At 50.2% G+C, this 243793-nt stretch overlaps 19 protein-coding genes, 1 long non-coding RNA gene and 3 gene segments (V, D, J or C); 12 read left to right on the top strand and 11 right to left on the bottom strand.

Annotated features, from left to right (window-relative positions):
- Window positions 1-5630: 5630 nt before the first annotated feature.
- Window positions 5631-19597, top strand: SLC25A1 (solute carrier family 25 member 1). Its single transcript, XM_061466041.1, has 9 exons — window positions 5631-5787; window positions 15918-16025; window positions 16177-16276; window positions 16498-16636; window positions 17102-17186; window positions 17338-17442; window positions 17645-17760; window positions 18089-18162; window positions 18266-19597. The coding sequence occupies exons 1-9, from the start codon at window positions 5709-5711 to the stop codon at window positions 18378-18380; spliced, it is 921 nt and encodes a 306-aa protein (XP_061322025.1). The 5' UTR covers window positions 5631-5708; the 3' UTR covers window positions 18381-19597.
- A 102-nt stretch (window positions 19598-19699) lies between these two features.
- LOC133275834 (somatomedin-B and thrombospondin type-1 domain-containing protein-like) lies at window positions 19700-22975 on the top strand. 3 transcript variants are annotated; one of them, XM_061466044.1, is made up of 6 exons: window positions 19700-20134; window positions 20852-21034; window positions 21207-21270; window positions 21947-22073; window positions 22412-22526; window positions 22615-22975. In XM_061466044.1, exons 1-6 carry the CDS (start codon window positions 19765-19767, stop codon window positions 22656-22658), a joined length of 903 nt encoding a protein of 300 aa, XP_061322028.1. In that variant the 5' UTR covers window positions 19700-19764; the 3' UTR covers window positions 22659-22975. The 3 variants fall into 3 exon arrangements, with proteins under 3 accessions (XP_061322028.1, XP_061322026.1, XP_061322027.1); XM_061466042.1 differs by having other exon boundaries at window positions 21176-21266; window positions 21915-22073; XM_061466043.1 differs by having other exon boundaries at window positions 22412-22975.
- Window positions 22976-23345: 370 nt separating this feature from the next.
- LOC133275830 (tRNA (32-2'-O)-methyltransferase regulator THADA-like) lies at window positions 23346-38208 on the bottom strand. Of its 3 annotated transcripts, none has more exons than XM_061466040.1 (31): window positions 37194-37987; window positions 36365-36542; window positions 36052-36138; window positions 35741-35768; window positions 35261-35409; window positions 34947-35069; window positions 34597-34717; window positions 34222-34373; window positions 34009-34093; window positions 33578-33714; window positions 32966-33163; window positions 31899-32583; window positions 31669-31821; window positions 31482-31591; window positions 31186-31346; window positions 30793-30959; window positions 30390-30575; window positions 29705-29832; window positions 28965-29108; window positions 28615-28719; window positions 28226-28426; window positions 27683-27833; window positions 27340-27574; window positions 26958-27197; window positions 26598-26823; window positions 26272-26478; window positions 25838-26076; window positions 25147-25329; window positions 24409-24675; window positions 24107-24312; window positions 23346-24007 (listed from the first exon to the last, which is right to left on the bottom strand). In XM_061466040.1, exons 1-31 carry the CDS (start codon window positions 37313-37315, stop codon window positions 23736-23738), a joined length of 5646 nt encoding a protein of 1881 aa, XP_061322024.1. In that variant the 5' UTR covers window positions 37316-37987; the 3' UTR covers window positions 23346-23735. The 3 variants fall into 3 exon arrangements, 2 of the variants coding, with proteins under 2 accessions (XP_061322024.1, XP_061322023.1); XM_061466039.1 differs by having other exon boundaries at window positions 29705-29853; window positions 37194-37985; XR_009745692.1 differs by lacking the exons at window positions 23346-24007; window positions 24107-24312; window positions 24409-24675 and having other exon boundaries at window positions 25192-25329; window positions 25838-25993; window positions 29705-29853; window positions 37194-38208.
- Window positions 38209-39707: 1499 nt separating this feature from the next.
- GSC2 (goosecoid homeobox 2) lies at window positions 39708-42930 on the top strand. Its single transcript, XM_061465661.1, has 3 exons — window positions 39708-41393; window positions 41877-42124; window positions 42654-42930. The coding sequence occupies exons 1-3, from the start codon at window positions 41084-41086 to the stop codon at window positions 42756-42758; spliced, it is 663 nt and encodes a 220-aa protein (XP_061321645.1). The 5' UTR covers window positions 39708-41083; the 3' UTR covers window positions 42759-42930.
- A 797-nt stretch (window positions 42931-43727) lies between these two features.
- Window positions 43728-53634, top strand: ESS2 (ess-2 splicing factor homolog). Its single transcript, XM_061466037.1, has 10 exons — window positions 43728-43870; window positions 44062-44230; window positions 45155-45250; window positions 45866-46032; window positions 47946-48063; window positions 48815-48948; window positions 49084-49186; window positions 50471-50580; window positions 51495-51610; window positions 52164-53634. The coding sequence occupies exons 1-10, from the start codon at window positions 43742-43744 to the stop codon at window positions 52447-52449; spliced, it is 1428 nt and encodes a 475-aa protein (XP_061322021.1). The 5' UTR covers window positions 43728-43741; the 3' UTR covers window positions 52450-53634.
- Window positions 53472-54401, bottom strand: TSSK2 (testis specific serine kinase 2). The gene has a single exon (XM_061466038.1). It carries the CDS (start codon window positions 54399-54401, stop codon window positions 53472-53474), a length of 930 nt encoding a protein of 309 aa, XP_061322022.1.
- A 5861-nt stretch (window positions 54402-60262) lies between these two features.
- Window positions 60263-104972, top strand: DGCR2 (DiGeorge syndrome critical region gene 2). Of its 3 annotated transcripts, XM_061466032.1 has the most exons (11): window positions 60263-60589; window positions 77791-77823; window positions 82519-82641; window positions 91696-91821; window positions 93119-93329; window positions 94308-94384; window positions 97114-97290; window positions 98380-98583; window positions 102264-102416; window positions 103088-103324; window positions 104120-104972. In XM_061466032.1, the coding sequence occupies exons 1-11, from the start codon at window positions 60511-60513 to the stop codon at window positions 104359-104361; spliced, it is 1662 nt and encodes a 553-aa protein (XP_061322016.1). In that variant the 5' UTR covers window positions 60263-60510; the 3' UTR covers window positions 104362-104972. The 3 variants fall into 3 exon arrangements, with proteins under 3 accessions (XP_061322016.1, XP_061322017.1, XP_061322018.1); XM_061466033.1 differs by lacking the exon at window positions 77791-77823 and having other exon boundaries at window positions 60264-60589; XM_061466034.1 differs by lacking the exons at window positions 60263-60589; window positions 77791-77823; window positions 82519-82641 and having other exon boundaries at window positions 91720-91821; window positions 93070-93329.
- A 9113-nt stretch (window positions 104973-114085) lies between these two features.
- Window positions 114086-121286, top strand: LOC133275824 (carbonic anhydrase 15-like). 2 transcript variants are annotated; one of them, XM_061466030.1, is made up of 8 exons: window positions 114088-114291; window positions 115891-115926; window positions 118027-118197; window positions 118403-118563; window positions 119229-119321; window positions 119630-119696; window positions 119885-120051; window positions 120709-121286. In XM_061466030.1, the coding sequence occupies exons 1-8, from the start codon at window positions 114225-114227 to the stop codon at window positions 120925-120927; spliced, it is 981 nt and encodes a 326-aa protein (XP_061322014.1). In that variant the 5' UTR covers window positions 114088-114224; the 3' UTR covers window positions 120928-121286. The 2 variants fall into 2 exon arrangements, with proteins under 2 accessions (XP_061322015.1, XP_061322014.1); XM_061466031.1 differs by lacking the exon at window positions 115891-115926 and having other exon boundaries at window positions 114086-114291.
- Window positions 121287-129958: 8672 nt separating this feature from the next.
- On the bottom strand, window positions 129959-137260 carry LOC133275823 (immunoglobulin lambda-1 light chain-like). The gene is made up of 4 exons (XM_061466029.1): window positions 137104-137260; window positions 136679-136970; window positions 132013-132050; window positions 129959-130458 (listed from the first exon to the last, which is right to left on the bottom strand). Exons 1-4 carry the CDS (start codon window positions 137147-137149, stop codon window positions 130136-130138), a joined length of 699 nt encoding a protein of 232 aa, XP_061322013.1. The 5' UTR covers window positions 137150-137260; the 3' UTR covers window positions 129959-130135.
- On the bottom strand, window positions 134155-134771 carry LOC133275821 (Ig lambda chain V-1 region-like). The segment is given in 2 exon segments: window positions 134155-134484; window positions 134618-134771. Coding segments are annotated over 2 exon segments (360 nt in total).
- A 3139-nt stretch (window positions 137261-140399) lies between the features above and the next one.
- On the bottom strand, window positions 140400-141702 carry LOC133275652 (Ig lambda chain V-1 region-like). The segment is given in 3 exon segments: window positions 140400-140690; window positions 141077-141396; window positions 141651-141702. Coding segments are annotated over 3 exon segments (396 nt in total).
- Window positions 141703-142215: 513 nt separating this feature from the next.
- Window positions 142216-144124, bottom strand: LOC133275822 (Ig lambda chain V-1 region-like). The segment is given in 2 exon segments: window positions 142216-142669; window positions 144079-144124. Coding segments are annotated over 2 exon segments (462 nt in total).
- A 980-nt stretch (window positions 144125-145104) lies between these two features.
- On the bottom strand, window positions 145105-146365 carry LOC133275651 (immunoglobulin lambda-1 light chain-like). Its single transcript, XM_061465677.1, has 3 exons — window positions 146275-146365; window positions 145841-146149; window positions 145105-145493 (listed from the first exon to the last, which is right to left on the bottom strand). The coding sequence occupies exons 1-3, from the start codon at window positions 146363-146365 to the stop codon at window positions 145105-145107; spliced, it is 789 nt and encodes a 262-aa protein (XP_061321661.1).
- Window positions 146366-146867: 502 nt separating this feature from the next.
- On the bottom strand, window positions 146868-148936 carry LOC133275650 (vacuolar protein sorting-associated protein 29-like; the record flags this gene model as incomplete). The annotated part of the gene is made up of 3 exons (XM_061465676.1): window positions 146868-147320; window positions 147881-148116; window positions 148643-148936. Coding segments are annotated over 3 exons (648 nt in total), but the record flags the coding sequence as incomplete, so codon positions are not given.
- Window positions 148937-149988: 1052 nt separating this feature from the next.
- On the bottom strand, window positions 149989-151046 carry VPREB3 (V-set pre-B cell surrogate light chain 3). The gene is made up of 2 exons (XM_061465660.1): window positions 150823-151046; window positions 149989-150599 (listed from the first exon to the last, which is right to left on the bottom strand). Exons 1-2 carry the CDS (start codon window positions 150869-150871, stop codon window positions 150271-150273), a joined length of 378 nt encoding a protein of 125 aa, XP_061321644.1. The 5' UTR covers window positions 150872-151046; the 3' UTR covers window positions 149989-150270.
- Window positions 151047-155500: 4454 nt separating this feature from the next.
- Window positions 155501-156812, bottom strand: CHCHD10 (coiled-coil-helix-coiled-coil-helix domain containing 10). Of its 2 annotated transcripts, none has more exons than XM_061466027.1 (4): window positions 156734-156812; window positions 156480-156663; window positions 156163-156301; window positions 155501-155757 (listed from the first exon to the last, which is right to left on the bottom strand). In XM_061466027.1, exons 1-4 carry the CDS (start codon window positions 156787-156789, stop codon window positions 155738-155740), a joined length of 399 nt encoding a protein of 132 aa, XP_061322011.1. In that variant the 5' UTR covers window positions 156790-156812; the 3' UTR covers window positions 155501-155737. The 2 variants fall into 2 exon arrangements, with proteins under 2 accessions (XP_061322011.1, XP_061322012.1); XM_061466028.1 differs by having other exon boundaries at window positions 156163-156298.
- Window positions 156813-167554: 10742 nt separating this feature from the next.
- MMP11 (matrix metallopeptidase 11) lies at window positions 167555-185792 on the top strand. 2 transcript variants are annotated; one of them, XM_061466035.1, is made up of 8 exons: window positions 167555-167874; window positions 176501-176751; window positions 177933-178076; window positions 179071-179204; window positions 181964-182211; window positions 182421-182634; window positions 183939-184196; window positions 184929-185792. In XM_061466035.1, the coding sequence occupies exons 1-8, from the start codon at window positions 167758-167760 to the stop codon at window positions 185060-185062; spliced, it is 1500 nt and encodes a 499-aa protein (XP_061322019.1). In that variant the 5' UTR covers window positions 167555-167757; the 3' UTR covers window positions 185063-185792. The 2 variants fall into 2 exon arrangements, with proteins under 2 accessions (XP_061322019.1, XP_061322020.1); XM_061466036.1 differs by lacking the exon at window positions 167555-167874 and adding an exon at window positions 174952-175086.
- Window positions 185793-186132: 340 nt separating this feature from the next.
- Window positions 186133-198313, top strand: SMARCB1 (SWI/SNF related, matrix associated, actin dependent regulator of chromatin, subfamily b, member 1). The gene is made up of 10 exons (XM_061466023.1): window positions 186133-186376; window positions 187743-187854; window positions 188517-188546; window positions 189853-189982; window positions 190555-190692; window positions 191373-191500; window positions 192067-192233; window positions 192666-192856; window positions 196917-197048; window positions 197950-198313. The coding sequence occupies exons 1-10, from the start codon at window positions 186284-186286 to the stop codon at window positions 197987-197989; spliced, it is 1161 nt and encodes a 386-aa protein (XP_061322007.1). The 5' UTR covers window positions 186133-186283; the 3' UTR covers window positions 197990-198313.
- A 2219-nt stretch (window positions 198314-200532) lies between these two features.
- On the bottom strand, window positions 200533-205584 carry LOC133275818 (derlin-2-like). Of its 3 annotated transcripts, none has more exons than XM_061466025.1 (7): window positions 205389-205583; window positions 205176-205238; window positions 204491-204564; window positions 203919-204012; window positions 202492-202687; window positions 201980-202070; window positions 200533-201443 (listed from the first exon to the last, which is right to left on the bottom strand). In XM_061466025.1, the coding sequence occupies exons 1-7, from the start codon at window positions 205479-205481 to the stop codon at window positions 201347-201349; spliced, it is 708 nt and encodes a 235-aa protein (XP_061322009.1). In that variant the 5' UTR covers window positions 205482-205583; the 3' UTR covers window positions 200533-201346. The 3 variants fall into 3 exon arrangements, with proteins under 3 accessions (XP_061322009.1, XP_061322008.1, XP_061322010.1); XM_061466024.1 differs by having other exon boundaries at window positions 205176-205241; window positions 205389-205573; XM_061466026.1 differs by lacking the exon at window positions 205176-205238 and having other exon boundaries at window positions 205389-205584.
- A 6471-nt stretch (window positions 205585-212055) lies between these two features.
- On the top strand, window positions 212056-213541 carry LOC133275622 (uncharacterized). Its single transcript, XR_009745632.1, has 2 exons — window positions 212056-213324; window positions 213394-213541. It is a non-coding gene; the product is annotated as an uncharacterized LOC133275622 (long non-coding RNA).
- Window positions 213542-216091: 2550 nt separating this feature from the next.
- Window positions 216092-225360, top strand: LOC133275816 (solute carrier family 2, facilitated glucose transporter member 11-like). Of its 2 annotated transcripts, XM_061466022.1 has the most exons (12): window positions 216092-216259; window positions 216366-216464; window positions 217172-217332; window positions 217806-217930; window positions 218816-218945; window positions 219861-220009; window positions 220797-220984; window positions 222030-222140; window positions 222765-222866; window positions 223223-223298; window positions 223639-223766; window positions 224510-225360. In XM_061466022.1, the coding sequence occupies exons 2-12, from the start codon at window positions 216369-216371 to the stop codon at window positions 224714-224716; spliced, it is 1473 nt and encodes a 490-aa protein (XP_061322006.1). In that variant the 5' UTR covers window positions 216092-216259; window positions 216366-216368; the 3' UTR covers window positions 224717-225360. The 2 variants fall into 2 exon arrangements, with proteins under 2 accessions (XP_061322006.1, XP_061322005.1); XM_061466021.1 differs by having other exon boundaries at window positions 216093-216464.
- Window positions 225361-228826: 3466 nt separating this feature from the next.
- On the top strand, window positions 228827-237537 carry LOC133275811 (solute carrier family 2, facilitated glucose transporter member 11-like). Of its 2 annotated transcripts, XM_061466013.1 has the most exons (12): window positions 228958-229235; window positions 229424-229522; window positions 230114-230274; window positions 231132-231256; window positions 231612-231741; window positions 232350-232498; window positions 232869-233056; window positions 233877-233987; window positions 234321-234422; window positions 235634-235709; window positions 236759-236886; window positions 237225-237537. In XM_061466013.1, the coding sequence occupies exons 1-12, from the start codon at window positions 229212-229214 to the stop codon at window positions 237429-237431; spliced, it is 1500 nt and encodes a 499-aa protein (XP_061321997.1). In that variant the 5' UTR covers window positions 228958-229211; the 3' UTR covers window positions 237432-237537. The 2 variants fall into 2 exon arrangements, with proteins under 2 accessions (XP_061321998.1, XP_061321997.1); XM_061466014.1 differs by lacking the exon at window positions 236759-236886 and having other exon boundaries at window positions 228827-229235.
- A 4931-nt stretch (window positions 237538-242468) lies between these two features.
- LOC133275812 (solute carrier family 2, facilitated glucose transporter member 11-like) overlaps window positions 242469-243793 on the top strand; it is a 9428-nt gene continuing 8103 nt past the window's right edge. For both annotated transcript variants that reach the window (XM_061466015.1, XM_061466016.1), the window contains exon 1: window positions 242469-242611. In XM_061466015.1, coding sequence (XP_061321999.1) covers window positions 242588-242611 — 24 coding nt within the window. In that variant the 5' untranslated portion in view covers window positions 242469-242587. The remainder of the gene's footprint in view (window positions 242612-243793) is intronic.

Here is a 243793-nt window from a genome sequence, read left to right as displayed (position 1 = left end):
CAAATACTGAGCAGCTAATGACTTCAAGCAAATCTGCACTCTGTCTGGACTTACACCTAGCAGGAACTAGCCAGGTAGCATGCTACTTTCCAGGCAGATGGTAGTTAGGTTTTGTAACCAGTTCCTTGTGGGTAGAAAGGAATTTGGGTAAGTCAGAACTGAAGGCCAGCTCAAGGGTTAATATGACTGTCAGTTTCCTTCCTCTCAACTTAAAAATTTACTGTGGCTTTATAGTAACAAGTATAAGCTGGTGGTAAATTGCTCAATTAAATACTAGAACAGCTTATGTCCTGTGGAGAATTGGAGCTAGCTTAGGGATCCTTAATAGCTTCACTCTAGAAATCTAATTACAGGAATAACTAAGTTCTCAAGGAAAGCAAAGCTGCCATCTCTGATTAATAGTTCTGCTTTAGTTGCTCTCCTGCTAGCTCAAGCTCTTGCTAAGTATAATGGCTTTTATAAGTTTTGTGATCTTGCATTCTGAAATACATCCAAAAACATACTCCTGGTGCAGTGCAGCTGAACCTGAAATGTGGAACAAACTCTTTGCATACCAGAGTACTGTTTCTTTAACAGTTAAGTCATTCTAAGCAGGAAATAACCACTCTTCTGGTGGGGTAAGTGGAGGATTTAATGCAGTTTGTTGTGTCCATCCAAGGTTTTGAAAACTTTCATAACATTATTTTGCAGAAAATACTTAAAACTAAGCTCACTATTTCCCCCTGCTTCAATGAGATGGTGCGAGGGCTATCACGTAGAATGATTTGTTCATGCATGTTCTAGGCTTACAAGACTGTCAAATAGTAACTTGTCTGAGCACAGCTTTTACTCGTGCTTTTCCTATGTGAAGCAGAGTATGGATTTCCTTCTAGAATAGCTCTTGCAATTTGTCAGTTTTCAGGGGAATTTTCCCTCATCTGGCACACTTCAGGCAGCTATAGCTCTGCATCAGAGGAGACAAGCAACTAGCAAACATTGCTCTGCAGCCACTTTAATGCTTGTGAGCTAGATGGAAACTGATCTCTCCAGAAATGACTGCAAGGACATGTGCTCCTCTTGGCATACAATTCTGACCTGTATTCAGCTGCTCACTCTGTGCTAGCACTTGAGCTCCTTACACTATCCTTTGCTCCCTTGCATCTGTAAAGGTTACTGGTTTCTTTTGGTACAAACACAAGTGAACGGGAAGGAAGAATGTCTGACAAAGCTGCTGCTGTCTGTGCTGTTGGGCCAGATGAGCCACCCCCTATAAACTTGGGAGGAGTTCAACTCGGGAGGAATGCATCGGCTGGGGTAAGTTCTGTTTCTTGCTGGCTACACCATGTTTTTACAAGACTTCGATTTGCCTTCCCCCGTTTTTAGGGCTCTTTAATTAAATGGTAGCATAGCAGAGGAAAATGTTCCTAAGTCATTTTGCTCCTTAAAAACTGTAGGCAGATGGAACTTGTTTAAGTTTGTACAAATTATGAAACAGCACAGGAAAGACAGAAGTATCTCTGAGGTCAAAAACTTAATTTTGATTCAGTAGCTTCTTTTTTTAGCAACTGCAGTGCTGAGCGCTAGCACTTCCAGCATGACGTGGTTCCCTTAATAAGGCTGCTTGAAACAAGGAACAGCTTCTTTCCCTGGGCAAAACCAGCAACTCGGAAGCAGAAAAGATCTGGTTTTTGAACTTTAACACTGACAAACAAGTCCAACTTTGTCATCTGATATCCCACCTACAGAAGTGGGATAACTTTTGTACTTGAGTACATGTGATATACTCGGGTAAAGCTGGCTGTTCAACTGCTGCATAGTTAATGTTTATTCTTCAGTGTGTGACGTTTCAATTGGCAGGCTAGAGCTTGGCCACTGGGAGCCTCTTGATGTGATTAAACCAGCATGAGAGTGGATCCAATTTGTACTGAAACAGGCTAGAAATCTTGCAAATCTTAGAACAAATATCACTGCACATACCAGGTTCACATATTGAGTGGTTTAGGAAGCGTGCATACTACCTTGTTGCAGGGTTTATTCCTCGTGTAGAACCTCTCAGTCTTTCTAGGTCCTTCCTGTTGTGCTTGGTTTGTCACTTGGTTCCAAGTTGACTGGCTTCTTGCTTTACAGAGTACTCCAGGACTGCTTCCATCTCATTTATTCCCAAAAAGTAAAACGGGCATCTTGAATTTGTGATAAAATGTTATGGAACACAAGGCTGGAAAATGCTTAGCAACACCAGAATGCTCTGTGTCAGTAGTGTGTAATTAGGCTGTGGTTTGCCAGGTGAATTAACACTTATTATAGCAACCTGCAGGTGCACCAATCCAGTTTAATGGATCTGGGGTCTTTTTATTCTGCTGCATCTCTTCCTTCAGCAGCAAGATACTGACAGATCCTGACTCATGTTTTTATTAACAAAACGCTGCAGAGTTGCTAGCAGAGGTATGTGTTTCAGTCAAGGTCTTTCAGTCTGGAGCCTTTGAGATCATTCAGGAAGGTAACAAACCCCATCTGTTTTCTTCCAAGCTACAAGAGACAATGTTGTCAGCTGTTAAGCTAAAGACAGTGTGAGTTTGAAATACAGATAGGGAAGTCCTGTGTTGCTTTTATGTGTTAGACTTTAGAAATCCTGAGTCAAATTCTGAGTTTTAGTCATGCATTTTCCTGTGTGGTTTCATGACTCAAGGAGAGGATTTTTTTTTTTGTCTGCTGTAGTTTTAATCAAGATTTTAAGATCTCTTTGTCTAAAAATATGTATTTCTCCTTTTCCCCCTAGTGGGTATGAAAGGGAGGAATTACAAAGTCATCTGGTATGTTGTTTTGCACAGCGAAGAGGTCTCAAACGTTATGTAGAGCACAAACTCCCAAAGTGCTGGTTATCCAGCTGGGAAGTGAGGATTGTGTTTAGTAAATGGTGGGTTTAGTAAGTTTTTTGAACTGCTTTACTTTTGGAAGATACTCTTTTTTCCAGTCAGAGGGTGGGGAAGTGGTCTCATCTAGGGTGGACAGCTACCAGGGTTTGTCAGCTGGAGTAGTTTCTTTTGGTAATCTGTTATGCTGTGAGGGATTCATGACCATGGTTTGGAATGATAACCTGTCAATGCTGTTGCTGTATGTGGATTTTGTCTCCTGAGGTGAGTCAGGCCCACTCAGGTGGTAATGTATTGAGGACATCTGTTGTCTGTCAGGCTCTGGAGAAGCTCAGTTTTGGTAATCCCAGTGAATAATTTTGAGGATCAACAGGAGCTCTTTTTGTGTGTGTGCTCTGCTGAAGTGGGAATGCTGCTAGCTGTTTTGGAATACCATCATCTTTAACAGTCACAGTAGCTCCTGCTGCTGGGGAAAGCTGGGGAAATGTTTTCTCAACTCTTCAGTGTGATTACTTCTCCTGGAAGCTCGTTATGTGCAGGATCTGTTACGCATAAAGGAATTGCTCAGTCTCATCGGGGAACCTGAGGAGAAATCAGTTTTCTTATTTTACCATAAGACCCCAAGTGAAAGGGATTAATAACACGTGGGAGGGTTTGTATTACTTGATGAGTTGTAACAATTCAGATAACATAGCTGCTAATTCAGTGAAATTATGAGATTCTGTGATTCAAGGGCATGTAATAGAGTGCTACCTGCCCCACACTGACCACTCATGGGCTCTGAAAGCTACTGGGTGCATCAAGCTGTACCAATTAGAAGTAAAACCAATAGGGGCAAGAGAGAGAAGTTGGAACTGAAGTGTGGTCACTGCTTCCTAGGATCCAGAAAGCTCTGCCTGCAAACAGTGCTTGTGTTGAAAGCAACTTCTTTGATTTCTTTTCTCTTCAGTAGTTCTCTTTAATTCCAATAGAAGGAGGCCATGAGGTGCACAGGCTGCAATAGCACCTGACCATGTACTTCACAGTTCTGTCTTTCCATGGCAGCAGAAACAAGCACCAACCACTAGCAAGGGAAATGGGTGAGAGGGTTGTTCCCATGAAAATTCCTGAAGTGAGAGCAGTGAGGTAGAGAGCTGATACCCTGCTGTGAGCATAGCTGCTCTTTTATGCTTTAACTAGCCACTTCCTAGGCAATATGCAAGTCTGGTCAAGTCTTTACCTTCACATAAGAGGATTTAAAACTCACCTGCTGCAGTCTCCAGTATTTCAGGGTTACTTATCTTCCTTCAGTGCTCTTCTCCTTCAGGCATTCTGCTGACAAGTGGGGTTAACAGCTTCTTGGAGGTCAAGCTGAGATGGCTTGCAATCTGCATGTGGTTAAATATGAATAATCCTTTCCCTGCTCAGCAAAGTAAGCACTGCTGTGAATCCCATTGAGACTGATGAGAATTAAGCAGGTGGTGTAGTGTTTTCTTGGACAGGATGAGATTGTGCACAGGCCTCGCTGACTTGATTTAGGAATCTCTAAGAGCCTGTGTTTGCTGTGAAGGTAATCATGGCCTCGTGGCAGCAGTGGGTCTGTGTGTCTGTGAGCACACAGGAATGTTATTATAATTTGATGGAAAAGGTACTGAGGAGTTGCAGAGATTGGTCAGAAATCCAAATGCATTTGTTTGCCCTTTTTGAAAGGATTCGTCTTATTTTTGCCGTTCCAATGCTGCTACTCTGAACACCTGACACTGTTCTGGGACTGGGACTATGAATGCTTGGTCCCTCTGTGTACCCTTCATGTGCTATTCCCCCCTCACCCCTTTTTCCCTGTGCTCAGATGGGTGGCCTTAGACTTAACAAGAGACCACTTCAATATACTTGTCTCTGTTTTCACTCTTCTGAAACCAGCTACAGCTCTGGTCTCACCTGCAGATGAGTTCTGCAATGCAAGTATATGTTAGTTTGCTTGTAATCCTGTAAGGGTATAGGTGCTTTGGCTTCCCCAATGCCCTTTCTGCAGGCAGGCCTTGAAGCCATGGCTGTATCACTGCAGTTAGCTTCCAGATGAGGCTGGCACCTGGAATCCAGCCGCCTGATTGCTGAGTCTTGGTTAGCAAAAACCCTGTCACAGGGCACACAGAGAGCAAGCCTCAACAGGAGCAGGCACTGCGCACGGCCGGAGGAGGCTTCTTACACAAAATGTTCCCTCTTCGGAACAGGGCGGCTGCTCCGGGTGCAGGGGATAGCAAAGCTCTGGAGTCCAGCGCCAGCATTTCCTGCCACATGGAAAACTGCAGGGTCGGTTTCACTCCGCAGCATTCCCACACACAGCTTTCACACATGAACTACTGAGGTGCTGTCTTCCTCCATCTGCAGACAAAGGCCAAACCAGTGCTGTGCCCTGCACTGTCTTTATCTGACAATGTGTTGGTTTCTCTCCGCGTTGCAGTGCGAGGCGTTCACACGTGATTGCTGCTCGGGGAGCTTCCTCGTCCTCCTCCCTGACCAAAACAGAACGATTCCAGCGCAGGGCAGGGCAGCACCGAGCACACACACACACACACACACACACACACACACACACACACCATGAAAACCCGCATCAGCGCCCGTGCCGCTGCGCGCACCCCCCGGGCGGGCAGGTTCGGGGCGCCTGAATACCGCGGGTCCTGCAGCTCGGGGGGGGGGGGGGGGAGCAGCCCCGTGCGGGGACAGCGGCTTCCCGGGCTCGCTCCCCCGGAGCCCCGCCGGGCGCGGCCCCGCCCCGCGAGGATGTGACGCCGCCGGGGCCGCCCCTCGCGGGCGCGGCCCTGAAATAGGGCCCCGGCCGCCGCCGCCGCCGCCGCGGGCAGCGCAGGAGCCGTGGCCATGCCCGCTGCCGCTGCCCCTGCTGCCGCCCCCGCCGGCAAGGCCAAGCTCACGCACCCCGGCAAGGCCATCCTGGCAGGTGAGTGAGCGCCCCGGCGCGGGCATCCCGCGGGCCGGTTGCTGCCGCCACCCGCAGGTGCTGGTCCCGCCGTGCGAGCCCAGCAGCGCCGGGGCCAGCCCGTGCCCCGTCCCGCTGCAGCCCAGCCGGGCTCGTCCCGTGGCAGCTCCCGCGGCTGCATCCCCGGTTTGGGCGGGGGTCGCGGCGGTGCTGTGGGGCTGTGCCTGCAACCTGTGGCCTGGCGGGGAGGGGCCGGTGTGCTCGCAGCCGCCGTGTGCGGCGGGGCAGAGGGACACGTTAGCAGGAGAGTCGGGCCGGTGGAGGAGGAAGCGGCAGGGAGCTCCCTGTGCACCCCCCGGGGGGGGATGTGAAGGGAGAAAGCTGGAGCGGCTGCGCTCGGATTGTGCCTGCTCCAGCCGTGTCTTGCACGCTGCTGTGATACAGCTCCTTTTACGGCTTCTTGGTCCCTCCTTTGTGTCTCAGCATCAGTTCCCGTGGACCGGGGCGTGTTTTACCATCATCCTGTTCTGACCATTTCCATGGGATCTAAATAGGCTCTAAGTACAGCAGTAACTGCAGAGTTAACGTGCTCCCTTCTGCTTGTGGCTGGTTTGAGCTCTGAGCTGAATGGAGTCCAAGACAGTGGAAGGCTTGTTAAACTCCTTTGTAGCCCTTCATTTAGCTCCCTGGTTTCTTCTGCCACTCCAAGGACAATTCCCAGAGTGCAAATTAGTGTCTTCTCTTTCAAACGAGCCCTCGCAGCCTCCACACGATTGGCATGTTTAGAGCTTTTGTGTTTTCCAGCCAATTCTCCCTCCTACGACTGTGCCTTTGTTCATCTGGCCAACTCTGCTCTGCTCCAAGGGCAGAGCTACAGCGCGACCTGGGGGGAGCGAGGCTCTGCCCATCCCACTGGGCAGGGGAGCAGAGCCCTTTGCCGCGCCAGCCCTGTCTCGGTGGTTGGCTTCTCCTTCTGCAGATCCCGGTTACTGCTGGAGACAGCATCACTGTGGGAAATGGATGCGAGCTCTGGAGCATGCAAAGGGTCATGAGGCTTCCTGGGGTCACGTCAGTGGCATAGAAGGGTCTGTGCTGTCACCAGGGTTGCCCGGCCAGAAGGGCATGAGAAGGCTGCAGCCATGGCTGAACATTCACATGAACCCATCCATGAGGCCTGGCTGCTTCAGAGCTCTGTGTTCCTCAGGGGTCTCAAACTTGTGCTGCCACCCCATCAAAGTGGCTTGTTAGTTCAGGCCTCTTCTTATCCCCTTTTACTCAGAGGTCTTTTAAATGGGATTTAATCTAAGCTTAGGATGGGATAGACATGATGTTTTCTCCTCATCCAGCCTTCTCAGTCTTTCCCACTTCATTGCCCATGTGTGGTGCATCAGGTTGTCACAGCTGCCTGGGCCAGTGTACCAGGACACTTCTGTAGCCCTCGCGTGGGTCTGTAATCAGGGATCTTAAGTGCATGGCTTATGGGCACACTCGGAAAGAGGCTGCAGCAGGCCTGCCCTGCTCTCCCCTACCAGAAAAGCTGCCATGAGTGTGCCTGGAAGCTCTTCTGGTGCCAAGGAACGGGCGTGGTGCTTGTGGCCTCTGCTGGGTGTCAGTCTGGGCAATAACACAAAGCTGCACATGCCCCCACTTGGAGAAGCCCTTCTGGGTCCATGTGAGGCTGCAGAGGTGGAAGAAGGACCCTATTGAGATGCTAGTCTTCTCCTCACACGAATCAAATCAGAGTAATTGGTTAATGGGCAGAAGTCCAGCCAAGCCTCTGTGGTATCTAATTGTATTAGAGAACCACATAAATGGGAAAAAGCTGCTGTTAACTCCCTGCATTCCGGCCTGCTCAGCCCTCCAGCCCCTTCTGGGGGGATGCAGTGCAGTTTGTGGTCGTCTCTGATGACTTTAAGGAGTGTTAGGGACTGATACTTTTAAGGAGTTAACACCTCTGATGCTCTTGAGGCTTTTCATCTAACCCCTGTCTGCACAACAGGGCTGTGTGCTCCAAAGCTCATCTTCCTTGTAGAGCTGCAGGTTGTTCAGAGACGAGCCATTCCTGCTGTGCTGTGCTGTGCTGTGCTGGTGGGGTTAAATGAGCTGCCATCATCCCCCCTGGATGCGTGTCTGCTCCCAGACCCTGCGTGTGACTGAGATCCCTGCCAGAAGGGCACAGCTCCCTCGTGCTGCCCAGACCTGCGCTGGCTCTTGTCTGAAGCGACACAAGTGGAGCTCTGGCTGCCAAGCACTCTTCTCCTTCCGCTGTTGTGACGGTGAAGGCAAAGTTAAACATTAATTTGCTAATGGTCTCTCCTTTGTCCAAGCAGCCGCTGTGTGCCAGGGCAGCTCCTCACCTTGCTGCAGCCACAGCGCACGGGGACATCTTGGCTGTCCTGGCCATTGGGGTGCGTGTCACTCCCAGGGCTTGGTCTTCAGGGTTACAGAGGGCAGAGCTGGGTGGGTGTGGGTTCTGCTGCTGTTCAACCCCTACACCCCCTTTGCGAGGGGGGGAGCCCCCACGCTCTGAATTGATGGTACAAAGCTGATTTGAGGGACTGGATCAGAAGTGATGTGGCTGTAGGACACTAAGGGTTGGTATAATGTGGCTTAGTTAAACTGGGTTAAAAGACTGGTAAACGTGCAGGGCTTATACTGAAACAGATCTTACGTGTGTCTATCTCGTGGGCTGATGCCTGTTGTAAAGCTGGTGTGATTGTGAACTCGTGAGCTGGTTTGAGGTCCTGCTGCTGTCTCCTGTGCTGGGCAATAGCCTGTTTGCAAGCTGAGCTGAGCACCCAGCCCTGTGTCAGCCTCCCTTCAGCAGCTCCTGGTTGCTGTGCTGTGGTTTCCAAACCATCCCGCCGGGCTCCTGTCCCTCCCACCAGCTTCCCACAGGACTTGGTGCTGCTCCTGCACTGCCCAGCTCCCGGCGCGGGCTGTGCTGCAGCGGGCTCAAAGTGAAGCAGCGAGTGGTGAGACAGGAGCTGCTGGGGGGGTCACCCCTGTGTTACGCCAGGGGTTTGGGCACCACGGTGCTGTTAGGTCAGCTCCAGCCAGCCTGTGGTGGCCGTTTGGAGCCTGGCACAAACAGTCCTTGCCATTTTGCAGGCAAACCTCCTCACCCCAGGGCACCCTCCCCAGCAGGGCTCGCAGCGGCTGTTGGGTCAGCGGCTTTGCCTGCCCTGGCCAGAGTTAAGGACAGCCTTGCTCTGTTTTTAGCCAGCTTTGAAGCCTGGGGTCTGCTCCCTCCCACGGAGCAGCTCCTAGCTGCCTTGCTCTTTGCATGGTACCTCTGCCTGGGGGCTGCTGCGCAGTTGCTGTTCCTGCCTACACCTAATCCTGCCTGCTCAGCGTGCCTGGATGCTGCCCTATGTGATGCTTGGTTTGGAAAGAGCTCGCTGCTGCTCTGGTGTTTGCTACAAACACTGAGTGCTGCTGGGAATTAGCAGTGATGTGCACCAGGGCCCCAGGAGGAGCACGGGCGGAGGGGAGAGGGACTGTGCAGGGAGAAAGAGGGTAGGGCATGAAGCACCCAAAGCAGGGAGCCCAGGATCACAGGAGAAACAAAGCAGTAATTAGAGCTTCAGTCTCCTTTGTTAATCTCCTGATAATGACCTTTCTTGGGAAACACTGTACCTACAGAGGAGAGAGTCAGGGCAGGATGTGAAAGCTGAGGCTTGCTCCTTGCAGAGCAGGACACCATTCCCAAACATCCCAAGTCCACCTGGGCTTCCAGGGCCATTGGCCTCCTGGGAGGGCAGCTGTGCTGCTGTAGCCTGTATCGCTGCCTGGCGTTGAGACTGCAGCTCACAGCAGAGCAGGGGATGTATCCCCCTTGATGCTGAGCGGGGGAGCTGGGCGCTGGGCTGGATGTGGCAGTGGGGAGGGTTGGTGAGCATGGAGGGAACCCGTCTTGCCTGGTCTGCTGGCCCGTGGTGCATCATGCCTGGCCGTGGTTTGTCTGCTCTGGCTGGTGTGTGCATGGGGAGCGGGGCAGAAGGAGCACGCAGGCCCCGAGTGTGTCCTTGCCTGCCTCTGAGCCCTCGTGGACTGCAGAAACCTAGAGCAGCCCCAAGGCTTCTGGTGGGAGGAGGCTGCCAGCCCCAGGGCTGGGAAACCACACTGCGGTTCTACAGCCAGCTCAGCTTGTTCAGTCTGAATGGGTTCTGTGTGAGCTGGGCTTAATCCTGGGCCTTGAAATGTGCTGCTGAGATTTTCACATGCCTGGTGCTGTGCTTGACGTTCTGCAGGCGATCGTTTTCCCTGGGTTGACGTAAATGATCGGAAGAGGCCATCCATCTTCTGGAGGCAATGAGCCCCGTGAGCTGACAGCCCAGGGATGTTGCAGCATCTCTCAGCTCTGATAGCCTTGTGCAGTGCATGCCAATGCAGCTTTGTGCTCCTGCCTGGGCAGTGGTGACCCTGTGCTTGTGCCATGAGGTCTCAGGTCACCTCCTGACAGCAGGGGTTGATCTTTATGCCATATTTTCTCTCTCCCTGTGCTCCATTGCCTGGTGCTGCAGCCATTCCCCTGTGCTGGTGGCTGTGGGACCAGAGCCTCTCCCCGGGGAAGGCTTCATTCCTGCAGTGGCTCCTTCATCCAGCTACAGGGCTGCACTGAGGGATGTGTCCAGCAGCCCTGGACTCTGACATTGGCTCCTTGTTGCCCGTCTTTAGGAGGAGTTTTGGACACTTAAGCAGTAGATGTCTGAAGTGCTGTGGTGGGTTGGTCAGGAGCAAGCTCACAGGGGCATTGCCAGCGCCTTGGGGTGCACAGGGCAGCAGGGAGAAGGTGAGTTGAGCTGGGACAGGGGACTTGGCAGTCCCCAAAGGTGAAGTCAGCACCAGAGGCAGATGATGCTGTGACTGTGAGCAAAGGGAAACGGCTTCTGCCATTGCACTCGCAGCCATGAAGTTTATAATGTTGATTTATTGTAATATTGGCCCATTGAGAAGTAAATGCAAAGGGGTGATGAATGCGCAGGTTGTGAAAGGACAACCTGTTGAAACAGGATGGTTCCAGTAAGATTAGGGACAGATTACTCCATCCCATGGCCAGCATTATCTGCAGCGCTGTTTGCATGGGGCTGTTTACCCACCCGATGGCACAGCGTACAGAGAGGCACATTTCATGTTTGTCATCCTCGGTATCCCTGGTAAGGGGATCAGGCTCTCTCCAGCCTGGCTGTAGCACAATGCCATGACGAAAGCAGACACGTATTTACCGATGGACATGCTGAACGCCCGTGCCTCCCACCGGCCTTGTCCCTATCAGATAGGAGACCATCCAGGGGCCCCAGCGCAGGGGATGGATGCCTTCTGAGGCGGGCTGACCTATTGCAGGACATGCTTTTTCCCCTTCTAACCAAAACGCAGGTAATGTGGCAGTCTGGCCTGTGGGAAGCAGCCCTGCCCAAGCTCAGTGATGGACGGGATCTGTACAATGCGTAACAGCCCCCGTGGTGGTTTTCCCCAAGGATGGGGCTGCAGATGGGTGCTGAAGGGCTGTGTGTGGCAGGAGGAGGTGTCCGTGGGAGGCTGTTCAAAGCCAGCTCCCTGAGAGCGCTGTCCCCAGCCTGCCTGCGCCTGAGCCCGTTTCACAAGGTAGGGAACGAAGGTGATGGGGTGATGTGGAGAGGGTGGAGCCCGCTCAACCCGTTTCACCACTGCAGGCAGGGCAGGATTTCTCCACCGCTGCCTTTGCTGTGTCATGGATGGCTCAAGAGCACCATGGGTGGCTGCCAAGAGGGGGTCGATCCCTCCACTGCAGGCAGCAAGGGCTGTGCTGTGCTGCTGGCGGGGCAGCATGCGGGCTGCAGAGAACGGTCGTGAGCTGGAGGGGGGCACTGCTGCCTCCCTGGTCTCTAGCACCCTGCTGCTCTTTGAGGCCTTTCATCTTTCATGTACTGAGCTCTGAAAGGCCTCTTGGCCGGAGGGGAAGAGCACCAAGTCCCCTCACGAGGGTAGGAACGGCATTTAGGAGGCAGGCAGGGCTGCGGGCTGTGCCTCCAGCATGTGGTCTGTGTCATGCTTCTTGCCTGCTCAGCTCACCCTGTACACCTTCACCCTCTGCGTGTGGGCTGGGTGCCCTCTCAGTAAGGACAAACATGAGGGTCAGCTCTTGCTGCTGCCCTAAAGAGGAGCTGTTTGTGCCTTCCCACTGCCCTGAGCCACGCGGACAGCAGGAAGGACAAGCTTCAGGGATGGTCCTGTGAGAGCTCTGCTGCTCTGCTCCCAGGCCCTGAGGAGTAATTTCGTCTAGCCTGAAAGGATCCTGCCAAACCTGAAGTTAAAAGGGGCTTTTTGTTTGGGAATCAGATGCTTGTGTACATCTGCATGTGAAATTACCCTTAAAATGGAGAGGCTGAAATTGCTCTCCAGGTGCTCACTTCTCATCAGAGCTGCACAGAGACCTGCTGTTCTGTCCGCAGGAGCAGGATGCTTTTGCAGGCACAGTCACTTGCAGGAGTGGCAGAGGCACAGTGCCAGCTCCTGCCCCTCTGTGGCTCCCAGTCGGGGCAGTGTGTGCTCTGTGGGGCACTTACCTTCACGTAGAGGATTTGGGGGGTGGCAGTGCCAGCCCTGACTGCACAGCCTTGGCTTGTGTCAGCCCCTAGGGCTCTGCTCATCTTCCCCATCGCAGCTGTGTCCTGCTGCCCTTGGCACCCACCCTGTGCTGGGTGCCAGACCTGTGGTCCCTGGGATGAGCTGGCCAGGAGGTGATCGGTGGTGTCCCAGAGGCTGCTTGCTGGTGGGGTTTGAGCTGAACCTGTGTGTGCTAGTGCTGCTGTGCTGCACGAGCATTGCAGGGGTAGCACCTGTCTGCTGTTCCCAAAGCCCCTCTTCTTCCTACCAGCAATCCCCAGCAGTGTCCAATGCCTGCAGCTGCATCCTCAGGTAACTCTGCTGCCCCCTCTGCAAAGGAGAGACAAGCTTTGTCTGGGAAAACCTTGCTCTGTGGCTGACAAACAGGTACTTTGTCCTTCTCCCCCTTCCCCAGTGTGCCTGTGGGGTCAGGATTGCTGGCAGCTGGGGTGCTTGGAGGCTCATTGCAGGCAGGGAGCCATTCCCAGTGCTGGGAGCGGGATCCCCCCCCACCCTAGAGGCACCTTCTCTGGGGCTGTGCAAAGCGACCTTCCCTGAAGGACATCCTCTCTTGTCTGGCTCCACCACATCCAGCTAATAGCCCAGAGCCTTGGCTCAGCACCTGGGCTGCCCCACTTGCTCTTTCCCCTCCCAGGTGCTTGCTGCGGCTGTTCTGTTGACTCCATGGTGTTGCAAGACCTGAAGCTGCTGGTTAAAGTCCGGGTAAACAGGTTGGAGAGCCCTCGGCAGCCCTGGCGAGGGAGGGGGGGGCTGGAAAAAGCTGCTGCTCATGGGTGATGGGGTGGTTTGTTTGCACAGAATAAGGTTTCCACGGGAATAAAGTGCGGTGGGGAGAGGATGTTTGGCAGCAGAGCAGGAGCTCTGATGTGCCTCACTTTTGGGAGGAAAGGGGCTGTAGGGTGGGTGTTTTGTGCCACCTTGTCTCTCTGCAGGCAAAGGAAAACAGGATAAGATTGCCCCAACTCATGCAGTGTGTCTGGGGTCCCTGCTCCGTGCCTCTTCCCGTGGGATTTGGGGCTGGAGCAGCACTGGGGGCAGGGAGGGGCAGCGCAGGGAGCACATGTCCCCAAGCAAGACCAGGGAGATGATCCTCCTCTTCCCTGGGCAGACCTGTTCTCCTACCCTGGAGCTCGCTGCAGGGGTGTCGAGCCTGTCCTGGCTGTGGCAGTACCAGCACAGCCTGCGGGCACGGTGCCCTCCCCTCTCCTGTTCCCAGCACACAGTGATGGAGGCAGTCGTGGTGCCAGCGTCCAGCCGTGGCTCTGGGATGGAGACACCTTTCCCATCCAGCTCCCTGTGGCAGCCAGCACAAGTGCCCTGTTCCTCCTTCCTTGGCTCAGGCAGCCCCAGTGCAGCAGAGGCTGCCAGTTCCCAGGATCAGCATCCTTTGCGGGGCACTTCACAGGCTCCTATGGATGCAGCTTTGCCTGCAGGATACTGAGCAGAGCCTCTGCCTCCCCTGCACAGACCAAAGCCCTTAATCCCGGTGCTTGCTGAGGCTGTGGGCAAGTTGCAGGAGGTGCAGCATCCCTCCCTGTGCTGTTTGGGGTAGCTGCTGTGCTGGGAGCCCCTGGACTGGTGCCGTCTGGCTCCTGGACCGACAGGGAACATTTACATGACTTAAAATGGCCAACACTTAAGGTCTGCAGCATGGAGGAAGGGAAGTGGCTTTGGCAGCACTCAGGGTGTTTGTGTGGCCGTGGTGGCGGCAAGGCTTGGTGGCACTATGCTGTGTTAGCGGTGCTGAGAGGTGCCAGCTGGTGCTCAGCTTATTGGGCCCTGCTGCACCCAGCTGGAGGATGCTGCTCCTCATCACAGTGCTCAGCAGGGACCTGTGTGGTCCCACAGAAACTCCTTGGCTTTGCAGAAGTGCTTGGGCAGCCCCCGGCCCCAGTATCTGCCATCTCTGATGGACATGCCAAGGACAGGAGAGGGTTGAGGGGAGAGCAGGAGTGCTCTGGGGACCCTTGGGGTGGTGGCTGTCCTCCCCTGGTGCCCCGGGGGTGCTGTGGAGGTGCTATGGCCGGCAGTGGTTGCCCATTGCTGCTGGCTCGGGCTGAGCAGCTCCAGCCCCTCCTGGGAACACAGGGGGAAACAAGGAGCCTTTGTCTGCTGCGGCAGAGCCCGGCTGGCCCCGCGCCCCGTCCCCAGCACCCCACGGTGCCGGGATGCTGCCAGGCTGGGCTGGCTGGTCCTGCTCTGGGTGTGGGGACCAGCACTCGGTGCCACGGTGTCCCCGTCCCCGCGGTGCCTGCGGGAGGAAGGGGATGCTCTCTGAGCGTGGGGCCGGGCTTTCCTGTCGTCCCAGCTGTGCTCAGTGCTGGCACGGCTTCTTGGCTGCCTTAGGGAGGATGAGACAAGCCTGAGCCCAGTCCCATGCTTCTGGTGCCTGCGGCAAAGTAACCCAGGATAAGGCTGTTTGAAGGTGGGTCCTGCCCAGCTGCTTGAGGGAGTTCTTTGAGGCTGCTTTCCTTTCCCTCCGGAAGGACATGGTGCCATGGGGAATGCCGGGCTGCATACCAGGGTGTCCCCACGCTGTGAGCAGCTTCACCAGGGGCACTTTGTGGGAGGGAGCTGGAGGCAGCACCCTGGGTTAAGGGTGTCTCTTGTAAATTTGGAGGCCATACAGAAGGAATAAGACCATACGGGAAACTGCTGTAGCCTGAGGAGCAGAGGCTGCCTGCTGTTGTCACAGGGAGGAGCCATGGCTCAGCTCCCCATCCCATGGCCCCTATCGGCATCCCCTCGCAGGGTGCTTTGGAGGGTGCTGATAAGCGGAGCTGTGCTCGGCTGTGCTGCACCGGGCTGCAGAGCGGGGGAACCACCACCGGCCCCATGCTTCCTGCTCGCTCCGGCACAAAGAGCTCCCGCTGCTCGGCGGGACCCGGCTGCGCTTTGATGGAAGGAAGCGAGCTGCTGCGGGTCGTGGGCCGGCCGGGGCTGAGCCCGGGAGCTCAGCGTGCCAAGGGCAGCCCAGGCACCGGGAGCCGGCATCGCTGCTGCGCGCCGGCACATCCCTGCTCCAGGGCAGGAAGGGCCGCAGCCGTGTAATCGGCGCCCAGCAGCTGCCGCTGCGTGAGCCCGGCGCGGCCGGACAGGCCTGATGATAATGGTGCTTCCGTGGCCAGGTCTGCAAATGGGCTCCTGGGGAGCGGTGCTGGGCCTCATGCCGCGCTGCTCGGCTCCATTGGGTTTATAGATGCCTGTGCTGGCAGCACGCAGGGCTCTGGAGGGAGAGAGGTGCCTTTGAGGGGAAGCAGTGCTGAATCAGCAGCCGTGGTTCTCCCACCCCTTTGGCCGATCCTCTTGCCAGCTCTTGCCATGGCGAGGCATGGTGCCTGTGCAGGGTGCCAGGCTGGCACAGGGCCCTCCTGCCCTGTGAGGTTCCCAGGGGGTTGGTGAGGATGGGGACACCGCATCCCAGCCCACACCTGGCTGGTAAGAGGTCTCTGGTTCAGCCATCACGGAACTGGTAGCGCTGCACAGTGCTGGACTGACATGGCACTGCTCCCAGCAAGCGCATCCCCTCCTCTCCCTCCCAGGTGGCCTGGCCGGAGGGATCGAGATCTGCATCACATTCCCTACCGAGTATGTGAAGACACAGCTGCAGCTGGATGAGAAGGCAAACCCTCCCCGTTACAAGGGCATCGGTGAGCATGCCGGCCTGCTGGATGGGTTCAGAGGCTCCCGGGGAGCCTGGCTGGAGCTGGGGGGTCAGCGGGGTTTGTGGGGTGAGCAGTGGGGCTGGCACAGTGGCCTCAGCATAGCGGATGATGGTGGTGCCGCTGTGCTCTGCTGCAGGAGACTGTGTGAAACAGACTGTCCGTGACCATGGCATCCGGGGGCTGTACCGGGGGCTCAGCTCGCTGGTGTACGGCTCCATCCCCAAGGCTGCTGTCAGGTAGGTGCCCCGTGATGTGGGGTGAGCTGGGGACTCTAGGCAGCAGCAAACAAAGGGTGGGTTTGCCCTCAGCATCCCCAGTGTCACTTCACCAAAGGGTGCTTTCCTGGGTGGGAAGGGTCCCCTCGCAGGGTGCATGGCTGCTCCCGGGGGCAGACCCAGAACAGGGGGTGCAGGCCCCTGGCTGGGTGCCCTGGGGTTGCAGAGCGGCTCCTTTGCAGGTTTGGGATGTTCGAGTTCCTCAGTAACCAGATGAGAGATGAGCAGGGGCGGCTGGACAGCACTCGGGGCCTCATCTGCGGGCTGGGTGCCGGCGTGGCCGAGGCTGTGGCCGTTGTTTGCCCCATGGAGACCATAAAGGTGGGTGGGAGCAGCCACCGGTGTCCCCCTGCCCAGCACCCCACCCCGGGCAGAGTCGGGAGGGGATGAGAGCCAGGGATGCTTTCAGGGACCTGAGGGCCACGTGGGTTTGCCCAGGCTGGGTTTGTAGGGGACGAGCTGATGCTGGAAAGCCCCATGGAGAGGTCAGGTCCAGCAACCACAGTCCCTTTCCCACTCTGGGGAGGACCCCCCCCACCCAGGAGCCACCCCATCACCCAGTTTAGTACTGTAAAACCCATGTTGTTGCTTTCAGAAGCAGTTTCCCAGGTTTTTCTCTGCAAAATGCCATGGGCACAGGCTTCCCCTGTGGTCTCACCTTTCATTGCTTGGCCACGAGGGTCAGCTCTGATTTTGGGACCATCCCTGGACAGGTAGCCATTAGCCCTTTGGGGACATTACATCTCCCCGTGCCTTGGCCACGACAAGCTCATTGTCTCCCTGCAGGTGAAGTTTATCCATGACCAGTGCTCCCCCAAGCCCAAATACCGTGGCTTCTTCCATGGTGTACGGGAGATTGTTCGGGAACAGGGTGAGTCCCCAGGGAGAGGCACCCTGAGCCCTGGGGTGCTGCCGCACTGCAGGGACGGGGCAGGAGGTGGCACAGGCTGGGACCAGCAGCCTGGGGAGGTTTTTCTCTGCTGGTGGGGTTGGTGCTCTCCTCCAACGCCCTCTTGCTGCAGGACTGAAAGGGACCTACCAAGGCTTAACCGCGACTGTCCTCAAGCAAGGTTCAAACCAGGCCATCCGCTTCTTTGTCATGACCTCCCTCAAGAACTGGTACAAAGGTACGGTGTCCCTGTCCCCACAGCACACCCTGGGTTGCTGGCTTCTCCAGCCCATCCTCGGGAGCTGGGCTTGGGCTTTCCATCAGCCCATCCTCCACTTCTCGTGGCCCAGCCAGACCTGGAGCCTTCCTTGGGCTCCCTTGGGGATGCCGTGCTTCATCCCCACACCACCACTCTGCCCTCAACCTCTCCTCCTTCCCAGGGGATGATCCCAACAAGGTCATCAACCCCTTCGTCACGGGGGTGTTTGGAGCCCTCGCCGGAGCCGCGAGTGTCTTTGGCAACACCCCCTTGGACGTGGTAAAGACCAGGATGCAGGTACAGCACCGGGCATGGTGTGGGACCTCTCTGCCTTTGGTGGGATGGGGCCACTGTTGTTTGGGAGCTGTTTTGTGAGCCCACAGGGCTGGCACCCAGTGCTGGTGATGTTTGGGAGATGCCTGGGGATGCTGCCCTCTCATAGGTGGGCTGTGGGATGCCAAAAAAGTGCACAGAGAAGATGGGGATGTCCCTGCTGGGTTTGGTGGCCCACAGCAACAAAGGGCAATCGGTTCCTCTTGGCTCCCCCCCAGCTCTGCCTCCCCTATGAAATCCCCCCAGATGCATCCCTGCCTCTGGCCTCTGACCCTGCTTTTCCTATCCACAGGGGCTGGAAGCTCACAAGTACAAGAGCACCTGGGACTGTGCCTACCAGATCATGAAATACGAAGGGCCCCTTGCGTAAGCGCTGCGAGTGGCATGGGGGGAGCCGGGGAGAAGGATGGGCAAGGACAGGGGTTTCTGAGGGCACCGAGCCCCACGGATCCCCCTCTATCCCTGGCAGGTTTTACAAGGGCACGGTGCCTCGCCTGGGCCGCGTCTGCCTCGATGTGGCCATCGTCTTCATCATCTACGACGAGGTGGTCAAGCTCCTCAACAAGGTGTGGAAAACGGACTGAGGGGGCCAGGCCAGGCGGCCCCCACCTCCCTCACCCTGTGGGGATGCAGCTGGAGAGCAGTGACCAAGTCTACTGGGGCCAAGTCTGCCCCACACTCACGCCTTCCCCCCACACCCGGCCACCTTTATGTTTAGTAACAGGCTCTGGAGCAGGTTAAATTATTAGTTGTGCGCTAAAAGGAGCAGGGAGGGAGCAGCATCTGTGTCCAGACCCTCAGCATCCTGGTTATGCCCACCCTGAGCCCCTGGTGACACTTCCTCCTGGTCCCATATCACTTGTAAGCGCCAGTTATCCAGGACAAGGTGTCCCCTGGGACGGTGGCCCAGGACCCCAGCAGCCAGGAGCTGCCTGTGGGCCAGCTCTTTTTTGGGTGCTGAGAGCCCCCCCAAGCCATGTGGGCACAATGTCCATGCTGTGCAGCAAGCACTGCAGCTGCAGGAGGCTCTTGGGGCTGATGCACCATCTGGAAGCGATGCGGTGGGTCTCACAGCAGCTCCATGGGGATCCACCAGCCCTGCACACCCTGGTATGGGATGGCAGCGACCTCCTGGTGTGGTCCCAGGCTCCCTCCTCCTTGCAACCACCAACCCCCCCTGGGGTGCTGCATCCCAGCCCCGGGTCCTGCTCAGCGCTGGGCTGCCCGGAGTTGCACATACAGCCAGGCCTTTAGTTCTTGCTGTGGGACCGGGGTGAGCCGGGTGCCCCATCACTTGCCGTTTACAGTCGAGACGCGTGTGCGAGCCGGGGTGAGGAGGCACAGCCCCGTCCCGCAGACTTGGCCCCTCGGCCAGGGTGCAAACCCCTTTTTCTGCCACATTCCTCCCATCTGCCCTCCCACTGCCTCTCTGCAGCTCCATAGGTAATCCTGTAGCTTTCCGAGCTTCATGCTGACCTACTAACACCCGTGGCCGTGGGGCTGGAGCCCTGCTCTGCCCCATGCTGGGCTTGGCCCTGCCAGATTTGTGCCAAACTTCTCCCAAAGGATCAGGGGGTGGGCACGGTAGCCAGGGCTCGACCCATCCCTTCTCCCTCCTGTTGCCAGTGATGAGCGCAGCCTTAACACAGGAGGGCAAAGGAGGAGAAGGAAAACCCAGGCATGGTTTACCTGTGGCTTTCTGCTCTGAAGCCAGTGAGGGTTGCATTGGGTTTGTTTGGTTATTTTTACTGTTATTCTGTTTTACATTCGCAATTTGAATAAAATCAGTCTGGCTTTAGCAGCCCTGCTGGTGTCCAGGCTGCGCTGGGCGCCTGCGGCCAGGGCTTGGGGATGGGGCTCCCCATTGTGTTGAGCTGGAGCTCCTGGGGGAGCATCGGCTTCGTCCCAAGGACAGTGTTGTATTCACCATCCTGGTTTACTGCCCTGGCCACGGAGCGCAGAGCTGGGATGGCAGCGGGCGGTGGAGCAGAAGGGAACAGGCTTTGTCCCCCGCCCAGCGCAGGGGCGGTGCGCTGGGCTCCCAACGCCACCGGCGCAGCCCTTGCTCCTCACCCGGCGTTCGCTGGTGCTGGGCAAAGCCGTCCCTTGGTGCTGCGGGGCGGCCGTGCCATGCGGGGCCTGCTGCTCTGCGGGGGCTGGCTGCTGGCCGCCGGCTGCCTGGTGGGTGCCAGCGGCAGCTGCCGGCACCGGTGCTGCCCGGGCAGGAACAACGCGTGCTGGGTGCTCGGTGTCCGCCGGGCTCACTGCTACTGCGACTCGTACTGCCAGAGGACGGGCGACTGCTGCCAGGACTACCACAGCGTGTGCCGCCGCGCCGGTGAGTGGTGGGCGGGGATGGCACTGGTTGAACCCCGGGGCTGGGAATGCCAGCCTCGGCTGCTGCTTTTGGTGGCAGATGTTTGCTGTTAGCCCCGTACTTGGAGCACAACAGGATGTGTCTGAGGATCGCGGATGCCCGCTGGGCTGGATTTGGAGCAATATCCCCATTTTCCGCTTTTTTCCACGCTGGATGAGTGGATGCTCTTAGCGTAATGAGAGCCGGCGGGGTTGGCCTCCGGTCGGCAGCTGATGGTAGTGCTCTTGTTGCAAGCCTGAGCTGTCAGTGTGGGACCTGAGCAGGATGAGCCCGGGCATCACCCCTGCCGCTGTTGCGGGCAGTGCCTTGCACGGGAACACGGGAATGGGGATGACAAACAGGGAGTGTAGGCTTGGGGGGTGCAGAGCCAGCCCGCCCTGGGAACCCAACCCTGGGGCAGCTCCCACAGCGGCCCCTGCACAATTGCAGCAGTCAGCCCTCCCTAATCTCCGGGGAGATTAGCGGGGTCCCAGCTCAGCGCGATGTAGAGCAGCAGCAGCAGCACGGGGATAAGGGCTGTGGAAGCCGAGCACAATGCCACTGTGCTGGAGCCCGGGGAGAGGGGCTGCCAGGGCCACGCCGGCCCTTTGCCGTCCTCCCATCCTGCATCTCCCCTGCTCCCCTTCCACCTTTCGTGCTACTGAAGCTGTTTCCCTCTGTCCCCCTGCTCTCCGGCAGCTGTGGGCTGTGCGGTGGGGCCCTGGGGGCCGTGGAGCGGGTGCAGCTCCCCGTGCGGGGTGGGCAGCAAGGCCCGCAGCCGCCAGGTCACCGTCCCGCCGCGGCACGGAGGGGAGCCCTGTCCTGACCTCAAGCAGCGCCGCGGCTGCCTGGGCGAGCACCCGACCTGCGGCACAGCCAAAGGTAACGCGGGTCCCGCTGGGTGCCCGATCCCCCTGCGCCGCTGTCCCCAGAGCTGCCAGCCCCGCTGCCTTGCCAGGGCACCGTTAACCACCCGTCTGTGTGTGTGTGTCTGTGTCCGTGTCCCGGCTGCCCTTCTGCCAGAGGTGGCCAAGATACTACCCGATTCCTTCAGCCAGGACTTCAGGGATCCCTGGCGAAGAGCTGGGATGCTGCTGCTGGAGGAGCCGTCCCGGTAGGTGTGGGGCTGGGGTCCCTCTGCACATCGCCCTGCAGCCACGGCACCTTGTAACCCCCAGATCCACGGTCTCTTTGCACCCCCCCCAGCCATTACCCTTCTATCCCCACCCCAAACCATGGCTCCTTTCACCCTTTTCTTGACCCGTGGCCTGTTTATACCCCACTAGAGCTAATACTTTTCTCCTCCACCACAACCCCGTGGCCCCTTTGCACCACCCTACAAAATTAAGGCTGCTTTGAACCCCCCTCTTAAAGCTATTACCCCTCCCAAAACCATGATCCCTTTGTATCCCCCTAAATCTATGTCTCCTTTGCCCCCATAGCCCCTATTCCAATGCTATACAGAGCCATGGCTCCTCTGTAGCCCCCCCCCCCCCAAGAGCTATGTCCCCTTTGCACCCCTCAGGACCATTACCCTTCCACCTCCCCACCCTGAAACAACAATCCATTTGCACCCCCCTCTAAATCCATCATCCCTCTGCAAACTGCCCCAGAGCCATTAACCTTCTCACCCCCAAACCCATGGCCATTCATACCTCCCTCCTCCATCAAGAGAACACCGCAACCTCTGCCCTACCATCCAACCACCATTTCCCCCCTCTTTCTCCCCATTTTCCCCCCTTCCCAGCTCTCCCCTCCCCAGCTACTGCGGCTATTTCCGCCTGACACAGGTAGGGCCCCTGTGCCGAGAGCAGGCCTGGAGCCGCCGGCTGCACCCGAACAAGCAAGTGTGTGTAGAGTGCCGGGGGGACACGTCCCAACACCGTCCCCACTGCACCGGGCACGGGCTGCAGGGAGCCAGGTAGGGGGGAAGCCCCTTTGGAGGTGCAATGCACCCTTTAGGGCTCCTCCAAAGGGAGGAGCATCTCTCCGTGTCCCTAAGGCACCTTCCTTTTACATTCTTAATATATAAAATGAATATTATGATATGGCACAGCATGAGAAGTTAAATCAGTAATATGTACTGTAAATCAGTAATATATAAAAATAAATAATATACTAATAGAATATTTCAGTTGGAAGGGGCCTACAGTTATCATCTAGTCCAACTGCCAATATGTGCTATATATACACAATATATAACTATAGATATCTAATTGTTTATGGCACACCCCAGCTCTTACCGTCTTTCCCTTCCAGGACATTTTGGGTGGCTGCCTCCGTGGCAGGGTGTCAGGGCTCGTGGGTGCAGGAGAGGCTGCAGGAGGGTTGTGTCTGCTCCCCACCAGCTCTCATCTTCGTGTAGCCCCCCCAGGTGAGCTGAGCCGCTCCACTGCTGCTTGCTGGGGAGGCAGGGAATGAAATGAAAACATGGTGTCTTTTGTAATTTCACCCTTCTGCAGGCTTGCTGCTTGCCCTTGGAGCTGACTCCCTGTGCTCTCCATGAAGTATTTGGTTGAAGAGTGGGAAGAAACCCTGCTTATAAAGATTAAAAATAAGGGAGTCGCTGAAGTGTGGTGACTAATGGTGGAAGGACATCACACTGGTGACATGGGAGGACAATGGGATGATGTCAGGCTCAGCTGCGACATCATGCTGTGCAACGAGATGCTGTTGGCGAGCAGCTCGAGGATGGAGATCACATCCTTCCTCTGTGTGTTTGGGCTGGTCCCACTGCAGGGAACTGCTGGGTGAGCCGTGAAGGGCGCTCGGCTGCGTGCTGTGGTTTGCAGAGACAAATTAAACAGAGGTACCCAAAGTCTGCACGTGGGTGATGATGCTGGTGGGTGGCTGGGTTCAGCTGGAGGGAGTGGGGCTGAGCTGTGATGCTGGGCTGTGCTGGTGCCCTCCTCAGCCTGCATGACACGAGCCTGATGGTGGGGTGCCCAGCCCAGCCTTGGTACCCACAGCTGAGACATTGTGCTGGCAGCCTCACCCCTGCCTGCACCCACAAACCACCCCCTGGGTGACTTCACCCCTGCCAGGCTGGGTGCCGGGGGTCTGTGTACCCTAGGGCTTGGGGTTTGAACCCCCAGCTGTGGTTGGGAGCTGCTGCCTGTTTGCTGCCCCAGGATGCACCCAGCTCCTGCCGCCTCCCCCTCTCCCCCTGCCCCTCCGGAGCAGGGAAACCACAAGGCTTCAATGGGGATGATGCTCTTGGTCTCTTTATTTGGGATAAAAGCCCAGGTTGACCATGAGCTAAAAAAACACGTGCTGGGAGCTGAGCAGCACAAGATGGGGCAAAGCTCCAGGGAGCATGTCCCCTCCTCCCAGCCAGACCTGAGGGCAGGAATGCCGCAAGCAAGAGCATAGGCACAGGCCAAGGCGACGCTGCACTGGTGTCCTTGGGGTGGAGAGTTAGAAAACACTGGGAACAAAGTGAGTGTGTCCCGCACAGGGAGTGGGGGTCCCCTGAGTTACACCACCGAACCTGCAGTCCTGGCTGGTGGCCACAGACAGCATCCAGCAAATGGAGGGACGCGGCTGCGGGGCTCAGTGTGATGCTGCTCTGTGCCTGGAGCTGTCAGGCAGCCCCAGATGGTGGTCCCGGCTCCCCCAGCGCATTGCCCTGGCAGGGCACAGGGGCCAGCCCGTGCTGCGCCAGCAGCCCCTGCACCAGCTCCAGCTCCTGCTCCAGCTCCTGGGTGCCACAGCCCAGCCCTGGCACGGTGGCAGCATCTTCCCCCAGCACCTGCAGCGCCTGTGCCGCCAGCCGGGCCCTCACCAGCAGCACGGCCATGGCTGCGTGCAGCTTGGCACAGCCCAGTGCCTTCATCCCACAGCAGGCAGCGGCTTCTGTGGAGAGAGCAGGCAAAGGAGCTATGAGCATGGCAGAGCTGGCCTGGGGACAAGGACACCAGCTTGCCTGTCCCAAGGCTGCACGCTGTGCCGTACCTTGGCTCCAGTGCTGCTTGCAGTACTGCAGGTCGTGCAGGACACCGGGGCCTGTGGCTGTCAACCAGTGCAGAGCCGAGGCACGGACTGCAATGCTGGTGGATGCCTTCTCCAGGAGCTGCAGCAGGATGGGAAGCAGCTGCCGTGCCAGGACAGCCGGCTCCGCAAAAACATTGGGTTCATCCTCTTTGTACAGGCTGACGGCTCTAGGGGAGAAAGATGAGGTACAAGTGAAGCCAAAGGCCAGCCCCATGGTATCCTGTGCTCCCCTGTACCTCCTGCCCACAGGTCCGGCAACTCACTTGTTGGCCTCCAGCTCCTTCACGATGCCCCTGAGATCTAGGACAGGGAGGTGCTGCAGCAGCATGTCAAAGGTTTCAGGGTGCTCCCCAAACTCTGCCAGGAGGAGCCGCAGGAGGCCCTGCAGCCCCACGTTGTCCTGAACAAAGACGCAGCTGTCGTGGAGCGGCTCCCCAGGGTCCTGCTGCAGGAGGCTGGCGAAACCCGCGGCCTCGTGCCGGACCTCCCGCTCCTCGTCTTGCAGAAGGTGAATGCCCACATTTATCAGCCTGGGGAGAGGGAAGGGAAGGGAAGGGAAAGGAAGGTCACTGCACTCCTCAGAGCACCCCCAGCCTGCCTGGAGGGGAGGGAAGGATGAGACCTCCTAGGGGAATGTTTCCCCGAGGGCCTTTTCTCCCGGGTTGTGAAAGGCAGAGCCACCACCCAAGCGCTGGCAGCTGGGGAGGGCAGGGACTGCAACAGGGGCTGTGGGACCCAGCAGTGCAATTTGCTGCACAGAAAGGACTGGTTGCTTCTATTAAAATGCCACCCACAAACGTTCTGTAGGCTTGGGTGCTGCTGATTTTTGAATGAGTGGGGTTTTCTTTAAATCCCCTGAGTTTTTTGTAGGGGACATCCTTCACAGTCAGCTAACCCACAGCACCCTGGGGCTGGGGCTCCAAGAGCAGTGCTATTGGGAATGCGTTGCAGCCACGGGCAATGGGGATGTATGCGGCCAGGGGATGTGCTCAGTGACCTACCGCAGAGCCACGGGGACAAGCACAGGACAGGCAGCACGCAGGGACCGCCGCACCACGGCAGCACCTGCTGTCTGCAGCGAGCGGGCAGCCGCCAGCCGCAGCTCCTCGCACGCAGCGGAGCGGCTGCACTCCTCCAGCGCCGCGCACCACCGCTGGACCAGCGCGCCGTCCTCATCCCCAAACCTGCCAGGGAAGCACAGGGAACTCAGAACACCTTGAGCTCCATCCAGCGGATGGCAGCTACCGCCTGCCCTGAGACTGCAGGACCCAGATGCAAAGATGCGATTTGTAAATCATAGAATCAACTCATTTGGAAAAAGACCTTTAAGTTCATCAAGTCCAGCCACTACCCCAGGACTACCAAGACCACCACTAAACCCGGTCACTAAGGGCCTCATGTACATGTTGTCTGAACACTTCCAGGGATGGTGATTTCACCATTGCCCTGGGCAGCCTGTTTCAATACCTGACCACCCTCTCAGTGAAGATTTTTTTCCTAATATCCAATCTAAACCTCCCCTGGTGCAGCTTGAGGCCATTACCTCTTGTTACTTGGGAGAAGAGACCGACCCCCACCTCACTACAACCTCCTTTCAGGTAGATGAGAAGTCACAGCTCTGTTTCCAGCAAGGACTAAGGAGAAGTCTCCTGGAAGGGTCGGGCTGAAGCCTTGGCAGCAGCAGGGACCTACCAGTGGGTGAGCAGCAGGCTGGCAGCACACAGCGCCTGGAAGAGGAGATCGGGACCAGGACACTCAGTTTCCACCATGTGCAGCAGCATCTCCAGGCATGCTGCCGAGGAGCCCTGGAGCTTACGGGAAGCTTCCTGGGACCACGAGGAGGGGTCTCTGTAAAGATGCAGCAAAGCCTCAAGGTACAATCTCAGGAACTCTCTGTCCCTTCTCTCTTGCAGCACCGACCGCAAGCTCTCCTAGTTGACAGTGGGAAAGAAGGTACATGGTTAGTGGCCCTGACACAACACGGTGGCAACCTCAGCACAACCAGGCAAGTGCCTGCACCCTCAGCCCAGGGAGCACTGTGCTTCTCAGAGAGCACCCAGGGTCCCACCTGCACAGTGCATTGGGGACCTTCTGCTTTACTTAGTGACTTTTGAGCCTTGCCATACCAGCAATGTTAGCCCGAGAGCCTTCTCCAGCTCCTCACACGTTCCTTCCTTCCTGGCGATCGCCCAGCTCAGGATGGCAAGCTGGACATCAGGATTTGACTGCTGGACAAGTGAGCAGACAGCACCAATCCTCTTGCTATCCGCCAGCCGCACTGCCTCACTGCACATGAAGCGGGCCATCGTTTGGTGGAGTACGGCCAGGCCCACCTGGAAGCAAACCAAGATTCCCCTTCCAACGCTCAGCCTCAAGTGATGGGACCCATGTCCCACCCCAGGCTCACTGCCAGGAAGGCCATGGCCATGCTTGTCCTGGCAGGCAGTGATACCTGCAGCTCGACACATCCTGGCTTGCCTCCTGGCGGGAGGCTGCCCAGCTCAGTGCTGATGGCATCATGGATGCTCTGGGCCAAGCTAGGGCTGAAGGATGCGGGCAGAAGGGTGAGGACCCGGAGGAAGGCATCACGGATGAGCGGGCAGCGCTGGGCAGGGGTGAGCAGCCAAACACGTGCCTCCAGTTGCAGAGCCACAGGGTGCAGCATCTCAGCCGACAGCCTGTGGGGAGACACACTGCTCACCACACTGCTCACCACGCTGCTCATCGCTGCTCAGCACAGGGCGCTCTGTGGCCAAAAGCTGCGTCTTGGTGCAGAGTGACATGGGCAGGGGCATGGCACAGGAACACTCACCCATTGGTGCCCGCAGTGGGCGCCAGCAGCGCCTGCATCTGCAGCAGGCGCCCATGGACAGCATTGTGCGAGCGGACCTGTCTGGGTGTTGTGGGGAGCTGCTGGGCCAGCTGCAGGAGGAACCCAGGGCGCCGGGGCAGTGGGATGACGGGCACCAGTGCCTTGGCAGCCATCGCTCGCACAGCATAGATGGGGCTCCCTGCCAGCCCCAGCAGCGGCTCCAGGAAGCGATCAGAGGGGCTGTAAAGCAAAAAGGACACCACACGGTGATGCTCTGGCTGGAGCAAAACCCCCAGAAGACCAGAGCCATCCCCAGCACCACGAGACCACATCCCATCGCGGGAGCCCTTGGATGGGGCAGAGCATCCCCACTGCCCCTTACCTGCTGGGGCCATCAGCACCAGGCTGCAGCTGGGCCAGGAAGGTGAGGATCGCATGGAGTGCAGGGCGCAGGCAGGGCCCCGCTGGCATGGGCCCTTCGGCTGCCTCCAGCTCTCCCAGCAGCACAGCCCCCAGCTGCGGGTGCTGCCCCAGGAATGCCTGCAGGCTCAGTCCCTCCATCGGGCAGCTCTCCCCACGGCTCCGCTGCTGGCCCAGGAGCCGGGATGTGAGGGCGCCTGCACAGAGCATAAATCAGCATCAGGTCCCATCCATTCCCTGCCCGATGCCCCACACTTTGCCCCAGCCAGGTTGGAACCCCACGAATCTCTCCCCTCGGTACTCACTGAAGAGCTGGATGGCTGCATTCCTCATGGCCCAGCAGGGCGAGCCAAGGCCCCGCAAAGACAGGGCCACCATCGGCGTGGTGTGCCACAGCAGCGCGCTGCCCAGCCCCGTGCCATGGACCAGCGTCTGCAGCACATGGAGGGCACACACCTGGGGAGAGCATGAGGGGCTCAGCAGCACTGCACGGGGAGGGGGCTTGTGCTTCTGTGCAAAGGGAAGGTCAGGGAAGAGAGGGTGGGACCAAGGGGCCATCAGCTCTTGGGCTGCTGTGGTCTCTGCACTAGCGCAGTCTCACAGACTCACAGAATGGTTTGGTTTGGAAGGCACCTTGAAGCTCATCCAGTTCCAACTCCCTGCCACGGGCAGGGACACCTTCCACTGGAGCAGGTTGCTCCAAGCCCCGTCCGACCTAGCCTTGAGCACTGTCGGGGATGTGGTTGGGCTGGGGTACCCAGCGCAACCCCCTTTACAGGACCTGGCACAGGTCACCCTGTCCTCAAACAAGCTATAGCAGCCAGGAGGTCAGTGCCCACCGCTCTCACCTGGGGGAGGTCGAGGGTCTGGTCCCAGTCCTGCGGCAGGGCTGTGCTGGCCAAGGCCAGCAGTGTCTGGACACAGTGGGTCAGCAGCGGCCGTGCCTGCGCCGGGGCCTCCCCGCTGACGATGCAGAGGAAGAGCACGGGGAAGCCGGCGGCACGGCGTGTGATTGAGCTGCTCCTGGGTCCGCTCAGTGCTTCTAAGCCCTGAGGAACAAAACCCATCCAAAATACGGCTGGAAACCTGCTGGCCAGAGCCTGCAGCTGCTCTGCAGGGGAGGGCATCGGCTGCACCAACCTTGCACTGCAGCAGCCCCAATGTGGGGGAACACAGGGACACAGCCCTGAGGTTCCCCAGGGCACAGGGGGAATATGGGGCAGAATGAGCATGGTACCTGCTCCAGCATGGTCTGCGGGATGGCCTGCAGCTCCACATCTGGGTGGTTCAGCAGAGCGGCACAGAATTTGATGAAGCCGGTGCTGCAGCCCTCCACTGCTCCCTAGGGCAGAGAAGTGTCAGGCCCCCCCAGTCCCCAGAAACCTCTTTGCAAAGGGGCAGAAGCAAGCAGGAAGACATGATAGTGCGGGGACATGATGGGATTTGACACTAGGATGCCAGATGGGGCTTCCAACTGTGCCCCATGTCCTGCCCCAGATCAGACCCTGCCTCACCCTCCCTGCACACCAGTAAGAAGCCCCAGCTACTGGCCCAGGGCAGGGCAGCAGGGGTAGGACACGCTCTTACCCAGTGCCGACACCGCAGCAGGATTTCCCGGAACACCCTTGCGGCCATCTGCAGGGTGGGCAGTGAAAGCAGGGGCCCCGATCCAGCCGGCAGCCCTGGGGCCAGCAGCAGCTCGGCCAGGCCCCCCAGGAGCAGCCCTATCTCCTGGGAAGAAGCAGAAGGTCACCAGGACTGGCAGCAGGGCTGCCCCATTCCTGCCCTGCCCCACCACTGCTCCCTCGGGGAAGCACAGCAGATGCTGCCACCACTCCCAGCATGGGCGCTCTCGGTTGCCGGTGCTACCGACATGGCCATGAGCATGCACAAGCTCCACAGCATGGCAGCGTCCCTGCCAGCTGCAAGGTGTGAGTAGCAGAGATGGCCTTTTTCCAGGCATCTGGTGAGGCTGTGGAGGAGATGCTGTGATGGGCGGCTGTCAGAAGGGGGCTGTGATGGGTGGCTGCAGGGCTGCAAGCTGGGAAGACTGGCTCTGCCACAGCTGGGGTCTGTCAGTGCCTGGGAACCAGCTGGGTTCATAGGGGCAGGCAGGGAGGTGGCTGCTTTCAGTGGTCACATCCTCCCTGGCAGGGGTGAGGATGGGTCTGGCAGCTCCAAGGTAAGGGCAGAGATTCACCCTTTTGTCTCCCCAGGGAGGGTGAATGCCCCAAGGGGAGCTGAAGAACCGGCAGGTGGGGTGGGCTGGGTGGTGGGTGCTGTGCCAGGCTGCTCCTCTTTCCAGTGCTATGGGGAGGGGTGCTTACCTTCACTGATACCCAGCAGCAGGTCAGGATCAGGCTGTGTTCCTCTGACAGCAAGACTGAGTCCTCCTCTTCTTCCTGTACCCTGCCTTTGCCCAGCATGATGAGGGAGCCTATGGCGTTCCCCATGTCTGCAAACGATGGGGCAGCAGCTGTGAAAGGGAGAAGCCTGGTATGAATGGGGCAGAGCCTGTGGGGCATGTGGGGTAGAGGGATGTTGTTGGGGGTTTGGGGGACCCGCTGTCCCATTTGGAGTGACATAAATGGCAGTGGCCCCTGTCTTGCAATGTATGCAGGTATGCTTTGCCCTGCTGCTCTTCCTGAGCCATTGCTGTAAGTGCTCCATCAGCCCCTGCTTTCCCAGCTACTTCAACCTGGCAAGTGCCTTGATGCTTCTAGAATGTTCTAGCCTTTACTTCTGCTGCTGTTCTCACATGCAGTTGAGAAAGGGACTCGGACCCAGGCACCAGTCACTCTGCTCCTGCAATTTCCAGAGCATTCTGCAGCACCCTTGCCCCAGGTGTCCTGCTTTGGACCTCGCTCCTGGGCCAACCTCTGCCTGGCCCCACTGCTGCCCCTGCTACAGGCAGCGAGCCCAAAGTGCATTCCCCAGGCCTGGAGAGCTGCTGGGTCAAGGATGGCTGCGTCAATGGCTCCCGAGGCTGGTTCCCCCTGGGGACACGCTCACCTTGCTCATCAGCACCAGGGCCTTGCTGGCTCTGCAGAGCTCCCAGGAGGAAGGAGGTGATGTCCCTTGCCGTGGTCACGAGGCGGGTGAGCAGCTCCTGCCAGCTCTGCGCCAGCTCCGCTGCCCGCATGGAGGCAGCCACCTCCGGCACGTGGAGCAGGCACCTCCGCAGGGCTGCGATGACTCCTGCACAAACACCAGCTCTGGTCACAGCTCCCCTGCCCAGCCTGAGGCCGGAATGGCTCCGGGGCAGGGAGTGAGCAGGGCCCCTGGGGAAGGGGCACACTGGGCAGGTGGTGCAGCAATGCAGGGAAACTGAGGCAAGGACAAGGCATCAGCACTGAGTCCTGCCTGCTCCAGACTCCCAGAGCAAGAGCTGCTGCAGGAACCGCTGGGGCCGTACCGTGCATTGGCGTGGTGGCTGCTGCCTGCAGCAGGTCCTGGCGCGCCGCAGCGTACTGGGCTTGCAGCATGTGCAGAAGGTGCTGAGCAAAGCACAGGCCTCGGTTGGGCAGAGTCAGGGGTGCTTCGGCCTTCAGGGCCAGGCTCTTCATGATGCCGCTGTCTGACCTGGGGGAAGAGGCAGATGCTGCTGTGAGGACAAGGGAGTTTTCTGTCAGTCTTACGCTATGCAGCTCCTGCACCCTGGTCCAGCTCCCCAGTGCAAAGCTATTTCAGACCCAAGCCATTGCTGCCCTGAGCTATAAACGCAGATCCTGGTGAGACACCTGCGCTGCGGACACACTCTCGGGGGCTGCAGTGCCACTGTGGGGAGGGGAAGGCTGTGAGCTCTTACTTCTGCAGGATGGTCTTCATCAGCACAGCTCCGGCTTCAGCTTCCTGCACTCTGGGGCTGCCCAGGGTGTCCTGGGCCAGCTGGAAGAGAGCCAGGGCGATGGGCTCGGGGAACACAGGGGGAAAGTAGCGCACGAGCAGCTCGGAGGCCAAGTCTCTGATCTGTCAAGACGGGGGGGGATTGGGAAGAAGGAAAGCAGCCAGAATGGGGCAGGAGGGAAGCGTGGTGGCCTTCCCCTCCAAGCCTGCTCGGCGCTGAGGCATCTTTATGATCTCGCCTCGTCTTTACAGGCTCACCTCATTAGTGCTGTCCTGCAAGCAGCTCAGCAGTGCCAACAAATTGGGCTGGGAGAAGAAGTCCCAGCAGCTGCTCTGCCTGGCGTAGCTCAGCAGCGTGGCCATGGTCCCTGCGGTGGGGACAAGGGGTGGTGTGACAGAGTTGGTGGGGAGCACCCCACAGCTGAGAGGTGATGCTCATACTCACGTGGGGGCTGGCCTTTCCTCTTGTCGGGGCTCCAAGTGTCTGTGCAGGTCTCCAACACAGCGGACAGGAGCAGCAGACCTGTCTTCTTCCTTTGGAAGTTGGAGCCTGGGCTGAGCGAGGCGATGCTGAGCTGCAGCAGCCACTCCACAAAGCCTGCGGGCAGAGAGCATGGCAGCGAGTGAAGTGCATCCCGCAGGGCTCTGACGGAGGCTGCGGGGCGGCCGCCTCACCTACTGCCTGTGCAAGCTGCCCCTCTCCCTCGCTGGGGTCGGGGTCTCGGGGCTCCTTCCCCCGCAGCTGGGCCAGGGAGCTGTCCCGCAGCCGCACCAGCGCCTTCCTCACCGCCGCCTGCAGCAGCTGCCGGAACGAGGAGGAGTCGCAGTTGAGGTTGAGGGGCAGGAACTGCCGCAGCAGCCGCACCTCGGTGCCCGACAGGGGCTGGTTGGTGCTGGGGCTGCAGCAGAGCAGCCCCATTGCCGCCAGCCGCACGCCCTCCTCGCGGGCCCCCAGGCAGCGGCAGAGCCGCTCCAGCGCCTCGCCGTGCAGCGGCAGAGCCCCCGCCACGCTCTTCTGTGCCTTCAGCAGTGAGACCCAAGCCCGGAGCGACGCCGTGTCCTGGCCACTGAACCGGGCGGCCAGAGGTGCCTGGGCGGCCGGGAGCTGCCGCAGGGTCCAGGCGAGCAGGTAGTTGGCGGCGTTGCTCTGCAGGATGGGCAGGGGGGAGCAGAGCGCCTGGGAGAGCAGCGGCAGCCAGCACAGCGCCCACCGCTCCGCCACAGCCTCCGCAGAGCCCCGCTGCTCCGCGCACTGCTGCCGCACCAGGGCCCTGTAGACCTCGGCGGCTGCAGGACACAGGTGGTTGGTGGAGAGGCAGCTCAGGAGGTGCTGCGGCAGGTCCCGGTAGGTGTCCAGCACCTGCGAGAAAGGCAGACAGCAGCAGCCTGTCAGAATGAAGGCTACATGGGGGGGGACGGGGGACGGACCACACTGTGGTCGCCCATGGCACTGAGCATCTCTGGTATCCCAAGTGGCTTTTGGCCAGTTTTTGGTGGGCATCAACAGGCAAAGCTTCCCTCCCTGCTGGTGGTCCCCAGGGATGCATCGCTGTTGCTGCAGCTCACTACCCCACCAAGGATGCTGTCCCTTGGGAGATGCTATAAGGGCCTCTCTGGCTGGAAAGGCTGCCTGCCGGCATGGCTGAGCTGGGCAGGAGGTGACAGGCAGCAGGCAGTGGCTGTGCCACCCTGGCAGCAGTGACAGCTGGGACAGAACTTCCCTGTCCCCCCACCTTTCCTACCTGCTGGCTGCCCACATAGGGGACGATGGCACAGAGGGGCACATATCTGGCTTTGATTTGCCATGGCATCGAGACCACCCTCTGCAGCATCTGTTGGTAGAGGGGTCTCTCCTGGTCCTGGAAGTGCTGGCACTCAAGGTGGTAGATCTCCAGGAGCAGTCGGAAGGAGCTGTGGATGAACTCGGACACCCCTTCCACCTGGGGGCAGGACAGTAGCAGGAGTGGTTAGGGTGGACCCCCTCTCCTGTCTTGCTGTCAGGAAAGACCCTTTGCTTTCCTGTATCTGTGGACTTTCAGTACTGGCTGGCAACCGTGGGTCTAGGAGCTGGGGTGTGGGGATGCCAGGCAGTGAGCCAGCAGATGTAGACAGACAGGGACTGCACCCATGAGTGGGTGAAGCACTGAGACACGGCCCTGAAGAGGTCATGTGTGACATGTCCCAGCCTCAGCACCATGGGTGCCTCTGCCCTGACAGAGGGCAGACACAGGGAAGGGGGTTGAAACAGGCTTTACGGAGCTGAAACAGGCAGGGGTGTGTTATGGGCAGGGGAACAGGAGCGGAGCCGGGTCAAGGAAGGGCTGTGTCTGGCTGCTGCAGCACCCTGGCCTTACCGGGGTCTCAGCATTGTCCCACACCAGCTGGAGGAGCTGCTGGAGGAGCTCGGTGTCCTGGGCCAAGATGCGGGTCCCCTTCAGGGACCAGAGAGCAGGCAGAGTATCCCGCAGGCGCTGCAGCCACAGGGCACAGGCTGCAAAAGAACAGAGCTCCACTGCAACCCTCACCCTGAGACCACTCTGCAGCAGAGCTGGCACAGGCTGCTGGGCTTAAGGACCACATGTGCAAAGGGAAAGGTTTCCCTGTTAACTACACAAGAGCCCAAGAGCATCCATTGTGCTGGAGCAGAAATTAGCTTCCAAAACAGCTGCCAGGATCCATAAAGCATCTTCCCTGGGAGCAGATGAAGTGCCATGGGTGTTCCGTGCGGCATTAGCACAGGGAACCTCTCAAACCTCCCCACCATAGGGAGGTCATCGCTTATTACCTTGGAAGCAGTAGTAGTGGCAGTCCTTCTGCTCCTTGGTCAGGACACACATAGTGGGAAAGATCACATCCAGCAGCAGACAGGCCTGTGGGAGCACAGTGACCCAGGGAGCAGGCAGGGGCAGGCTTTCCAGGGGGAGAAAACCCCACCAGTGGCTGCAGCCCTCTCCAAGGGCTCTCTCAAGCCTTGGCCGCTGGCTTGGAGCTCTCCTACCTTGTGTGTGAAGCTCTCCAGCTGGCAGCTGAGGATGTCCACCTTGCAGCACGTCAGCAAACCTCTGGTGAGCACCAGCTTCTCCAGCCCATCTGGCTCCAGGACAGTGGGGGTCTCCACTGCCAGCTCCCCGAACTTCAGCTCCCCTGTGCCTGGTGGGAAAGGGCTGCATTGGATGGCAGAAAGACTGCAAACCCCAACACTGCTCTGAGTGCAGACTGCCCCAGCTCATCCCAGAGCGACCCAGAGAGCCAGATACAGCAGCAGAGTCCAGCCTGGACTGCTGGTGACTGGCACTGGTCTCTGTCCCCTCACACCCTGTCCATGACACCCCCATCCCGAGAGGCCATCCCTGGCTCGGGATGGAGCACGCACCTTGCTTGGGGAGCTGGAAGAGGCCCAGCACGGCACTGGCCCCATGCTCAGGCTGGGGAGCCATGTTTACCAGCATGCTCAGGGCTGTGCCCACCAGCAGCCTCGTGTCCTTGTTCAGGGCCTGGACTTGCAAGGGAGGCAAAGGCACAGCTCAAAACACCATTTAAACCATTTAACCACCCCCTCCACGCCCATAGGGGCAATTACACAGGGTCCCTCGGACACCCCAGACACTGGGGCTATCCCTGCAGCTTCCCTCAGGGAGGGAAACGGGGAAAGCACCCCGGAAGGATGGCACTGCTCTGCTTCTCGGGCCGGGCAGCACCATCCCTCCCCGGGGCCATACGCACCTTCCCCCACACCACCTCCAGCAGCATCCCCAAGAGGCTCTGCAGGGTCTCGCTCTTCCCCTCTGCGCTCCACACCAGGGGGGCCACGTCCTTCGGCAGCGCCTGGAAGAGCTGGAGGCAGGCCTGGAGGAGCAGGAGGGCCGGGGCCCGCGGGATGGCTGTCAGTATCCCTCACCTCTGAAAGAGCTGTGATTCCCCAGGGATGGCCATTCGAAGAGGCTCTGTGCGTTACATCCCTCCCGCGCATCGCTGCCGGCGCCTGGCCGGTCCTTGCGGGGGCTGATCCTTCCCCTGCTGCCGGATTTGGCTCTCACCTTGATGACCAGGTAGCCCCACGTGGTGCTGGGTGCAGGCTGGCTCTGCAGCACCCAGCGCAGGGTGGTGGCCAGGCGCTGCAGCAGCGGGGCCAGGTTCTGCTGCCAATGCTGCCGGCCCAGGCTGCTCTCCTCCATGAACAGGCACACTGCAAGCGAGGGGACAGCATCAGCCCCTGCCGCTGCCCACAGCCAGCCCTGCTCCCGGTTAAGCCAAGGACCGTGCTGCCGGTAAGCAGGGTGAGGATGGGGCTGGGATGCAGGGGATGCTCTGGCTTTGTCTGGTTTCCAGTTGTCACAGAGGGGGTGAGCAGAGCCATTGGGTGCTACTGGGGTCTCTGCAGGGATCCCACAGATCCGGCTGATCCCTGTCCCCTCTCCCACGAGCACAGAGGACCCGGTCTGGGTGGGCAGGGGTGTCCTGTGCATTGGTGGTGTGGGCTGGAAGAAACCTCTAGAGGGGAAGGAGCAGAGACTGACCTGACTGAAGGTCCCCAGGAGACAGCACCTGTGGGGGCAGAAGGACAGTTTGTCCCACATGAGAACATGCTGGGGCTCAGTGCCTTGGGCAGGAGGGTCCTGCCTGCACCTGAAGCTGTCCCAGGGGTGACCAAAGGGCTGGTGTGAGGAGCAGCCATGTGTCACCAGCTGCAAGCAACGTCAAACCCCCGCAGTGGTGGGAAGAGAAGCAAAGGACCCCGGGCAGCCCAAACCAGGAGGTCCCTGTCACACACGGGTTCCAGCCAAGCCCCTGCAAAGCCAGTGCCACCACAGAACCGGGGTTCTCTCACCTCTCCCTGCGGGGCCAGGCCAGACAGCAGCAAGCCCACCTCCTGGGCCAGCACGGCTTCCTTCCCCACTGCCAGCTGGGTCACGATCTGCCAAGAGACAGCCCAAGTCAGTGGGTCTGCCCAGACCCCATTAGCTACCCACTGCAGAGTGCAGCTTTCAGGAGAGCAGGGTGGTGGCACTGAGGCCCCTTTGCTGGTGAGGATGCACTGCATGAGAGCTGTGCCACTGCAAGCACAGCTGGGCGAGACCACCACTTGCACTTATGGCTAATAACTGCTCTGAAGCTGCAGCCCTGCCAGTTGCATTACGGACCTGTTCCAGTTTCTGGAAGGAGCTGGAGTTGCTGGTTGCCTCCATCTGGAAAGCCAGGACACAGCGGAGCAGAGGCCTTGCCTCTGCCTCACCCAGCGCCTGCAGACCCTCGCTCAGTGCCCGTGACTGCAGCAGAGCCTCCTCCAGGTGCTTGTCTCGGCATCTCTTGGCAGTACTCCTGAAACAGGATGAGGATGGGGTGAGGATACCTTGGGCTCAGTGGGGATTAGGGTGGTCATGCCCCATCTTAATGTGGATTGGGATAGGGGTGCCCCAGCTCAATGTGGATTGAGGTGGAGGTGCCATGGCCTGGTGGAGATTGGGGGGGGGGGGGGGAAGGAGGTGCCCCAGCATGATTTGGAGTAGGGGTGCCGCACCTTGACAGGGATTAGGGCTGGGGTGCCCCTGCTTGCAATGATCCTCTCTCCCAGTTGCACTCAGCATTGCATTGGGTCCGTTCTGGCGAATACAAGCCCGCGGTGGGGCGGTGGGGCGGGGGGTGTGGGATGGCAGAAAGACACAAAAAATCCTACGAACGGCTGCTCCGCTGCTGCAGAGCAGGCTGGGAAGGAACGGTGGCTCTGGCCGGGTACGGAGCCGAGCTTCCCTCCCTCCGTCCCAACCCGTGCCCAGGGGGATGCTCGGGGTACCCATGCCCGGGACATGCCGGTATTCGCGCCAGGGGGGGATGCTCGGGGTACCCGCGCTGGGGGATGCCGATACGCGTGCCCGGGGGGATGCTCGGGGTGCTCCACGCCGCGGGACTCCCGATGGACCCGCACCCCTGGGGGGATACCGGGAGTTCCTCGCCCGAGGTCCGTCCTCTTACCCGGCGAACTGCCGCAGGCATTGCAGGCAGGAGAGCACCGGCTGGGCGATAGCCAGCGCCCCGTAGAATTCAGCGCAGGCCTGCGCCTCCCGCTCGGCTCCCATGGCCGGGGACGGCACCATAGAGCTCGGCCGCGCTCCTGCCTGCTCAGCGGCCCCCCCTACCGCTGTCCCCCGGGCACGCGGGCGGGCTCCGGGGCTGCGGGAAGCTCCGGGCACCGCTGGGTGTCCTGGATGAAGGCAGAGGATGCAGGCGAGCCTCCCCGCCCGGCGGTTGCCTTCGTCAGGATGCTGGATCCACACTAAGAGCCAGTGAAGGGCCTCCTTCCTGCGGGATGGAATGGCCTTTGATTCATGAGAATGATCATCAAATCCAAATGGTTTTATTTGGGTTCTTTTTGCCAGTTGGCACAGGGTTGAGCTATTTTAACAGGCGCGATTTTGAGGTCCCCAAACTGTTCCATGATTCTGTAATTTCTGTGTCTTTCTTAAACCCCTGACTAATGCATCCCACTAAGCATCACCCAGCAGCTGCCACAAAAGTGCTTCTTGCTGGTTTTACCCTTGACAGATGTTTTTTCCCCTCTATTATTTCTTACAGTGGCACTGGGCAAGTGATGGTCGTGGGCAGTTTGCATGAGGTGGCATCACAGGACAGCAAAGCTGGCACAAACCAGCATCTGAACTGTGTGACCAAGAGGACACTGAGATGTGGCTCCGTTGGGCAAGCGCTGTGCGTGGGCACAGAGAGGCCCCTGCCTGTATATTTTGGCATCATTTGCCAGCAGCATCCATCCCTGCTCTGCTTTAGAAACCAGCCTGGAAGCCCAAATCCAGCCAGGGGTCCAGATTTATCCTGATTGCTGCCAAAATCACCAGGGAAGCAGCACAGGGTTTACCCCAGGTAAGGCAGAGCAACACAGGATGATGGTCACGTCCCTCAGACCTGCTCCTCCATTCCCTGAGCACCACGGCCAACCCACATGGGGGATAAGGGATTGGGGAGAAGGGCTGCCAAACCAGAGCCCCGTGGGTGCCAGCAGCCAGGCAGGGGCAAGGCAGGGGAGGGTTCTCCTGTGTTTTAGGGTCTCCAAAGCTCCTGTTCCCATCCCCTTGTGCTGCCTGCAGAAAGGGGGGCCGAGGGTGGGAGAGGGGGATTTTTTTCTGGTTTCACCATAGGAAGGATTTTCGAACCCTATAAAATTCCCTTTTGACAAGTGAACGGCGAAAGCAGATTAACCTTTTTGCTAATCCTCTATAATGGCTTTAGAATCTCCTTAACCAATAAGAAAATGATAAGAGCCTGTTTCTTTTCTTTTTATCTATATCTATATTGTCCTCCCTTGTCTGCACGTTTTTTCTTTCTTGTTTTATTTTCCTTTCCTTTTCTAATATGAAATAGCCCAGCGATCCTATCTCCTGGAGGCTCAGTAAACAGACCATCAGAAATCCCTTTCCTTTATTCCTCTCCGGTAACAGGGTGCAGAGAAGTGGCAGCCGATTGGGATTTGATTACCAGCAGCTATCAAAAGTCTCTTTGTAAGATCTGGGTCCTAAATCCCATAATTCTTTGATAAAAGAAGTATTACCAGTCCATTTTCTGAAGTGAAAGGTACGGGAGGAATGAAAGAAAGCAATCAGCAGAGATCCTAATAGGCTAAGTGTGTGTGTGGTGGGAAGCAGGGATGGGCAGAGGAGGCCAGGTGAAAGTGTCCTTTGTTAAGGATGGGGAAGGAAAATTAATCTGCTTTGGGTGTATGATTATTACAGCCAAGAGCAGAAAGGGTCTGATCCTGCATCGGGTCACGACATGTCCCAGCTCACCTGCCTACAGTCCCTCTGGAGCAGCACAGTGTGGGGAGCAGAACCTGGCCCCACATCCATTCCCATGTCAGTGCTTGGGTACGTGCTTAAAAGCTGGGAGCAAATTGCAATGATTCCTGGCATTAGTGGATCCCCAATACCTCTCTGGAGCACTGACACCTTGGCAGGGCAGCAGTGAACATGTCCAGACCTGATGGCTACAAAGGTATTCTCCTGTCAAACCTGTAGAAAACGTGAAGGTTCACAGAGCATGGTTATAACTTATGTTATGCCACTGGAAGAGCTGAAAAAGAGAGGCAGATAAAGGGACTGAAGAAACAATAGTGGTTTGGTTTTAAGTGAGATTTAACAGAGATTTGAGCGTCACAGGTAGGGTGGCTATGGGACATCCCTTCCCAGCACTGGGAGACCAGCAGGCAGAGGAAGGGGAGGCAGAAAGCAGAGCCCAGGAGCAAAGAATGGGGACTGAGAGGGGGCTCTCCTGGAGACTGGCTCTCGTTTTTGAGCAGTGCTGGAGCAGTTGCTGGGCTATTCAGTGTGAAGTCACGAGGTGCCACGAGGACCTTTGGTGTGCAGTGGTTTCACAGCACTCATTTGTGTGTCTCCCTGCTGTACTGGGAGTGGGACTGGTATCTTCTTTCCCCTGCAAAGAAACACCACTAGGGAAAGCGTTCCTGAAGCCTTGCTTAAACCACACTGAAGGCAAGAGAAGTTGGGTTTAAATTTCCCAAGCAACCCGAGCTTGACCACATCTTCTCTCTTTTAACTGGAGCTGCTCATTTCAGTTACAAACCCAAGATGGAAGGTGTCCTCTGTCCTCCTGTGGATCGCATCTGCCTGGCCTTGCTGTTTGCCCTCAGGCTGGTTGGTGCCAGGCGTCCCCTCCTGTCCCAAGCCACCTCTCTCGGCCATGGCCTCACCCCAGTTTCTCTCACTGGACAGAAGAAGCTGGGAATTGAACTGATGAAGCTTTGGGGAAGCCTGGCTGCTCCAGGCAGCATGTCCAGGCTGCTCCGGGCTCGCTGAAGCATCCATCAGCTGTGGCACCCTGCCTGGGCTGCTGTGGGACCTCCCTGCCTGCCTGCACATGAAGGCAGTGGGCAGCAATCATTCTCCAGCATTGCAAATGCCAAGCAGGGCTGAAGCTCAGCTGTACAGAGGTGGCTCCATGCCACTAAGCTGTGCCACAGAGCTGCCGCAAGCTGTCAGTAATCTAATTTATTAAGGGCTTTGAATCCTTACAAAGATTATGCTGGATACATGCAAAGCATCTGCATTATCACTGTGATTAGGGCAGCAGAGGTGGAGGAAAGGGGAAGGAGGGAAAATACAATTTCTCCAGTTTCAGCAGAAAATAAATCAACTTTTGCAGAGAGTTCTGGCACAGCCAAAGGCTGTGCTATCATTAAAAATGATTTTTTATTAAGCTGAACTCTCTCCTCTCTCATATTGTGTGATATGACAGCTCTCTTTTGATGGGAAAGCTTTCATTTGCCCAGAGAAAGGGATAATTTGCTTCTTTTAAGGAGTTAATCCTCTGGTCCATTTCTGAGCTGGGAACAGCTATCCTCCCCCTTCCTTGGATCGGAGGCTGCAGCACAATGGAGATCATAACCACCTCAAATCTACACCCGAGATGGAGAAATCAGATTTCCTTTTCCAGTCATTTTTGTGGGATTAGCTAAATCTTAGATCCACACTAACCCTTCACAAAGCTGCCAAGATTAGTTAGAATTTATTTTATTCACAGGGGGGTTTATGGTTTTCTTTCCAAAGGGATTATATCTCTCTCTATATATATAAATTTAGGGTGGCTTCAGTCATAAAGCAGCTGGGATAGAAGGAGAAAAAGTGTGTGTCTGTATAAAATAAAATCTCAGCTGTGAGAGTGACAGACACTTGAAATGCCAAGACAAAGCAGCGATTCCGGATGTCTTTGCCACTCCATTTCAAAAGCTATGTAAGCTGTGTTTTGGCTTGTGAGACCCCACTGTGGAGTCAGAACACAGAGGGCAAATCCCTTCAGCCTGAGCTCTCCATTCCTGTGGCCACTGCTGCTGGCAGAAGATGTCTTCAGAGCCAGGGTCAGATGCCAGCACCGACAAGAGAGGCGTAAAGAAGCCGTGTTCATTCAGCATCGAGGACATCCTCTCCAGCCCAGCAGAGAAGAGGCCCCAGGTCCTGGTCCCGCTGTGCCTCCGGAGCATCTTGGACTGCACACCCATGGGTCTGTGTGAGCTGGAGACCATCCCAGCCAGCTCCCTGCAGGAGGAGGAGGAGGAAGAAGAAGAGGAAGAGCTGGAAGGAGCAGGCTGCAACTGCTGCTGCTGTTCTCACACGAGCACCCGTTCCCTGCAGGACTCCCCAAGCTGGCTGGGTGAGTGTTTGGGTTCTATTCATGGCACTGGGCTTGTGAAGGGACTGGTGCCAGAACCATGTGCAGGGGAAAACCTGGGCATTGAGTCACAATACAGCATTTGACCTGCCACCACAGTGGTCTCAGATCCCAGCTCCAGGAGCTGAGCTCCAAAGAGCAGGCACTTTTACCTGCAATGCTACCAAGGCTTGAAAGGCAGCAGGTTCTATTACTTGATATTACTGGTTTAGTGTAAAACATTTGAGACATGATGCTTCTAGGGGTGGAAGTTCTCTGCGAAGTGCGGGGCTCCATGGTTGTGCTGCCTAAAAGTGATGCCCTAAGCCCTTCTCTCGCTTGCATGGTGATCACACAGCTTGTCACCCATGCTGGCTGCCTCCTGCCAAACAAGATGTGCGGATGAACTTCTGCCTGAACTGCCTTGAGGAAGATGTGTTTCAGCCCCCCACACCTAACGGTGCTGCGGTACATCTCCCCTTGCAGACACCCGGTTCCCCTGGCCCATGCAGCTCTTCCACTCAGCAGCCAGGGTCTGTAAGAGTCCCCAGGGGAACCCAGCCGAGCTGCAGAGTTGCCACCAGATCCAGCGCCGGACGCGCCGGCACCGCACCATATTCACCGAGGAGCAGCTGCAGGCTCTGGAGACGCTGTTCCATCAGAACCAGTACCCGGACGTCATCACCCGCGAGCACCTCGCAAACCGCATTCACCTGAAGGAGGAGAGGGTAGAGGTGAGATCCTGCCTCCCGGTAGGGTGCTGTTTGCCCCCAAGAACACAGACCAGGGGATGCAGACCCAGGGCCTCAGTTTAAAAACCATTGTTGGGTATTTGACAGAACACTGTTTAGGTCTGGCAAACAACAGAGTAATAGGAAACAGATCTGCTGGGCTGGTTTGTTCAGGTATCTGGCCCCACAAACTTACACCCTCTCTCTCTCCTAGAATCACCTGTATAAACACACAGAGGCCCAATTCAGCTCATCCCCTCACTGAAGTGTTTATTCCTTATTTACGTGATCTGTGTGACTTCTGAATTTGCCGGGGGGGAGGGGGGGGGTCACAGTTCTCTTGTCCCCCTTACATGTACTGAGCAAGATCGCGGGGGAGAGGCTCACTACATTCTGTACCATACCCTTATACTGGGAGGTGTATTACAGTACGCTAAAGCTTATGCTGTACAGTCCAAGGGTGTAAGCTGCTGTCTCCCTTCCAAGCAACACATGGGATGTGAAATTTCTTTTCTTGCTTTACGCTTTACAGGTGTGGTTTAAAAACCGTCGGGCCAAGTGGCGGCATCAGAAGAGGGCGTCCGCCTCGGCACTGGTCCTTCAAGGCACCAGGAAGTCCCCCGAGGAGAGCTGTTAGCGGTCACAGGCTGCATCTCAGCAGCTGCACGCCCAGCGCACCCATTTCCCATAGCTGACAGGTTCTGTAGGGGGTGACCCGAGGGGGGACTAATGAGGCAAAAGGGAATCTGTGATTCCCAGAGGATGAGGGCAGCTGAAAGCAGACACGGCACATTCACATCCAAGGTTCTCTCCCAGACCTAGCTCATGTGGCACGTAACTCGCCAGGCATTGACCCTCAGATGCCAAGGCCCGTGCAGGGGACAGAGCGATGCCAGTGTTCAGTGTGTGTGCTTCAAGAGGAGGGGAGACTCCTCTCCTCGTCTTGCTCCGTGCGGGCAGTATTTGTGCTTGTTTCACTGCTGTACACGTGCAACACACGAATGAATGTTTCCTACTTCCAGCACCTCCATGGCACCTGCAGTTGCTTTTGGGGATGACCCTTAACAACGACACCGGGCCCTCCCCATGCAGGAGGGGACCCCGCGCTGCGGTGCGAGGGGCTGGCACAGCGAGCGCCCTGCTCTCCCCGCACCGCTCTCCCTGTGCGCGTCCCGGGCAGGGCCAAGCACAACGGCGGCAGCGAGGCAAGTGAACGCCCCCGTCCCGCCGCTCCGTACGCGCTGGGCCGTGCCTCGCCCACCGCCGCGGGCCGGCCTCCCGCGGCCCCAACCGCCCAAGCGGCGGTGCGCGCTCCCCGGTGCGCTGAGGGGGGCTGTGGGCAGAGGGCTCCGCAGCGCGGCACAGCCCATCCGCGTGGCACCCGCCAGCTCCGCTACGACGGAACGAGACCGGGCGGGTCCTCCCTGCCGGCAGGGGGCGCGCTGCCCGCCGCCAGCACGGCTCCGTGCGTCTCTTCCGTGGGCGGGCCGGCGGGTGCGGGATGTTCCGGCTTCCCGTGGCGCGGCAGTGTGACGTCACGGCGTGACGTCACGGCGCGTCGCGTTTGCGGCGGCGGCGGAGGGAGGTGTGGGTGTGCCGCGGTGGGCCCGGCCCGGCGCTATGGAGCAGGCGGTGGCTCCGGCGGCCTCCGCCCGTGCCGTGGTGCCGGCCGCGGGCAAGGGCGACGGCGCGACCCCGGCGGCCTCTAGGCGCCCGAAGACGATCCTGGATGAGGAGACCTACATCGAGGTAAGCCGGCGGGCCTGCGCCTGGGCCGAGCGCGGCGGGTCCCGCTGTAACCCGGGCTGCGTTTGGGCCTGGGGGCGAGGCAGCTCTGCGGCCGCCCGACGGGCTCCGGTACGTCCCGTGCGGTGCCCGGCAGCCGGCGCGGCGCTCCGAGGTGTCCCGGCTCGGCCCCGCAGCTGTGTCTGTGCTTGCAGCGTCTGGAGAAGATCATTCAGCGAGACTTCTTCCCTGATGTGGCGGTGTTGCGAGCGCAGAAGGATTATCTGGAGGCGGAAGAAAACGGCGACTTGGAGAAAATGAGGCAAATCGCGATCAAATTTGGCTCCTCCTTGGGCAAATCCTCGGGGGATGTACCTGTACCCTGTAAGAACTGCATCACTGGGGTGTGAGGGTTGATATCTGATGTTACTGCTCTGATTTAGCTGTGTGAAGGTGGTGCTTATCTTAACCATTCACATTGTCTTTGCATGGGAATTAGCCTGCCAGATTGGGCAGTAGCCACTGTCAGATGAGTGATGGTGAATTTCCATTTGATGGTGTTTATATTTCCTTCTTGAGGGAATGGTTTTGGAAAAAAAACAGCTACTGAGTAACCATTCCTCACAGGCATCTTTTGCCAAGCTCCTGCTCCCTAGGGAATGTTACATACTTGAATGTGCAATGTTATTGTATCAGAAAACTCTTAAGCTATGTTTTGAATTCTTATTATAGTTTTAGGGGTTCTTGTTGAGTCTACAGATGTGTAAGGTGTTTGTTTATGGGGGACAGAAGATGTTGGAAGCTCGTAATTATCAGAGGTTCATACAGCAGGCACCCTGTTGTATGTCTGCTTTCTCTTCAGGTTCAGGTGTCTATTACGTTAAAGCCCAGTTTCTGGCTAAGCTTTTGCAGTGGGGTTTAGGCTTTCTTGTGGCAAAGGGCATGTGTCAGCCAGTGGTTTCTCTTTCTCCCCTGCTGCAAGGGCTGGTTCTGGCCTAGGTGAAGATTGTTGTGCTGCTGCTTGCTTCTGCAAGCAGAAGCTGTTCATAAAGTGGCAAATATACTGGGCTGTGACTCTCCTGTGAATTTTTCCTAACAGGAGAAAAATGATGACTTAGATGAGAGCAAAATCTTGTTCAGCGTTTGAGACAGAATTGAATATTTGGCATCTTTTCACAATTTTTAATGAAATCGTGGTTCTCTTGCTATGTGTTCTGTGACTTGTTTGGTATGTGACCCTTTCTGTGGTGGAGGACGTCACAGCAAGTGTCTCATTCTGTGTTCTGCTAACCATTTTTTCTGTCACAGATGTTACTCCAGCCACATTTGAAACCCCAGAAGTGCATCCAAGTGGCCTTCCACTGGAGGATAAATCCAAAGCTGGTGTTAAAGCTGCAGAGGAAGGTAGGAGAATGATGTTTGTTCAGCTGAATTCTTCAGCAGCAGGAAAATACTTTTGTGAGCTCTGTCTCCTGGAAGGATTGTGGGTATTTAGCAGGTGTTGAAGCAGTTTCCTTTAACCTTCTAATGGGTGAAAATGATCATTCTGAAGCTGAACTTGATGTAAAGTTTTGTCGTGTGTGTGAGTTCTCAGTTGTGGGTCTCTTTAGGGCTGTGTAAATTCTGAACTCAGTTGAACTCTTTGAAGGCAGAAGGTTTTTTTTCTACATCAGCTGAAATTAATTCTGTAAGTAAACAAAGATTGTAGGGGCAGAGCTACTCATATACAATATTAAAAATGTCTGCTAGCAGCTGTCCATGTGTGCAATTTCCTTTAACACAGATAGCTATAAATGCCATAAAAAGTTTTATGGGAAGGTTGGTTATATGTTTTGCCAAAAAGAATGTTTTATTGTACCGCTCTGCATGTGTGTATTTTTTTTTTGACACTGAGCTTCATGCTAATTATTAGTGGGTCTCTAGAAGGTTTGCTGTCAGAATGATTAAGAATTACGTATAGTGCTGTTGTAGAAAAGGAGGTATTAGTCTTTTTTCAGGCTTCTTCCCTCTTTTTGTTAGGAGAAGCAGAGAAAGGTGATAAAGAGGCACTTCCCAGTCTGGACAGCTTCCTAGCAAAACACACAAGTGAAGATAATGCTTCATTTGAGCAGATCATGGAAGTGGCCAAAGAGAAGGAGAAAGTCAAGCATGCTTGGCTGTACAGTGCAGAAGAAGAGTATGCCCAGGTACGGAAATGGCTCAGCTGTATCTCTGCTCCTGAGGTGACACAACAGGGAAATACTGTTTTATTGTATGTCTTTCTTGTTTGATTAAAGAAAATATTATCTTTTTGTTTTCGAATCCTACTATAAAAACAGATGGGAGTTCATGGGCTCTGAGTGTGAGGCTATTGCATTAGACCATGGAATTACTCATATTGCAGAATAAGAATAGAAAGGTCTTGATTTTAAGTAGTAGGTGCTTGGCGTGATCACATTAAATCTGAGCTAAGCCTGAGTTTCCTGGGTCCTGTGAGAGCTCGTTGCTTCCTTTGTAGTCCTGCTTTTTCCCCATCTGTAACTCGAGAGCAGTGTTGATTGTTGAGGATCTATCTCTTCCTAAAGTTGTGAGACTGGAGCATTGCACTGAGTGCAGGTGTTGCTGTTCTTGGCAGTCTCTTCCATAAGCGTCAATATCAAGGAGAGCAGCTGAGAAAAGTTCCTGTTGTTTGTCCATGAGCCCTTTATTATTTGCAGTTAGATTGTATTATTTCTGTTTCTGTAGCCAATAATAATCTATTCAGCTGCTGAAGTAAAGTCCTGTACACAGCATGGCCGGCTGTGCTGTCTGCCTCAGCTAGCTTCATGGGGCATTCAGGGCCTCTTCTGGAGCTGCCATGTCAATCTTTCTCCATCAGCAGTGAGCAGCCGGCATTGATGCCAGATGCATCAGTGATGGATGTAAGTTGCAGTGCCTTTTAATGAAGTTTGGCACTGACACCTGGGTGTTTCCTGCTGTGTTACTGTGAGTGAGGGTTATGGTTTTATCCCAGCTAATGTAAACCCTTGGAGTCTGTTACAATAAAAGTGCTCTTTGTGGCTCATTAAGCATCCTCTTTGCCCAAATGCTTTCATCCAGAATTAAAAGGCAGGCAGCAGGAGACCGTTTGCAAAGCACAGGGGTTGTTTCAGATCAGGGTGAGGTTTCCAGAGCTGGTCTGTGCTGATGCTGTGTGTCTTCCTGTCAGCCAGCACTGTTCAGACCTAGCATTTCCTTGCATTGCATGCCTGTTGATGTAGCAGACAATTTTGCTATGCCTCATTTAACGTATTTGGTGACGATACTGCTATTTAAATGTATATGGACAACATCAGTTGATGTCTTTAATATAGAGCTTCTGGCAGTAATTTTCTGGTTTAATTGGTGTGAGAGTTTTTAAATGGAGTAACTTATTGGTGGGTGACTGCATTCTGTTAGGTTTTTTTTGTATCGGTGATACTAGTATGCTGGTAACAGCACACAAGTAACTGTGTGAGTAAGTGTACACACAAGCAAGTGTAAGTATGTCAAATGCTTTCATACCTGTGTTGCCTATGGAAATGTTTGGAAACTAAGTATTGAAGAAGTGCCCATTCTGGTTTTTACTGCTTGCCTCAGCTAATGCAGTTTGCATGATAACCAGGATAATACAGACACTCTCCCAGGTTTACATGCCAAAGTCTTGTAAGCTGCCTTTATGTTAGATATAGTGCCTGATGTTGCTCTTCCCTCTTTTAGCAATGAATGCTTCATTTGAGTTTTTATTAGTAGATAGAGAAAAAACAGACAAAGCCTGAACCAAAACAAGTGTTGTCACAAGATGTAATAAACAAAGTCATAATCTTTATAAGAATTTACTTCTCTGGTTCTCACCTGGTTTTATACCAGAACTTCATATGGAATTGTTTGCAAGCTCAGGTGGGAACAGGATGGTTTCTCAAATGACACTTGCTAGAGAGTGCTTATGCCATGCCAGGGGCAAAGTATGCTATGGCAGGGAGCTGAGCTTGTGATTGAGCTCTGCATGGTGCAGGTGCCTGGTTGAAATGTTGCAGGAGTCAGAACTGGTTCTCCCCCTGCCACCACCCTTTTCTAATCCTTTTTTCTATCATGCTTTCAGCGTCGCAGTGAGAACCTGGCACTTCCTTCAGCAGAGCAGCAAGCTCTGGAGAGTGTGAAAGCTGGGCTGGAGACCTGGGAATACACAGCTCGAAACACCCTCATGTATTATCCGACAGGTGAGGTTGCAGGTTTCTCGTGAGGGGCATTGATTCTGAGTGGATTGACTCTGAACAGTGCTAACAGCATAACAGCATTTCTATAGATGACTGAGCACCTCTTACTGGCAATAGTGCACTTTTTCCTCTGTGAAACTCAGATACATAAAGTTACTTTAAAATGCCTGGGGTTTGCTCTCTCTCTTTTTGTATTTTTTTTCTCTTTTTCTTTATTTGAACTTTGCTCCTTTGCCTTTGATTGCAAAAGGCAGTCAAAGTGTGATCATATTCTGTTTGTCATTGAGAAATTCATTATCTGTATTACAGAAGCACTTGGTTTCAGGAGCCAAAGCTCTTTCCAGTTTGGTCTTTCTTCTTTATAAGCACTTTCTTGTCATCTTTATTCAATCTTAGCTTCTGCTCAGAGAGTGCTTCTTGAGCTTTTTGGGTTTTTGGTTGCTATAGAAAACTATGTAATTTGTAACTGCCCTTTTCTTTGGTTATAAATGGACAATTGGTAACCTGCAAACCAGTGAAGTACAGAAAAGAAAGTCTTGTTAACTTAAAAAAAATTAAAAATCTGATCTTAATTTGTAGATTTCAGCTTCTATCTGGTACAAATTCTGTTTTAAATTGCTAGTGATACACACCGCAATTGCTGATGGATTCTGTGTTGTGTAGGAATGTGTGGCAAGTGTGTTGGTCAGGAGCTTTAGAGCACACTGCCTAGTGTTATCTGAGCCCTTTCTTAAAAGGTATTTTGCTTTTCAAGGTGTACCGGATGGGGATGAAGTATTTAAGAAGCCCAGGGAAGTTGTCCATCAAAACACCCGTTTTGTGAAGGACCCTTTTAGCCAAGCCGTGAGCAAATCACAACTCCAACAAGCTGCAGCCCTCAATGCTCAGGTTGGATAATTGCACTTCCAATACTTCGTTAGACTCTTCCCTCTAACGTTGATCAACCAGGAAAACTGTGTGTACTAGATAATGCTGGTTCACACCTTTCTCCACATGGATGGCATTGTCTCTTTTTTATTTCAGTACAAACAGGGCAAAGTGGGACCAGATGGGAAAGAACTGATACCCCAAGAGTCTCCAAAAGTGAATGGATATGGATTTGTGGCTACCCCCTCTCCTGCCCCTGGTAAGAGGGATTTCTTATGTTTTCTGATGTAAGATGCTCTGTTTGTTCAACTCTGAGGTATCGTTGGTTTAGACAAGGAGATGAGCTTTCTATCTATGTAAGTGTCATGAGCTGGTGACTTTCTTGTGTACTGTGTATGCTAGCTCAGCCCAGTGCTTAAATCCTAGTCCCATACACTGGCTAGAGGAGTCATGCTGTACCCGAGAGGCTCTGAGCAAGCTGTCATGCCACCACTTAGGAGCCATGTAGAGGGTGGTGAGCCCTCCTAGGCAACTGGGGTGCTGTGGCTGCTTGTTTTATCCCTGGGTTGTACTTCTGTGGGGCTTAAAGAATTGAGGTCCTTCACAACCATTTACATTCCAATGAATTGTCCTGTAGTTTTTTGAGTGATATTCAGCCTGACTCATAGCAATGTGGCATATCACTTCCTTCACAGTCTAACCTGCTATTTCTCTCCACGTCTGCCGCTTTCTTGGTTCCTGCTTTGTCTGAATACACTTGTGTATTATATATTCCTTTTGTTCACGTGGATTAGCAGTAGGATACTTTTGGTTAGAGCAGACGTGTTTTTTCTTCCAGTGGAAACGTGGTATCTTAAGTTTTCACCTGCTCCTCGCTAACAGCTGTGTTTCCCTGTCTTTTGTTATTATGCTAGAAGCTGAACGTACTGAGGCTTTTCCTCCAGAAAGCCTGTAGGTGGCATTTGGAGCGCGCCTTCTTTCTCCATAGGAGTGCCTGTTCATACCAGTCACTAGCCAGCGACTTAATCGGGCTTTTAGCCTCAATTCATCTTGAGGCTAGCCTGTACCAAGCAGTGACTGCGCTTTGTCTGACAGCTACAACCGCAAAATAGATTCTAAGTTTGGCTATTACATGTATTCTAAGTCCTCTGCCTGTTTCTGTGCTTTATAAATAGTTCCTTACATTAAAGAAGTTTTCATGAAGTAACAGAGGGGAAGACTAGTACCACAGAGGAAAAAATGAAAGTGGCACTTAGCAAAAGCTCACCAAATGGAAAAATAAACATATGGAAAGGACAGTGCTTGGGTGTTGTCACCTGGAGGGTGACACAGCCACTGGCAATGCTGTGAGTTTAAGGTCACGCTCTTTCAATGGGAACCACATGTTGCTATTGAATATAGGCTGTGATTTCCTCTGCAGTGGAGGGGCTCCTTTTGTGTGTTGATGGATTTGCATTTCATAATTTGCCTCTCTGGATTTTTTTTGTGGTGAATGAACAGTCAAATGTCTTTCATGAGCATGACTCTTAAAATTTGGTTTTAGGTGTGAATGAGTCTCCTTTTATGACATGGGGTGAAATTGAAAGCACCCCTTTGCGCTTAGAAGGGTCAGAAACGCCCTATGTGGACAGAACGCCTGGACCAGCCTTCAAGGTATTCCATGTCATCAGTCAGCATGTCATTCTTTTTTGGGGGGAAGGACTAAGAAGGGAAAGGGAAGTGAGTAACTAATAGGTTAACATTGCTGTAGGAGTGTGACACGTCTCTGGGCTTTGTTCGCAGTCCCTGGTTCCAGTAATCTAGGTTCTGCTTGGAGGGTGGAGGTGGACATGAACGCTGCTTGGTGGAGGTACCTGAGGTGGAACACACACTGTTGTCAGGAGAGTGAGACTTCATATTTGATGATACAAAGCCCAGACATAGGGGTTATCAGAGGAAGCTGAAGAGACACCCAATTTATCCAATTTCAGTGTATAAATGGGTAGAAACTGTAGGATTTCCCTCTGTCTTGATCTTTTGGCTGTCACAGCCTGAGGCAGGTATATCACTTGAGAATATAAAAAGGCGCTCTGGCTTTGCTAATGGTACGGGTCCTTGCATGCCACCTGTCTCCTGCTGTTTTCATTGTGTATGAGCTGAGAGTCTTGCTTCAAGAAAGGTGTAATTTGCTGTGTGTGCCTATGTTTTGCTGGACTCAGAAGCCCTTGACTGGTTCTCCTGCTGTGTAGCAATGTGTGTTTGCCTGAGAGCTGGCTGGCCACAGGCCAGGCCATGCAAGACACAGGTGACATTGTTTGTCTAGGAGGGACAGCAGGAGGAAATGCCAGAGGTAATGGCTGCTTCCTCGACTGAACTGGTTCTACCATTTTTGTTACTTGCTTAGGCAGGTTGAAGGTCCCTCTGTGTCCTCTCTGGCTTTTACGTAGCAGCAGAGGGTTGTGGGCTGACCCCGCTTCTCCCCAGTTTAGATCCCTGTAAACTGGAATCCAACTGTGAAGGTGCTTTGACTCATTTTTGCAGCATTCATGAGAGTCTCTTGGCAACTGAACTGTGTGATGCATTTGTAGATCCTGGAGCCTGGGCGCCGTGAGAGGTTGGGGCTCAAGATGGCCAATGAAGTGGCAGCTAAAAAACGAGCAAAGAAGCTGGAGGCACTTCGAAAAGCGACAGAAAACTTGGCCAGGTGAGATTTGTTCTGACAGCAGAACTGGGGAGGGGTATCTGCTGATGAGATTTAAATCAACATACATAGAAAGGGAAGAATGATCAGAGTACTGGGAGCAGCGGTAGGTACAGTCAGACTGCAAGTTTTTAGAAATCAGAAAACTTAATTCCTGAGGGAAGGTGGCTGGTGGCTGTCCTTGATACTCCCTCTTGTCAGCATCACTGTTCTGCCTTACAGCCACCCAGCAGTGCATCTGGATCAGTGTCTTGCCTCATTGCAAAGAGGAGACGTGATAAGTCTTGCTTGGCCGTTTCATAGGAAGGATAGAATAGGCTCAAAGGAAAAGGCAGGTGGTACCACTCAGGTTTGGAGGGATGTAGGAGGTTTCTTTGTCACTTGTCTCTAGAGAGACAGGCTGCATTTACCCATAGGCAGAATGACTTCTGCAGCCAGTGGGTCTGGTCTGTTGTGAGAGTGGATACCAAGCTCATCTGTGGAAGCATTGATGCTCTTCCACATAAGTGGCAGATTTTTACTGTAAAATCTTTTAAACCTGTTTATTCTGTTCCAGCTTCACTCCAAAAGGACTAAGCCCAGCAATGTCACCAGCTTTGCAGAGACTAGTAAACAGGACTGCAAGTAAATATACCGACAAAGCACTGCGAGCCAGCTATACTCCTTCTCCAGCCCACACTGGAACACCTGGTTACAAGACCCCAGCAAGTGGGCCTCATACACCCACAAGCACCCCACAATCTAGGACAGTATCTCAGACGCCAGTATCTCAGGATACTACATCAATCACAGACAATTTACTGCAGCTTCCTAAAAGAAGGAAGGCATCTAATTTCATCTGAATATTCCAGTCACCAGCAAGGCAACAGTGAACTGGCTCTGCTCGGCTGTCTGCAAATGGGATGTTGTGAGGCATCGGTGTAAGGGGTGTCTAGATACAGCTGCCAGAATGGAAACCAGTGGTTAGAAGACTTGGGACCAGCGCTACTCTAAACAATATAGATAAAATAGCCTGTAATGTGCTTTTTGGAAGCAGAGTATCTCTTGCTGTGGTATAAATTCCCTTTAAACTGCATGGGTGGGATGCACAGGGCTGTGGTAGAAAAAGAATGCTTCCTGCAATGGCAGAGAAGATTCTGGACTCTTGGAAAAGGGTGATAATTGTTTTAAGATCCATTTCTTTTTTTTTAAGATGGCCATGCATTTAAATACATTTCTGTACAGATATGTCTATTTATAAAATGTGTTAAGCCTTCCTAAAAGGTTGAACTGGAATTCCTTTGAGCTCGTCAGACGTCTTTGGTTTTGTATTTTGCAGAAGAGCAGATATAATCATGTATGTATTAAGACATGACCCAGAGTTTTTAGAGGGCCTCTCTTTAATTTGAGTTGCTCTTGAATGTGGCTTGGACTTGCCGAGAGAGGTGATATATTCGGAAGACAGTATGCATACAGATTCAGCTGTCGGTTCACAATGCCCAGTAACCTACCTGAATACACGGTGTGGTTGATGCACATGTGGATTCTGCAGCCTGTGTAGTCAGAAACTTGAGGAAGGTGAGTGTAAGACCTGTTAAATGCCAGCAGCACTGAAAGAAACTGTCCAGTGTGTTTTGACAGTAACTTCCCTGCAAACCGTATCAGAGACAGGCCTTGAGAACAATAGGGTTAAGCTGTTTATTCACCTCAGCAGATGTACAGTGTCTTCTATTGCTATTCTTTGTAAAGCAAGAGGTGAGGACTGTTGCTGAAGCAGAAGCTAAAGTTGAGAATCAGCAGTTCACAAGTTAGATCGACTTTGTGATACTGTTAAAACCAGCCATCCTTAGGAGGATCCTGTTTACTTCTGTCTTTTCCCTTTTGCTTAATGGCATTTGGCTTGATGCTTTTGCTTTGGCTTTCCTTCATGTGGGTTGTGGGAACACTCACCCTCTTCTGGAGCTGGCAGAGGGGACTCGACAGTGGCATCTGGAGTCTGCAGCCATGAGTGTTTCAAAACTTCATCTATGCACAATCTCTGAGACACATTGGGCTGGAGCAGGTGGTTAATGAGATCCTTGCACTCTACAGTCAGGTGTTTTGTGCTGGGGAAGGAAATCCTGTGTTGTTTCTGAAAAAAAATCATTTTCTTGATGTTGGAATCATCAAATGGCATGGAAGCGTAGACCATTATATACAGGATGACGCCCAGACTCCACATGTCAGAAATCCTGGGGTCACAAGGAATGCCCTGTAGCACTTCAGGGGCTGCATACGCAGCAGACCCACAGAAGGTATTGCTGAGAATCATTTTCCCATTTTTATCCCAAGACAAGAGTTTGGAAAAGCCAAAGTCTGTCAGCTTGATGTTGAGGCCATCATCAAGAAGGATGTTCTCACATTTCAGGTCCCTGTGAGCAAAGTTTGAGTCATGGCAATGCTTGATGGCAGAAGCCAACTGCTGAAACTTCATGCGAGCAAAGTCCTCTCTCATAGCTCCTGTGATCTTGATGTGGTCCAGGAGGTCTCCCTTTTCCCCCAGCTCCATCACGATATACACTTTCCCAGCTGATGTCTCAAAAATCTCATAGGTTTTGATGATTGATGGATGTTGCAAACATCTCAAAGCCTCTATCTCCCTGGGGAGAAACCTTTCCCAAAAGTCTCCAGGAGTTTTCATCTTGTCGATGATCTTGACAGCCACTTTGCACTTCAGCCGGTTGCAGAAGGCACATTTCACTTTGCTGTAAGAGCCTTGTCCTAACGTGTTGCTGAGGCTATAGCCTTTCTTTCCAAGCACTGTAACGTCATCCATGGTGGAAGAGCTGGAGGGAGCTGCATGAGGTGGCGCTGGCGTGCATCATGGGTGGTGGCAGATGGTGTGTGCACCCACCATGGTGGCTGCTTGGGTTGCTGCTGCCGTGGTCGAGTGGCACCGGAGCGCTGGTCCCTATGTGATGTCACAGGTGCTCGGAAGGACCTTGCAGCCCTTTCCTGAAGCTTCAGGATGATGTCATCCAGGGCAGAACTTGGCATCAAGTCACTTGGAAACATCACCCATACCCTGCCTTCATCGTAAACTGATCTTTAGTTTTGCTAACAGGATGGAAGTACCCCAGATGTTTTTCTTTCCTAAAATGTACCCAAGTCTGTTTATATTTATTCACGTTAGGTGAAATTTTGTCATCTTTTTGTATGCCTTGGATGATCTTTCAAGCCCCATGTGGGTGTGCTTCTGCTGTACAGTGGCCTTGCTTCTCAACAGCCAGTTTTCCTCAGAAATGGGCTTGTCGTGTCTTAACTGAGGCTGCATTCAAGAACTGGGCTTGAGTTTGGCTTGGGGTTTTTTCCTTCATGGGCTTGCTAGGGGAAGGACATCACTTCTTTCAAGTTCATTTCCTTGTTGTTCATCCAGCCCTTCCATTTCATAGCTCTGACTGGCTGCTTCTATGGGCTTTGCTTTTGCTGTGTGAGGGGGGTTATGTTTTGACTTCTAGCTTCTGGTGTTCTTGAGAAAGGCTCACACAACACCTTCCTCAGAGGGATTACTGTTCTGTATGTTGACAGCTTCACTGTAACCAGCCTCTGGGGCTTTTTGCTTTCTGTTCATTTCAGCTTTTTCAGATCTGTTGTTACTGCTGCTTTGTGTGTGACACCAAAGACTTGATGGTGTTGATGATCAAAACATGGGGGCTGGGACAACCTTGCTTTGTCCATCAGCATGGGTGACAATGTCATTCTGAAGAACAGAAGTGGCACTTCTGCCAGCCACACTGGGGCTTTTGGGGGGTTTCTCTTCCCATTCTTTGAAACTTGTGGGTAATTATTCTAATCAGCCAAAAGAAAAAGAAAGAAAGGAGAGTAGTTTTACCCATGCACAGCTTGCTCTCAGAGTTGAGTGACTGAGCAGTGGCGTGGTGTGATCCACCCTGGAGCAGCACAGAGCACCTTTTAGCAGGAAGCAGGCGTAGCCAGATGTGTACGCTTCCTGCAGCACGCCTGAGCACAGGGCAGCATGTGTGACACTTGGAAGTCTTGGACACTTGCTATAATCAGGTGATGTTTTACCGAGGAAACTTCCATGGAAAATCCTCTGCGGCTCTTTGAGCAGTGCCTGCAGCCTTCTGTGAGGTCTGGGGGGGTTTGATGCTGTGTTTTCTTGGTGGAGAGATTCTTCCTGTGAAAAACCCTAAGTGACTCGATTTTTATAGCGCACCGTGTACAAATCAATTGCTCACCATGGCATTGCAAGGAGTTAGCCATTTTTGCCTTTCAGTCAGAAATAATTGAAGGCCAAGTTTTGTCTTTAAGCAAAAAAATTGCTCTCACATATTCGTGAATGTAAAGGGAGCCCATTTACTGGCGTTTCCATGCTTTCAGAGATGTTCTTTAAGGACTGAACTGGGTAAATAACAATGAGTTTCTTAGGTAATTTAAACAACAAATTATTTATTTCATAATGACCACACGTTCCGCTCATCTCCAGTAAATGTAGGACCTCCCTGTTGGGGCACACAGGCAGATGGTCAGGCCCTGGCCTGCAGTTAGAGTCACCCAACAGAGCAGGAGAATGGAGTAGATGTGACATAAAGATGGTCGGATGTAGTAGGCACTGCTACGGAGAGCACCCAGGGGAATGTTTGAGCTTCACAGATAACTGAGGAGCAGCACAGGGACTACCAGGGTGTGGAGGTGACCCAGTGAGAGGTTATCAGAAACACCAAATTTGGCTGTAGATGTAACAAGGCTGGGCCCAAGGGGAGACAGTAATTAAAGGAGGTTATTTTGGGAAGAGATGAGGGTTAGAGAAAAGGAGGGATTAGAGAACAAGCACGGGAACAGAGAGAAACTGGATGTGCGGAAGCAGGCTGTCATCGGTGTGTGTGTCTCAAGCCCAGTACCTGATTTCCACCACCTTGTTCACTGATTCCTATCCCTTCTCTGGTTGTGGGAGCTCTCTCTTCTGGACATGGGATGCACGTAAAAGCTAGGTAGTGTTTGAGGACTACAGATGGGGTGTACATATGGGTCAGGAGTGGGCACACATCTTCCACAGCATTTGAATCTGGTCATGCTCATGCTAAGACAGAGTTGGAATGACAGAGGGGAATGTGCTATCTGTGAATGATTAGTTCCATGTTGTGCAATCAATGCTTCTGAGCAGATCGCCTTATATATCCTGTGGGCTGGTGTTGGTTTTGTGTTCACCCTCAAGTGAATGAACCCAGACAGCCCTGGGACTAAAATCCCAGTCTCGGTTCTGCCAGACTGAAAGGCCTTCATGTGTTTGCTGGGAATGTAATTTATTGCTATAAAGCTGGATCTCTTGAAGGGGATGTAGTGCTCTTCAGATAGGCTATTCCTGTAACGCCTCCTGTAGTGTCTGGTCTCCGCTTCCTGCTGCAGTTCAGCTCCTGCTATCTGTAATTAGGGAATCAGTAATAAACTCTTCATTGCCTGATATTTTTGCTGCTGTAGCACTAGCAGATGATGTGCCTTTACAAGGCCAAATCCCATGTGAAAAACCATCTTGGTTCTTCATGACTTGTGATTTTTCCTTTTTCCTCTCTTTTTTGAGAGGGTTATTTTCCTTTTGCTCTTCCTGCATACCTGCATTGTCCAAGGCGCAAGCATGCTTCCTCCCTCAGCCAGAATAACACCTGGAGCTTACCTCAATGAAGCAAACCGCTGATTACACCAGGCACAACTGCTGCTCTTTGATTTATGGGACACAGGTAAGAACATGATGAGCAGAAGACAAGCAGCAGCCCAGGGTTTGGTGAGGCAAGTAGCTGAGAGCTCCTGTCACCATCACCCCACACCATGCTTTGAGTGAAGAGCCAGGATGGAGGTGGCCAGGGGAGTGGTGGGGCACTGTCCTGGGGCAGGAGGCTGCTCTCCAGCTCATGTTCCTCATCCCCTGTGGGCTACGTGAGCCATGTCTTGGGGCAGGGGTCTGGCTCTGCAACAGGATGTCCCAAGGCACCAACCGCCAACCTGCTCCCCTGTGCACTTCATCTTGAAGACCAAGAGTGTTTCCCTGGGGCAGATGCAGCCTCCCCTGCTGTGGTACAAGGGGCTGTACAGGGCCTGCAGTTTTCCACCACCCGAAACCAGGTTCCAGTAAGGAGTGGGGCTCTGAGCTGCTCTCTACTTAGTCGTAGAATGGTTAGGGCTGGAAAGAACCTTATTTAGCTCAGAAGGGAAGCTGTGGTTGGAGTTACTTTGTTGTTCTGGGGAACTGGGCTATTCCTCTGAAGAAAAAAGAAGTAAATGGATCCCCTCGCTCAGGAAAGTGGGAGATGGAGCAATTCCTACTTCCTCATATTTGCATTTGTTTCCTCAAACCCAGCTTGCTGCTGCTGGTGCAGGGCATGAGTGGGTTTGGCCACCCTGCCCGTGAGCCCTTTCCCTCTGCTTCTCCTGAGCACGGCAGCTTTTCTCCACTGCTTTATGGGCACGGGGGATCTGCGCTCGCTGGTTGGAGAAATGCTCACTCCCAGTATGAAACGGGGAGTGCCTGGGATGTGCCAGCTCCCGCACGCCCTCGGCAGAGGCTCGGTGTGTTCTGCTGGCATGCTCCTCGTCCCTGCAGCATCTGCCTGCCATTGTGTCCTGTCTGGTGGCTTGGGGCTGATGTGACTGCACAGGGCAGCTCCACCTCGCACCTCCCCACAGCCTGGCCAGGGCATTGGTAGTTCCCCAGTGTTGGTGCCCTCAGCACGGCACAGCCTGAGGAAATGAGTGCCTCTTACCCTTCACCTCCGTGCTGTGTGGCTGGGCTGGTTACTGCCTGTTTGCTCAAGGGTGCTGTGTGGGTTGCGGTGCTTACCTGGCACATGTGTGCTCCAGAGCCACCTCTCTTCAGAGGTGGTGAGGTTGCGGTGTGGGGAAATGAGGTCTGCCTTTCCTGGGGCAAAAGCCAGGGACAAGCAGCCTATGCCCTGTTCTGATGTGTTGTAGGGCATTTATTTACACATTGTATGATGTAACTCGCAGGCCTTGGTTGCCATGGGCTTGGGGTGGGTAAGGAGCTGTCTTGGATCAGTCTGGGGCTGGCATGTGTGGCTGGGCTGCAAGAAGCCCGGGTGAAAACAGCCTTCCTGCACTGTATCCCCTGGGAGGAACAGAGCTGGGGAGCTGGATGGCTGTGCTTTGTGCTGGAGGGTGCTGCCACGCTTCAGCTCCCTGCAGACACCCGGATCATGACAGTGTCTGGCAGCTCGTGAGAGCTGGCAAAATGTGTTCTGGCTGGAATCTTCAGGCAGCCCCCAGCTGCCTGCAGGTCCCCAAGAGCATGGCCCCAGGGAAAGGAGCCATTGCACACACTCACTGCTGCCCCAGCAACCTCCCAGCAGGCACCAGCTTCCACTGCCACATTAAACTTCACATTTGGGTATGGAAGAAGCATCTCCCTGATGCTGCTGAGCTGGGCTCGGCTGCAGCTCCTGTGGGGCCAGGGGTAGGGAGTGCACAGGAGAACCCACTGAAGCCTTGTCTCCATGCCTGCAGGTCAGCAGCTGGTGCCTGACCTGGAAGGGAAGCAGAAGCAATGTGAGAGTAGATGTATCTGTTATCTGTACATCCATCGGGAATACCCTTGAGGGAGGTTTGCTGCTGGGTATAGTAATTGGTATTAACAGAGAAACAGGGAGGGTAGGATCTTCGGTCCAAACATTGAGGCATGAAAATGGAAAAGAGTTGTTGTAAACTTAAAAAAAATACATAAAACCTTCCCAGCAGCTTCCCGGGCTTTGGCTTTGACTCTGGATGGGGTTTTACTGGAAAGCTGGAATTCCCTGCAGCGGAAAGTGCTGACCCTGCAGCCACTGTGGGTCAGCTGCCCCGGCCAGGACCATGTCTGGTGCTACCCGAACACCGCTGCTTCTTTTCCAGTTGCCAGAGGAAAATCCGGCTCAGTTTGGGGAGTGGGTTCTGGAGGCAAAACTGCTTCTGAGCCCAGACCCCGCCTCGGCAGAGCCCCAGCACCGGGAGAGCTGTGGCACCGGGGCCAGTGCCACCTCCCCAGGCTGGGTCCCCGTAGGGACAGCCACCACCCATGGCACAGGAACACCCAGGGTCAGATTCCTGAAGGCGCCCGTCATTTGCCGGGCCACTGACGATGATCTGGGCTGCACAATTGGTGCTATTCACGTGTTTCCTCTCCGGCTCGTGAGCCTGGAACACAGCGCTTCCAGGAGTACGAAAACACCACCCGGCTCCAGCCCTGCTGTGGGGATGCCACCCGCTCGTTGGGGTCACCCCTGCAGGACTGAACTAGATAAACTCCGTGATACGGTTCAGTGCTGGTCTTGGCAGTCCTGAGGTAACGCTTGGACTTCGTCATCTTAAAGGTCTTTTCCAGCCCGGTTGATTCTGTGATCTGGAGGTCCTGTCCAAGCCAAGCCGGTCTACGGTCCATGGTCTACGGTCCGTGGTCTACAGCATGCGCAGGTAACGGCTGCGGGCTGGCGGTGCCGAGCGATGGCCCCCGCGGGGAGCTGAGGCCGCGCTCGACCCCGTAGGTGGGCGGGGCTTGTGCCTATCCGTGCGCTCGGCCCCGCCCCCTCGCCGCCGATTGGCGGGTCGGCGCGCTGTGGGGAGGGGTCGTGGCGGCGCGGGGGGCAGGCGGCGGGGAGGTGCGGCCGCCATCTTGTGCGTCGCCGGAGCCAGGCGAGCGGCCCGCAGCGTGGCGCCGCCCGACCCCGCGCTGCTCCCGCCGCAGCCGCCGCCGCAGCCAGGGCCGCTGGCTCCCGCCCGGGGGCGGCGGCGGACGGCGGAGGGGAAGAGCTCGGTGCGGACAGGGGCACCCCCCCCCCCCCCCCGCGGGTCCGGTGGCGGCGGCGGCCCCTCCTCCCGCCGCTCCTCGCGTGCCTCCCCGCGGGTTTGTGGCGCTGCGCCGGGGGAGGATGAACGGAGGATAAATGGTGCCCAAGGCAGACAGCGGCACCTTCCTCCTCCTCTTCCTCCTGGTGCTGAGCATCACCGAGCCGCTGCGGCCAGGTAGGGGCGGCGGGGGGGGGTGGAAACGCCGGTCCTCCTTCCTCAGCCCGCGGGCGGGTCCCGGGCCCGGAGCTGGAGCCGGGAGGGGGGCAGCGGGGCTCCCCCGGGGGGGCGGGCGAGGGAGGTGGCGGGTCAGTGTCCGAGAAGCGGTGCCCCCGGGCGGGCAGCGCTGGGGCCGTCCCCTTCCCGCAGGGCGCAGCGCGCCGGGAGGAGCCCAGCGCTGGGGTCGCCGTGGCCCAGAGCCGGCCGCGGACCCAGGGGTCGGTGTCTGCTGCTTCGTTGTGCGCTAAAAAGAGATGGGACCTGGTTGAGTCATGGGGAAGCGTCGGTCCCTGTGCTGGCTGGCTGGGACTTGGAGGAATGGGAGTTAGGGTCAAAAACCTCATTGTAAAGTTTGAAAGGTTGGGTAAAAGCTTTGTAACACTACAGGTAGTGAGCAGTGGAAGTGGGGTGGCATGGTCAAGTTTTCAGCTGCTTTTTACTTACCTATTTTTATGTTGTGGGCCTTGGGTGCCAACAAAACAAAACCTTGCTTTCAAAGTGCCGTTTGATCATCCCAGAAAGAGAAAACAACCCTACTGCATCTCAGCTGTATGTCATCTTCCTGGTTGTGTTTTTGCTTCTTTTAGGGCAATAATTCAGCAGTGAAGTTGGTGTGGTAGTTGCTAGGCACAGTGCTTTAAAATGTTTAGATTAGTAAGTCTGGAGAAATGGTTGGTGTTTGCTGATTGAAAACTGCAGCCTTTCTAGGTACGTCGCTCAGTTGAGGTTTCTTCTTGGGTGTTGAACTCACTTGAAGCTTGGCAGAGCCCTAGCGTATCTTGGGCTGCTCTTGCCAAAGAGCATCAATAGCTGAAGCGTGAGGCTGCCTGGAGTAGCTTTGCAGGTTTGGAAACCATCCTCCCGTCACACCACGCGACTGCTGCTGGGTGATACTCACTCCTTTATAAACAGGAGAGAAAGAACGATGGTGTGCTTCAAAATCCCCTTGTTCTTTCTCTTCAAAATAGCCTGTATGATCCAGACTAATAAAACGTAACAGTATTAGTGAGCTGTGTTTAAGCAAGTTCCCAGTACAGCTGAAACACAATTGGGTCAGTGTAGGCAGTCTTATTGAAATAACCAACTTAGGTGTTGAAACTGCTCTGTGTGTTCCTTGTTTTGTTTTAGCTTGTTTTTTTGGCAGTGCAGTGTATATACAGGGCCTATGATATGCTCTAAAGTAGCCAAAAGAAAAGCAGAGTTGCTAACCTAGCATTATTACAGCTAGAGGCTTTACGTGGGAGAAGATGCTATGTAAAACTGATTTCAAGCAGCTTCCTCTGTAGCTGGCACCAAGTGCTACAGACAGCTGAATTACTGGTTGAAAAGGCTCAGCAGAGGTTCATAGCTGTCTGTGTACTTTAACAAGAGGGTAGGTTTGATCTTGAGCTCTGTTGGTGTTGAGCATTGTAGCCTCCTAGAAATTAGAAAATGGCTTTTTCCTCTTGTGTCGGAACATGTGTTGCTCCAGTTTGATAGCACATCTCTGCCTGATGCTTCCTGGACGAAGACAAGTTCTTCGCTGAGGTTTGCTTCTTTAGGGCAAATTGATGTGTACTTTGGAGATTTGTGGTGCTGTAGCCACACTGGCAGAAGGATTTTCCATGTGAACAAACCTGAACTCTCATCTGCTCAGGTTATGCACCACTGGCTTTGAAACCCATAGCATTAGGATTTCTGTGGGAAGTCCGTATGTGTTTCTTGAGCTTTGCTCAAACCATATGTATTCTTGAACCTAATGTGAAGTAATACAGCTGGATGTAGTATTGCAGCTGGAATTCCTTGCTGTATGAGGGATTTCTGAATTCCATTTGGAATAGTCTCACCCATCCTTTTTACTTGGAGGCTCTGGATGATTCTGGTATTTGAGCTGTCCATGGTGATGCTTCTCCTTTCTCAGGAGAGATCCCATTCCTTCAGGGTGGCCTCATGTCTTTTTGCCAATGTCCTTTGGTTTTTAGCTTGCTTCTTTTAATGTCTTAAGCCTATTCTGTCAGATAGATCACCCATTAATCAATTACTTGATTAAATAATGTGTGGGTTGATCCTGAAACAAAGGATCAGGGAATATCTGTTTTGTGCAAGTATGGAAGGTGTACAGAACCAAATTTATAATTTTAATCAATGGTGAAGAAGTCTGACTTCTCTTTTGGGGGGAGATACGTGGATTTCCTCAGAAACAGTGTTTGGATTTAGAATTTTTCTTCCTAGTGATGGTGGTTTTTCTTTTTCCTTCTTTAAACCTGTGTATTGTAGCAACTGTCTTACTGGTTTACAAAGGATGCCTGCATCATTCTTAGCTTAAATCTGTGCTCAGAGCTATCAAATGAGTGCTGCAGAGTGATGGGAGGTTTTATGTTCTCTGAGATGAATGTGTAGTCCCTTCACAATTCAGTCCCAGCGAATCAGGCACCTCTTTGTACTTCCATGTTAATTTGACACTAGCTTTGTATCCATGTTCTTGCTGTACTCTTCAGATAAATAAAACCTCCTTTTAAGCCTCCTCAACTGTAGTATCTTTTCAGGCAATCTGAAAGGCAGTGATTTTACATGGACCTATTTTTTTTCTGCGTTTCAGGGGACATGGAGTTTAGTAAATGAAGAGAGAAATTAATTAGAATTTCCTTTTTTTCCTCTGATTTTTTTCCATCTTGGTTACACAAGTCTGCTTTATGCTACTGCCAGTGCTAACATCACCAGGTACATCCAACACACTGTGGCACCAGCCCTAGCTGGAGGCTTGGGTTCCTGAAGGTATTGTGGGCAGTTAGATTCTTCTGAGCCTGTGAACATTTAATGGTAATTTTGTGCCTTTGACAGTCTCTGTTTAGATGATTTTTTTGTCCTAGTGTTTCCTCTTTCCTTTTCTAACTGTTTTGACCATAAGCTGCTTGTTTTGACTAGTCGCCTGCTTTATAATGCATTGTTGAAAGAGTGTTTTTTTTTTAAAGTAGGGGATTTCTCCTTGAGTTGTGTTACTCATTATGTGTTGGAAGTTGCTGATGTGAATTGAAGCCGAATATGTTGTACTTTTCCAACTATGCGAGTGTACAGTGAAGAAGTAAATATTTTCTTTAAACACGTACTGAATTGATTATATCTGGTGTTCAGACACTTGTTTTGGGGGGTATTTACCACAGTAGGATTTGGCTTAATAGTATCTTTTCCCGGACAGCTCTAAACATCTGCTTCAGGTTATCTGTGTAGCTGGCTGAGAGCTGCTGTCTTGATGTGAAGAAATATTTCAGCAGTGTGTTAACAGAGTTACAATGAAACGTTCTGGTGCTAGCTCAGATTTAGACTGAGTTTCTGAGCACCACTGCATTCCTGTTGGTTGTCAAAAGAACATCAGAGGTAAATTGTTATGAACTCTGTTCTGCAGCGCAGGTTGAGAAGTTCCTGTTTCTGTTAACATCTAATGTGCAATCGAAAAGTAGAGGTTCTGGTGTCTTTATGTAACACGGGGAACTTAAACAGTCTGGAATGATCTGGATGACATGTTTCAGAAGAGTGTTTAGAGGATTAATTAGTATCATCATCGCTGAAGACAACAACATGTTTTCATATTTCTCTAACAAGATGCTGCTGCTTGCTAATGGCAAACACTTAAACATGGTCAGGCTTTATATTGGATTTTGTAATAGTGGTTTAGTACAGCGCCTTGTGAATGTAGGTCATGGGCTTTCTTATTAGAGCATTTGCCAGGCAGCTAAAAGCCAATTGAGTTCTTGCAGCTTTTTTTCTCCACTTCAAAGCTAGCTAGAGGAAGTCACTTTATTACTCAAGTTCTGTTTTTAAGAATTTTGCACAACTTACCTAATCGGCAGTGCTTAAAGACTTGCCAGCACAAGTGGTGCAATTAAAAAGACCAGCAATTTTAGCTTAAAGTTTGAACTTCTCTTATGCTTTGGTGCTTGCTGGTATGCAGCTGGCAGGTAGGTTTGCACTGTGTTGGTATCTTGACACAATACCATTGACAGGTGTGTTTAAATTACCAAGTCTTTCTTGTCACTCAGTTAAAAGTTGTAGGTCTTAAATGCAAGGGAGAGCTCCTGGAGCAGAAGTCTAAACAGAAGTCAGCGTTGTTTCACGAGTGTGCTGTGACCTAACCTGTCTGGTTTTGGCTAGTTGAATTGTTATCAGTTAGTTTGGTTGGTGATGCAAATGTCAAAATGTGACCTGGGCACAGCATTCCTCTGCTCTAAAGAGTTTGTTGGTAGGCAAGTGAAAGCCCTTCTTTTACTCTTTGTTCACTGTCTCTGCTTTAGTGAGACCTGTGGTGAGTAATATTTGCTTGGTTCCATGTTGTTGCCAACTACAGTCCCTCTCTTTGTATTTAGCTGAATTCCCAAGTGAGGGCTTCTAGGTTTCAGGGACAGACAGAATGGTTTTTATCACACCTCCTCAGTTCCACTGCAAGTAGGGCTGTCCTGTCTTCCAGTCTTACGGTTACCCATCATCCCCTTATTACTTAATCTACGGGGTTTAGGTGTTTTTTTTCCTTCTGCTGTTACCTGTGTGCTCTTTTCCTGGTGTTCTGTGCTCTGCAGTTTGCTGTTGTTACGAGCTGCAAATCAAGCCCGATGGATTTGAAAAGGCTTTCTTCCTGCTGCTATCACTGTAGTAGAGAGGCAAGTCAGAAGGTATCAGACCTTGTTAGCAGGTCTGATACTTGAAGGCTGGTAATTCCTGATGTTAATTATAAGGCAAAATTTTTGAGGTGGAAGTGGGTTTGCTATTAGCAATGGCTACAGAGTAAAGGAGGAAGGGTTCAGTAGGCAGAGGGCTGTCTGTGTTGCTCTGGTTCTGAGAAGTAATAAACCAGAGGGGGAATGTGGGGGTTTGCAAACAAGTGACTTCTATGTCCCTGCAGTAGGTTTGGGAGTAGAGGAAGATCAGGCCAGAGCAACAGAAGTGATGGAGAGCTGCTGCAGTCTTTGTAGCGGGAGGAGGCAGCTGTGGAAGTGCTGCTGCTTTCTCAGTAGTTAGGGGGAAAGGCACAGCTAGCTTGAAGAGAGAATTTTAGATACTTAATATGAATGATGTAGAGTTAGTTCCCCAGTGAATGTCAGAAAACGAGCCAAGACTTCAATGAATTATTCTGTCCCCTGGAATTAGCTTCTTTAGGACTGGTTCTGATGTTGAGTTGTAATGCAAGTGTAGTAACCACCTTTTTGAGTAATGCCTGGGTCTGCGGGTTTGTACATGGTGATGTCTTGCAACTTTTATAAGCTCCCATTTAATTCTATGGGATGCATATAAACAGCTGCTTTTGTGATTAACAAAACTTCCTGTTGCACTTACATGTGTCATACTGTGCAGAGTCTGCGTACCCCGAATTGAACTTCTGGTACCTGATCTGTGGCTGGAGCAGAACCTGGAAGCAGCTCAGGGGCATTGCTGCTCCTGCCCTTCAGGGGTTAACGTGGGTGCTTAGGTTTGTTTTGTATTTTAAAAGAAGTGTGTGAAAGGTTCTTGCACTGGTAGTCTGAACAAGGAAGTCCTTGAGATGGAAAAGAAACAGAGCATGGCTAATGGCTGCTTTGATGAGAGGCTCTGCTGATCTTTGCCCGTGTCATCTCAAGGGCTAACCTGTGATGGGAAGAGGCTTGCTAATGTTTTGTCCTGTGTAGACTGATAGAAAGTTATGGCTAGAAGGGGCGCTAAGAGATTGGGTTATCTGTCTTCCTGCCCTAGAACAAAATCCAGTAAACCAAGGCAATTCCTGAAGGATATTTGTCTAGCACATTTTTAATGACTTCCTGTGATAGAGACTCCAAACACCAGATTCTTTTGGTAGGTCTAGTCATCAGTCTGTTGCTTGTTCTGCAGTTGCAGCTTATTATTCCTGTCTAAATACAGTGTCATGCACGTGTCCCTCTTACGCTACAGTTCTAAAGAACAGCCTGACAGTTTCCCAGGACTGTTTGAGTGCCAGGACCTCCGAGTCTTTCAGCGCCAGTCAGTGCAGTTGGTGTTTGGCAATGCCTATTCCTTCCTGGCTTTCCACTCTCTGGAGGGCATGTACTGTTCAGGATCCTTGCGTGGCAGACTCACACCTTAGCATTGTATTTCCAGTGGTGGTTTTGTAAAGAAATTACCGAGTTGAAGAGAAATCACACTTCCTTTGGGGAAGTCACTGAGCAGCTGTAGCAGAACTCCAATGGAGTTGCTTAAAAACGTGAGTTCGGGATTAACCTTTAGTCTGCATTTCCCAAACTGTGAAATCCTCTGGCATCTTGTGGCTTCCTGTGAAACTTTTAGTTTTGCCTTTGTATTAAAGGGTCAGCCTGCTAATTCTGGGTTTTGTGAGCAGCATTTTAATGGTATTTGCTGTGTGGAACTCCTGAGGAAGCTACTATTCGTGTTTGAAGCCTAGCATTTAGATTATTTACAACTACAGTTTTAATGGAAATTGATATTTGCCTCATTAACCATAGCTAAACAAAGTAACATTCAGCTTCCTAGCAAATTAAAATAAGTTGATCTAAACATTATATTTAGCTTCTGTTTGTTGATTAGCACTTGACAATTGTCGGCCACCTTGGTGGGTGGCAATGCAGAATTAGCTTTTGGTAACTGCTCTTGGGACATTCCTGCTCTTACTTACTGATCTTTGTCATATTTTCATGAGTGTAACTACTTTTCCTCTGTTATCTTCTGTTTCATATGCCTCATCTGTGCTTCGTTGTACCTTTCCCATATGCGACCAGTTCCTTGGGGTTCCTGGTGAGATTATTTGGGAACAAAAGCTAGTAGAAAAATGGGATTTAGAGCCATTTCTGGTAGAACGATGCTGGGTGTTCTGGGCTCACTGCAGCTTTGTTTTCTTGAGGGAGCTTCAGATGTCACTTTGAAATGCTGAAGCCTCCATTGGTTTGTGTTTTGACTCCGAATCTGCATTGCAGAGTGGGCAATATCACAGCAGCTGAGGTCTGAAGTGGATGAGCACAGCCTTTAGATGCATATGGAGGGAGGTCACCTCCAGCCTGGCTCTCCGAGCCCAGCTCTGGCCTCAGACCTCTGTGGGAGGGTAGATGTGGTGATACAAGGGTAGGTGTCAAGCATCACCTTTGCATGAGTGTGGAGCTTTAAAACTGAGTTAGTGTTGTCCTTCAGTATCTGCATGTTTCATCTTTGCTCTTACTTATATAGCAATTTAAATAGAAAGGTTTCTTCTGACTTAAAAGTAATGTATCTTCTTTTATACACTTCAAAACGAATAATCCTGCTTCTGACACCTGCTTGGTTTGAGTTTGTGCCCAAGTAGCATTTTGCCTTGTGTATGCAAAACTTCTAAACCATGTTACAACTTCTTTATCTTAGGAATGGTCAAAACTGCATTTGTGTTTTCTCTCTATTGACTTTGTGATACTATTCATTACACTTAAATTACTCTTTACTGACTAAAATACAGTAGCATAAATGTAATCTATTAATGAGGTCTTGGAAAAGTCTTTATTAAAAATCAAGGGTCTTGCAGGAGTGAGATCCAAGTGCAAGGACTTAATCAGAAGCATCATCCCTCCTCAGTTCAGGTGGTTCCAGATTGGAGAGAAATGGTTCAAGGATGCTGTAGTGAGTGAGTGCTTGTCTGTGTCTTTCTGAACAATAATGGAGTTGCATGTAATTTTTTTATTTAGCTAAAAAATGGCAAAGATGAAGTTTCATGATATAGTACCTGACACACGTGTGATATAAAAGCTGGTTGAGAAGCTGAAGAGTGCCGGCAGTACTTGAGCTGCTAGAAGGTGTGGGGAATGAGAAAACTAATCTTAAAAGATTAAGTGGCTTTTCATAAATGTGTTGGACTGTTATTTGCTGGCTTCTGATAGAACTGTTAAGGGTTTGATAGATAGATGAAATTTCTGTCTAGGTATTTGTTTTAGCATGGAAGAAGGAAGGACACTGTCTCGTACAGTGTAGGCAAACGCAGAAGAGACTTCCATTGCCTGCATTGCTGCCACACTGGGGTTCACTGGAGGGGGGAATGCTTTTCAAAGCATGAGCCATTTGCTCTAATACATGACACTGCACCAGCTACTGCACAAAGGATAAAAGGTTTTCTGTATTTGAGGTCAGAGTATTTCTGTATATCAGATTTGTGCTTTTAAGTGTTCTAGATACTTGCTCATCAAATCAAGATGTGAAGATGTGTAGAAGAAAGTACGAGATGTGAAGAAAATGAAACAGGAACAAAAGGGTTTTTTTTCAGTGTGACCTTCATTTGAATAGTGTTCATTTGCAGGTTTCTTGTCTCCTTGAATTGTTAGATTCTTGTTTAAGATTCTTGCTTGGACTCTTTCTTGTTTAAGACCATGACCTTCCTTAGGGCCCTGTAGAGAGCCTCTTCATGTTCATTTGGTTTTGTAATTAAGAAATGGCACTAATTATTGGAGTGGAGTGGTTAAAAATATCTGATTTCATAGGTAAGATTTTTGTCACCTGTTCGGTATTAAGGACTCTCGCAGTTCCTCATGTTTTAATTCAGCAAGGTATTATAAATACATGTTTGGCCTTACATTGTGTATTTTCATGGGATTTGTTTGGATTGCTCGTGCAGAAAGTTTAAGGATATGCTTAAATACTACTGAAAAAAAAGATACTATGTTCTATGTTTTCCTGCAAAGCAGGAACATGTGTTGTCTTGTTGAAAGTAAATGGGCTTGCTAGCTAATGGTGCTGAAATCTGGCAATTCTTACTTTCAGTTTAATGGTGACTACAAATTAGCCTTGATTGCTCTGACAGTTCTTGAATTGCTGTTATCATGTTTCATCGGAATACTCTTGTTGAAACCTGATCTAAAGAAAATACTAATGTAGTTAATGTAAAACTTTTCGATTTAGATTTAACTTTCCTCTGTGGAAAACTCTCTCTATATTTGAGATTTATTTTTTTGCCACCTACAGTTTATTTGGTTAAAGGGAATACTTTTTTCCCCAGTGTTCTTAATCTTAAGTGGAAACTGTTTTGCATAAGGACAAATACTTGTCCAAGCTGACTTGATAGGATGTGTACTTTCCTAATCCTGAGAATACTTTTTTTTTTTTGGAAGAGGAAAGGAATTATCTCACATGCTTAGATTTTGGGGGGCCATTTTAGGTAGGCAGCTGTCAGGTAACAGGGTAGATAATAAGACAGAGAAGTATGTTCTTGATTGCTGTTATTGGTAGTTTCTTTAGATCACTTCTTCTAAGTGAAGCTGCTTTCCAACAGGCAGCTTGTGTAGTGACTGTCAGAAACTAAAAAAAAAGAAATGTTTTGGTATTCAGATACTTCTGATTACTACACTGGTCCTTCTAGGGTTGCTGGCATCATTATGTAGCTCTGAACTTCCCAGAGGAGACTCTGAAGTATACTGGAGATTGCATTGGTGGAGGACCACTGCAGATGGCTCCTGGGAGGAAAGAGGTGCAGGTAATACTGAAAACTTGTGAGGATGGAGCTTAGAGCTAGATGCTTTTTCTTTGTTCAGAATGACCCCAACTTTATGAAGAACTGCAAATGAGCAAGAAGAATATGTTTATATTAATAGAATGTTTTAGAGTATTTAGATGCAGTGGAGTATGAGGACTGTGTTGTAAAAGGTGTGGTTAAGAAGGTAAAGGTTTGAGATGAGGATTGAGAATGGAACCTGGTAGTAGCTAATCTGAGGTACCCAGGTATTTTAAGTGCTTGTGGTCTATGTGGGATAATCCATCTGCCCTGACCTGGGTATATAGATTGTAGGGGTGAAAGTACCACAAACAGTGGTGTTGCTCTTTTCTAGACTGAATTGATGGCTTGTGGAGTATTTTGTTACTGATGTTGTTCTTAATGGACTTTCTCTGTTGCTGCATTTTATGGGAGAATTAATATGTTGTGTGCGTGACTGTATTTAAATTCTGTGTGAGGAATGGTGCTGTTTTCTTAGTGCCCATGAGCATGTTTCATAAGTAGTGGGGTCTAGTGAAACCAAAGGGCTGTATCTCTATACATCCTCTACTGCAGTACCTTTGCCTGACACCACTGATACAATAAGCCTGTGCCTTCCAATGTCCTCTCTGTCTCCTCTGGCGCGAGGAGGTTGTGAGTCCTCCTGGCTCTCATGCAAGGGTTTAGTTCCCCCATCTCATCACTTTGCTGCCAGCTGTCACTATCACCATCCACTGTGGTGATAGTGCGATGTACAGATGTGCTGGTGGGCTGGCAACTGCTGAACAGTGTGAGCACTTTGGGGGGTCCTGGCCTCTGAACTTCAAGGTGGTCGTGGTTTCCTTCCCCTGTATTGGCTCTAGGCTTTCCAAAACTTGCCTTCTGTGTTTTTCTGGTCTTTACTTTTCTCCAGCTGGAAATGGAGTGAGTTCAGTTGTGAGGTGTGATTGGCACTTTGATCCACTTACAGATTGGGCTTTCTGCAGAGTCAAATATTTGGTGTTGCACATGTTTAGGTCACTTGTCACTATTGTACTAAAAATTAAAGTCCCACCCAAAGCCATACGAAACATCTGAAGTCCTGAATGAGGTTGTTAGTATAGAGCCTACAGTGTAGGCTTTGATTTTGAGCTATATTAAAGGGTTCTCGGTACCCATGGCTTTGGTTTTGTTTGTGCCATACTGCTGTGTTTTGCTTTTCCCTTCTGCCTATTTGCTTACTGTCAGAACAATTTCTTAAGGTGGAAAAAAATGTAAGCCAGTTGCTTAGCTGGTATCATCACTGCTATGAAAATAAACTGGTTTTCAGTCTGGAATGCTGCATTGCCTAATTCACAATATTTTTTCAGTTTAGTTCAAGGAGCAAGTTTTCTGTTTGGTTTTAGCAGTACTGAAGAATTAGGAAATAGATTTTTTTCTGTTTCAATCTTAGGAATAAGAGTCCACACTCATAAAGCACAGTCTGTATTTTCTAAGTCTTAGGAAATCGTAGCCAGGGTTCCCATTCACGAAGCTCTGTTGTTGCTCTGGCTGAATGCCGGGTCTCTTGGGCTGTTGTAGCTGGGTTTTGTTGTTGCTATTTTGATTATTTTTGATAATTTTTTTTCCATCCTTACTGACATTGAGTCTGGCCTCTGGACAAAGAGCAGACACCGAACTGCGCTGCATGACACTTGTGAGCAAGGAGAAACTGAGTCAGTTCCAAGCTTGTGCAGGGTGTAGGTATAATGTTGAATAGAATTGTAGAATCATTTAGGCTGGAAAAGATCTTTAAGATCATTAAGTCCACCTGTTAACCCAGCGCCGCTAAGTCCACCACTAAACCCTGTGTGCCACAGCCACAATACCTCCAGGGATGGCAATCCACCCACTTTCCTGGGCAGCCTGTTCCAATGCTTGAGAACCCTTCTGGTGAAGAATATTTCCCTAATATCCAATCTAAACCTCCTGTGGCACACCTTGAGGCCATTTCCTCGTGTCCTATTGCTTATTACTTGGCAGAAGGCACCAACACCCACCTTGCTACAGCCTCCTTTCAGGTACTTCTAGAGCGCAATGAGGACCCCCTGAGCCTCCTTTTCTCCAGTTTAAACCTCAATTACCTCATCCATTCCTCATAGGTCTTGTTCTCCAGACCCTTCACCGGTTTCATTGCAGTTCTTTGGACAGTCTCCAGCACCTCAGTGTCTGTCTTGCAGTGAGGAGCCCAGAACTGAACACAGTGTTCGAGGTGCAGCCTCACCAGTGCCAAGTACAGGGGGATGATGACCTCCCTAGTCCTGCTGGCCACACTATTTCTGATTCAAGCCACAGTGCCATTGGCCGCCTTGTCCAGCAGGGCACACGCTGGCTCATCCTCAGCCAGATGCCAACTTACACCCCCAGGTCCTTTTCCACCAGGCAGTTTTCCAGCTGCTCTTCCGCAAGCCTCTTCAACACTCCCACCCAACTTGATGTCATTTGTGAACTTACTGAGGGTGTGGTTGATCCCCTCATCCAGATCATTGATAAACAGAACCGGCCCCGATACTGGGCTCTGTGGAGCACCACTTTTGACCAGCCACCAACTGTATTTCACTTCATTTGCGGTCACTCTTTGGGCTCAGCCATTCAGCCAGGTTTTTATCCAGCAAACAGTACCCCTGTCCAAGCCATGCGCAGCCAGTTTCTCCAGGAGAATGCTATGGAAATGACGTCAAAAGCTTTACTAAAGTCTAGGTAGACAACATCCGCAGCCTTTCCCTCATCCACTAAGCGGGTCACGTTGTCACAGAAGGAGATCGGGTTAGTCAAGCAGGACCTGCCTTTCACAGACTCACGCTGACTGGGCCTGATCACCTGGTTGTCCTGCACGTGATGCGTGATGGCACTCTGGAAGACCTGCTCTATAAGCTTCCCTAGCACCAAGTTCAGACTGACAGCCTTGTATTGCCCTGGATCTTCCTTCAAGCCAGTTTGTGTAGATGGGTGTCACATTTGCTAACTTCCAGTCAATTGGTACCTCCCTGGTTAGCCAGGATTGCTGATAAATGGTGGGAAGTGGCTTGGTGAGCACTTCTGCTTCTGTACCTTCATGTGGATCCCGTCTGGCCCGATAGACCTGTGTATGTCTGAGTGGTGTAGCAGGTCACTGACCATGCACCCTTGGTCTAGAGGAGCTTCATTCTGCTTCCTGTCTTCCAGCTCAGGGAGCGGGGTACCCTGAGAACAGATACGAGGGGGTAATGCGAAGGAGACTGCTTCTGTTCCTCACTGTGCTGTAAAATCTTTTGATGGATGTTAGGATCATCTAACATAATTTGCTATGACAGAACACTGAGTAATACAGAATGTTCATTAGAGTTATTCATTAAGGATTTACAGTTTTTAGCTGGAGCGCTGTCACAGGTTTGGTTGCTTCATGACACTGCATGCTGAGGTTATGCAAAAAATGCCAATGCTTCTAAGATGTATTATTTATCTATTTTTGGAGCTGATGTGTTCCTGCTAAATGGGATTATAACTTCAGAGTCTCTAATTTTCAGGAGCTGGAATTAAATTTGAGCATGGATGTGGGTTGTATTTGGCTGTGTGTGTATAGGACAGGGCCCAGTTTTTATTTTCCTGGGCTTTGTGCTATGTGCCATTGTGTTTCCATGACCTCCTGTGCAGGCTCAGGTCATGATGAACCAGAGCAACATGACCTAAGGATTGTGTTTAGGCACATTTGCAGTAGCACAGATGAGTGGCTGAACATTGTATCTGAATACAAAAATGGAGTGCTCTGTTCTTCTGTAGCTTTTTAGTTCTTGTGTAGGTTTTTAATTTTAATTAATCTATAGGCTTTTAATTTGAAGAACAGTGAACAACCAGTTTTATTGAGAAACTTTAATGACATTCATCTGTTGACTGGATAATTGTCTGATGGTGATTTGTGAACTTCACAAATACTCTGAAAATAAGGTGGTGGTATCACAGTTTGTTTTTTGCCTGCTGTGGCTTTGTTATCAAGTACTGTATGTACTCCACCGCACTGAATGCGGTGGTGGGTGAGGTAAGGATAAATTTAAAACCATGTAATGGAAGTAAGATGCACCAAGTGACGTAAAGAAACCTGTGGGAGATTAATAGATAGAGAAAACTCTGCTTTCTGGAGCCGAGGGGAAATACTATTTAGGTACAGCTCCACTTGCCTGAGAGCAGCGCCTTTGCGTGGGATTGGTGATACCTCACAGACAGGTTAAAACCAAAACCTGCTTAAAGATGTGTCAGAACATCCTCAGGCAGTCAGCTTCTCTGTCACTGAACACTGTTCAGCAGCTGACCTGTGGACACCATGAGCAGATGCTGGGCAGGACTGCAGTGCTCTTCACAAGCTGGCAGGTTTTCAGGAGTTTTGGGATATGGTACCTGCTCTGGTGAGCTTCACCTGTGGACTTGAGTCAAGTCCTAGTTACGAAAGCTGCTTTTCAAGTGCAGAGGACTAGATTAAGGATGGGTTTTTACATGAATCTGCTAAGTATTAAATGAATAAAACCACTGTGGTGGTGTTGTATTGGGAATATTAAGAATATTTTAAAGTTTCTGTTACTTCAGTAAATACCAGTCTAGAGAATTACTGTTTGTGTTATGCTTCCGCTTGAACATAAATATTAGATCTGGAGGTGTATGTGTTTGTGTGATGGTGATGGGCGTGGTGTTTCTTTTGTTGTTGTTTCTGATGCTCGTTTTGAGGCATTTGTTGAGCAAAATCTCCAGGAGCCAAGGACTTAGGGGGTTAGGCTCCTTGCTGAAGATGCTAGGAGCTGATCATGCTCATCCAGTTTAGAATGGATTGGGTTATATAGAAACAATGATTTAAGAAAAAGGCAATTTTCACTTTAAGTAAACTTAAATGTGCTAAATGTGAAACAATAGTGCAACATGTAGGTACAGGCCTTTAAGTATGTAGGTGTAATATTAATATAAGAAAGATCTTTTGGACAAGCTAAAATCTGAATAAGAAGAGTTACTGGCCTACACACTTGTAGTTTGAGTTTTTCTTAATGCTTAAATTGGCTTTTGTTAGCTGTAATTGTCTCTGAAATCAGAACAGAGATTCTCTACAAGATGGTTCATCTGCTTGGGGTCAAAGAATGACTTACACTGAGAAAGCAGGAAGTATTTTTGTCTTTTGTTTTCCTTCACTCTGTAGATAAAAATTATGCTAGAGGATGTAGCGGACCCAACCTTGAGAAATGTGACCAAAATGAGTGAACTGCGTGTGAGGTACACACAAAACTGCTACTGTTCATTAAAACCTTACATACAAACCCAAACCATGTACTTTAAGCTTATCTTTCCCAATACTTGCATTTCAGAGTAATAGCTTTTAACTGAGTAACATTAAATACTGGGTTTGTACATTTAATCAAATTTCAATTTCCATACAAATGAAGCTCAGCAGACAAGAACAAACAATTAGTGTGACAAATGAAAAGTGGCATTTCTTTGTACTAAAAGCTGAAATAGTTTCAGATCTATGGTTGCTGTGTAAATGCTGAAGCCAACATGCATCTGCAGTTTTAGCCACCAAAAGAATTTCTTCAACTACCAGACTTTGCTGACTGGTGAATCTCTTTAATAAAGAGAGATTTAGTCATTGCAGGCAGAAGAACTCAAACTTTCATAATTAGTGATTGCAGTCACTGAATTTAATCTCTGTATCAAAGCACTCTCCTGAACTGAGACTTATAATTTTGGAGCCTTTAATTTAGACTTCTGGCTCTTCATCTCTACCTCTTAAATTGTGAATTGCCAAGTCATCAGGGTTTTTTGTGCTGCTAGTGGTTTACATATCAGAGTTAAGAACATTTCTGCTTTAGGAGAGATTTGGGTTTTCACTGTTTGGTTTTGTACTGGTTCTTGTAATGGTAAGCTTCAGTTTCTTGAAAATACAAGGTTGAAATTTGGATTTTGAAAACTTTGTGTTCACCTAACGCTGTGCAGGAGATGTTTATTATATGTACCTGAGACAGGACCTCTGGCATCTCTATTGGATGTAGCATTTCTTCAGGCTGAGTTACTCTTACATCTCTGTCTTAAACTGAAGGAGGATAAGTAGTCCTGTGAAAATAGCATCAAGGCATTCTCATTTACCCGCCAGCTTGTCTTTGCAGAAGTGTTTTGATGAGTAAATGGTGCTGTTAGACTAGAAGGGTACTTTTTGAGGTCCATATGCAGTTGGTTTCTGTCGCTTGGCAGACATTTTTAGAGCTTGCTGGTTTTTGCTCATTCCCAAGAGCTATTTTCACCTCTCCAGCTTCTCCTACCCCTGTGGTGGTGTGACCTGGTGCAGGTTTTCATGATCAGAGCTGTGACTGGTTGGTAATCGAGGCTTTTCTTATGGTACAGAAGTGAAGGTTCCAGCTATGTTCACAGGGCAGCTTCTGGTTGCACAGGGCTGAAATGAGCTGCTTTGCCTCTGAGGAGATGTGTGTAATCCCAGCATATAGGAAAACATCTTCTATTAGAGCTAATATTTAAAAACTATAATACTTTAGTAAATGTTTTAGCTTCATTGGCAGACAACTATTATGAGGTCAAATTCCACATTAATGGATACCAGCTCAGTACAATTATATTTCCGCTGAATTAGTTGGAGCATGCGGCCTTTCTGGATGTAGGGGACAAACTGTAGCTGATCTGACTTAAAATTAATGTAGACAGACAATAGCTTAATTTGATCCAAATCTTGCTATTTCAAAGCCAACTGATCAAATTCATTCAGGAAACTGAACTAGCAAGGTGAACTTCTATTGAATCAACACTTTGCTTCATGTGTCTGTAACAATCTTGATTTGATATTGGGAAGCTCTAAAATGAGATTTACTGTGTTGAAAAGTAGTCTCGGGTGCTGGATATAGATCCTCCCTGCCTTTCTTTCAAATAAAACAGTTTGAGTGACTAATTATCCCTTATCTTCTGCAATAAGAAAGTGGAAGGTGAATAAGAAATTGGTTCCAGTGTAAATGCAAGCAGGAGGTGTCCTAATACAAATGCATCTCGGAAAGACTTAAAATGAAGCAAAAAATGCAGGTTGCAGGTACTGTAATGCCCAGGCAGTGTGCTGACCAAGCGTGCATCTGCAGGAAGGATGCACTGTGGCTTCCCAGTGCTCAGGCTCCAGAAGGAAAATGTTCTCAATTACATGGAAAGAGTACAAGAGATGATTAAACCTGAAAGGGCTTCCTGAATCGGTTTATAATGGCAAAAATGTGTTTGTTTTATGAAACATGTGAAGCTGGCTGGAAATTAAAGCGGGGGGTGTGTGTGTGTGTATTTTATGCATCTGTCATGAAGTCCTTCCTGTGGAAAATGCTTCTAGTAAATGTCTGTTTTGAGTGCTTAGCAGAAAATCTTGAAATTAGCATGCTCTAAAGAAAGCATAAAAAGCTGGTTGAGCCCTATGTTGAAATACGTGATGAGTGCTGTGAAACACCTGGCATTCAACATGTAATTGGGAAAATGTCTGGAAGAAAAGCTTTCTGTAAGGATCTAAGCAGCAACCTAAACTTAGGGTTTTTTTCCCTTGTATGAAACCTAAATTTCTCTATTAGTGAAAAATCTTGTCTGTTTCATCACTAACTTAGAAAAATGATGATGAGGATTTCTTGTTTGTACAGCACACTTTAAATGAATTTATAATCTTGCGTGTTATTTCCGGTGCTGGATTAATTAAGCTTCCAGCTGTTTTGTGAGATTTCTTTCAAATTTCAAATTACAGGTTCATGTCTAGCTTTGGCAAGACTTCTTTCAGGTGAGTGGCTTGTGGCAGATTATGTTACCTAATAATGTGTCCCAGCAAATTGCTATTGGTTTTTTTGGCCTTCACTTGACAGTAAGTTTTATCTTTGGCTATATATTAAGCTTGTAGAGCTGGTGTATGGTCTGAACCTGATTTCCATTTTCCTTCTTCTTTTTATATATAAAGTTAAGGAGTTTCTTGCCCTCTCTGGCCAATTCATAGCTCTTAATAAACTGTTGCTAGAGCGATCAGGTGGAGTGTTACCAGAGAATGGGTTGTTGTGAATTGTTGATGCTTCTGACAGGCAGACATTCCTTCGGGTAGGGGTGTGCTGGTGAACCAGCAGGTTCCTTGGGTTTTTGGCAAGAAGCACAGTGTTGTCATGAAAACATGGAAGCAGCAGTGAGTACAGCTGACTTCTGCTCATAGTCTTATCTGTAGCCTTTGGCAGGCTGTGTAATTTTTCTGTGCTTCCTTGTAGCCACCAGCAGAAGGATGCAGTGGTTGACAAGGTTGATGAGGGTTAACATTGTACAAGTGCTTTGAGATGCTGAAGTGAAGAGACTATAATGACACCATCGCTTGAAGTGTTTTCGTGTTCTCAGACTGCTTGAACTTTGTGATGTTTTGTAGGTTTATACTGCATGTAGTGCAAAAACTACAACTGCTTCTATTTCCAAAGTTTTACTTGCCTCCCATCTTTCCAGCATATGCCAGATGAATTTAATTGCTTTAAAATGAAATTTCAGTGTATGAAATTTTGTATTGTAGCAGAGCTAAGGCTGCATCTGATCGTTGAAAGAAAAAGAAGCCTTTTATGTTAGAATCTCTTATGTGAATCATAATAGTGCTGCTGTAACTTGTCACGTCGTACATGAACGCTGGAGGTGGTTGCATTTCCATTTTTTCACTTCTAGGCAGTTGTTGATGCCGTTAGCTAATGTGGTATCAGTGCCTCTACTCCCACAGCTGCTGGCTTATAGCTGAACTTGTGCCATTACAGATTTCCTAACAAGTTTGAAAATACAAAGTGTTTTATCTTTAACAGCTGGTGGAAAATGTGTGGTTTTAGTGCTGCTAGGAGGTGAAAGGTTAAGATGTTTTCTTCCTCATCTGCTTTTGCTCACAGCTATTGGTGAGTTACCACCAACAGCTATGAACAGTGCGGGATAACTGGCTTTAGGAACGAAACAGGGACTGGTACTTTTTGAACTTTGCTGTTCTTTTGAAGAACTGGAATCTTGTATGGCTAAAGGAGCCTTGTTTTATTTACCACACTCCTGGAAAGAGCAAAGTCTGACCATCCACTAAGTGATCACTTGCATTTCAGGAAAGATGCATGGTTACACTGTGTTGTACTGCTGTTCGCCTCTGCTCATACATCTTCATGAATCATGTTCTGCTGCTGGTGCCATCACTTGATTTTATTTTTTTTTAATGTGGTACAATCATAGAATGGTTAGGGCAGAGAGACTGGCTTGAAATGTTTTCATGTTTCTGCTGGTTTGACTTAACAATAGACTACTGAAATGAAGTGCTTGACAAGGTTGTAGTGACTAGCACCTATTCTGTGCATCCTCACCTCTCCCAAATTTCTCTGTTCCTTGGCCAAATATGTTCATTGTAGACTTTCATCTATTTTTATGTATGTATTTTACCTCTGAAGGCACCTGCCCTGGCTAGCTGATGTGCTCTGCTGTGGGAGTCATGAGCCTGGTGTGCAGGGCTGTGCGGCACACACAGGGCTGAGAGGATGGTATTGGCAGGCGCTCTGCTGCCTGCACTGCTGACCTTCCCACCCACTGCTGTATGTGGTCTGGGTGACAGGCACCAGTATGGGTATGGTGGGGCCTTAGTGGAAAAACCTGCACTCTGTCAGTGGCAGGAGGTTTCTGAAACTGCTGATCTTAAACATCAGTTCTGAAGGAGGCCATCAGTTATGTCCAAACCCACCCTGAGCACAAGTAAGAGGGGCAGTTAGAATTTCTCCGATGATTCCATGTTGTTCCTCTTTGTGTTAAGCCACAGTAGTCATCGTGTCAAAGCAAAACAATTCAGATGAAACTCTTTTGGTAACTGCACAGGATTTATGTAGTTCATTAACATGTGGCTTAGGATAGCTCAGGAGTTGTTACTAGCAGTGTTTGCAGAAAATGGGCATTTTAATTCTGCAGTATTTCTTCAGTGTCACTTTTCCCCCCTGCCTTTGCCATAGAATTGCATAGTTTCCTTGGTCTGAAATAATAAGTGCATCTGACATAGCATGGTTTCCATTGGGAACGATTGTTCAGCTGGTTTGAGTGATGTTTTAATAGAAATATTTTCTACTCTTCCATGTATCCACATTCTTCAGAGAGGAGTGTCTGTAACGCAGGAAGTAATGACATTACGGCATGTAACTGGCATTTTTTTAATGCCCATAATATTGGGATGGAGTCATCCTTTTATCTGAGCCAGTTGTATGTAATTGTGCATAAAATAGTAATAATGTGTATGAAATAGTAGAGACAAAAATATACTGGTTTTGCCATGTGCATGTTGACTTGTGCTTTCCTGGTGGATGCTGCCTCTGAAACCAGAGGGCTGCAGAACAACTTTCTTCACAAGGATGTGTGCGTGACTCCCATTACAATCAAGCAGTAAAGAAATTAAGGGTTTATCTAAAGTATTGAACTTTGAATTGAATTTTGCCGTAACTGCAGGGGGATGCAGCAGTAGAAAAGTGGAACTGGGCTGAGAATAGTCTTTCATGTGTTAAAATATTTACCACAGTCTCCAGTGTAAATTCTGTGCTTGGAACTGCAATGATAGAACTTTCTAAGTTTCCGCTGCGTGCTGACATTGCACGAAAGTGGTGAAAGAAGCTGCAATGATTTACTGAAGACTGGCTGCTTTCTGTGAGCTTCAAATTTGAATAGTTTCAATTTCAGCTGGAGGTTTTGTGTGTGTTTGGTTGTGTTTGGTGTGGGAACCCCCTGCTCCAATTTAGAGGTAGATTCTAGATTTTCCTCTTCTGCTACATTGGGCAAGTGAAGCTTAACCTTTTATTCCTCTAATTGGGGGGGAATAACAGGTTTTATTCCCCATTTTCTCTTTGGGCTAAAGAAAATAACTTCAGTTATTGTTCAGGGAGAGGGAATTATTGTGACCTAAGGTGGTAGATTATTTTATGAGTATTATTTTCCCTGTTAGCTCTTTGGACTGAGTAAAACTCTAACTGGGTGAGCACACTCTTGTCTTGCTGTGGCTGTCAGTAGTCTGGCAGGTCTGTGTGAGTTCTTAGCCATTTTGTGACCTGGATGTTTGCTCTGAGTAGGTGGTTGCTAAGAGGATGTGCCTGCTTTTATTTTTCTAGAAGAGCAGGTCTGTGCTTTGCAGAGAAACCAGTACTGGAGCTGGATTTTAGTCTAACATCAAATTAGAAGCCTATTATCAATATCCTATACCAATTACTAGGTGTACAGGTACAGCTTTTATTGAGAGTGCATGATGACTGGTTTTATTACGACTGGTCGTGTTGTCTGAACACTTAAATGTGACCTCTGTCTTGATTTAGCTTAAATGTGTGTTTCAAGAAAGTAATAACTGCAATTACAATTGCTTTTAGGTTGTATACTGTGGACAAGAGAATACATGTTAGTGTGGTAATTCTTCCCTGCAAACAGTTACTTACTTGATCCTTTCACAATCACACCCCCCCCCATAAGGTGGTCATTCTTTAGACATGGTTTATCTGGGATGATTGTAGCTCGCTGAGAGGAAAACGTGCAAAATTCCTCAAAAATGTTGGTTTTGGAATTTTCACAACCCCCATCCAGAAGAAAGATGGGCAGTGATGGTCTGGTGCAAAAGTGAACCTGTGGGTGCTAATGGGGACCTGCAGACCTGCCGTTGTTCACTTGTATAGCCAGATTATGTTTTTTTCTCATGCAAAATGTTTTGAGGGACACAAAACTAATCTGTATTATTAGGTGCTGGCATTTGATAGATGGAATTTGTATGAAAAAACTATGTAGAAAATTGTACTTTTTATAATGCTAATTAGGTCTGACAGTATAATGATGGCAAGTAGGCAGTACTCTTACAGAAGCAGGAACTAAATGTTTGCAGATATTGACGGTTTCTTGTGAAGGATATGTTTGCATGGAAAAGCACTACAGAAGAGCTTAAGCTAGAAAGTGAAAACATATTCATGGCTATAGAAACTGTTTTACAAATAGGTCTGTGAAATGGCTCTGAATCAGGCTGGACGTTTGCACAAGTCTAGTGGGTCCTGCTGTACATTGGAATGGAAATAAGGGTCTGAATTTATCATGTGATCTAGCACGTAACTACCATAGCATATTTCTGTTGAACTTTGCTTCTGAGAAAAGTGAATAAGCAGTCCTCAGTGCCTCACAAGAAGTAAATGGGTAACTCTGTGGTGATAGCTGCTCCCATGGTGTCCTTATCAGGAAGTTTTTACCAAGGATGTTTAAGAGAATTATTTCCCAAGCATTGGAAGCTGGCCCTCCTGACTGTTAAAACCACACAGTTTAACACATGGAATTGGTCAGAAACAAAGCAGCTTTTTAACAGGCTGAGTTATCCAGAGGTTTTGTCCATTAACATTCAGTGATATGTTACGTGATAGATGATTAATACACGTAAAACTTGCAAGAATAAATAACACTTCAAACAAAGCACAACTTTATTCTTCTTTCCTAGAGCTCCGCTGCACCTCAGGGCAGTTTGCGTGTCAAAGTGGTACCATCCAGTGCATCCCTTCAAATTGGCAGTGTGATGGATGGCCCACCTGTGAGGATGAGAGTGATGAAGTTGACTGTCCAGGTAAGTAAACCTGAGAATACTGCTCATCCCTGTGTCAGCTTGTTTTGCAGCAGTATGCTGACTCTTTAAGGTCATTTGCTTATTTTTATTTCATAGTGGTGATTAATGGAACTGTATCTGTTATTAACAAACTGAACTGTCTTCTTTTTTTCTTCTTTTTTTTTTGCTTCCTTTCTTACAGCCTGAGTAGGTATCCTGGAGATGAGAGTTTGTAGTCTAAAAAGAGACTTTCATGACAAGTTAAAAATCATGATTAAATGAAAATGCTACATAGGCCTGTGGTTAAATTCAGAATTACTGTTTTGGTTGAATGTGTTTATCACTCAAACTGGGTGACAGTGTTGGACTTGGGTAGAGAGCTTGTTTTATTGCTGTCTATTCTGATTATGCTTCTTGTGCTTGAGAACTTTGTTCTGCCAAACAAGCTGGTGTATTAACTCTTCATCAGCTTTCGTGATCATATGCTTTCAGAAGCCTGTCAGCAGCAGTGGCGCTCTGCTAAAGCTACTGGATACTGAGATGTCTTAAAAAAGGCAAACAGAAGTTTTTGATTGTGAATATATGTAATCACAATTTTGAACCTCTTTATTTGTTCTTCACAAACAGGCCAGTGCATCTCTTTTATTGTGTGTCTTAAAACTTTTCTCTACAGTGTTACTAAATTACATTCAAAAACTGTTGTAAGAAGTTATTTGCCACTAAACTACTTAATTTGCTTGGGAGAGAATCACATCAGCTTTTCAGTTGTCATCACAGCATGCAGTCTGTCATTCTGAGTTTTGAGCTACTTTATAGAGGTGCTACAAAATAGTAACATCAGTATTTTACATCAGCAAGCTCTTCTAAATATACGTGTTTTCTAGTGGAATTAGAGAAGTAAATCTAACACGCAAACTTTGAAGCTGTGCTATAGTTAGCCATCTCCCCAGTGTGTGCTAGGCACAAATAATTGAAAGAATGTGTTCAATGCTCTCTTCTAAAAAGCTCTTGCCTAGTTTGTGTGAATGTATGTATTCACAGCATGGGGGGAAAAAGCTGTTGGTAGTTTCTTCTGACATTGAAAAATAAGCTGTGCCATTGATATCTTGTTTAAGGATATTCTTTGCATTATGGATGTCCTAAAGAAAAATGCCTTTATAGTTGTGCTGTTATTTTCTCTCCTTTTTAACTTTGGCAAAATGTGAAAAAATATGGACCTAGTAAAATTCTGGAGGTTAATGGAAGACAGTGGCTAGAGGAAAGCAAAGTCATGTTTGGATTTACTCAAATAGCCCTGAAGGCTTCACTTGCGGGAATATGGGAACATTTACATTAGTAGAAAACAGTATTTTTATCTTCTCTTGTTGCCTAGTGTACTGATCAGCAATTTAAGTTGTTACTGGAGGATGCAACAGGATGATGTTGACTCAAGGAGTGGAGTTACAAAGAATGTTTGGTATATGGCTAGGAAAGGGATTTTTATGAAAGTAACATTTCTCAGTAGATAGGCCTTGCTTTTGTGTTTGGGGTGTATGTCTCACTGGGCTGTCTGGCCTGACACGATAAGAAGAACTTTAAGAAATGAAAGGAGATGTGTAGGAGAGATTTGATTCATTGTCATGTCTGTATGCAGGAAGACAAGAATAACATACATAAAGAATACTAGGGGAGAAAATGATGGACAGCACAGAGAAGGAAAGTATTTCACCTGATGAGAAGAGTAATTGGATAAGTAATTGTTGAAAAGGCTGTGCTTGGTGAAACAGCCAGAAAGCTGGGTGTGGTGGTTATGAAAGAACTGGGGTATTTGCACAGTAATGCAAGGAGCGTAGCCAGCAAACCAGAGCAACAAGAACTACTGGTGTAGGATGCAAAAATTCTATTATACCTGTAACAAAAAAATTGGTGGGACAGCTTTGTGACCCAAAATGGGTGTTGAAGGACGTCTGTTACTCAGAACTGTCAAGAATAAGGACAGGTTGGCATGTTGGTGTGCAGGTGAATGGCAGGCTGGATTATGAAGGGGAATAGCATGAAGTAAAAAGTCTGAGGCTAGAATAAGTTTGGAAGAGCATGGTTTTCTTATGTTGGGGAAGGCAATACATATGTGACTAGTCATAGGAGAGAGTAAGTCCTGGTAAGTTGATCGGGGAGCTAATGCTACTAATAATAGTAGTACATAATCATACTCAGGAGTGATAACTTTCTTCTTTGCCCACTGAATTAACAAGAAATGATGCAGCTTTAAATTTAGAAAATACCTTTGGATTTAGATGAGCAATTGTGAGATGATTCAGCTAAATTTAAATACTTTTTAATTAAGGTTCTTAATTTCAATAAAGGCAGACTGAACACTAAAAGAACAAGTTAATGAAGCCACCTGGACTTGTGAAACATGGAGAATTAAAGTATCTTTAAATTAAAAGGTATGAAATCTCTGTGAAACATGAAAGCTTGCAAGAAAGGGTTCTGAATCTGGTTGGGAAGCTTGTTACTTTTCAGCCTTTGAGCTACTAATGGCGCACTCCATGAGGAGCTCTGAAAGATCAGTGGCAGTGAATTAGGGTTTTGTGGTGGTGATGAAGGTGTGTTTCAATGACTACTTGTCATGTTGGTGTTTTCAAAGGTTTAATACAAAGACATTGTAAGTTTTGTCACTGTTGGTTTAGTTCACCTTTTCTAGGTCTGATTCATTCACATTAGTAACAAAGCTCCTATTAAAATCAGAGGATCATAAATTTATTAATAAAGTATTTTGGTAATCACATGTTGCCTGAAGTACAAGGAAGCAGCCCAAACCCCAAGACCTTTTTTGTTAGAATAATTTCTTACGGCATTTTTTCAGAACACAAATAGGTACAACATTAATTCATTGACCATCTGAAATAAGTGTATGAAATGCCTATTTTTGCTAGGCCATGTATTTCTCTGAACGTAGTCATAATAACGGTTTTCATTCTTACTGGCTCTTCAGAATGATCATCTTCTTTTAAAACATGGAATTCCTTTCAGTTCCAAACTTGCAGTGTGTGAAGTGCTATTCCCCCTGCCCTTCCCACTAGGCAAGCAAATGTTAGGGGAATCTGCAGCAGTGATTACTCTCAGTTCATCTCTGGTAGACTAAAACTCTTGGCTGCCTGCTCTTGTGAGCATACTGAAAATTGCCAAGAGGGTTTATGTGGCATATGCGTGCAACTCTCTTCCACTTAAGCAGTGGAGACTTAGGAAATTTGTGTACTCTTCTATATCAACAGTAATTGATCCTAAAAATAATTTATCCCAAAGCGGTGTATTCTGTGACATGGAAGAAACAGGCATTAATCTCTTTAATATGGACTTTTACAAATGGGAATTTCTTATTTCTACTCACTTTCTCTTATGTTTCTATACAAGTACTCAAAAGAGTAACGCAACTTTTTCACTGCATTTAAAAAGTTCTGCACTTCAACCCTGAAGAAGGAAGGGCTCTGCAGTTTGCCTTTTTTTACTGCTCATGGGATTTCCAGCCTTGCTTCTACCAGAAGATCAGATCAGCTTCTTCAAGTATCCTATCATCTTTGCAGGCCTGTTGGGCAAAACCCATGTACAGCAGTACAGGTGGAGCAGGGTTTAGTATATCTCTGGCTGTTTACCTGTTTTAATCTTATGCTACAGACTTGATGTCTGCTTTCTGTTACGTATGAACAAAAAAATGGATGTCTTAAACTCCAGTGTCTGTTGTAATTCCTATGCCTACCAGCTATTCAGCTTGCAATATATTGGTGGCCAGTCTGTTTTGTCTTTTTATTTATGTTTTAAGTTGAATTCTTCCCAAGAAAAAGTGATCAGATTGTAGTGTCAGCTGTGCTTGGGTTTCTTCCAGCATCTGAATTGGAAACCCTTCAGCTCATCCTGTAGTGCACACCCTTGCCTAATGCCACATTCTTCTTGTGTAAGTTATTTCTCAGTACTGTTTTCTAGACGTGCTTGGTCAGAAACAGGAGCACTGGGAAGTTTCAGGTTTTCCCTCCCTGAAGCCGGAATCAGCACTGGAGAGCTGGCCACCTTGGTGGCCCTGGTCCTGGGCCAGCAGTTGCAAGCAGTGGCTAGTTGGTGGTATGAGCTGCCCTGCAGTTCCATGGGAAACAGTACAACTTTATATGGTTTTTATGTTGAGATTGGGAGCCTAATTTCATACGGAAACAGCCTTACAGGGGAGCCAGCAATAAATGCTTAGCTTGAGTGATGTCCTCTTGTATGCTGTTCTTAAGGACTTCCCCATATACCCTATCAGGAAGAAATGTGCAGACTTGGAGGTCACTTTACCCCAGCGCATACACACTACATCATCTTTGAGGCCGCAAAATCTCCTTTGTGGAGTCCACTGAAGGCAGGTACCATAACACAGCAGCGTAGCACAGTTTTGCAATCATCATAAACAACCTTGTGTTTTGTTTCACCAAGGTTATTATGTTTGGTCAAAGTGACTCTTGTCATTTGTGCACTTCTTAGTACATCTCTTTTTTAAAAGCTAGATAATAATGATAAAAACTTGATAATTTCCACACCTTTTACAGAACCCTTTCTGAACTCGTACGTGAGTCATCCTTTTTTACCCTACTTTAAATTATTATGAGCACCTTTAAATTATTACGAGCACTTTACTGTTGTTCTATTACTTTGAATAGGGCTCAGCACAGCAGGATGCTGTTCATGGTTGGCTTCTATTTCCTAGCATAGAACAATTGATAATGCAAAGCATGGAGATGCTTTATTTCAGAAGAACCACTCCTCTCTGGAGACTTCTGAACTGTATTTCCAAATCTTTAGGCACAGAACTGGATTTTGTCATGAAGTTATCTTGCCTCTCAAATTATCAGATGGAGATAAAAGCTTTCCAAGCTGTAGTAGGTAATGTGTTGGACAAAGTATTGGATGCTGAGGGGACAGGGCGGCTTCCTATGTAAGTTTTGGGAATCTGTGTGTTTAAACAGGTGCAACTCAAATCTTGGAACAAATAAGATATGACAAGACCTGACTGCTTCACAGTTTAGTTTTGACATAATTTGACATAGTACATCCATCCTTTTGAAGGGTTTGTCTTGAGTGACTTGTCATCTGTGACACAGTAGCTCTGGCCGCTAGTTCAACTCCCCAAAATCCAGTATATCCCCCTTTGAGTCCTCACCCTTCAAGGATCTCTTTCTATTACAGTCAGTGTCTTCTGCCTGCCTGCCCTTTTCTTGGTGCAAAGCAGACCTTGGTGTTTGTGGCAGATTGCAGTTTCTCTTCCAGCTCCGCCAAACACAGTTTTCCATTTGGCGTCCTCTTTGTTCCCCCATGCAGTGCTGCTCGGCACGTGTATGTTCTAGCCTGTTCCCGTCTCAGCTGGTGCCAGCTCTCGCTTTTGTGTGGTCTCAGCTCTTTGGCTCACGTTTCATTTGCACTACTTGGCTCTTTTTTTTCTTCCTTTTACTTGGTCTGAATGATGGAGGTGCTGAGGGGAACAAAAAAGGCGCTTTCTGCTCTGCTTGTGTGCTTGGCTTCCCTTAATGAGATACCATGTGCAAAGAAAGCGTTGCTGAGATCCTGTGGATAAATGCAGCAGGGTAATCTCCATGGGTGTACATGGCAGAGTATGCACAACTTAACTGAATTCCTTCCACCCTCTATGAGTAATGGCAAAGCTCATATTTCTTTCAAACTTAACTGCATTTTTCCCCTTCTGTTTTTTCCACCTTCCCAACAGGAATAGCAGAACTTGTACCATAGCACAAAGCTTTTTCTGTGAGCCTGTGGGCTGCGTTTTGCAGGCTGCAGTGACGGCACTTGTGCAACTACAAGCTAGTTAGAAATGTAAGCATTTTTCCCCTTCCAGTCTCTTAATTTTTGTTCTGAATAATTGTTGAACTGTTTTCATTCAGATCTGAGAAAGTTTATCAATATGAAATGCAGTAGGAGCCATTCAGCATGGCAGATTTCCATTCTGAATTAGTAGCTTAAACTTTTAAACAAGTGAAAATGCTCACAGAATCAGCAGTGTTGGGCAACTTTCTGGATGTATAGCACTATACTTAGACTGTAGTCATGCTAGAGTGAATTAGATAGCAACCGTACATTGACAGGAGTTCTGTGAATACGAAGCATGGCTTGATCCATGTGGAAACAGATTGGAGGATGCTTGTGTCCATTGTGCTGTAGTATTTGAGGGGAGAAAAAAGAAATTTGCACCCCATGAATTTTTCCTTGAAACCATTTTTCCCTTTTCCCCACCAGCTGACAATCAGATTTCTCTTCTGGTGTAATTGTACGAAGTCAAAGGAAGCAGGACTCTGTCTTGGCTAGTAAAAATATTGCTGTTGCTGTTGGTTATAGTATCTTGAAGAATAAAGGGCTTGGAAAATAGCTATCTTCCAAAATCTGATAGCTTTCAAAGTACTAAATATGCACATAAGCAATAAAAATGATGGCTTTTCTTTGCTGAAACACTCAAATATGGTTAGTTGTGATTTTCTGGCTTAGGTTGTTATCTTAAAGCTTTGTCTGTGGCACTATTAATTTATCTTTAAAGATAAAAACACCTCTGTGAAGGAAGCATGAACAGCAGAGCACATAGAAAACTTTTCTGCAGAGTGCTGAAAAAGTACAATAGAAAACCAGTCCAATTATGCCTTTGCCACCAAGATCTGCAGTGACTTCATGGCAGTCAGGTAACTTTGAGGCTTGTTAGCATATCTTTCTTTATTGCCCTGGAAACACATGTCATTGTTGCTTTTCTCAGACTGAAAATTCAGGTCAAATAGAAGCAGCTTAATATTTGAAGAGCACTAGTTTATTAAGCAGCTGACAGTGTTGGGCTTGAAGGAGAAGTGACTTGTGGTGGCTGCTTTCTGCCTCTTGAGTCCTGCCTGGTTTCAGCAGCAAGTCTGCTGACACGGGCAGATGCTGAGGAAAGAATGAGTGTCCTGCTTCCTGGGTGAGGACCGATTGAACTTGCTCTATGTGGGATCTGTGTAGCTATTTTTCAGAGCATCTGGCATAAATTCTGTCACTTTAAGATGCTAACCCAAGTAACCCTTTCTTAACCTCGCGTGTTAAAACCTGTGAACTTCTGCTTTATTCCCCGGGGGAGGTGGATTGTTAAGTCCTCGTGGGCGTTCTATTTAGCCATGGAGGGTCAGCCATATGGTGTTGCATCTGCTCTCACTTCTGAAAGGGAACTAATTCTTTGTGCGTTTGGTTCTTACTGGTTCTTTGGGTTTAGTTGTTACCATTTAATGCCATGGGAAAATAGAGCTTTCCATGCTGAGCTCAGTTCATCTTTGATAAAGTGTTCTGCATTAGTGTTATTTTTAAGGTCTTGCTATAATTAAAGGTTTGCCTTTTCAGTGTCAGTACTGAAAATCACAGTGTAAATACTGCTACTGAGCCATTAGGATTAAGAACAAATTCTAAAACTAGATTAGTCTTTAAAATAATAAAAAATAAGCAGCCATCTTCACTGTCAAATTATTTTACCATCTTGTGTCCTTTGAAATGTAGACTAACTGAATTTCTTGGCACTAACTTCTTGCCTGTGATAAATAGCATATTTTAATACTGAACAGTAGAATTACTACTTTATTCCTGTAAGGCCACGTGAGTGTATTGTGCACGGCCATTTCTTAATGGGCTATCTCTGTAGACATGTAATTCCTAGGATAACCTGATAATTAAATATCCCTTGCTTATCCCATTAACCCAGGGCAAACTCGGTATGCTCGAGCCAGATGAATGCAAAGCTACTCTGCTGTTCCTAGGCTCTAGCTAGTGATTCTTTTTGCTCATCTGTGCTCACATTTGTTCCAAGAAGTGCACTGTTTAATGGTGAGTCTTCTGGAGGTCTTTCCCCCCAGGTAATACAGCAAACAGTCTGCAACTCTGGATTTAAATTACCATGAAATTGCTGTGGACCACTTGCTTTTTAAAGGTAGTCTGAAAAAGGAAAGTTTTATTGACATGGTTTTGAACATATTTCAAATGGATGTAGTTAAATCTGTTGAAGACGACTGTGTAGCCCCTCTTTATTTGGGATCATGACTGGTTTATTTGGTTTAGCTAGGCTAAATAGAGCTAATCAGCTTTAAAGGAAAATAAGCTGATCTCTTTATATAGAAATGGATGACTGCAATAGCACTTTGTGCTGGTTAACTGTATTACTTTAATAACATCTGGAAATATTAGATAACGTACTAGCAGATATTTCTAATGCTTACATTCTTGGGTTCTTCATTTTTCTCTTTTTAAGGTTAATCCCTTGTTTCCAGGTTAATCTTTCCCAGTGCTCATCTCCATCTTTCTTAAAGGTTTCTCCTCACCACTGTGCCAGCTTTCCTAGGATCTTGCTAGTTTTGCTGGCTACAGCCCATCCTGCAGTGTCTCCACCTGAACTCCTGGTAGGCATGTGGAGCTCCCAGCCCTTTTTCTGGAATAACATCGTGCATTATGTTCTTCCTAAGTTATGTGCACTTGTTAGAAGCCATGACGCTGAGCTGAGGGTGTGTATGTGTTCTGCTTCAGAAATAGCAAACTAACATTTCCTTTAGAAACTTGACAGTGAATAAAAAAACCTCGTTCTTCTGGCTGAAGATAGGTTTCCTTTTGTGGTTTTAATTTTGTGCTGGTACTCAGAGAATGTGTTGGAAAGAGTATTGGAAAAGTTGTCTTATATCCCTGAACACACAACTGCAAAATGAAGCAGGTAGAGTGTAGGTAGCTCTGTAAACAAGAACAGATAAAATGCACTGGGGATGTTGTGTATGCTGCAGCAATTGAGATGATGAGTGTCAAGTCCTGTATATAACTGCAGGCTGTTGAGAATCTGCCAGAACGTTTTGCTTACTCTGCGAGACTCATGTAATGGCTTGTTGGCTCTTTTCAATTGTGAGTATTTTGGTTACGTATCATGTGAAATGGCCAAGCAGGGATTTACCATCTTGGTTTACCTACATTACTTATTGTATATTACTTGAATTAAAACCAGGGAAATACTAATAAAATGAAATCTGCCTTTGCTTGCATCTTTCACCAGTACTGACTATGCCTTCTGGTCCCCAGGACTGACAGGGGACCAGCGAACTTACCATGGGAAGGAGAATGTGGACTCCAGGCACAGTCGAGGGAGAGGAGGAGAGACAACCCGCTTTCACACTGTCAATATGGCACAGCCTGTCCGATTTAGCAGTAAGTTGCAGTCTGGGAAATCTGGGCCATCTTCCTGCTAATTAATTTACCAATTTAGGCTACTTTTTTTTTTTTTTTGAGGGGAGATTAATAGGTTTTACTCTTGCATAGCTTTTTGACCAGATTTTCTTAATATGCACTGCTTTTTAAGGTTTTTGCACGCTTCTTTTATATAAATGGTATGCATTTTATATATTGGTATATTCTGTGTATATTCTATATACCATCTTAGTGATGCTGCTGTATTCTGTCCCTTCTTAATGATGTGAACAGTATCTCTTAAATGAGCCCATATAAATGAAGGGTAAAGAAAAATATTTAGTTCAAGGGCTTCAAATCTGTTTATATATCACTATTTGATGATAAAGATCACTGTTTCTGAAGGGAATAAAGAGGCTTGCGAACAGGAACTCTGAATGCATGTAACAAACATAAAACAGTTTATGTATTTGAAGTTCTTAAGTGTTGTGCAGAATTAACACTGCAAATGCAGGTGCTAATATAATTTCCCTTCTGTTTTAAATTTCATCTGCCTGTCTCTGTGGTTCTCTCTATTGGTTACCCATCACCCCCAGGAATGCTTGTCAGAAGTCCCTGGGCCTGTTTCATCCAGAAATGTCTCAAGGCTTTTGTTGGATATTCCCTCAGTTGAGTTAATTGAAAGAAAGCAGAGACAGCAGTTCACGCTGTCACCTTGTTGCTAAAGATCCAGTTTGCAGTGATGTTTTTCCAAAGCAAACACTTGCCCAGAACCCCCATTGTCCTTAATTATTGACTGTGGGAGCAGGATTACGTGAATACTACTGGGACTGTCTGTAAAAGTAGGTTGAAAACTTCACAGCCCGTTGGATGTATTGCTAACCACCTAATAGAAAGACACAATCATTAAGTTGACCACCTCTGTTTTTTTCTTCCTGCTTCTTGCTGCTTGTTTTGACTTGGATTGATCGAACTGATTGGTTTTACAAAGATGTGCAGGGAAATATCTTCCACAGTAGATCATCGGTCTTAATTAAAGGCTTTAAAGGCTGTGACAGTGCCCTGAAACATTACTTGGAGTTGCATCTTTTAAAATATATTCATAACAATTTTCCTTTATCAAAAGCCATAGTAAAGCATGTCTTCTGTGATCTGTAATACATGCATCTCCTCCTGGTGAGATGAAGTATATGCAGTATGTTGTGTGTACACACCCAGGTGATTATGCATTGCATTGTCATAAACTGATAAGGATGCATTCTCTTGAAGATCCTAATTTGGGGGGAATGGTTTCCCTTCTATTCTTCATGTTTCCTAGTTAAGTGCCCAACAGGATGGCACCACTATGAGGGCACAGCCAGCTGTTACAGAGTGTATTTAAATGGAGAGAACTACTGGGATGCTGTGCAGACATGTCAGCGGGTGAATGGATCCCTTGCCACCTTCACTGCAGACCAAGAGCTAAGGTTTATCCTGGCACAGGAGTGGGACTTGGAAGAAAAAACATTTGTAAGGAAGGACCAGCGTAGGTGAGTAAGAAGGAAAGGACAAAGATCTTGTATTACATGAGAATGGTTTCTGTGCAATGTGAATGCTGGTAGTTCAGTTTGCTTACGAAATCTAATGGTAAAATTGACTTCAGGTTACTACCCAGTATGAGTGTGCTGGTTGGTAGTCTGGCAGTGGCCATCTGTATTTTATGTTTAAATTAACATTCAGAGATAGGCTACAATTCAGCAGTCTTTTTACCTTCAGGCTGTCTCAGCAATGTACTAGTGTTCTTGAACTGCAACAAGGAAGATTGACTTTACAGTGACTTATTGCTGCCCTGGCTTGTGTAGAAATAATTATTTAAAACTCAACAGAATTCATGTTTCCTTTAAGTCCTATGAAAGACTGCAAGTTTGAGATGAGAGTGAAGTAAAAAGCCATTTTGAATTGTAAGAATGTTGTGGCTTTAGATATTTCATACCGTTAGTTCACCACAAACAGTTTCTTTCTTTTGCCTGTGGGTTTTTTGTCAGTCTCATGGGCTGTTGTGACAGATCACCAGGAGCGGTTCAGTAATCTGTCTCTTCAGAGTCAGATGGCTTGATCTGGAATAGTCTTAACATTAGTTGTGTATGCTTATAGAATACTTGACTTCTGGGTGCTTTTGTGTGGTTTTGGGGTTTGAGATCCTGAAATGCTGCTATAAAAACAGAAGAAAGTGCTTATGAGTGGAAATAAAAGACATGGTGAGTTACCATTTGTAAACATAGAAAACCATCAAGTATTTCCCTTTATTCTTCAGCTGTATCTGAAGTATATTAGTATTCATACATTAGTACATCATATTATACTAATGAATACATTAGTATTGCTAATGTATGGGCTGAAATGCTAAGGAAAAAATCATCAATGTTTTGAAAGTTAGCTTTGAACTATAAAGACATTGGAAGATTCTGTGTAACTTGTTAGTATGATTTTTGGCTTTTATCTTTAGAATCTAACACAATTTCTTTCAGGTTCTGGGTTGGATATCAGTATGTGATTACCAATCGAAATCACTCTCTAGAAGGTCACTGGGAAGTAGCTTATAAAGGTAGGCCTCCCCAGTTATTACTTGGTTAAATTGCCCGTGGAAACTGTCTCAAATCTGAATATTACTTGCAAGAACAATTAACTTCTTTCAGTGATAGTGTTGAAATAGTGAAGAGGAACTGCTCTGCTCTACTGCATCAAAAGAGTTTATTACTTGACAAGCATCTTATTTTCAAGTGTAATAAGTTTCATAGTTTTCACATTGGTATCTTTTGGAGAGAACTTGGTTTTCAGTTTATTTGGGCTTTCCCCTTGATTAAGCTGAGAAAAGGAAGCTGCTCTGTAGTTCCTTGTTCTTTATCTAGATAAACTGCTGATTCCTGATTCTAGTATTTGCACAGACTAGTGCAAGGAGCATATCTTGAGGTTTTAGCTTTTTAAAAATTGGTAGTTTTTTATGCAGACAAAAAAAAAAATCCCAGCCAAACCCAATCTTGAATTTTGGGGAATTACTCAGATTTTTTTCACCTTACAGTACTTCAGATAGTTTATGTAAACCAAGACAAAATTTACCTAATACCAAAAATAAATCCCAATTTATGTGAAAAGCTGAGCATTAATCTGATAGGCATCACTGAATTTGTTTAGTGCAAAACAAGCAGCTCCCTCTGCTGAAAATGCAGTTATGTTTGTTATTTTTAATTAATTCAGTTGAGGGATTAGTTAAAGTTGTCATATCATAGAATCACAGAATGGTTTGGGTTGAAAGAGACCTTAAAGCTCTCCCAGTTCAAACCCCTGCCATGGGCAGGGACACCTTCCACTGGAGCAGGTTGCCCCAAGCCCCATCCAACCTGACCTGGAGCACTGCCAGGGACGGGGCAGCCACAGCTTCTCTGGGCAACCTGTGCCAGTGCCTCAGCACCCTCACAAGAAAGATTTCTGCATAGTATCCAATCTAAATCTATTCCTTATCAGTTGCTCTTACATGTGGAATTGAATCTCTAATTGAGATTGAACTGGTTTAGATAATGGAAAGGGTTTTTTTAAGCATCAGCACTTGAATTCCAGCATAGCATTTGAAAAATAATTGGAGTAGTTTTCTTCTCATATACAAGTTTCAGTAATGGAAAACCTGGAAGGAAAACTGGCCCTTAGGTACAGATCCATAATTTTGAACAGAATTTTGCTGAACGATTGAGTCTTGAAAAATACTTTGACACGTGAGAAGTAATAGAAACCTGCATGGTGCCATGCCCAGCGATATTGCTTTCATCATTTAAGGAAAGAGGGTTGACTCAATATTCAGAGGAAACTGCTGCTTCTTGTGGAGGCAGGATCATTTCCATTAATTCCTTAAAGCAAAGCACCTGAAGGTGTCTGTGGACAGCAGGGGTAAGGAAGGGAGGAAAGTCCAACTTTTTTCTCATAACAGGGATTTCTGGTCTGGACAGACCTGTTTAGGTAGGTAGGTTTCTCCTGGGAAGGCTATATGGGGAGAAAAAGAAGGCATTCTCCTTTTAAAGGACCTTTCTTTGGTGTTCAGAAGGTTGACTGCACTGCCATCTGCTGACAGTGTTTTCTACCAGCGAAGCATAAATGACACAAGAAATAGTGTTTGTCTTTTATCACAAGTTTTATTTAGTTTGATGCATTATATAAATTTAAGCCTTCTCAATACTATCTATTGTTTTGTTTGCAAGCTTTCTATTTAATAAAGGAGTACTACATGAAATAAAGTACATAGCAGTACCTAGTAGCATTCAGTAGCTTCTGAAAAATTTAAGACTCATTGACTCATAGTGAGACTTTCTCTGAATTCCTGCTATGTTGGAAAAGTGATTTAGGCTCTTCTATCTTGGAAATTTTAATCCAGTATTGGGAGATGCAGATGATAAAGCTTCAAAAACTGATAGCAGAACATAATTGCATTGTAAAAAAATAAGCATCATACCTAAAAGTGTTTGAAGAGGACCGTAATGTGAGAAGACTGTAATATGCTAACCACAGGAGCTGATAAAATCGATGTTTAAGCACACAGATTTGGAAAGAAACTTCTGAAAGCATAGGCTAATTTTGAGAATTGCTGTCGTGGTTGCCCATTAATCTCTGCAACTTTGCATACCAGCAGATTTAATGGTGAAGCAAGTCACTGGTCAAAAATAATATTTTAAAAGTTGTATAATGCCCAGAACACCGCTTGCCCTGTATGCAGCCTATCACAATAGTCTCTTAAGTTACGTGAGTTGGAAGGACCGCATAGTCCATGCCACTACTGCAGCAGCAAAGGCAGCGTTGGAGCCTTGTTCTCTGTGTAGCAGTGCTCTGCACTCTGAGTGAGCAGCATAAAATGTGGGGGAGCAGCACACGAGAGATGTACACACATCTCTGGGGTGCCAGGTACGAGATGGGTACAGGTTATTACTCCGCTAGTTGAAAGCATGGCCAAACTCGGTGTTGTTTGAAAGGGTGCATAACTGTTGGTAGGCAAACCCCATGGGACCCTGGAAAGCGGCACTTGTAGGGATATAAGAACATCACTGCTGCTGGTTCAGAATGACAGAATTACCCAGTACTTTGAAAACAGCAGCCTCTTCTCTCTGTGAGTTACCCCTTCCCTCCTCGCTTTTGCCTTTCCCCGAAGGAAGGAAGAATGTTGCTAATGGAAGCTAAAGCTAGAGGACAGTAGCCTTGTAGCAGAGTTGGTGTGTGTGAAATGAGTGACATTACAGAGCCTTTCCAAAGCTTTGCATACCCACAGGCTGCTTACACTAATGCATCTCGTTCTAGGCTCTTTGGAAGTATTTTTACCCCCTGATCCTATCTTTGGTACGGCTATGTCTGAAAAGGAAAACGTTCTTTGTGCCCAGCTTCAGTGTTTCCATTTTCCTACCCTTCGGCACCATGGTTTTCACAGCTGGTATGCTGAAAACTGCTACGAGAAATCTTCATTCCTTTGCAAAAGGAGTAAGTTGGTTTTAGTTTAGTGTTTACTGTGTTGTCTGTTTAAATATAACAAATATGGGGGCATTTATTAGTTGTCCTTCCTACCTTTTGCCCAGTGAATTTTAAAGAGTGTAGGAGTTAATTTTCCGCTTGGTTTAAATAAATAAGAACACTATAATGTGTAGTTGTCAGCCACAGTACAGATTGTCACTAAAAGATTACTGTTGAGCAGCTGCATCCACCCCAAAATAAAGTATACTTGGGGGAGAAAAAGTTAGAATGGAAAAAAAGTTAGAAAGCAAACAAAAAGTGCCTTAGTAGGAAATATCACTCTTAAATTGTCACATGAAAATGAGGAATGTTTATTTCTGGTTTCATTTTGCATATAGCAAATCCCGTTAAATTCTTTTCAGCCAATGATTAGAACCAGGGGGTGAAAAAAGCAAGTGGAGCTACTGACTTAAAGTGGAAAAAATACAGCTTTCATTCTGTATCTTGCATTTCTTTACTCCAAAAGACCTGATACCAATAGAGGTATTTGCAGTATTTTCAGGTAACATATAAGATACCTGATTCTGATGGTGCTTCTTTCAAGGAGGAAGTTTGTTAAACTTTTACTGCAGTTCTTGAAGTTTTTCTGGTTTCCTTTTTCTTTAAAGCAGGAAAAAGAATTGCAGAATGGCAAGAGAGGATAATTCAGCCCTTTATCTGCCTTTGCACCTGAAATATTGAAAAATAGGAAGACAGGATATTACCTTGTCTAACCTGAGATGTAATAAAATCTTGGTATCTGATATTGAAAGATGTGTGTTTTGTCAAATGATGATCAAAAGAGGACCTTTTTGGTCATCCCTGAAAGCGTGCTAACTCCATTGAATACTTAAAACGCACTTTGTCAGTTTTGAGTAAGTCATCCCTCTGTGCCTCCAGAATATCCATTATCTTCCTCACTCCTTGGAGATGTCTTTTCAAAGTTGCTTTAATGTGAAGGTGTGACTTTTAACTGATGGTCTGCTTATGTTTGCAAATCACTTAATGTAACAGAATAAACAGGACTCCTGTCTGGCAGGCTCACAGGCACTTGGATATTGACGTGCATTTCTGTTCTAGGCCAGACTTGTGTTGATATCAAAGACAACATTGTCGATGAAGGCTACTATTTCACTCCAAAAGGGAATGATCCCTGTTTGAGCTGCACATGTCACAACGGTGAACCTGAAATGTGTGTGGCTGCTTTGTGTGAACGGCCCCAGGGGTGTCAGCAGTATCGAAAAGACCCTAAGGAATGCTGCAAATTTACATGCTTAGACCCAGGTAAGAGCTGACTGCTACAGTTTTGTCAAGAGAAATTAGTTCAGTACTCAACTTGGTTATCTTTGGGTATAACATTGTTTGAAATGATACATCCTTTCCATGCCTCCACATTGCTGGATACAAACTCCCTGTGGGGAAAGATATTAAATCATGGGGAACGGAACATTTCAGACTATGGTTAGAAATAATTAGTCATCCTTGATGCTACTTGTGTAGGAGAAGCAGTAGCTTATTTTCTGTATGGAAGTTGACACTGCACTCAGGATTTTTAGTAGCACTTTTTGCATGGTTCCTTTATTGCGTTTAGTTGTCATGAAAAGAAAATACTTTTCTCTTGAGCACTAATTAAACATCTTTCCCTGGACATGAGGATTTATGTGCCTGGAAGTTCGCATGCAGGATCACACGGGAAGCAGAGTTTATAAATTATAGAGAGGTTTGATAATAATCCAGATGTGCAACTTTGCTTATTGGATTTGGCATCTTGGTGCAGCTTCTTGTTTTGGATCAATAAAGTCTTCAGTTGGCTCTGAACTGTTCTTCAGTCTTCATTTGGGAATGTAGATTTCGGGGGGGGGGGGTATTTTTCTGTAAAGGGATGTCTAAAAAGAAATGTATCCTACTTGGAATTTACTGTGAGGGTGGTCAAGTACGGGAGCAGATTGCTTGTGGAATCTCTGTCTGCAGGGATATTTAATGCCTGGTTGGATTCTGTCCTGGGCAAATTACTCTAGCTGATGTTGATTGAGCAGGGTTTGGACTAGATGATCTCAGCACATCCCTTCCAACCTCAGCCATTCTGTAACACTGGTATCTCCTAGTATTTTAAAAGAACCTAATCTTGTGTGAGTGCACTAAGAAACTATTCTGCACTCTGTATGGAAAACATGGAAAGTCAACTCACTTTTCCCATTACAGGCTTCTCTTTCAGCCTGTTACAAAAAAAGGGGTGTTTATTGGCTTCCAAATTTGCAGTCTTTTTTATTTGTCTTAACTACAGAAGTTAATTGTTAAAGGCCTTTGGCTTCTCTTTGCTGTCATTCACATTTGTTCTAAGGGTTAAGCTTTTAACAGGTGTACGTAGCTAGTGTTGCAGGTTGGTCGGTGAAAGAGTGGGGGGAAAAACAGGAGTCTTCCTTCCACTCTTAGCAGCAGACTTAAGGCTTTGTCTTCACTTTTTTTTATATCTTGAGGAACAGTGTCAGCAAAGCATCATCCAGCAGACAGGATAAGATGACCTGGGATAACCTTGTGCTGTGTTCTTTAATCCTTGCTTATTGCTGTAAGTCTTAACTATTTCATGAATACTGATTTGAAGAGTGTATTTCACCACATCCTTCCTGATCCTTAAGCTCTTCTTTCTGTACTGTTGCTAAATAAGAGACTTTCATTATACTCTTGCCTGAGCTGAAGAATCATCAAGCAGTTGTCAAACTTCCTTCATAATGAAGTTACTTCAGCTAGTGATAAACACTGAAATTTTTAAATGAAGCATTTCAGTTTTCCTTCTGGGTGTTTATAAATGGCTGTTCCAGATGACAAAATTAATGAATTACTTTCTTTAATCAGCATGTATTTATCTTTGTCCAACTTTTACATATATCTTCCCTAAGCTCTGTTGCAAAGGAAAGAAAACAGTTTACTAATCAACAGTAAGTAAATTAATCACCCAAGGAGAGACTGGGGGGAATAAATCCTGCTGTTGGGTTGGCAGGTAATCAGTTCCCACAGTGTGAGTGGGTGAGCAGTGATTACAAGTAGATAGCAAATATTGCTTAAGGATTGATAGTGGGGAAACTTTCCAGTGGTAGGAGTAAGCTGAGCAATCACAGCTATCCTCCCTTGAAAGATGCTTCTCGTCATTTATTTGAAGATAAATAGCAGGGAAAAAATCTTTTATGCTGCTCCATGGATGTGGTAGAAAACTTTTTTTCTGTGTGGCTCTTGTTTAGACAGACCTGCAACTCCTATTTGTGAGAAGATAATCAAATAAATAAAACACTTTGAAAGAGATGAAAGTGCAGAAACTTTTCTAGTGACTCAGCTAATGCAGTTACAAGGTATTATGACTGTATTGGGTGTACAACAACCTTTCTGAAATAATCTATTTCTGTTTATGTGGGTGGGAAATCTTTGTGATGACTTATCTTGTGTACAAGCCGAGTCTTTGACTTTTTTTAATCTAATTTGACCTGACAGTAGTTTATCCAGGTTGAACATTAGGAGCTTTCACGGTGTAATGGAGTGTGATAGTGGCTCAAGATGCCCCAGAAGGTCCATGAATTGCAGTTGTAGCTGGCCTAAGGAGAGTATATGGAAGTCAGGCTTTCTGCCTACAACATTGCCTGTGTGTATGTTTTACTTAAGTCACTTCATTTAAGGCAGCTAATAGCACTAATTTACGATGTTCATGAAGTTAGTGTTGCCCTATAATGGAGGGGGAACAACAGCAGGCCTGTGTGTTCAGGAGGGTGTGTTGGTTGGTAGGTGTGTGACTGCATTGGTTTAAGCTCTGACAGTAATGAGTTGCTAAAAGATTTGACAGCACAGAGGCTTTTGTACTGCGCAGCCAGATTTGAGAGGGTGTAATACTTGAGCTCTGTGCACTATTAAATGCGTTTCTTGTTGCCAGGAATGCTTCCCATAATAAATACCAGCCTATTAGCAGTGTACTTTAGCGATGTATAAATTTGGTGGATTTTTCTGTTACTAGCATTTGTAGCAAGTCAGTGCTTCATCTGCTTCTTATCCACACCTAACCTGGGTGTGTTTCTCATTCAGAGCTCTTTAGTGGGGAAATTGGTGCAAAGAACACAGCACAGTAATTTTTAGGTCATTTTTCTTTGTGTAGAGTATCTGTATGTGTACATGCTACTTAAGCATAACCAAGTCTGTTCAGTTGAATTGTGAAAAATGAATACCTTTCGTGTCTGTCCCTGGTAGAACAGGAATAATTTGCTCACAACAGCCTTCCAAATGTGGATCTGGTTAGCAGTGGTGTACAGCTCTCAGAAGTTCTGAGCTCCTGAGTCTGTTTCGTGTTCTGCCACTTGCTTTCTGTGTGATCTGGGAAAAATTTAATTCCTGTTGACCTTAATCTCTTCTGATTCTGGAAGATGATTGTCATGTTGAGTCACCTTTTTAAGGTATTTTTAGGTCCTGTCATTTAATGATGCTAACCAGTGTACCAATGACATGGAACTTAGATGACCACGTCTTGGCAATGACATTGTTTAGAGATTTTGGTGTTGGAAATGTTAAAGTTAAGATGTCCGGAAGTCATTTAGAAATAGTGGGCAGATAACACCGGTTCTCAGGCCTTTCCCATAGCTTCCAGGCTTGATGTTTCCTTTAGTATAACATCATCAGCTATGTCAGGGAGATAAATGCATGTGCAAAATGCCACTAACCTTTCCTTTTCCCCATTTTCAGAGACCTGAAGCCTTCAACATTTTGTCCCTTTTGCCAAGATATTTTCAGAAACCTTTAGATCTTCTTGCAATAAATAGATCAATCACCTGATGATTCATAATTTTCTTCCATTTTTGAAAAGAGAAGTGTTAAACCAGCCTAATGAATCTCCACTCTACATTTCTCTCTCCATTACTGACAGAAAAGCATCAAGAAAAATGAGTCCTGAACAGAAGTATAACAGGCTTCTTGTATGTTTTCTGTAACAGATGGCAACAGTTTGTTCGACTCAATGGCCGGTGGAATGCGTCTGATTGTTAGCTGCATTTCCTCCTTCCTCATCCTCTCTCTGCTGCTTTTCATGGTCCACCGGCTACGCCAGAGGCGGAGAGAGCGCATAGAGTCTTTGATTGGAGCAAATTGTAAGTAGCCTGTATCTGTAATAAGTCCTGACTGAAGCAGTGTCTGCGCTTCCGCATAAAGGGAGCAGAAGGAAAGAAATAAAAGTCTGTGTAAAACATCAGGGAAAGTCTGGTAGTAGATTCTAGTCAGTGTTGTACCCAGATGTAGGTCTGTGCTGGCTGCCTGGACTGGTCATGATTTGTGCAGATTTTGGTTCTCTGAACCACTGCACATTCCAAGAAAAATTGTGTATCAACACTTATCTTGTGCCTCATGCTCATTACTGACAGATTGACACACATAAAGGTGAGAAATGTTATGGTCTTGCTTGTCTGTGCCTCTGTGTGTGTGTCTTGGTTAAGTTGTTCAGACTTGAACTCCAGACTATAATGGAAAAGTATTTTTTATGTGATCCAAGTGTGAAATATCTTTTATGTGTTGCCTTAGTTTGGAGAGGTTAGGTTAAAATTCTGGTGTAAGGCAGGACAAACAGGCTGGGTTCAGGTGGGCCTGGGTATCATTGTGTAACAGCAGGGAGTTGACTTGTATAGGTTATGTAGACTTTTTTAGATCTTCAGGAGACATGAGTGTCTTGGGTATAAAAAGTGGAAAAAGGTGTTGAGATCTGCCTTAACCTGAAGAAGAAAGCATGGGATAAAGTCACTTACTACTGTTTCTTCTCTTGAAATAGTGCACCATTTTAACTTGGGCCGCAGGATGCCTGGTTTTGATTATGGTCCTGATGGTTTTGGAACTGGCCTTACTCCACTGCATCTTTCAGATGATGGGGAAGGTGGGGCATTTCATTTCCATGATCCACCTCCACCCTACACTGCTTACAAGTATCCAGATATTCAACATCCAGATGACCCACCTCCTCCATACGAGGCTTCTGTCAATCCAGACAGCATCCTTTGTTCTGCTCCAGGTATGCAGGCAGTAGCTTCTCTTTTGTATCTCTTTTTCATTTTGGCTAGAGGGTAGATTTATTTTATATATTTATTTATTAACTATAATCATGTGGTTTAGTGATTGTGATGAGAAAATATATTTAATAGTAAAATCTATTAATGCAATGGAAAAGTCTTTTGTTAAAAATTTATCATTAAGCTTGTTTTTTCCCAAAGGTTCTTTGGAACACCTAAATTCAAGTAGAGTCCTTGCTGCCGATAGTTTAACTTTGACCTTACCTATTTTCAAGCCTTACCTTGGATGGGTTACCTGGTTACCTAGTTTCCCCTGTTCTGGTACCTTCTCTGATCTTCTGGAGATAGGTCTACAGAGATTGCTATTAAAAAGTAGACGAAATGTCAAGTACAAGAGATCTTGAACAAAATCTATCCGGCGTCTTCTCTCTTCCCCACTTCCCCCACCCACACCCCCCAAAAATTGACCAAAAATACCACTTTCTAATGATTCACCCAGCACTCTTCAGTTTTTGCAGCTGTGCTAGTCACATACTGTAGAAACCATTCCAATTTGGGATTTTTATAGCAGCATATCTCACAAGATAAGTGAGCCTGATTAGTGCAAGTATCTTATTTATATATCAAAGTTTTATTTTTGCTACCCAATATTCCTCTTTTGCAGTGTCATCTCTTTGTGCATTAATGCAAAACTGAGAAAAACTCAGAGCTTCTAGAAATACAGATAGTAAATCTATTTGGGAATGTGAAATGATATACCTCACATTCTGATTCTGCTTGGTTTTTGTCTTTTGCAGATGGAGTTCTTTCTCAGACTGTGCAAAGCAGTCCTCCATCACTAGGAAACTGTGATGCATCCCCGCAGCTTACAGAGGGATCGCTTCCTCCCTCAGTTGGTCCTTCTCCAGTGGAGCTGGAAGACTCTGCTGACAGCAGCACCTTTCTTGTCCCTCCTGACACAGTGCTAAGTGAAAACACTCCGGCAGAAACTCTTACAGGCAGCTGTCACAGCCACTGTTCTCTCAACACCATTGTATAGAGGAGAAAAAAGCCGATCACCAGTCAGAGTTTTAGCAACTGTTTGCACAGACAAACACTAATCCGTGGTTTGAACTTCAGAAGGAATCTCCACTTTGTTTTTTGAACACTGCTTTTATGTTCTAGTTTAGGATTGTGCCTCTCGTTTTTTGGCTGTCGTTACTCATTCACTAATCGGTTTGTTCTGTAAATATGGATTGTATAACTGCTCTTTTTCTTCCATTGGCTATGGAAAAGAGTACAGAGAATTCCTTTCACTTCTAAGGAGGTGAAAAGTATGGGTAGGGGTTTTATTTTGTGGGTTTTTTTTTCTTAACGTGAGAGGAAACAACATCTACATCAGAAAAAAGCTGCTTTGATTTGGCTGGATACCACTGGACCCAGGAAATAGGCAATGGAAAAGGCGGGTGGGGGCAGTCACTGCTCAATCAGTTGCTTTCTCTCTTGCTTCAGTGCTATACTTGGAAAAGGCAGAGAAGACAGAACTGCAAGGGAAGGGGCTGGGGCTTGTTTTACAAAGCGGGAACACTGAGGGGCTAAAACACATGCCACCAAGTAAGAGTTACACAGTATAACACATTTGCGTGTTTTGATCTGCCTTGCTGTCTCAGAGCAGCGATCTACACAATATGTGACAAGTGGGTACTGAGAAAACTAGGATTTGCAATCACAATTATTTGTTGTTGGTAGCTGCAAAATCTGATGTTGTTGGGTAAACTTCTGGACCATAAACAAAACTGGGTCTGTGTAATGCTTGTGTCCCTTCAGTAGAATCCTCGTATGTATTAGGCGGTACTTTAGGGAAAAGATGGGGAGCACTCAGTTTTGGTGCAGTCTGACTTCACTGTATGAAGCCCCTGTTTGTTATAACCCCATAAGGAAGAGTGAGGTGTTTTTTCTTTGTAGTTTAACTCCTGAACAGTTGCACAAGACGGGGCTGGATAAAAGGCCATTGTTCTTGCTTTTCTTATTGCATGCTATGTTTAGCATGTGTGTTCCCTCCCTTTCACTTCTTTACACTTCTACAAATAACATTGAAAAGCAGTGGTCAACATGCACTATGCACGATGTTTAATTCTAATTGGACATGTGTTCCTTATCAGGGCCCCAGAAATTGCCAGCCCTTTTGTAGGGATTTCCCATGTGTCCCCCAAACCATTTATCCAGGTCCCACAAGGGATATCATGAGGTTAGTGCACTTAAATGATTTTTAAAAGCAGTTTGCTTCAGCCAGATATGTCATCTTAAATTTCCCCCTTCGATTGAACTCTTTAATTTACAGATGGCAAAATGATTCATTCACTCCCTCACTAAACCCAACATCAAGCACTGTTGGGTTTGATGGTGAATACAAAATAATCTTTACAGGTGGTTTTACGTTTAAATTTGGACTTCAGTGCACAAATAATTTACCCTTTCACCCCATCCTCCTCTTGCCTCTGCTTCTCCTTGACTTACTGTAACAGTCAGCAGATGAGATGCGTTATAAGGAATTTGTAAGAATGCCCCTGTGTTCTTCTGTTACCTTATGAAGGGCACAAGCCTAGAGGGACAGGAAGAAAATACTGCGTGGGGGTGTGTGTGATCTATTTTTCTAGTAATGATGAGAAATCATACTTGTATGACAAATCCTAACCCACTGTTGTGGTTTCCCAGTGCAGCTGACTCTTTCCCCATTGAATATGCTGCTACTTTCTATTCTGTTTCTTGCCTATAGGCTAATACTGTACCTGGGGATTGGTCTTGACAATTCAACTCCTTTTGCACAGAAAACTGAGTTATTGAGTTCATATCTTGATGTCTTGACATTCAGACACTTGCTAATGATCTTGAATCCATCAGAGAGCGTGAATCACAGTCCTGGGGTGCGCTGCTGGCACTGGAGCGGGAGGAAGCACTGTTAGGAAGCCTCATCCGCCTGGAGCCGTACCACCGCCCGCATTTTGACTGGCTCTAACAGCAGTGGTATGAAGCAAGAGGAGCAGTTATCCACCCTGTGGGATCTCTTACTGTCTCTTCCAAGTCCAAGCCCTGGTCTAATGAAATGGATGGATAGCAGTAGTCAGAACCATGCATACAAATCGCTGAGCATTTCTGAAGTATGAAATAAAGCGGGTTTTGTGCGTTTTTGAGCACATTCATACGTTTTATACATTGTATGTACTGATTTTTCCTTAGTTTTATAGGTACGAATGCGTGTGTGCGTGTGTGTGTTTCTGGGTGGTGATATATATATATATATCTATACATACTGTAGATTGTAACCTTTGTGCTGCGTCCACCTAGGTGGAGCTAAGCACTGGGATATAAACTAGGCTCTTAGGGTTAATACTTCTCTCAAGCTGGCTACACTCTGTTGTAGTACAGGCTCTGATAGCGTACACTTAAGTAGGATGCGAAGTCTGTGCTACTACAATCTGTTCCTGAAAAATACTTTGTTAGCAGCGGGAAACAGAAAACTTTCAGTTTCTTTTGAAGCCAGATGGAATATATTTGTTCTTTGTAGTATCCTAGCGCAATAACGAAAGGCCTTTTGCCTTGGTTTAGTGTCTGAAGCTGTGTTTTGTGGCCGAGGTGAACGGATACCTTACCTCACACTTCTCCTAACACTGCGGGAATCTGTTCGATGTTTTTCTGTTTTACTTTTGATTCTGTGATGAATTTTATTTGAAAATAAGCTCTGTTACAACTGGCAACTTCACGGTGGCTCCTGGTTGTAGCTATTCCAAATGGAGGCTTCTTTGTAGAAGCCTTGGTGTGATATTTTCCCCATTGCTTCTGAGCCTTTCCCACTTGTATGTTGGCATGGAGGCTGCTATTGTTTGTCTTTTCCCCTATCCTCTTTCATCTTACTGTAACCAAGGGAAATTCTGCCTTGAACAGAGCAGCTCACTAAGTAAAGCTCATTTACCTCGGTGAGCTTCTAATTTGGCAATAAAATTGTTTTGTTTTGGTTTTTTATCCCCATTTTAATGTAGCTTTTTTACACTGAGTATTTTCTCTTGGAGTAAGAGCCTTTGTAGCAGAAGACATCACAACTACTCAGACTTCTGGACCAACTGGGGACGAACCTTCCTTGCCCTTGGTAAACAGTTTGTCCTGGGCACCAATTAGAGAACTGATGCTTGCCTAAGGAGGACCTTTCCGTTTTGCTTGCCCCGTTGGATTGATGAGATCTTTTGGAGTTATTCTGTGCATTGTGGTTTTTTTTCCCCACCACTGATCGCTTTCTCTGGATGCTTTTTCTTAACTACTGATGCATCGCAAATGTCCCTCCAGAGCCAGCGGGGGAGATGGCATTGCCACATCGTTCCCAGCAGCACGTGTGAGCAGAAAGGGCATTTTTGCTCAGCTGTGGTTGTGTTAAGTCACAGTTCTCAGTTCTGCGCGGGGCTCGCACCTCCCGTTGTGGCCTTGGACAAAACTGCTCTTCAGATTCCCCATCCTTACCATGTACTGTGGTGCCATATTGAGGTTTCTGCTGTTCCAGCAAGAACAGCCCTAGATATTCACTTCTGTCCGTGTTATCAGTGATACCCGTTACACAGTCTCACAGCAGCCTCTAATTTTTTTACTAGATGAGTTGTAGACTATTGTAATGTTATAGAAGGACGGTGGGTTTCATTCCGTGCTAGAAAATGAAAACTCTCATTCAGGTGTACAAAGAACTTGCTTGCATAATGTTCAGTCTTGTCTAGTTTTGAGCCTCAGGCTGTTCCTGTGCCCGTTCATGGCAGGTCAATGATCTAGAAGAAGAGTGAAGTAGGTGGGAAATGTTTTTCTGAAGGCTTAACCTCTCAGTGGGCGGGCTCTGCCTCCACAGGTATCATGGTGATGGCCTGTTCACATGTACCTCGAGATTCACTTAGGAAGAAAATGTTGTTGTGACCGGTAGTTATTACTGTTCTTTTCCCATCTAATAATGTTAAATGAATTTGAAGCTGGTTTTACAGATGCTTTTATCTTTCAGATGTGGCTTTTCAGTGGCAAAGCACTGGTGTTTTAATGTTGCCTCATACAACCTGTGATGTGCACCTTTTCTTTTTTCAGTTGCTGAAATGTCTTTGTTCTCCCTGGCTAAGGAACATGCAGTGTACAGAAGTGTCTTTTAAATTTCCCTTGCATGGGAAATCTTAAAGAATTTAAAGAATTAAATGGGAGCTGGACCCTAAAATTGGGGCAGATGAGTGTAGAGGAATTGAATCAAAGTTTGCTTCTGATGTTTCCCAGTTCCAAATAAAATGGGGGTTTCTTTTTGGAATAGATGCTTTTAGTGGCAGCAAAGATGTGTTGGAATTAGATGAACTTTAAGGTCCTTTCTACCCCAAACCATTCTGTGATTTCCCCTAACAATAACCTGCATTACCTGCCTGCTACGGTACGACATAGCTTTAATTTGCCAGTATTGTGCACCTTGAACATGGAGCGGGTTGGAGCCTATGCCAGTGGAGATGCTGTGCTTGCAGGCTGCATGTGTGGCCATGCACGGGCTGGAGGATGCCTGGGAGGCTGTGAGAGAATGAGACACTGCTTTTTACCTTCTCCTGGAAAACAGTGCTAGCCAACACTGCATTCGCAGGCTTTTCCTGTGTAGTTGGTTTGTGACTGGACTTAACTGTGGCAGTGTATAAAAGATTTTGATATTCTATGAAATACCATGTAGGATTTAAATTTGATACTATAATAATTCGGTCCCTGTGACACTGGTTTTTGTTTTGACTTCTTTCCTTGGGGTTGGCACTAATGATTTTTTTCTTCTCAAGATGCTGTGAGAAACATTTCATCCAAATGCCAAATAAATCGTGTTCTGTAAGAGAAATGGCCTGTGCCAAAGCCTCCTGATTTCTGCATCACTGTGGTTCCTCAGCGTTGGGAAGGAAGGTCTTGTTAAATCCCACTTTCGAGCTGTGATCTTGCAACAAGATCAATAGATGCATTTAAGTTCAAGCAGGGAGTCTGCTGAAGTTTTGTGTACAGAGTCCAGTGGAATTTAACTCTAATTTTAGGAGGGTCTTGGGGTTGTGCCCAGGAAGGTGAAATGCAGCCTGTTCCTGCTGCGCTCCCTAAACCTGTGGGAAGATGCTGAGCAGGAGGCTCAGGTGGCTGTGCTGGATAGGAGAGGGGGTTCTGCATCCCCAGCTCCTGGTACAGGGCAGGAGGGCTCTGGGAGTGAACTGGGTCAGTCACTGATCCTGCTGGGGAGATGGTGTGAAATGAAGGGGACAGCGTTAGCACCCTTTAGACTGATGCAGTTTCTGTGCCCATCACTCACTGGGGAGACTGGTGGGAAAGCCTGGTGAGAGGCTGGGCTGTCCTGACCCTCTTCAGCTCCAAACTTCTCACCCCAAACCTTCTGTTAGAAGTTGATAGCTCCACCCTTTCCTTGCCTGTGCTTTACACCCCCTCATGGTAAGGGGGCTGGAGGGAGGGTTCTGGGACGATCTTGTGGTGGGCTGCATGTTCTGGGTTTGTAAAGGTTTCCAGTGCCCTCCGGGACCCGTTGTGAACTGCGGGAGATGTACAGCAGATGGCGTTTGTGCTCAAACCAGCCCCAAAATGCATTACATGGCAGGTGGCTGCAATTCCCTGTGGAGCTGGGAGGGAACACGAGCTGGGAGAGGCAGCTTTCGGCCCCCTCGGCCTGCTGGGAGGTGATGCTGCCTCTCCTGAAAGAGCCTGTACTCAAATGGTTGAACAAAGCTGGCTGGTAACAGGGAATATTTCCCCCAAGAAACTGGTGGATAAATAAGCCCTTTGAAATAGTGGTGCTGGTTTAGTAATGCAGGTTTGCAGCTGGAGCTGGCAGGTTGGTGGGTTATGGGATGGAGCAATACCAAGTCAGAGTCAGTGGCATCTGTCCTGTCCTGGCAAGGTGTTCTCAGCATTACTGCCGGATGCTGCTGTGGGAGTTCCTTGTCCTGCAGCGAGTGTGTGCTCACAGCAACACGACTCCAGAGGGTGGTGTGGTCAGTGGGCTGGTCGGAGGACTCGTCCTTCCAGAGGGGAAAGCTGAGAGTGCCTGCCTGCGCTGCCCCTCCGCTGGAGCAGTCCAGGCAGTGAGTGCAGTGCCACAGCCTGTGTGTCCTCACCCCCTCCTGGGATGGCCTGCAGCAGCACTGCTGCGGTCGGAACTGCCAGAGCCATGCAGAGTCAAACCCACCTTACCTGGGGGAAGCAGGTAAAGAACTAAAACCCGGCCTCCCCATCCCAGCCTGCTGCCAGAAGGGCTGGCTTTGGGCACAGGGAAAGGGCAGCAGCTCTGTTCTGCGTGGTCCAGACCTGGCCCCAGTGCCGCCTGCCTGCCCGTGCTCCGCTCAGCTCGCTGCTGTTTGAAGGGCTGCTGGGCTCGCAGTGTTTGCTGTGGGTCCCCGCTGCATTACTCGTGTCCCCTGCCCTGCTCGTGGCCGCAGGATGTGTTCATTGCCGAGCGCCGGGCAGCGTGCAGTGTCACTGTCACTGTCCCCGCGGGGGCGGGCGGCTCTGCTCTGCTGTACCCGCAGAGGGCAGCCTCCGCTGCAGCCACCTCGGTCACTGATGGACCTGAAGCAGCTCCCGGAGCTTCATCTCTGCTCTGGGCTGACACTGGCTCAGCTGAGAGGGGTGGGACGCGGCCCTTCTTCTGCTGTTGGTCTCGGGGGACACAAACGTCTTCCTATAGCAACTGCCTGACGTTGGGAGTGCTTGGAGGGGCTCAGTCTGGCAGGGACCCTGTGGGCTCTGTGGATGCTGCAAGACCCTGTGCAGATAGAGCTTGCCCTTCTCTCCTGCCCTCTTGCTGCCTGGGGACAGCGCTGATGCTGCAGGGAGCAGCCAAAGGTGCCTGGATCGCAGCTCCTCACCGCTCCCCGGGGACACACGTGTCATGTTGGCACTTGGATGCTGTGGCAGGGGCATTGCTGGGCACTCTTCTGCTGTCAGCTCTTACCAGCTTAGATGCGTTCTCCTGTGGGGTAGTCAGCAGCTGTGCTCAGTGCCGTGGGTCTGGAGTGCCCAGCTCTGGGAGAATGCCATTGACTTGGGGGTGCGGTTTGGGTGCGTGTAAGTGCCACACACTGGCAGTGACCCTGGGGGGTGCCAGGCTGTGGGGAGGGAGATGTCACATAGTGAACATGGGATGAATGGAGGGGCTGTGCAGAGGCCTGTGGCCAGTGCGCATCTGGTGGCCACAGAGCCTCCTTTGTGCCAGCTCCTGCTGTGCTCCCTGCCCTGCTCCTGGCTTTCTGCCTGGGCTAGCAGCAAATTCTGATGGAGATCTGAGTTCCACATGGAAAACCAGGAGCGACTGAGCATCTATTGCCTGTAAACTTCTCCTCCTCACTGCACTTTCTCCTCCGGATGCCCACAACCCTTGGTGCACCCATCCCTGGGTGATGTGAGCTGTGCAGAAGTCTTGTCCCTGCTCCCACCAGCCCAGGCTCCCAGGCCGCCAGCACAGGATTTACCTCCAGGAGCTGTTCCAGTGTGGTGCTTGCTGCCCTGCACGTGGTGGGGGTTCCCAGCAGGGTGGCACCGTGCCCACGACCGATCGATGGCTGCAGCCTCAGTGACTGTCTTTATTTTTCAGTGGCATTTTTTCCCCTCTCCCGCCTCCTGCCCTTGGAGCTGTGACTGCGTGTGTCTGTGCCAGCAGGACGATGGACGTGGTCTCTCCCTGTGAGGGCAGCACAGAGCTGCAGGATGGGCTGCGAGCTCCTCACCACCACCACCAAGTACAGAGCAGCTCTTTCAAGGTTTGATCTGGTTCCTATAGAAACCGGAGGTTGCTCCTGCCTGCCGCTGGTGCCAGCAGCCAGTGGTACCTCTGGGGAGCGGGGACAGCGGGGAGCAGGGTACGGCACAAGCAGAGTGCTGCTGCTGCGTTTTCATGTGTATCGTGTCCCTCTCTGCTTCCTCACTCTGCTCCTGCCCTTCAGCGAGGCCATGCTGAGCCCCACCAAGGCTCAACATATCCTCCAGCCATGGAGGGCATGGAGGGCTCCCCATGGGACCCTGGGATAGATGTGCTGCTTGCCCTCTGTGGGACAAGGGACTTGTTGCAGTCGCATGCTGTGACACGGTGCTGTGGCTGTGCGGTCTCTGCGGTGACACCTCTGGTCTTGCTCTGTTTGCCAAAGGTCACCATTGAAGGAGTCTGAAAACCTGAGGGAATGTCCTGGGGGCACCTGGTTGATGCCCCGGGGGAAAAACAGCCCAGGGCTGGTGGGTCCCATCGGCACTGGAGCCCCGAGGGTCTGGGCTGCTCTTCCACTGCCTGGCACTGTGGGCTGGTAGGTAGCAGAGGTGCTGGTGCCATTTGTGTTCCCTGGTGCTGGAGCAGTTCCTCTCCCTCCTGGCAGCAATGGGCAGCAGGCTGTGGACCTGGTGCACCCCTCTGCCTCGCCTGCCCGCCTTTGCGGCTGCTCCGGAAGGATGACCGCAGCCCTCTGCAAATACCTCATCCCTGAGCAGGGGCCAGGCTTCAGCCATGGCTCGGATCCAGAGCAGCTCAGGGGAGCTCTGCCCTGTGCCCTCCTCTGCACCCGGTGCAGGTGCCCAAACACACAGCTTCGTGCTGCCCAGGTGCCTGGGGCTGGTTCTGCCCTGGGGGGAAAAGAGGACCCGAAGAGCCAAGGATGAGCCCCCTGAGTGCGTTGTCCCCTTGTAGCATATAGCAGCCAAGCAGCTCTGCTGAGCCAGAGCATCCCTGGCCAAGCCGGCAGCAGGAGGCTCTTCCCACTGCCCTTGTGCTGCTGCCGCCTTTGCTCATCCTGGCAGCGAGTCGGCGGCGCTCCCGCCAGCGCCAAGTGCCGGCGAGAGGAGCTGCGGGATGGGCCCCGTGGCTTTGCACTCTGCCTGAGGATGGTGGGGAGATCCTGGGGGAGCGCGACAACACCATGCTCCTGTGCTCTCACCCCCTTCCTACCCGCCCGCTGACAAGATACTGGCTCCCGTGGGACCTGTCTGGATGGGTGCAGTGGGGATGGCATGAGCTGCTTCCATGCTGGGGAGCTGACCACGGGATCCCTGCACCAGGCTCTTGTGATGCCCAGGTGGGTACCAGGGCTCATGTTATGGTGTGGCCTCATGCTGGCTGGAGGGAGAGGAAAGGGTTGAATCCTGCCCCACCAGTGTGTTGCTCCTCAGTGATGCTGATGGCTGAGGGTCCCCGTAAGTGTGGTTGCAGAGACCACCCAGCCCTGAGGATGGGGCACCACAGGTGCCCACTGGGCTTTGCCCAGGGAGTGGCCTCTGTTTGCAGGGATAAACTGGATGTGGCCTGTGGGTCCCCATGCCATTGCCTGCCCCATATCAGACTCCTGAGGAGAGCTACCATTCTCTGGGCATGGGGGATGCAGGACCCACTGCTGGCTGTGGGGTTGAATGCTGTCCTATGGAATGTGCCTGCGAACAGTGGGGAGAGGATGGGGCAGAGCCGGTGGCCCAGCCCCTTCTGGCTACTGACAGCCCCTCTGAAGCCCACATGTGGCCCCACAGCACTGTGCAGGGGGTGGGATGGGGCACAGTGGGGATGCTGCCGAGCCCCTGCTTTGGGAATGGGGAGCAGGATGGTACCCAGGGCCGCCCCTCGGAGGGGAGCGGGCTCCTCCAGCCCCTGCTCGCTGCCTTGCCCTTGCGCTGGCATCCCGGGCAGGGGCCTGGCACGGCGCGGCGGGGCTGGCTGGGGGCCGGGCCGCTCCCCCGCTCCCCGCTAGCAGCCGAGGAGTTAAAAACTCAGCCCTTGTGATGAATATTTAACAGCAGAGCACAGGCTGGAGCCGAGGATTCCTCCGGGCTGGCTGGGCGCTGGCAGCGCTGCCTGCCCGGGCGCACTGCGCAGGAGGAGGAGGAGGAGGACGGGGTGCTGGGGTCCCCGCTGCCGTTGCCATGGGCACGCAGGGGCTGGGAATAACTTTTCTGACTTTGCCTCTCGTCGTGCAAGCAGCCGCGGGAGGTGAGATGAGATGAGACGAGATGAGATGAGATGAGATGAGATGCGCTGCCTCGCTCCCGCCGCGCCTGGGGTGGCTGAGGGGATGGTGGGTCCCATGGTGGGAGATGATGGGGGTCCTGGGCTGCGGGCCGGGGTGCGCCTGTGCCAACCCATTTATTCCTTTCCCTTTGCTATGTTCCGGGGGGCTGGGTGCTGGGGGACCTGGTCTGGCCCAGGAGTTCTCTCCTGGACCTCCCAGCACCCTTCTCCCCACTGGTGCATGTCCCCACTGTGCTGCTGCGCTCAGGAGATTTCAGCCCACCCTGGAAGGTGCCTGGGCCGGGTTCCCCTTAGGGCATTAGGGTGTTGGGCTTCAGTTTGTCCACCCCACAGACCTGCATCACCAGTGAGGATGAAACCTCAGAGCTGCTGTCCCGGGGCTGAGGCCGCTGAGTGCTCACCTGCATCTGGGCCAGGCTCCTTTGGTTGCTGCCAGAGGATGCTCGAGGTCAGGCAAGGGCTGGTGGGTGGGGATCTGAGCACCTCAAAGGAGTTCAGCTTCCCCTCGGCGGGGAGGAGAGCTTGAGGTCCCTGCCCTGGGGAGCCTCTGAGTCCTGCTCCATCCCGCTCCCAGCTCTCCTGTGGGTCTGGTGTGTCCTGTGCTGCCGTAGCGAGGATTTGGATGTGCTGCTGCAGGCTGGCACCACGAGCAGCATGGGTTGAGGCAGGCAGGCAGGGCTACTTTCATCCTGCTGGTCCGAGCAGTCGCGACTGGCATGGAAGCATAGCTCATCTCACCTGCAGCAGCCTGCTGGCATGGCCCCATGGCGTCTGTGGGGACCGCTCACGTAGGCTGGCCCTGGGCAGCACGGGGTTGCTCTGTGCCTCCTGCCAGGAGCAGGACAGGGAGCTGAGGAGGGAAGGGACGCGCTCCCTGGCTCCCATTGCAGAGGTGATGGCTCTGGGTGGCTGTGCAGACAGCAGGAGCAGGGCTCTGCCTTCCCTGGCATCCTCGGCATCCCCACGTCTGCTGTGCCGGCACCCGGTGTCAGGTGCGCAGTCCCTGTAGCCGCTCTGAGCGCGGGCACAGCACTGGTGGGAGGTCAGCAGCTCCGGCTCAGGTGGTCCTGAGCGATGGGGCGAGCTTTAAGTCCCCGCAGCGTGGGGACGGGCCTCTCCGTCGGCCCCCAGCAGCTGCCTTCTGCTGCCAGCCCACCCCGGGAGCCGCGGGAATAGCGGTGGGGGCTGCGGCAGCACCTTCAGCTCCCCGCTCACCCAGGGGAAGGTGATGTGTGTGGTGAGGGGCTGCCTGGGCTCCCCACGGTGCGCAGGGGGGGATGCTCCCGCAGCAGCTGGGGATGGAGCCCCGTGAGCAGTGAGGTTTGGCTGCCACGGAGCGGAGAGATGCTGAGGGAGGTTTCCCTGTGGAGCGGCTGGGGGAGGCAGGGAAGGTGTGAAAGCACCAGTGCTAAGAATAACCGGGATGAACACAAGTGCTGGCGGGACCCCTGGCTGCGATGAGGGGTGCTCTCGCCATGGGGGGGCTGGGCATGGCTGTGGGTGGGTTTGGGGAGTGGGTCCTGTCTCCATCACCTGCACTGAGCTCTCCTCTCTCTGCAGGGCAGTGGTGTTATGACTCACAGGACCCCCAGTGCGGTGAGTGGTGCCATGTGCAGGATGGGGGGTGTCGGGGCTGTGTGGGATTCAGACCCCTACATCTCCCCACAGCGCCTGGCCCAGGGCACTCTGGGCAGCATCAGTGAGGCTGCAGTGGGGAGCATGGTTTGGAAAAGGGCAGATTCACCCGTATCACACCAAGGTGGGATCGATTAGAGGGGCTTCGCTTTCAGGTGTGCTTATACAGAGACTGGGGACAAGTGCTCAAGACCGCTCTACCCAGGTCTGGGTGCTCCCAGGGCAGCACCAGCCTCCCCGCTTCCACCTGGAGCAAGCTAAATCACGCATGTAAAACATGCCATTAGCAACCCCATCAAGGCATTGAGGGGGCCGTGGGGCACGGGCCTGGCTGGAGGGGGGATAGCTCTGTTTGGGCAGGCAGCAAGTAGGGGAAGGGAAGCATGGCTGGGGGCACTTTGTCTGGAAGCAGGCAAATAGCTTGTAAAAGGTTAATTAAAGATCAACGAGCATTTAATCAGCTGCTACGGCCCAGCTGTTTTACAGCTCTTGGGTTTACACGCCTCGTGCCCAGCGGTCCATGCGCACTGGCCATGGCTGATGTGCATCTGGACTCCACTTATCCCTGCCGGAGCAGCGCTCCGTGCTACCAGCAATCCAACCTCACCGGGGGGTGGCAGAGCAGGGGAGCAGGGCTGGTGGGAAGCGGCTTGGGCAGCGCTGGGCTGGCCGTATGCCCGCAGCAGGGCTCTGGGGATCGGTGCCTGGGGGCGATGTGTGGGGGTACCCGACAGCAGCGTGCTGGGGAGCTGGTGCGGTGGTGGCACGGCCAGGCTGCAGCTCCCAGGGTTTCCAGGCAAAAAGGTGCCTGGAGCTAAGGAGAGGAAAAGGGAAGGACACGGGGCTGAGCCCAGGGGGCAGGAGGTGGAGGTGAGCGTGGGTGTGGTTTTGTCTGCCCAAGAGGAAGGGTGGCAAATGCAAGAGGTGCACCGCGGGGTGCTGCTGGAGGAGCAGCCCCTCCAGACCCTGGTTATAGACAAGGGCTGCCCAGCCAGAATGTGTGCCAGAGCAGAAGAGAGGTGCTGAGGGGGGGATGCTCTGAGCTGCCCCGGGATTGGGGGTGCCCTGGGAGGACAGGACTGGAGGTGTCAGGGGAATTCCCATTCCCTGGATGGGATGCAGCCCAATGCCAACACCTTCACCCCAGCACGGGCAGCTCCGGCTGCCCTGGGGCCTTAAGGTGAAGGAGCAGGGTGTCAGGGCAGCCACGCTGAAGCAGTGACCAGCAGGGTGGCTATGTCCCACCCCACAGCTGTGGACCGCAAGAAGTGTCCAGTGCTGCAAGAAGAGAGGATGCTGGGGTGACCGGCACGGTGAGCCACACATGTGGTGTGTGGTCTGGCCATGGTGGCAGCCATGGGGGCCATTGCTCAAGGTCCTCAGGCAGCTATCTGTGTTTGCAGTGGGTAAAGCTGGTTGCTGACACTGACAGCTCTTGCCATGGTGACCCCCTACCCTAGCAGCTGCAATGGGGATCATGCAGTCCTGTGGACCCCATGTGAGATTTGCCCCAGATGAGCTGTGTGGCCAGGATGCGCTGTCACCTGCTCCTGCGGGACAAGTGCAGCACACATAGGGGTAAAATGTGCTAAACTGGTAAAACCCAAACCGTGTGTCCTGTGAATGGGCCTCAACTCCTCCATCCCTACTCAGTGGCTCCTGTCTGTCCTTCCCTCGCAGGTGCTGTATGGGGCAGTGGGATCCCTCTGCATAGAGCAGTCCCCTACCCAGCCCTGGTGTGAGCCCCAGGGGCTGTGGTTGGCAGCCAGCATAGCCCCACAGGGAGGGATTGCTTGCAGGGATGGGCAGAAGGGGCTGGAAGAAAAGCCTGCCCTTCACCAGCAGTGTGCCAGGCTAAATATAGCCCCCAGCCCTGTGAGGAAACCCTGCTGCATTATGGATGAGGCTTGCAATAAGTCCCTGCTCATCAATAGGGAGGAAGGCTGGCCAGGCAGGATGCAGGCGAGCACAGTGGGGCTGACCGGGACTGCAGGGCTCGCTGAGGACCCAGCGCCCTGTGCCTCGGTGGCTGCCCGTGGTGCCCCTGCTCCTCCTCTGCAGGCCCCAGCCACTGGAAGGAGCTGAAAGCCACGTGCGGCGGCAGCAAGCAGTCCCCTGTGAACATCGACAGGCGCCGGCTGCAGCGGGACCGGGGCCTCGGGGACATCCTCTTCGAAGGCTACGACCAGGCCCCCCCGGGCAAGTGGAGGCTGACAAATGATGGGCACACAGGTACGAGCTGCATGGGGCACCCTATCCCCCTCCCAGCTCCAAAGCACTGTCCTGCCCCGGCTCAGTTCCACCACCAGTCGGGGTGTCCTCTGCCCCTGTGGGGGTGTGTTAGTGCTGGGATGAAGCCTGAGGAGGATGAGTCCAAGTGTGCCAGGGCTGTCCTGCATCCTCACCCCATCCTCACCCCATCCCGCTGCCCTTGCAGTGATGCTGAACCTGGCCAGTGAGTTGATCGCTGAGCACATCACCATCAGCAGCGGGGGCCTCCCCGGCAGGTACCGGGCACTGCAGCTCCACTTCCACTGGGGCAGCCCAGCTGGGAATGGCTCCGAGCACACTCTCGACGGGTGCCAGCTCCCCATGGAGGTAGGTGAGACAAAACACTCTCTGGGTGGCCCGAGTCCTTGGTGTGATGGGAAGATGTGATGCTGGTGGTTGGGAAGGTGTGATCCTAAGGCTGCCATACAGGCTCTGGGATGCTGCGCTGGCAGGTTTGGCTGCGCTCCCATCACTTGTGCTGATGGTGGGATACAGGCAGCTGCCTGCCGCACAGGGCACCTGGGTGGTTAAAAAGCAGTTGATGCAAGACTCTAAGGTTTTGCTTTGTGGTGTGTGGGCCACACTGCCTTGTTGGAGGCACTGGGTGAGGTTTGGAGGGCTCTGTGCCCCGCTGAGTCAGTGGATGCAAACGGGAGTGTGCAGGAGTGTGCTCTGCCAAGCGTGTTGGGATCCTTCTGGGTGAAAGAGGCTCCATGCCTCTAAAATATTAATTATCAGCTGGAGGAGAGCAAAACTGATGTACTGTGGCCGGTGGGCACACGGGACTGCTGCCCCCTTCCCACACCCCTTCAAAAGATGTCCCTTCATGGAGGTGCTTGGATCCTCTAAGCAGCTTCCCCATGGAAGTGCCTGTGGGACCAAGCAGGTTTTTCTGCCCCAAGCTGGCTGGAAGGATCCATGGGCGAGTCCCCCTCCACCGGGGGTCAGCTGGGGGTGGTTGCCCATGCTTGGCCCCTCTGTGCTTTCCCCAGATGCACATTGTGCACATGAACGTCAAGTACCGGACACTGGCAGAGGCCAAGGGGCATCCCAATGGGCTGGCAGTTCTTGGCTTCTTCTTCCAGGTGGGTCTGCAACTGCTGGAGGGAGGGGACCCTGTGCTGGGAACAGGCCCCTCAAGGTGCAGCTGGTGAAGCCTTGTACGGCTGCTCCGAGGGAGCGAGAGGGGCAGGGAGGCTGGGCCAAGGCCAGGAGGTGCTGGAGAACCTCAGTGGTGCAAGGTGCCCACTGCTGGCTCTGTGCAATGGGAGCTGTGAGCTCTTCCCCACTGCTGCTCTGTGGTGACGTGGGGCTGGCTCTGCCTGTGGATGCTCAGCAGCACAGAATGACCTGGCTCTGCGCCGTCCCAGCCGCTCACCCTCCTCACCCACAGGTCTCCGAAACCCCTAACACCAACTACAACACCATCGTGGCGGGGCTGAGGAACATCTCCCATGCAGGTGAGTCACCTTCTCATTGGCGTAGGGGCGAAAAGGGGAGAACCCTCCTCAGGGGGTTGCACTGTGGGGGGAGACACCTGACAGTCTATGGCACCATCTGGCTGAGGGGAAACTGATGGGGGTGGCCCTGCTGTCCCCACCACGTCCCTGGCATGGCACAGGCTGAGTGCCCACGTCTCACCTCACAGGGGACTCTGTGGATTTGGCCTCCACCTTCCGCCTGAGCACGCTGCTGCCACGTGCCGGCCGGCTCTCGGGCTACTACCGCTACCAGGGCTCCCTCACCACCCCTGACTGCAGCGAGGTCGTCGTCTGGACCGTCTTTGAGGAGCCGGTGGAGATCGGTCGGGAGCAGGTACCAGCGTGCACAGCCCGAGGGGATGGGCCTCCCGCGTGCCCCCTCTCCTTGCCCTTCCCCACCCCTCAGCACAGGGAAAGTCATCTCTACAGTAATGCTCCCGGCAACCAGGCAATTAATTTAATGAGGGTTAAGTAATGGAGCCATGGCCACATGCCAGCTCAGAGACATCCTCTCCATAGTGCTCTGCCACCCAGCCCCAGTATTCAGAGGGTGGAATGGGAGCAAACCCACTGGAACTTAGAAGAGGGTCCAAGGGTGGGTGGGTGGGTGGATGGATGGATGGATGGATGGATGGATGGATGGATGGATGGATGATGGATAGAGTTTTCCTCTGCCGTCCAAGCATATTAGCAGATGTATCTCCTTGAGGGAGTCATGGCCCAGCTACTCTTCTAAGTGTTCAGTGCAGCCACTGAAACACAATTACCTCCTTTAAAACTCAAGACCTGATCCTTTTAAGGACCTGGTTCATGTACTTACCCTGCGGGTCTGGTTTTGGGAGAGCAGTGAGGGGTTGTGGGAGGCCCCACTCTGGTGTGGGGCCATGGCACGGGCCCTGTGCACATCAGGGGCAGCAGGGAAGGGGCCTCACAAGCGGGCAGGGGCTGGTGTGCCTGGCACTGGGGCTGCCCACCTGCTCTCCCTGCGCAGCTGCAGGCCTTCGTCAGCACCCTCCACTTCCCGGCCGTGGGCTCCACACTCCCCAAAATGACCAACAACTTCCGCCCGCCGCAGCCCCTCCACGGCCGCAAGGTCTTCGCCTCCCGGGGGGCCACGGCCAGCGGAGGGTCCCCACACAGAGTCCCCCATCAGCTCCTGTCCCCACTGCTCCTCCTGGCCCTGCTCGGCCCCTCCTCACCAGCCCCGTAACGCCTGGGCCAGCCGTTCACCAGCCTCCACATGAGCATCTCCCCGCTGCACTGGTGACGCCTCTGGTCCATGGGTAGATGGGACAAAACAGCACAAAGAAGCACGTTGAGACCTTGGCTGGTGAAGGTGTTGCAAACCTGGATCTCTGCAAGCCCAGAAGTGCCCTGCAATGCGCCTGCAGCCGGGTGGTGGAGCTGCTGGGAGCGGGATGCTGTAGGCTCTGGAATCAAGCTGGGGTCCTCGCTGATGGCTGTGGGTTGCTGCCTCTTTGGCTCTGTGTCTCTTCGGCAGGGCTTTGCAGGCAGGCACGGGCCTTCCCCTTTCCTCCTTGTGCAATAAATCCCCATGGCCAAATCCTGTCCCTGCACGTGGCTCAAAGTCCTTGTGGTCCCTGTGCTGGTGGGATCCTGTTGCTTTCCCAGGAGCTGGGGCTGGCTGGCAGAGGGATGGGGGCTGCTCCTGGGGCCACAGCACCCTCAGTGCCCTGGGGCAGGACACGGGGCACCGATGGCTCTTTCCACAGAGCTAATTTTACACTGGCACAAATCGCTGTGGCTGCCCGCGCTGCTCCTGTGGTCCCCAGCAAGGCAGGGGGAGAGCCAGGGCCTGAGAGAATGGGGCGGTTCATAATTAATGAGCTGAAGCTCCAGGCATGTTCCCGTCTCCTCCTGAATTATGGGTGTAAGGGCCAGGTCGTTATCTGGGAGCAGATCCCCACACCAAGGTGCCTGCAGGCTCTGTGGATGCTGGGGCTCTATAAACTCACCCCAGATGCAGGTCTGGGAGCAGCCTCCCTGGCCTGTGGAAGGGCGGCAGAGCTGGTGCTTGCGGCTCGGGCTGCTCTTGGCAGCCCACAGGACGCAGCCCATGGGCTGCGGCAGGCTCCTGTCACGGGCACGGCAGCGGCCATCGCCCAGCTCGGTACTTCCCGCCGGGCTCCGGCTGGCGCCGGCTGGAAGCAGTATCCTGGCCCAGGGGCCGTGTGCTGACCTCTCCTTAAGGACCTCGTTAGTGCCGGGGAGCGCCCTGGCCGCCTGCCCCGCCGTGCTGGGGGCTGAGGCCGGGCAGAGCCGGCGGGCGAGGGGCCGCGCTGCCGCCGTGCGCCCGCCCGTGCACCGGCACCGCCGACACCGGAGGCGACACACGCGGCGCCACTGCGCCGGGCGGCCGCCAGGGGGAGCTCGCCTCCCGGCTGCGGGCGCTGCTGTGCCCGTGTCACGGTCACCCGCGTCCCTGTGCCCTCCGTTTCCTCCCGTGCCCTCCGTTTCCTCCCGTGCCCATTATCCCTCCCCGCTCTGGAGCACCAGTCTGATGAGGAGTGGCTGAGGGAGCTGGGGTTGTTAATCCGGAGAGGAGAAGGCCCAGGGCGGACCTTATCACGCTCCCCAGCTGCCTGAAAGGATGGAGCCAGGATGCAGCTGGTCTCTTCTCCCAGGTAACAAGTGATAGGACAAGAGGTAACAGCCTCAGCCTGTGCCAGGAAGGGTTCAGACTGGATATTAGGAACAATTTCTTCACTGAAAGGGTGCTCAGGCATTGGAACAGGCTGCCCGGGGCAGTGGTGGAATTGCTGTCCCTGGAGTGCTCAGCAATGGAGTAGACAGGGCCCTCAGTGCCATGGGTTAGTGGTGAGGTAATGGACTTGATGATACTAAAGGCCTTTTCCAACCTCGTCCATTTGGTGGTTCTATGTTCCCCTGGGTCCTCCATGCTGTCTGTGCCCCCATGTCCCTCCATGTCCCCACCGTGCCCCTGCCCCACTGCACAGCTCAGCCTCTCACACCCACAGGCTGCAGGGCAGATGCCCCGTGAGTCCAGCCTGGGGCCAGCCCAGCGTAGTCACAGGAGCAGTGGATTCAGCCACAGAGCATGGCAGGGCCTGGCCATCCACAGTGACCCCTAAATGGCTGCAGCCTCCCAGGCCAGCATGTGAGGGGCACCTGGGGCCAGACCTTGCTTGACAGGGGGCTCATTGAGGGCACAAAGCTGTGGCTCTTCGATGGCAGAGGGGCTGAAGCTCCTGGCAGGAGCCCTGGAAGCAGACAGCCTTGTGCTCAGGGTCCCTATTCCCTGGGGGACCCGTCCTGGTCAGCTGTGGTACCCCTGGCAGAGGACAGTAGTGTTTCCAGGCAGCCAAGCCCCTCTGTACAGCAAAACCACCCCAGGGGCTCAGAACACGCCGTGCATCCTCCTGGGTCCCCCGACCTGGGGAGGTGCTGTGCCTCCCACTGGGAATGCTGGGCTGCCTTGGCTGCCTGGGGAAAGGACCTGGAACCATTCCCCAGCCCAGGAGCCATTGCTGAAATGGGTCTGCAAAACGTCTTTTCCCACCTCCTGCTCGACCGGGCAGCGATGCTCTGGGTGCCACTTGTGCCGAGGACGCGGGGTGTGCTGGGGCTATTCCTGGCTCCCAGCTGCTGTTTGGAAGAAGTGGGCCCTTGGTTTTGGCCAGGCTGTAATTTTAGCAGTGGCTGCTCCTGAGCAGCGCGGCTGCGGTCAGCACAGCTGCCTGCAGAGCCGCCGCTCAGCTGGGGACAGTGGTGCATGGTGGCATCCTCTGCCCATGGTGCCTGCGGTGCCCAACAGTGGCAGAAGTTCTTAAACCTGGTGTTCTAACCCCACCCTGGTGCTGAGGAAGGGGAAAGGGCTCTGCTGGGGCTGGTGGTATTTGCTCAGAGTGGGGAGGCTGCTGGTGAGGGTGGCACTGGGCAGAGTGCGGGATTCAGCCCCAGGGTGCACCGCACATCTCCCTTCAGTCCCCTCACACTGGCTGTAAAAGCCATGGCACTGCTCACCCTGGCAGGATGTGGAGGGGGAGAAATGCAGCTTCAAATCTCCCTAACTGCTTCAGTTAGTTCCATCCCGAGGGCCTGGTGAGGACCACAAGGGGCTGCCTCCATCACACCCACCATCCACCACTGCCACCACCTTCTTGTCACCTACTACATAGACATTTCTTCACGTAGCCTGAAAACACCCCATTTTGGGAGTCCTAATAAGGGCTGAAATTTATCGACCGTATTTCTCCAGCTAGGCAATACCAGCCTAGTGCTAAGACCCCTCCATCAGCACACCTGCCTGGTGGGACCCGCTGACTCCTCCTGATGTGAGCAGAAAACAAGGGTGTGCTGGGTCCCCAGAGGAGGGCTGAAGCTCTGCCGGGAGTTCTATTTTATCACCACTTATACACACTTCAGATGACAAACACTTTGAAGCAGCTGAGCCGTGTTTGTTTTTCAGTGGGTTCAGCTTGTTTACAACCTGTTTACAGCCCAGGGGTTTATCTTTGGGGCTGTTTACCTCGGTTTAATACACATCTAAACTAACCTGACGCGAGGGGTCCGGCCACCCCTCCCCATGCAGCCGCCAGCTGCGTGCCCTGACGGTTGCTGTTTTGCCGGAGCTATGCAAATGCTCTCATCTCCACAAACAAGCGGGGTGGATCGCTCAGGTCGTGTTTTCGAGCACGCCAGCCTCAAACGTTTCTTTATTTCATTTAATTCCCTTTCAATCGCAGGGCAATTGGGCTCTCTGGCTGCTCCCAGCTGGGGCTTTGATCCAGAGCTGCCCAGGGGGTGTTTGATGGTGTTTGATGATTGTAACTTGTGCTTCATCATTTAGAGCCTGTGTTGTTTTCTCATTTATAACCTGTATTTTACTCCTCAGATCTGGAGAAATCTGCCCCAAATTGCGGGAGCCTGGAGGCTGCCCCATGCATCTTGCGGCACCTTGGACTGATGGACAAGCCTAAGGGGCTGCCTGGCAGGAGGCAGGGACTGTTTAGTGTAATTCAGTCAATGAGAGAGGATTTAGGGTGACCTGGCCTAAAATGTGCTCCAGGTTTATACCCCTGTGGTGGTGGCACAGGGGAGCAAGTCCGTGAACTGAGCAGTGTCAGGGCCAGCCCTGGTTCCCAACCCCACATGACAGTGATGCCCAGCCTGGGGGCCCTGGATGCACTGGGATCACTGTATGTGTATCTGCATGCATGTGCAACAGTGTGTGCATGCATGTGCACACACCCCACATCGGGCAGGGACCTCTGCCAGGCAGGACCCTGCTGGGGACCCTCCAGGAGACATGACCCCAGGCTGGGGCCATGCACCCTGCCCTGGCACACAGCCCCACCAACCTTGGTGCCATCTCACAGGGGGTCCCTTGTCCTCCACCCTCCCAATTCTGGCCAGGTTAAAGCTGCCCCAAAACCTGTCCCCCCCGGGGTGGTGGCAAGGTGAGAACTCAGCAAGGGAACAGGGGCAAAGAAGCTCTCTGCAGCAAAGAGCCAGGGCTCGCTCCCCTTCACACGTCAGCACCCACTGGAGACGGTTTCACTTCCTTTTTTGGGGCCCCCTTTCGAGTTTCTGATTGGGGACTGGGGCAGGTCAGGAGTAAATTTAGCTGGGGATGCCCCATGCTGCACAGCTGCACGGTGGCAGTGCCGGGGGGGGGGCAGGAGGGCACCGAGCTGGCGTGGCACAGCCTGGGCTCTGCACAGCCTTCCCCAAACCCTATGGAGAAGGTTTGGGTTATGGAGAAGGCGGCTATGTGAGCCGGGGGGTGTCGGGATGGGGTGCAGGAGCCACCAACCGCCCCTCCCGGTGCCCCAGGTCAGGCAGGGCAGAGCCCATCAGGTATCACCCAGCCTGGGCACAGCTGCAGAGCCAAAGCACTGGGCTCATTCTGTCCTCCCGCTGCCACCCCAGTGGGGTCCGGCTCTGCCCCGTGCCCCATAGCCTGGGCTGGGGTTATTGTTGGCCCCAGCTCTCGCTTTCGGGTTTCAGCCCTGCTCCTCCCGGAGCGGCGGCTGTTGGGGTGGCCGGGCAGGCGGAACGTCCCCGTCCCCTCGGGCTGTGCCACGCCGCACACGGCTCTGCAGGTGAGGTGTTTCATCAGCCCCAGGTGCGTGCGCTCTGCTCCCGCCACGTCCCCACAAAGAGACCCCAAATCCTCCCGGTGTGAGATGCTGGGGCTCGCTGGGGGAAACACCGGGTGATGGGCAATGCAAAACCAGCAAGCCCGGGCTGGTTTTGGAGGGGACAAACCCTGGTAAGTTACCCCCCATGGATGGGGTCCAGCATGGCCACCCCCAAGTGCAAGGCTGTGGGTGCAGGAGCTGCCCTCACCCCAGGGCAGGCTTTGGGGACCAGAGCAGAGCTTTGCCCTCTGGGGCTGGGAGTGATGTTTTGGGCAGGGGTTGCAAGAGCTCACACTGCCCCACACTCCTTTGTTCCATCCCCACATCCCTCCCTCTGGTCTCAGCCATGGGCTCCCTCCAAGCCCAAAGCATCTAAACCGCAGGGGTTTATTAAACTCCCTCAAAGGCCTTGCTAAGCCCTTGTCTGTGGGCGCAGATCTCACTGAGCCCTGCTCCCACCATGGCACCTGCTGCAGCTCTCTGCTGCTAAATAAAGCCTTTCTGAATCATCTCATCTACTAAAATAGCTCCCCCTCGTTTAGGGTTAACGGTGAGCTGGGGAAACAGAAAATAAACAACTTTAAAATGGCAGCGCAGGAGATGCAGAGCGAGAGCGAGAGCTGCAGCTGCGGAGGGAGGGATGCGGGTTTCTCTTTCCCTCAGCAGAAAACCCCACCGAGGGTGGCTGCAGGAGCAGCACAATTCTCTTCTTCCCAGGCCTGCATCAGGCCCTGCATTCCAGTGTGATTCCCAGCAGTTCCCAACACTGCTGAAGGCTTGTTATGGATAAAACCGGGGTTGGGAACCTGCTGTGCTGTGGCAGCGGGGGAGTATGGGAGCACTGGGGGGCACTGATCCATAATTCACCAGCTTTTCCCCTGCTTATGGAAAGGATTTAGCAAACTCTTTTAATCAATCATTAATGAGGCTCCCTGCCCCTGGAGCCAGATGTGCCAGTGCTAACCCAGACCCAAGCTGAAGCAAGACCCAGCAGGACCTGCCCCAAACTGAGGCCGTGAAAGCTCAGTCTGGTGTCTTGTGAGCAAGGGACAGGCTTTACCCATGGGGTGCTGGGATGGATTTCAAGCCCTGTGGAAAGTGTTGCCTTGCTGCCCCCTCCTTGCCAGCTGTCCCCCCACCCCAATGTACCCAATATAGCAGGGTAAAATCTGGCAGCATGGCTACAATGGGGGCTCCTGTGTCACCCCATCGTTCCCTCCAGTCTCAACCACAGCTTTAGGGTATGGTTTGCCAACTGCTGGAATCAATAATCAGTGAAGCTTGAGCTTTCTCAGTGGGAAATGGAAGCAGGCGTCCTTCCTGGCAGCAGGTCTTGCTCCTTGAGGCTTTCTCAGCTAGCACAAACCCAGGCAGCCTCTACTGGGCAAAAGCCCCAGCAGAGCCATGAGGATGGGGGCAAGGATGCTGCAGGCAGGGGTTTGCCAAGGAATAACCTCCCTTGAGCATGGAGAGGGGCTCAGTGCCAGGGCAGAGGAGCTGGTGCCATCTCTGGGTCTGTGTCCCCCAGCAGTGAGCTGGGATGGGTGCTGCAGGGATCTGTACCTCCCAGATCCCTGCTGCAGCCTGGCAGCCCCCCGGACCAACGCTGCCACTGCAGGCTCTTCTCTGCCCAGGAAACTGTCTTAAAGGAGCTTATCTTGGAAAAGAGCAGGACAGACCCTACCATTGCCCTGCCCACCTTCCTCTAGCTCCAGTGCAAGCTGAGCATCACACTGCTGGCTCCTTCCCTGGCTGCTGCAGTCTGGTCTGGCCATGGGTTTGCTCCATGGGGATGGGGTTTCCTGTGCAAACCCCAAGCCTTGTCACCTAATACATGGGCAGGGACACTGGGACCGCTTCCATCAGCCCAGTCCCCTGTGCCTGGCAATGAGAAGGGAGTTTGCCCCATAGATGAGGCTGTGCCGTGGCAGGGTCTCCCTTGCCTGGCTGGGGAGAAGGATAAAGGCAGAATAAAGCCAGTTGTTTTGGAGCACGAGGTGCCTCTTGGAACCTCTGGTGGGGTCCAGACGCTGCTGCCAGCTTCCTACCAAAAAGCAGGAGGGAAGGAGGGCTGGGGCAGACCCGGGCTATGTCCCCTTCTGCCCCTTCCATCTGCATCCTGCCGGGACTGCACAGTGCCCTGGGCCCCGCAGGGCTGGCACAGGTCCCTGCAGGGCTGACACCCATCTCTGGAGCTGCTCGGGGCTCCTGGGGACAGCTAGTACTGTGGAGGACAAAATGCCTGGCGCAGCCAGGAAACCCCAGCAGTCCTGGAGCGGATGCAGGGGACAGAGGTAGGGCAGGGGGCAGCCTTTTGGGCATGGGGACATGGGGACAGCATGGAGTGAGGAGCTGCTGTCTCCAGTAGCAATAGGGAGGGATGGGGACAGGGATGGGGATGCTGCTGAAGTGGTGAGCCTCAGGCTGAGACTGCAGACCCAGGGCTGGCTGGAGAACTGCATAACCTGCAGAAATGCAGGCTGGGAAAAGCATGTTATCGGGGTAAACAGTAGCATCTTCCACCAAAATAAAGTCTTCTGAAATGCTAAACCACTGTGCCACCATTGCTGGGATGTCCCCAACAGCACTGGGGGACATGGGGCTCCTTTTGCGAGCAGCAGGACCACCGCTTTGTTCAGGCCACCCACCCTGTCATGTCCATGTGAGCAAGAGATGGATGAAAGAAGCTTAATTCTACTCCAAGTTCATCTTTGGTACTTGCTTTCCTGGCAGGTTTGGAGTTGGTGCTTCAGTGCTTGCTCCCTGGGAGGCTCCATTCCCTTAGACGTTTTGCCAGACAAGGAACAACCCAGAGAGAAGAAACTGCCCCTTTGGATCTTGTCTCATAGAGTTTGAGTTTGGCAGAAGAGTTTTGGTTTCATTTTGGCTTCATTTCATGATAAACCCTCAAGCGGCTGCTGAACGATTGAGTGAAAAAGAGCATTAAAGAGCTGGAGTGGGCAGCTCCATCAGAGCTTTCTGGGATGGATGGAGGCATCGGGGTGGGAAGGATGGATGAAGATGCTCAGCTGGAACTGTTGGGGTGGGTAGGATGGGTGGAGGCATTGAGATGGACAGGGCAGAGGCGCTGGGGTGGATGGGATAGATGAACACACCAGAGGAGAGTTCTGGAGCCCCGAACACAAGAGGGACATAGAGCTGTCGGAGAGAGTCCAGAGGAGGCCACAGAGATGCTGCGAGAGCTGGAGCAGCTCTGGTCAAGACAAGCTGAGAGCTGGGATCTGGGGAGACCTTCCTGTGGCCTTTTGGTACTTAAATGGGGCCTGTAAGAAAGATGGGGACAAGGCTTTTAGCAAGCCCTGTTGCATTAGGACAAAAGGTAATGGTTTTAAACTAAATGAGAGTAGATTAGGCTAGATATGAGGAATACATTTTTAATGATGAGGGTGATGAAACACTGGAACAGGTTGGCCAGAGAGGTTGTAGATAATGCCTCATCCCTGGAAACATTCAAGGCTGTGCTGGACGGGGCTTTATTTAAACAACCTGACTGAGGTGCAGATGCCCCTGCTTATGGCAGGGGTGTGACGGGATGAGGTCCCTTCCAACCCAAACCATTTTGTGATTCTAGGAGACTCTGTCACCAGAAATGGCTGCAGGGACACGTGCAACCCTGCAGGGCCACAGGGAAACTTCCCCAGAGCTGTGCCACAGGGCCCACAGTGTCCCACGTTGCAGGGGACAGACTGGTGCATGCGCATGACTGGCAGCTACACCGGCACCCCCATCCTTGTGGACACAGTGGTGACAGAGGAAACAGGGACACAGCCAGGGCTGGTGGCAAAGGGACGTGGCTGTCCATGGCCCCACCACAAGCTGTATGTCCCTGCAAGGGACCTGGCACCCAAAGGCCAGCAGGCAAGGGATGAGAATGGCACAGCCAGGACCATGTGCTTGCTGCTGGGCTGAGGGTTTAGATTAGCCTGCTGCCACAGGCTGCTCATCCTCTGGTCCCGGCAGGGCCAGGGGGGTTCATTGGGGTTCCCAGGGGTGAGCAAGAGCTGCAAGGAGCCCCAGCACTATGTGTGTGTGTTCCCATCCCACCCTCCTCCGTACCGGTGCCCGTGGGGCGGTGAAAGGACACAGAGACAGGGATGCTGAGGCAGCGCTGGTTCAGTGTCGGTGTTTATTTGTGGGACACTCAGGACAGGGGGACAGGAGCAGGGTGCTGGGGGACATCTGCGGCAGGGGGAGAGCCGCTGCCCCTCATGGTGGGGAAGGGTTGGGGGGGTGTCATGAGGGTCCACAGGGAACAGGGATGTCCCAGTGGGGTTAGGAGCACTCGGATCTATTCAGGCTCTTCTCTACATTGCCAGCCTCGTGCGTGACCTTGCAGGAGTAGCTGTTGTACTTGTTCCAGTCAGAGGCACTCAGCGTCAGGTAGCTGCTGGCCGTGTACTTGTTGTTGGACTGCCGCACCGCCTGGCTGGTGTCGGCCCCATCGCTGAGGGTTCTGCCGTCAGCCGTCCAGGTCACCTGCACGGAGCCGGGGTAGAAGTCTCCCAGCAGACACACCAGGGTGGCTTTGTTCTCAGCCTGGAGCTGCTCGCTGGATGGCGGGAAGAGGTACACGCTGGGGGAGACCTTGGGCTGGCCTGTGAGGGAGAGAGCGTTGAGGAGTCAGAGGGGCTTTGTGCCCACCACAGCCCCCTGCCTGCCTGCACTGCACCGAGTACCCCCACTTCCCCCACCACTGACAGTGCATTGTCTGTAACTAATGTATTTGCACTGGGGATACAGCTACATTTTTATAGTGATGCATATATAAACATGTATAAGCATACATATACACACATATGTATAATATATATCTTATAGGTCTCTGTGTATGTGTGTGTAATGTACAGATATATCACACATACACTTGTATATATGTTATCTATTTTATATATGTCCATATATATAAATATATGTGTACATATATAATATATATCATTATATAAATGTATGTATAATTACATACTAAGTATATAATATACAGTTATGTGTGAGTACATATTCGTATATAAAAAGCATGTTACATATATACTATATAAGTATATATAGTATATATATAAATATATATAGCATACTATATAAAAGTATATGTTTTATATATATTATATACCTATATATAGTATATAATACATATAAAACAAAATCTCTGGTTAGTTGCCCTAAACCCATTTCTTCCCCTTTGCGAGGCAATTTCACCTATAAAACCAGATTTTCGAAGACAAACGCTCCTGTTTTCTGCCCCGCTCTGCTTTCAGACCCTTTCAGGTCTGTCTCAAAACAAGTACAACTAAGAACCACCCAAAGGAAGATAGAGAAAAGATGTTTGCTCTTTCTGAGGTGGTTCTGCTGTCTCCTCAAAGCTACAGTATGTATATTTCTCTTCAAAACCCAGGAGGGCTCCACCATCCAAAACTTTCTGCTGAAGGAATCGGCAAACTCCATTTTTCTTGATTTTCTGCCCTAATGACTTGGTTCAGAGCGGGATTTTTTTGACAAATTCTTCTAAACTGCCACAGACAGACAGACGATGCTCCCGGCAGCATTTTCAGCCCAATCAGCTCAAGTTTTTACATGGCTTGCCTGGACAACGTGCTCTTTAAGAGACCCCTGACGAGTGTTTGGTTAAGATCCCAGGGATGTGCTAATTTAACACCAAGTCGGAAGCCCCTTCAGCCTGCTCCTGGCCGAGGACAGGCTACATTTTGCAGTGCCTGCACCCCTGGCTGCGTGAGCCCAAAGAGAAGCCCCTGCTCCTCACTTAGTCCTTCAGGACTAAGAGCTGAGAGCCTAGACCTTAAACTAATGCCTAATTCCCTTAACAAAGACAAAACCTCACTGTCTTAGAGACCTAAACCTGAGTTTCTGAAATAGGCTCCCGGGGACCTCGGGCACATTTCCTGGCCAAATTTTCAGACCTATCAATTGAGAAAATAAAATACCCCCCAGTCCTCTATGGCCCGCACCAGAGCCCTCCGAGTCTGCAGGGTCAAGACACAACCCACACTGCTGCCCTTAGTGCCTGTCTCCGAACTGGCAGCAGACCCCAGCCCAGCACCAAGTCCAAGCCAACCCCCCCAAATCACCGATAAATCAACAAAATGTCACAATTTCACGGTGGGGAAGGAAAGACCAAGAAGAAATCAGCGACTCACCTAGGACGGTCAGCAGGGTCCCGGACCCAAATACACCACACAGTGATACAGTGCCGTGCAAAAACCATGGGTATGGCAGGGTGAGGTGATAGGATGGAGATGCCCCAGTAGATGCAGCAGGATGAAGGTGATTGGCTGGGGGTGTCCCGATGGACACAGCAGGATGAAGGTGATTGGATGGATGTGTCCCGATGGACACAGCAGGATGAAGGTGATTGGATGGAGGTGTCCCGATAGTCACAGCAGGATGAATGTGTCCTGGTGGCTGGGTGCACTGTGCTGGATGTGCCCAGGTGGATGTGGCAGGGCAGGAGCAGCAGGACAGCCATACGGGAATGAATGCAAGTCCTTGCTGGAGCATCCATGAGGAAATGGGTGGCCTTGGCCCCGCCAGCCCACTTGGAGTCTGCTGGCTGGGCTTTCCAGAGCTATGGCTGTGTTGTTGGCTGTCCAAGGACCCACTGCTGCTGAGGAGTGCACACCTATTGATTTTTATTTTCCTTTTTTGTTACTAATGCCTCAAAATTGTTTGAGTATACTTGTGTAAGCATTGATGTTGCTCGATATTTGGCAGTATATCCTCTTCTCTATAAAGGAAGGCAGGAAAAGGTTCAGTAGTCAAATTCCTGAATGAAAAGATTGTGATCTTCAGTGCAGTGGGCACATGGTCAACAAATAACATCAAGTGGTGCCTCATGCTCAAAGAATATGACATGTGTTCTCTGTGTAAGTATTTTGATGGTTTATTAATGGCATCAAAAGACAAAAGAAAGTAGAGAGGAGATAGATGTACTGTGTCTTTACAGTGAGTGAGTATCTGAAGCAGCAGATCCTCTACTGAACAACAAAAATAAAGCTCTTTCAGGTAGGTCTTAGGAAACAATTTCTCGCTGCAGAAGTTACCATTCCTCATACAGTGTTGAGAAAATAGATTGAGTAGCCAGGAGATCAGTGACTTTAGGCAAATCAACGTTACATATCACAATCCATTTAAACTTCCGATGTTGGAAAAGCTGTTTGAAGACTGGCTTCTCTTAGCGGGAGGTGTCCCTGCTCATGGCAGGGGGTTCGAACTAGATGATCTTAAGGTCCTTTCCAACCCTAACTATTTGTGATTCTATGATTACAAGTCCCTGTCCCTGCCTGTGCTGTGAGGCCGTTAATCTCAGGTGATGAAGAGCTGGGGGGACCGCCAGACATCATCCTGCCACACCATGGCTGTGGCCAGGGGAAATGGGGATCACTGTAGACAGTATGTGTGGGAGTAAACTTCATAAATAAACCATCCATCCATCCATCCATCCATCCATCTTTCCTTCCTTCCTTCCTTCCTTCCCACTGCCCAGAAACACCATCACTGGCTTAGAAGCAGCAGGGTGGAGCATCTGCCGAGGGCCAAGGCAAACAAAGGGGGTTGGACAGGAGGCATCAGAGGCTGTTGGCAGAGAAGAGCTGGACTAGAGGAAAAAAGCATGCAAGGGATGCAGATGTCTACATACATCTGCAGTAGCCAAAGCAGAGGTGAGCCACATGAGTTTCAGCTAAGACAAATGAACTTCAAATTCCCCAGGGAAAGCTTGGCTGCTGCTTTGTAAAGTGTTTTCCCAGCACGCTGCCAATCTCACAGGGCACAGGTTGCTCAGCTCAGAGCAAACAAGCTCTTGAAGGAATGAATGTAAAGAGCACCACCTTAAACTCAACTAGAAGACATTCAGATGTCATGGTTTGTGCAAGCAGTTACAGTCAGTGAGTCTAACAGCTCCTAGTTCTTAGAAAATAAATGACGCTTCAAAGACTTTGTGGTTTGAAGCATGTTCCGTTGCAGTTTTACTCTGCCTCTGGGAGTGCTTTATGCATTGGTGCGTAGATTAAAACTAGCCAAAAGAATCACTGAAATTATCTATGAAAAGCATTTAGCTGAAGCTGGTGCTATCTGTTGTGGGCAACCACTTTCTGAGCATTTTTTCAGCCTTCAATTGGGTTTTGGTTCTATCCTAAAGGAGAATAATAAAGGCAGACAACATTAGGCTCTGCCAACTGAAGCAGAGACATCAAGGGCATGGCCATGGCAGGGCCCTGCCCAACCATCAAACAGGCACAGCAGAGACTCCTAGCTGGCCCCTGCACTGGCAGGTTTTTGTATCACTTCCCTACTGTTTCATGTCACTGTGGGAACATAATTGCTGCCATCCCAGCCACCACAGAAATAGTCGGCCTCGTCCTCAGCTTGGACCCCAGTGATGGTTAACGTGGCTGTGGTGCCGGACTTGGATCCGGAGAATCGCGAAGGGATGCCCGAGGGTCTATTGGTGCTACCATAGATCACAGTGACAGGAGCAGTGCCAGGCACCTTCTGCTGGTGCCAGCCAGCACTGCTGCCACTGCCAAGCCCGGAGCAGGTGATCTGGACGTCCTGTCCTGGCTCCGCTGAGACCGATGGGGGCTGAGTCAGCGCTGCCTGGACCAGGGAACCTGGAGAGGGAGAGAAGAGAGGGGAGAAGACGGGGGTCAGCCAGTGCCCAGGAGCACAGCCCTGCCCGGGCAGCGGGACAGGGCCCCTGTGCACAAGGGCTCCGTGCAGGCGCAATGGGTCTGGCCAGGGCACCTGAGCCATGGGCGAGCAGCGCGAGGAGCAGAGGGGCCCAGGCCATGGTGCGATCCCACCAGCTCCGTGTCCCCACCACGATGGGGCTGTGCCGGGGACCCCAACTCCCTTTTAAGCCCCCACTCGCCCCGGCACGGCCCCTCCATGCAAATCTGAGCCCGCGCTTGCGCCAGGTCCTGCCCGCACCTCTCTCCCCACCTCCCGGCCTGCTCCACCACCAGCCCCACACCCCAGAGCACTGGGGCTTGTCCCCGGGTGCAGACGGAGACACCTCCTGGTTCAGTGCCGCAAACCCACCAGCACGGATCACCCATCCCCAGTGTGGGTCAAGTGGCTGCAGAGCCAAAGGGTACAGGAGAGATGGGCGCTGGGGACGGGAGCTCTTGCAGCTCCACCATCGCCATGGGCTGGCAGGAGCAGACGAGCCAGTGCCCATGCTGGGGATGGAAGGACCAGCCCTTGCCCAGGCTGTTGCCACTAGGGTGGATTCTATGGTTTAGCTGGGCTGAACTTGGCTCTTGCATGGGGAAAGGGCTGGGAAAAGGTACAAGTAAAGCCCCTTTTTCCATCCCTCTGAGGTCCTCAGGTGGATGTTATCTGTGACAGATGAGCACCAGGACCTTAACCTGGAGCAGGTGAGTAGGGCCAGGAGTGGTCTGCACTGGGAGCCCAGAGGAGCCCTCACTCCTGAGCACTGCAGGGTGCTCGCTGCAACCATGCCCTCCTGGCCCCAGCCCGTGGCTTGTGGCACTCCTGCCACACATCACAATCGCAGGCACAGAGCTGGAGAACAAGACCATGTGGGGCCCCGCTGCCCACTGCAGCTCTTGAGACACAAATGAAGCCCCTAAGGGGCCAGCAGCCCTGTTCAGAGCCTGGCAGTACCACTCGCCCTCATGCCAAACCTTGGCCCCTACCCTGTCATGTTCATGGGGACACAGGAAATGTCACACCTGGAAACAAGAGGCACACCATGAAACGACAGGGCTGGTGCCTTTGTTCCCAGTGGCAGACCCAGTCCTGGGCTCCCACAGCAGGATGAGGATGAGGTCAGGGTGCTGGGCAGAACCTTGCTGTCGTGGGGCCATAGGGTGACATTGCCCATGACCAAGGGCTGCCCAGGGGGGCAGAAGTGCAGCCAATGCTGCAGGACCCATGGGCTCCTCGTGCAGTACAACAGAGCAGCCCCCAGCCAGCCCTGCTCTGCCTGCCAGCCTCGTGCATGACCCTGGAGATCTGCACCACGGGAAACATCTCTTCCCATGGCTGGAAGGGAAAGCATCAGCCCTGCTCTGTGGCCCGTGGTGTGTTCCCACATCCTGGTTGTGGGGCTGCAGTTTGAGCAGGGCTGCAGCACCCTTGGGGGATGTCCCAGGGGCTCCCAGTGCAGGGGGGCTGGAAGAAGGGCAGGGAGCACCCAACAGTGCCCCGGGTGCAAGCTGGGAGCACAGGAGACCTTGGACCTGCAGTGCAGGGCAGGGACAGGGCTGCGGGGCCTCATCCCCTCCCTGAATGACAGGGATGAGCACAGAGCTGCGGCACTAAGACATCTGGTCTGGGACACCAGCACAGCCTCCTGCAGCACAGACACCAAGGGCAGGGCCGTGGCAGGGACTTGCTGTGTTTGTCCTATCAAACAGGGACTGTAAAGATGCCTAAAAGGCCCCTGCAATGGCAGGAGGTTTTTGTATCACTTTCCTATTGTTTCATGTCACTGTGGGAACATAATTGCTGCCATCGTAGCCACCACAGTAATAGACGGCCTCGTCCTCAGCTTGGACCCCAGTGATGGTTAACGTGGCTGTGGTGCCGGACTTGGATCCAGAGAATCGTGAAGGGATGCTCGAGGGTCTCTTGGTGCTACCATAGATCACAGTGACAGGGGCAGTGCCAGGCACCTTCTGCTGGCACCAGCCAACAGCACTGCTGCTGCCAAGCTCAGATTAGGTGGGGCCATGGAAGGGACCTGCCCGACCATCGGAGAGCAGGGACTCCTGACAGGTCCCTGTGGTGACAGGAGGTTTTTGTATCACTTCCTCATTACTCTTTGCCACTGTGCCAGCACCAGCACTGCTGTCCCAGCTCCCACAGTAATAGTAGGCCTCGTCCTCGGCTAGGACCCCAGTGATGGTTAACGTGGCTGTGGAGCCGGAGCTGGATCCAGAGAATCGCGAAGGGATGCCCGAGGGTCTCTTGTCGTTAGCATAGATCACAGTGACAGGGGGAGTGCCAGGCACCTTCTGCTGGTACCAGCCATAGTAGCTGCCACCACCAGAGCAGGTGATCTGGGCGTTCTGTCCTGGCTCCACTGAGACCGATGGGGGCTGAGTCAGCGCTGCCTGGACCAGGGAACCTGGAGAGGGAGAGGAGAGAGGGGAGAAGATGGGGGTCAGCGGGCGCCCAGGAGCACAGCCCTGCCCGGGCAGCGGGACAGGGCCCCTGTGCACAAGGGCTCCGTGCAGGCGCAATGGGTCTGGCCAGGGCACCTGAGCCATGGGCGAGCAGCGCGAGGAGCAGAGGGGCCCAGGCCATGGTGCGATCCCACCAGCTCCGTGTCCCCACCACGATGGGGCTGTGCCGGGGACCCCAACTCCCTTTTAAGCCCCCACTCGCCCCGGCACGGCCCCTCCATGCAAATCTGAGCCCGCGCTTGCGCCAGGTCCTGCCCGCACCTCTCTTTCCACCTCCCGGCCTGCTCCACCACCAGCCCCACACCCCAGGGCAGTGGGGCTTGTCCCTGGGCACAGATGGAGACACCTCCCAGTTCAGTGCAGCAAGCCCACCAGCACGGATCCCCCATCCACATTGCTGGGCCAGTGGTCAGGGCAGACGTGAGCTGCTGCGGGTAATGCGGGCAGGCAGTGCCGCAGCTCTGAGTGTTGGCTCTGGAATGACACCAACACCAGCACTCCCCACCCCAGTTTCGCCATCTTCCACTCCTATGGGTGTCCCAGGTCATTAAGGTACCCTCTTACTCTGCTGCTTTCCTGCCCTGGCTCTTGCCCTGCCAGCCCATACCCACCTCTCAAAACCCGTGCTCTTCCCAGGTGTCCACTCCCCAGCACCATGGGAGCACCCAGCACTGGCCCCCAGCAATGCCACCCCATGAGCACCACATCTGGTGCTGGGCAAACACAGCCAGAGCAGGGGCAGCCCCAGGGCTCTGCTCAACCATCAGGGCAGTCCCTGGCCCGCCCTGCTCTGACCCAGGGCACAGGGCTCGTGGCCACCTTGGGCCAAGCCAAAATTCACTGCGACCACAGGAAATGCCACCACCCTGTGACCCCCCCCTGTCCCCATCGCTGCCTGCCTCTGGGTGCTCAGGGTACGGAGAGCAATGGGCAGAGCAGGGTGCAGGGGTCTGTCTCCTTGTGGGCTGTACAGAAGGGACCTGCTGGAGCAGAACACGTGCCCCATGGCAGGAGCCGCCTCACAGGAACACGTCCTGCTCCAACACAGCATCCAAGCAGCACTTGCAGCAGCAGGCAGCACCAGGGGGGACCTGCGGCAACAGCAGCCTTGGGCGTCACTTCCCCAGTGCTGGGAGTCACCATGACGCTGACCAGCTCTGGTGTCCCAGCCAGCACAGGAGAAGACAGCCTCTGCCTCAGCCTGGAGCTCAGTGATGAGGAGTGTGGCCATGGGGAGAAGCACCTTCCCTGGTGCTGCACAGCCCCTTGCCAAGTGACAGGGGATGGGCACAGACGTGGGGGTCTAATGGACAGCCGAGCTGGGACATCAGGCACAGGTGCTTGCAGCCCAGGGCAGGGTCATGGCAAAGACCTGTCCCACCACCAAACAGGGACAGCAGAGACTAATAACTGGTTCCTGCAATGGCGTGAAGTGTTTGTATCGCTTCCTCATTGCTCCGTGTCACCATTAGAGCTGCCATCGTAGCCACCACAGTAATAGACGGCCTCGTCCTCGGCTTGGACCCCAGTGATGGTTAACGTGCCCTTGGAGCCGGACTTGGATCCAGAGAATCGCGAAGGGATGCCCGAGGGTCTCTTGGTGCTCTCATAGATCACTGTGACAGGGGCACTGCCTGGTGTCTTCTGCTGGAACCAGCCACAAACACGATTGCTACACCCAGATGTAATCTTCCCCCCGGGGACAGAGACACTGGGGTGGGTGAGCCAGAGCCATGTGAGAGCAAGGGACTCTGGCAGGATGTCTCCCTGCCCTGCTGCAGTGCCTGAGGATCCTGCAGGCTGGCAAATGCCCCTGCACCCACCCCTGGCACCCGGCATGGCTGCATTGCCGCAGGGCTCCAGGTGAAGCTCAGCCTGGGGGAGCAGAAATGCTGCAAAGCTTTTCCCAGGGAGCTCCATGGACCCAGCTCCTAGCACTGCCCCAGGCTCCTCTGCCCCTCACATGGGTACTAGCAGTGGAGACAAGCACAGCCAGGGCTTCACCAGTACCACAGCCCCATCACTGGAGACACAGTCACTGCCCTGAGACACGGCACACAGGGAAGGGCATGGGGGGGGGGAATGGAAAACCCCAAAGCTGAAGAGACAGCCCTGCTTGGCGGAGAGGAAGCAGGAGATAAAACCCACACCTCTGACTCTCAAAGTCTCACTTGCACATAGCTCTGTGTCATCATGAGATTGATCTGCACTGCTGTCGTCCCAGCTCCCACAGTAATAGAGGGCCTCGTCCTCTGCTTAGGCCCCAGTGATGGTTAACGTGGCCATGGTGCCAGAGATGGATCTGGAGAATCAGGAAAGGATGTCCAGGATCTCTGGTTGTTCTGATAGATCAGAGTGACAGGGACACTGCCAGGTACCCTCTGCTGGAACCAGCCGTAGCTGTTGTTAATCATGGAGAAGGCAATGCAGGTGATTACTTCTGAGGACACTTACATTACGAGCACATGAGTAGACCTGCCTAGAGACCAGGAGGGAGAGAAGGCGGCAGAAGATGGGATCACAAGTGCTGCAGGAGCACAGCCCTTCCTGGGCAGTGGGACAGTGATGGGTTTCCTGTGCCAGGGGCCGCAGGGCAGGGCATCTCCAGTCTAGGGAGCCCATTGACAGATGATGTGTGACAGAAGGAACGGATGAATCTCCAGTACGCATTGGGCTGGTGAGATGCACCACCATGGAGACCAGAGACAGGGTACTGCTGGGGCAGGGGGCATGAGCTCCACCAGGGCCTCTCGAAGACCAAACGTGCCCCGGGTAACACCCTCTTCCCACACACGTCCTGTCACTACAATAGCATGAAGCACTCAGGGAACATGGACTCTGGCCCTTTGGCTTCTCGGCACCCCTTGAGATTAGTCAGGAATGTCCACAAAGGCAGCCCAGGCCAAGTTGTTGGTGGGATGAGAGGGGTGGTAGTGCAAAGGAGGGACATAGTGCCTGGAGCTCACAGCCTGCAATAGAAATACATTCCTAGAGCAAATAGATCCCTCCACAGCCAAGGATTGCCCTAAGCCTGCTCATCCCAATGGAAAAGCTCTCAGACACAAGAGGGACAGAGAATCCCTCTGCACAACAGTACAGCAACACTGTGCAATGGAAACCACCATTTGCAGTACCCAGAGCAAGGATGGAGGTGCCCAGTATCACACAGCAACACTGCACTGGTAGCACCAGAGGGGAAGTGGCATCAGAACAGACATGCAGACAAAACCCTGCAAAGGCAGAGCTGGAAGAAGGGCAAGTGCAACAGGGCATCAACTTCCTGCTCTCTGAAGCTTTTCCAAACATAGAGGAGGTGTAGGAAGGAACAGGAAGGAACATAGCAATCTTAGCATCACCATGACCCTGACCAGCATCAGTGCTGCTGTCCCAGCTCCCACAGTAATAGTCGGCCTCATCATTTGCTTGTACCCCAGTGATGGTTAACGTGGCCGTGGAGCCAGAGCTGGATCTGGAGAATCACGAAGGGATGCCCGAGGGTCTCTTGGTGCTACCATAGATCACAGTGATAGGGGCAGTGCCAGGCACCTTCTGCTGGTACCAGCCATAGTTGTTGCTGCTCCCAGAGCAGGTGATCTGGACGTTCTTTCCTGGCTCCACTGAGACCGATGGGGGCTGAGTCAGCGCTGCCTGGACCAGGGAACCTGGAGAGGGAGAGGAGAGAGGGGAGAAGATGGGGGTCAGCCAGTGCCCAGGAGCACAGCCCTGCCCGGGCAGCGGGACAGGGCCCCTGTGCACAAAGCTCCTTAAGGGCATGGAGAGACCCCAGCCCCACAGGCAGAGCCCAAGGAGTGAGGCCTTCTACCAGAAGCAAGAGGACATGTCTGACTGCAGCATGAAGTGGGAGGCAGATGAAAGGCAAAGACATGTCTTTTGTCAGGATAAGCACAGGGTCACATCCTGCATGGTGCGGTATAATCAGGAGGACTCCCACAGACATGGCCATGCAGAGGGGACGTGAAGCTGCTGCAGGCCAACAGCCCAGCTCCCCAGTGAAGAAGAAGGGCAGAGACCCTCCTCTGCAGCTCACTTTCACATCTCTCTGCATTGCAACAACAGCATCAGTGCTGCTGTCATAGCTCCCACAGTAATAGACGGCCTCGTCCTCGGCTTGGACCCCAGTGATGGTTAACGTGGCTGTGGAGCCGGAGCTGGATCCAGAGAATCGCGAAGGGATGCCCGAGGGTCTCTTGTCGTTAGCATAGATCACAGTGACAGGGGCAGTGCCAGGCACCTTCTGCTGGTACCAGCCATACCAGTTGCTGCCCCCGGAGCAGGTGATCTGGGCGTTCTTTCCTGGCTCCACTGAGACCGATGGGGGCTGAGTCAGCGCTGCCTGGACCAGGGAACCTGGAGAGGGAGAGGAGAGAGGGGAGAAGATGGGGGTCAGCCAGTGCCCAGGAGCACAGCCCTGCCCGGGCAGCGGGACAGGGCCCCTGTGCACAAGGGCCCCAGTCTGGCTGGGGCACATGAGCCATTGCGAAGCACCATGAGGAGGAGATCAGAACACGTGCCCCATGGCAGGAGCCGCCTCACAGGAACACGTCCTGCTCCAACACAGCATCCAAGCAGCACTTGCAGCAGCAGGCAGCACCAGGGGGGACCTGCGGCAACAGCAGCCTTGGGCGTCACTTCCCCAGTGCTGGGAGTCACCATGACGCTGACCAGCTCTGGTGTCCCAGCCAGCACAGGAGAAGACAGCCTCTGCCTCAGCCTGGAGCTCAGTGATGAGGAGTGTGGCCATGGGGAGAAGCACCTTCCCTGGTGCTGCACAGCCCCTTGCCAAGTGACAGGGGATGGGCACAGACGTGGGGGTCTAATGGACAGCCGAGCTGGGACATCAGGCACAGGTGCTTGCAGCCCAGGGCAGGGTCATGGCAAAGACCTGTCCCACCACCAAACAGGGAGAGCAGAGAGTAATAACTGGTTCCTGCAATGCAGGAAGGTTTTAGTATCACTTCCTTATTGCTCCATTTCACCACGTCAGCACCAGTGCTGCTGTCATAGCTCCCACAGTCATAGATGGCCACATCCTCAGCTTGGACCCCAGTGATGGTTAACGTGGCTGTGGTGCCGGACTTGGATCCAGAGAATCGTGAAGGGATGCCCGAGGTTCTCTTGGTGCTACCATAGATCACAGTGACAGGGGCAGTGCCAGGCGCCTTTTGCTGGTACCAGCCAACAGCACTGCTGCTGCCAAGCTCAGATTAGGTGGGGCCATGGAAGGGACCTGCCCGACCATCAGACAGGGACAGCAGGGACTCCTGACAGGTCCCTGTGGTGACAGGAGGTTTTTGTATCACTTCTTCATTACTCTTTGCCACCGTGCCAGCACCAGCACTGCTGTCCCAGCTCCCACAGTAATAGACGGCCTCGTCCTCGGCTTGGACCCCAGTGATGGTTAACGTGGCTGTGGAGCCGGACTTGGATCCAGAGAATCGCGAAGGGATGCCCGAGGGTCTCTTGCTGTTATCATAGATCACAGTGACAGGGGCAGTGCCAGGCACCTTCTGCTGGTACCAGCCATAGTAGCTGCCACCACCGGAGCAGGTGATCTGGGCGTTCTTTCCTGGCTCCACTGAGACCGATGGGGGCTGAGTCAGCGCTGCCTGGACCAGGGAACCTGGAGAGGGAGAGGAGAGAGGGGAGAAGGCAGGGGTCAGCCAGTGCCCAGGAGCACAGCCCTGCCCGGGCAGCAGGACAGGGAGTGCACAGCTGGAGGAGACCACAGCTCTCATTCAGGCAGCTGGTTGCTCTGCCTCTATCCTTTCCTTTTAACCAAAACCTAATTATTCAAACTTATACTAAAACAATGACCGAGTTTGACAGATGAACAAAGAAGGTGGAGTTTAAAGCTCGTGCTGTCCACAAGAGATTGTGGTCAAGTTCCCAGGGCCACTCTGTGGTTTGTATCCATAATTAATACGTGGCTATTTGGTCTCTTTTTCAGGACATTGAAACAAAAGACACATGGAGGAGCAAGGTCTAAATCTATTGTAATTTTTCAGCATAAGGGAAGGAAGCGTCAACAAAGTGCTGTTACTACAAACACCATCCATCAGTTTCTTCTAATTGATGCTCAACAAATAAGTGATTCATAAACATTCACACAGGTAGGGCAAAGACCAAAGCCACTGCAAGATGGGCAGAAATAAGCAAATAGGACTATAAGTAGTGTGAGAGAACATCTCAGCTCTATGGGCCCCATTGTTTCTACAGGGAAAATGCTTTGACTCCCTCCTGTCCATGGTCACAAGCACATTTTGGGAGCTGGGCCCAGCCAAACACATCCCAGCAGAAAGGCAGCTCTGGCAGCAGCAGGAAGACATGGCTCTCAGTAGCAAGAGGCAGCAGGGTGGCAGACGGTGCCACACTGTGAACACTGTAGGGAGGAGGACAATGGTCCCAAGCCATATGGTAACTCCTCCAGTTCTCTGAGACAGGAAAGGGAGGACGCATTCACAGCTCTGCATGTGCAGAGGGGACAGGAACTTGCCTCAGCCCCACAGCCACAACTCTGCTCAGCCAGGACAGAGAGGGTCACAAACCTACCCCTGATCTTGGAGTATGTGTCTCACTTTCTACTACTCATTGCCACCAGACACCATAGCTGCTGCTGCTGTCCCAGCCACCACAGTAATAGACGGCCTTGCCCTCAGCTTGGACCCCAGTGATGGTTAATGTGGCCGTGGAGCAGGAGCTGGATCCAGAAAATCGTGAAGGGATGCCCGAGGGTCTCTTGGTGTCCTTACAGATCACAGTGATAGGAGCAGTGCCAGGCACCTTCTGCTGGAACCAGCCATAGTAGCTGGTGCTCCCAGAGCAGGTGATCTGGACGTTCTTTCCTGGCTCCACTGAGACCGATGGGGGCTGAGTCAGCGCTGCCTGGACCAGGGAACCTGGAGAGGGAGAGGAGAGAGGGGAGAAGACGGGGGTCAGCAGGCGCCCAGGAGCACAGCCCTGCCCGGGCAGCGGGACAGGGCCCCTGTGCACAAGGGCCCCGTGCGGGCACAGTGGGTCTGGCCAGGGCACCTGAGCCATGGGCGAGCAGCGCGAGGAGCAGAGGGGCTCAGGCCATGGTGCGATCCCACCAGCTCCGTGTCCCCACCACGATGAGGCTGTGTCGGGGACCCCAACTCCCTTTTAAGCCCCCACCTACCGAGGCCATGGCCCTTCCTTGGATCACGGCAGGATCCTTCCTGCTCCTCTCTCCCCACCTCCATCCCAGCTCCCTTGAGCAGGAGCCGCTTCTCTTTCAGTTCCACAACAGAACTGCAGAGTAGAGAGATGGGGTTTGAAGGGGACTGGAACCACACGGAGACCAGGCGCTGCCGGGCTACCCAGCAGTGAGGAAACACAGCTCCTCCAGCTACAAAGTGAGCCATGAGTCTCCAGCGGCTTCAAAGCAACCATGAACAGACTTGGGCTGGAGCTTGTACCAGTCAAGCGCACGTAATCATCCTCCACACTCGCCTGGCCCGGGGCAGCCCCTCCTACCTGCACCAGGGAGTTACCCACAGGCACCAGGGAGTTACCCACAGGCACTCGGTTGTCCCCAGCCCTTTTGCCCCGTGAACGTCAGGATTGTGGTGTGGGGCCACACTGACACCGTGTGGGGACAAGGTGGCCCTCAGGGACAGGAGCAGTGGAACTGAGAGCAGAGCCCAGCACAGGACTAGCCCCATGCTGTCCCTCCTCGCTATGACAGCTTCCACCATGTCAAGAGACATCTCCAGCTCCTGCCACAACCTTCAGGACTTCTGTATGGGATCGTGATCAAGGCACCCCGTGCTCAGAGAGGGAGCCTCACACACACACACACACACACAGGGCATTTAGGCACAGCTGCTGTCATCAGAGGAGGGTGGGCATCAGCCCTGAACTGGCAGGGAGCGCAGGGACAGGAGCAGGATGGCACAGATAACAGCGCTTCTCCCAGCTTACCTGAGCCACAAGACCAGACACAGGACAAGGTGTTCTGAGGGAAGCAGGAACCAGCCAAACAACAGGTCTGCGCTACCAGGAGCTCTGTCACTTCTGCACCCTCCACATCCACCGTTAGGATTGCTGCCCCATACACGGCAGACAACAGATGGTCAACCAGGAGCACCCAACCATGGCCACCCTGGGGGCACCAGGATGCTGATCAGCACCACTGCTGTCCCAGGCACCACAGTAATAGACGGCCTCGTCCTCAGCTTGGACCCCAGTGATGGTTAACGTGCCCGTGGTGCCGGACTTGGATCCAGAGAATCGCGAAGGGATGCCCGAGGGTCTCTTGTCATTCCAATAGATCACAGTGACAGGGGCAGTGCCAGGCACCTTCTGCTGGTACCAGCCAACATAATTGCTGCTACTGCCAAGCCCGGAGCAGGTGATCTGGATGTTCTTTCCTGGCTCCACTGACACCGATGGGGGCTGAGTCAGCGCTGCCTGGACCAGGGAACCTGGAGAGGGAGAGGAGAGAGGGGAGAAGATGGGGGTCAGCCAGTGCCCAGGAGCACAGCCCTGCCCGGGCAGCGGGACAGGGCCCCTGTGCACAAAGCTCCTTAAGGGCACAGAGAGACCCCAGCCCCCCAGGCAGAGCCCAAGGAGTGAGCCCTTCTACCAGAAGCAAGAGGACATGTCTGACTGCAGTATGGAGCGGGAGGCAGACGAAAGGCAAAGATATTTCTTTTGTCAGGATAAGCACAGGGTCACATCCTGCACGGTGTGGTATGATCAGAAGGACATTCACAGACATGGCTATGCAGAGGGCACATGAAGCAACCAACCATGGCCACCCTGGGGGCACCAGGATGCTGATCAGCACTGCTGCTGTCCCAGCCACCACAGTAATAGACGGCCTCATCCTCAGCTTGGACCCCAGTGATGGTTAACGTGGCTGTGGTGCCGGACTTGGATCCAGAGAATCGTGAAGGGATGCCCGAGGGTCTATTGGTGCTACCATAGATCACAGTGATAGGGGCAGTGCCAGGCACCTTCTGCTGGTACCAGCCAACATTGCTGCCACTGCTAAGCCCGGAGCAGGTGAGCTGGATGTTCTTTCCTGGCTCCACTGAGACCGATGGGGGCTGAGTCAGCGCTGCCTGGACCAGGGAACCTGGAGAGGAGAGAGGGGAGAAGATGTGGGTCAGCCAGTGCCCAGGAGCACAGCCCTGCCCGGGCAGCGGGACAGGGCCCCTGTGCACAAGGGCTCTGTGCCGGCACAGCTGGTCTCAGAGGTACCTGAACCATGGGCGAGCAGCGTGAGGAGCAGAGGGGCCCAGCCACCTCTGCTGGTGGCTTGATCCCACCAGCTCTGTGTCCCCACCACCATGGGGTTGTGCTATGGGCATTGGCTCCCTCTTAAACCCCCTCCCACCTTGGCACTGGCCTTCTGTGGAAACAGGGTCCCTGCACTCACAGCCAGCTCCTGTCTTGCCCCTTCCCCATCCACTGCAGGCACATCTCGCCCACTAAATTCACCAAAATCAGACTGGACTGTCTGCTCCCAGGGTCACTCAGGTGGGAAAACCAAGTCCTGCTTCACACCAAAGCTCCATAAATGGGTTTCTCTCGGGAGTCACAGGACTATAACCAGCTGGATCAAGCTGTCCTCAGCTCTGGTTTTCGTACATACAGCCTTAGCCAAGACATGCACCACGGAATAGCAGAAACACTTGTGTACCCTGCTCTGCTGAAGCACCTTCTGCAGCCGCCTTAGCACAGCACCACGCAGCAACCAGGCAAACCACAGCTTCCTTTCAGCCATCAGAGCTCCCTCACTTCAAATTCCAGCCCACCTCCATCTTTTTGAAGCATGATGAATAGGACACAGACACGTGAAGACTGGTGTTTATTATTCTATTCAGTTGTACAGAAGAGGTTCAATGCCAAACTACCACCACCCTCTGCAATTCCTTATTTAGGAGCATAGCAGTTTCTCCATAGACACAGGAGATTCTCCACAGTCCTCTCTCTTCAGTTTCTTCTGTTTGGGAACCAAGACTAACTGGTGTTTCAGGGCTTTTTCTTTTACAAGCTCACGATAAAGCGCTGTGGCCACTTCATTGTGCGGCAGCAGCACCCCCCGGTGGCCTGCCTCCACCTGGACTTAACCGGGAAGAGAAGCAATGAAAGCGGGTGAGAAGTCAACAAGCAAGTCGGACATGATTCAGTACTTCTTGAACTCAATTCTTTCTACTTTCACATCATCCTCAATTAGCTGGTATACATAAGCCACAACTGTAGAAGCCTGGATATCCATCAACACAAATGAAGGGATGATGTTCCTGGAAAGAAAACATAATTTGTCCATCTTCCCAATCAACTCGCACTTCTTGCTACGAACATACCTTATGTTTATGTGTTCTAATACACTCAGCTGCCCACGGCTGCAGGGATCCAGGAAACTGCAGTTTGCAGGCACCAACCACAGCCCCTCAGGCAGAGTTGCCCTTTGCCTAGCAAAGCCCAAGTCATGCCTGGCTCGGACATGCAAGCTGACAGTGCCTCCAATAGTCCGATACTCTACAAAATATTAGCATGCAGCTTCTGGGAAGACACCAGAAAGCAAAGCACCTTCAAGAAGCTGCTCAACTCACCCCCTCCAGGCCCAGGAAGAAGCCCCAGACACACCAGTGCCGGACTGGCACATGGACTAAGTCAAACCCTGGTGACAGGGGAGCCCCACTGCATTCCCAGGGAGGGAAGAGAGCTGGCCTCCTGCTCCCCACAGCACCTTAGCAGCGTTCTGCAGCGCAGTGGCTGGACACTCACAGGTGAACACAGACGTTCAGGTATCACCTACGGGCTCTGCTGCACTGGGCAGCTCAGGGCTCCCCTCACTCACGTTTCCAAAGCATTGTAGGCTCCTGTAGCTGATCCCGGGTTGATGTAAAATTTGTTTTCATGCTCAAATGCTTCAAATCTGTGTGTGTGTCCAGAGATGAGAATGTCCACATCCAGCTGCCTCTGCAGCAGGGCCAGGCTGGCCACATCGCCCCAGGGGATTACCTGATGGCCATGAATCAGCCCGATTCTGAACTGCCCGACAGTTACAACCTTCTCTTCAGGATAATTCAGGCTCTGAAAAGGCAAAAGGCACAGCTACAAATCAGCCAGAGAGGCCTCACCTACACCACACAGGCTCCTACATCCCAAAACATAAACCTGCCTTTCACTATTGGGGAGCACAAGGTCTTTCTCAACGCGCAGACCCACTGGATACTCATACCACACCCCAGCAAGAGAAACCACAGAGCAGAGTGAAGAGTTTGTGCAGAGATCAGGTGCCTCAAGGCTGCCCAACAGTAACTACACACACACACAAGCCCCCAGCTCCTGGAGCTATGCAGCCAACTGGGAAACTCCCGTGGCCTGTCAGCAGCCACAGACAGACTTGTGCAGAGTCCATGTGAGCCAAGTGCATCGACTCCCCCAGGCAACAGGGGTCTAGAAAATAACCCTGTTACTTCAGTGTCACTCATTCCCATCTCCTATCCTGGCAAATAACAGCTTAGGAACTGCTAACACTGAAGGGCTCCCAAGTTTAATCGAGACCACAGATTCCTCAGGAAGGGGGCTGAGAAATTAGCAGCAGCAAGAACATTACCTCAGCGTCCCCCCTAACAACATGGACGTCCCCAGCCAGGGTCCGGAGGTAGTCATAGGTCTCCTTGGTGCAGAGGTTCCCTGTACACAAGATGTGCTGAATCTTTCCTGGAACCAGCAGCTTCTTGAACTTCACAGGTAGACCAGAGCACCGGTGTGGGATGTGAAGGTCCCCTAACACTAACACCAACTCCACACACAGCAGGGGGAAAACGAGAGTTAAACTCGGGGTACTCAACGGAACACCACAAACCCTTCCTGCCGCTCCAGGCCGCTCACAAAGCCCGGAGAGCCATTACGGGCCCAGCAGGGGCTTCTGTGCGGTACAGCCGTGAGGAAACACCGCCGGCACTCCCCGGCAGCCAGCCCGCTCCCACCGGGGAGCCGGGCCGCGACCTCCATGCAGCCGCGGCTGGGGCTGCCGAGGGGGATCAAAGAAGAGACCCGGGTCAAGCAGCCGCCCCACGCCGAAACCCCGGGCGGGGGCCCGGCTCCCGGGGGCGCAGGGAGCGGTGCTGTCCGGTGCGGTGCGGTCCGGTCCGGTCCGGCCGTCGCTCACCATCGCGCCGCTCCACGCCGCTCCGTTACCAGGACGCGCACAGCCGTAACCAGGACGTGACGCATCCTTTTTCTCCTCCTCCGAGCCAATGGCAGCGCCGCCAGCTCCACACGTGACGTCGGCGCCCATGGACGGGTCCTAACGCCCGCCCGTGTGCCCGCAGCGCTGCGCCGGGGACGAAGCGCTTTGGCGTGTCCGTCCCGTCCCGTCCCCCCCAGTGTTTTAAATGAAATCCATGGGATTTTTGTGCAAAATGCACGCTCTTTCTGTGTGGAAACGTGCATACGAAGTACCTACAGGTGTCTGCGTGGTTACACGCGTCCTTTTCCCCTCAGAAGACTGGGGGAGCTGAGACGCAGCAGGGTCTGGGGTGGGTGGTGAGGGGAGATGGCTGCGCGGAGACACGGGTGGAGGAAGGCGCTGGGGGCCTCGAGACGGCTTTGAGGGTGCTGCGGAAGGGGACAGGTCCCTGGGGCATGGGGACAGCGTCCCCGCGCAGAGGGGTCTCTGGCTCTGGTGAAGATGGGCTCTGCCCGGGATGGGTGAGCACCATCCAGGTCCTGCAGACCCCATCAAACTCCCCACCACGGCTCCTCTGGGTCACCCTCCTCATCGGGTACCCGCAGGCACGGCCACATCCCTGCAGAGAAGCCCCAGGGGCTCCTCAGGACGTCACACACACGACACAAGCCCCATGGCAAAGGATTAACCTTTATTATCAGGTGAAACAAACCACGCAGAAGCCCAAGCTGGATTAAGCCCACGTTGTGCCAAGTGAAGGAAGAGCCCGGTTATGGCAGAGCTTGCGCTGCAACAGGAAATCCCTGCTAATGCGCTCCAGGGCCGAGCCCTGGCTGGTCTCGCACTGTGTCAGCCTGTCCAATGTTCCATGGGGGACTTTGGGGTTGAACAGGAGGTTGCTGCACCTCACAGCGCAATGCAGTGCTGCCGGGCTCGCTGCAGCACACTAGAGGGTCCTTTTCCGTTCCTCCTAGGGCTGCCACCTCCCTACTGAATAACTCGTGTCAGGCTTGCAAGGGGAAATGCAAAAAGCTTTTGTACTCTTGCTTCTAAAACCAGTTGAAGGCAGCTGACAGGGAGCAGTAATAGTTGCCACTGTCTTCATCACAGATGGATGTGATGGTGAGGATGCAGGCGTTGCTGGCGATGTCTTTGGTAGCAGAGAAGCGGTCAGGAGTCTTGGTGGCCTTGTGCTTCTCTCGCTCAGAGTTGTAATAGAGCAGGTATGTCAAGTTGTGCCCCGGGCGCTGCTGGAACCAGGAGATGCCGAAGTCACTGATGTTGTACTGGGGGCTCAGGGTGCAGGACAAGCGAGCAGTCTGCCCGGGCAGCACCAACATGAAGGTTGGCTGGGTCAGCACAGGCACAGCCCTGGAAGCTGCGCACGAGGGATGCAGTTACTGATGGGCTGAGCCATGTCCCACATCATCCTCAGCCGCAAAGCGTCCCCGTGTCCCTTGAAGCAATCCCATCACCCAATCTCCATCCTCCCATCACAGCCCTGGAGGAAACGCCCTGCTGAGATGAACATCCCCTTGTGCAGCCCAGCCCTGCCACCACCCCACACGAGACAGCAGCTTGCTCAGCCACACCACCCTTACCTGTCTCCATCATCCCCACCAGGAGCAGGACCATGAAGCCCAGGGCCATGGCAGGACACGGAGGACAGGAGTCTGTTTTGGAGAGGGTCTGCAGTGCTACAGGAACGCGGGTGGCTGTGCTGCTGCCGCTGAGGTGTATGTAAATGACACAGGGGGCTCGGGGACTCCAGCTCCTCACGTTGCTCACTTTGCTGCAGCCAGGCTTCAGAGAGCGGGCTTGAAGCAGTGGGGTGAGAGCTGAGCATTGCGCCCCACCACCCGCATCACCCAGGCTAGGCCATTTCCTCCCGGCGCACTGATGCACAGTCCATCACTCCCTGCCCCAGCACTGCGGTACAGCAGCACTGAGCAGCCTTCCTCTCTGATGGGGACAGAGAGGTTTCTCTGGGACCTTTTGCCCTCTGCCACCGATACGCAAGGGGCCCGAGGCACACCATGCCAAGGGGCAGCAGCAGGCTGGGACAAGCTGGCTCTGCTGCCACCAGAGGCAATGACAGGATGCGCCAGAGCCGCCCCGGCAGCTGGCTCATGGCAGAAGCAATATAAGGAAAGTTGCTGCCCCCTTCTCCATGCAGCTGCACCAAGAACGGCTGCCCCACGGCACGGCCTGGGAGCTGCCGCGGGTGTGAGCGCTCTGCCGCGGGCAAACACCCCGGGGTGGCTGCCGAGGTCACCGGCCACAAGGCACTGCCCAAGGGAGCGGGTGCAGCGAGACGTGGCTGCAACTCAGGTGGCGCGGAAGGAGAGCAGACCGTTACGGCCAGGGCTGCCCCACACGGCAGCTGCAGCACCCTGCTGCCCGTGACACCCAGCACAGGCCAGAGACGCCACGTTACACTGTCAGGGGCTGCCCCCCCTGGCACATCGCTGCAGCCACCAGCCCACGGCAGACCTTCGCCGCAGGGTGGTCGCAGTGCCCTCGCCAGCACCACCATCCAGGGATGGCTCTTTCCTTCCCCTCCGGAGCACCCAGCCCTGCTCCCAAGCTGTCCCCAAGGCGAAGAAGTTTGCAAGTGGCTCCTGACGTGCCTGGCCCATGTGAGCTCCTGGCTTGAGGGAAAATGCAGCTCTGAGGGAGAGCCTGGCCTCGTCAGAACTCCCTGGCACAGGGAGAAACTGCTGAGGAAGCACGACCTGCATCCAAGGATGCGGAAGTGCAGGCTGGACGCTTGCTTTGCTGTGGTGCATCCCTGCACTGCTCTGAGCAGGGGCACCCAATGCATTGTCTGGTTTTATCTCATTCTCTACAAGCTGGTCTAAAAAAATCACTTACACAACCTCCCTTGGGAGCAGAGAGGGGAAAATGAGAGCAAAAGGTGCTGATGGGGACGATCAGAGCAGCTATGACAGATGCCACAGAGCAGAGCGCACACCTGCAGCAGCATGAAGCAAGAAGGTGCCAGTTAGACCTGATGGGATCACGCAGTACCTTATGCAGCTGGACTGCTGCATATGGTTGGGCAGCAAGAGCTGTTGTACGCCTGCCAGGGAGACGTGGAGCACATGGGTGCCATGCAGCAGCCCCGTACCTGCGGCTCTGTCCCGTCCAAGGCAAAATTGCTGCAGCAGACTTGCCACAGCCAGCCCCTACAGCAGGCGGTACCAGTGGCACGAGACCAGCTCCAAGGCACGTTCAAGGCTTGGTGTTCAACTCCACAAGGTGAACAGGAGCCACTCTGTGCTGTGTGCTAGGTGAGGCACATCACACACACCGCATCCATGGGTCAGAGACTGTGAAAGGAAGACCCACCAAGGCCCAAGGAGATCAATCACCTCCTCCTGCAAGAAGGGGCATTTTGAAGAAAGGGACCTTGCCCATGGCATGTCTGTTACAGTGAGATACAGGTAGAGAGGGAAAGCACCAGCTTCACCTCAGCTCTGGGGGCAGCTGGACACCTGGAGCAACTTCCAGGCACTGGCTTCATAGGGAGGGACAGGGCACCTCAATGCCCAGGGAGCAGGGCAGGAGAGCTCTGCCAGGCACAGCTGCATCCTTTGTGTTACCTGTTTAAAAAGGGAGATCTTTAACCTCTACACGATGAACAATGGAGGACAAAACCCAGCAGAGCTGAGCTAACTGCGGGGATTGAGGCCAGAGGCAGCTCTGGGGGATCATTGGATGGGGGCTCTGCTTATACAGACGCAACCAGAAGAGCCAAGGGGCATGGGGTATGTGACAGCTGCCAGCAGAGCTCCTGTGCTCTGGCTGTGTAAGAAGGGTTCCCTGGCTCTAACCCTGTCCCTCAGCTTTAGAGAGCAGGTATCTGTGGCTGCTGGGGGGGAACGGGCAGATCCTGTCCTGACCTTGCCTACTTGGCTCAGAGCCTTTGCCTGACGTGCGCAGCTGAAGCCACCAGACACATGCGGAGCCTTTGCTCCCTCTGCTATTTGAGCTGCACCCCCAGCTCCAGCCACTGACGTGGGTCAGCCCCGGGGGTTTCTCAATCCTGACAAACTCAGTGAGAGATCACGACCAAAGCGTCCTGCGGCGACTGTGCCACAGCCTCCAGCTCCTTCCCCTTGTGACCAGCATGGATTCATGGAAGGGGTCAGTGCTCACTGCTTCTTCCTGCTCACGTCTGATGAAATAACAGAGACACTGCATGAACCGGAATCGTTTTCCCCAAATCGAAAGAACTCATCCCTGCTCCTAACCTGGAGCGTTCCCAGCACCAAACACCAGCAGACGAGGCTGTAATACAGCAGCTCAGAGCCCTGCTGAGGGCCACACAGGGACCCTACCATTGCTGGCTGTGGCACTGGGCACTTCTCAGCCACCCGCTGTGCCTCCTGCCCTTCAGGCCCCTGGACCCAGGGTGACCACGCTCCTATCTCAGGGCTCACCCCCTGTGCTCAGCCAACTGCCAAGAGATGGTGAACCTGCAGTGCCGTGTCCTGATCCCCATTGCTCACCTGAAGAGAAGGTGTCAGTGCAGGCCTGAAGGTACAAGTGCTCCTTGTGACCAGTGGAGGTCCATCACCCGCCAGCAGAGAAGCAGCAGAGGGTGACAAACAGGCTGCCTGGGAATCCCGGATCATCCCGAGACACAGGGAAAGGGGCTGCAAGGCTCCTCCCCTCGAGACCTGAACAGATCTTCCTCAAAGCACAACCTGCTAAGGAAAACACCTCAAAGCCCCACAGGCTCATGCTGGCTGCACAGGGGCACCCTGGACCTTATTCATGTTTCTCTCCTTCCAGACTGCATCCATCTGCTGGATGAAACAGGAACCCTGATGAACCTGAGCAAAGCAGGAAATCCTGCATCCAAATTCACCTAGGGAAAAGGAGCACTACAGCCTCAGTCATCCAGCGAGACAGCACAGCTCAGCCTCTGCTTTGGGTGTGTTGTTGCCACGCCACAGAAACCCTGTTACATCCTACAAACAATGACACAGCTCTGGAAAGGGGCTTTATTCACTTGGACATGGCACAGTAGCTCTGAAGCAGCCGAAGCCAGCTTGGATTAAGACCTAAACCTTGTGTTTGTCCGAGATGGTTGCACTGTGGGAGAAGGAACCTTTCCCAAGCAGAGCTGTTTTCAGCCAGGAGAGAGATGAATCCATTCCCCCATTCTGCTAGCAGGAAAAAGCTCTGAAGGAAACCAAAGCCAGAGGAACACGCACCTGCATCACTGGAGGAGCTCACCTCCAACACCATCACTGCTGCTGGCAGCGGCATTCCAGAGACCAGTCACCAGGGAGCTGCTCAGGAGCTCCAGCAGCAGCACTGAGCCACGATGGGCCAGAAGACAGCACACACCTGCTGCAGGTGCTCCTGATGGCTCTCCTGTACAGCTTCCACCCCCCCAGCACCATCAGTCCCCAGCATTCATTTCTTAAAGGGAGTCAGTTACAAGTCCTTCATAGTGGTTCCTCCTGCTCAGGAGCCTGGGGCTTCTCAGCACACAGAGCACTTGGGCTTTGAGTCCAACACCTTTTTCCCTTGGCTGTCTCAGGAGAGCACAAGAAACACCAGATAAGGGCAGGGACAGCTCAGCTCAGCACACTGCCCACCAAGAACTTAGGTCTTGACATTTACAAGGGGCAGGACTCACACCCCCAGCCTCCAGTACCTGCTGCCAGCTTCTCCCATGTAGACCTGGATTTCCCCACAGATCCAGGCAAGTGGCTGAGAACTTGCCCGTACTTAGCAGCGAGAGGTCAGCAATTAACAGATTAATCCTGCCATGAAATTCAGCTGTTCAGCATCTAAAAGCAACTTCAAAACCCTTTCACACCACATGTAACAGGCCCAGCCTGCAGGCAGCACTCAGACTGTTGTTACACTGACAGAGAAAAAAACAGCTCCAAGCTTCACCTGATGCTGGTGACCTTGAGAACATTGCATAATCCACCAAGGCTTAAGCCAACCGTACCCTGTCACACAGCCAAGATGGGCATTTCCTTAGCTCCAGGGTCAGAACAGCTCTTCAGGAAGAGGGGCTTGGTGGAAAAAGAATTTGTGACTGAAGATACTGTAGGGCACATCCACCTTCAATGACCTCTCTCTGTTGGAGGGCAGCCAATGCAGCCTCTGCTCAGTCATGGATCTGCTTTTGCCAAGTCATGCAGGCACAGTCCTGTGCACAAAATATGGAGTCATGCCTTGTCCTTGAATACTGATAACATTAGGGTAGCTTGATTTTAGCTTGAGAATTGAATAAAGACCATGCACAAGTGATAGGTCCAAATAAACTCCTTTATTTTTCTGCAATAAATACAACACTAGCTGAACTCCAGTCTCACAGCTCCAACCATTCCTTCTCTCCCCTACTAGTCTAGAAGTGAGTTACCACTACAAGACTCCTGTCTGGCTCATCTGTTCCCTCAGGCTCGCTCCCCGTCCATCCTCCCGCTGCCTACAGGCAGCAGGGCTCTACACCAGGCTCCTCTTCCCTGCAAGAGGACACATCCTTCACAGGAGAGAAGAAACACCTATGGGGAGAAAGCACAAGTTCAGCATTAGGTTCATTTTCCAGCAGCTCTCACTTAAAGGTGACCAGATCAAAACCTAACTCCCGACAACTGCCCTGGTTGCAGGTGCAACAGGAACTAGGGCATCAAGTAGGGAAAGCAGCAAGCTTCCCATGCCGTAAGAGAAGAACATCTGAGAGATCATCTACAGGCTCACCACCTTTACAGGACACGGTCAGGACCATCTCCCCTGCCCTTTCCAGTTCCCTTTGCATTCCAGGACACGGGAAAGACAGAGCTGCTTCCCATTTAAAGCCCTGAAGGGCACTCTAACCTCGACAGAATGCTCCTGCAACCTCTGCCCCCCTCAGGCATTCCGGCAGCAGCTCCCCTCCGCGCAGCCGTCCCGCAGGGGCACAGGCTCACCGTTGCTGTACTTGCACTGCTTCAGCGCCTCGTTGAAGCCCTCGCACAAGGTCAGGTCCCTCTGGTTGGTGGCGCACTCCAGGAACTGCTTCATCTCATAGTGGCAGGGGCCGTAGTTGGGCTGCTGGAACACGGGCTGCTGCCGGGGAGGGCCTGCTCAGGAGGGGGCTCTGGGGGCAGAGCCAGCTCCTCAGCCAGCACCGGCCCCGTCACCTTGTGCTGAGCCAGGCTCCGCCGGCCCGCCCCCCCCGCTCCCGCCCCGCCGCGAAGGGCGGCCCAAGGACGCCGGCCCGGGGCAGGCCCAGTTCCGGGCTCACCTGCGCGGGAGCCGCCGCCTTGGCCGGTTCGGAGGAGCCGCCGCTGAAGGCGCCGGTGAGGGCGCTGCCCACGACGTGTCCCACGGCGGAGCCCACGGCCACGCCGGCCGCCGTGCTCGCCATCTGCGCCATCAGACCGGGCTGTGCGGGCTGCGCCGCCGGCACCGGGGCCGCCGGGGGGGGGCTGCGGAGACACCGGGTCAGCGAGCGGCGGCGGCGGCGGGCAGAGCCCCCCGTGCCCACCCCCCCCGTACCTGGCCGGTGCCGGTGCCGCCGCGGGCCGCCCCACGCTCCTGCTGCCGCGCGCCATCGCCTCGAGCTCTCCCGCCCCGCCCCGCGCGCCGCCTTAAGAGGAGCCGCCGCCGGCACGTGACGAGTAGCGCGCGCTCGGCGGGCGCACCGGCGCCGCGCCCCTCTGCGCATGTGCAGAGAAGGATGGGGCGGCTCCGAACACCGCCCCCCAGGCCCGGAGCCGCTCGGCCCCGCCAGAGGGCGCCCTCGGCCCGGTGCAGGGCCCGGACCCGGACCCGGGCCGTCGCCGCGGCGGGGCGGGGCGGGAGCGAGGCGGTCCCCGCCCCCTGCCCGCTCGCACAGACACGGCCCCGCTGCCCGGGCTCCCCCCGCAGTCCCTGCTCCCGGCAGAGCGCCCCGCGGCCCGGCCCGGCCCTCCCAGGCGCGGAACCGCAGCCCGGGCCCATCCCTCTCCAGCAGCCGACCTCCGGTGCCGGCGGCACTCGGCCGCTAGCGCCGGCCTCTCCTCCAGCCCGGGCAGCCAGTGGCGCGGTGCCCAGGGAGCCTGGCTCGCCTGGGGCTGAGCTGCCGCCGGTGTTTAACGGCCCGTTATGAGAGGGCACCGGAGGGGCCGTCAGCCCCCCCCCGGGTAACAGCGGAGGGGCGGCACCGGAGGAGGAAGGATTTATACTGATGTGATAGCTCCTGCCCCCGTGGGAGACACTGACAGAGCGGCTGGCCCAGCCGTGGCTCGGCTTGGTTCTGGGCTCCCAGCACTCGGTGAGGACCATGTCCTGCTGGGCGCTGCAGAGCCGCGGAGCCGATGGAGAAGGACGAAGCTCTGCGCGGTCGGGCAGGAGGGGAGGAATGCCTGGGAGCAGTGCGGCCACGCAGGGAGGGGAGCGGGGAGGCGCTGCCTGCGGGCGGCGAGCGCAGCGCAGCACCCCTGCGGTGAAGGCTTCTGCAGATGGGGTGACAAAGAACGGCTTCCAGGAGCGCGGTGTGGTGGCTTTGCAAACGCTCAGAGGCTGCTTCTCCCAGGTGTGGGGCAAAGCAGGAGAGAGCATGAAGGGGCTTGTTGGGAAAGGGCGATGGAGACAGTCTTCTGTTGCATGGGAGATGCTGGGTGGAGGAGAGGTGGATAATGAAGGGCTGGGAGGGGGAAGATGAAGAGTCCACAATTGGGGCAGAGAAAAGAGGGTGCCAGGGAGGAGCATGGGGAGGAATGATGTGGTCTAAGCCACTGGCCAGCACAACAACTTTTGCAGCAGCCCTCTAGATACAAACCAGCAGATCAAGGAACCCTCTGCAAGGCGTGGACATAGTTGGGAAGTAGGTATCCATGGAAAGATGATGATGATGAGCCCTCAAATAATGAACAGCCAGGCTGGACGACGCCAGCTTTACCTTCAAACCAATTTCCTGACAATCATCTCTGCCCTGGCACCCCAGCTGGTCTCTGGGGCCTCTGGGTCCGTGTCTGCTCCGTGTCTCCCTGGGACAGGCCTGGTAACCTGCTCCATCTTTGGATGTTCTTTATGCCCTGTGGAGTAAAAGACATTTCAAAAACTGAGAAAGATCCAGAAGTTGTCCAGGAAAAAAAAACCCTAAAATAATCCCAGCTCTGTCATGTCTCCAGGACTGTGTTTGTACATTGAGCACGTTATGAAAGCCAGCTCTTGGGGCTGGTTCATTGACTGGCAGGAATTAGAGAGCTAAGTCACTGCAGGGCTGGCAATTAGCTGCTGTGTAAATGTTTTTGTAGAATCAGATTTCCAGCACGAGGGGAAGAGAAAAGCATTTGTAAAGCAAGCTCCCCCCTCGGCGATGGAGCCGCGCGGGCAGGGGGGAGCTGCAGCTCCTGTGCTCCGGAGCAAAGAGATTGTGCCTCAAACACGCACAGCTCTGGTCTCTGGAGGGGTAACACCCCCAAATCCTCCCTCCTGCAGTGCCAGGGAGCTGCTGTGTGGCTCTGCTTTCAGCTGGAGCAGCAGCATTTTGCATGTGGCATTTGCCTGTCCTGCCCACTGACAGGAGAGGGGCGAAAAGCAGTTGTAAATCCATGAGGATGTGACTGGAAAGCCCTTGCACCAGCAGCACCTGCACTTGTTCCTTTTCCCATGGATCCATGCATCATGGGAAGCAAAGTTTCCTTCCCTTTGCAGCCTCGTCCCACGGAGCCACGAGCTCTTGTGGGGAAACGGAGGTCTTCAGAGAGAAAAAGCAGGGAAAACAAGGGTGACCTCAGGGAGCCCCTCACTGCGAGGAAACCCCAAGCTCAGCTCTGTGCCATGGGCACGGTGCAGCCCGTCAGTGCGTGGGGCTGGGGCTGCACCACCACAGGCTCTTCTGCCCTCCTGGTTCATCCCTGTCATGGGAAGAAGCTGAGCATGTGCTGGGGGGAGAAGGGGACGGACTTGCAGGGACACAGGGAATGCCAGACCTCCATCCATAAGAACTCAGGGTTCATTAGTTCCACTATGTGCAGGGCAAGTTGCTGGAGGAGCCTGGGTTTCACGCTGAGAGCGGCCCTTGAAGCTGCGTCTGGGGTCCCTTTGATTTGGTTAATTAGACACGAAGTTTCCCTGTGCAGTGGGAGGCCGGGTATATGCCGAGGAGCACAGCAACCCCGGGTTTGCTATGGGGTAATTTACTGTGGCCGGCTGAGTGTACACAGCTCCACCCGCACCAAGCCCTCTGCTCCCGGCTGGAATGTCCTCAGCATCAGAGGTGGAAGCGCTGAGGTGTCCCTGTGCAGAGCCCTGGAGCAGCCAGCCTCCTATTTGCAGCTATAGATCAGTTTTCACTTATTCTTTCTGAGTATCAGTTAATTTCCTAAGTAATAGTTTCACTGCTTCCCTGGCCAAACTTCCTAATCCCCCTATTTTTCGGCCTAAATTTGAGCTTTGATTCAATCAAGTTGCTTTGTTTCTGCCACTCTCTCTTCCCCTGCTCCAGAAGATCCCTCGTTACATAGTTCAAGTGTTGGGGCTTGCCTGCACTTGAAGGTTAACTCTGGATGAAGGGACACAAATATGAAAGAGAGTAACTGATTCCTGAATAGTTCTGAAAAGCTTTACTCAAAGCCAGCTGTTTCTCAGTAACCCAGTGCACTGGCATGTGCGTTCCTCCTGTTAGCAGCAGGATCAGGTAAGACAAAGTCTGTAAAAACCAGGTCTGTTGGTTCCCGCTGCTTCCTCCCCATTGCTCTAAAAGCAGATAATCATCTCCCCTTCAGAGTTTGCCTCACTTCAATCCTGACGCTGTCACAGACGAAATGGGGCTACAAATTGCTCTAGGAATTCCCCAAGCGTTTGCATCCTGAGGGGTTATTTCGCAGGTAAGGAATGCAATACCGGCCTCCTGCCTCCCCTACCTGTCTGCCCCTCCATCGGGTCTGTCTTTACCAGGCTGCAGTTTCACAGGGTGTTTGCTCTGGGGATCGGTGACAGGTGTCCCACTCCTCCCGAAGCCTTCTCCCCGCAGCCATGCCAGGCTGCAGCATGTCCCTGCCACAGGCCACCACCAGCAGGTAGCCATCTGGAGATGCTGATGGAGCCTCTCGAGCTGCAGGTTTGCGCTTGGAGAGCCCTAATTACTGCATGCAGGGGCAGATCTGGGCAGTGCTCTGGGTGTACCTGAATTTAAGTTATTTAGGTTAACAGCAAATTGCATGGGATGATTGCTCGGGGATCTGGGCACACTATTCAAAGCAGAAGAAAAGCGTCTGATGAATTAGCCAATATTTTTGTTTGTGGACAATCCCTCCCCCCTAAAAAAAAACAAGAAAAGAAACAAATCTCCAGTTCTTACCAGTGTGTTTGCTACCCAGAATTACTCCATGAATCATCTATGACTGAATGTATTGCAGTCAGTGGGTTTCTTGTGTCCTGCTTTAATTTTCATCTTTGAGCTCTGGCTAGTCCTGATTTTGCTTTGTGCCGAGTGGTGGGTTTCAGTCTCCCAAGTCCACACAGAGCTTTCAGGTCAGACGTGAATACACAAGCACTGCTTTTTCATCCTAGACAGTCTTCTGCAAGCAGAAGTTTCAACTTCAAATAATCAAATAAAAATGAAACGGGAAAGTTGGTACCATCAAGTGGAATTCATAGATTTCTCCTGAGCAAAGGCGCACATTTCCCATGGTCCTGCCTCACTGATGTTCCCCTGAGGGATAACAAAGTGGTGGCGTCACAGGTAGGTGGCATTTGATGGCCCTGCCACAGCAGCGTGGCACACAGCCCTGTGTCAGGCTGGGCGCGATGGGCTTTGAGCACACCCTCCCCACACAGACCTCTTGCTGTCTGCATCCTTCCTCTGTCTCTTTTTAGCCAAAATACAACGCCTGGAATGAAGTGACTTCTGGCAAGAGTCAGAGATGAGAAAAGGGAGGAAGAGAAATGGTGTTGTCTGAGCAGAGGAGCTGCAGATGGCTGGACGTGACTCCACGGGAAGGGGAGGCAGCACTACAGAGGCCGTCTCAGCTTTCAAGTCTGGTGCTCCCAGGATCTACATGCCATTTCTTGGATGTGGTTTGCCCCCAGGGCAATCTCAACAGCTGTGAAGTTTCAGCAGATGAACAATGTAGTTTTCAATAAATTTCACCCAGCAAACAAAAGGATTTTAACTCATTCCTGCTAGCCCACTTCTGGTGTGATGGCTCTTCCAGACCTCAATACACTCACATCATAACCCCAGGGGCTGCCCTGCTCAGGTGTTTTGGAGAGCTCTTCCCCATCCAAAGCAGCTTCTTTCAGCCCACGGGTCTTGGGAGGTGTAGGTACATCTCTGTGTTTACCTGCACAACTTAAACCTCCCCCGGTGACCCAGTGTGGAATGAGGATGCTCTCACCTCCAGGTGAGGAAGGAAGAGGCAACAGGAAGAGAACTTTTCAAAATCCCCTCTTCCTCAGTGGCAGTTCTATCTCGGAAGTTCAAATTCCTTTACATTCACACATCCAGCATCAGGGCTTGTGCACTTGGAGGCCTGTTCTGATCCCAGCTGAAGGCTGATGCTATAGGTTGTAACTAAGCGAAGGGCTTTTGTGTCCCCAGATTCCTCAGTCAGACCTAGTCAAGAAATCACCTCTGTCAATACACCACTGGTGTATCCTCAGAGAATGAGGATGACAGGTACTGTGAGCTCTCTGAATTCACCTGCTAAATATGAGACAAGGCAGCAAACCTGAGCTCAGAGCTTTTGTTTCATTTCGTTCATGGCTGCAGAGCACCCCATGAGCAGGGCAGCCAAGAAGCCAGTACAGGTTGGTTTGGTGTGAGTGGAGGATCTGAACAGTGAGGCACTGCCCTTTGCTGCCGCTGCTCTGCCTGGGATCTGCCAGGCAGGTTCAGGGAGCCCAAAGCATCGAGCTGGCATCCCCAGCAGGAGATAATGGTGCTAAGCGGGCCCTGGAGGGATCTCACACCTTTACAGGCTCCCGGTGTTACCTGTGCTGTCCTGGTCAATGGGCTTTGCATTTCCTCCTCATCCAAATGCCTGCCTGGAGGCCATTCCCTTCCACTGTCACACAGCTGCTCCCTGCCTGGTCTGGTTCCCGGCTCCCTGGTGCAGCCACAGCAAGCAGGAGCTGTGCACGGTGGTTTCCCAAGCACAGCTCCAGGCTGGGAGGTGTCTGTAGTAAAACAACTTGTGAGCAAATACAGAAGCGAGGATGGGGTCTGTGTAAGGCAGAGGCACCTATGACCTTCTAGGAGGTTGTTAGCATCAACCCATGAACACCTACTGCTTTGAACTAGAATATTACAGTTACTACCTCCCCCATCTCCCCCTTCTCAAGCAAAGACATAGACCCTGTGGTAGCCAGAGAGACCTTGTGTGATGCTGCAGCCTCTACACAAGCCGTTCACAGCCACCCGTGACTGGAGTCCTTTGTCTCAGCTCTCCAAAACATCTCCTGAGTTTTAACGACCACACTGCTCTCCCTGCCCTTCTGAGGCTCTCCAGCCACCAGCTTCCAGCATCTTTTCTCAGATGGAAACTAAATACTGGAGATTATCTTTCTTTTTCCTCTGTAAAAGAAGATGGAGGTGTCTTCTTTTCAAATGGAGGGTCAATAACCCCTGCGAATGCACAAGCAAATCTTGTTGTGTGCTCTGGTTTGACATGATTTCTGCCACAATGTTCTTGTTCCAGCTGCAATCCTCCATAAAGTGCTGAGCTCAATACAGAGTCCATCCATGGGCTGCTCTGTAGGAACAGTCCATACATTCTCTCCTGTAGAAACAGCCTGGCCTTTGCAAAACCAGTGGTCTGAGCAAACACCTCAGCTCTCTGGAAGGGCTGGGCACTGTGTATGCAGTGCTGGATCCATTCCCAGCCTTGTGCAAGCTCTCGTGGTGCTCCTTTAAGACAGTTCTTTGAGGTGCTCAGGTTGGTCTCTGGGTGCTTCCCTGGATCTGAGGGTTCTGCAGTGAGTTTGTGATGATGTGGTCTCAGAGTCCAGCAATTGCTGTCCGAGAGAAAGTACCTTGGGCATCAAGCTCTGCCACGTTCCAGCAGGCAGTTTGTGCCAGACATTCATTAGTGGCAATGCAGCATGGGTCACAGATGTGCCCTTCCCCACAGCACCCAGGGCAGCATGGGGTCAGAGCTGCAGGACACTGCAGCACTGCTGCATAAATTAACAACTGTCAGAGGCTTTGCATCCCATGGGAGCCAAGAGAGCACTCACCTATGAAAACCCACACCTCCGTGATTTCTCTTCCCATTTATCTCCTCTGGCCTGAGTTCACTTGCTCTCTTGTCGTTCTTCCCTCATGGCTCACATCATTACTGCCTCCACACAGCTTCATTCAGTCCAAGCCCACAGCACTACGCTGATGCTGGGGAACCAACAAGCCCAGTTCCCTCCCGGCTGTGAACACATCCATCCCAGTCATACTGAGATGTGGGGAGCACTCTCCCCTTCCCACTGCTGGCCCTGGCCTGCCAAGCCAGCCTGTGCATCCCGGGGATGGACACCTCCCACTCATCACAGGCAAAGGCAGGCAGCGGGATGATGCCTGAGCAGTGTGGATGGGCAGGAGGGTCCCATCACGGCGAGGCTGTGCTGAGAGGGGCTGGGGGAGTGGTACCTGGTGCAGGGAGGTGAGTTCAGCAGCGTTTGCTGAGGAGGGAGGAGAGGGAGGGAGGTGAGGGGCTTGGCTGCTCTGAGCAGAAACGTGCATGAAGTAAAGCCTCGACCCACACCCTGAATTCCACAGCTCAGCTCCAGGGACAGGGGGAGGGTGAGAGGACAGGACGGGACATTTCCATCAGACCTGCGACTTGTTTGCGAGTCTCATCTCACCAGCCCTGCCTCCTCCTCCCTCGCCTCCACCGCTCAACCTGGGTTTATTAACGCAGTCCCCCTTAGGCTAGAGGGAATCACATCCCAGGAGACATTCCAGGCTCCGCTCAGCTTCAGAGGGGATCAGAGGGAGCCAAGGGGTGGGGGGCGCTTCACCAGGACGTCTCATTTGTGGAGCACGGGCAGGTCGAGAGCGCTGCAAGACGGCACTAGCAGCGTCCTTATCAGGCACGGAGCAGCCGCAGGCTGGATCGAGTCTCTGCTCGGCTCTCTATCTCCCAGCCACTTCTGCTCCGTCCAGGCAGCGAGCTGGAAGCTCTTAACCCGGCTCTACACGGCTGGGCACAGGGAGCCTGGACAGGCTTTTTGTTCTCACCCTCTCGCTCAGGTGATGAACACAACTGTTGGTGACATGCAGCCAGGTCCAGGCTGCTGCAGGGCTGGACCCATCTCCGAGCACCCGCAGGGCCTCACCTGCCAGCTCCTCGTGCTCTGCACCAGTCGGGGCTGACACCTCTCGCCAGGAATTGGAGCTGGCTCCCCGGCGTCTGGCTCCTCAGGTGAATTGTGGTGTGCCCTGAGCCTGCGCCAGGAAAATGCCAGCAGATGAAACTTCGTCTCAGGCCAAGAGACATGAAGATGGATGTGTTTTCCTCGCCTGGCTTATCTCGCAGGCAGCGCTTCCCACCGGAGCCCTGCACTGTTTGTGTGCGCTCGGCTCCTGGCACGGGGGCAGGCGATGATTAGACAACAAACACTGTGGTGCACCTCTCCTGAGCCTGCAGCCTGTCCCTGCCCTGCCAGACCATGGCCCAGCAGGGAGATGCTTCTCAGGGGCTGAATCCCAGCGTGATACAGGGGAGGAAGAGCCGCCGGACTCCACAGCTACTTGGGCACCACTTGAGCTGCGGTGCAAGCTATGGGCTTGGGGCTGTGGCTGCCCCAGGGACCCGCTCCTTGACTGGACCCCTGTGCAGATGCACTTCTGCACGGCAAGGGGCAGGACAGTCCTGGCACCACCTCGCTTGTTGAGAGGTTAGAGGAGGCAGCAGCGCTGCCCAGCCGCTCCGCAGGCAGTCATGCACCCAGTCAGAGGGCTCTGCTCCACACTTGCCCCCTGATTTCATCTATTGCACCCAACCTCTTCACACTCTGCACTGCTGGGTTCAACACAGAATTAAGGCCAAGGAAAGTGTTTTTTTTTAAGACAAAACAAAGTAAGTGTGAAATAAGTAGTAGTGGATCAAGCAAAACTTTCTGGAAATCCATAGTGGGAATGTTGCCTGGCCTGGTTACGCTGAAGTCCGGGAAAAAAAATCAACACATTTTATTCTGGTTTTTTCATGGTGCACTGTTTGGATCCAGGACAGCCTGCACAATTCAGCCATTTTCATTAGAAAGATCTGAAAAAGCTCAAAGGAGTTTTGAAGCAAAGCATTTTGCTGACCAACAGACATTTTTACACATTACTTTACCTTTCCACTTCTGAGTTAAGGCCCAAAGGCCAAATTTCCCCTAACTCCACATCCTTCCCTTGCCCCCTGCCTATGGCCACGCTTTGGGCTGCCAGCTGAGGGGGAGAACTGAGTAATTCAAGGCCTCTTCAAGAAATACTCCTGATTGCTGGTGTTTACAAGGGCAGTTCAGGGTGCATGACCCCAGCCCTGTTTGCACCTTGTTTGCATCACCTGTACAAACACTTCGGCTGCCCAGGAGAAAAAAAAAGGTGCCAAAGCCAAAGAAAAGGGGAATCCAAAGGTGAAGGGTGAGAACAAAGACTTGCCTGATGGGGATGTGTCCCATTTGTCACCCACTGATCAGTGGCACCCACGATTCATGAGGCCATCACCTACAGAGAGAAGAGTAAAGACATTAGAGAAGGGAAGTCAAAGGGGTCCTGGGGATTTGGCTCCTGGACCCTCTTCCAGCTGCTCAGGGAAATGCCCAGAAGGTGTAAAACTCCATGCTCACTTTGCAAGGAGCCTAAAACCATGTCCCCAGCCACACAGAAAACAGCTGTGAAAGTCACACCAGGAAGGTGGCAGGAAACAAAGGACTTTAGACAAGAAAGGCTTAATCCATTTAAATTCAGTTTCTCTCTCACTTCTTTCCCTCTCCCATTTGCTCTGATCAGAGACCTCTTCCCCCACCTCCTCTCAGTCCAAAGGGCATCACAGCAGTTTCATACCCAAGTGGCCCATGAACTGGAATAGTTCTACTTTGAAAGAGCAGAATTGGACCTGGTGCTCCCTTCCTCCCTCTCGCAGTCTCCTTCCACCAAACACCTGCTGGGGAAAGGGCTGCTGAGAGGTTGTCCCCAGTTGGCGGTTCCTATTGAGACACATTACAATGCCACATCGCTTGCCCAGGCACTGACAAGCTCCCTCCTTGCTGTAAAGCACCAGGGAAGTGGAGAAGAGCTAATGCTTGTGGCTAAAAGGACTTGGAAAACCAGTGAGAGCTCTGCTGCTTGCTAGGCTTGGAAGGCAGTGAGGCAGATGCTGAGCAAGAGCTATGCATGAAGATGCTGTATCAGCAACATCTGTGACCATTGGGACCTCCCAGTCATGAAGGCTTCTGCTGAGCTTCTGCGGCCATCTCGAGACCCCTGAACCCTATATTTGGCTCCAGCCTGGGCAGGAGTGGCAGGAAAGCAAGGAGACAGAGCCTGTACTGAGAGATGTTGGGCTGTTGGAGCTCTGGGGCTGGGGTGGGAGCCCTGTGCCCATCTGCCAGCAGCCAAACTGCAGAGGTAGGGAGGAGTGCTGCACAGACAGGACAGGCAGTGGCTGAGAGACCTCCCAGCACAGCGGCAGTATTTACATCCTCAGTATGGTTCCCATAAAACAAAACATGAACAACATGATAGTAATAAAGCCTGAGATGTCAGGAAGCCTTACCCACTCCCTGCATGCCAGCTCAGGCAGCTGGAGATCAAAGTTTTCTTATTTGCATACATTTCTTGAAACAATTTGCAGCTAAACTCAGTCTACTGAGGAGATGCTAACACAGTCCAGGGCTTCTCTCATGGAAACAGGAACCAAGAAACCAGACCTGTGCATTGCTGCCTCCATCTCCAGGTGGCGGAGCAGATGGAGGCATCGGTATTTCCAAAATGGGGAGCTGCTCTCTTCCTTCCCTCAGCATCCAGCACAGCAAAAGCCTTCTAGGAAATGGTACAAAGGGCTAGACACATACATGGCTTCAGCACGGATGCTCCCCATGGGAACTGAGCAGCCTAAGAGGGTCTAAAAGGATTGCTTTTAGTCCTGGATACCCCTAGGCAGGAGAGATGAAAGCCACCTTTAAAGTGACCCGTTTAAAGCCATCCCAAACAGGACAGAACACAGTTGCAGGACTGGAAGCATTGACTTAGTTGACTCCGGCCGCTGCTCCCTCATCTGCAGATGCAAAACCACGACGACGAGGCAAAGTATCACCCCCGGGGGAGCAACGGGACCCGCTTGCACGGAGGCCAGGGGCGGGAGGGGGGTCCCGTTCGTCCCGCCCCGCTCCGCCCAGACGCCGAACGCCGTCGGGGCGGAACGGGGCGGGCCGGGCAGGACCCCCCCCCCTCCCGCGATGCCGCCGTGCCGTGTCCCCCCGGCCCATAGAGCTACGGCTTGGGGAGAACAAAAGGCAGGAGCGGGAGGAGGCGCGGGGAGGCGGGCAGGCGGCCACGGGGGGGGATAAAAGGCTCAACGGGGAACCCCCCCCCCCCTTTCTCCCTTTCCCCCATGTCCGATCCCGCTCCGCCGCCCGGCATGGCCCGTCCGCCGCTGCCCGCCGCCGCGCTGCTGGCCGCCGCTCTGCTGCACTGCGCGCCCGCCGCGCCCGCCCGCCGCCACAAGCCGGTGAGTCGGGATCAGCCGGTGCCTCCTTTCCCCTCTCCGTGGTGTCCCCCCTTGTCCCGCGGGCAGTATGTCGCTGGGCGGGGTGAGCCGCCCTCCCTGTCCATCCCCAGATGGCCCTCGGGATGCCGGTACGGGCGGCCGGGAATCACGGGTGTCCCTGCTCTGGGGGTGCCACCGCTCCGCGGGCTCCTGTGGGCACGTCCTTTCTGTAGAGCCAGGGAAAAACAGGGGCCGGGACAAGGAGTGTTTACGGGAGGACACGGGATCCCCCCTTCCTTTAAAGGCAGCGGAGTTTGCAAACAATCCCCCCCCCCCCCGCCTGCTGTGCGGGCACTGCCGAGAAGTTACGAGGAGAAGAGGCTCAAGGGGTGAATCCAACGCGCAGCAGAAGGGGAGCAGCAGGGCTCTTTCTTCCTGCATAAGCCTGCCAGATCCCAGCAGGGATGGAGCTGCGAGCAGCAGGGACTGCTGGAAAGGAGCAGCGAGAGGATCGGGGGACAAGGAGAAGACAGAGAGCTCCTTGTGCCGGGAATGTGTGTGTGTGTAATTGGGTTATTATGTACATGCACTTTGCTGGTGTGCTATAAAATAGTGACAGAGTAAATGCCCGGTAGCAGCCCAAGGGGGATTAGTTCAGGTTCTGTCGATGGTTTTATTATCAGCTCTGTCATCTGAGTGCTTTCTAACTTGGCTGCTAAATATGCTGTGGGCTGGGACTTGGCACAGCACAGCCTTGGCCCCCAAAGCGCTTGTGTTATTCCAAACGACATGTCACTGCGCTTGGCTCCACTCAGCGCCTGAGGAAGGTGAGACTGAGCTCTCGGGTGGTAGTACACTGCATCCCAGCCACCACGCTGCTCTGCAGAGTTCATCCTCATCTGAGTGCAGCCAGAGGTGGGCTGGGAGGGCAGAGCTCCACCTGTGGAAAGCTGGAGACCACCGGTTCCTGCGGGACGTTTGTTGGGCTCATAGTGCTTCGTGCTCTGATGCGTGCAAGCTGTGAAGCTGCTGCTCCTGCAGGGACCTGCTCAGCCTCTGGTCCTGGTCTTGCTGCCAGCAGGGACCTCTGTGGGATCCCCAAGGAAGGGATCCCCTAGCCCAGGTTTCACACTGCCTGAACTTGGGTCTGGTTCAGCTTTTATGTGCACTGTTCATCTCTTTTCACCAGTGCTCGCAGCTGCTGACTGACTGCAGAGGCTGCTGGGGCTCATTTGCCTCGGCCAGTGCCCCTTAAATGGGTGAAATACACCGAACTGCTGAAGAGCACAGAGTTTATGCAGGGGTCCAGGTCTGCTCAGGCTCCTGGTCCACCTAATCCACCACCATGCTTCTGAAGAAGGTCCCCCCAGCTGGCAGTCTGCTGCCCAGAGATGGTTTGTTCCTCATCTCAGGCTAGTGTGTTGTGAGTACTAATACTTTCCTTTTGGCTGCAGTAACTCCAGGTCATGCTACTTCATGTATGTTTTGCTCAGGAACACCTTGTGCTCATGTGTCTCACCAGCCTTGCGGAGCTGGGGTTTCAGATCAATGTGTGCCACTCGGTCTTTGCAGAGATAGTGGCTGCGCTGGTTTGGGGTTGGAGCTGGACAGATGATTTCCCAGCCTTCCAAATAGCAGGTCTCTTATCCCAAATAGCTGCCCTTTTGGGTTCCCTGTCTGCTGTCAAGGCTTCTGAAGGTCATTCTACTATCTCTGAGGCCAGCATTACAGTGGTTGCTCTCACATATGACAAAAGTTGACAGCAGCGTGCCCCATTCCTCTCCCAGCTGGGATACGGATGTCAGCACAGAATGGCAGAGGTGGGATTGCTGGGCTGACAGTGCCCTGTACATGTGTTTCTGCCCTCAGCCCTTCTCTGCCCTCTCTTACTAGAGAGCTCTGGCATGCCATTGCATGTTTACTTCGCTGGCTACTTTGAGTCCACACAAAGAGATGTTTCCCTGTGTCTAACAGCAGCTGATTTCCTGTCTGGGCACCTTTTGCTGTTGGGTGATGAATGAGAAAGGAGCTGAGTGGCTGAGCTGGGCAAAGAGACTCACGTTCCTACAAGACAGATAACAGTGACTTCCTCAAGCTGTGATAGTAGATGGGGTGGACAAGGACAGGATGCTGCACTGTGTCGATTCACTTCTCCATAACAAGTCACAGCAGCAGTAACTGAAGGGAGAAAGAATCAAGGGCTAAGATTCATTTTAAAGCCAGGCTACACAGGGCAAGTTGCAGAAGGACCTGTGCTCTTTGTAGCAAACCCTGTAGATCTCCTTCATTTTTACATTAATGCCTAAAGAAAGAAAGAAAGAGAAAACTGAGAGCAGAATGCAGGCTGTGTCTGGTGTCCACTGTAAAACTTGAGAACAAAAGATCTGCAGTCCTCAGGGCAGTGCACGCGCAGACAACGAATTCCTGCATTGCTTTCAGCTCCCCGGGGAAATCACAGTCAGTCCATTTGCTGGGAAACTATCTCTCAGTGGAGAAGTGCTGGGCACCCTCCCAGCTGCCATCGTAATCTCCCAGGGGCCGTATCCTGCAGGTCTTGCCCTGAGCCCAGCAGGTTCCCCCTTGGAATCATGGTGCTGCCTTCCCCACAGCCCCAGAGCCGGGAAGCCTCCTGCCTTGCTCAGGGCTCGGGCAGCTCCCGCAGGAAGGGTTTGATTTGCACTCTATGGTTTGGCTATTTAAATACTGCATGAGTGTTGGGGTAATTTTAGGCATGTTTATCCTTTGCTCTGAGACAAACTCAAGACACATGTAAGCAGTTATTCTCCAGTGGGTTTGTTGTGTTTGTGCTTCTACATGCAACACACACGCACACCCTGCACTGTGGCAAGGCTTGGGGTGTGCAGCTGGCAAACCTGAGCGGGGAGGGAGGAGAGACCAGGGAGCAGAGAAGCACTTTGGGGAGAATCCCCCACTCCAGTTCTTTACTTGCTTCCCCCATGTGTATCCTGCCCAGGCACTGTAACCGGGGGGGGGGGGGGGGGGGGCTCAGCAGGGGAAGGGGGCACTTATTCTTTTCCTGCAGGGACTTTTCCCACCAGAGACACTGTCAGCTTTTTCCTACTAATTCCAAATATTCAGACAGGTAAATGAAGGGTTCCTGGATATTCTTACAGTAGGGATGTCTCAGCCTGTGATATGAAGGGAAGCACTGATGAGTCTGCACATAACTGTCCAGCAAAATAAAAAGCAGAGCACTTCAGAGGTTCACTGAGATTTTGGTGCAGATGAGACCCAGAAGGACAGACAGGTGACCAGACCTCCTGCCCTTAGTGGGAATTGGGCAGGAGAGATCTGTCACCCTCTGTGAAAATTAGCAGTGGGGGAAAACCCTGCAGACATCTCCAGTAGATTGAGCAGGGGAACAGTGCTTGTCTTGTGGTTTGGAGATCCCAACCTACGCATCTGAGCAGCACAAACTCCCTAAGGGTAGAACATCTCCCCATAGCTCTGGAGAGGGCTGCACTGTGCCAGGAGGCTGTACACAGTGAGACATGTCCTGGCTGCTGTCCTTGGGCAGTGATAGCTCGTTGCTCACCTTAGCTTGGATGTAATCGCACAGTAGACAAAACATCTCAGCCTTCTTCCTCCTGTGGCTGGAGTGTGCCACATCCTACAGTGGTTTCTTAGTTTCAAGGGGACTTCTAGGTCATGAGATTACGGGCTCTTGAGACCTTTTGCTCTCCTGGCATCCTGGGGCTTGTTTGCTTTGTAAGTACTCCTGTTTCTGGCAAACTGTTGCTTGGGTGACACCAGCAGCTTGGCTGTGGTGTTGTTGATGGAGTACACTCACAAACTGTCACGTAATTAAAGTGTCTGATAATAAAAATAGTCCTGCAGTGTTTATTCATTTGCTTTCTCTTGTTACATCAGAGCCTAGGTCTTCTCATTCTGTCTGTGGGCATAAACATTTGCAGTCCATTATGTTTCATGTTCCGTGTTGCTTAGGAAAAATAAACATTTTCCTTTTTTCGTTGCCAACAACAATTACCACCAAATAATCCGGAAACAAACTGTCAGGCCCCAGGAGGTAGGGCTTGATGGTGCCACCGAGTATGGGAAGCAAGCAGAGGGGAACCTCCAACTGTGTATGCATGGCCAGGCGCTGCAGCACCTCCTCTTTGGCCTCGTTTAGCCTAAGCTTGGCCTCAGCCTTTGCATCCTCCGTGCCTCTGTCTGCATGAGACTGCAGCCCAGCATGAAGGAGCCAGTCCTGTAGGAGAAGTGTAAGCAAAGAATTCATAGTTAAAGGGGTTGGGAGACTCTGCCTTGTTCTGGGGGAGGTAGGATCAATATATATGGTGGCTTTGCCTCAGCATTGTTTCCACCAAGTTTCCATTGTTTCTACTAACAGTGCCCTGACCAGCAGCACACTTGGTTCAGGGTCTGACCAGACCACAGACATGATCTGTTTCTTGCCATGAGATTTCATCTGCAGCATTAGCACCTTCTGAGCCCAGTCTGCTTCCGGGACACAACCTGACTAGAGTGGAGCTGGCTCCAGTTTTACCACCAACCATCAGCTGTAGCTGCACTTTCAAATCCACCCCTTGCAAATCCATGCTGGGCTGAGAGGCAGGCTGGCCACAAATCTGGCCATGGTACTCTGTGCATCAGGATGAGCGACAGTGCTGATCTCAGGCAGCAACATTGCTGCAGCTTGTTAATGTAGTGTAGAGCTCCTGGGGGGCACAGCAACCCGTCAGTGTACAGAAATGGGGTGAGAGAGCTATCTTACATGAGAACTGCAGGAGAAAACATCTCTGCTCTCCTTCCCCACGGGCTGAACCAAGGGCAGGAGTGCTCTGAGGTGCAGGCTCAGAGGTAGGAGGAGGTTAATGCTACTAAACAAAGAGACAGCAAATATCAGTGCCTTGACAAACACTGAGTAACAGAGGAAGAAAGTGGGGAGAGATGGAAAAGTAGCAGCAGAGGGACAGGGAGATGGGGAGAAAACCCATGAGATCATCCCCTAGCAGAAGAGGAAACAGCCCCCAATGAGAGGGGAAGTATCCAAGACTGATGTGATTCTTGTTATAACTTGTCCAGTCACTCCTGTCTGATGGGGAGAGGGGCTCTCCTTTCATGTCTGTGCTGCAGAAGCAGGCAGGAGCTCAGATAATTAGGTAGAGGAGACAAGTTTAAGTTCAGGGCAGGCAGCTGAGGATGGACCCAGGCAGACAAGAGAGCAATGGGTTTGTCAGTACGAGGCACTAGCCTCACTCTTGGGGTTATTCTCCACTGCAGCTATGGTGTTGTAGCTGCTTCTCCTCCTGGGAGGCTCTGGAGGGCAAATGCTGCCCAACACAATGAGGTTAAAGATGATCCCGGCTCCTCTGGGTGGCTGGGACACTTCCTGGGAAGCTTGGCTGGTGTTCATCTGGCCTCAGCAGACCAGAAGTGATGGCTGCTTGTATCGCAGCACTTGAGGTCTGATAAAGCTGCGAAGAACTGAGTGGGCAGCCTGTACCTCTGGTGTGGTTTCTGCTTTCCCATGGGATCTGTCCTTTGCCTCCTGTTCCCTCTTAGCTTTTTGGTCACAAGGCTGAGGAAGAGGCACTTCTTTTGTGAGGAGCTGTGGCCAGCCTGCAGCACAGCCCTCTTTTTGTATAGCTTTGCTCCTCTGCTGTCCTCGCTGCCCTTGAGCCTTGGTTTCAGGCAGCCCCTCTGCACTCATGTTGTGCAGACATTTTACTGCTCAGTCTCTATTGCAAAGCTCTGGCCTCTTCCTTTGGCTAAAATCTGTCTGTTCCATGCACAGCAGCCACCCCAGCTGTGGGTTATACTGGGAACGGCAGTGTAAGTGTCTGCACACTAGCTAGAGGCTCCGATCCAGCTCTGCACTCAGCTGGTCTGAATGCTTGTGACTTGGGATGCAAGGATTCTCCTTTGCTTTTTGTCTTCAGTAATCCTCTCCCCTCTGGTGGTGGGATGGGAGGAGTGAGGATGCCCTGATAGTTACCCAGCAGCCAGTGCCCTCCTCATCCTCTCTACACAGGCCTGTACTAGCTCTAGCAGCAGCACAGCCCTAAGCAAACCCCTAAGCATACAGTTGGGACATTATTCCACAGCTTGGGAGAACAAAGCAGGACCTGCCCAGGAGAGGGTGGGTTCAGCACTGGGTGGGAAGGATGCAACCTTAAGTGAGAGGACATGTTATCTAAGCCTTGGGAAGTGCCTGCAGCAAGGTGTGTCCAGCCAAGGAGACCAAAATCTCCAGCCTGATGTGTCTCCTGAGCATTGTTTGGCAAGTGGTTTCTGCCTGTCACATTTCCCCTTGCTAGCTGCGCCTGCAGTGGCATTTTCCAGCCCTTTCCTGCCATGGTGCTAATGTTGGTGCAATGACGACAAGGAGAAACTCACTGTTTGTCTAGGGGCACAAGGGGCACAGTGAGCACACAGGGCAGCCGGGCAGGTCTTGCCTCCTGCCTCCACCCAGAGCCATTGAGAGGACCACACTGTGACCCCTCAGGGATGGATCTTGGCAAGGGCTGGCAGGCAGGAGGAGGGAGGGTCCTGCCTAAGGCAAGGTGGGGTTTGGATGGCTGGAAGCTGGGATTAATGCCAGTTGCCTTGAGCTAACCAAAGAAGAGAAAGAAAACCTACCTCTGTCTCTCTCTGAACATGGGATCCCTCAGGGTGAGAGAGGCAGCTCCTCCTCTCTGTGCTCTGGCTGGGAGGACAGTCACCAGTTTATGCCAGTGCCCCCAGCCAATAAAGCAACAACTGACCTTCCTGGGAGACCAAAGGGATGTGCTTACCATAGCCAAGACGAAAAAATAGGACTAAGACCATCTGGGTCAGCTCAGCCGGCTCACCTACCTGGACAACTCTTGAGGGTTTCCCAGTGCTCCCGGTTCCACAGTGAGAGCTGTCCCCAGGGTCCATCTCCACTCTCCCCATGTGCTTCTGAGCAGCTGTCCTGCACTTCCTGGTCCTGGGAAATGAGACACGTTAATTACCCTGTGCCCTCTAGTGACAGGACCTGCCTCTGGTGCATGTAGGAGCAAGGAGCCGAGTGTCCCTCCAGGCTGGGCTTTGGTGTCACAGCTGCCATTATGTGCTTGGCAGAAGGTCTCATCAGGGCTGGAAGCAGCATGTTGGCCAGGACATGAACATTATCAGCCTCTCCTGCTAGCTGTACTTTGCAGGCAGTAGCTGCCAGCCCAGGCAGGGTGCCAGGTGACTCTCAGAGAGCTCCCCTTGGAGAGACAGGTACCTTGGAGCTGCCTGGGCTCCAGCCTTCACGAGGTGCAGACTCCCTTGGGACAGGCCAGCTCATACTCCCTCCTTCCACTAAAGCACTGGAGGGATTCTCAGTGCTGGTGGCTTGGGTAGGCTTTGCTGTTCAGTATGTAAAATGGGTTTCCTCCTTTTCACATGTTGATGGTGTGGTTCCTGCGCTGTGTGGAAGTGCACTGAGACACCAGAATTGTGTTGATGGTTTCTAAGGCAAAGGCTGGCAGCCACCAAGGGTGTCTGGCTGGCTGGGGAGAAGCCAGCAGGCTGGGGTGGTGACAGACACACAGAAAGCCTAAACTGACACATGGACACCTAAACTGCACCTTATGTGACCTCCCTGGCTCCTCTGTCCATCTGTGCATCGCTCAGAGGCACGGGGCCACTGCAGAGCTGGGAGCTCAGTAGCGGAATTAATGCCAAGGGCTTCACACTTCATTCCAGCCCGCATGAATGGGCTCATTGTAGAGAACAGAGTGGTGGCAGCACGTGGATTACACGGCATCATGGCAGCTCTGGCATCATGCCATCCTGACCTTTGTGTCCCCTGCAAGGCAGCCAGGAGAGCCGGTCAGGAAGAAGCTCTTTGCAGGGGAAGGAAAGGGACCCCTAAACCCCAGGTCCTCACCCTGGAGCCCTGTGGGATGGAGCCTGCCTGCCTGTTGTATCACTGCTGCATCTCAGCTCTTCCTGCTGCTCAAGCACCTTTAAATTTGCTTGCACAGAATCAGGCAAAAAAAGATCTGTGTTTGGACCTCTGGCTTGGTCCGCATGGTGAGACAGGGAGCAAGCACCTCTCACCCCACATGCCTTACTGCAGGTTGGGGACACTTGAGTCATGTTTCCTGGTGGCCCCATAGTCCTGCTGTCAGGTGGGGAACCAGTGGAAGTCAGCTAATTAACATCAGTTAATGTTGCCAAGAGGAGCTGTGCTTTTCCACCTAATCCAGGTGATCCTGTCCCCAAGCAGAGTCATGGGTCACCTCTACTCGTGTCCAGGAGGGAATAAAGGTTGTGTGGTAAAGGGGTGGAATTTACTCTCTAGTGATTTGTTTCATTCTTGAAGGGTCTGGTTCTCATCCACAGCTTGGAAAAGCATTTCCTGCCAGCCAGCTGCCAAGGAAAAGTGGACCAAAAATAGCCCAGTGCTTAGGGGGTGCCATGGCATGACACAACACAGTGCCTCGCAGGTGTGATCTAGCTTGGAGCAGCACGGCCCAGGGAATGGAGGATGCCTGTGGGGAGCAGTTGGTGCCCCAGTAGCAGGGGAACAGCCTCAGGCAGGGGTGGAACTCACCACTGCAGGACTGCTGCGGGTGGGCATTCACCACTCTGCATCGGGACACCTTTCCCCAGTCACTGAAGTTGTGGCTTTGCTTTCTCCTTTCAGGACGTGTCCCGAAAGCATCACACCTGGAAGGAGCAGAGTCCTTGGCTGTCTTCCTTGGTGAACACTGTGGGGACCGGTGTGCCTATGAAGGGCTTCCCTGTGAATGCAGATGAGGCAGCGGTGCGCTGGAACCCGCCCCGGTGCGGCGTTCCAGACCTCCCAGTGCTGCCGGACGGACAGAACGGGCGGAACCGGCAGAAGCGATTTGTCCTCTCCGGTGGGCGCTGGGACAAGACCGATCTCACCTACAAGTAAGAGAGTTCCAAACTGGGAGTCAGGCTGGTTTGCTTCTCCCTCCCCCAAACCTCTCAGTCTGATGGCCCCAGGAGCGTGGCACGCTTTGATTTGACCAGGGGGCAGCCAGGGAACAGGGGAGCCACACACTGCACCACCAGCAGCATCGCACCCAGCACCTCCACATCCCCTCTTGCACGCACTGCCATAAACACAGCTGCCCACCCACCCCTCACATTCTGCATCACCCCTCAGTCAGTCCCTTGTGCATCAACACCCCTGTGCATTCCCTTCCCTACATCAAACCAAGCCGAGCCTCCACCACCAGCCTTCTCCCGCTGTGCCTTTGCCCCCACAGCCGCCCCGCCGTGGGCTTACCTCACAGTTTATTTTACAAAGGCCTTTTTATTCAGCTGTTAGCGATGTTCCCATAAACACAACTTCAGTGTGAAGTTCTGCCCTGATCACCCGACACATCCTCAATTGCAGATTTGCTCAACAGGCTCGCAGGAGGGTTGTGCTGCCTCCCCAGTTGCCCACATGGGCATGAGCGGAGAAGTGAGCACACTCATATGGACCTTGACAGCATGTAATCCATCTTTGGTTTAATTAAGTGCAGGAGACAGTTCCTCATGGTATTAGGGGTCTGTAGGTAACAGAAAGGTGTCTGGGTTTTTTTGGTCAACTGTATTAAAGAAAGAACCACAGCAGAGACTAACAATCCCCAACAGCGTTAATGGAAGGGAAAGAAAGCTCCCTCTGTGGCATATCTCATAGTCTGCTTATGGTATAGGAGGGGAGAAGATGCAGCAGCTGCTCTGAGTGAGCCCAATTTCCAGGGACATAAATGCAGAGATCGAGGAGTAGAGATCACATCACAGCACTTGCAGGCACCTCTGTGGGGTGGACTCATGGGGGACAGACCTGGAAAATGCTGCAGCACTTCAGCAAAACACAGCTCTGAAAGCTCTCCAGAAAGCTCACCTCCAGTCCCCCAGCCAGAGGGTTTCAACACTGATAGGATTTGTCTGTTGCACATGCTGCTTGGAATGGGGTGCTGTAGCAGTGCTTGTATGGATTGGAGATGTTCTGGTGCTGAAACAGAGCGGCACTGATCCTACAGCTAGTGTCTTCATGACAGCAGTGTGCATGGCACAGCACGTGATGCTCTCGTCATCCAGTGTCTGCTGCCTTTCAGAATCATCAGGTTCCCGTGGCAACTTGTGAAGTCTAAAGTGAGGAGGACCATTGAGGAAGCTTTGAAAGTGTGGAGTGACGTGACACCGCTGACCTTCACTGAGGTGCAGGAGGGACGGGCTGACATCGTCATCGATTTCACAAGGTGAGCGTGGTGGGCAGCAGCACCCTCCTCACACACAAAGAAGACCCCAAGGCTCTAACCAGAGCTGAGGGCCAGCAGCACACAACTTCAGCTCATGTTTCTGCTTTCAGAGACTGGGATCATTTTTGGGTTTGGTACTTGTTGCCAGTTGTGGCTGCTTGGTGTAAGTGCAGCTGTCCCATGCTGGCTGTGCACAGCACCGTTACTGATCGCTCATTAATTTTCCTGGTACATTTACATTTCTCTGCCCACAGGCTGTTTTCTTAAGTGTTTGTTTTGACTTTCCGTCTTCGGATCCTCCATCCTGTCCCTTGATGGAACGTAACTGTCTGCCCAAAGACAAATATAGTTGCTTGGTTAAATGGATCTTGGCTCCTGGCCTGAAATTCACTTTTGGCAAAATACGCATGGGGGCAAAGACTTCCCTCTGCTGCGTGTTTTCACAGAGCTAATAAAGGCAGTGGAGACGGTCCAAGCAGTGATGTGATTTGCATACTGTGTATTGCCTGTGCCTCCCTCAGCTCTCTAAAGTAGCTGCATCTCTCACAGGTTTCCTTCATCAGTCAAGAGAGGGTTTGGCTTGAGTGAGGACCTGAGGATTTGGCTGGGTTTGCTGCCAGCTGCCCCTCTGCATCCCCCCACCACACAGTTGTGTCAATCAACTTAATCTTAGGTTGAGCAGCCACCTCCTTAATTCTTTGGGCTCTACAGTCAGCTTTGGGCTGGAAGCTGAACAGCGGGAGGGAAACATCCTTGAGAAAACACGTGAACTCCCCAGGGATTGGTGTGACTAAGCTCAGCTTCCTCAGTGCCCAGAACTGGCTTTGTAGCAATCAGAAGAGCTCTGAACAGTTGATCTGGACTTGTGGGATGAACTTGGGATGGGAGTGAGAGCTGCTGTCCCTTCACAGTGGCTCCCCACCTTTGGCCATACAGTGCTGTTCACTGTGGGTACATGGCTGTTTGTCTGAGGTGCAATGTGCCTTCCCTCCAGGTACTGGCATGGAGACAACCTGCCTTTTGACGGGCCCGGAGGGATCCTGGCACATGCGTTCTTCCCCAAGACACACCGGGAGGGAGATGTCCATTTTGACTACGACGAGACCTGGACGATTGGGAACAACCTGGGTACGGTACTGTTTCAGGGAGAGCTGTGGATGGTCCAGGATGCTCAACAGTGCACTTGGAAACAATTCCATTAGGGTGTGAGCAGGGACCCTGTAAAACTGAGAGGCAACAACCATTTTTGTGGCATGCACTGTTGTCTCCCACCACTTACAAGCACAACGTTAGTATTCAGGTCTTTCCTTGTCATTTTTCAGCCACAGCAATGCCTGTGTCCAGCACCAGGACCCTGGCTTCCTGGTGGGCTCCTCCTGTTCTTTGAGGGGGGAACAAGAGAGATGACTCCTCCACCACTGGGGATTGCACCCAGCATTGGCAGGAGCCATTGGAAATAAAGGAGGGAAAGGATGAAGGGAAACTGGGGCTCAAGCATGGGGTGACACAGTTGTCTTCCAAAGGAAGTTTCAGCCCCAGTCCCTGCATGCACTGTTCACCATCTGCCCTCAAACAAGTCCATAAAGGGAAACTGCCCAGGCTCCACCTCTGTGTCCCCGTAGCCTGGGAATGCTCTGACCATAAACAACACCACATCGAGTCAAGACTCTTTTCTCTTTTAGGTTTTTCCTTTTGCTAATAATAGATTCAGCTGGTAGCTCTGTGCTGGGGCACTCAGGCTCTAGTGTCACAGTATCTCATGAGATACTGCAGTGCCGCCTGGGACCAACTGGATCAGTGCCCAAAGCATCAGTTTCTGCAAGACCCATCAAAATTAACCCAGGTCAGGCCCTCCTCCTCCTCCTCCTTCCCAGTTTATCTGCAGGGGCAAAAACCAATCACAAAGCCCATGTTAACCCCCTGCCTCACTCTCGAGTTTCCCAGACGTTTTGCCCATGTTGATGTTGAGGGCTCAGATGGGCTTCCCAGAAGTTGATGCCATTGTCGGTTATACACCAACTTGACTCTGCATGGGGCACAGGACCCTGCCCATGCTGAGCCAAAAAGAACCACAGGGCACCAGACCTCTCTGCAGAAGCATTTCTGCTCCTGAGGAAGGGTGGGCTCTGCCTTCTCTCACCCTCTGTTGGGGCTGCCTGTGTTGGTGAAGAATGTCCTACATTCTCCCACAAAGACAGTGTTGGAGGCAAAGCAGGAACTGAAAATGGATGCCAGTTCCCATCAGAATCCAGCCTTATTCCATAGCCTTTCCCCAACCTACATCTTCCATAAATAAATGTTGTAAAAGCTCTTTGCAGCTAATTGCCATTTAATATGCTGAAAAGAGCTTTACAATATAAACATGGATAAATCCTTGGCTCAGTTCTGAGTGAGAAGGGGAAATTCTTAGCCTCATTTTTACAGATAGGAAACCAGAAGTACAAGGACGCCTGAGATGTCCTCTCTGGGGATCCCTGGGGTCACCCCAGAGCTGAGCAGGACACAGGACTCCACAGAGAGGACCTGTGAGGGACACAGGGATGCTCCCAGCACTGCTCCTTCAGGCGTGCTCTTGTTCACCTCCCCCTGACAATCTGAGAACAGCACAGCTGATCTGCCAACACTGGAAAGCATCAAGTGAGGAGCCTGCCAAGCTAAACACAGTGTCTGAGAGTTCGTAATAAATCACTGACACAGAAATCCCACTTTCTCAGCTGACCTACATGTGTCGATTTAATTGGGTCAGTTCAATATAAAGCTGAACAACAACGGGCTCACCTTCCCCTCTGCCCTTCCCAGGCATTCCTCCCAGCTGCATTGCCCCTGCCCCATCCCGTCCCATCCTGTCCTGCTGCTGAGAAGTGACCTGCTCCCATGGAGCCAGTGGGGAAATCCTGCTTGGAGCAAGTGAGGCTGCCTGACTCACATCCCTGCCTTTCCCATCACTTGGGCTGCAGCGTGGAGGATTTCTGGCTGGAAGAGAGTGAATGAATAAGCTGGGACTTGTCAAAAAACATACTCTGCTCGCAGGCTGTGCTGCTTAATACGCCTGTCTTCCAGCTTCCCCTGAAATCTATCAACTTCAAAAAGGATCCATTAGGAGCTAAACACCACCTGCCAAATGACACATTTTTTCACACTGAAATCCACTTCCCCACCTCCCCCTCCTTTTCTAGATGCTCCAAGGTCATGTATTCCTAAACATGATCTCCCGTAAATCTACTTCAGTCAGGTGAAGAAGGCCCAGGCCTTGACACGGGCTGACTTTTTATGGATTTATTTCTAAACATCACCTCGACACAGTCCAGTCCACACACAAGCAATAAATGAGCTCCCTCTGCTGTCTGTGACAACCGCCATTAGCAAGTTCTAATCTCAGAGGGTTCAGTGGACGTGAGCTAAATGGGACCCGATGCACTCCAGCTGTAGACAACAACTGCTGGGTGGACAAAACCCAACCTTGCCACCCCCCCACCTATGTTTATGAGCCAGACTTCCTTCTCTGTGCCTATCTCTCCTTTCCAAAAGTGCACGGAGCATTCCTTTCTTCTTGGTAGCTGGAGAGGTGCAAGGAGCCCCTGGCGACAGAATCGCAAATTACCAACATGCCCAGGCTGATACCTGAGTGTATGAATTCACTCAGGTGCTCCTGAAACAGTGGATCCATTAATTATGCCCTTTTACTCCTTAGAAAAACACAAACATGGTGTAGAGCTACACAGGGGAAGTGCAGGAACACCAACCTGGGTGCACTGTAGTGAGGCAGATTTCTCTTTCCTTGTGTTAGACTCCTACAGCAATGGCTGCTGGTTGGTAGAAGTGAACCTGAGAGGCATTCGTCCCACATACAAGCAGACAAAAGCAACTCCCACCTTTTCCCTTTGCAGGCACTGACCTCCTGCAAGTGGCTGCTCACGAGTTTGGCCATGTCCTGGGCCTGCAGCACACGGCTGTCTCCAAGTCACTCATGTCTCCTTTCTACATCTTCCGCTACCCACTGAGCCTGAGTGAGGATGACAAGCAAGGTATCCAGTACCTCTATGGGAAACCCAAACTGGATCCTGTCCCAACCCCAACTGAGCCAGCAGAGCTGCCCCAGGCAGGCCTTGAAACCAATGAGATCACCAATGTAGAGGTGAGCAAGTAGCCTGTGTGTCCTCCTTTAACACCACAGCTGGGGCTGTCCTAACCAAGAGGCCAGCAGCAGGCTTACATGTGGTTTGGTGTCTGTCTTCCACCTTGAGTCCAGGTCCGGACTCCCTGCTGGCGCTGCCAGCTAGGCTGGGGTGTTGGAACCAGATGAGCTCCAGGTCCTTTCTAACCCTTACTATTCTGCTTTGGCAGGCAGTGCAGCCCGACGCCTGCGACACAGCTTTCGATGCTGTGTCTACCATCCGAGGGGAGCTCTTCTTCTTCAAGTCCCGCTACGTGTGGCGGCTTCGAGCAGGAAAGCTGCAGGACGGCTACCCAGCTCTGGCCTCCCGCCACTGGCAGGGCATCCCCAGCTCTGTCGATGCCACCTTTGAGGACCCTCTGGGCAATATCTGGTTTTTCCAAGGTAAGAGCTGGACTGGGATCAGACAGCTCAGAAATGCATCTCCTTTACGTAGGGGTATTCAGGACCCAACAAGTTCCTGGGAAGATAAACTTGGGCATCCTCAGCAATCCAGTGATCCTTGTTATTTGTTTCCTTCTCTGTTTAGGTCAAACTTTTTAGTAGATATTGTCACTTTTATGCACAGCCACAATATCTCATTCTCCTTCTCTGGAACACAAACATTTGTTTTGAGGTTTTGCCCTGGCAATGCTGCTGGCAGAGCATCTTCCCAGCTGTCCTGGTAATCAGTGCCAGAAGAGAACCTCAGACAGCTTCACTGGTTGTGAAACTCCTGCGCCTGTGCCTCAAGGCCCTGCATCTTTTCTGCTCCTCAGAGACAAGCATGTGGAGTTTCTTTAGTGCCCCAAGACCAAATGAGACTACACAGAGCCTGTGTGCAGAACCAGACAACCTCTGGCCACCACAGGCATTAAAAACCCATGGTGGGGGCAAACCTCCTCCTGGCCATCTTTGGAGTTCAAGGCCAACAACAAATCCCATTAAAGAAGACAGCTCCACTGTTTTCCTTAATGCTCTTTCCAAGTGTAAATTTAATAGCAAGGGTGCAGAATGAGGAAGGTACCCAGGTGTCCTGGGTGTGCCCGCCCTGTCTGCCCTCCATGAGCACCAGAAGGCACATCATGGGGCTCTGCAGGCAGTGCTCCTGCATAAAGAGGTCACTTAGCACCTGACCTGTACACAAGGACTTACAGTGCTAAAATTGGCAGGCTCCTACCAAGAGTTAAAATGAGATAAGGGGAAAGTATTACATGCCATAGACTAATTACAGAGATTCCTCTTTTAATCTAATCTGGAAATAGGCTTCCAGTCTTTATTTCAGCTTGGCAATTGCTACCTAGTTTCTGTAGCTTGCTCCTCTACAGCTGCATGCCCCCTCTATGCCTGTGCATGCCCACGTATGTTCTCCAAGCATGGAGTTTGCAGGGTGGATGCTGATCCCTCCAGCCAAGTCTTTCCTTATAACTTCCACAGATAGAGAAAAGACAGCTGCTAAAATGGTCCTGTCCTGCTCATCCCACCACTGATACCCTTAGGGCTGGACTGAGGTGGGAAGTCAACTCCCTGCACTGACAGCACCTGTCAGTGATAGTGTCCATGACACCGGTGGGGTTTTTGCCTCTCAGGCACAGCTTCCCCTGAGAACTGTGACAAGGCATCAGCTCCAGTTGTCCAGTTCACTGCCAAATTACCAGATACAAAAAGAGCTTCTGACCCTTTGTCTCCCTTTTCTGTCTCCTCACCAGATTCTCAGTACTGGATATATGATGGTGAGAGACGGGTATCTGGTCCCACTCCAATTGTGGAGCTGGGCCTCCCTGCATCCCCTGTACAGGCAGCTCTGGTGTGGGGGGCTGAGAAGAACAAGATCTACATCTTTGGTGGAGGCAACTACTGGCGCTTCCACCCTCACACGCGCCAGGTGGACAACATCTACCCTCGGACCATGGCTGACTGGCGCGGTGTCCCTCAGGAGATCGACGCAGCTTTTCAGGATGAGTTTGGTCAGTGCAGGGACATGGCCTGCTCTGGGGTTTTATCATTATTAGTTGCAACATTCAACAGTTAAGTGTCCGATAGAGAGAATTCAAACTTTGACAAAGAAATGGTCACAGATTCCTACCCAGATGTTACTGCTCCTGACAAAGAAAGTGGTGAGAGGACAGCAGAGATGCTTCACTCCAGCCTCAGTAGCTGTCCTGAACGAACAGGCTCCTTTTGGCATTGCCTAGTTCTCCCAGACATGTCCCATGCTGAGTGAAGACAGTATGTCAGTGCTGCAGAAACACTGGGGACAGGCAGAGTGCTTGGGATGACAGGGGCAGTGATTGCCTCTTTCCTTTGAAAGGATGTGGTGGAACAGCTCCCCACTGCTTCCAGATCCCAGGGCTAGTTCCCTGCAGTAACAGATGCAGCAGGTCTTCACAAGCTCCCTGTCATCAGCCCTGTTCAGATCCTAGACAGCATCTGCTCACCCAGGACCATGTCACCACACGGGTACCAGGAATCACTAGGAATACAAATAAAATCTACCCTGTTTATTCTCCTGTGAAAACTAAAGCAGTGTGAAAGAACAGTGTACACCACAAGCCTGGGTTCAGGTGTGATGAATCTACCAGCATCTCCTGCCTCTTCCAGGTTCTGTTTTGGTACTGCGCATGCTGCATTGTCAGCTAGGGAAGAGCTCTGTGCCATTCAGACCCTGTCTGTTCTAACCCTTCTTCTCCCACCCACAGGTTTTGCCTATTTCCTGAGAGGCCGAGATTACTGGAAGTTTGATCCAGTGCAGGTGAAGGTGCTGGAGGGCTACCCACGGCAGATCAGCCAGGACTTCTTCAGCTGTGTGCCTTCCTCCAACTCCTTCAGATGAGGGGGATGCCTGTCCTCCACACTCCCCTTTCATCACCCTTACACCAGCAGCAACAAAGAGGGCTCCCTCTGCCATTACTGACTTTCTTCCAGGCACAGCATCTGACACAACAGGTCTCTGTCACAAGTGACAAAGTTTGCTCCTCTCCAGTTCCAGCAGCCCCAGCTTCAGTTGCTATCAATGTAAAAGCATTTGCCATGTTATTTGCAGGCAAGAGCGGCCACTAAATCCTTAATGTGGCCATGCTCTTCTAGCAATAGCATCCCAAAAGTCATCAAGCTAGCCTGGAACAGGATTACACTCTCCTAACCAACGTGGACCCCACCCTGTAGAACCGATCCGTCGGCATTTCCTATGTTTACACAGCTCATAACAGCAGCCCTTTGCTGCTCCAGGCATGGGCCGGGAGGGAGGAGGGCTTCCACCGAGGCGCTCCCTTGGCAGCAGGCGGGGACTTTGACGGACACTGACTGTACCTGCGGAGGAGCGCAGACGTGCGGCTGCTGCCAGGGTCACTTCCCCGGGACTGCAGCGGAGACCGACAGACCCTGCCGCAGCCCTGCTCCTGGTTTTGTGTTGTATGACTAGTACGCGTTAGGGTTTTATACGGATTTGTATATAGACAAGGGCCCCCCTTCCTTCCACGGTGCTGGGTGCCAGTGCTGGACACTGCCCCGTTGCTCCCCCTGCTAGTACGGAGATCGGGTCCCCATCCCGGGTTGCTCACACGCCGCTGACACCGCACACCCCTCTTTGCTACATGACCTTGTGCCGAAACCCCAGTGACGCTGCGGCCGGTTTCTCCCCTTCCACCGCACCCGTGCCCCTCGCCATCCCCGCCCGCGGGGGGGACACCGGCTGGAGTCACCGCAGCGAGCGGGCCGGTGTCGCGGAGGATGACCCCCGCACCGCAGGGCTATCGATACGATACCATACCGGCCCGGCCCGGCCCGGCCCGCTTACTGTAAGCGCCGATACAGCGCTGCCCGTCCCCCCGCCCGCAGTGTGAGCCCCGCTCCGCGCCCTGCCTGTATTTAAGTGCCAATAAACCGCCTCTTTCCTAAGCACCGCCTGCCCGCACCGCCCCTCAGCGCGTCCCGCCTGCCGCCGGGGCATGCGCGCCGCGACAGCTGGAGTAGGCCGCGGCGCCGCCCGTCGTTGCTTGGCTCGGTGTTACCGGCTCCGCAGCCCCCATTGAGGACGCCGGGCGCTGCCGGCGCGATGATGATGATGGCGCTGAGCAAGACCTTCGGGCAGAAGCCCGTCAAGTTCCAGCTGGAGGAGGACGGCGAGTTCTACATGATCGGCTCCGAGGTGCGGCCCGGGGGAGGCCGCGGGGCGCCGCGCCGGCTGTCGGGGGACTGAGCTCGGGGTGGGCGGGCAGAGGGGAGACCCGTCGGGACGTGGCGGGGAGCAGCCTTCCAGCTCCCGCGGGGCCCCTCCCGCGGCCCGCGGGGCTCAGCCGGGCCGGGACCAGCGCTCCCGGCGAGGGCCGCTCCTGGAGTACGTGGAGACCGGTTCCGAGGCCCCGCTCCGGGGGGTGCTGCCGGGGACTTCTGTAGCGGGTTTGGTCAGAGATTCGGATTCTTTGACGTGCCGCCAGGTAGTAAAGTGACAGAGCGGCCTTGGTGCTCGGTAACACCATCAGAGCCAGGCCTGAAGACGAGCCTCGTTGAAGCAAGAAGCATGGTTTACCCCCCCCACCCCTTGATGCAAAACAGGGGAATATTGGATAAATTAAACGGGCAGCTGTATGGGTTGAGCAGGGACTAAAAGCCTCTTGTGCTCTCCCGTGAAACATAGAGTTTGGCTGTAACTGCAGTAGCTAGTCTGTGAGATTGCCATGCCAGGCACATGGAAGGGGAGAACGTGTTACTTCCTTTATCAACCGTTAATTTCTGCTGATGAGCACTGTGGAGCGAAAGATGTGATTAAAAATTACCTGCAAATAAAAGTTAAGATCAAAATAAGCCTTGTCAGATGAGGGATAAGAGTGTTACTCTGTCGCAGCCTGTCAATATGCTGCCAGTCTGAAAATGTGATTTCAGAGACTAGAAATAGTTCTGTTGTTCAGCATGTTCTGCTGTAGCCCTCAGCACAGGTGAGCATCTTGTACCAGGAAGAGCAGAACTGCTTTACAGATGGTAAACTAATCTGAAAGAGGATTATTGACAGTGATCACATTTTGCATGTGCCAAGGATTTAAACCAAAATACGCGTCTCTGGGCATTTGCTGTATTTGAGCTATGTCTACACGGCACAGAGGTTTGAAGTAAAAGCTGGAATGTGAGCGAGCTGGGTGCCCGGTTTGATTTAATTCCTACTGATCGTTGTGCCTTGAAAAGAAATAGAGGTAAAGAAAGGCTAGGTTGTTCAAAACTACATGAAAAGGAATGGATTCTTTTCCTTATTAAATGGATTATCAGTGCATGGAAATTTTTAATATCAGACTAGTGAAATACAGAATATAGTTTTCCGTATTGCCATGAAAATTGTGGTGCCCCACAATGCCAAACCCAGTATATCAGTATCTCGTAAAAAACCCTACAAAAATCCTCTTGGGATGACCCGTTTACCATCACAAAAAGCTAAATTTGTTTCAGCTTCTGACAAAAATCTCTTGAGTGGAACACCAGGCCACACAGGAACACCAGCCACGTCTCCACTTCTCTTCTTGTAGGTGGGAAACTACTTGCGTATGTTTCGGGGTTCCCTGTACAAGAGATACCCCTCACTCTGGAGGCGACTAGCCACAGTGGAAGAAAGGAAGAAGATAGTGGCCTCTTCACATGGTGAGAAGATGAGTAAACATTCCCAGTATTGTTATATGAAACCTGAAATTTTGCCTTGAAAAGCTCTTTGGTGACTCAGAAGCTTGTGCACCCTGAGGGCTGCGTGAGTGGCCTCAGGCTGCTCCAGTGATGGAGCCCTCTGCAGTGGTGGCACTGGTAGCTCTTGTGTTGGCCTGGCACCAACCATCAACTGATCAAAAACGTTCTAAAATGGCTTTCCTGGGGCTGGCTGCATCCATCATAAAGCAAAAGCCACATCTCAAAATCAATACCATGTTTCAGAAGAGGTGGGTTTTTTTTTGACAAAGAGGGCACATTTGTGTCTTTTGTCAAGCAGGCAGGAATGTTGCGAGGATGGCACATTGGAAATGTGTGTGTTTGCTTAACTTTGCTTCTTGCAGGGACTGAATATTCATGCCTGCCAGAATTTGCTGTGGTGTATTGCTGCTGATGTGACTGCCACAGTGAGAATATGCCTCGGTATTATTTTTGGTGCAAGACTAATAACCAGCAGTTAAATTTCCCAGCAGTGTGATTTGTTGTATGCTCTTTAGACTAGAGCATAATAAAAATATGGGTTAATTTTGGACTTATGTCTCCTTCCTCCAAGTAAAGTATCCTGCTGACCTGTTGCTTTCTTTTCTTGTTTTATTCCCCAACAGAAAACCAGCGGTCTCACAGTCCCAGACGATGTAAGTCTTATCTGCATGTTAATCTTTGCTGCGCTAGAAGAATCTCCACTGCGACCTTTTGTGCTATTAGAATATATATGATTGTCTAATCCTGTTCCTCTTGATCTCTTTCTGTGGCTGCCCTAATTGTGCATCTGATCATGTGCTGAAGTTTTTCTCAGAACCTTGGCAGGACTCTCAAATGCAGATGGTCTCTGTAATTCAGCCAGAGCTGTCCTGAGGTTTCTGCCCCTTTCCCAAGTCTTACCAGCTTCTGTACTGATTGTTGCCTCTCTATTTCTAACCTTTAAATCCACTGAGGATGTATTGTTTTCTGGGCTTTTTCTCCCAGAAGGCTATGGAAGAGATTTTTATATCATTGTGGCAGGTGTAGGTGTGCAGAGCTAAACTTTGCCATTGCAAAGGGCAACTCTGGGTAGGAAAGAATTGTTTTTCTTCCTCTCCTTAAGTGAAATCACATTAGATTCAAAATTTAGATAATAATTAGTTGACTTTTTCTCCTGAAATTTTGGCTCTGTGGCATTGCTTTCCATCTTAAGTAAATTCCATAGCAGAAATGACCAGGGCCTATGCATAAATTGCACCCTGGATAAAGGAGGTTTATCCAGTGGTAGTATGTGAGAGAAGCTCCTGTAATTCTAGCCCTCCCTGTGTGTTGACTCTTTAGTCCCAGTGGAAGATGTTTTTAACAGAGCATGAACAGGAAAGATGTACAAGGTAAAGAGATACTGATCCTTTTCGCAAATCTTGGCTCTAACATTATGCACCCGTTCCAAGGTATTGTACTGCTTTTGTCTTTTGAGTTGGCTTTGTGGTAGGGATTGCTATACATTAACTAAGACATTCCACTCCTGCTCCCAAGAAAGTCAGGTTTATTCCTGTTTAGATGGAAGTCAAAACCCAATTATGTTTCTTTAGTGCCAGGCTAGGCACTGTAGCTAGGCTTCTGGTCACTCCAGTGTTAGTAACCTACTCCAGTGCAAGTAACCTACCCCAGCAGTGGAGCATCTTGGTGTGTAAGGAAATGTGGAGGCTTTGGCAACTTGGAAATGACAGTGGAAAGTTCTGTCATCTCCATTTATCCCATGTGTACAAAATGCCATGGCAAAACCTTTTTTGAAAGTTAAATTTCTACAAGAAGATAAATGAAGCCACAGAACTTTGGGGGCACACACTTGTACCACTTGGTAACTGATGTTAGTCCCTTCTGCAGCAACAGGGGAGCTTTTCACCATGCAGCCTATTAATGCTACATTGCTGTATAACACTTTTCCATGTTATTTATGTGCATCTTTCCTGATAATAGATCATGGCTATACAACATTAGCCACTAGTGTGACGCTGTTAAAGGCCTCTGAAGTGGAAGAGATCTTGGATGGAAATGATGAGAAGTATAAGGCAGTGTCTATCAGCACAGAACCTCCTACCTACCTCAGGTAACCAGCATCAGTGAGGGCCAAGATCAGAAGGGAGCTGCTTGGAAGATGTCAGCTTGGGCAGGGAGCATGAGAAGTTGCATAAACCCAGGTCCTTGTGCTGGGGGTGCTTGCCACTCTGTGCTAACAGTTGTTTGCAGTGTTGGGCAAATGAAGATCTCCAGAAGGGTTGGGTTACTGCCCACATACAACAGGAAGAAAAACATAAATGTTTGATGATACAGCTCTTTTTGAAATCACTGCATTCCAGCTGTACCAGATGTTTTCCAGAACACACTCTCTGCACGTACTGCCTTCTGGAGACCTTGCATTTCTCAGCAGTCCTTTTATAAAATACAGACATAAAATCCAAATATGAACTTAGTATTTATAGTGGTGCACCTGGAGTTATAGCTGGAGAATGGGCTTCCCAGGGGCTGGTGTGGAACATGACTTAGTGGAACTGTTGTTTAGAGTTCCAGAATAAAATAGCAAGAACACATAATAGGACTTTGAAAGTTTAAAACGGTGCCATTCCTTTAGTAGCAGTGTTGTTCAAGGGCTGCAGTTTATCATACAATCCCCTTCTTCAGAGAACAGAAGGCCAAGAGGAACAACCAGTGGGTGCCAACGCTGCCCAACAGCTCTCACCACCTGGATGCCGTGCCGTGCTCAACAACCATTAACAGAAACCGCATGGGCAGGGATAAGAAGAGGACATTCCCTCTGTGGTGAGACAGCTTCCTGCTTCTGAAAAGTGGAAACAGTTACCCAAATAACACACTGCCAGGGTAATGCTGATGGGTTAGAGATGAATCATGGAGTTGTAGGTCTTTTGTCAGTTAATACAAGTTGCTAATTTGGAGGTTCATAGTTAAACTGTGTCTTGAGGCTCTTCCTCACAGCTGCCAGCCATGGCTCAGAGAGCAGGCTTTCTTTTTAGTCAGGAAAATTGTTCATTCTTTTCCTGATGAGTTCCTTCTACTTTTTGCTGATGGGCTGAGCAGTTGTCATTTGAGGAGCCTGCAAACCCACTCTGTAAAGGACAGGGTGCCTCTTGGTGGCATATTCCAGTAACTTTGATCTAGTTCATTCAGTGGGAAATGCTGCTGTGGCTCATGACTAACTTATTTTCCATTACAAAAGTTGAGAAAACCAACATAAATGTAACCCTGGAAAGCTTCCTTGATTTATTTGCAGGAATGTATTATGATAGGTGTAACAAAAAGTGATAAACTGGTATTGGTTGTCATAGCCCTCTAAGCTTTTGTTGAGGAGTCTGTCTAAAGACTGACTGGGGAGTTGGGAGTGTGAGGATTGCTTCCCACAACCATTGCCCATTGCCTGCCCTCTGTGGATGCCAGATGTCATGTGCTAGTTGAATATACTGTGTTGTTGCTTTTCATATTAGCTTTGATGACCATGACCCAGCAGTGATCCATGAGAATGCGTCCCAGCCGGAGGTTCTGGTTCCAATCAGGCTTGATATGGAAATTGATGGGCAGAAACTCAGAGATGCATTTACGTGGAACATGAATGGTATGTAGGAAGGAGAGTTTCTTGAGGTTGGAGAGATATAGTTGTATCTATCACCAAATATGAAGAGACCATAAGCATGAGCATGCATGTCCGTGCCCCATATACACAGAGCTTTAAAGCTGTCCTACTTTAAACTGTGTTCAGCTCTCGTGTCTCTTCGTGAATGCTCTGCCAGTTCCATGGGTTGTAGTCATTCTGGACACACGTAATCAGAAGAGTTTAACTGGCTTATTTTCCTGACCCAGTTCATCAGCTCAGCAGACTGAGACTATTCTGTTGGCTGAGGTACTCTGAATACAAAGCATTTAATGTGTAGGCTTCTTTATGTATGTGAATTACTAGACCATAGCTACATTGTCTCCACAGAGCAGCTGTAGGAGGCTGTAAGCACCTGTGTTGGAGTGCATGTCCTTACGAACTTAATACAAAATGCCCATTTAAAAGCAGAAGGTGATACATTTGGGATTTTGTTTGTCATGCTGTGGGATTAATTTTGTGTATTTGTAAGTGGCAGACATTAATTTCTGTGAAAGTTAACAGTGTCTGTTCATTCTGTTCTCTATCAGAAAAACTAATGACCCCAGAAATGTTCTCTGAGATTCTCTGTGATGACCTGGATTTGAATCCTCTGACCTTTGTCCCTGCTATTGCCTCTGCCATCCGACAACAGATAGAGTCCTACCCAACTGACAGTATCCTTGAGGATCAGTCAGACCAACGAGTTATTATTAAGGTAATACAGTAGAACAAGAGCTGAACCATTTGGATTTCTCTGATTATGTTATGGGGGAGTAAGCACAAAAAGCTTCCCTGAGTGCAAAGTTGCTCTTAATTCCAGTCCTGTGCCCAGACTGAATTTGTCCTTCGTATTGAGAACGGAACCAATGTGGCAGATTATTAAGCATTCATGTGCCAGCCCCTGAGATGATAAAGTTGTTCTGTTAATACTTTGATGTCATCTTTTGGAAGAATAAACCTTAGTGAGTGAAGCTGAGTTTTCCTCATGCTACTGGAATTAAGAATTCAGTTAAGGAGCTCTGCAGATGCAGTGAACTAAGAGTTACTGCTCTGCTTCTCTTCTCCAGCCTCTGCCTCCTCAGCTAAATTACCTTTGACTAACTTGTGAGAATGGAAACAAATGATCTGTTTCTTTCCTTGTCTCTAGCTAAACATCCACGTGGGGAACATCTCCCTTGTAGACCAGTTTGAGTGGGACATGTCAGAGAAGGAGAATTCACCAGAGAAATTTGCCTTGAAGCTGTGCTCAGAGCTTGGCCTGGGTGGGGAGTTTGTCACTACTATTGCCTACAGCATCCGGGGACAGCTGAGTTGGCATCAGAAGACATATGCCTTCAGGTACAGAACTGTTCTCTTCCTGCTATGGCTGTGGGGGAGGGGGGTGTTTGCATTTCATGGGTGTTGGCATCAGTGAATCCTTGAACAGCTGCCCTGAGGAAGAAGGTTTCATTGGAAATTGGTCCTTACGGCTTGCACCCATTCTGTCCTCCTTACCATTTTTTGTGCTTATGCTCAAGTATCTTTCCCTGTTGTGTCTAATAATTTCAGGACCAAATATTGTAGCGTCAGCTTTCAGTGCAGAATGAAAGGCTGCTGTAATTAACAGTGACCTTGTGTCTCCCTCTTCTAACGTTTGCTAATGATGAGCTCCGGATGCTTTTCTGTTTTGTTGGCTTTGCCTGATTTGGGCCATCCACTGTCTCAAGCTTTGGTGTTTTGAACTAAGACTGATTGAAACTATATCTGTCTCCCCTGGCTGAGTTAAAGTTGGCTTGATCACAGGCTGTTCTCACAGCTGGAACACAGCAGTGTCAGGTTTGATTAGTCAGCTTTGTAACTTGTCTCCTAATGATAATCATTTCCAGTTGTGCCGTGTTCTGTGGTGAGTTACTGTACTGATGTTGTTACCCTCAGCATGTTGCTGAGTCTGCAGCTCTGAGTATACCTTAATGTGTGCTGTAAGGTTTTGTTTTTTGACCTCAAGTGATGGTGATAGTCAAGGGAGTTTGAGAGTTCAGCAAATGATGTATTTGATGAGGTGAGGGAATGGTACTGCAGACACCAGTTTTGTAGAGGTCAGGTCAGGGAAGCAGGATGGGAAGCAGCAAAGGGAAACATGCCCAGCCCTGTCCTGCTTCAGGGATGGGGCAGGGAGTAGTTGGTGTGGGGAGAAGCTGGCTGCTGCTGTGGGCTCTGCTACTTCCTCCTCCATCTGAAGGTTTCCTGTCAGGTCAACCTTCTGTGGAAAACAGTGATCTGCTCTGGACCAGTTGCTCTTCCACTTGTCTCACTCCACTTCCTCTGGAGGTTTATTTTTATCCTGAAAATCTTCCACAGCAGCTACTTGGCTCTGAAATGATTCCCAGAGTGGTTCATACTAAAAAATGGAAAGCGACTCTTTAGCACATGGGAATTAAGTCCATCCCACTGATGCCCCTTCACCTCATGGAGGTGAGGAGGTCACCTCTACCTTTCCATCTACAACAGCTGACTGACATCTGCAGATCCAGCATGGGACCACATCTGTCTGTAACAACAGAACAGTGGGTATGCATTCCTGAGAAGGAATGGGCACTTGAAGTGTGGTAGATGGGAATCTGATACCTTTAGTACTCTTCTTCCCTGCTGATGACTATTAGAACAAAGACATGAGCTAGGGCTTGAAGTAGAGAGGTGGCCCTGTTCATACCATGCTGGCCAGGAAGCCCCCTTTTCTACTCAAAATTTATTTACCTTCCCAGTTAATTTACTTGGACAACTTTTTAGCATGCTGCCTCCCAACACACAGGGCATTTGTTCCTTGCTCTTGTCACTTGGTGTATCAGAGGGCCATTTAGTGAACACTAAATGTTCTCTCTTTCCTGTGCTTCTCCATGTATTGCAGATACCTGGGTTGAGAAATGAATCTGTGTACATATTAACTGTTGCAAGGGTGGGATGGTCATTTCTCCCTTTGCTTCCTGTTAGTCTCTCTAACCTGCAGCACGTAAAGTTTTAGTCAGTGCTGCCCAGGCTCTCTCAAGTATATAATACTAGTGCCAACTTCACACTATTCTCTCTAAAAACACGTATCTGCCCATGGTTACTGAAGAGGACTTTGTTTTAGGGGTAGTTCAGACAGGTGAAGTCAGGCCTTCTTCAGACTGTGGCAGTATTGCAAGGGGGAGAATGAAGAACTAGAAAGGCAACCCCAACAGAACAAAGCCTGTAGACATGAGCTATTCAGAGAGGAAGAGCCATCTAATTTAAACCTTGTTTTGTGTCATACTACAAACATGTCCTTCTTCCCTTTGTTCTTCCAGCAAAAGAGTACTTTTGAAACCTTACAGTGATTAATGATATTTGGGTTCTGTGGTTGGTTAGTTCCTGAATTCCCAAACCGCAGGAGTGGTGGTTGCTCCAAAGTCATTCCACTGATGTAAAGAGAGGGTCTGCTTTAGATGTATCAAAATAACCTTAATATCTCAAGGGACTGGGGGTTTGAGAAGTCATGTGCCTCTTAATCATCTGAGGGAGAGGTGAAACTTGTCGTCTAGCTGATGAAAGCCAGGGCAGTTCTTTCAGCTGCCTGCTCTGTGCAAAACAAGGAGAGCCTGCAAGCCCAGTGTAAGGGGCAGGAATGGAAGTAGACAGGTAACTGGTGGTTGTGGGATTTTCAGGGGGGATGGCATGCTATGATGATTCCTGCTTCTGTCCTGAGTGTTTCTAGTGGCAACACATAGCAGCTCATAGCCAGAGTTTTGCCTGAAAGACCCGAGTGGTGGCACAGTTCTCTCATACACCAACTTACATATACAGAGAGGCACCTTTTCCAAAAGAAGACATACCTGTGGACACTACTGCCAGGGACCTGGACCCTTGCAGAGGGAGTGTCTTGCTCTACTGGGAATCCTGCAGCACTTCAGTCTTTCTGCCAGCACCATCATCCTCTTAATCAGAAAATAACAGGGGAGGAAGAGCTGCCTTTCTTTGGAGGTTGAGAGATGGGGGAGGATTTATTCAGTTTATCTCTGATTCTTTGCTAAGGAAATGTGGTATCTGAGCTGGCTTGCAGTTAAGTGATATGTTTGAGGCCAGCTTTCCTACCCCCACTTAATTCTAGTGGGTGTTCAGTGTTAAGCACAGTAAATGAGGTTGAGACCATGCCATCAAGTCAGAAAAGCCAGTTAGGGTCTAGCATTTAGCCTGGAATGTGTAGCAGTCTGGAGCTAAGATGAAATTCCTGGGTTTGAGTATTGCTTAGTGGACATAAGCAGTACTGGAAGTGGATTTGACTTGAGCTTCCTCCCAGGATCAGATACCAAAGGCTCTGGATTAATTTTTCATTGTACCATTGCTTTGAGGAGTTGTTATTCCAGATGAATAACTTTGATGCAGAGGCTGATGTTCCCATGACGATTAGCATTTGAGTCCCTTCCTGGGGGAAGGAAAGGGCTGCTCATGAGTACTGAAACCCTGTGCAGGGAGGCAGGTCCCTGGGGAGGGGGCTGGATGTGTGCACACACCTGTGGAGTGCTCCTCTCACACACACACTTTGTGCTGCTCAGGCTAAGCTGCTTTCTAGAATTCAAAGCAAACACTTACATTCTGAGGCTCCTCTATGCTGGGCTTCCGGCCCCACTGTCAATGGTTGGGAAGCTACTCCTGGTCAGTTCCTGTTGACTTTTACTGAAAAGCCACTGGTGAGGCAGTAAATACTTCTGTGCATGTGATAATGCAGCTGGTCAGGGCAGAGATCTGTCTGAGGACAGATCTTGTGATCTGGGACAAAGCCTGGTGTTTCATTCCATGTGCAGGGAGTAGCCACAGCATCTGGTTGCAACAGCAGGTCCTGAAAGACTACCCGCTCCATGGCAACTGGGAGAACAGTGTGTGTTCCACTATCAGGCTCCCAGAAAGCCAGACTTGTGTCAGGGAAGAGCTGTCAGAGGTGTGCTAGGCAGACTGCAGGTAGGAAGACAGAGTTGCAGAGCAGCAAAGCTAGACAGAGAGGGAGCCCTGCTACCAGCCTCTGCTCAGCTGCTGCTCTGGGTGCAGTGCCTCCAGCACTAATAAACTGGTATGAACTTTGCCTGTGAGGTTTGAACACTGTCAGCTACTTACAGCATGGCCTTTGTGGGAGAGAATTGCATCAGCCATGGCTGTTTGACAGACTCCTCTATGGTGGTGAAAGGAGATGGTTATAATTGGTCTTGCAGAAGCTTTGGGCTCCACAAGATCGCAACCATCAGTCCCAGGTGTGCTTCCAGCAAGGGGACTGTCCTAAGAGGGGCTAAGAATGAAACACTGTAAATGATGCTCTGTTGTCCTTGTGTCTTGCCTCTGGGCTCATAACCCAGAGGAGTGCTCCGAGACCACTGATGAATGTTGCTTTGTTGCCTTCTTTACTGCCATGTAGTGAGAACCCTTTGCCGACTGTGGAAATTGCTATTCGCAACACGGGGGATGCTGACCAGTGGTGCCCTCTCCTGGAAACCCTCACAGATGCCGAGATGGAGAAGAAGATCAGAGACCAGGACAGAAATACAAGGTGCTGCCACTCGTTCAGACAGTTCTGCCTTTCTCTGAGACAGAAATTAACCTTTGATGTTTGTCTTTCTCTACCGAGAGCCAGCTGGCAGGATTTCAAACTTGCACACCACAGAAACTCTTACCCCTTTAGCTTCAGGATATTAAAACTCTTATCACCTTGCTCCACAAATATTTAAATCTCTACTTTAACCATCTCCTGCTTGAAGCTAAATTTCCTTTTGTCTTTTTTTTGTCCTTTCCCTGGGCTCTCTGCTCATGCAGGGGGATTTGTTTCTATAGGAAGGCATTCATAAAGAATATTGGATTCTCATGCACTGTTATGCTACCTAGAATCCTTCCACAAGGCTTCCTTTTATGTAGGGCAAAGTGCTGTTTGATGTAGGAATGGCCATGCTTCCAGCTCCAGCACTGTTATGATTCTAGGAGCGGCTCTGCCCACCAGAGACCTAAGCAATGTTTGACAGGCAGTCGAGAGCACTTGCTCCTACTTGGTGATATTGCTCTTGACAGATATAAGTAAGTGAATTGCTAGAATCTCTAGATACAGTGTGGGAGCAGTAAATATGCTGGCCCAGAAGTCTACCAGGAATTTGGTTTTTGTGTTGTTTTTTTTTTACTGCTGATTAAGAGTTTCATTATTATTTTGCTACTTAACTATGGTTGCTGAATAGTTCTCAGTAGCAGTCAGTTCAAGCAAAGTGCCCTAAAAGCTGTTACTGAACATAGTGTCATAGCCTTGTTAACAGGTGCAGCCTCAGGCGGCCAAGAAGCCTGTGTAGGGAATAAACCTGTCCACAGAGCACACAAAGTTGTGGCAGCCTCCCCAAAAGTGTTGGTGTTTGTAGGACTTCCCATGCCTGTAAAACAGCACTCATTGTATCTCTTTCTCTCTCTCGTAGGCGCATGAGACGTTTGGCCAACACTGCCCCAGCCTGGTAATCTTCCTATTGTGACACTGGTGCTCTTCCTACAGACATCATCCCTACTCCTCTCCCCAAATGGATCTAGGATTGGCAGGGGTCTTTGTCCCTGAAGGGGACACACATTCCACTTGCCAAGAGTTCCCAGTACTGCTGACTTCTTCCCCCACCCTTTCCACCTAAATGCCACGTACCAAGAACGCTGTGTTAGCACATGATCTAGCTGAGACCTGTGGCAGCTCTTGGAGCCCTTACATACCTGTGTGTGGACAGTGTAAAGATTCTTTTGTATAGGTGCAACATGCACTATTAGGACAACTTTTTAAATAAAAGGAATGCAAACTACTTTGAGTTCAGTAAGTTTGAATGATTGGTGAATCTTACCACAGTTTTGTGCTGTTCTGGTAACTGAGCAGGCTTGGGACCTAATATTAATGCTTTTGGGTATAACACTGAACACTTGAATGTGTTCAGTTTTCCCAGAAGTTGGTGGAAATTGAGTACTTACTTCAACAGATAAAACAGGAGAAAGTGAGAATGGGACTTAAAACCAGAAGCAGCAAACAACTCTGAAGGACTGGTGTGTTGCTACACTTTGCAGTCTGTGAGGAAGTGAGTGAGGTGCTCAGCTGGCTTACTTGACCAGGGTAGAACAGGTTAACTGCAGTCATTTAACATTGCTTTCTGGCAGATGTCAGCTTGCAGTGTGGTGAACCCTTTTTTCTGTGGAGGCCACATATGGAAGACAACAGTTTCTGAACTGGTACAAAAGTTGAGGCATGCAATTAATGAGCCTGCAGCATCAGCAGGTGGCTTTGCTGTGGTCATTGTCACCACATACAGCTGCCAGTTACAGAGCACCCAAAGCAAAAGTGGGTGTCTTTAAATACCCTTAGCACTGCAGTGTGAGGCTTTTGCAATCCTAGAAACAACCTGCCTTTCCTTGGGGAGTTTCAAAACAGAAACCCATTGAAGTGAGATTAGAAAAGTCAAGCTTACTTAAAAACCTAATTAGAATGTACCTCGCTGTTGAGGTACACCAGCTCTTTGATAAGAGTTCCTGCCCTTCACTGCCAGTACTGATGAGTGTTGCAAGCAGGGGCAGATTTTGCTGACAGCCCAAGCATTACTACATTCAGGCCTTTATGATAAAGCCAATAGGCTTTACAGTCCTTGCTGATCCACCCACACTGCTAACACACAGTCAAAAAACACTCTCCAGTCTTAACTTATCATATTTAGACTTGAGGAATAGCAGAGCCAGTTCTGATTCCTGGGTGGGAGGGAACTGTTTCCAGATGTTAGACATGAAAACCAAAAAATTGGCAATAATATTGCAGTGTTATTCTGGGTTCCTGTGCCAGAGTGGTACTCTATTATTCCTTATTAGAAAGGTTGAAAAGTTATTTCAGCAAGTTAAACAAAACTTGGGGCCTGTGCTGCATATGTCAGCCTCCCATGTAGAACACATTTTGCCTTACGGATTAACACTTCCTAAGAACGCTTCAGCCTCTCTTTGTTATGATCAAGTACTTCTACAAGCAGCCTCTTCAGGAAATTTGACCAAAACAAGCATGAGGCTGCTATAGCCTTTAACTAGCACAAGCAGTACAATTTCTGAATTGCTGGGAACCTTACGGTTACCCATCCTGAAGCTCGCAACTGGGTACAGACACACAGGGACTGCAGCTTCTGTAGTGGACTTACAAGTACCTTGCTCTCCTGAAGCCCATAGAAGCTGCACGAATTGTCCCTCCAGGCAGCCAGGGGCAAGGAAGGACAGTCCAGAGGGGCAAGTCCCAGGAAGATGAATATTTAAATCAGCTTTTTCTATGTATTGGGACTACTCGGGAACAGCTGCGAGTGGCTTTCCTGCTCTACAAATAAATCCTGAGATTAATGTAGCACCCTAGCTAAAAGTGTAGCCTGGCTTTTGCATTCAAAAAAACCCATCCCAGAAGACATTTAAAACAGAATGTCTGCAGACTTTAAAGGCAAACTTTTACCAGGATTGAAACACCAGCTGTGTTACTAGGCCATGAGCAAAGCACACAGCAAGTACCTGTCAAGTCTGAGGCTGCTTAGCCCTCACTACCACTATGTGTTCTAGAACAAGATTGCTATTCTGTACAGGTCTTTCATCCTGCAGAGATAAACATGAGTGTGGCAAATCAATTGGTCAAATGAAGTCTGATTTTTTCATTAAAAAGGGGTTTCATGGGAAGCTCACAGAGGGGAGGGGGGGCTTTGGTTCCATCTTGCAGAAGACTCCTGTCACGTTCTATTTAATTGGATAATGGCTGCTCACAGTTGGGTAGCTTTAGTGGTGGTTTCAAGTGTGTTTAGCTGAGCAGACAGCAACACTACCAAAGAAACTATCCTAAGAAACAACCTTTACAAATCCACTCCAAAGGTTTTAAGGTCTGGTACAAGCAGAGAAGTGCACTGCATTAGCATGAATGATCAAATCCATTTCATACAGCTGTTCATGGTAGGGACTAACTTTTGCTTTCTCTTAAATTTCAGATGTTTAAGTTTCAGAACTAAAAAACTCAACAAGAGTGGAATTAAACTGCATGTGCAGACAGCCTTTATTACCAGTTTCAAGTGCTACTTCCAGTCACTGCATGGATCAAGCATCCAGCTCTGTCCCCTGTCCTTTCCCAGGCATCCCTTTCTCTAACAGACAACCCCCTGCACACACCCCCCTCATGCTCTCCAGTCCTGATGACAAAGGAGGGTAAGGACATCTTCCAGCTAGCCCGAACTTTGCTTCCACCAAAAAAAGAAAAGCCCAAACAAGCAACTTGGCAGCTGTGATCCAAGTCCTGATGAGAACTGGTGAACTGATGCCTCTGCCCCTGGCAGAAATGGACACACTACTGAAAAATAAAGACTTTAATGTAAAGACTCTTTGGAAACAAAAACCAAGAAGGAGTGGGGGACTGAGAGGCAAGGAAGAGGCTGAGCGACATTCTACCATGATAGAGTTGGGAGTACTACCTCATTGAAAGCCCACAACCAGGAGAGCCAGGAGCATTCTACAGAGGGCAAGAGTGACCTGACATGCATCAAATCAAACAGCAAGAGAAGGAGCAACTGGTTTAACACCCCATTTGATACTTACTCCCCAGTAACTGAGGAGCCATCACAGCTTCCAGTCCCTGTCCCTAGAACACCTCCATGAGCATTCATCTGTTCTTATGTGCAAAGCTCTTTGGAACCACTTCGTACAAGGGGAAAATGGGTTACCCATACAAACAGTGAAACATGACACATCAGAACGTCAACTGATGTTATTCCAGTAGGATCTCTGGGCCACAGTATCGGTCCATCCAGAAAAGAGGAATCTGGCCACATAGAAGAGTCCCACATGTTACTGTGGATGCTGGTTCTGGTCCTGGTCTCCAGGTTGGTCTTCAGGGAGAGGGTTATAGTTGGGATCCTCCTCCGGTGTGTCAAATACCATCTTCCTGGTAAGAGACATGCCATCCCACCAAGCAGGCAGGTTAGGAGAGTGAGCTGAGGACACAGCACCCAGCCCTCCAAGGAACATCCCAGCCTTTCCCAGAGCTTGGCTGTATGCCTCAGCCACCTGCCCTCTGCACCAGCACTACCTGTTCTTTAGCACAGATCAGTATCTAACAATGACAGTACCTGCTTCCTTGATCTCTAGGTCAGTTTTGGTGCTCAGCATGAAGCTGAAAGTATTCTGCTTTCTTAAAGTACAGAAACATATCAGAAATCAATCCTACCTGCATCTAGCATTTCCACAAGCAGCAAGAGCGCTCCAGTTCAACTAGCAAAGTTTAAGGTACCAGCAACTGCTTTATAGACCTCGTGTACATACGCAGATAACGTGCAACGTGCCAGTGCTTTCTGCAGCAGAGGCACAAACTGTTGAGATGAGGTGCTAACAGCATGCAATTGCATCCTACACTCACCCCACACTGTCACAGTCTGCTGAAGGTTGAGAAACAACAGAAAGCCCAGAATCAGTTTTACTTACAGGAAGCCAGGGGTTAACAGCAACTTCTTTCCTCCAGGCTGGTTGGGAAAAACATCTTCCAAGAAATAATAGATGTGACCCACAGCAATCCCTGGGAAGAGATGTGACCAAGGTCAGCCCCAGCTGCAACTCCTTTGCCAGCTGAACCAGAGCCACTGGGAGCTTAAGCAGGAGGAATCTACAAGAATCCATCAGCTGTGTACCCATGTCCCAGCTCCCACCAGTGCTGCAGCCCCACAGGGCCAGGCTGTTTGCTGCGATGGGCACACAAGCCTGTCAGACTCTGCCAGCAGAGCTCACTATATCCAACTTCAGCCCCTGGGGAAGACACATCAAGAGCTGAGGCACAAGGCTGGCCACCCAGCAACCTCAGCCAGCTCACTTTAGGAAACCCACCACCTGAAATAAGATGAAAGTAAGAGACAGTGCTAGCAATCCAGGAGCATCTGAGATTGGAGCACAGCGTGGCTGCAAAATGCCCTTGTCCCCAGCACCCACCAGCTTTGACTTACCCAGTAAGTCAATGATGATGGAGTTGCCCAGGAGCAGAGAGAATCCCATCAGGACCCAGGGCAAGAAGGGGGCCTGGAAGTTAAGAAGCCCAAAGAAGTTCATGCGGATATAAGGGTTCCTGCGACTCCACACATACACCAGCATGATGGTGAAAGCCTGGCCCAGGAAAAAAAGGCTGGCAAAGAGTCCAAATAGCTAGGAACTATCGAGTCAAGGAAAGGCCTACCCACCCCGTGCACCTTCTCCAGGCAGCACAGGGTACCTTGTGACTAGAAAACCCAGAACTACAGGCAGCTAATCAGCTAATATAGGCACCTCCACAAAGTTACCATCAAAAGTCACCTTCAAAGAAGGGCCTTCACATTCTTACAGCCCTTGGGACATGTGGCACATATTAGCCACTAGCTCACATCCAACACTTGCCTTCTATAGGTGAACTTCAACAGTGAGCTGCTCTTGACATTCACAACCCTCTTCTCCAGAGCACAAGTAGATGGACAAAGGCGAAATATTCCCTTGCCCTTATTGCAGTTGGACTTCAAATCCACATATGGCCAAGTGCATGGCTGCTGTGGGCTCCTGGACACTGACAAACACCCAGCAATGGCCAACACCCATGAGAGCAAATAAAGCTTCATGCAGAGCTCTATGGGGAGCACAGTCCTGAGCCATTTGCATAAGACAGCAGCAAGACATTCAGAAAAGGTTTTATGTTTGGGAAGGAGGTATTTCTCCCCAGACTATTTTGTCCTACAATAAGAGAACTTGAGATGTATGACAGCCACTGGCAGGTTGCAGGGATGGAGTGCCGAGCTCACGCTGCCCGACATGCTGACAGCAGACACTTCCCTCCTTGTCCATACAGCCCTGTGCTCTTCCCCTCAGCTGCAGCTCTGAGCAGCCTCATGCCAATGGTAGCAGCGCTCCAGTGTGCTCCTCACCAGAGCTCAGACCCAGCTGCCTGGCCACAGCTGGATGGTTTCTCACACAGTGAAAAAACGGGCTTCCTGCAAGGCTGAGATTCCCCTGCACACTGCCACATGTCCTCTTCGGGATCAGGCAGCCCATTGCCTTGCCAGATGCATCAGCACTTCTGCAGACAGCAACAAAAGTACAGGCAGCTTTTCCCATATGTGCTTCTGCTCTAAGGACAGGGAGGGGGCACAGGTCAGGAGACAAGGGTGGGCAAGGCAAGGAACATGAGCTGTGCTGTACAGGCAGAACACTCTCCGCTGTATGCTCTCCCAGGCCTCAGGGCACAAGCCTGGGGCACAAGAATAAGGTTCATAAGCCAGCTGTCCTGCTCAACAGGCAGGTACCTGCTACTAACCACACAATGCAGCTGCGACTCAAAAAGCTAGCAGTCAAGACCCACACTATCCACAGATCAGAACACCAAAGAGCCTCGGCCAACTCAAAAGGATACTGTCATGAGAAACCCTCCAAAGAGGAACATGAAAACAAAGTCAGCTGTCCTTCCACGGAAGGAGCCTTCTTCTAGCATGCGGCAGTACCTGTACCTGAGAGCGGGAGAAAAAGGAGGGGTTGCAGTATAGGAAATTAACAGCTGGCCACCCTGTGTCCCCACAGCACAACTTACAGGGAATAAACCCACTGTGAGCTATTTCATCACAGGAGCTGTCAGCCCCAGAGCAGAACAGTGCAAACATCACCTCATATCACTGACCCCAGGGAAAGAAAGAGGCAACTGCTGTGCTCCAGCCAGAGCTCACTCCAGGAATGGGCACTGCTCTCCAGCATGAGCCACAGCAGTGCTGATGGCTTCTCCAGCCTTCTGGCAGGGGCTGCCCTGCAGCAAGCAGAGATGGAGCTGCAGAAGGTGGCCACAGTTGTTGGGGGCCTGGCTTCATTTCAGACCAAAAGAACCACAGCCCTAGACCATTACCAAGACAAGTTAGCCTGGGGAGGAAGGTGGATGGGGTGAAATCACATCTAAGCCAAAATGAAGCAGAGAGTTTCACCGAGACCAAAGGATACAGAAATATCATGTTGAAAAAGAAACTGAATCCCAGTGGCCCAAAAAAGAGGAAGTTGGTGATCAGCCTCCATATCTGAAAGAGAAGAGAGAGCAAAGGAGGTGGACAGACAGGTCTCTCACCATCACAGGTACAGCAGCTCTCACTCACCCCCCCGGGGACGCCCAGTCACACCCCTGTACACTCAGAAGTACCCCAGGACAACAGACAGCTCTACCACCTTCACACCAGACTCCCCTTCATTGCCCATATCAGAGTACCTTGCTCTTCCAGGTGTGGGAAAGATTTCTCAGCTTTTCAGAAAGGGACAAACAGCCACAATTCAGCACCCAGAGCCAAAGTAAATCAGTGCTCATGCTTCTCTACAATAAAACCTTCCCCACCCAACCTGACACCAGCTGGCCAAACACCTCGGTGTCACAGAAGAGACAGGTTTCAAGCAAAATAAAAAAGGAAATGCCAAGATGATGCATGGCAGGGGAAGACTGTGTTTGTGACAAGAGGGGCCACCATGTTGGCAACACAGCTCCTGCTAGGAGCTGCAGAAGGTTGGAGCAATGGGAAAGAAGCCCTTTTGGATCGTAAAGCACCCCCTGAGTACCCTACAAAGCCAGGGCCCAGCCTGTCACACCCACCCCTCGCTGAGAAGGGGCACGAGGGGCCCCCAAGCCCGGTCAAGGCCTCACCTGGAACTTCCTGAAGATGAGGTCGGGGTTGAAGTACAGCTGGAAGGGGGTGATGAACTCCAGCTGCTGTGGGAGACAGGCAGAGCACTGCCACCCGCTGCCGGGTACCCACTGCCCTCAGCCAGCCCCCTGGCCGCCCCACCACAGCACCCCCTCCGGGACCCTGACCGCCCCACCACAGCCTCCCCCCGCGAGGACCGCTCTCGGCCTCACCACGGCGGCGGTGGTGAGCACGCAGGCGGTGGTGTAGGCCCGCGTCACGGCCGGCATGCCCAGGTACTCCTGCGCGAAGCCCTGGTAGGCCATGGCGCACAGCAACAGCTCCAGCGGGCCTCGCGGGCCCTTTAACACCCCCCCGCGAGCCGCGCACGGCCAATCCCGACGCGACAGGCTGCCCGAGCTGGCCAATCGGAGCGCGCTTCATGCGCTCGGCCTCCACCCGCCGCCAACCCGGCACGGACCCGCCGCGGCAGGTAACGGACTGGGAGGGGCAGAGCCGTTGCGGGGCCCGCCTCCCGGGGGCGGGGCGAGCCGCCACAGCCAATGGCAGCGGAGTATCTCCGTGACAGGCGGCGGAGGGCGGGACACGTTACGTGCCTCCCAGGGCAGGCCAATCAGCAGGAGAGAAGGGTGAGGCGTGGAGGCCGGTGCCGCTGCCGCTGCCGGCGCCGCTGCCGGCGCCGCAGCATTTGCAGTTAAGTCTGGAGGAGAGAGCGGGACATTTGTGCTCCCCACGTAACTGTGTCCAGCATCCTGCAAAGCACTCTGGCAGGATGCTCTGATAAAGGTCTGCCTAAACCTCACCCTCTGCGCTGATCTTGCTTCCAGAGCTGCCCGTGTGCTCAGGGGTCAGATCATCATTACAGCCACACGAGCCTGGTGCTGAGTTTGTGCAGGAGACGGTGAAGCTGTCAGTAGAGCCTTAAATGAGCCCTGAGATTTCCCTTTAAACCTCCAGTTAATGGGAAATTAAATCACCAATGGGGAGGGAGTCAGTGTTTCCATCACCTCTGCCCTGGCTGCCCTTTGATGAAGAACAAAACCCAGCTGGAAGATGAAAGGGGTGTTTGAGCACATCGGGGGACAATGGGCTGCAGGCACTGTGGTGCTGAGAAATGGCTGCTCCCGGGAGAGCACAGACAGCTCAGGGTCGGAGCTGCACTGGGGCACAGTGCAGAGCTTACAGCCAAGCAGGAGGGGCAGCTGAGTCCAAGAACTGAGAGCAAATGAATAATGGATGAAATAAATGGGTAATTATCCTGCTCCTCTGGATGTGGGATTAGAGGTTTCCTATCTGCTTTTGCTGCCTGCGGGTAATGCCAGCCTGAAGCTGGATTCAAGGCCTGTGATTCCTTCCTTGTTTGAACCAAGTATGGAGATGAACACTGGGAGTATCTCTGCTGGAAAGAGGTCATTGTTCTAGAGCTGTCTCACTTAGCTCCACAGAGATGAGAATCCAAATGATCAATCCCACAAACTCTGCGTGGAGGACTATGTGCTAAACAGACATTGCATGGAACCTAACAAAAGCCATTAGTTTCTCACTTTTCTTCTTTTCCTTTGTTTGCCAGCCAAAACTGGAGAACTCTACTTGCTTCTACTTAAGGCCTTCTTTTGTAAGATTCATGGGGGGAAGGGGCAGAAGCTATGGAACACATCGGGAAGTTCACCATCTTACACTGGAATAGGCCAAACAAACCTCACTGACACCCCCAGTTCCCAGGCTGCTTCCTGCTCATGATCTCACTCCCTTTGGAGCTCAGCCAAGCTGACTTCATGCACTAAAGAACACCCAGGGGCAGCTTGAGTATTTGCTACAATCCCTGTCACATTTTATGGGTTTGGGGAGTTATTTCTTTCCACAACATCACAACAGTCAGCCGCCTAGCTGAGTTCACATGATGCACCTTTGTGAGGATGCCAACATGTTCCCTTCTATAAAATCATGGAATCTAATTAAAAGCCCCCCCCCCCGAACCAAACCCAGATTCTTTGTCTCAGCTGCAAGGAGGAATGAGGGACTGCCAGAACAAAAACACCATGCAGAAATTTTTGCTGATTTCCTGCTTGTGCAGTTCTCCTGCCCAGGGCCCCAGGGCAGATGTGAGCACAGGTCTGAGCAGGGCTGATGTACAGCTGCTGCCTGCCGTCTCCTGGGTTCCCCTTCCTTTTGGAAGCAGTTGAATTCATGTCAATATGCAACATTGCTTTCAAAACCCAAGACAACAGAAATTCAGTTTCCATAAAACAGGCCTGATGCCCAGACTTCAGTCCATTTTGGGTGGCCTTTGGAAAAGGTGTCTATCTGTAGGCTCTTGGAGCTGACTGAGGGACTAACTGGAAGAACTTCCATCTTTACCCTTAGCTCAGGTCTCTCACAGGAAGAACTGAAACACAGTGGCACAGGAGGCAACTCTCTTTTCCAGACAGTACTTACCCATTCTGCATCTGCAGGCTCAGTCATAGTAACCTGTTGTACTGTAAACATTTACAATTCATAAACCAACTCACAAGAAAATATGCCTGGCTAGAGTGTGTTGCACACTCACCACTGTGCATTCATTTGGCTTTGATTTAAAAACATATTTATTTCCTGAAAAAGAATGGCTTTGCGCATAGACAGTGACTGCTACTAGACTATCCTATTGCCTCTGTTCTGTTTTCTCTGTTTCTGGAGTGATTTTAAGGAACATGCAAGTGTTTGGAGTTGCAGGTAAACTTAAGTGAAACTCAATATCTTCCTGTCTCAGTTTCTGCAAACCAAAATAGCGAAGAGTTAGAAAACAAAGAAAAAAAAACTATTAATGCTCCCCACAAGTTAACCAGCACATAAACCTCAAGAAGGCACATGATCGAAGATAAATGGGCTGTTGCAGCATTCATCTCTTTTATTTGTAGTGAATTATTGTGTGTAATTCATGTTTCCTGTCCATAAATGCCAGAGGAACTTGAAGACATAGAATCCATTCTGATTTAGTAAAGACAAAAACAACTCTGTTTGAACCCATCTGGAACTTGTTTTTATCGTAATTGTTTTGGGCTCGGTAACGAGTTCAAGCTCTAACTGCTGTCACTGATTGTTTCAAGAACAAACAGATGCTTGCTTTGAAGGCAGCAGCTCTCATTTTGCCCATCGCAGCACTCTCCGGAGTCACAGGATGAAAGTAGCTGAGCCCTGGCAGCATAGACCTTAAAAAGCACTGGCGCCCTCTCCAGGGGTGCTCACTCAGCCCCAGCCACGAGCTCGATGAGTGTCCGGCCGGTGACACGTGCCCTCTGCTCTTTAACACCGTTGGCTTTTTGCTTTATGACCTTTTGCAAACGTGTCCTGCCTACTGTGACAGGTCACACCTGGGCTAAAGACACACAGGCACCTCCTCCAGCTGGGCTATAGCACACTCCATGGAAAGTGTTTATTCCCTGGCCACCTTGGCTGGAGCAATACTCCATACCTGTGCAGTAGAGCCCCAGTTCTTCTATTCATTTGAAAACAAAGACATCCTCTCGCCCCTTGCCCACTCTCAGACTCCCTGCACCAAGATACGAAACTATGCAAGTTCTGTATGAGGTCTCACCCACCCTAGTGCTCCCCACACTATGCCACTCCTGACATCTCAGCTCTGGTGTAGAAGACGTTGCTGCATGCCTGGCACACTGGCACTAGGAACAGATTCAGAAAGAGCATCACTGAGCTTCCCTGCAAATGAGCCCTAACAGCCAGAGGGACCTTTCTGGAAGGTTCTTTCAGCTCTCGGACTCAGTCCTCAGTGGTATGGACAACAGGTGTCAAAAGCTCCAGATCCACCTCAGAGTAGTCACTAGGCGTTTCTGCCCCAGCTTTGGAAGCAAGGCTCCATGAGCCTGTTGTGCATAGATAAGCTGTGTAATCATAACTTGAAATGTTTACTTTGTGATGTTTAATGGCCATATATAAGTTCTTTCTCCTTCATTGAAGGATTTCCTGTCCCAGATCAGCTACCTCTACAGTGTGATGGCTAAAGTCAGGAGAAAGTGAATCACACAGGACTGGGGGGTTGGGTGGTGGGTGTTATTTGTTTGTTTGTTAACAAGAAACTAAAGACAGCACTTAGAGTTCATTCCTTCATGGACATGGGGTTTGCACAGGGTTTGCTGTAAATCAAAGTTTATGTTATTTTTATTTCCTGTGTTTTTTAGTTCAAAAATACAGCTTGGTATCTGGCATATCATAAGAAGATCTTGCCTAAATCTTCTTGAGCAGAGCCTGATCACATATCCAAATAAAGCACCTCTTCCAAACGAGCTTCTGATCATGAGTTGAAGACATCAAGCAAGAAAATGTCTGTCCCTGCATAGATTTTGTGTTTTTTTTCCCCAGTGCTTAATCATTCTTGTTAAATTCTTCTGCCTTATGATCTGTCATTTGCACCATAGGTCACCTCCCACAGCTGCCAGTGGGGACTATCCTTCAAGGACCTTCATTTTGTAACATCCATTTCATAAGTGCTGTGGCCAAATCAACAAAAGAACCTAGAAACAATGCTTGTTTATTATAAAAAGAGGTCTATGTTCAGCTCACAACAGCAGCACATACAACTGAACATGCTGTCAGCTCCTGAAAGCCCCTACAAGGAGTCAGAAACGGTATTTGTACTTTGGCTTTCATCAGAGGCAGGACTCAGGTGCCTCTCAATAGGCCAGGGGACAGGTCTAATTGAAAGCTCTATTTGAAGTAAGCATTAAATAAGAAATCAGGATGAGTCTGACACTCTCACACTGCTGCACATAATTTCCTCTTCTCTGACAGGAACATTCAGTGACATTTACTGCCATTTGGCAGAGTGTAAACACTCTTCTCCTGCATGCAAGAGCAGAGATTTTGTTCAGCTAAGCAGTTTGTGCTCTCTGGCCTTCAGGTCACCCAGTTTCAACTAACTGCTTTCATCAGTGTCTGATAGAAAGAAGGGAGGAAAGGGAATAGTTCAGCCACACATGACCTACAGCTCACAATGGGCTGAGAAAATGGAGAAAAGTGTATTTCAATTATCTTTAGTATTCAGTTTTCCCAGAGAAGCTCTATTGCTTATCAGGAGGATGTAAATGCACACTACTGATCCAATGCACAGAACATTGAGCTGTTCTTCTGACACCCAAAAATCCTGGCAAGAAAAAGCAGCTAGTTCCCTAGGCTGTATATGTCCTTGTGTCCTCAGAGGACTCAGCTCCCACGTATCTCCTCTGGTCTGGAAGGCATCCAGTGAGTCTGTGTGGTAGCAGAAGCTCTGTCAGCATTGGGTCCCTGCCCTGAGAAACTTCTGCAATGAAGCCCATTTCCTGAAGTTCTTATACAGTGTCTTGAACTTAGATAAATCTTGTTTTTTTTTTTTTAATAAGGACCGTTAGTGAACTGCTGGAACTGAGAATAATGGTGTCACAGCCGGGCACTCCTTTCCTACAAAGAAAATCCCTTTTAACAGCTAAGTTCCATAAACATTGCTTTCACCATAAAAACAGCAGACCTGCAGGATGTTTCTTGAGAAAGATGCTTGTTTGTTTGTGCTATTTGTCTTCCATATTTGAGTGAATCCTGCAAGAGTCAGGACAAGCAGACAGGTATTTCGTATTTCACTGTGATGGCCTTTACAGGAAAGAGATAAGGGTTTACAGAAATAGCCAGACCAGAGCTTGGGAGACGGCCAACAACCAGCCAGGGAGCAGCTCCAGATCTCTTCTGTGATTGACAGTGTAGCATTTGTAGGGAGAATTCATCCTGTAGATTCAAGCCTCTTCTCCTCTTGCAGTGCAATTACAGTTGGTCCAGACAATCCTGGGATAAAAACACTCTAAAACATAGGCACCTCTCAGTACATGGCACATAGAACCACATTGATGGTTCTTCCTAATAGTGGGATTATTATTTATTACTGCAGACAGAGAATTACAGGCAGAGACTGCCATCACATTCTCCAAATAACTACTCTCCATGCTCATGGCATCATATTCCACCTTGATTATGACAGACTAGAGTTCAGTGAAAAAGTATCTGAGGGAAGAGGATGGTTGGTTCCCACAGTAGTGCTGGAAACCTGCTGTGTTCATGTGACTGTTTCCAAAGCCAGCAGTTTGAGTAACTGCAGTGTTGTGGTTATACCCTGGTGACAGACCTCGAGACTGAAGATTTCTCATCCACACCAACTGCCACTCTGAAACTGTGAGAACTCACCCTAAGGCTGAACACCGGGAATGCTGGTTTTTTAAGTTGCAGAGGAAGTCAGTTAGAAACACAACCACTGTGAACACCTGTCAGCACAAAAACTCAAGTCATACAGATGTTATGTATGAGAAAAAAATCCATCCATCCAGTCCTCATCAAGGCAGCTGTTACTAGAAAACACAGAGGACAACTCCAGGGGCTCCCAGCTCAGCTGCAGACACAGATGTAGTCACAGCAACAGCCAATTTATGCCCCTTCTGGAAGAGAGAGCCTTGTGAGCAGCCTGTGCCACAGTCCAAGGCACCTCACTACCTCCCTGCAGGACTTCACTCATCTCTTGTTGCTGCCGTAAGCTCACCTGCTATTTCCCTTCTCTGACCTGAGACTGCCACAGGCGGTTGCTTTACTTCATTGCACAGATTGCAAGCTCTCTGGTTTAACCCCCACATAAAAGCACTGGGAATGGGTTTTGAAGAGAGAGAACGTATCTCTGCACAATTCAGGGAAGGCAGAGGTGAAATAAGGAGAAGCTTGACGCAAGCCAAGTGAGAGCCCCAACGGGAGATACAAACACATCCCAACTGCATCTGCCCTTGTGCATTGGTGTCCAGAGCCTCTAGGATTACCTTTGGGCTGTGATGAATACTGCTTTCACCTGTTAAATAGAAGAGTGTGCACATATTTATTTGGGAAAAATAAGACAATGCAATGGTCTAAGCAGGCAGTTCTTGACCAGGTCATTGCAGACAGATACATTTTTATGTTTGGCTGCAACAGAAATGAGACAGATGAAGCAGATTCATGGTACTCAGGCCCAGGTGTGAGCTGCATTCCCTAGCCTCTTATCCAACTAGATACATGCTTTGACATGTTGGCCTCTGCCTAAGGAGCTAGAAATGGAATAATCCCCATCTAGCTCAAAGGCTCCCATGACACAGCTCAGTGACTAGCACAACCAGGGACACTCCACCCAGGAGCCACAGCCTGAAACTTCTGAACGCCATCACCTGAGAGGACAAAGACTCACACTAGGCAGTGCCTCTTATAAGATGCTAGGATAAAGGAGAAAGCTCTTGCCTAATTCAGAAAATGTGGTTTTATTCCTGGAAGACATCTATCCAAAGCTTATTCAGAATAGGCAGCAGGAAGAAACTAGAGCTGTCCTTTTCCAGTGTATTACTGTTGTTGATACATGCTTCCCAAACAGTGCGTCAGCAGCTGTTAACTTGTACAAGTTACATACAGTTATCATTTGGAAAGCTGCTAAAAGGAATCCTCTGATCCCTGCCAGATACCACAAGCAGCGAACTGCTGGGATGTTGGAGTCAGAGCCTAATACAGGAAATGTTGTACTTCTCCTGCCACCTAGTGGCTGCAACTGATGCAGCACCACATCCCTACCGATGCCTGTAAGACTCGGCGATGAAGAATGAGTTCGTATTTCTGTTCAAGTGTAGTAAAACCTGAGTAGGGACAAAGAGGCATTTAGAAAACAATAATCTATTTTGAAAAGTCGGAAATCTGTCAGGCCCCTCACAAACTGCACTCTGCAGGATGAAAGAATGTTAAAGTACCAGGATGAGTCCTAAAGGCCAGATACTTTGTGAAGCAGCAGCTTTGCTGTTGTTGCTGGCAATGCAATACGCTCTGTCTTCAGTAGATCCCATCTCTAGGATTCATGAGGATACACAATTTCCCACTGCCAGGGAGTGCCTTTCTATTCTACAGAAAGAAGCGAACCTGTCACTGCTGTTTGTGCTGCCTTGATGTCTTCTCTAGCTTACATGGAAAAGGGAACCATTTCACAGGCATTGGTTTGACTGGTGAAGCTTCTTTCTTTCTGTTTCTTCTCAAAGTCCTAATCAAGCCATCTCTTTTCTTTTGGCTTTGTTTGTATGACAATCACAGCAGTGCTGATGGCTGCAGCAGAGAAGCCCACATATATTTCCAAAATAAGTAGCTAAAGTTTCTTTCAGTATATTTTTAAACTGCATGTTTTAAAAATACAGCATTTTTGAATGACAGGACTGTAAACGCTTCTGGAGTGTGTGACTGTTGTGCTGGGCATGAGTGGAGCAGCACGGCTACTTCCCAGAAAAGGAGTCTGTGCAAGAACTATTCTTCACCACCTAAGGCTTATAATAGAGGAAAAATAAAACTAAACTTTTGTTCATTTGTGGTTGCTGCTGTTTTAGAAGTAATTCATATACAGACACGGCCAAGAGCAGGTATCTCTGCTCTCAGACAACACTAAGATTTTGAAATAACAGGACTTTGAGACAAGACAGACAAGAGCAGGACTCCATGGAGCTGGGAACTAGAGAGATACTTTTCATTTCTATAGTTTGAAGAGAGCAGTGAGGGGCAGATAGAAAGAGCAGAACACACAGTCAAAGCAAAAAAGTGCTGCTACTGTCACAATGGTATCAAAATATTCTGTCATTCCTTTGGTGAAGATTAGAAAAAATTACAGAAAAGAGAAGCGAAGCAAAGCAAAGCAAACAAGGCAGTAGAGAAGACACAGGGAATGAACTGAAGAGACTTCCTGGGCAGAGGGAGAAGCCTGGGAAACACTGCTGGGACCTACATGGCAGGGAAGAACTGGTTGAAACCGGGAGAAATCCTCCAGTGTCCAGAGGTCCTCACCTTGGCCACCTTTGTGCCCACTCCCATGAGTCAGAACTGTGCCTTTCCCCAGAGCCCTGGCAGGACAGGGGCTGCATGTGACAGTATGAAACACGCCTAACATTCAGAGATGATACACATTCACTTGGCTGCCTGAGTTCCAGAGCCAGTCCTGCAAGTACATGTGTCAGGAAACACTAATTCCAACTTCAAGCATTTTTTCTGACTATGGCCCGAAGTCAGGTGTCTTTAGACTGACGAAGCAAAGACAACCAGTGGTTACATTTTAATTGAAGCGTTTAACAAGTTGGTTAACTTTTACTGAATTAAAACACCTTCAACTGAAAAAAAGATGACACTTTGTTCGGGTCAATTTTCTTACCATGTGAAGTGTTAGGCAAAAATATATCTGGAAATATATTCTGCAGGGACTCATGGTTCACATTAGTGTTTACAGATTAAAGAACCGTGCACTGTTGTATTGATTAAAAACCATCAGCATCTGAGAAAAATAGTTACTACTGTTATTACAGACAATGCTCCTCTGCACAAGCCACTTCTCACTTCTAATCCAGCTGGGGTTGGGGTTCTTTCGGACACCAAAGACAAGAAGCACCCCAGCCCGGGGAACCACCTAATGCAGCCTCTCACCAGGAGAGGGAATTTCCCCCTAAGCTGTTTGAATAACCTGAAAAAACAACCTTTTTACAGAACCATCTTGGAGACTGCCAGATAAAGATGCCCTTTGAGAATTATGGATAAAAGTAAAGATGCAGTTTATTTATTTTACAGTCAGGATTTAAAACTGAGATTCAACTTTCCTAGCATCTGCAATATATTATAGGGACACAGACTTGAATTTTAGGCAATGACCATTACTCTTAAAGTGTTACCTGACCCTGTAATTCAAGAGTTGAATGGACAGGCTTAGTCAGCCTTGCCCAGCTCAGGCTTCAGAAGACTTTGCTGTATTGAGGTTCAATGTAGCAGTCAGAACTTTTCCTTTAAATGAGATAACTGATTACCCAACTCATGACTTGGGCAGTCCAAGCCAGTCCACTCTAGTTTAAGCCAGTCCCTGGACTTTGGCTTCCATCAGTGCCTTTTTTATGGTTCTTTACTCATCTCCTGCAGCTCTAGTTGTCTGTTAGTTGCTGCTGGAGCTTCTCTTCCCTAGTGACCTGGAGTGAATGCCCAGCATGCCGAAACTATTTGCAGCTTCATCAGTAACCAATTCAATAATGACAAATCAAATAGCAAGAACTTCATGACAAGCTAAATAGAGTGTAAACACCAAGAAAGAATGAAATGACATGTTAAAATATTATCTCAGGCTCCTCTTCCTCTGTATATAGAGTGACTTTTTCCAAAGCAACCAAATAAAGTGTTAGGGAAGACCTAGGCTGTAAGCAGAAAAGACTACCTTTGCATGCAAATTGGTATATGGTTATCTTCTTTCTCTTTTGCCAAATAGTATATATTTTTTCCTTGCTGCTATTCTAAAAGAGCTGTTGCATAAATTGAGTACAGAAAGAAAAATAAATCTGACTCAGGTGTGGTTCAAATAATAGCACAAGGTCACATCTGAAAGATATCAAATGTCTTGCAAGGAATTGTCTTTTTAAAAGCAAAGGAAATGGGATTTAAAAGCATATTTCTATTTAATGTTCAATACATAACAGGGAGTTCAAACAAACCAAGGTTGTTCAGAGCACAGCAGCCAAAAAAAAAATACATGATTTGATAGATAGAGGAGGGCTGGAAGACTGAAAAAGTCCTCCACAATGAAAGGGTTATGAGTGGGAGGGATGGGGTATGCATGCATCACAAAACTGTATTGTATTCTATGCATTTGGTATACAATTCTATTGTATTGTATTCTAAGCCTCCTATCAGATATAGTTCTAAGAAAGGATGAATAAACTATTAAACCAGGAATGCCCTTCAATCCCCAAATGTTTGTCTAGTCTCAGCCAAGTCACTGAGCAAAATATTCATTTGGGTGAGATAACAATTGGAAAAGGAGGAGGAGGAAGGACAAGTAGATGGAAATCATGCACATTGCACCATCTCCCACTAGAAGTTATTCTATGATAGTGCAGATTAAGGCAGCCAAAACTGGACACAGAAGCACTGAAGTGTGTAACTGGATTCTGGGAGGCAGCTACAAGCTTTGTCTCTCCTCAAATTCCTCACTGTCCTGTGCTTTAGTAGCTCTGGTCTTCTATTGCACTCTGCACTGGCTCCTTGGTGTCAGAGGACACAGGTGTGTGGCATTGCTCAGGCTATTGGAGTTGTAGAGGTGAACAGGACAGTGGGAACATGTCTGAATAGCTGTGCCAGCTTTGTTTGCTGCTTTTATTTCCTGCCAGAAAATGAGCTGCAGTCTCTTCCTCCTGGCTTTTGTCCTGGGTATTGGTGGAGGTTTCCAATATGGGCTGCAGATCTCCATTATCAATTCTCCCGCTGAGGTAAGCATGGACAGCTCATGGATTGAGCTACCAGCATGGATTTCAATGTTATGTGTTCCTGCCTCTATATGCAAGCACTAACAACTTCTTCATTTCTGCTCTCAAAACTAACTGTGGTTTCTTGGTTCTAAGACTGGCTGCTATTGCTCTTGTGTTTCATGGGGTTTTCACATCTGTCTGGTGTGACAGAACTGAGAAAGAGAAGGATTAGTGATACTTATAGTCAGCCATATTCCCCTTACTGAACTGGTCTGTTCACAGGACATTCTCCTCTTTCCAGTGCTCAGGTTGTCCTTTGTACCATTTGCTTGGCCACACACACTAAGTTTATGTGACTGCCTGTAAGGTGAAAAAGGACAGGGACGGACTGTAGCTCTATAACTGAGGTCAGCTCTAATATCTGCAGCTGGAAAAGTAAAATTAGGGGAGGTATTTTTCATCCTGAATGGTGCCAAGACCACTATCTTAGTGGCGTTCACAGTTGATAAATTGATATATTTATTCATTGCACCCTGTTGCTAAAACATTAACACATGGGATGTTAGTGGCAGAATTCCCTTAGATTTCACTGGGGCTAAGATTACAAGTAAGCTGGCAATATAAATTGATCAAGAAGAGCAGTAAGTAGGTAAGAGAAGTAAAAAAAGTGGTGCAGTTATGCAAAAGCATGTTGACTGACTCCATTGTTTTCTGTTCTTATATTAAAGTACATCAAAAGTTTCATTCGTGAAACCTGTCTGAGGAGATATGGCTCTTCTCCCAGTGAAGAGATGATTACTTTGATGTGGTCCTTCATTGTGTCCATTTACAGCATTGGTGGGCTTCTGGGGTCCTTGTCTGCCGGATATTTGTCTGTTAGATTTGGAAGGTAGGAATAATGATTACATTAGTCTTTCTGTTTACAGCCACAACTGTCATGGGAGAAACACTGATTGTGAAGTGGCACAAGTGTGAGCAGCCCAGAGCTGCTTCAGATGAAGAAACAGAATGGCAAAATCTGCCAATGACCACAAAGAAAATTGTACCCTCTCCCGTATAAATTCCAAAGCAAATCCATTCCAGAGAAGTCACATGAGGAGTAAATGCATTTTAAAGTGAATTTCACAGACAATCTCTAACAAAGCTTGTTCCTTAGTGCAGATACTGGCTCCACTAGAGGCATCAAACTAACTTATTGGTCCACAACAAAGTTTTCCCATTCCATTTCCCATTTACTTCACTGCAGCTAATCTCAAAAGCCAGCATAGAGTCTTCAACTTGGTACACTTTATACAACTTCTGTAAGGCTGCATATGACACAGGGACACTATTTATGCTCATATGAATTTAAATGAATTCCAGGAAGAAGGCCATGCTTTTTGCGGATATCCCTTCCCTGCTGAGTGCAGCTCTGATGGGATTCAGCCAGCTGTGTGGATCCTTTGAGATGATCATCGCTGGAAGATTATTTGCTGGAGTGTGTGGAGGTAAATCAGCATTCCTATCTATGTCATTAAATAGCTGGGAGAGCAGTGACTGAGGGATGCAAGGATTTACCAGTCTGAGTATACGCATCACAGATTTGTACTAAGTCTGCAGAGGGTCTGCTTTCTGAATGCATTTTTAACTAAATAATAAAACACCAATGTCATTAAATTAATCAGGAGTGACATCTCCATTCCTCATTCTTTTATCTTTATATACAGTCCAGACAGAAAGTACTGCCAACCTGTGAAAAAGCCAAAGCATGCAATATTTCAGGGGAGCATGCTCAGTCAGTAGAAAGCTGACCTCCCGTTTCTGTGTCTGCTTGTTGTGGCTGATACTGTCTTCCATATTACAAACAAGGGGATGATTTTCAATCTGGGCAGTTCTAATTTCCAGATGCCTTAGAAGGTTACATTGTGTCTGTGTTTTCAATTCCTGAGCAGCTGGATATAGATAATACTAACCAGCAAAAATAATAGAGAAATGATAATTCATTCACTGAGCAAAAGGAATATAGAGCATTTGTTAACTTGCTGGTTTGAAGCACAAATTAAAGCACATAGCATCCTGAGTAGGCACTGAAATATACAATTTAAGATTAAAGGGAGCAACAGTAACGCTCTCCATGTGGCTGTAGGAAACACTGTAGGAGAAGACCAGCCTGCTGAAGAACAGATTTCCCCAGGGGAACATACTTGCTTAGTGAAAGATTTAGGAAAGGCACAAGGCCACTGTACCAGGAACACACTTCATGTCATGCAGAATGCTCAGCGCAGCGAAAAGTTATCCTGGAGCCTCACCCTATATGCTTTGTCCATAATGGTCCACTCCAGAACACCAGACATTTGGGAGTTCGATGCCCTGACAAACACCTGTGATTGCAGGTTTAGCTCTGAACATCCATCTCATGTATGCCGGGGAATGTGCCCCACGGAAGCTCCGTGGGCTGGTTGCTGTAACCGCTTCTACTGCCATCGCCACTGGAAAATTTGTAGGATTTGCTCTGGGTCTCAGGTAAGGGGGTCTGAGACCTATTTCATTTCTTCTGTTATTAAAATACATGCATATGTTAATGCAAGCCTATGGATAGGCTAATTAGCAACTATTTTTAGACATGTTTTCAGGGTCCCCTATGCAGCCAGACTGAATTAGCTCAGTCTGAATTTCTGACTTAAGTCAATGAGAAACAGAAATCAGACAAAATATTTAATCCTGAACAACGATGTTGCTTCCTAACAAAGGGAGATAAAAATACTGATAATAAAAACTTTACCAGATTCAAATGGGTTTTAAAAGAAATCCATCTTTTGTAAGAAATGACGTCTACTTTTAATTTTTTTTTAGAAGGAGCAGGGAATATCAGATCCATCCCAACTTAATTGAAAATACACACAAGCCAGCGCACCCATGAAACCAGCAACTGTTGTGGATTCATTCCCCCCTGCACAGGCTCCTCCTCCTGTCCTGTCCCAAGGATGGTCTGTCCTGTTCCCCTGGCATGTGTCTTTCTGGCCACAGTACTCTCAAAAAACCAGCAGCTGTTACATGGGGCAGTCAGTAGCAGGGTGATAACCCGCGGATCCTGTCTTGTAACTTGAGGCTCTTGGGATCAGTAGCAGACGGATAAACCAGGGCAGGTTCCTTCTTCCGTGCTTGTGCTAGGACACGGTTCATCTCTGTGGGCTCCAGCTGTGCAGGAGGGGGCAGTCAGAGGTGCTGCACTCACCACTGTGCAACAGGGGGCAACACTGTGTGCAGCACTCTGCTCTCCCCTTCCACCTCCCATTGAGGTTTTCACGGGCTGATGAATGCTGGAGGCTGTTGGGTGAGAGCTGCCCGGACACCCTCAGCAGCGCCAAGGGACCACGCTGTGTCTGTGTGTGCTCACATGGTTGCTCAGCTCCTCTCATTCTTCCGGTTCTGTTTCAGAGAAGTTCTTGGAGTAGATGCTCTCTGGCCAATTCTCATGGCAGTCAATGTGCTTCCTGCCCTCGTACACCTTCTCACCCTCCCCTTCTTCCCAGACTCACCCCGCTACCTTCTCATTGACAAAAAGGACAAGGAGGGGTGCATCAAAGGTAAGGAAATCGGGCACAAAGCATTCATTTCAACAAAAAGTGGAGAATACAGTAAAGCCCCGCATGAGCCTGGAAGAGAGTACAGTTGGGAAAAAGACTCTTGTTCTTTTTGGCTCTGAAACCACCTTCAGCTTGAATGAAAGATGGCCTCCTCTGGTTTGGTATTAGTACTCTCTTGGCATTAGTATTTCCCTTACCCTCTGCCAGGATCTTCTGAGGGATGTGATCACACAGACCTTGTATTTCCATCAATACAGATTCTGCCCTGAACAGTCAGGCTGTGGATATGGTACCTTCTGTCTCTGTGTAAGAAAGTGATGCTCTTTACTGTCATGCCTTATCCGTAAGCATTTCAGTTCTTCAATAACCCTAACACCAACTACTGACATAAACAGAAGAACAACCACTGGGGGTATTTAAGTGTCGAAAGAGAGAACTCTTGGATGTAGACTTATTTTTTAATGTAGGAGTCACTTTTCCTTGTCTGTGTTTTCATGTATACCCTAGAATTGCACCTTTAGCAGGAGGGTATTCAGGGGAGGATTGGTAAGTGATTTACATTGAAACACAGTAAGCAGCTATTGGCCAAAGGTTAAGGTTGTGATTAAGACATAGACAGAAATTAACTGGATTTGTGTCTAATCTGAACTCAGATCTCTAGAAAGGTCATACAAGCAAAGAGCCTGAAGCTCAACTAAGACACTCTGCAAGTCAGGAAGTAACCCTCTGAATTAATGTCTATGCTGGTGAGCTTGGTCCAGGAGTCACCTCTCTTCCTCTCTTGTAGCTGTGAAGTGGCTCTGGGGAGATGGTGACCATATGGCTGAAATAGATGACATGATGGCAGAGCAAGAAGCCATCCGTGAGGAGAAGGCTAAGAGCATGTGCGATCTTTTTCGTGACAGACCTGTCCGCTGGCAGTTCATCACTCTTTTCCTTGTCTCCTCATGCACACAGCTAATTGGCTCCAACGTGGTATGTGTGCTACTTTGCTTTTACTGCTTATTATAGTATTTTTCCATGGAAGTTTGGGATCTGGGATAAGTTGAGAACCTTCTTTTAGCAACTGTCATCTGAAGACATCTCTGTGAATTACCCTGTTATGATAAGAGAATGGAAGGGGATAAGATAAAATCTCAAATACCAAACAAGTAAACAACAGCATAAGCGCCTCTGCATCTCTGAACTCCAGAAGGCACTGCCCAAAATTGTTTAGCCATTTCAGGACAAACTGAGTCAGGCTGACAGAGCATTTCCGTATTCCTACATCTTTGGGTTTCTTTCTAAATCCTTTAACTTTGCACTTACTTTTGATTATAGACAATTACAACATCCCAGTAATATGTGTAACAGTTACTGAAATATATTCTGTTTTACCTTTTTTTTTCTGGAAATATATCTAGCTGTGTTTCATATCTCTGAGCATGGGAATAGTTGTTGTATAAAATGAGCTTATAGTGAAAGCATAGAAGTTTCAAAATCCAGATGAATTTTGCAAATTCATAAAGACTTCAAGATTAGTAAGACTTCTTTCTACCCTCACTAGTGGTGCAGTAACTATACCATAGAGGACCAGTAGAAGCTGAGTATATTAACAGTGGAATTTATTATGCATTATGAGTGCTTATGTCTATCAAAATCTTCAAGATTATGTAGAAAGAGAATGAAAGCATTTGCTTATGTATTGTCCACATTTCTGTATGCTCCTCATCCAAAGTACACAAAACACTAAAACATGTGAAAGATGTCGGATAGATAGAATTATAACCTGTAAGATAAGACAAAGGTAGTGCTAAAAGCAAAAAGAGAAGAAGAAGGTTGTATTTGTTACTGAGTTCAAGACAGAGCTGCTTGTGAAAGCTGTTCTGCACAAGTAAGCCTCATGGAAACACTGAGGATTAGTTACTGAATGAAGATTTTCTCTTTTGTTAACGACTGATTAGTTATTTTCTGTCAAAAAAGAAGCTACTGTAAACATGAGCACATGAGTACAGCCTTCACATCTTTCTCTTCTTCACAGGTTTACTTTTATGCATACAGTGTCTTTATAAATGCTGGAATCCCCCCTGCTCAAACCCACTATGTCTCCCTTGGAGTTGGGATCACTGAGATCCTCACCACACTGATGTGTGTAAGTGGCCCTTCAGCTGAATTTCATTCTGCTATAATGCATGGTTCATTTCAATCTTTGTAACTACTGTAAACGGAGATTCAAGGATCAGATGTTCTGCAACAAGTCAACTGCAGTATTTGCACTGATCACATAAATCCTCTCCACACACCCTGCAAACATGGGCATATGCAATTTAATGGGAGGAAAGGATTTTCTCTCAAAATCATGACCCAGCCTGAGCCATCTTTGGGAGTTCCAGTTCCCCCCTATAGGAAAGGCAGATGACAGTCCCTGTGTCTACTTGTTGGGAGGCTGTAGGATTCATGGCAATTACCACTGCAAGCATCTCCACTTTGCTGAGCTCCCCAGCTGTACTTTGCCACCAGAATGCCACCTCAGATCTCTTCTGCTCAGGCAATACTCCCTGCAGCTCTGCACCTCTCCACCTTCCCCACCCCTGTGCCTGCAGTTCCTGGTCCTGCTCAATCCCCCCAGACACCTTCACTCACTCTCCCAGAGGAGGTACTACATAGCAGTCTCTTCAGAGATTCCGTGCTGGCCTGGTGAAAACAGCTCACAGTGCCTGTCCTTAAGGTCTGTGCTGTGTCCTGTGAAGCTGATAGCATGTCCGTCTGGTTGCAGATTTTCCTAATTGAGCGCACAGGAAGGAAGACACTGCTGTGGAAAACCTACACTGTTATGGCCTTAGCTTTAGGGTTCCTCACTGTCACGCTTTCACTACAGGTAAGACACCACTTACTCATTATAGAGCTGTGTCAGGTCTTGATGTTCTATTTTATGGCAGATATCATCACCGTTTCCCTCCACCCAAATCACTTTTTAGTCAGAGTAGAAGTATTTTTGAGGCTAACCACCAGTCTAACAGGGCTGTTCCCACCCTTGTACATGCAGATTAAAGCTAATGGCGTTATACTACCATGATCACTGCCAAGATTATCTCCTTTGTGAAGTTTCTGGAAGCAGAGGAAACAGATGTATATGTAACATAGATATAGTTAGCAGTGATGAATGTTTCTAATGGAGCTGGATAAATACAACTTTAATTTCTGATATTATTTGCTTTTCATTTCCTACCATAGGATGCCTTTTCCTGGGTACCATACTGCTCTGTTGCGCTCATCTTTATTTTCATCATGAGCTTTGGCATTGGGCCAGGTTGGTATTTTCTGCTGGAATGGTTTCATATACTCATTCCTTCCTCACTTCAGCCTTTAGGAGAGGTCCCAGGTGTAGCTGTTCCACAGTTAGTGTGAATCCCTACTACTGGTTCAGCGCAGGGGTAGATATTCCCCTCCACACTGTGGTAGGAGGTAACACTTCATTTCATATTGCATTCGTACATGACTTCCTCCTGAAGACCCAAGCAGCACCTCGAACACTTCCAGGTCAGTTAAAACCATTAACTTACATGGCAATATATCAACTGTAAGTTGCAGAAGCGTCTTCCAAAATTTCTAAACTTCCTCTTTTCTCCAATATGTTGTTTTTTTTTCAGCTGGAGTATTATGCTCCTTGCCCACAGAAATATTCATTCAGTCATACAGACCAGCCGCTTATGTTTTTAATGGTACTATAAACTGGATCCAACTTTTCATCCTTGGACTTTTGTTCCCTTTCATTGTGGTAAGTGAAGTAGGGTGTTTTGTTTCAGTTCAGAGGAGATGAGACCTTTCTTGAATCCAGAGCACACTTCTCTTTTTCAGTACTTGACACACAGGACAGCTCAAACTAATTGCAGTTCTGATACTCCTTTCTTCTTACCCAGATATCTAGTGAAAGTGCTAGATAAACTCTAGATGCTACTAACACTATCTACACAGAGTGTAACACTGACAAACACTGAAGCAATGACAGAGGCACTAACAACTGTCCAAGACATCTGAATGTCATGAGGGGTTCCCTTCTTTTCCCCCCCTGTCCTGTGTGTTCATCTCCTTTGGGGTATATTTGGAAAATGGGCGGTTTCAGAGATCTCTCACTGCACTTGTACATATCAGGAAACAAAAGCCTTTGCAGTTCTGGGCTGTGCAAGGAGGGACAGAACTAACATGCTACCTACCTTACCCAGTCTAGCACAGACTAAGGACAGAGCAGACAGAAGAGTAACTGAAGCTCAGCACTTCTCTAGATTGTCAAGCAATGACATTCAATTTCTGCTGAGCATAGAACTTTCCTTCTTAAAACAGGAAAGGAGAATTAGTTCATCTTACCACTCCATGCCATTTCCCAGGTGGCATCAAGCAGGATTTACATCGAGTCCCTGACCATGTTTTTTAATAAATAGAAAACCAGGAACTCCATATCATAAGAGAAAGAGATCTAGGTCAATTTATGTGAACACATTTTGTCTCTTTCTTTTCCTATAGGAAGGTCTTGGTAGTTTCTGTTTCATCATTTTCTTGACATACTGTCTGTCCATGGCTATCTTTGTCTTCCTGGTGATGCCAGAGACCAAAGGAAAGACCATGCTGCAGGTCATGGAGGAGTTCAACCGCCTGAACTACCGTGGGAAGAAGAAACAGACAATCCTAGAGCAGAGTAACTGTTCAGTGGTGACTGTTACTAGACTTTAATAACAAACTCTCCACTCTTATTACTGTAGTGCCCAGAAGCCTCCCTAAACAAGACAGAATCCATCTCTCCATAAACAGCAAAAAAAGTGTACTTTAAAAATAATCACTTGCAGTGCAGGATGAATTTGGTGGCTCTCTCCAACTGCTGGAATATGAGCCGAGTTCAATCCTCTGCAGAAAAAAATTACACACAGTCTAGAAAGAAATAAGATCTTTGTCAGTCCCTGCAAGTTAGCAGCTGTGTAACTGAGAACACAGGATCTCCTACTTTCCTAACCAAAACCAGGACTCCACAGTTACTGGAGGAACTGAGTGTGGAAGGTTCAGATGTACAGCATACTTGTGAAACAGAGAAAAAGAAGACACAGCTTTCACATTGAAATTATCTGCTCCTACGAACAAGCCAGTGCTGCTGAGCTCTCCCAGAGAAGGAGCTTCAGTCCACATGAAAAGAAGTGTTTAGCTCTTTAATAAGTGGAGTAAGAGTACCCTGCCTTTCAGTAGGCAGAACTGGTATGCAATGTTTCCTCTTCTTACAGTTAGATTTGAGAGCAAGTACAAGGTATGAGGGCAACTAGGACTTTCTTGAGGAGCTTATGACCACACTTCTGTGACTTGCAGCGTGGTCTTCATCCCTTTTAATTTGTTTTGGGGTGGGTTTTTTTGTTGTTTTTTATTTTATTTTATTTTGAGGAGGGGGAAAGTCATTGCTAGGTGTGAAGGAGATAAAAGGTCTTGGTGTAAAGGAGACACTATGCTAGAGCAGTATCCAAACACAACCTGTTGCCTCAAGTCAAACCTCTTGCTTGGTAATCAGGTACACTGCCTAGATTTTGGAGATTCTCCTATTGGGACAAACAGGGATTTGCCAGCACTGGAAGAAAGCAAGACATAAAGAAAGTAGAGCTGCAGGAAATCATGTGTGGGCTAATTCAGGCTGGGCAAGTTCTCCTTCATTCTCAATAACTATGTAGCATGTCTTCAGCCTGGTGCTATTTCATGTCAGAGAGAAGGAACGCTGGGTTTCAATGGAATTGTGTTTCCAAGAGTACCTGGTACTGATGAGACAAAAAAGAGTAGTGCTCCTCCAGTAGAACCCAGTCTGCATGTCTGAGTGTTTGCTTCTCTCTCCACTCCTCTGAATACTGCACATTTTAATGACAAAACATGGTAACAAGGGCTTCACTTTTTGTATTCATTGCTATAGGATGTGACACATTCTTGCTCTTCATGCTTTACAATTTACTGATAAGGAAATAAAAAAAGCAACAGGTAAGAAAACACATCATACTGATCATACCTGGATTTGGTTTTCATTGACTGAAGAGTCAGGGACACAGAGCCCATCCTCTGGGACTGTATTGTTGGGGTCAAGGAATACTGTGGCTTTCTTGTTCTGGAAATGAGATTTCCACTACTGAATGTTGCAGATACTGCACAATAAAATTTGCAAAAGGACCTGACTATTGAGTGGTAGTTTCTTTCACAGCCCTAAGTCTGTGCAGATAAAACTGCTATTTTATCTTCAAATCAATATTGTAGCAGTGCCAAGAGGTAATGCTAAGACCAGTAGACATCATCAACACAGCCATCCTTCCTATGACAATCATCATATTACAGAAGAAAGCTAGATAAAGTTTACAGTTTCAAGGCCAGAGAACATGGACTGAACAATACCACAGCAAAGCTGACCCCCATTCCTGCTTCTGGGGGAAAATGCTGAGGGAAAGAAGGAAAACAAAAAGGGAGAGAGAGAAGGAAAAGATTAGGTAAGACCTTGATTTTTTTAAAGTCTTTATATGTTCTGGTCTTTCTCAACCATACTGGTTGCCAGTGAGGAAGTTTTTAGTGTCTTACAAGACACTAAAGGGGTCAGAAGCAGGAAAGTGCAGTAAATCATTAACACTGCCATCAAGTAGCATGGATTGGGAATAAAGGTTAGAGAGGTACTTGTGAATCTGCAGCATATCTGTTTGGTTTCCAGGATCACGCAAATGCAACACATGACATCTTTGAAACCAAAAGCCCTCCAAGCTAAGGGTATTGGGTGAGTTAAGCACTGGGTCTGGAATAAGTACATTTCTTGTAGAGTTCAAACCCTAGGTGAAAAGACTCTTCTGTCCTCTTCTGTAGGAAAATAAATAAGAACTGTATTATGCACTTAAGTCTTGTTTTTCCCATAGTACAGCACTGAATAAAAGGGTGAAGCCAGATAGAAATGAGACAGCAGTGTGAATATTCTGGGAGAAATACAGAGAGGAGGAACAGCACTCTGCATGGACTGTTTGATCAACCAGATCTTAAAATCTGGCTGTACAGTGGTTCAAAACTCCTTCAGAAAGAACAAGAGCTGCCATGTGTGTCCTTCCTTCCAGCAACCATGCTTTCCATCCTCAGCTCAAAGAACAAATCTTCCTTTCCTCTCTAGCTCATTCAGGCCCCCTGCTCATGACCGCACTCTAAGGTGCTTGAACCATGCTGTCTGAGCCTAGCAAAGTGGTTTTCTGTTAGATTGGCAGAAGCCTTCTGAAAAGAGAAAAGTAAAAACAGACTTGCATGAGACACTGCAGCTTGAAAAGATCTGGAAACAGAGATCTGACATTCAAATTTGACACAGGAAACAGAAGTTAAAAGGCAAAACCACAGAGAAACAGCAAAAGAGAGGGTTAACTATTATTTCAAAAGTAGCTTTTAGTGTGTCCTGACAGAAAGCAAAAAGTAACACTGGATTGTTCAAGTATCTCCTTTGACCTTTCTGCCCCAGGAGTTGGAACAACAGAAGTTTACAAGACTTCAAAGAGGATCTCAGTAAATGGGTGCAAGGAGCAAATATAAAGAAACTGTCCTGACCAGCAAAGTCCCTGTGTTGCTCATCACTGGGGCCTGCTGCTATTATGCTTTTGCCTAACAGTATTATTTGCAACTGACAGCTCTGGGATACTTTGCTGGACATAGTTCTGGTGTGACCCCTGAGGATAAAGTGGGTGGTGGTGGTAAGAGAGGACAGGGGATAGCTGTATGATCTGGCTGCAGTCTTCCCTTTGACAGCAAAACCTTTAGCTGAGGAGGGGGCAGTGGCCAGTGTTAAAATGACTGGAAACTGAGAGGAGGAATTTGTAAGAAACAAGAGAAAAGCTAAATAAAGACAGGGATTTTTGCAGTAGTAATTGAAGAGGAAGACAGATTCTGGGGTGTTTTGGAAGAGGAAGTGATAGCATTTGAGAAGTCTCTGCTGAGAGGCAAAGGAATGAAATACATGACCACACCTGATGCGGAGGTAACGAGGATTTCAGGAATGATGAAAATGGAATGGGTGAAAAGATGAATTCCGCTCCAATTATTTCACTGTGCTGATGTGCGGTGAGACACCCAAGCAGAGGGTTTGGAGAGAGCATTACTGGGACATGCAGCAGGAGAAAGGTCAAGGCATGACTCAGCAAGCTTGCCCTGTGCTGCAGGGCACACGGCCCAGAGGACAGCATGGGGTTGTTGTCAGTCACTGTAATGTGACAAGCAAACTGTAGGAGGAATGTCAGCGCTTCCGCTGTGCTCTTGAGCAAAGCTTCTGTTGCTTTCAGAACCGTAGCCCCACCTTCCCACTGCCCCTTTCAGCACTAACCACAGACAGTTAAATCTTTGTAGTGCAGAGTGAGCTCCACTGTATTCAGTGTAGTACAAAATCTTACACGTAATATATAGAAGCCTGAAGGAAGCAAGAAGTAGCTTACACTGTGTAAACAGTCAAGTCTTTGGCTGATTAAAAATAATTTTCTCTAAGGTGAAAAGTACTTCTAAAAATCAGTTCTCTAGCCAGACCACAATGAGCATCCCTGTCTGGCACACAGTAGCCACCTCTGTTGTTAAAAAGAGGCAAGAGTGAGGCTTCTGAGTGGTTCTGGAAACAGTAACCCTGATTAAAGAGCTGGGTGTTCACAAGGACCAAATATGCCAATATTCAGAGATTCACCAGTCCTGCAACTGGAAAATCATTCAGTTCATTTCAAGCAATGGAAAATGTTACAGCATACAAGAAGAGGCCTTACAGCCCAGCTAATAATACAAATACTCAAAATACTAAGAGGCTTATCTCTGTAGTAGACTTAAGAAAAGGAAAAACACTCAGCCTAAGCTGCATGTCAGAGAGGTGAAGAGGGACTCTGCTATCCTGAAGGAAAGATAGGAACACCATCCAGCTCCTCACAGGAACATGCAGTTGCTTTGGCAGTACAAGTGAGGGGGAGCACTCCCAACAGAAGACGGATAAACATTTACCAGTGTTGCAACCAGCCTGGCGTATCTGGGTCTTGGAATAATTAAACCAGCAAAAAGGGTCCCTGGTCACTGCTGGAGGAGGACACAATTCACTAAAAGCCACAGGGTTAGAATTTAACTTCTGTGACATGATCCCCACTTCTTAGAATCTACACATAGAAAACATACCTCTCATCTGACAGACTTGACAAGGGCTCTCAGAGCAGGCAGGTTTCAAGGGCAAATGGCTGGTTTCCTCTCAGACCTGGTGAGTATCTAACTTCTTGTCTTCTAGCCCTACTCACTGGCAAGCAGCATGATTGAAAAATTCAAAATGGGTGTTTGCATTTTACAGTAAATCATAGAAATGTGAAGACAGAACATCTCATCAATTGTCTCCTGGTCTAAAGCCAGGAGCTATCAGGAACTTACAATGTGTTTCGTCACCTTTGGCAGGTTCAATACCGGAAGCTACTGCTAATGATTACGGTGCTAGGGCTTGGGGGAACCCACTTGTCTGGTTTTCAAATGTCTGTCATCAATTACACATCTCCGGTAAGCAAAGCCTTCACCAGATCACATCTGTAACTGTTCGTCACGGCCTTACTCTTTGAAGATGCTCTAAAAAAATCTGTCAGGTGCTGCTATGTGGGTTTATTCCCAGCTCTTTCCAATGCCATACTGTCCACTGTCAAAAGACAAAAGGACTTTGCATGATTGTTAGGAGCTGTGCTCCAAAGACAACTTCTCACAGAACTCTGTGGGAACAACATATTGAAACACCCTCCTCAAAGATTATGCCATGGAGAAAAAAGATTAACAACTAGCTGACTGACTCTCAACCTTCAGTTCAGCCCTTTTCTCTTTATAACCACTACCTGCAATAGGAGCAACTGCCCTTCACTAGAGTCAATAAAAGGTCCCACTATTTTGGTGTAGGAGTACCAGGGTTCAGCAGACTAAAGAGTATAATTGCGTTTTGAAAGAGTATCTCACACTATTAGTCCATATGGGAGGAAATGTCAATCCTAATTTGCAAACAAATGTCCCATAGTCATGCTTTTATCAATTACTATCATTCACCTCTTTAAAGTTTTAAACATTATGAAGAATTATTGTTTGTGAAAGTCCCTTTTTCTGTCCCAGTACATCCAGAAGTTTATCAATGAAACTTGGCTGGAGCGATATGGGTCTGTGCTGCAACAGGAGACACTCACATTATTGTGGTCCTTCATCGTGTCTATGTATTGTGTAGGTGGAACAATAGGCTGTCTGTGCAGTGGGTTCCTAACAGCAAAATATGGAAAGTAAGTATATTTCCCAATAGCTAATAGAGGCTGCAACAAGGGAAGCAATTAAATGTCACTCACCTAATATAACGGATGTCAGAATTCTCACTGCCCCCTTCTGGTGCAGAATTTGCTCCACTCTGTGTTTAACTGCCCCTAGGTACATTAGAGAGACAGGAACATGCAACCATTTCTGATTCCCTTGTCACGGTTTTAGTGCCGTACAATTCCTGTATTTTCACTGAAATTTCAGTAAAAAATAAATCTCTGAAATGTCTTTATTGGGCAATAATGCCCTCTGGAGCCCAACACCACTGCAGTAATGCAATAGAGGATAGATATTCTGTAGGCAAAAGTTTTTCTTTCCTTTCTATTGATCACAGCCTTTTAAAAAAACGTGCAGGTTCATTCCTCTGTGAGAATAATAAGAGTTTCAGCAAGGATAAGCAGAAGTCCCTCAGGCCCCATTCAGAACCCTCTCTTTGAGGGTGGCCATACAGCACAAAGCCAGAACTCTCTACCTTGAGGTGGTTGGAGAGTGAAACATGTTCTCCATGAAGCTGACTTTGCCCTGTTCTGGGGACAGGCGCAGTGTTTGAGATGGGAACCTTATCCACAGTAGAGAAGTGAGAAAGACCATTCCTTATCAATATTTATCCTTCAGGAATTTCCTTCATCCTCATGGCGTGCTCACATAGTGTTAGCATGGAAAAGAGGAACCATTTCCCTGCAAAGACATGACTTTCCTAATCGGATATGGTTGTCTTGTAAACATTGGTTTAAACTTGGTCTGTAAATCCAGAGGAGAACAGGCAGGCATTAGTCAAAGATGAAAAAGTAAAACATGGATCACACCCGCATGTTTGCTGTTGCAGGAAGAAATGTCTGCTGTTCAATGACGTGGTCCTCATAATAGCCACACTGAATACTGGCTTCAGTAGGAGAGCCAAATCTTTTGAGATGATCCTGATTGGGCGCTTCCTTGAGGGCATCGGTGCTGGTAGGACTCCCCACTACTCCTTGTTAATGTGACTACTTTGGGGTGGATACAGAAATCTTCCTGTTGGGAGTACCCAGGCATGCACAGTAACCCCAGTGGAACAAGGAACAGATTGGGAAAAGGTAAGATGAGCTGTCCTTTGCCTTCAAGAGGTCTTGAAAGAGAGATCTGGTGGATTAACTAAACATCTTGCTTAAAGGAAAAGGTACATTTTTAGCCTATTATTGTGGAGGATATAGAGCAAACAGTTCAGAAGAGAAACGAGAAAGCTACCTTTAGGCGAAGGAAAAAACGAAAAGGGACCGCCTCTCTTGCTTTCTATAGCTTTAGCTCTTTTGTGTCTTCTTCATTTCAGGAATACACTTGAGTGCCCACGTTCAATACGCTGGAGAGATCTCACCGAAGAGGTTGCGTGGCTTTGTAAATGTGAGCTCCTCTGTGTTTCTTGCATTAGGAAAAGCTGTCGCAAGAATTCTTGGATTAAGGTACTTGTGCTACTCCTTCTCATCCTGTTTTCTATTTATTTGTCTTCTGTACGGCAGGGAAGTGTTGTTATCCCAGTCCTAGAAATGGAAATGCACTAAGGGTGGGATTTTACTTTGCTTAAATACAGCCATAATAATGGATGCGTTTACCTCATACCAGTCACAGAGGTTTATGTGTCACTGGGGAGAGAAAGGCCTTTCTCTCGAGAAAGAATGAATCCATCTCTGGAGGTGCGGTCTCTCTGCTGAAGTTAATAAAAAAAGTTGTATGCAAACACTCTCAGTAAACTTTTGGGATCTAAATCCTGCGGATTACTTGATACCCTCACTCAGAATTGCAGTATTGCTTCAGAAGACTGTTGCAGGATATTCATACTCCACTGATCTTTACATAATAGTCAGATTACAAGAAAAATCTCAGTCCTGCAGTAGAAAGTATGAGCCTGTTTTCCTTTCCCAGCCTAAGCATCTTCTATTTCAATTGATCTTCCCAAGCTACGTATGTAACATTGTGTCTCTTCAACTAATATAGGATCTAGGAAAATACCAAATTAGTTATGGATTGTAATTTTACTGAACTATAAATACACTCTAACATGCTTTCATAGAGATCTTTTAGGAACTGAAGATATGTGGAATGTGCTATTGTCCTTCTCTGGGTTAGTGGCATTGATTCAACTGGTCTTTTTGCCATTCTTTCCTGAGTCTCCTCCCTATCTCTTGCTGCAAAAAGGAGACAAACCCGGTTGCTTGAAAGGTAACATAAAACTTTTGATCCTTAATTCGCTAAACCATAACTCTCAGTAAAGTGAAACTAACAGAGGGGGTCAGCTTTTCTAGCAGCCAACTACAGATTTCTTGATAATTATATTATTAAATTCCTCCAGACTAAGTACAGTCATCAGAAGTATTTAAGATCTACCCCTAAATACTACAGCAAATTAAAAGCCATTTCCAGGGAAGTCTCAGCATGTTCCAGTAAGCAATATTCTAGTCCTTTGCTCAGGGACTGATGAAGCAAAACACAGACTGAACTGCAAATGCTTAATGTTATTGAAAGTTGAAAAATACAGCACTCTGAGCAGATCAGATGATGGGGAGTTTATTTCATTCTGTCTCTTCTTTAGCCATGAAGCAACTCTGGGGAGAAGGGAATTATCTCATTGAATTTGATGACATGATGAAGGAAAAGGCTATAACAAAAGGCACCAAAATCATGAATGTCCTAGAGATGCTGAAAGAACCATCTGTGTATCCGCAGCTGGGCACCATGCTCCTTATTTTACTGAGTCTGCAGCTCTGTGGCTTGAGTGCAGTTGAGTATACACTATTTCCATGCTTAGATCTACTACTAAGTAACTGAAGCACCACAATTCTAGCTTCTAATTTTTTTCTGAATCTACTTTATTCCCCCCTCACACAGAATCCACTGTCTGTGAAGATCTGTGGTATCATCACTAGTATTCTTCACATTTCCAGGGAGCTTCTCAGGTGGAAATACAAGAGATCCAACTCAGCATAAATTCCTGCAAGGGCACTGTTGTCTTCATTCCCCTGGTGGTATTACCAAAGATTCTGTAGAAGGGGTTATAAATACCCTAAGGCTTGCTACAACCCAGAGATCTGTTTATCTAGACTTCCAGCTCCACTTTCTGACCTCTGCAGTAGTACATGGTCAGCTATTGCTATTCAATTGTCATTCCATTTGATAAAGGAGATTTATCCTTTAAGTAATTTCCTTTCAGTTGTTTCCACATAAAGGTGGCTGTGCCCAGTACAGCTCAAGCTAAGAGTCATTCCCCTGCCTATCATTTTTATCACTCACCTATGGGTCTTTCTCCAGAAACACTGCATTCCGCTGGAGCTTGTTCATTACACTTTCCAGAACTGTGGGCAGAGGAGGCACCTCTGTGTTGGTTGGGTTTTTTTCTTCCCTGGCCTTTCAAATACCTTTTCTTCATCTCCATTACCTTTTTGAATTTTCACATCTCAGGCAAGTATGTTTCCTCCACTAAGCCCCAACAATGTACTGTTGCTTTTGCAGTGATGACAAGTCTTGTACTAAATGATGCTGGGTAAGCACATATCATATCTATTGACTATGCTTCATTTTGGAATTTTTTCTTGTTTCCCAGATCACATTCTACACCTCAGAAATTTTTCAGACAGCTAACCTGAAGGAAAGCATAATCCCATATGTATCTCTAGGAGTTGCAGTTTCCGAGCTCATCTCTCTCATCTTCTGTGTAAGTCAGACCTCTCTGGGGCTTTAAGAGTTAAACTACATGTGAGTTGACTCTATTCTTCCTGAAAGAAAATGAATATTCTCCTTATGAACTAAAGAATGCTTCCACTGAATACAGTATTTATGAAGAAGTAACTGCAGTGCTGGGCAGCAGTGGTAATTCATAGCATTAGAGAGGCTGGAAGGAATTCAATAAAATAACAAACATTGTACCAATAAGATTTGTGTTCTCTAAAATAAAAAAGAACTCAGGACGAATGCTTGAGTTGTTGGATGCCTGACAGCCGGATTTTGCCATGCTTCCAGTGAGATGCAAGTTTTTTCTGCTCCTCAGAGCTCTATTATTGATCGCTTTGGACGCCGGATACTCCTGTGGGGTGGTTATTTGCTGATGGCACTGATACTCACACTGCTTGAAATAAGTCTTCTACTGAGCGTAAGTAAATGTCTCTCTGGGAGTGGAGCTGTGTCAGAACTCTTTGTGCAGGGTGGCAGATAATCAGCCTTAGCTTTCATGTCCAAAATAGTAGGTCAGGATATCTTCTGAATACAAACTCAGCCTCTCTGCAAGGGTTTTGTGGACCTGCACTGTGGTTCATCTTTTTTAATCAGGCTTTCAAACAGTCAGTGAGAAACATTTTGTAAAGCCATTGGTCTGGCAGAGCTTTCCTCCAGCTCTGATCTCTCCAAATCTCAAGAGAGGTGTGTTGCCTACCAGGGGCACGGATCAGGGATGTGGCAGAGAGGCTGCCTGCTCTAGTAAGTCCCACGGACTATTGAGGAAATTCTTTCCTGTTAGGGTGCTGAGGCACTGGAATAGGTTGCCCGGGGAGGTTGTGAATGCTCCATCCCTGGCAGTGCTCAAGGCCAGGTGGGACGAAGCCTTGGGTGACATGGTTTAGTGTGAGATGTCCCTGCCCATGGCAAGGGGGTTGGAACTGGATGATCTTAAGGTCCTTTCCAACCCTAACTATTCTATGATTCTATGATTCTATGTCTTGTTCTGCTGTCTTTTAAATCCGTACATGAGCATCTGTGCTACCACCTTTCCCATTTGCTGTCCCATGCCTCCTGCAGCAGAAACTGTGTGTAATGACACTTCCAAACCCCACCAATTTCCTACCCTTGATACAAGTGATCTCACTACATACTGCAGCTTATTAGCTACTTCTAGTTGGGATGGTGGAAAGTAGTGAGTAACCCAGTGTCATGGCTCCAGTAGCACTGGTGTTTGCACTGCACTGCAGTTGTGGTCTCAGTCCATATACTTTCAGCTTCTTTCTGCTTCACAGATATCTTCTGGTTCACAAGAGACTTAAGCATTTCTCTGAGGTTGTCTCATTCAGTGAGATAATCAGGTTAAATCAGTAACAATTCTCCACATATTATAATTACCTTGGAATTTGTTACTTGTTTTTCAGACCAGGGTGCAGTTCAGCTCACCTCTGTAGGTAGGACACTGCAGGCTACTCCTGGCCTTCTACTGCATTCAATACAGAAAGATAAGTAGCTCTAGTGAGCACCTACTACAGAGCTGAGTATCATGAGCATTTACATTAATAATTGCTTCTCCTGTACATTTGGATCAGCCATGCTACAGCTATAATATTAATTTTCATTCACTTCCCTCCTTTTGTCTTTGTCTAGGATCAGTTCCTCTGGATGCGGTACTGCAGTGTTATTCTTATCTTTTTATTCATCATTGCCTATGGGTTAGGACCAGGTGAGTACAACAATAAAAGCAACAACCTTGGACCACATGGATAAGCACAAGCCATGAATGTATGGAAGTAGAACTAGACTGCGTGAATATACCTTTGAAAACCAACAGCTTAGTTTGCACTGCAATGGTGGGAGTCCCAATTTTTGATGAATTTATGACCCAAGAAATAATTTTCTTAACAAATTATTTTAAATTACTCAGACCCTGATGGATCAGAACCCTGTTTCTTCTCACTGAATTACAGGTTCAAGCCAAAAAAAACCCTTGTTAATCAATTCACTAAGACTTGTGTTGGAGGGTGTCAATGCTGTTCAGTGCACACAGGCTCAACTGCTCCATCCTCTGCCTGTGGCAGAGATAGCCCCTTCTAAACTATCAGAGTTTTCTCAACTTACCTGTAAAATTCTACTTTATTAAAGAATGACACCTGATAGCACACAAAGTCTCTCTGTTAGCATTGCTCAGTGCTTTCTCATCCCCTCAATGCCACTCTGAACCACATACATCAGTACATACCAGATCCAAACTTACAGCTCTCTACCAGGACCTCACTCACATAAAACCAGTATCTACCCTGAAAGGTCCCTGAATAAACACAACTTTAAGTTATTTCAGTCTCCAAATTCAAACGGCAGCCTTTATTATTAAAAAATAACTTTTTAATTAAGCCTTTATTATTATTAAGACTTTATTATTATTGTATTATTACCTATGAGGACCATGAACATCTTGAAAACCTGATAGAATTCCCATGGTAGCAGAACCCAGGTGTCTCCTACAGGCAGTGGAGAGAATAGGCCATTCAGGCCATTCATCTCTATATTTTATACATGTTAGGTAGCTAGAAACTGCACTTGGTGCTCCATGGACCACCAGAGAAGTCTGTAGGTGAATTCAGATAGAGATGGCTGTGCTGCCCAAATGTAGATGATCTCACAGTAGTCTGACTTACTGGGGCTGTGTTTGACCAGTGACACCAGCTCATTCACTTTGAGGAAAATGGTTAAATGCAACAGTGTTTCTATTGATTTTTTATGTTTTTTCCTCAGCGGGAGCCATCACATCTGTCACAAATGAAATCTTCACCCTTTCGACAAGGTCCTCTGCTTTTGTAATCGGTGGAATCATCATCTGGCTTGGCCTCACTTTCACAGGAATGATTTTCCCCTTTGCTGTTGTATGTAATTTTATTCAAATATTCTTGTTGACTCTATCAATTTAAACTGGTTTTCTAGGCTGCTCTGGACAGGGAGTAGGATGAAATGCCTTGTAGATGATCAAAGCTGTGGATCTCTTATTCCTACTGGTATAAGGATGCCATCTATGTAAAAAACTTCTCTCAACTTCAGACATCACCTGCTGCCTCAAGACTAGATTAAAAAGATAAATAGATACTCCTTGTGTAAAACCAACTTATTCCTCATTTCACAGGGGCAAATCAACAGTGTTCAAGAATCTTTAGAGGCAAAGTGCTGCCAGGGGAGATCACTTATCTTGTTCTATTTTTATCTCTAGATGTTCCTTGGTCCTTTTTGCTTCCTCATCTTTATTGCTGTCCTGGTCATTTCAGCGGCTCTCATCTACCTATTCCTCCCAGAAACAAAAGGGAAATCAGCCTCTGAAATCACAGAGGAATTCAAAACATGCCAGGTTAAGAAGAAACGTCATCAGATTGTGGAGAAGAATGCTACTGAAGAGAAGACATTCTGCACCAAGCTCTGATAGGTCACCAAGCAACTCCCACTGACAAAAAGCCCTGTCTCAAAATCAAACTGAAAACTAAACCTTAACATGGACTTTTCTCAATAAAATGTAACGCAAAATGTAATCCAGAGATAGCTTGTTATTAATCCAAGTAGTCCTATTTTACATTTATCTTTATCTTTGCTTTTCATGGTGAGAGACAATGGCTCCTTCCTAAAACAGCTAGGAATAGGCAGGAAGACATTAATAACTACAGACACTTCTCAGAACTGGCACATGCAAAACATTTTCAAGTGTAACACATCAATTTCATCTCAATTCTTTCTCCTATGCTGTCATTTTAAAGAAGAGGATTTGTCTCTGTCTTATTTTGTAAGAAAGCTCTGCTCAGGATTAAGAGTGGTATGAAGAAAAGATTAAACATAAACATAGTTCTTGAAAACTATTTTCATGTGATCTCCTTATGTTATCACACTGTAAAGGACCTTGATCATGAACACTGCACATGAACAAATACCAGGCAGGATAACAAAGAGAACTCAATTTTGTTCCTATTTTCTTGAGCTGACATCAAGTAACTGTATGTCCTATAATGACTGTCAGAGATCAGCCCTGATCCCTGGGTTGGTACCAAAGAACTCTCACCTGAATCCTCTGGAGCAAACTGACTGCACTTTCCATGCATATCAGTTGTAGCAAAATCTAGATGAAATTTTTGTAGTGTAAGCAGTGCTCTCAGCCTTATTCTGAGTACCTGATGAGTGGCACAAGTTTAACAAACATACAGGCAGTGCTGACAGCTAGAGCCCTGGAGTGAAACAGGAAGTGAGACACTTTCAGAGAGTACCAAGAGAGTACAGAGAGTGGACACTGGAAATTCAGTCCATTTTATAAATAATTAACTGCTAAAATAAATAAATAAAGCAGAAACTGTGACAAGCAATGTGCTCTGTCTGTGTAATGGCCTAGGACACATTGCACTCCACCAGTGTCACATCAGCTTACAATACTACACTTTTACCGTTGCTATGCTCCACAGCACCCATGTACTGCTGCTTTTCAAGAGCTGTCAGCCCTGCTGACCACTGCACCATTTAGTCACTTCCCTCCCAAAACTCTTCTACCTTTGTATATGTTGCCTGCCAGGGCACAACATCTCTTTGTTGTTTTTCTGTTTCCCATCACAGTTACAAATGCTATACCATGCCTCCTGTTTAGCATGCAGTTTAACCATTCATATCGATTAACCTTGTGGTGGGGCACTGAAACAGGATAAGGGATTTTTCTGTTTTAAAATGTCAAATAATTTGCTTGCTTCTTCTAAAGAAATAGCCACAGAAGAAGCTCTGATATTAAAATGCCAGTGTGTGTCCAGCAGCCGGAACCTGGGTTCATTTTACATTCGATCTATTTTCACTTCCTGTTTCAAAATATGGAGCACTCACACTACCCAGTGTTTCCATTCAGAGACCTCTTCCATTGAGTCATTGAAATATTTAATCCATCCATTCTAAGCACTGACCAATTGCTGCAAAAACCATAAATCAATAGAAATCATACGAAGTAAACATTAACCTCAGAGTCAGATGGTTACTTAAGCAGAAGGTGCAGGAAAGTCGTGAGATTTTCTCCTGGCCATCAACTGGCTGCTGATTTGTCTTTGGATTTTTTTGCCCTTCCGTCTACCACTCTTTATTTGGAAAACTGCTGTTCACTATCTACCTACCTAACAGAAGAAGAGAGAGCTTCACTGAGCTGACAAAGTGCTGTATAAATGCATCATGTTATTAAAGAAGTTCTGAATTACAGACATCTATTCTGCAATAACACAACACTGGGACAGACTGGCTTATCTATCTTGTTGTTGACCTGCCCACAACAGCTCCCATGCCCCCCCATATATTTGATTCTAAAATGACTACCAAGGTGCTGCCTGTATACAGGATGAAATCTTATGCTTTTTGTTGCCACCGTGCCCTCTTCCCCCATCCCCTCTGTAGCAGTTCTGCCATACAGCTTGCAGCTTCCCTGACAATGTTGTAAAAGGGAATTTCTAATGCCTGAGTTGCCTGTTTGAAAATAAGACCAGCATGAGACAGAACAGAACACAAATATAACATTTCTCTTCTTCCATGCTGTTCTTTCCCAGTTAGCACAAATTTCACAAGATGGTGCACTTGCGAATGGTAGTACTTCTCAACTGTGCTGAACAGACATTAAAGCCATGGAGCTATAGCTAAGTAAATAGACATATGGAAAAACAGGATCAGTGTTCACTATTGGTACTGTACCAGATCAATAGTGTGTTCTGTTGTGGTAACTTCCACTTTCACTTGTCAGTTCCTTCTCTCTAATTTTACTTTCCTCTTTCTCTTTTTCATATCTTCTTACCAGGAGTCCCAACCTTCCTGCACATACAGAAGAGAGAATTTTCTCTTGTAACGTTGGTCAGTGTCCCTTTGTCTTTGCTGGTGCTTTTGAAGGAACTGATCTCAGCAGAAGCACAGCTGGAACTTTGCAGAGGGATTGTTCATCCCTGTCACCCAGCACCATGTCAGGTTTAAAAGCACAAGCCTTGGATCCCTCTGTCCCTCTCTTAGGAAGTCCAGCCATGCTGCCTCTGATACAGCTCCAGTGTCTCCTGCAAGAAGTCAGTCCTTCACAGGTAGTCTTGCTGGGCACCTTCACTCCTTCATGGCTTTAACAAACCTTTCCAACTCAAGCATTCATCTTCCCAGGCTGCACAAATCCAATGTGCCAAACATCAAAAGGCCTGCTCTCCCAAATGCTTACTATAGCTGCACCTCTTACAGGTACTGATAAACCACAGAGTATATGATTAACCTGACACTATTAAAGTTTGCACATTGTTTTAACCCCATGCCAAGGCCTCTCTTTCTCATACTTCTCCAAGCAAGATTTCATATTTTTTTTGCTACTCACCCTCCCTATCTTTTACTCAAAAGGAGAGACAAAACAACTAAACTATTTCTCATCTTTGTACTACTACTTCAGTGTCATTGCTGTGACTAACATCTTTAAAAAGAAATTGGAAATTCAGGTGCCATCTGGCCTCACTTATTCCAGTACAGGCCAAACTCACTGTTATGAGGCTGCAACAGAACTGAATACAAACAGTGGCATTACCATTAGTGTGTCAGAGTTATGTTTGTACCTGCCTAAAGGAGGTTACGTTCTGTAAATATTATGGCTTTGGTAGCTGTTGTCAGATGAGCTAATAAAACTGGCTAGAAGGCATCTCATCCCATATTTTTGTCTCTTTTCTTGGGCCTGCCTGGACACAGTGAGGCTAAAATAGCTCTAGAAATAGTGAAAGAGAAAGGAAAAAGCTTCATGTGAATCCCCTCATCTCCCTCAGGAAATTCACAGCATGAACACCTCTATTTTCACTTCTATAGGTCCAACACTAAATGATGATGAAAGGTGTATCTATTCTTTTTTTGGACCACACATAACTTGCATGAGATGATATCCAGGATGGAAACTAAAATGATAGCAGTTTCTTGCTGTTAAAAGCATGTGAAAAGCTTTTAAAAGGACATTTTCTATTTCAAACCCATTCTTGAAAAGAAGCATTTTCTCAACAATCACCAAACAGGACAAGACACTGGTAGAAATGTACCCCAGTGCTTCAATTAGAGGTGGTATCACGCATGCAGTCCATTGTTTCCAATGCAAGTTTTTTGTCCCATTGTGTTTTCTGACATAACCCTCATAATCTGAGAAAAAATATACAGTAAAAAGTGATCATTAACATTTTGAAACAGTAAATGCTATTGACTAATTTTTGTACAATCCAACTGTTACAATCACTGGTGTTAAAGAGAAAATACAAAAATGCCAAATCATTCTAAATGCTATTTCAAGCCAGGGTAAACAGCAGTTGCCATGCAGTTATATAGGCAATAGTTGGAATTACACAAGCCACCAAGGTTTTATTATTAACACTGTTTTTTTCGCATTTCTTTAGACTCATAGTATTTGCAGTAAACCCTCTGTAAATAATTGCATTCTGTGTTACAAGAACTGAAGATACAAGTCCTGAGGATGAGCTTGAGCATTTACTGATGGCTTCAGTACAACCCCATTGCCCCATCTGCTCTGCCCCCAAGCCTTGGGGGCAGATGAAAGTCCTCTGGCATGAGTAAGAGCAAGCAGAAGCCTCTGAAAGCAAGAACAGCTCAGAGCATCAACCACACATGAAAGCTCTGGGCAAATCTCTTTCTTTCAAGTGCTGTCTCTAGCAGAAGCCATGCACAGCTACAGTTAGAGCTTCACTTCACAAGAGAGGAACCACTGGGAACCAAAGGTGACTTTTTCAGTGGCTGCAACACTGATTTTGGAGTTATTCTGTGTGAAAGCTGAAACCTGAGGGATTAAGATCCCATTTGTCCCATCCTAACTCATTAAGGAATTTTTTACCTTCTTTGATTACTGTCATGAGTAAGTAGGTCTTAGTTGCTGGCTGCACCAAGCAGAACCTTCAGGACCAAATGCTCTATTCCAAAAGCTCCTGCCAGGGCACAATATCTCTTACTCCCTTTTCACCATACCTGCCTGACAAACATCCCCATAAACACCAGAGAAGAAACACCCTTCCTCAATACAATCTGTCTGGTACAGAAAGCCATAACGGCAGAATTAGGCTTTGAAATTTGTCTTATTTTCTTCTAATAAATTATATTTACTATACTAATTAATCTGAAACGAAACATCACACATTTTACTTAAATAGCAATACCTAAACCTTGTGCCAGCTGCTTTTTGCTTTGCGCAGGTTATGGCAGATATACTCACTGGTCTGCATCATAGAAGTAAAGTCTTTTACTGTTCCTGGAAAACTGTTTTGATTTTTTTTGCCTGGATTGTTCTCTTTTCCCTTTCCAAAAACCTCACTACCCCCCAGATGCAAACTTTCTGCCTTTGAAACTTTCCCCCTAGTTGAACTAGATGCAATTATGTCCCAAAATGTTTAATCCATCAGTGTTAACTTTGGCCAGTTGAAGTAAAAGTAAGTGACTGAAGAGAAAATAGTAAAAATTTAACTCTGGTCCCTGAAGCCAAATGCCCACTGCCACACCAGCAGGCAGGAGGCAGATGAAGCTTGTGATGACAGACACATCACACACTGGACAACCAGCCCCTAGACAGAGATGACCGGCTTCTTATCAGACCTGGTAAGTGCTTGATGGGGTATTTACAAATATACAAAAATGTGGGACATTTTTGTACACTACTGGTGTCTCAAAGAAAACAAAATCAGTATTTCAGTAAAAACAACAAGGCTCCTATTCACTAAAATCATCTTGGAAGAGGTTCTGACCACTGTTTTGAGGTATTAATGCATTCCATATGCTCTGCCATCCATCTTTGCCACATTTCGTCAACATGCTAATGTTTCTTAAATGTTTTCATTCACTGGAAAATCTTTGCTTACCTTCAAATGTATTTTGCTTTGCTTGCCTGCTGAAGAAAGAATTTTGTAAGATACAGAATGAATTTAGCCCAGGAGATGGCAGGCAGAAGTTTTGAAAGGCAGGAAACTGGACAGGATATCAGCAGCTGGGGCATCTTAACAGCGATGTTTGTGGGAGTCTGCAACATTTATATCCTGGCTGTGGCTGAGTCTTGAACTAGTTGCTGCCTCATACGTCAGTGAGGCACTTCCAAGTAGGACAAAGTCTCTCTGAAAAATAGCTCTCAGCTCTTGCTGAGCACACTTAACCTCTCATGCAGGAAAGAGGAATATAGCACCTCTGAAAGGCAGACCATTTTTCATTCATTCACAGTATATTCACTGTGTGCTGCTGTAAAGGCTGCTGTAGGGTAAACCTAAGAGCAGTACTGGTTGTGTATTCCCAGATCCGTAATCAACCAGAAAAAGAAAACTAAAGTGGGATGCCTGCTCTCAAAGCTTCCAAAAGGTTAACGTGACCATGCGGCTTGAGACAGGCAGGTGGAGCAAGAGCTCAGAACTGACCACAGCTTTGACACAAAACTTGAATAGAGGAAACACTGCCCACTATTCAAGGGCCTGAAAAGTATCTGGCACAGCAGCTGCTGCCTCAGGTAAGGCAGAAAAGGTCTGGGTACAGATGGCCCAGTCACTGCTGTGGGCACAGGTAGCCTGGCCACTATCCAGGTAGCGGAGAGGAAATAAGACTTCCCTCCCCAAAAGCACTCTCACGTGTATTAGCCCTGAAGTGTGGAATGACCTTGCTACTCTGTTGACTAATGATAGAAGAGGGGAGAGAAATGAAATGGTTTCCATAGCTAAAGGCTGCATTTCCTTGAATTGGATGTTGGGAAATCACAGAGGGATGTATGCCTCACACCAGGACAAGCAGAGGGAACTTTCC

This window comes from Pezoporus flaviventris, unplaced genomic scaffold, assembly GCF_033815535.1.
Source record: "Pezoporus flaviventris isolate CSIRO_AGI_PZ_B2104156 unplaced genomic scaffold, CSIRO_AGI_Pfla_v1 ptg000041l, whole genome shotgun sequence".
NCBI classification, from domain to species: Eukaryota; Metazoa; Chordata; class Aves; order Psittaciformes; family Psittacidae; genus Pezoporus; species Pezoporus flaviventris.
The sequence above is the reverse complement of the archived record's forward strand: the minus strand, read 5'-3'. Positions and strand labels throughout refer to the sequence as shown.

Bases quoted from the DNA above. Each gene is read 5' to 3' on its own strand.
- SLC25A1 (XM_061466041.1), top strand. From the start codon at position 5,709: ATGCCCGCTGCCGCTGCCCCTGCTGCCGCCCCCGCCGGCAAGGCCAAG. The intron at 17,187-17,337 runs GTGAGTCCCCAG...CTCTTGCTGCAG, and splicing joins GGAGATTGTTCGGGAACAGG to GACTGAAAGGGACCTACCAA. The intron at 17,443-17,644 runs GTACGGTGTCCC...CCTCCTTCCCAG, and splicing joins CCTCAAGAACTGGTACAAAG to GGGATGATCCCAACAAGGTC.
- LOC133275834 (XM_061466042.1), top strand. From the start codon at position 19,765: ATGGCAGCGGGCGGTGGAGCAGAAGGGAACAGGCTTTGTCCCCCGCCC. The intron at 20,135-20,851 runs GTGAGTGGTGGG...GCTCTCCGGCAG, and splicing joins CAGCGTGTGCCGCCGCGCCG to CTGTGGGCTGTGCGGTGGGG. The intron at 22,074-22,411 runs GTAGGGGGGAAG...TTTCCCTTCCAG, and splicing joins CACGGGCTGCAGGGAGCCAG to GACATTTTGGGTGGCTGCCT.
- LOC133275830 (XM_061466039.1), bottom strand. From the start codon at position 37,315: ATGGTGCCGTCCCCGGCCATGGGAGCCGAGCGGGAGGCGCAGGCCTGC. The intron at 36,139-36,364 runs GTCCGTAATGCA...GTCTCTTGGCAG, and splicing joins CCTTCCAGAAACTGGAACAG to ATCGTGACCCAGCTGGCAGT. The intron at 30,576-30,792 runs GTACGGCCCCAG...GTGTTTGTGCAG, and splicing joins AGCCACCACGCCAATGCACG to GAGTCATCGCAGCCCTGCGG.
- GSC2 (XM_061465661.1), top strand. From the start codon at position 41,084: ATGTCTTCAGAGCCAGGGTCAGATGCCAGCACCGACAAGAGAGGCGTA. The intron at 41,394-41,876 runs GTGAGTGTTTGG...CTCCCCTTGCAG, and splicing joins GGACTCCCCAAGCTGGCTGG to ACACCCGGTTCCCCTGGCCC. The intron at 42,125-42,653 runs GTGAGATCCTGC...TACGCTTTACAG, and splicing joins TGAAGGAGGAGAGGGTAGAG to GTGTGGTTTAAAAACCGTCG.
- ESS2 (XM_061466037.1), top strand. From the start codon at position 43,742: ATGGAGCAGGCGGTGGCTCCGGCGGCCTCCGCCCGTGCCGTGGTGCCG. The intron at 48,064-48,814 runs GTGAGGTTGCAG...TTGCTTTTCAAG, and splicing joins CCTCATGTATTATCCGACAG to GTGTACCGGATGGGGATGAA. The intron at 51,611-52,163 runs GTGAGATTTGTT...ATTCTGTTCCAG, and splicing joins GCGACAGAAAACTTGGCCAG to CTTCACTCCAAAAGGACTAA.
- TSSK2 (XM_061466038.1), bottom strand. From the start codon at position 54,401: ATGGATGACGTTACAGTGCTTGGAAAGAAAGGCTATAGCCTCAGCAAC.
- DGCR2 (XM_061466032.1), top strand. From the start codon at position 60,511: ATGGTGCCCAAGGCAGACAGCGGCACCTTCCTCCTCCTCTTCCTCCTG. The intron at 77,824-82,518 runs GTGAGTGGCTTG...CTTCTTTCCTAG, and splicing joins TTTGGCAAGACTTCTTTCAG to AGCTCCGCTGCACCTCAGGG. The intron at 97,291-98,379 runs GTAAGTTGGTTT...TTTCTGTTCTAG, and splicing joins TTCATTCCTTTGCAAAAGGA to GCCAGACTTGTGTTGATATC.
- LOC133275824 (XM_061466030.1), top strand. From the start codon at position 114,225: ATGGGCACGCAGGGGCTGGGAATAACTTTTCTGACTTTGCCTCTCGTC. The intron at 114,292-115,890 runs GTGAGATGAGAT...CTCTCTCTGCAG, and splicing joins CGTGCAAGCAGCCGCGGGAG to GGCAGTGGTGTTATGACTCA. The intron at 118,564-119,228 runs GTAGGTGAGACA...TGCTTTCCCCAG, and splicing joins GGTGCCAGCTCCCCATGGAG to ATGCACATTGTGCACATGAA.
- LOC133275823 (XM_061466029.1), bottom strand. From the start codon at position 137,149: ATGGCCTGGGCCCCTCTGCTCCTCGCGCTGCTCGCCCATGGCTCAG. The intron at 136,971-137,103 runs GTGCCCTGGCCA...CTCCCTCTCCAG, and splicing joins GCTGCTCGCCCATGGCTCAG to GTTCCCTGGTCCAGGCAGCG. The intron at 132,051-136,678 runs TGGCACAGTGGC...TGTATCACTGTG, and splicing joins TGGGACAGCAGTGCTGGTGC to TGGTGTATTTGGGTCCGGGA.
- LOC133275651 (XM_061465677.1), bottom strand. From the start codon at position 146,365: ATGGTGGTGGGGACACAGAGCTGGTGGGATCAAGCCACCAGCAGAGGT. The intron at 146,150-146,274 runs GTACCTCTGAGA...TCTCCTCTCCAG, and splicing joins GCTGCTCGCCCATGGTTCAG to GTTCCCTGGTCCAGGCAGCG. The intron at 145,494-145,840 runs GTGCCCCCAGGG...CTCCCTCTCCAG, and splicing joins CAGTGCTGATCAGCATCCTG to GTTCCCTGGTCCAGGCAGCG.
- VPREB3 (XM_061465660.1), bottom strand. From the start codon at position 150,871: ATGGCCCTGGGCTTCATGGTCCTGCTCCTGGTGGGGATGATGGAGACA. The intron at 150,600-150,822 runs GTAAGGGTGGTG...CCTCGTGCGCAG, and splicing joins GGTGGGGATGATGGAGACAG to CTTCCAGGGCTGTGCCTGTG.
- CHCHD10 (XM_061466027.1), bottom strand. From the start codon at position 156,789: ATGGCGCGCGGCAGCAGGAGCGTGGGGCGGCCCGCGGCGGCACCGGCA. The intron at 156,664-156,733 runs GTACGGGGGGGG...GTGTCTCCGCAG, and splicing joins GCGGCACCGGCACCGGCCAG to CCCCCCCCCGGCGGCCCCGG. The intron at 156,302-156,479 runs GTGAGCCCGGAA...CCTCCCCGGCAG, and splicing joins AGGCGGCGGCTCCCGCGCAG to CAGCCCGTGTTCCAGCAGCC.
- MMP11 (XM_061466035.1), top strand. From the start codon at position 167,758: ATGTCCGATCCCGCTCCGCCGCCCGGCATGGCCCGTCCGCCGCTGCCC. The intron at 167,875-176,500 runs GTGAGTCGGGAT...TTCTCCTTTCAG, and splicing joins CCGCCCGCCGCCACAAGCCG to GACGTGTCCCGAAAGCATCA. The intron at 176,752-177,932 runs GTAAGAGAGTTC...GCTGCCTTTCAG, and splicing joins AAGACCGATCTCACCTACAA to AATCATCAGGTTCCCGTGGC.
- SMARCB1 (XM_061466023.1), top strand. From the start codon at position 186,284: ATGATGATGATGGCGCTGAGCAAGACCTTCGGGCAGAAGCCCGTCAAG. The intron at 192,857-196,916 runs GTACAGAACTGT...ACTGCCATGTAG, and splicing joins CAGAAGACATATGCCTTCAG to TGAGAACCCTTTGCCGACTG. The intron at 197,049-197,949 runs GTGCTGCCACTC...TCTCTCTCGTAG, and splicing joins GACCAGGACAGAAATACAAG to GCGCATGAGACGTTTGGCCA.
- LOC133275818 (XM_061466024.1), bottom strand. From the start codon at position 205,481: ATGGCCTACCAGGGCTTCGCGCAGGAGTACCTGGGCATGCCGGCCGTG. The intron at 205,242-205,388 runs GTGAGGCCGAGA...TGTCTCCCACAG, and splicing joins TGCTCACCACCGCCGCCGTG to CAGCTGGAGTTCATCACCCC. The intron at 204,565-205,175 runs GTGAGGCCTTGA...CTTCTCTTTCAG, and splicing joins TCATCTTCAGGAAGTTCCAG to ATATGGAGGCTGATCACCAA.
- LOC133275816 (XM_061466022.1), top strand. From the start codon at position 216,369: ATGAGCTGCAGTCTCTTCCTCCTGGCTTTTGTCCTGGGTATTGGTGGA. The intron at 222,867-223,222 runs GTAAGACACCAC...TTCCTACCATAG, and splicing joins CTGTCACGCTTTCACTACAG to GATGCCTTTTCCTGGGTACC. The intron at 223,299-223,638 runs GTTGGTATTTTC...TTTTTTTTTCAG, and splicing joins GAGCTTTGGCATTGGGCCAG to CTGGAGTATTATGCTCCTTG.
- LOC133275811 (XM_061466013.1), top strand. From the start codon at position 229,212: ATGGCTGGTTTCCTCTCAGACCTG. The intron at 231,257-231,611 runs GTAGGACTCCCC...TCTTCATTTCAG, and splicing joins CCTTGAGGGCATCGGTGCTG to GAATACACTTGAGTGCCCAC. The intron at 233,988-234,320 runs GTAAGTCAGACC...TCTGCTCCTCAG, and splicing joins TCATCTCTCTCATCTTCTGT to AGCTCTATTATTGATCGCTT.